This window comes from Hyla sarda, chromosome 5 (genome assembly GCF_029499605.1).
Source record: "Hyla sarda isolate aHylSar1 chromosome 5, aHylSar1.hap1, whole genome shotgun sequence".
Classification (NCBI taxonomy): Eukaryota; Metazoa; Chordata; class Amphibia; order Anura; family Hylidae; genus Hyla; species Hyla sarda.
The window spans coordinates 287,158,545-287,446,902 of NC_079193.1; the positions used below are offsets into that span (position 1 = coordinate 287,158,545).

At 42.6% G+C, this 288,358-nt stretch overlaps 1 protein-coding gene across 3 annotated transcripts; it reads right to left on the minus strand.

Annotated features, from left to right (window-relative positions):
• Positions 1 to 38,935: 38,935 nt before the first annotated feature.
• Positions 38,936 to 192,550, minus strand: RB1CC1 (RB1 inducible coiled-coil 1). 3 transcript variants are annotated; one of them, XM_056521914.1, is made up of 23 exons: positions 192,402 to 192,550; positions 175,734 to 175,863; positions 153,607 to 153,733; positions 151,933 to 152,103; positions 151,571 to 151,773; positions 147,959 to 148,358; positions 135,778 to 135,948; positions 114,996 to 115,180; positions 109,718 to 109,904; positions 108,005 to 108,086; positions 104,686 to 104,747; positions 103,045 to 103,148; positions 96,825 to 96,951; positions 94,729 to 96,635; positions 84,240 to 84,390; positions 83,078 to 83,186; positions 73,321 to 73,507; positions 71,888 to 71,936; positions 68,956 to 69,003; positions 58,015 to 58,073; positions 49,967 to 50,094; positions 41,804 to 41,874; positions 38,936 to 40,059 (listed from the first exon to the last, which is right to left on the minus strand). In XM_056521914.1, the coding sequence occupies exons 2-23, from the start codon at positions 175,802 to 175,804 to the stop codon at positions 39,982 to 39,984; spliced, it is 4,677 nt and encodes a 1,558-aa protein (XP_056377889.1). In that variant the 5' UTR covers positions 175,805 to 175,863; positions 192,402 to 192,550; the 3' UTR covers positions 38,936 to 39,981. The 3 variants fall into 3 exon arrangements, with proteins under 3 accessions (XP_056377889.1, XP_056377887.1, XP_056377888.1); XM_056521912.1 differs by having other exon boundaries at positions 49,958 to 50,094; XM_056521913.1 differs by lacking the exon at positions 192,402 to 192,550 and adding an exon at positions 190,952 to 191,043 and having other exon boundaries at positions 49,958 to 50,094.
• Positions 192,551 to 288,358: the final 95,808 nt, after the last annotated feature.

The window sequence follows — 288,358 nt, forward strand, 5'->3', positions numbered from 1 at the left end:
GTAATGTAACTGTGCGGGAAAACCTTGGTAATAGCGACCACAATATAGTTACTTTTGATTTAAAATGTAGAAAACAAAGATACGCTAAAGCGTTTGATACTGTCCCTCATAGATGTCTGACAGGTAAGTTAAGGTCTTTGGGCTTGGAAACTTTAGTTTGTAACTGGATTGAACACTGGCTCATGGATCATACCCAGAGAGTGGTGGTCAATGATTCGTACTCTGATTGGTCCCCGGTTATTAGTGGTGTACCCCAAGGTTCAGTACTGGAACCGCTGTTGTTTATTTTATTTATCAATGATATAGAGGATGGCATTAACAGCTCTGTTTCTATCTTTGCCGATGACACCAAGCTTTGTAGCATGGTACAGTCTATAGAGGATGTGTATAGGTTACAAGATGACTTGGATAGACTAAGTGTCTGGGCATCCACTTGGCAAATGAGGTTCAATGTGGATAAATGTAAAGTTATGCATCTGGGTACTAATAACATACATGTGTTGTATGTTTTAGGGGGGATTAAACTGGCAAAGTCACTGGTAGAGAAGGATCTGGGTGTACTTGTAGATCACAGACTACAGAATAGCATGCAATGTCAGGCTGCTGCTTCCAAGGCCGGCAGGATATTGTCATGCATAAAAAGAGGCATGGACTCGAGGGACAGGGACATAATACTCCCCCTTTATAAAGCATTGGTACGGCCTCACCTGGAATATGCTGTTCAGTTTTGGGCACCAGTCCATAAAAGGGCCACTGTGGAGCTGAAAAGGGTGCAGAGACGCGCGACTAAACTAATATGGGGCATGGAACATCTTAGTTATGAGGAGCGATTAAAGGAGTTACAATTGTTTAGTCTTGATAAGAGACGTTTAAGGGGGGGATATGATAAATGTATATTAATGGCCCATACAAAAAATATGGAGAAAAACTGTTCCAGGTTAAACCCCGCCCCCCCCCCCCCCAAAGGACGAGGGGGCACTCCCTCTGTCTGAAGAAGAAAAGGTTTAGTCTCAAGGGGCGCCACGCCTTCTTTACCATAAGAACTGTGAATTTATGGAACAGTCTACCTCAGGAACTAGTCACAGCAGGAACGATTAATAAATTTAAAACAGGGTTAGATACATTCTTGGAACAAAATAACATTAATGTTTATGCAGAAATATAAAATCCCATCCCTTCCCCCAATATCCCACCACACCCCTACCGTTCAATTCCCTGGTTGAACTTGATGGGCGTATGTCTTTTTTCGACCGTACTAACTATGTAACTATGTACAGTACAGACCAAAAGTTTGGAAACACCTTCTCATTCAGAGTTTTCTTTATTTTCATGACTATGAAAATTGTAGATTCACACTGAAGGCATCAAAACTATGAATTAACACATGTGGAATTATATACATAACAAAAAAGTGTGAAACAACTGAAAATATGTCATATTCTAGGTTCTTCAAAGTAGCCACCTTTTGCTTTGATTACCGCTTTGCACACTCTTGGCATTCTCTTGTTGAGCTTCAAGAGGTAGTCACCTGAAATGGTTTTCACTTCACAGGTGTGCTGGTGTGGAGGAGGAGGTGTGATGGTGTGGGGGGCTTTGCTGGTGACACTGTTGGGGATTTATTCAAAATTGAAGGCATCCTGAACCAGCATGGCTACCACAGCATCTTGCAGCGGCATCCTATTCCATCCGGTTTGTGTTTAGTTGGACCACCATTTATTTTTCAACAGGACAATGGCCCCAAACACACCTCCAGGCTGTGTAAGGGTTATTTGACCAAGAAGGAAAGTGATGGGGTGCTGTGCCAGATGACCTGGCCTCCACAGACACCGGACCTGAACCCAATCGAGATGGTTTGGGGTGAGCTGGACCGCAGAGTGAAGGCAAAAGGGCCAACAAGTGCTAAGCATTTCTGGGAACTCCTTCAAGACTGTTGGAAGACCATTTCAGGTGACTACCTCTTGAAGCTCATCAAGAGAAAGAGTGTGCAAAGCAGTAATCAAAGCAAAAGGTGGCTACTTTGAAGAACCTAGAATATGACATATTTTCAGTTGTTTCACACTTTTTTGTTATGTATATAATTCCACATGTGTTAATTCATAGTTTTGATGCCTTCAGTGTGAATCTACAATTTTCATAGCCATGAAAATAAAGAAAACTCTGAAAGAGAAGGTGTTTCCAAACTTTTGGTCTGTACTGTATGTCATGCAGATACTGTCCACTGTTCGCGGCATCCCGCCATGCCCGGTAAGATGGTGGCTATCCTTAACAAACACTGCTCTGCTAGGAGACCCCAGTGCCCTTTACCTGTCCCCCGTTCCCTGGAGACCCTTACCCATCCTGAGCTGCCGATGCTGTGCCCGCCGACATGCTTTAGTTTCACTTTCACTTGTTTTTGTTTTGTAAAGGAGCTGTTTTGTTGTACAGTTGTAGGGAGAAGCTGTTGTACAGAAGTTAAAAAAAATAATAAAAAATAATAATTTATATATATATATATATATATATACACATGTGTATAAATACATGTGAATATATATATATATATATATGTATATATATATATATATATGTGTGTGTGTGTGTGTGTGTATATATATATATATATATATATATATATATATATATATATATAAACATATATATATATATGTGTGTGTGTATATATATATATTTATATATATATATATATATATATATATATATATATATTGTGATGGACAGTCTTTGGGATTAGCTCTGGGATCGTCCTGGTCACTTGCCACGGGACACATTCCTCACAATAACACGGCAGACCACAGTTCCTCATACAAGTCTGGCTCCTCGCCAGCTTTATATCCACAGGTTGCAGGTAAAACAAAACATAAACAGGAACAAAAACAAAGCCCTAGACCGTCGGGTCACTGACTATATATGTAAGCATGCCCTGTCTATCAACTGGTGAGCTTCCTTCATCCAGTTAAAACCTGTGCCACCTGCAACCTGTTTTACTACCAGTTCACACCCGAACTTGGACCACTCACAGCGCCTTCTGCGTGTTACCTAAACAGGGCCCGTGTGTCTCCCCCTCTAACAGCCAGCATACTGTTTTCAAGGGAGAGCACAGATTAGACTGACTCTCCATCTTATATACACCTCCCTTCCCTGCTGCCTCATTACTTAAGAAGCAGGTGAGATATTCTTCAGGGTGAGCAAAGGAAATACACCCTTTCCTTGCCACCTTATCACATATCCCCCCCCCCCCCCCCCTTGCTCAGACCACTGGGAAGGAGCACATGTATTTGAAAGGCAGAAACCATCTGCCTTTCCTTTCTCTTGGACAACTTTTATCTCACAGTCTATGAAGTCCTTGACTTTTTTCTTCCGGACTTTTATCAGCCACCAATTGCAAGTCTCTCGGTCACACCTCTCCAGTACCAGGTTATTCACCCTGGTGTGGGCAGGGTTCTTGAAATTAAGGACAGAGAGGACCGATGCTTCTAACCTTTGTCTTCTTCTGGCTTGCCGGACCTCTGCCTCTGCTTCAGAGAATCTTTTGGCCTCAGTGGCTTCACCAACCACTGTCTTGTTCTCTGTAGCTTCAGAGGACCTCCAACACGGGTCCATCTCAGTTTCAACTTTAGAGGACTTCCCACCTGGTTTCACCACAGTTTTGACTTCAGTGGATTTCTCACATGGTTTCACCTCATCCCTTCCAGCTTTCTCTTCAGGGGCAACAGCTTCCTCAGGTTTGGCTTCAGAGTCTTTGGCTCCTTCAGATTCTTGTGTAGAATCAGCTTCTACTACTGTTTGGCTCTTCTCTGCAGCTTCTTCAGGCTTACTCTTCTCTTCACCTGTAGCTTCAGTTGTGCCATTCTTTACTCATAGCTTTTGAGGTTGACTCTGGTTTAGCTTCTGCTTCAGAGGATTTCTCTGCCTCAGCATTACCTTCAGAATTTTTGGTCTGCTCAGGTTCAGAGGATTTCCCGCCTGACTTCTCCTTAGTCTCCACTTCAGAGGATTTCACACCAGGTTTCAGCTCAGTCCTAGCTTCAGAGGACTTCTTACAGGGCTTCACCTCAATCTTAGCATTAGAGGACTTTTTACCGAGCTTCAGAGAAAGCATCCCTGTATCCCAAAACTTCTGCCCCAGAAGCCTTTCTTGAGCCAATTCCACCATAGCTTGGTATTTGCTCTCTTTTAGAACTTCCTGGTCCTCTTTCTTTTTCTCACATTTTCGCTGCTTACACTGGAACTTAGCGGACTTCATTCTCTCACTGTCAAGTAACTCTGTCAAGTCCCTGACAGTATCTTCCGAAGACAGCAATTGTTTTCTCAACTGTTCATTGTCCGCCAGCACAGCCACCTGCTCGTAGAGTTGCGCTCCCAGCAAAACCAAGGCAGCTACGTTTGACCTTCTGCGCATTTCATTCTGCGCTTCCAGGCTCTCTTTTAAGATCTTCATGTCATCTTCCAGCTTTATATATTTCAGCTGCTCACTCTTGACCTTTGCAGAGATCATCTTCTCACTATCCAGCAACTGTTTCTTGGTCTTCTCTAACTCATTGATAAATTTTCCACTCTCACCAATCTGTTCAGATAGATCTGAGATCTCCTGTTGCAAATTCTTGTTTTCATGTTGCAGAGTCTCAACTTGTTCCAGGGCCTCCTCATACTGATCACGGAGAAAGTCATTGTCAGATTGCTGGCAAGATCATCAACTTCCATCTTCATTTCATTCTTCTCTTTTTAAATTTTTTCCATGGCTACCAGCCTAGCCTTGTGATCACTCTGCAGAGCCTGATATGCACCATGTAGAAGACTCACTTCTTCCTGGAATGACATCCGCTTGGCCAGACTCTCCACTTGCTGGTCACAAGACCCTGGGCGCGGGACAGTTCATCCTGCAGAGCCACAAACTCACTTCTGAGTGCTCATTTTCAAAGTCAGCAAGCGATTTGTTCCTCTCTTCTGTCAAGCGATGTACCTCTTTTTCTTTCTCCGTCAACTTCACAGAAACTATCTGCAGGGATTCTTCCAGATTCTGGATCTGCTCCAGTTTTTTTCCAAGGCCAGCTCGCCTTTTCCGAGACCTTTTACTGACAGCGGTCACCTCACTCTCGCTGTTAGACCTTGAGACATCCTCTGGTCCTCTGTCAGACACTCGACCCAGCTCTTCTCCATCTCTAGATGAAGTCTCCCCCTTTTTTGGGGTTGCGGCCACTTGTGCCTCGTTATTATCATCAATAACAGGTGCCACCAACACCTGGCACTCTTCCTCTCCCACCACGTTGGCAACTCTGTAGACTCTCCCTAAACACTCCCATCGGACCGGCAATCCCTTGGTGGTAAGTTCGTTGCCCCTAGCAACAACTTCAATGGCTCTCGGCACCAGGGAATCCGGGTGATCCCCAAACAGTTCCTCTGAACTGTCTCTCGGCTCCTTGGCAGACTTATATTTTGTCTTGTGACAGTCTCTCCATGGCCTGGCAAAAACGACTAGGGCTCCTGGGTCTGCAACAATATCTGGTCCAGTGGTTCGACCTTCCTGGTTACAATCCCTCTCTGGTCCAAACGCCACATCTCCTTTATTTCGGACTCTGTCTGTGACCGTAAGCGCAGCCGCCAGCTCCACTGGTACTCTCTTCTTGAGTTTTGGTTTTTCCACAGCCATCTCTGTAGCTTCTATTCCAATCACCTCTTTAACTTGACTCGCGGACTGTTCTTCAGCTCGACTAGTGGTCTGGCACACTCCCATTTGAGATATACCTAGGGTCTGCTGACACTCCCCGTTCTCAGCCTCTGCGGAGTTACTGTCCCCTGCTATGTGGTGCAAATCAAGTGTTGTGAGCCTATCAGGTGTTCCTGCTCTAGTCACCTGACTATCTTCCCACAACTGCTGAAAAAAACGGAAAATCCTTCCCCAGCACTACTTCATACTCTAAGGTAGGCTCTATTGCAACCTTCTGACTTATGGTACCATAGGGAGTAGAAATACATACATTAACTGTTTTTTAACCCCAAATACCGGCTTGTATAGACATTACAGAAAGGTCTGGCTTTCTGCAGCTGGTCTTTACCAGACTTATTACACATTTTGGATCTAACAAAACCATCATCTTTTTACCTTCTATTTCCAGCTCACACAGGTTTTCTTTTGTCTTGCGAGAGGTGGCAACAGTACTCTTTACATCAGAACACATTAACATAAGTGTTTCAAGAAAAACATTATCAGCCTGCATGGGTTCACAATATACAGCACCATTCACACAGTTCAGTAGAGACACCCCAGTCCTCACTACTTCCGGAACCTTTGGGTGCGAACTCTCAGGTGCACTCTCGGCATTCCACAGCTGCCAGAAATACGGAAAGTCTCGGCCTAGCACAATTTCAACTGTAAGTTCCGCACATACCTCCATCATATGGCTTACTGCCCCAAAACATGTATCAAGGGAATTTGAACAGTCTTACCGGGCTCCGGGTGAGACTTCACAAAGAGAATTATTTCTGGCATAATCCGAGATACAGTCTGGCAACAATCCAAGTCCACCCACAGTGGGATTCCGCCCACCAACAACTCACGCGACCTCAGCTTCATCCTGGCGACCACCGGTTGTGGCATACGTCGGTTGCCCCCAGCAACGGCCTGCCGATGTCCTTTTTCAAGAAAAAAAATCTTGATCCGTTGTCCCTAGCAACACTCCTCCACAGACACTATCCTGTGCTTGAACTCCTCTGCTGGGCTCATCTGACTTGCAATCTTGCAGGGGGTTGCTCCTAGCAACGGCTCCTCTCCAACTCGCCCGTTGGTTGTCCTTGGCAACGGTGTACCCGCATCCTCCACCAAAATGTGACGAACAGTCTTGGGGATTAGCTCTGGGCTTGTCCTGGTCACTTGCCACGGGACACGTTTCTCACAATAACACAGCAGACCACAGTTCCTCATACACGTCGGCTCCTTGCCAGTTTTGTTTCCACAGGTTGCAGGTAAAACAAAACATAAACAGGAACAAAAACAAAGCCCTAGACCGTCTGGTCACTGACTATACATGTAAGCATGCCCTGTCTATCAACTGGTGAGCTTCCCTCATCCAGTTAAAAACCTGTGCCACCTGCAACCTGTTTTACTACCAGTTCACACCCGAACTTGGACCACTCGCAGCGCCTTCTGCGTGTAACCTAAACAGGGCTTGTGTGTCTCCCCCTCTAACAGCCAGCATACTGTTTCCAAGGGAGAGCACATATTAGAGTGAGTCTCCATCTTATATACACCTCCCTTCCCAGCTGCCTCATTACTTAACCCCTTAAGGACCAAGGACGTACCGGTACGTCCTTGGTCCTGCTCTCCTGATATAACGCGGGGTTACCTAGTAACCCCAAGTCATATCACGGTGGGCCCGGCGTCATAGTGAAGCCAGGACCCGCCTCTAATAGCGTGCAGCGCCGATCGCGGCACCGCGCGCTATTAACCCTTTAGCCGCGCTCAGAGCTGAAAGTGAAAGTTGCCGGCTAACTCAGTCGGGCTATTCGGGATAGCCGCGGCTAATCGCGGCATCCCGAACGGCTTACAGGACAGCGGGAGGGCCCCTACCTGCCTCCTCGCTGTCCAGGCATGAGCAGTCATGCGGCAGAATCGTCGATCACTGGTTTCCTATGAGAAACCAGTGATCAATGATGAAGATCGGTGTGTGCAGTGTTATAGGTACCTATGGGACCTATAACACTGCAAAAAAAAAGTGAAAAAAAAAGTGAATAAAGATCATTTACCGTATTTATCGGCGTATAACACGCACTTTTTAGGCTAAAATTTTTAGCCTAAAGTCTATGTGCTTGTTATACGCCGATACACCCCCAGGAAAGGCAGGGGGAGATAGGCCGTTGCTGCCTGCTTCTCTCCCCCTGCCTTTCCTGGCGTCTAGAGCCCTTCTGCCGGCCCTTCTCTCCCCCTAGCTATCTGCGCCGCTGCCCGTTCTGTCCCCCTGACTATCGGTGCCGGCGCCCCACTGCCGGCGCCGATAGCCAGGGGGAGAGAAGCGGTGCCGACAGCCAGGGGGAGAGAAGGGGCAGCGGCACCCATTGCCGGCGCCGCAGCCCCGTTGCCTTCCCCCATCCCCGGTGGCATAATTACCTGGGTCGGGTCCGCGCTGCTGCAGGCCTCCGGCGTGCGTCCCCTGCATCGTTGCTATGCACAGCGCGGTGCACTGACGTCATGCGCCGCGCCGTGCAGCGCAGAGCAACGATGCAGGGGACGCACGCCGGAGGCCTGCAGCAGCGCGGACCCGACCCAGGTAATTATGCCACCGGGGATGGGGGGAGGCAACGGGGCAGCGGCGCCGGCAATGGGTGCCGCTGCCCCTTCTCTCCCCCTGGCTGTCGGCGCCGCTTCTCTCCCCCTGGCTATCGGCGCCGGCAGTGGGGCGCCGGCACCGATAGTCAGGGGGACAGAATGGGCAGCAGAGCCGATAGCTAGGGGGAGAGAAGGGCCGGCAGCAGGGCTCTAGACCACAGGACAGGCAGGGGGAGAGAAGCGGGCAGCAACGGCCTCTCTCCCCCTGCCTTTCCTGGGGGTATATCGGGGTATACACGCGCACACACGCACCCTCATTTTACCATGGATATTTGGGTAAAAAACTTTTTTAACCCAAATATCCTTGGTAAAATGAGGGTGCGTGTTATAGGCCGGTGCGTGGTATACCCCGATAAATACGGTAACTCCTTCCCTATTAAGAGTTTGAATCACCCCCCTTTTCCAATAAAAAAAAAACACAGTGTAAATAAAAATAAACATATATGGTATCACCGGGTGCGGAAATGTCCGAGTTATAAAAACATATCATTAATTAAACCGCTCGGTCAAAGGCGTGCGCGCAAAAAAATTCCAAAGTCCAAAATAGTGAATTTTTGGTCACTTTTTATATCATTTAAAAATGAATAAAAAGCGATCAATAAGTCCTATCAATGCAAAAATGGTACCGTTAAAAACTTCAGATCACGGCGCAAAAAATGAGTCCTCATACCGCCCCATACACGGAAAAATAAAAAAGTTATAGGGGTCGGAATATGACAATTTGAAACGTATTAATTTTCCTGCATGTAGTTATGATTTTTTCCAGAAGTCCGACAAAATCAAATCTATATAAGTAGGGTATAATTTTAATTGTATGGACCTACAGAATAAAGATAAGGTGTCATTTTTACCGAAACATATACTACGTAGAAACGGAAGCCCCCAAAAGTTACAAAATGGCGGGTTTTTTTTACATTTTGTCGCACAATGATTTTTTTTTCCGTTTCACCGTAGATTTTTGGGCAAAATGACTGACGTCAATACAAAGTAGAATTGGTGGCGCAAAAAATAAGCCATCATATGGATTTTTAGTTGCAAAATTGAAAGAGTTATGATTTTTTAAAGGCAAGGAGCAAAAAACGAAAATGCAAAAACGGAAAAACCCCCGATCCTTAAGGGGTTAAGAAGCAGGTGAGATATTCTTCAGAGTGAGCAAAGGAAATACACCTTTTCCTTGCCACCTTATCACAATATATATATATATATATATATATATACACACACACACACACGTATATATTCAAAATGTAATTGTACCCCCAAAAAATTAGATTTTAAACTTTTGTAGAAAATTGGAAAAAATGCTCATAATAATATAGGCTTTCTAATGTCGTAAAAAAGTAAAAGAATGTTTAACAAATTATGCCAGCATAAAGGACACATGTTGTGGATGTGAATGAATAACTAAATTTATTTGGCATGGCTATTTCTCTTACCAGTAGTTTCAAACATAGAGAAAACACATTTTTCCAATTTTTCACAATATTTTACAGTTTTTCACAAAAATCGCTTCATGTATAAACAAAAATTTACTGCTAATATAAAGTACAAGTCTCGAAAAAATCAAACAATCTCTAAATCACTTTGACAGGTAAAAGCAGTTCAAAGTTATTACCACTTAAAGAGACACATGTCAGATTTGAAAAACTAGGCCAAAACTAGCTGGGTCATGAAGGGGTTAACCAAACAAATTTTCGTACAAAAATAAAATAAATAAAATCTATATAAATGAGGTATTGCTTTAATCATATTGACCTACAAATTAAAGATAACATGTTATTTTTACTGAAAAGTGCGCTACATAGAAACGCTGCGCGTGTACTGTGTTCCCCTCCCCCCCTGCAAATTGTGGTAGAATGATTGATGTCATTACAAAGTACTATTAGTGGTGCAAAAAACAAGCCCTCATATTGGTAGGTAAAAGCTGAAAGCATTATGGCTATTAATAGGCAAGTAGGAGAAAACAAAATTGGAAAAATGCTAAATATTGATGTCCTTTAGGGGTTAAAGGGAATCTGTCAACTGCAATTCTTATTCCAAACTGCTGACACTGTTGGATAGCTGATAGGAAAAGGAGACACATTTATTCGAGTTATTTATATTTTTATTATTTGATTATATATATTTTTTTATATTATTAAGTAATTTATTATTTTTTTTTATTTTGTTTAGTGTTTTTAGTTTTTTAACCAATTTGTTACTTAAAGGGGTATTCAATCTTTATACATCTTATCCATCATGCCCCCTCCCATAGATATGAATGAAGGAGGCGTGGTGTGACATCACTAGGGGGCGTGCCCGTGTTGTTACATGCCTGTCTCGGAGGCAGTGCCCAGCACAGAATGCCGGGGGCTGCAACAAGATCGCAGGGGTCCACAGCGGTGGAACCCCTGAGATCATACATCTTATCCCCTGTCCTTTGTATAGGGAATAAGATGGATAAAGCCAGAAGTCCCCTTTAATCACTAGTATGATATAAAATGAAAATTTTTGCCATTTTATTCAGCAGTAAAAACACTGTTTCACAGGGATTTCATGGCTCAAAAACAAGCAAAAATACATAGTTCTCGGTATAAAAAGCAAACTAAACATGTTTATTATATGCACACAAATTGCTATTGTATTTTACAGATTGCAATACACTAGTGGTAGGCAACTCTATAGACACAGGGATCCACTGATGCAATTTGAGAGGTTTTTCAGATCTGCTTGGTGTTTTGACTGGACCATGAGAATTGATGCATAATTTATGGAGATGAGCAAGTGTTTGGTTTGCTCCTGATCTGCTGGTTTAATGTTACATCGGCTGTGCAGCACAACTTAACTCTTTTTTCATAGTAAACCAGCAAATCCGTTTACTGTGACTTCTTACTGGTCTGAGTGCAGGCGCAGCATTGAAGGAGTTAACTATTGCTGCTGTGCAGTGCCGATTAACTTTTTAGGGGGCCATCTACTTACCAACCTCCTTCTTGGGGTCAGGGCCTCTTCTTCTGTAGTGAAAATATGGGAAATCACACAAGTTTTTCATAAATAAACAATTTACCGGTTGAAATTTAAACCTGTGTGGTTCCCATATTTTCACTTTCAAACAGATACCAACCAGGCAGCAACAGCCTGAAGTTACTAGGGTGGGAGAGGACCATTGTTATTTGCCCTTCCCAGCATAAATAACTCCAGTCTGTTACCACCTAGGCCCAGGAGCACTATTTTTTACATTCCGAGCCCGTTGGTACTGGCTTTTCTGGTACACCTGTTGAGGTGAGTATCGGGGTTATAATTGAGGGTTAGCGCTAGCTGTTTTTGTGGTTAAAGCTCTGACATTGTAGTGGATTCCATGTATGAGATGGCTCCCACTACTAAGCCTGTAAAATAAATAAAAAATAAAAAAACACATTTTAATAACAATAATAATAATTTCTTTTCTAGATTTTATTTTATCCAAACTTGCAAACAATTTGCGTACTAATTTGTAATTTTGAATGTCATAACATGTTTTTTTCACTTACGTTGAAAAGACACATTGCAACCAAACCTCCATATGTTTACACTGCATTGGAGGCATAGAACAAATGGCATCAATTCCATATCAATAAAAGAAACATTATGATCCCATTGTATCCACATGTTAACAAAGTTCATATATTTAACATTAAATATGTTCTCTAACTTGATAAAAATCCAGTAAAGGGACATAATGGTGATATTTTAGAACAGTTGTTTTGAGTTTATTAAGTTTGTTTTTATGTTGCTCAAGTTCTACAAACAATTACAGGAGACAAAGCCTCTTAAAGGGGTACTCCAGGCCTAAGACATCTTATCCCCTATCCAAAGGATAGGGTATAAGATGCCTGATCGCGGGGGTTCCACCGCTGGGGACCCCCGCAATCTTTCATGCAGCACCCCGCTATCATCAGCCTCCGGAGCGAACATCACTCCAGGTCTGATGAATCACGATCATGGGGCCGGAGTATCGTGATATCACAGCTCCGCCCCCATGTGACGTCACACTCCGCCCCCTCAATATAAGCCTACGGGAGGGGGCATGTTGGCTGCCACAATCGAGGACTACACAGACATTGCCATCCCAAAAGATGACAATGTCTACCGAGAGGAGATCTGCCAGAACATTGAACAAGTTCAATGTTCTCTCAGAAGTTTTTGAGGAGATTTTCTGGGCAGGAAGTCCACCTCGAAAACTTAGCAGTGTGCACTGTGCAGCAGAATACTATTGCCAGCAATGGGACTTTTCTGCACCTGAATTTACAAGCGGAATTTCAAAATGGAATTCCGCTCAGAAATTCTATAGTGTGAAGCCGGCCTTACACTCAACATGAGGGACATTTCCTAACCCAATTATGTTTATTGTACTTGTTTTTCATCATCAGTTATATATTTTAACCTTCTTGTCTTTATATACAGAGCCTTGGAATTAACGGCACTATAAAATAAAAAATATGTGTTTAAAAATAAAATAAAGAAATAAACACGATTGTTTTCAATAAAATTGTATTTTGAATAGAGATGCTAAAACATAAAACAGTGCAAATGTATCCTGGTAATTGTTACAGCATTTAAAACATGGAAGAAAATTGAAACATTGCCACATTCCAATTAAAATAAAAAAAAGGCTACAAGATTTGTAACAAAAAAATACACATCGAAATGTAAAAACAAGACTTCACACACATCTACAAAAAAGTTATGAAACACACACAATGCAGTGAGGCTAAAACAGAAAAATATATTACATTCTCAAAGCCAAAATGAGATTTTAAATATCATTTCCAATTAAGTTTTTGTCTATAAAGTCCAATTTCCTTGAAGGGTTATATTTTATAATGAAACAAAGGTACTTTTATTTGACCCTAATGGTCAGGTAAGGTCTGAGTAGTTTAAAAAAAAGGCATAAAATGAAGTCAAAACTTTACAGAACGAACACTCAGAGGTGTTACTAGAGGTTTTTCTTTACTTAAGGAAAAGATTCAGTCTGCTGCCCTATCCTGTATTTAAGTGGCTTACTGACATACACTGAGCACATGCCCCATCTGCCCTTCACCCCTTACGCCAGATACACACCCATCAACACCTACCAGGGCAGACACTTGGTTTGTGATTTATTTTTGAACCACTAACAAAAAGGCCCAAAAAGGCCCACAAAAGCCTTTCATCAATTCCCTAATCCATATAATCTAACATTCTATTTAATCTAATTCAGATAAAAGACAAAAATAATAAATATTCAATTGTGTATCAAGTGATGTGTCTGTTAAAATGTTTAGGGAATACCAGTATCAATAGATTAGGTAGCATCACTGCCTTGTAGCCTTATTAAAGATGCTGAAGCACACTGTATACAACAGACAATCACTTGGTTTAATATGCAAATACACATAGCCCTTCTGACATGTTTCACTTTGTGGAGCTTCTTCAGAGGTCTGGGGATAAGGTAATTGCCCTTTAGACTTGGCAACAAAGTAATTGCTGAAAACTATAGTAAGGGTTAGTTCACAAATGGCATTTTTTTTTCTTAGAAAATTCCAGTAAAATACATTATGTTTTTTAATCCTTCAGTTAGATCTTAGGTCTAAGTCAACTTTGTGGCATTTTTTTGCAATTGGGGTGGCTCTTCTGGCTCTGTGGCAGTTTTCACATACAGTAGTTTGTGGCATTTTTACCACACAGACCTCCATAGTTTTTTTTCCCACTTAAAGGGATACTCCAGTGGTAAAAAAAAATAAAAAATATATAATAATTCAAATAAACTGGTGCCAGAAAGTTAAAAATATTTGTAAATTACTTCTATTAAAAATCTTAAACCTTTTAGTACTTATCAGCTGCTATATACTACAGAGGAAGTTGAGTTGTTCTTTTCAGTCTGACCACAGTGCTCTCTGCTGACACCTATGTCCCCATAGCAAAGCCCTTTGGCTGTGCATGCCGGAAGTTGTTCCTTTAGCAACAGCAGGAGATGAACAACTCACCTCTTGCTGTATCCTGCCGCCGCCACTGAAGACGCTGATGCCAGGGACCCCCGCCTGCCCTGATGGACAGGTAAGGGACCCCTGATCACTGACCAGCAGGCTCGATGATTTATCGGTCATCCAGACCAAATAATCATGCGATCATGTGGTGGCACCTGTGCCATCTCACTCCTGCTGGATAAAGGTTGAGGAGGGCTGTGTCCAGGACGGGTTAAAATGGATGAACAGATCAACCGCAGCGCTGCCGCGGGGATCCCATCATCCAGCACACTGATGCCAGGGACCCCTGCTTGTCCCGATGGACAGGTAATGGACCCCCGATCACCACCCAGAAGGCTCAGTGATTGATCGGTCGTCTGTACCGATCAATCACGCGACCTGTGCCACCTAACTCCTGCTGAATAAGGGTTGATGAGGGCTGTGTCCAGGATGGGTTAAAATGAATGATTGGATTGCCTGCAGCGCTGCCGCAGGGAACCGATCATCCTGCATGGCGGCCGGAGGTCCCCACACCTGCCTCCGGCCATCTCCAGGGTTCTTCTACTCTGGTCTGAGATCGAGCAGACCAGAGCAGAAGATGACCGATAACACTGATCAGTGCTATGCCCTATGCATAGCAATGAACAGTATTAGCAATCAACTAATTGCTATATTGTCCCCTATGGGGTCATAAAAAGGGTATGAAAAAAAAGTTAAAAAATTTAAAAAAGTTTAAAAATGTGAAAAATCCCTTCCCCAACAAAAATGTAAATTGCCCCTTTTTCCTATTTTACCCCAAAAAGTGTAAAAAAAAAAAAAAAAATAAGTAATAAACATATTTTGTATTGCCACATGCATACATGTCTGAACTATCAAAATATAATGTTAATTACACCGTATGGTGAACGGCGTAAATGTAAAAAAAAAAAGTCCAAAATTGCTGCTTTTTTTTAATCACATTTTATTCCAAATTTTTTAAATAAAAAGTAATTAAAAAGTAAAATATGAGAACTAAAGATTACGGCGCAAAAAATGAGCCCCCATACCACCCCGTATACGGAAAAATTTAAAAGTAATAGTTGGTCAAAATAGGGCAATTTTAAACATACTAAATTTTTTAAATGGTTTGAGATTTTCTTTTAAAGCGGTAGAATAATAGAAAAGCATATAACATGGGAATCATTTTAATCGTATTGACCCACAGAATAAATAAAACATGCAATTTTTACCGTAAAGTGTACAGCGTGAAAACAAAACCTTCCAAAATTTCATAAATTATAGTTTTCTTTCAATTTCCCCACATTAATAATGTTTATTTTTTTGTTGCACTGTACATTGTATGGTAAAATGAGTGATGCCATTACAAAGTAAAATTGATGATGCAAAAAACAAGCCCTCATATGGGTCTGTGAATGGAATTATAAAAGAGTCATGATTTCTAGAAGGTAAGGAGGAAAAAACGAAGATGCAAAAATAAAATTGTCCTTAACCCCTTAAGGACCAAGCATTTTTCTGTTTTTTGCACTTTCATTTTTTCCTCCTCACCTTTTAAAATTCATAACCCTTTTAATTTTGCACCAAAAAAATCTATATGATGGCTTATTTTTTTGTGCCACCAATTCTACTTTGTAATGACATCAGTCATTTTGCTCAAAAATCTACGGCAAAACGGGAAAAAAATCATTGTGCGACAAAATTGAAGAAAGAACACCATTTTTGGGGGCTTCTGTTTCTATGCAGTACATTTTTCGGTAGACTCTCTGCTGACAGAGGTGTCAGCAGAGAGCACTGTGGACAGACAGAAAAGAAATCCAAAAAGAAAATAATTTCCTCTGCAGTATACAGCTACTAATAAGTACTGGAAGGATTAAGATTTTTTTATAGAAGTATTTTACAAAGCTGGCACCTGTTCATGAAACTTTCTGGCACCAGTTCATTAAAAAAAAAAAAAAAAATGTTTTCCACTGGAGTACTCCTTTGAGGTCACAATGGGCCTGGTCCTTACAGAAGCATTACAGTATCTTCTTTTTTCTTTTGCTTTTACATTGTAGCATAGGCTGCTATTAGAGAATAATGTAGAGGTTCTGCTTTGGATAATGTGGCAAGCATAAGATTGGCTCCACAATAGAAACCTGCGCAGGGCTGTTTTCTTAATTCTGCTCCCACTTGCTCTCGATGAATTTCTGACCCTTATCGGTTGCTCTCGCAAGGTGTGTGTCCCAATCCCACCCACTCCTGCAACATGTGTGTCCAATCCTGTCCCATGTGTCATTTAGCCCCCACCCCCCATGCAGTTTCATTACCCTAGTGCCATTCCATCACCCCCTTGAATCATTTTATCAGTCCCTGTGGCATTTGAGGTTTGTGGGACTTTGCTGAATTTTACGGGACCTGCTGTATGTTCTGTGACCATCTGGTCCTGCCGCTCAAGATTAAAAACTGTCTGCTCCCGAACATTTTATATGTGGTCCTGGGAAACCCACAGGATCCAAATCCCAGTGCAGTCCTCTACTCCACACCAGTTTGTAATTTCAAAGGAATAGGGATCCAGGTAGATATATACATTACTAACTACCCGAGGTCTCTGATATTAAGCTACTATACCCTTGGAGAAAAGTGAAAATAGTTAACCAAAGTAATATTAGACCTCTAGGGTAGTTAGACTAAAATGATAATATGTATTAAGAGTCTAAAATACAAGTACATATAGATGTAAAATAGACTCCTGACTTCACTGTTTTCTTATCTCCCCATTCTCTATTTTGCAACTATATGTACTTGTATTTTTCACTATTAACCCCTTAAGGACACAGCCCTTTTTCACCTTAAGGACTGAGCGAATTAATAATGCGCAAACGCTTTTACCGAATATTCTGATTCTGAGATTGTTTTTTCGTGACATATTCTACTTTATTTTGGTGGTAAATTTTCGGCGTTAATTGCATCCTTTTTTGGTGAAAAATCCCAAAATTTCATGAAAATTTTGCAAATTTTGCATTTTTCTAACTTTGAAGCTCTCTAATTGTAAGGAAAATGGATATTCCAAATACGTTTAATTTTTCTTCACAAATACACAAATGGCAACCCCCTGTCCTGTGCTGCCATTGGTCAGAACTCCGTTCTGAGTAATGGCAGGGGATAGGAGGAGATCGTAGCTTTGCAACCTCACTCCTATCCTTTATGCTGATCGGGGCTGTTGCTGACAGCTCCGATCAGCCCTATTTTCTGGGTGATCGGGTCACCAGAGAACCGATCAGCCTGGAATTGGAGAAAATCGCATGTCTGAATTGACATGTGATTTTCTCCGATAGCCGACATGGGGGGGTCTCAGGACCCCCCTGAGCGATGTGCCAGGGTGCCTGCTGAATGATTTCAGCAGGCATCCGGCTCCGGTCCCCAACCGGCTAGCGGTGGGGACCGGATTTCCCACGGACGTATGGATACGCCCTGGGTCCTTAAGGACTCGGAATGCAGGGTGTATCCATACGCCCTGTGTCCTGAAGAGGTTAATAATTGTTATAATTTTATTCTAACTACCTTTAAGGTCTAATGGTTTGGTTAATTAATGCCTAATGCTACCTACAGTTCCCATGAGTCCTCTGGCTGAGGGTGTGGAGTTTGACCCTTGCACTTAGTCATCTAATTAAGCTGCTGCTATTATCACAATTGAGGTGTTTCATGAAGATTTGAAGTTTTTAGGTTGCTTTTGCACAAAGAATACTACATTTTTACAAGTTTTTCATGCATTTTGACTATTTCTGCTGCAATTTTCCATAAATCACTATGCAAATGACAAATTTTTACTGTTATATGCACAATCGAGGTAAAACAGCACTACTTTGGGAAAATAAAGGCAAAAAACTGAAACTATAGAGCAATAACGCAATTTGTATACATAGCCTCAGGAGAGGTGTATAGCTACTATAGTATGTAGTGTGGCATTGAGGCAGGTTTGAGGGAAATGAAAGGGTGTTTTTCCCAGTCCTTTATCCTAGCTGAGCTAGCAGAGATGATCATCAGTTTCCTAATTAATGAGGCCAGCAGAAATGTCAAGATCTAAGGAAACAGAATAGTCTGGGCTCTCCCCAGAAGACAGCAAGGTGGCTCTAGGGGGGAGGCAGGGGTCCTGGTGAGGAACACACAGCTTGAGCTGTGTGTGACCCCAAGTGTGATGTAGATGAGACACACAGCAAGAGGTTGCAAACGTTGTGTGTGAACAGTGAGTAAAAGGTTGCAGGAAACTTGTGTTTTAACTGGCAGGGAAAAGCCCTCCAGTTAATAGTCAGGGCATGCTGGGTTGTTTAATTAGTGACTGGATGGACTAGGATTTTGTTTGTTCCTGTGCTATGTTTTTTATTTATTCTGAAACCTGTCTAATAAAGCTGGCGAGGAGCCAGACTGCATAAAGAACTGTTGTTTGCCTGCTGAATGAAGTAGAAATGTGTCCTGTGGATGTGTCAAGGACGATCCCAGAGATATCCCAAGGGTGAAATCCTTACCATAGCTTAGTCCCATAGAGAACAAAAAGTTGGTGTAAATGTTTGTTCCAACTTTTTTGTATTTTTTTTGTGGTTTTTAGTCACATTTTGTAACAGAAATCCTTAAATGACATAAGATCAACTGAGAAAACATAAAGTGCACTAAAGCACATTATATACATAAAAAAACACAAAACTGCACAACAAAGCACCAAAAAATGCTGCAGATTTTTGTGAATTTTTTTTTCAAGCCCAAAAAAAGCCACAAAAAAGTAAGTAGAGGGGGGCCTTACAACTGGTAGAAAATAGATAGTTCACCAAACATAAGAGCACCAGCCACAAGGAATTCCAGGAATGGTTCATTGTGTTTGGTTATTCTGTCTGTATCATCCGTCTATTTTATAAACACTTTGCATTTTGCTGAGAACTTTCAAGGAAACAGACATCAACAAAGAATTTGTTGCCATGAAAAATTAATACAGCCTATCATCATTTCTACAAAGGGAATTTTATTGTCAATCACAAACATTGTTGAAGTCTTTCCAAATATCATATTACTGTTCTATCGTTGATGGTGAAACAAATGTCCTTTCTAATTATAATGACTTTGTAAGAAAAAAGTTTTAAAGACTAAACTAGTAACTCATTGTTTTTGAATATTTACTACATGAAAAGTAACGTGGGAACAATGTATGCGATGCAACTCGACTCCAAAAGGAAAAAAGCTTTCTCCTTACTGCCACCTATTGTTAGCATTCCTTCAAATCAAGGTTTGACCCTTACAGAGCCTTAAAACATAATTGAGGATTATAAGCCAATCTGGAACATCTTTCAGAATAGAAGGTTACCCATCTAAGAGAGATCCTGGCTTGGTATATAATCCACAGTATTATCCCAATGACCATTATATGGGTCAATCATTAATTCACAGAAACATAGAAGCTGTGGGCAGATAAGAACCATTTTGCCCATCTAGTCTGCCCAATATTCTGAATACTATAGCCCCTGGCCCTATCTTATATGAAGGATAGCCTTATGCTTATCCCATGTATGTTTAAACTCCTTCACTGTATTTGCAGCGACCACTTCTACAGGAAGGCTATTCCCTGCATCCACTACTCTCTCAGTAAAGTAATACTTCCTGATATTACTGCATGAACCTTTGCTCCTCTAATATAAAACTATGTCCTCTTGTGGTAGTTTTTCTTCTTTTAAATCTCCTCTCCTCCTCTATGTGTTAATTCCATTTATGCATGTAAAAGTTTCTCATATTTCCCCCCCCCCCCGCCCATCTCGTCTTTGTTCCAAAGGGATGTTACCCCTAATAGATGGCATAGAGTAGCAAGTTTTTCTTCTTTTAGAGGAGAGCTACTTTGCATACTTTTTTCCCCCCCCATTGCTTGGCTTATAGGACTCCATATGCACGTTTGTTGACCTCAAGGAATCTTTTGATACCCCAAATGACTGTGAACAGTCACTTTGTTTGCATCATGTTGACAGCTGGGTGCATGTACATCAGTGCATGTACATCACTTACCAGGGGGTGAAGATAGCACCTAGATGCACTAGAGAATGATGGCAAGCTGGCAGAGACAGTAAGATGCTCTGGGCAGTGTTTTGTTAGAAAATTTGGGGTCTTGGTCTTCATGACATGTCTCAACTAATGATACACTGTTGCAGTCTAAAAATCCAAGGTGTTAACTTGGCTTTCATAATACCTTTCATTTTAGCAAAATAAAGCCTGAAAATGGGATGTAAGGTGGAGTTTTCTCCAATCAAACATTATGGAAATGTATCCCATCAAACAACTATGTAAACTGCATTTTTCTCCCGTGACTCCGTACAGCGCACGTCACAGTTCTGTTTGACAGAATTTCCATTCTAAATATACAAAGGTTGTAAAATGAGACATGACAGATTGGATATATATATTTAAGTTCTTAGTAATTGTAGTATGTTTTCATTCTTAAGGGATGAGCATAATCCTGGCAATTTCACACTTACTGACAGCCCCTTTTGTAGACATACTAAGCACTTGTCTCTTTGCTTCTGCAAATATCACTTAGATGTAGCCACTTTATAATGTTATGTTTTCACATTTCTGACACTTCTCAAAAGCAAATATTTCTTCCACAGCCAAGAAATATTCAGAAAGATCGTGAACATGCACGTGTATAAAGGACATCGTGGACTCAGGGTTACCTTATGGTTTCATTAGGCAGGCTTATAGGTATAGGATGCCATCTGTAAATAGTAGCCAAAATGCCCCAGAGTTATGTTACAAATGAAGATGATTGAATGAGTCCGGAACTAACCAGATCTGTTCATAATTAAAAAAAAAAAAAGTAGCTTTTTATTCAAAATTGAATTTTGGCATATTAATACTGTGGCAGGGACTTCTGTCAAAGACAGGAGTCCTTGCTACTGTGTTTACTGACAAGAGAGACATAGAGGTGGCCCAGTAAATGTCTGCTGCTAGGAGGTAGGTGGCAATGCAATATGCATCATGACATAAACTGCTTTCAAAATTATTTTTTCGATTATTTGTGTTGACATATTCTGAGAGCCATAAATCTTTTATTTTTCCTTTTACATAACTGCATGAAGGCTTGTTTTATGCAGAAGCTTCTTTTGGGGTACATGCAACTTTTTGACTCAAGTCACACATCACTGAGCCATGAGTCACTCATGCGCACCACTGCTCCATCCAATTTGTATGGGAGCGCTGGAGATATCTGAGCTCAGTACTCCGCTATCTCTGGCACTCCATAGATAATGAATGAAGCAACCTTGAACATGTGTGAGCGGCCGATCCCTTCTCATGGGATACTTGGGTCCCCAATCTTGAGACCTCAGAGGCTTCCTGTGGTTTGACCCCCACAATCCTGTGGATAGAGGATTAATGTTTTTAAATTGGAACACCCCTTTAATGACTCCCAATCAGTGTGTCCCATACTCTTACACAACGGGAAAAAAAATTGACATTTTATCATTCATATGTCAAAATGTTCTTCTTTAAGACACTTTCCTTTCTAAGTACCTGCTTGTAGACTAAATATTGAACACTAACCACCAGCTGAGGATTTTATGACAGGGCTATTAATAGAAAGACTTTCCTAGCTTGTATGCTCTACTTTAAATTTACTCAGTAGCATTATATTATGTTGCATACCATTCACAGGACATGAAGTGCTATAGTAAATCCTTTAAGATTGCCTCTTTAGAAAAAACAATGTAATAATTATTGAGAACAAGAATATCTAAGTTGATAGAATTTAATATGAGGAAATTATGATATTAAATAAAATAAAAAAATTATAAAAATGTAAACTGTAGAGTAGCTGCACACATGGTATGGAGCGGGTTCCTGACTTCATCCCTCTTTATGCCCAGTGGCCCCTTCTGTTTTCAGTAGCCAGAGTCCGGTAATAGATGGCCGGCAGCAATCGCCACGGCCAAATATTAACCATTTAAATTAGCCTCTAAATGGGCTTCATAATGTTCATTACCGGTGCAGTGGTCTGGAACAGCCCCCAGCAGAGTGATTGCAGGGATGGGGGGTCACCCGTTGCCACAGCAGCGCAAGGCCTTACCTGGCCTTCTGTCGCTGCTTTACCAATAGAATGCTGATGTGATGGATCAATGCAGGAAATATGTTTTTTTTTTTTTATACCACCAATTGTACTTTGTAATTACAGCATTCATTTTATGAAAGATAAAGAAGTATCCAGTGCGGTAGCTCCAATGCAGGAGTATTTATTTCAGTGCAGCAACACACATGAACCAGGACAGCAGTGACGCGTTTCGATCGTCTAAGCGATCTTAATCATACTGTATACGTCACTGCTGTCCTGGTTCATGTGCGCTGCTGCACTGAAATAAATACTCCTGCATTCAATCTGCCACGCTGGATATTTCTTTATCTTTCATCTTATCTTCAGCAATGTCCTAGCTGATCCGTGACGTGGAAGTCGTATTAAGGGGGTGAACTGGATTAACTTGTTTTGTTGGAGCATTCATTTTACCACCAAATCTACAGTAAAACAAAAAAATAAATAAATAAATAAATAAAAATTATACATTTTAAAAATCCAAAACAAATGCAATTTTGTAACTTTTGGGGCTTTCATTCCTACTTTTCTTTTTTGTAAAAAATGATGCATTATTTTTATTCTGTTGACCCATACAATTAAAACAATACCCAAGAGATATAGGTTTTCATTTATTTAACTACTTTTGAAAAATTATAACTTTTTGTACAAAATTAGTATGTTTAAAATTGTCCTCTTCTGACCCCTATAACTCTTTTATTTTTCTGCTAACAGGGATTCATTAAGGACTCAAGTTTTGCGACATTATCTGTAGTATTTATCTCTACCATTTTTATTTTAAAGGAAAACTGTCAGCCTGTTCACCCACACTAAAGCCAATACACTGGGTTATATTGGTGGTGAACAAGAGTCCAACGTGGGGTCACTAACTTAACCCCTTCCCGTAAATGGATGTATATTTACATCCACTGCGGGCTCCAGTGGTATGACGCGCGCTCAGCAGGTGAGCACGCATCATACCCAGTGGGTCCCGGTTGCTATCAGCAACCAGGACCCGCGGCTAATATCAGACAACGCCGGTGTCTGGTATTAACCCTTTAGATGCTGCAATCAAAGTTGATCACGGCGTCTAAAACAGGAGATTGCCCATTGCCGGCGCCGATAGCCAGGGGGAGAGAAGCGGCGCCGGCAATGGGGCAGGGGCGCCGACAGCCAGGGGGAGAGAAGGGGCAGCAGCACCCATTGCCGGCGCCGCTGCCCCGTTGCCTCCCCCATCCCCGGTTGTATAATTACCTGTTGCCGGGGTCGGGTCCGCGCTGCTTCAGGCCTCCGGTGTGCGTCCCATGCGTCGTTGCTATGCACTGCACTGCTATGCACCGCCCTTAGCTCATCTATACAGGATTCCTCCAGCTGTTTAACCACTACAACTCCCAGCTTGCCCTGACATCTATTGGCTGTCAGGGCTTGTTGGGAGTTGTAGTGGTGAAACAACTGGAGGCAGCCTGTGTTGAAAACGAAAACTTTATGGCTATGGCGCTACCCCGAACCCCGCTCTCATACCTTAGTGGAGGACAGCAGCAGCGACCTATATGCCGGGACGTACATGCTCTCAGCGCTCGCTCCTGCCTGTCTGATTGACAGGCAGGGAGCAAGCACAGGCTGAATGAATTAGGACCGATTGCCTGGCCGGCATCGGTCCGAATTCAAATGTGACGTCACGCCAGTCTGCAGCAGGCCACTAGGAGGGAGACCCCTAGTGGCCGGTTTTCAAAATTAAAATAAACTATTTTAATGAACAAAAAAAAATAATGAAAGTATATTAGAGATATGTTGTAGTACATAAGTACTAAAACATATCAAAGAAAAAAGTTTGGTGACAGTGCCCATTTAAGTAAGTGACCCCCCGTTGGACTCCTGTTCACCCACACTATAACCCAGTATATTGGGTTTAGTGTGGGTGAACAGGCTGTCAATTTTCCTTTAATGGGACATTTTATGAATTTTTTTTATGGTAAATAAAGTAACCACAAGTACACAGTTTTGGACTTATCTTTTTTTTTCCATTTATGCCATTGACCATGCAGTTTAATTAGCATTACGTCTTAATAGTTCGGACATTTACGCATGCGGTGAAACCACATATGTTTATTTCTGTTTACATAATTTTATTTAAAAAATGGGAAAAGGGAGGGTGATTCAAACTTTTATTAGGGAAGGTGCTTATTCACATTTAATAACATGTTCTTTAAACATCTTTTTCCCAATTTTTTTGTCCCCATAGGAGACTATTACTTGCAATCTTAACCCCTTGGGGACAGACCCCATTTTGACCCTAAGAACAGGAGCATTTTTTTGCAAATGTGACATTCAGAAAGTGTGTTAACCCTTTAGGTGTTTCACAAGAATAGCAGCATAGTGGAGGACAAAACTCAAAATCTCCCAAAAAAATTGGAAAAAATCCCCCCAAAATGTGTAACCCAATTTCTCTTGAGTATGGCAATACCTCATATGTGCATGTAAAGTGCTCTGGGAGCGCACAACATGGCTCAGGAGGGAAGGAGGAACTTTGTGGCGTTTAGGAAGTCCCCAGGTTGCCAGAACAGCAAAATAAAAAAAAAAACACATGGCACACTATTTGGGAAACTACACACCTCAAGGAATGTAACAAGGGGTACAGTGAGCCTTAATACCTCACAGATGATTGAGGACTTTTCGTTGGACGTGAAAATTAAAAGTTTTATTTTTAACACTAAAATATTGATGTTACCCCAAATATTTCATTTTCACATGGGGTACTAGGTGAAAACGCCCCTCAAAATTTCAAACTACATTTCTCCCAAGTAAGGAAATACCCCATATGTGGTCATAAAGTACTAGAGGGCTTAGAACAAAAGGCGTGCCATTGGGATTTTGGAGAGAGAATTTGGTTGGAATTGAAGTTGTTGGGGCCATGTGCGTTTACAAAGCTCTCATTGTGCCAGAACAGCAGAAACCCCCCACATGCAGAAACCCCCCTTTTGGAAACTAGACCACTCAAGGAACATGACAAGGGTTAGAGTGATTACTTACACTTCACAGGTTTTTTAACAGTGTGCTGTAAAAATGAAAAAGGAGATTTTTAACACTAAAATGCTGGTATTACCCCAAATTTTTCCTTTTCACATGGGGTAATAGGAGAAAAAGGCCCCAAAATTTGAAGCCCAAATTCTTCCAAGTAATGAAATACCCCATATGTGGTTGTAAAGTGTCCTGCTGGAGCACTACAGGTCTTAGAAGAGAAGGTGCTTTTGGAGAGAGAATTTGGTTGGAATGGAAGTTGGGGGCATGTGCAATTACAAAGCCCCCCGTGGTGCTCGAACAGTGGACCCCCCCCCACATGTGACCCCTATTTCAGAAACTACACCCCTCAAGGAATGTATTAAGGGATGCAGTGAGAATGTACACCCCACTGGCATTTGACAGCTCTTTGGAACCGTGGGCTGTGCAAATAAAAAATTTCATTTTTTATTTTTACGGACCACTGTTCAAAAAAATCTGTCAGACACCTGTGGGAGGTAAATGCTCACTGTACCCCTTATTACATTACGTGAGGTGTGTAGTTTCCAAAATGGGGTAACATGTTGGGGGGGGAGGGGTCCACTGTTCTGACAGCATGGGGGCTTTGTAAATGCACATGGCCTTCAATTCCAGCCAAATTTTCTCCCTTTCCAAAACAAAAGAATTTGCTCCTTCTCTTCCAAGCCCTGTAGTGTGCCAGCAGAGCACTTTACATCCAGATATGGGGTATTTTCTTACTAAAATGAAATGGTGTTACAGATTTTTAGTGAAATTAATTTTTTCACCTCTTGTGAAAATTAAAAGTATGGGGGGCAACACCAGCATGTTAGTGTAAAAAATTAGGTTTTTTTACACTCACATGCTAGTGTAGCCCCAACTTTTCCTTTTCATAAGTGGTAAAATGAGAACAAGCCCCCCAAAATTTGTAATGCAATTTCTCTCGAGTACGGAAATACCCCATATGTGGCACTAAACTGTCATCTTGAAATAAGACAGGGCTCAGCAGTGAGAGAACACCATGCGCATTTGAGGCCTACATTAGGGATATGCATGGTGGCGAACCCGGATGCAAGTATGGCGCTTGCCTCCTCCACCAAAAATACCCTATGGCAGTATTTCCCAAATAGGGTGCCTGCAGCTGTTGCAAAACTTCCAGCAAAACAACAAGCAATTGCTTCCTCATTTACCTATAACCAACAGGTTATATTTCATCTTATGTGATACTTCCCAGTTATAGTGGACATCTTTCCATTTTTCTCCATTAGGAGACATGCTGCCACACAGCTGACAAACCTGTAGAGGGCAGTGAAAAAATAAATATATGTGTATATACTATATACACTGGAAATCAAAAGTACCGGATAATGCGGAGAATCTCCACGAGTAATCGTTTCAACACTGCAGCTGTAATTGCTCGCCAGTTCAGCATTGAACAGGGTAAGGATCTGTCTCTTCATACAGTGTATCAACATTTAAGAGAATTTGGACTGAAAGCCCACTCTCCAGTGACCACTCTCATTAGCAGAAAGAATCACAAGGCTAGACTCGCCTCTGCCGAGGAGCATGTTGTGTGAACACAGGAGAAGTGGCCTAGAGTTCATTTTAGTGATGAAAGCAAGTTTAATTTATTTGGGTCTGATGGGAAACATTATGTTCAGGGAAAGACTGAACCCAAAGTGTGTAAAGAAGTCAGTGAAAGGTGGAGGAGGAAGTGTCATGGTTTGGGGAATGTTTTCTGCAGCAGGAGTTGGACCTCTCATACAGCTACATGGTAGAGTGAATTCAAGTGCGTGTCAGAACCTTCTTCAACAACACATGGTTCCTTCCTTGCGTTCATCACTCAATCAGCAGCAATTTTCATGCAGGTAAATGCCCCCTGTCACACAGCAAAACAAGTAAAGCAGGTCCTTAAAACTGAAAACCATGAAATGGCCGCCCAGAGTCTTGATCTAGACCCAATAGAAAACCTCATGAAAATCCTTGGTGACAAAGTTATGGCCAGGAAACCCACAACAGTCACAGAACTGTAGAAGAGACTGGAAGAAGAGTGGAGCAAAATCCCACCAGAGCAGTGGGAGAGACTAGTGATGTCCTGTGGGGGGCGCAGATGTGCTGAAGTCATTCAAAGCAAAGGCCTGTACACTTCCTACTGATTGGTGACTGTTGGAACCTTCAGAAAATTTAGTTAGAATCTTCCTGTGCTACACTCATTGCTGTTCTCTAATTATATCAGTTTTTTATTTTTTAAATAAAGGTTTTATGTTGATATATTTTGGTTATTTTGCAAAACACTGTTCTAATGGCATGGAGTACCCCTTACAAAAAAATCCTTCAAATGAGGATCAATGTAGATTATATTATTTCTGAAAAAAATCAAGTGTACATAAATTGTTCTCTAATTTTGATATCCGGTGTATATCACTAGTGACCATCTATTTAAGCTGCAATGGCCAATTTTTATATGTGCAGCCTTCTTAAAGGGGTACTCTGGCCCTAAGACATCTTATCCCCTATCCATAGAATAGGGGATAAGACGCCTGACCGCAGGGTTCCCGCCACTGGGGACCCCCACAATCTTTCATGCAGCACCCCTCTATCATCAGCTTCCGGAGCGAACATCGTCTGATGAATCCCCATAACGGGGCCGGAGTACCAGGACGTCACGGCTCCGCCCTGTGTGACGTCACGCTCCACTCCGTGTGATTTCACACTCTGCCTCCCAGCGGTGGGACCCCCGTGATCAGGCATCTTATCCCCTATTCTTTGGATAGGGGATAAGATGTCTTAGGGCCGGAGGACCCCTTTAAATGCTTGTTCATGGTATCTGCACCTCACATGTAGCCCTATTTTTTACCATTTTTGTAGAATGTTTTCTCTAGTGACATTATTCTCTATAACCAATGTCATTCAGTAGTAACTTTCTATACTTGGACTTGTGTGTTTGGAAATGGAAGAATAGGGTGGACGAATTTCAAGGTCTCTAAACTCTTGCACGCAGCAAAGCTCATTTGTCACTAAGCAAAGTTACTAAGTGAAGGTATGAAATTTGTACCACAAACTGAACAGAAGTATGCAGAGTATAATATGAGCCAAATAAAACCTTATCATTTTTTACTTTAAGTGAATAAGAGTGAAAAGGAGCTATATAAGTTAAATATTCACATTATTGCTGTGGATTACTGAAATATACAGTGTGTACACCAGCCATGAGGTGAGATAAGGAAGAAACCAATAGGTCTGGAAATTGTGCCAAATATATTATGTCATGTGCAAGGTTCTAATAAATTTGCATCAGATACACTCAGAATGTAACTATTCATAAATGTTCCCCAATGAAAAGAAGTATCTGTATGGAAGGACCTGTCTGCAGGAATAAATAATGGCTGTTGATATAGCATTGAATGTAAAACCAAATTGTTCCTAGATCCACAATAACAATACTTTGGCTAGCATTGCTATCTTGCAAACCTTTGTTAGGACCTTTCTTTTTTAGCTTTTTAATTACTTTAGAAAGTTATTTTGGCTGATCTCTGGCCTGATAACTGGGTCTATTCTTTTCTTGTATTTTAAAGGGGTTATCTAGAAATATAAAAACAGCTACCGTAATTTCTTCTAAAAACAGCACAATGTTTGTCCCCAGGTTGTGTGGTATTACAACATGGCTCCATTTACTACAATAAATGCAATACCACACACAACCTGAGGACTGAAAGAAATCAGCTGTTTTTCAAATCCTGGATAATCCCTTTAACCTTAAAGGAGTTATCCGACTCCTGGTTGATTTAAGCCCTGTACATGACACAAGCCCTTCTAAGGGCTGATCTGATCGCCTGTGGCACGGCCGCGGAGATCAGATCACGCAAGATGGCGGACGGAGGTCCCCTCACCTTCCTCAGTCCATCCTCCCGGCGTCTTCTTCTCTGGTCTGCTTTCCTGCAGACCAGAGAAGTAGATCACCAATAATACTGATCAGTGCTATGCCTATCATAATGACCATTGCCTTGTCCTCTCTAACGTTTCTGAGTACTCTTGGAATAAGTCTTCTCAGGGGGATTGCATACAGGAGACATCTGGACCAGGACTGTGCTAACGCGTCTCTCCCTGATGGAAAATCTTCTGGTATTAGGGAAAAAATCTCGGCACCTGTCTGTTTTCCTTGCTGGCAGAGGTCTGTAATCGGGTTTCTGAGTTATCTGCCTGAAAATCTCTGTTCAGGGACCATTCCCTCTTCCTGAGTCGTGACTACTTAAGAAATCGGCCATTATATTCTCCGTTCCACTCAAATGAAGGGCTGACAAGGACAGGAGATGAGGCTCTGCTAGACCAAAAATGTAATGCCTGAAAAGCTGATGACATTAGCTTCTGTGACCTTGTCCTACCTTGATGGTTTATGTAAGCTACTGTGGCTGCATCGTTGAAGTAGACCTTGGCATTGTTTCCCCTTATTTTTGGCAAGGCTTGGGAAAGGGAGTAAAAGATCGCCATTAGCGCCCTCACATTCCGAGAAACCTATGCTTCTTCCTTGCTTCAACTCCCCTGTAGAAGAAGACATTCTGCATGAGCTCCGGACCCCCAGGGGCTGGCATCTGTCTTGATAATAGATATGGGCAAACCCAAGGAATGTCTCTGGATTAGTTGGCTTCCTCTGTCCACCAAAGAAAGGATCTTAAGGTCACCAGGGATAATACCATCTCTTTGTCCAGGGAGTTGTCTGACCAGTCCCATGCTTGTAGTATCTGAGTCTGAAGGATCATTGTATGATATTGAGCCCACTAGACTTCTTGGATGGAAGAGGTCAAAACACCTAAAACTGACATTGCCTTTCTTATAGTGATACTCTACATGGTAAACACTTCCCTGATCATTGTCAATATTCTTTGAACTTTTGATTGAGGAAGAAAGGTAGTCTGGTTCTCTTATTCTAGCTGAACTAGAAAAATACATTGTCTCTTGGGGACCCTAGGTTCACTTCCAGCCAGACCTGCAAATATGTTCTCTACTCTTGCTTTCTGCGGACAGAGAACCTCTTCTGACTGAGCTACTGGGAGGAAATCGTCCAGGTATGGGATTATAATAAGGTTCTCTTCCTTCACATGGGCCATAAACTCCGCTATGATTGGTGCTTGTGACAAATCGAACGGTAGAGCCTGGTACTGAAGGTGGACCAATTATCCCCTATGTAGACCGCTACATGAGACTCTGATGTGGAGGATAAATTGGTCCATGATAAGAAACATTGCGTAAATCTAGGGTCACAATAAAGCAGTTTTTTTTTAAGAGAAACAGAACGGTTGACTGGATTGTCTCCATTCTGAATTTCTCGTACTCCAAGCTCTGGTTTAGTTGTTTCAGATTTATAATACAGTAGTAACCATCTGGTTTCCTTACGAGGAAGAGAGAGGAATAAAAACCCATGCCTCTCTCTTCCACTGGCACAGGAATTAGAACCTTCCTTCTCAGCAGGGAAATAATTTCTAATTCTAAAGCTTTCTGTTTTTGTAGGTCCGAACGTAAATCTGTCCCAACAAACCTTTCTGATGGACTTTGACGCAAGATAATTTTTAAACCATGCTTTATTTTGTCTCTTAAAAGGAAATCTGTCATCAGTATCACCCACACTAACCTGTCATACAGGCTTGAAATGAGAGTGATACTGATAAAAATGATACTTACGGCATCCCGAACCGTCACTCTGTTCTGTCGCAATTAATCAATGTCGGTATATGTCTATTAGTTGCTTGGGGCATGGGCGTTGCTAGAAAGCCTGCTCTGGGCACTGTGATGTCATCCTCGCCGCCCACTCTGCCTGTACTGCGCATGCGCCGCTTCCTGGGAACACCCAGAAATGGCATTCGGGTGAGATCGGCTCCCAGCAAAGATGACATCACAGTGCCAAGAGCAGGGTTTGTAGCTCTGGCCATGCCCCAGGCAACCAATTTGTATACACCGTACAAGAGTGACGGTTTGAGATGCCGTAAGTATCATTTTTATCAGTATCACCTGCACTACAAGCCTGTATGACAGGTTAATGCAGGTGATACTGATGACAATTTCATTTAACCAAATACTTAATGTGATTTTTTTCCCATATGTGATAATACCCAGTGAGCCTTACTCCCATCGGGGACCTGGCATCATTGTTGGGGCTTTTTTGCTGGGTCAGGGGTTTTCGGGAAAAAAAAACCTCTACCCTTTCTGGATCACCAGCAATCTCTCCCTCTGGTGGTATTTTTCCCACAAAATATTACAATAATTACAAATTATAAAATTGGTCACGCAAAAAACAAAAAGTTAATGGGGGAGATTTATCAAAACCTGTCCAGAGGAAAAGTTGCTGAGTTGCTCATAGCAACCAATCAGATCGCTTTGTTCATTTTTGAAAAGGCCTCTGAAAAATTAAAGAAGCGTTCTGATTGGTTGCTATGGGCAACTCAGCAACTTTCTCTCTGGACAGGTTTTGATAAATCTCCCCCCATAAATTTAAAGTAACTCTTCCCTAAGAATGTGTTTGTGTTTTTTTTTTGCTCTTTTGACACCGTAGGGGCTTCCTAAAGGTGACATGCCCCCCAAAAACCATTTCAGAAAAATGTTCTCTCCAAAATCCCCTTGTCGCTCCTTCGCTTCTGAGCACTCTACTGCGCCCGCCGAACACTTTAAATAGACATATGAGGTATGTCCTTACTCGAGAGAAATTGGGCTTCAAATACAAGTAAACATTTTCTCCTTTTACCACTTGCAAAAATTCAAAAATTGAGTGTACAAGAACATGCAAGTGTAAAAAATGAAGATTTTTGAATTTTCTCCTTCACTTTGCTGCTATTCTTGTGAAACACCTAAAGGGTTAAAACACTGACTGAATGTCATTTTGAATACTTTGGGGGGTGTAGTTTTTATAATGGGGTCATTTATGGGGTATTTCTAATATGAAGACCCTTCAAATCCACTTCAAACCTGAACTGGTCCCTGAAAAATATTGAGTTTGAAAATGTGAAAAATTGGAAAATTGCTGCTGAACTTTGAAGCCCTCTGGTGTCTTCCAAAAGTAAAAACTCATCAATTTTATGATGCAAACATAAAGTAGACATATTGTATATGTGAATCAAAAAAAAATATTTGTAATATACATTTTCCTTAAAAGCAGAAAGCTTCAACGTTAGAAAAATGCAAAATTTTCAAATTTTTCATAAAATTTGGGGATTTTTTACCAAGAAAGGATGCAAGTTACCACAAAAATGTACTATATGTCATGAAAAAATTTTCTCGGAATCAGAATGATAACTAAAAGCATTCCAGAGTTATTAATGTTTAAAGTGACAGTGGTCAGATGTGCAAAAAACTCTCTGGTCCTTAAGGCCAAAATGGGCTTGGTCCTTAACCCCGGGGTTTTTTCCGTTTTTGCATTTTCGTTTTTTGCTCCTTGCCTTTAAAAAATCATAACTCTTTCAATTTTGCACCTAAAGATCCATATGATTGCTTATTTTTTGCGCCACCAATTCTACTTTGTAATGACGTCAGTCATTTTGGCCAAAAATCTACGGTAAAATGGAGAAAAAATCGCTGTGCGACAAAATTTTAAAAAACCCGCCGTTTTGTAACTTTTGGGGGCTTCCGTTTCTACGTAGTACATTTTTCGGTAAAAATGACACCTTATCTTTATTCTGTAGGTCCATACGATTAAAATGATACCCTACTTATATAGGTTTGATTTTGTCGTACTTCTGGAAAAAATCATAACTACATACTGGAAAATTAATACGTTTAAAATTGTCATCTTCTGACCCCCATAACTTTTTTATTTTTCCGTGTATGGGGCGGTATGAGGGCTCATTTTTTGCGCTGTGATCTGAAGTTTTTAACGGTACCATTTTTGCATTGATAGTACTTATTGATCGCTTTTTATTTATTTTTAAATTATATAAAAAGTGACCAAAAATGCACTATTTTGGACTTTGGAATTTTTTTGCGCGTACGCCATTGACCGAGCGGTTTCATTATCGACATATTTTTATAAATCGGACATTTTTGCATAGATGTTTATTTTTATTTACACTTTGTTTGTTTTTTTTATGGGAAAAGGGGGGTGATTCAAACTTTTAATAGGGGAGGTGTTAAATGATATTCATTCATTTTTTTTGCAGTGTTATAGCTCCCATAGGGACCTATAACACTGCACACACTGATCTTTATCATTGATCACTGGTTTCTCATAGGAAACCAGTGATCGATGATTCTGCCGCTTGACTGCTCATGCCTGGATCTCAGGCACTGAGCAGTCATTCGGCGATCGGACAGCGAGGAGGCAGGTAGGGGCCCTCCCGCTGTCCTGTAAGCTGTTCGGGATGCTGCCCACTGAGTTAACCGGCAGAGTTTACTTTCACTTTTAGCCGCGCGGCTAAAGGGTTAATAGCGCGCAGCGCCGCGCGCTATTAGCGGCGGGTCCCGTCATCACTATGATGCCGGGCCCGCCGTGATATGATGCAGGGTTACCGTGTAACCCCGCGTTATATCACGGGAGCAGGACCAAGGATGTACCTGTACGTCCTTGGTCCTTAAGGGGTTAAACAAAAAAAAAAGTTTTCCACTGGAGTACTCCTTTAAACTTCACATGCTCCCTGACGAAGCACAATGCGAAATGTACATTGGGGTTTGGAGCTGGTAGGTTGGCAGCACACATGGCAGGCTGCCTTACTGAGTTTCAGTAGTTTTCTGTGTAGTTCATGCTGTTCTCTTGTGATTCTCCTTATTTTACACACTATGGCATATTTATCCATTTTCATTTTAATACTATAAAGTAGATTTATCATTCTTTTCACACGCATGGCTTTTATATGACAATTTTTTTTTGAACTTACATTTGCTTAAGTATGACTTATCAAATAGTCACACGACCTTGATAAATCACACGTAAGCAAAAACCGGGAAACCCACTTACAAAAGCATTTTTTAAAGCAGAAAAAATAGCTGCAGTTCTTTATCTACCCTTTATTACCAGTAGCATTGCTATAGAGTGCATGCCCACACAGCTAAATGGCTGATAGTGGGTTGAGGGTGTCCGTGCAGAGCTCCCGTGTTCAAGCGGCGGGGATTATGAATTATGACACTGTATACAGTATTCACCGCCGCGAGCACAGTGGAGCTGCATGTGCCGCCGGCTTTTACAGTTAATAAATGCTGATCACAGCGTCTCTGGATAATGACCTGCTGCGATCTGCACCTAAGCCCATGGACTATAATGCCCATCATGGACAGAGTCTGTCTATGATGGGAGTAGTAGTCCTAAAACGTGTGTTGGTCCCTCGCTGCGCTATCTGTGAAGTATACTACCAGCAGCGTATCTGGTGGCCGGGAAGCGGGCAGCATTGCGCTGTCTTCCCGGCCAGAAGCATGATACACTGCTGAAAGTATATTTTACAGATAGCCCTGCAAGGGGGCAATATATAGGTAGCGCAGCGGGAAGCGTTAAAGTGGGTGTTAATGTTCTTTTCTTCAGATGTATACACTTTCTGTAAGCCAGGTTGGACCTGGAATACATATGCCAGTTTTAAACGGAGATGAGACTTTTTTTCTTCACAAATAGCGACATTTGATAAATACATGACTACTGCAAAGTACAAAAAAAAATTACTACGTGAGAAGATTTCAGAAATGTTTGTTGGGATAAGCAAAAGTCGCAGTATGTATAGGAAACGTGCAACTTTTTAATGCAAAAAATATATACTTCAGAGCTTGATAAATTTCCTATGTGTTTACTAGTGCTTCCTCTATGGAATATGCCCGCTGATTTTTCTCCTGCATCTCTTTTTATGTGCTTGTGCTTGCCCTACCATCCCCACTTTTCTGTATTTGTCACATCAGTGCCTTTGTTTTAAACATTTCATATTTTAAATGTTTGTCTTGTATTTTGATACATGTTTAATAAACTAATCATTTTACACTATTGGTTCTATTTTTGTTGGTATATATCTTTGAAGTGAACCTATTGTGGTTTAAACATTATTTATTTATTGGAGGTATACTAAAATTAAACTGTTTGGACACATCCATAAACGCTACATGTGGAGAGGAGTCAACAAGGCCTATGATGAAAGGTACACCATTACTACTGTGAAACATGGTGGTGGATCACTGATGTTTTGGGGATGTGTGAGCTACAAAGGCACAGGAAATTTGGTCAGAATTGATGGCAATATGAATGCAGTAATGTGTCATCAAATACTGGCAGACAATTTGCACTCATCATCCAGGAAGCTGGGCATGGGACGTACTTGGACATTCCAACATGACAATGATCCAAAACACAAAACCAAGTCGACCTGTCATTGGCTACAGCAAAATAAAGTGAAGGTTCTGGAGTGGCCATCTCAGCCTCCAGACCTCAATATCAATGAGCCACTCTGGGGAGACCTCAAATGTGCAGTTCATGCAAGTCAGACCAAAAATTTAGGGGAACTGGAGGCTTTTTGCCAGGAAGAATGGGCAGCTTTGCCATCTGAGAAGATAAAGAGCCTCATCCACAGCTACCAAAGACATTAAGCTGTCAATGATGTTAAAGGGGGCAATACACGGTATTAAGAACTGGGGTATGTAAACTTTTGATAAGGGTCATTTGGGTAGTTTGTGTTGGGATTATGATTTAACCTGTCCAGGGCCAAGGGCGTACAGGTATGCCCTCAGACCCTGGTACTTATGGACCAAGGGTGTGCATGTACACCCTGGTCCCATTAACAAGACTTAAACCGTTCTCACCAGTGGAGAACGGGTTAAACCTGGTGGGTCCTGGTTGCTACGGGCAGCAATGACCCACGGCTAATGCTGGGCAACGCCGATCGGGCCGATGCCCGGCATTAACCCTTTAGACGCAGCAATCGAAGTTGATTGTGGTGTCTAAAATGAAACTGAAACTATCTCGGCAGTTCAGCAGAACTAATCGGGACTATCGCAACAAAATCACGGTGTACAGATCAGCTTACCAGACGACGAAAGGGTCACCTGGCTCTTCATCTTCAGTCCGGCGATCTGCTGCTCCAAGCCTAGAGCAGCAGAGTGCCAAGAACACACATGCTATGGCATAGCATTGATCAGTATAGGCAATCAGAAGATTAAATGTTGTAGCCCACTGGTGGGGAGTAAAAAAAAAAAAAAAAAAAAGTTAATAAAAGTGAATTAACCCCTTCTTTATTAAAAGTTTAAATTACCTCCTTTTCCAATTTTTTTTTTTATAAAATAATGTTATAAAAATAATCATATGAGGTATCACTGCGTGCATTAGTGTCTGAACTAATAAAATATTAGGTTAGCTAAACCGCAAGGTCGATGGCGTACACATCAAAAAATGCACAATTTTGGACTTTGTTTTTTTTTTGCACTTCATATACCATAAAAAACTTATAAAAAGAGGTCAAAGAGTCCCATTAACCTCTTCAGGACACAGGGCGTATGGATACGCCCTGCATTCCGAGTCCTTAAGGACCGAGGGCGTATCCATACGCCCGTGGGAAATCCGGTCCCCACCGCTAGCCGCTATCATTCAGCAGGCACCCTGGCACATCGCCCAAGGGGGTCCTGAGACCCCCCATGTCGGCGATCGGAGAAAATCGCATGTCAATTCAGACATGCAATTTTCTCCAATTCTGGGCTGATCGGGTCTCTGGTGGCCCGATTACCCGGAAAATAGGGCTGATCGGAGCTGTAAGCAAAAGCCCTGATCAGCCTAAAGGATAGGAGTGAGGTCGCAAAGCTGAGATCTCCTCCTATTCCCTGCCATTACTCAGAACTGAGTTCTGACCAATGGCAGCGCAGGACAGGGGGTTGCCATGGCAACCCCCCGTTCTGCCCGCCCCTGGATGTCGAGGGGCTCTGGGAAGAAGATGGAGGCCGTACCTGCAGGAGAAGATGTCTGGGGACCTGGGATCTTCGCTGGAGCCTGCTGGATCTTTGCTCAGGTAGGAAATCGACAGTGGGGGTGGGGGGGATTGAAAGTGAAAGCACTTTGGCAACCACTAGGGGGGCCAAACTGCAACTCCCAGCATGCCCAGACAGCCAAAGGCTGTCTGGGCATGCTTGGAGTTGTAGTTTTGCAACATCTGGAGGGTCACAGTTTGGAGACCACTGTTACAGTGGTGCCCAAACAGTAGCCCTCCAGAGGTTGCCAAACTACAACTCTCAGCATGCCTCGACTGCCCAGGCATGCTGGGAGTTGTAGTTCTGTAACATCTGTCCCTTCAGATTTAGCAATTTTCATGACATTTTTGAAAATTGCTGCTCTACTTTTTTCAAAAAGCAAAAGCATGTCCATTTTATGATGCCAACATAAAGTGGACATATTGTATTTGTGAAGAAAAATAAAATTTATTTGGAATATCAATTTTCCTTATAATTAGAGAGCTTCAAAGTTAGAAAAATTTCAAAATTTTCATGAAATTTTGGGATTTTTCACCAAAAAAGGATGCAATTAATGCCAAAAATTTACCACCAAAATAAAGTAGAATATGTCACGAAAAAACAATCTCAGAAACAGAATATTCGGTAAAAGCGTTTTCGCGTTATTAATTCGTAAAGTGACGGTGGTCAGAATTACGAAAAAGGGCTCAGTCCTTAAGGTGAAAAAGTGCTGCGTCCTTAAGGGGTTAAAACAAAAATAGTACCGATAAAAACAACAGAACACGACGCAAAAAATGAGCCATCATATAGCCCCGTATGAGGAAAAATAAAAAAGTTATAGTGGTCAGAAAATGACAATTTTAAACATACTAATTTTGGTGCATGTAGTTAAAATAAACTAAAACCTACATAAATTGGGTATCTTTGTAACTGTATGGACCTACAGAATAAAGATAAGGTGTCATTTTTACCGAAAATTGCTGTGTAGAAATTTTTACAATTTTACCCCACAAATATATTTTTTGGTTTTGTAATTAAATGATTGATGTCTTTTCAAAGTACAATTGGTGGCGCAAAACACAATCCCTTATATGGGTCTGTAGGTGCAAAATTCAAAGTGGTACAATTTTTAGAAGGAGAGGATGAAAAAACTAAAGTGTAAAAACAAAAATTGGCCTGGTCCTTAAGGTGAAAATGGGCTTGGTCCTTGACAATAAATGGCTTAAGCCAAACACTAACCATGAGTGAAAGAAAAGTTTTATCATTCATATTCTCTGAACAATGGTTAAGAAATGATAAATTCTGCAAGGGTATGTAAACTTATGAGCACAACTAAATATGTTGGGATTTTTTTTCCAGATGGCCGTGGTAGTTAATGAGTAAATTTATTTCTTATAACCTTATTGCCAAATATATAAAGCTATACTAGATTACTGCACTGGTTAATATAGAAAATTATAAAGGCTATGCTCGCTTCTCTATACTTGTGGCAATGAAAGTCTGCAAACCCTCAAGGTGACTACTGTAAAGTAAAACCTGTTGGTTAAACATCGTCTCTCCTACCTCTAACCCCATTAAAATATGAAATAAATATAATAACCTGTCACAAATAAGAAATCCATTTAGTAACCAGTGGCAGTATGTATTCCCCAGTAAAATAGAAATGTTCAGTTAGTAAACCAAAGTACACAATTTTTCCCTTGTTTTATTGGAAAACATTACTAGAGCATAACATTTCACATAACTTAGATGCATGAATAAAATTATGCACAATAATAGTGTTTTATTATATGTACAGTATACATATTTTTTTAAAAGACAGATTTTCAAACATTTACAGTTTTAAATCTTTATTGTTTTAAAACTCTACATGTCTTTGCAATACAATAATTTGTTACTTGAGTATGGTTAATGTACAATGAAGTTCAACCATAAAATACAATTTTATCAATATGATCTATTTAACATAACAAAGGATTTCTGTATGGCTGGGGTTGCTTTAGCATGGTTTATGCCATGTAGTGCTGTATACATTCTTCCCTTCAAAATGTCCTAAAGAAATCAACCAAAAGTGCATTGGAAAGCTGCATCAACCAGCCAATAAAATTCATATGTTTTCCTTTATGATATTACCAAGCCATATTTCAGGTAAATGAACAAATTCCAATATATCATACGTTTTTGCATTTTTATTTTATATTTTTTTAATTTTTTTTTTTTTTTACTTAGGCAAACTCATAGTAAATAAAATGGTGATTATCTGCATGCCAAATACACTCCCCTTTGCTGTAAAATTTACACAGGTTATAAAGGACGTGTTGAAGAGTGCCAGTACTTAAGATAAATGTGTTTCACAAGGAGACAAATGCTGGTAATAATGGTAACTAACATTTTACATCTAAGTACAAGCTAATTTATATTTATCAGGCAGAAAATGTGGCTTAAATTAAAAAGAAAAAAACTTTATATCACTTGCTCTTTGAAAAAACAAACATGTCTTGGTCCACATTATTAAGTAGTTTGGATGACAGAAAACCAGGGGCAGATATGCATAACCTCTCATGTAAGATTTACATTTCTAAACATAAAAACCCAAAAAAGAAATTATCATACAACACCATTAAGGACCTGAACTCCAATCTTTATAGATAAAGGACGAGCAGCTGTTTAGGCTACGGATATATGTGGATAAAAAAGCAGGGTATAAGTGTGTGACAGTAGTGTAGGAGGGTAGTTTAGACTTTCTTGTTCCATGGCACTGCTTTCACGCGATAAAACTTTGTACCCAGGGGAACCTTAAATCGGTTTTGAGCCTGAAATAAGGACATACAAAAACATGTTACTTTGTAACCACAGCAGAAATTTGAAAAGGACATAGGTTAGAACAAATAGTGTAAAAAATTATAACTTTTTGCACGGAAGTTAGTACGTTTAAATTTGTCCTCTTATGAACCCTATAACTTTTTTATTCTTCCGTATACGGGGATGTGTGAGAGCTCATTTTTTTCCACCATGATCTGCAGTTTTTTTGACCATTTGGTTTAATTAAGGGTATATTTTTATAGTTCGGACATTTACACATGCGGCGATGCCATGTACAGTATGTTTATTTTTATGTACATATTTTTTTAACCCCTTAAGAACCAAGACCATTTTGGCCTTATATGGGCACTGTCAGATACAAAAACTTATTATATGTTGTACATCTTGGCAAAACATTAACATTTCTAATATATTTCATTAAAAAATGCATTTCCTTTTTATAGAAATCATGGCTTATAAAAGCATGGCTTTTTCCAAGCTGAAGCACAGGCATGGACAAAGTCCAGTAAGTGAGGGTGGGCTAGCACTCCCCTGTGCTCTCTCCTGTCTGATAGTACTTCTCTGTACTCTCTCCTGTCTGATAGCACTCCTCTGTGCTCTCTACTGTCTGATAGTACTCCTCTGTACTCTCTCCTGTCTGATAGCACTCCTCTGTGCTCTCTCCTGTCTGATAGGACTCCTCTGTGCTCTCTCCTGTCTGATAGGACTCCTCTGTGCTCTTTCCTGTCTGATAGTACTCCTCTTTGCTCTCCTCTCTCCTGTCTGATAGTACTCCTCTGTGCTCTCTCCTGTCTGATAGTACTCCTCTGTGCTCTCTCCTGTCTGATAGTACTCTTCTGTGCTCTATCCTGTCTGATAGTACTGCTCTGTTCTCTCTCCTGTCTGATAGTACTGCTCTGTTCTCTCTCCTGTCTGATGATAGCACTTCTCTGTGCTCTCTCCTGTCTGATAGCAATCCTCTGTGCTCCGTCCTATGTGATAGTACTCCTCTGTGCTATCTCCTGTCTGATGATAGTACTTCTCTGTGCTCTCTCCTGTCTGATGACAGTACTTCTCTGTGCTCTCCTGTCTGATAGCACTCCTCTGTGCTCTCTCCTGTATGATAGTACTCCTCTGTGCTCTCTCCTGTCTGATAGTACTCCTCTGTGCCCTCTCCTGTCTGATAGTACTCCTCTGTGCTCTCTCCAGTCAAATAGCACTCCTCTGTTCTTCTGTTCTCTCTCCTGTCTGATAGTACTCCTCTGTGCTCTCTCCCATGATATATATATATATATATATATATATATATATATATATCTCATGGGACAAATCAAAACTGCCTGAATAACATGTCAAGATTTTTTTTTTCTTTTAATAATAATAAAATTTTAAAGGCGTACTCCGGTTAAAAACTTTCTAATATGGACAGAGGTGTCAGCAGAGAGCACTGTGGTCAGAACGAAAAGAGCTCCGGAATTTTATAGAAGTAAATTACAATCTGTTTAACGTTCTGGGACCAGTTGATTTAGAAAAAAAAAAAATTGTTTTTCACCGGAGTACCCCTTTAAATGACTGTATGAAAGATGCGATCAACCGGTGAACACGTGTTTTCTTGTTCATAAGCTGATGACTTCTACTTTTACATGGGCCAGTTATCCAAAACAAGCTTTCCTATGAATGTCTGGGTCCACACATTCACAGATTAATATGTGATAGAGATCTAAAATGAATTGCAGCTTATGGATTTAAATTTACCTTTTTAGCTTGGCAGTACTCCTTTTCCATTACCTTACCAAGTACCCAGGGTCTTCTAGAGGAACCAGATGCTACAAGGAAACATACATAAAACACAATAAGTAATACATTTTCAAATGAAAGTGCAATTAAGTATTGATTTGAAAACAAAGTCACAAGTAGTATACAACAAAATCTGAAAGTTTAGCTTCCCTGGAGGAGGAATAGGAACTTTAGGTGACCCTACCACCCAGACTTTGGGGTAACTATCACAAACACATGTGTTTTTGCAACATAACAGACTTAAAGGGGTACCCTGCCCCTAGACATCTTAACCCCTATCCAAAGGATTGGGGATAAGATGTCTGAATGCGGGGGCCCTGCCGCTGGGAACCCCCGCAATCTCTCCTGCAGCACCCCTGTCATCTGGTGCATGGAGCGAGCTTTGCTCCATGCCTGATGACTGGCGATACAGGGGCCTGAGTATTGTGACATTAGGGCTCGGCCCCTCATGACATTACGCCCCGCCCCTTAATGCAAGTCTTTGGGAGGGGGTGTGGTGGCCATCACGTCCCCTCCCATAAACTTGAATTAAGGGGGTGGGGTGTGATGTCACGAGGGGCAGAGCTGTGATGTCACAATCCTCTGGCCCCTGCATTGCCAGTAATCAGGCACGGAGCAAAGCTCGCTCCATGCACCAGATGACAGGTGCTGCAGGAGAGATCACAGGGGTATAATATGCATTGCTGGGACAAGACTGCTCCTTATATAATGTTATTGGCTAAGATTATATAAAACTACTTATAATGGATAATGATAACAGATGATTTTTGTTGCTTGGCAGTCTTGCATGACCAACTACTAATAACATATTTTGTTCTGGTTATTGAAAATTCAACAAAAATATATGAAAAAAATAATATGAAAGCCTGTAAACAATATTTTATGTATCGAGAAAGCAAAGGACACAAAAGCGCAAACTTCATCACAATACACATTAAAGAGCTTGTAGCTAGTACCTCAAGAGCTGAGCCAAAACGGACTTTAAAGCCCAACAGAATTTTTTTTGTCAGTGTTCCATATTCCACATACACATAGTGCTATGAGTTACACTGAAGAATCCAGTGACTTTAAATGTGAAGTTGTCATATGATGTAGGTTTGTAACATTTCTGATCTCCTAGATGTGCTCCAGTAAACTATAAGTGTTATTATTGTGGAATGAAGGCATCTTGCAGTCCAGTAGTGTCTGACCACACAAAATTATATAATGGGAATGCAAATAATATTTAGGTTTTACTGTTTACTGTCCCCACCGCTTGTCAAAACACTTATACAACTGGGATCAGAGTTTTCTCAGATCTTGCCTGTCAGATAAAAATGGCTGCTGCATCACTATGCTGATCCTCTGTTCCAGTTTAGTCCACATTTATCAAAGGGTTTATACCAGTTTTTTTTTCATTAAAAGCAATGTTAAAGGGGTATTCCAGTAAAAACAATTTATTCATATCAACATCTGTCTGTTTGAACTGCCCAGAGTAGGAGCAAATTTCCTGCTCTGGAAAGTTCCTCAGACAGACAGAGGTGTCAGCAGAGAGCACTGTTGTCAGACAGAAAAGAACAACTCAACTCCAACAGCTGGTTCTGGAAGGATTAAGATGATTTAATAGAAGTAATTTACAAATTTGTTTAACTTTTTCTGGAGCCAATTTTTTTTGCTGGAATACCCCTTTAAAAAAAAAAAAAAAAGCCTTTTTTTAATTTATTTTTTTAGAAATTGGAAACTTTTAACTACTTTTTAAATTGTGAAAGGTAACAAGAAAAGTGTCTCCAAGGAAACATATTTTGCTACATTTATTACCTAAATTTAAGGTAAATGGGGCAAATTTATGAGGCAGTACTATACTTGTTTTTAGCAGGTATAGATGTAATTGTTTACATCAATGAGAGATCCAATGGAGTGTAGTTATAAACAGGCATACAATAATAAATGTGGCCCAAATCACTTCCTCTACCTTGCCCACTTTGTTGTAAAATCTGCCAGACATGTAAATGTGGGCCTTTGATTGTCACCCAGCTTTCCCATTTATAAGTATATATGATAAGAAAAATTATTTTAAAAAATTACACACAAGGGTAACAAAGACTTAATATTTATGGGAAAAGTACTTTAATATAGACATGGCATTCTTTACAGTTATGACTTTAGCCTCAGATGACTCCAACATTTCCCTTTGACTTAAGGCACAGTAGGAGTTCTTGAACAATTATTATGTATCATGTTATAATCTTTCTAATCAGTCTGTATTAGAACTGCTACCCTTTAAGGTTAGTCTACCCATTGCCAGACATAGTCCTGCTACTTTATGTTATTTATTTTACCTTAGCTTAAACATAAACTCTGCAGGTTAATGTCCAGCCATAAATACGTGAGTTTATACTCTAAATATTAACTTCAATCTCCTGTCTGGACAGTTAAAATGTTTGAGAACTGGCAAGCAACTATCAGCAGCTAATACCATGTCACTGCAATATCAACAAGCCATATGTCTCCTATGCAAGAGCCTCATTGGTACTGCACTGTGCAGCGTGACAAGGATTGGTATACTGCATGATTAACACAGCCGCAGGCAATGTACATAAGGCATCTACTCCACATATTCATATAATATTGGCCTCATACCCTACCCTTTATCATAATGTCATTTTTAAGGCCAACATTTTGTGGCATTTATTAATAAATCTTGATAGAAACCAGTCGGGTGCTTCATGCTGCCTTAACCACCTGCAGGCTCCCTTATTACAATGAGCTATGATTTACTCTGAAATGCTGCTGCGCTTTTACAGAAGCCATTGTTTAAAGATAAGCTTGGAATGGGACTACTCCCTGCCCTGCTGGGCTTAATTCTGGGATTAAACTATACATAACCGAGTCGTATCAAGGAAGCCCAACATGATTTCGGACAACCCCTTCATGTATAACAGTAAGCTGCTAAGCCTACTCAAGTGGTTACGGCATCCAGTCAAGGTCTCATCTTTTAAGACTATGGCTATATAGGGGATTTTGGAGCTCAATATTCCCTAAAAAGTGTGGTGAACATCTAAAATATATGTTTAGAAAATAACTGGGTAGAGCTTTGAACCTAATGAGGGAGTACCACTTTTCAACCCCTTAAAAAACAAAAAGCAGTGGTCAAAGAAATACATTGGTCTTTAAATGGGCACTGTCAGCTACAAAAACTTTTGATATGTTGTAAAGCATGCAAAACCAGTAGGTTTTGCAATTGCTTTCATTAGAAAAATTTTCAGTATTTCATACTGAAAAAGCCAATCAAAGAACTGTCCCCCTGCCTGCTTGGACACATACTATTCTAAAAACAGGAGAGAAGGTGCTTCATAGGGTAATACCACCGGAGATAGGGGGGGAGGGGAGAGTAAAAGCTGATTTAAAACTGCTCACCCTGGGTGGTTGTGTAGCAACATACACAACAATGGGGATAGCTTGGATATAATGGTCCGTCTGCAGCCCTCCTGGTGTGGAGTCCACAAAGTGTACATGCGAGAGAAGGCTTCAGTAAGGAGTAGAGGAGTACGTTGGCACTGAACGGACCCAGGACACAGCAGGTAGGAAAATAAAATACAGTTTATTTGATGCAACGCGTTTCCCTGCGCAAGCGCAGATTCATCAGGCATGCCTGATGAATCTGCGCTTGCGCAGGGAAACGTGTTGCATCAAATAAACTGGATTTTATTTTCCTACCTGCTGTGTCCTGGGTCCGTTCAGCGCCGACGTACTCCTGTACTCCTTACTGAAGCCTTCTCTCGCATGGACACATACTAGTCGTACTGTGTCCATGCGTCATGGTTGATTGACAGCTGTTGATTGACAGCTTGATTGACAGCTGTGAGCGCAGTGCTCACAGCTGGAGGAAAAATCCTCCCACTGTCAGCTTGTGTCCCGCTACTGTCAGTGAGGACAAGCTGGGAGTTGTAGTTTTGCTAATGCTAGGGAGATGTGAGCAGACAGCATATGAGGGAGGGGGCGGAGACCTGCAGTGAGGCCACGCCACCTCCCTTTGAGAGGAATTCAGACTAGTGAGCTAAATTAAAAGTGTAATAAAAAAATAAGTAAAGGTGCTAGATGGTGTACATGGTCAGGATTAGGTACTGAGTGATATATTTAAAAAAAAAAATTTTTGTTGGATCTGATGGCTACACTTTAAATGGTAGCAGGAGAACAGTTGCAGTGAATTTCAATGCCTTGTTGGTGGTCTTTACTAGAGATGGGCGAATCGAAGCTGACAAAGTTGAATTCATTCCGAATTTCACAAGAAATTTGATTCTGAACTAATCCAAATTTCCTTGCGCTTCGTGGTAACAAACCGCTTAATTCACTACATTTTTTGCGGGCCGGGGGGCTAAAATGGCGGCTACACGTGTGAGGGCATGGGGCAAGGAAGTCTGGGAAAGTGGGTAGGCGGGATCACACTGAATAAGCAGCCAGCCAGCCTAGTGATGTCACAGCCCGATATATTTGGCAGCCATTGCCGAAGATGAGCATTTCCCCTTTTGCTGAGAGAGCAGCGACTGTGTGTGCGCATTAATCACCGTTACTGACAATACCATTCACTTCAAGCCTGCTAATCCATTCACCTCAAGCCTGCATTTGTTCTGGCTAGACAGAGAGCAGACACTGTGTGGTCACTAATCAGCATTACTGACAATACAGATCAGCACAGGGGAAATCCATTGACCTCAAGCCCGCATCACTGCAGGCAGGCAGAGTTTAGAAGTCGTTTCATAGTCTGCCAATTGAGATCATCACAGGAAGCACTCCTCATTCAAAGACTGCAAGCAAGAATTGTGACGCCATATGGCCTCCTGACCCTGGTAACACATCCAGACTCTGTCATTGTGCCGCTCTGTGGCAGTGATTCTTATAGCGACACCTGTAATCTGCATGTCGTACTGAATAACAGTATTATTTCATTACCCCAGTGCACTCCCTATGCGTGTTACGGCAAGGCAAAGTGTTCTACACCCCTATTGAGGCTCTTTATAGCCCAGAAATAGCCATTTCAATAGCGATTCGCCGCAAATATATTTGGATCTAATTGAATTTTTTGAAAAATTCGATGAATCGGCTGAATCGAATTTTTTAAAAATTTGCCCATCTCTAGTCTTTACTATTAAAAGTTGCTTCAACCAAAAAAGAAAGTTATATTATAGATGTACTAGGAAATTATTCCTAATATATTAGTAACTTGGCCTAAAAAGATGACTTCTGACTTTAAACAATGGAATCTAATATACTGAAGCGACCAGCATGCTTCCATGCTTATAAAAAAAAAAAGTGAAATTTGACAGAACATTTTGGTTATGAAGAACATTCTTGAAATTAAATGACTATCTAAAAATAGCTATCTGCCATATGTTTGCCTGTAGTGTTTAAAAGTTAAAGATAAGGCTTGACATGATATAATATTAGCTGTTGCTGTGCCATTACACAAATAACCTTTTACTCTTAGGAATATTCTATAGATAATGGATAGATATAGCATCCGAATCCTCTGCTAGCACATCATTCTGAGATGGCCGACTCATATCCAAAAATGTTTTCAATGTCAGGGACCTCTGCACATTAACCACAGATAACACTATCTTTTTTTTTTTTTTTTTATGTCAACAAGATTTTAGTCTTGTGAGATAAAACCATTTCAACAAAAAATATTCTAAATAGTTCCAGTTTGTGAATAAAACCAGATGAGGAAAATAACTGGATTGTTTTCCAACGTGATGAGCTGTTAGCATGAAAACAAGTCTTTCCTCTATTCACTGCTTTTTATTACCAATTACAGGATAGAAGCATTTCTCACAGAATACTGTATAAGTGTCCCTCTCCTTATCTGTTCTCTGGCGGGAATACAATAATTTGGAGAGAACACAGATATGTAGTTTATATTATATGAGTAGCAGTAGTTATAGGAGTGAATATCCAATCAAAATACAGTGTACAGTATACCTTCACTTTTAGCTTAAATGTTGCAAGTAAGAGCAGCTTTTTGTGTATCATAGCTGGCATGTGGGGTTTTGCAATAACTGTACTATGTCTATATTGGAGTTAAACCTTACTAAAAGACACAACACAATGTTCACGATTGTAGATCTACAACAGCTGGAGAGCCACTGGTTGGAGAACCATGTAGCCTTACAATTTCCATTCATACTGAAGAACCAACTAGCCATAATTCCATTATGAAGTACAATATTTGGGCACAACAAATTTGTGTTTATCAAGCTGCATGTTTATAGCCTGGTGTCATTTCTTTTGATGAAGCATCTGATGATGTGAACACTAATGTAGCCATGATCTTAGCTTATTAATTACATAAGGAGCTCTCCATTCAATATTTTATATATACCCTGAGACTCCGTGTATTCATATTATATTTGCACATAATATATTATCCTTATAGTTAGTATGAGCTAAAAGTTGATAGGAGTAATAAGAATATTGTATTAAGTTAGGGGTACATTGGGGAGTTGGTGGCCAGTTGCCTAGTCAAATATATGACAAGAAAAGCCTGTCTTGCAAAGCCCAATTTTTGCCGCTTGATGCTATCTTGTGCATGTCCCTCCATCACTTTTAAACTTCTGGTGGAAGAGATGCAGCCTGCAACATTTTGAGTGGCAGCCATTAAAGGGGTTCTCTAGTGAAATTTATTATTTTCTATTGACCGCAGCCACCTTTTCCACCTCTCTCTGGTAGCTCCGGTATAAAGGAGCCTTGTCCGTGGCTGGTGACTCCCCCTGAGCTGCAGATCATAGCATCTACAGCTGATGGAACTGACTGCGCCGCTCGCCAATCACTGGTCAAGAAGGGACACAGCTATGGTCAGTGATTGGCTGAGCAGCGCAGTGACGCCACGTCTACAGCTCCAAACGTCCTTAGAAATAAGACTGTCAATGGAAACTGGCCGGAGACAGGTCGTCCTGATACCAGAGCTAAGAGGGAGCGAAGAAAGGTAAGTTAAAGTTTATTTTAATAGGCAGGCGGTGGCAATTGCAAAATAATAAATTTAACTGGACCCCTTTAAAAGGTCCAAAATTGGTTGATGTGCTAATTGGATGTAAGATGCCATCCTGAAAACCATTATCTGGTATACCATGTCCAAATCTATTCCTGAATAAGCAGTTGCTCACTATTACAATTCCCAAAATCTATTGCTTCTTCTCAGATCTTCATAACAACCCTTTTACCCTGCCCACTCCCCTCCAACAGCACTGTCAATTGCCCACCCAGAGTTGATGTAGAGCATTGCATTGCAACACAAAAAACATTGCACCTGCTGTATCTATTTCCTGGCTGCTCCTGTGCTTATGGCATTGTTCAGCACAAGGTGGCACGGTATACACAAACCTCATATTTCAAGTAAAAACATGCTGAAGCCAGTACAATTTCTAGGGGTGATAGTTTTATTTAAACACAATTTTCTAATGAGAGAATACCCCTTTTAGTACCAGTGAGTCTACAACACTCCCATGTCTATCTGGAAATAGCAGCAGTTTATGCTGCAGAGCTGTGTGTGTGTGGGAGAGCCCCAATCATTGTACATATATGCTGTACTGTAGATAAGGAAGTTTGTGAAAATAAATTAAAAGTATCTGGCACACATTAAAGGGAACCTATCATCAGATTTTACCATACATAATGCGTGGGAATACATTTTATATGGTAAAACCTTCTTCCTCCCCATTCCCAAGAGACATTCCTGCCGGCAGGGATGGTGAGGATAAACAGTTTAACGAGACCCCTATTGGCCCTGTAAGTAATCTCTTGGGCAGGGAGCTATACTCACCTCAGATTTCAAGAATAGAATCAAATAGTGTAGATATAACTGTATTCTATGTTTATCTTGAAGGAGTATATTTCTTTGTAGAATATCATATAAATTGTAATTTAAACTAAAAATATCTTAACACTTTAAAGTCAAAATTGATAATGTAACCCAAAAAAAATAAAAATAAATATATATATATATATATATATATATATATATACACACACACATCATCTCCAAGATTTAAGTTAACATTTCTGCAAATACTGTCCATCATGAAACATACACATATAATGAGCTTTAATAGCACTGAAATACATATAGGTGACACTTACCACACTCACCTGGCTTAAGATCTAATGCCGAAAGTGATTCTGAATGCAAGAAATACAGTGTTGGGCTGACTGTGAATAATACATAATTGTCGTGACGTTCATCCAAGATAATAAGGACCAAATCCCCAACCTGGAAGCTGTTAAGATATGAACGCAAGGAAGAATATGTTTTAAGTTTGAACATGACAGCGCTTTTTGTGACCGGATATTGAAGTCGTGGGTCATTTTTTTTTTATAACTTCTTTGCAATTTTTTTTAAGAAGAAATCTCATTTATCAGTTGTCAAATTAATGAAAATGCTAACATCAATGTATATGACGAAAAAGCCTTTAACAAAGCGAAGTATCACCAGCTTCCAAATTTTTTTTTACTAAATATCGAAAACTTTATAATGTAATCTTAAAAAGGGAATATGAATTTTTATCAGTGTTAAAAAAAAAAAAAAAAATAATAAAATAAATGTTGCAAAGGAACCAGTAAATGTAGATATTCATAGGCTTATGACATCAATTTATAACCACTCAGTTGTCATGCATATTAAACAGCAGACAGTGGGAACCAAGGATAAGTGAAATTTTAGGGGCTGTGAAATCAAGATAATTCCAAGCAACAAAATAAGAGTTTTTGGCAGTAGTTAGATTTTATGTGACTGTCCGAATGAATTGACTGCTGCTGACTCACTCCGATCAGATGGTTTCACCAGAAGAAGCATGACCCCCTCCAAATTTAAGTTATATATCCTATGTATGTAGACATATGGAAATGGGGTTTTCGAAAAAGGGCACATTAAAAGTTAGAGTGCATCTCTAATAATTCTGCTTCAGGACACTTCTGGGTGGGTAAAAATACACTTTTGTCACCAGAAAAAGATTATAGAAATCTATGTATCAACTCGATATTGACTCGATTCAAAGTCTCATATGGCAACATTTAGTCAGGGCTGGGTCCAGAGGTAGGTGCACACAGGTATGTTTTCTCCATATATGTTACTGAGCTTAAAACCGGTTCTGAATTTAATCCCATTGCTGCATTTGGGGCTGGCAGGGCCCAGCAGAGCCTCATTTTGCATAGTTGCTAATGGTGATGACCATTTTTATGATTGATTTTTCGTTTTGGTGTTGGTATACACAGGCACTGTTATATTGGTGGATTTTAATAGAGACCAATTTAAAGTTAAGTATTAAGCACACCTTTTGTTAGAACACTCCTTAGTTGTTCATAACTATAATTTGATCTTTAATGCTGAGGTGGAAATTCCTTTATCTGGTTGAGACGCATAACCTATTACAAATATTGCGTTGTATATATTTTGAGCTTAAAATCGAGAAGAAGAAAGCTCCTTTATTCTTTATCATTGGACAGAGTATACATGAGAGTCTATGCCTAATCATTATCTGGGGAAAACAGCTGCTTAGAAATATTCATAAAAAGGAATAAAAAACCAAAAAGACAAATTAAGAAGATTTTGTAGTATATAAATTATTACAGAAATAAAATACTGTTAAGGAGGGGTTTACAGATTATAGAGTAAAATGTTGATGTAAAAATGTATTTATCATTTTTATGAACATGATAAGATTCCACAGGGATTATCAGCCCATAAAATGTTGGCCCTGAATCTCCATATGGTGACACCAAAATATGTAATTTGTCAATAAACACTTTCATTGGTTAATGCAAAGAGGAAGCAACTAAATCAACATTTCTTGGGGAGTTGCAGAAAATGATATAAAAATAGAAACAGTAAATTGATCTGTAGTATGGTGCAGTCCTATATTTATCAGGTAGAAATAGTCTCTATAAAGTGTACACAGCATTTTTTGGATATTGTATCTCTTAGGGTGCATTCACAACCAGTCTCAGAGATACAGCTGGGAAATTTCAAACTCAAAATTTCAACTGATTCGACGCCTGCCCGGCTGGCATACGGTAGCGCCCGGATTTGAAATTTTCCAGCTAGATCCGGCAGCCGGAAATGTAGTGTGATTGCACCCAAACAAGGATACAAATAGGTTGTCCAAGAAAAAAAAAAGTCATTTTTTTTTCCCCAGAAACAGCACCCACATTGTCCATCGGCTGTCCACTTGACTTTTGTAATTTAAGACAACTCCATTTAAGAGACCATCCCTACTGCTGAATCAAAGCTGAATGTTTTAATTAATGGGATTTTGCTGATCTGTGTACACTGCTGAACTTCCGCAGTGGAATTTTGCTGGCGGAATGGAAGAATAAACGTCTTCATTTATTAAGCGAAATTGAGCAACATGACTCATAGAAGTCAATGGGACTGTTCTGTACTACTGTGAAAAGGGCTAAGATTAACAGAAAAACTAGGTAAAGGAAAAGTGGCTATGAGCAGACAAACCAGGACACACAGGCAAAGTAGGAGGCTGATTCTAGGGGAGGTCAGTAGTGCATCAGGAGTGTCAAATACACTGCAGATGTGTGTGACCTTATACCCCATAAGAAAACTCAGTTCTTTTTTATAGAAATCATGACTTATCAAAAACACCACTATTGGTCTTTATACCATTGAGGACATAATCCCGTCTGGCTTCAGCATCATCTTTGTCCAAGCTAAAGCACAGGCAGAAACAAAGTCCAGTAAGCGAATGCGGGACTAGCATTTCTTTGTGCTTACTTCTGTCCTATCAGACTGCAGCATGAAAAAATTGAAAGGGGTTACAGAGCAGTCTGTAGTGACTGGATGAAGAGACCCAGCACAGCAGACTCAGGGAGGAAGATGAATCATGCGGAGTGAGGCCATGCTCCCTCCAATCACAGGGTGAAAAACCAAGTGAGCAACTGAAAAAAAATGTATTCGTGAGAGAAATACGGGTGCTAGACATATACAAATTATATGTACATGGTCAGGATAGGTACTGAGTAACATATAACTTAGGACTTGTGTATCCATAAACGTTTCTACATCCCTTCAATATTATGGCATTTAGATAAAAAAAAATATATTTATATTGATATATCAGCCCAAATATAACCCTAAAAGGAAGGCAACACAAAACAATAATATATGAAGTGCCTAAAGAAACTTCCAAGTTTATTCAGGGACCCAAGTCCTAAAAACTTTTTCCCAGACTGCAACAAGGCTGGAAAGGGAAATACAAAAAAGGAATTTAAAAGACAAAATTTGAATTTCACTGATTATTTACAGATTTACTGAACAGCTTTTGAAGAATGTATTTTGATTTTAGAAATTAAACAAAATCTATAGTAATTGTGGAACTAATGATACAGATTCACCAGAATTCTGGAGTAATCAGCACCAAAAAACACACTTACATGACTTGCGCCACATCGTGGTGCAGTTTAAACTAACTGTCTAAACTGGTCTAAACATAGGCAGCTTCGCATCTTGTTTTTTTTTTTATCTTTTCCTCATTTACAAAATACAAAAACGCTATATTTTTAAGGTAAATATAATGGATTTTTGTTAGTTTATATTATAACAAACAACAAATGCACTTTGCACTAAGACTGTAGTGTGAAGGTTAGTAAAGGAAAAACATCAAGGGTCAAAACACAGTTTAAGGTTTTGCTTCCTCAAACATGCAAACAACATAAATTTTAAGACAAGGTCCCTAAATATCCCCTTCTGTGCAGATATTTTAGGATTTGCATGAGGGGTTTAATTGCAAATGCAATGTATTTCTCCTAATAAAAATGTCAGCGCTTGCATGCAGTTTAATGACTTATTTATAGGATATAAACTTAAGCTATAACTGTATATACTTGTTATTAATATTATGCTGTCAACCTATTTTATGTGTAACTTACCAGATATCTCAACAAAGAGCAGTGGGTTCAGCAAAAAACACTACTTAAAAATGAACCTTAAAGAAAGGAGCCCTAATATTGCTTGCACATTATGACTGTATATGTTATAAACATTTGTATTCTTACAAAGACATTTTGTAACAGGCATTAATTAAATGTTTAGAACCATTTTGCTTTTGCATGATCCTACATATATAGCAAATATATAGAAGTTGACTGTAATAAGACAATCCCTTTAATTTTATCATGCATTTAAGAAAATAGTGAAATCTTACTCATAGTTATTACTTCCATTCTAGATTACACTTAGCACCCTAGTGAACAATCATAATTGATGCTGGATCATCCGATATAGTTTTTTTAGGGCAGATACCGATAATCTGTGGAGGTTAGGGCCGATAGCCGATAATTTATACCGATATTCCGGTATAAGTTATCGGTTATTTATCCCCCCGCGACACCACTGCAGATCATTGACTTAAAGCGGGCGCTTTAAATTAATGAACTGCAGTGGCTTTTGGGGTGCCATAGAGCGCCGCTGCCACCCGCTTCTCTCCCCCTGACTGTCCGGGGGTCCTGAGTCCTATCACCGCAACCGACCCCCCCACCGCTCCCCCTACCTGCCCCACCGCGCCGCGTCGCACCCCCCACCGCACTGCCCTGGCCCCATTGCCTCCCCCATCCCCGGTTTTATAATGACCTGTTCCACTCTACATCTGGCTCGGGTGGCATCCTCCTGAGCTGTCACTGTGCGCACTGACGGTGCGTATGGGGCCGGGGCGGTGTGCGACGCGGTGTGGTGGGGCGGTGCGGGCATTATCAGCAAGGTAATTGCCGGTACCGATAATGCCCAAAATCGTGATTGTCGGCCGATAATATCGGCCAAACCGATAATCGGTCGATCCCTAATATATATATATATATATATATATATATATATGTCTATAGTCATGGCTGTAAATGTTGGCACCCCTAAAATACTTCTAGCATATGAAGTATTTCTCACAGAAAAGGATTGCAGTAACACATGTTTTGCTATACATGTTTTTTTTCCCTTTATGTGTATTGGAACTAAACCAAAAAAGGAGGAAAAAAAGCAAATTGGACATAATGTCACACCAAACTCCAAAACTGGGCTGGACAAAATTATTGGCACCCTTTCAAAATTGTGGAAAAATAAGATCGTTTCAAGCATGTGATGCACCTTTGTCCACAGTGCGCAACATTTATGAAGACGTTTGCAACCCATGACACTGTAGCTAATCTCCCTGGGCATGGACGGAAGGGAAAAATTGATGAAAGGTGTCAACGTAGGATAGTCCTTATGGTGGATAAGCAGCCCCAAACAAGTTTCAAAGATATTAAAGCTGCCCTGCAGGTTCAGGGAGCATCAGTGTCAGAGCAATCTATCCATCGACATTTAAATGAAATGAAACGCTATGGCAAGAGACCCAGGAGGACCCCACTGCTGACACAGAGACTTAAAAAAGCAAGACTACATTTTGCCAAAATGAACTTGAGTAAGCCAATATCCTTCTGGGAAAACATCTTTTGGACAGATGAGACCAAGATAGAGCTTTTTGGTAAAGCACATAATTCTACTGTCTACCGAAAAAGGAATGAGGCCCAAAGAAAAGAACACAGTATCTACAGTGAGAATATGGTGGAGGTTCAATGATGTTTTAGGATTGTCTTGCTGCCTCTGGCACTGGGTGCCTTGAATGTGTGCAAGGCATCATGAAATCTGAGGATTACCAATGGATTTTGGGTCGCACTGTACAGCCCAGTGTCAGAAAGCTGGGTTTGGGTCCGAGATCTTGTGTCTTCCAGCAGGACAATGACCCAAACATATGTCAAAAAGCACCCCAAAGTGGATGGCAAAAAAGTGCTGGAGAGTTCTGAAGTGGCCAGCAATGAATTCAGATCTAAATATCATTGAACACCTGTGAATAAATCTAAAAATTGCTGTTGGGAAAAGGCGCCCTTCCAATAAGAGACATCTGGAGCAGTTTGCAAAGGTAAAGTGGTCCAACATTCCGACTGTGAGGTATAAGAAGCTTATTGATGGTTATAGGAAATTACTGATTTCAGTAACTTTTTTCAAAGGGTGTGCAACCAAATATTAAGTTAAGGGTGCTAATCATTTTGTCCAGACCATTTTCGAAGTTTGGTGTGATATTATGTCCAATTTGCTTTTTTTTCCTCCCTTTTTTGGTTTAGTTCCAATATACACAAATGGAATAAATGTGTGTATAGCAAAACATGTATTACTGCAATCCTTTTCTGTGAGAAATACTTCATTTTCTAGAAAGATTTCAGGGGTGCCAACATTTACGGCCATGACTTTATATATATATATATATATATATATATATATATATATATATATATAAGAGGTCAAGCATTTTCCTCAGGGAGAAGAACACTGCTTCCGGTGTAAAACGGAGATTCAAAAAGGCCATTAGCACTCCGTGGGCTTTCTGGGTAAGGAATATGCAAAGTAACTCATGACACCCCCTTCTCAGATAGCGTGCCCTAAGATCAGCTCTGGCTCCAGTTATAAAGTCTCAGAATCTGAAAGGGATTTTTGCCAAGCCAGAATTCTCCCCAGAAGGGGAGAGGGCCCATCTGCAGACAGCTGTTTTGGGATGCATTCCCCACGTCAGTACAGAGCAGGGTGTTCTGGCTTGGCTGAGGATGAGAGACCTGTGACTAGCTAAAGGGGTCAAGTATTTTCCTCTGGGAGAGGAACACCACATATATATATATATATATATATGCGCATACTCATTGATTTTATGACAGGACTGCATTTGTGGAGAGCAAACGGTGATGAAAGATTAGGATTTCTGCTTTAGTTACTACAGAAGGGGACCACTTTTTCCATATTCCTAATGCAGTATAAGTAAAAAGATGTTTATGATTGATTTCAGTCAAAGACACCCTGGCCTAATCACGGGTCTAATGACCTGAACTGACAGCATCATAAGGAAATACGGCTGTGAACAGCTCTTTTGCAACTTAGCCTTTTATGTGGATCACTAGTTTACATTTTGACATGCATTTCAGTAAAGTAGTAATGACGGCCTTCATTTAAAATTTTTACAGTCATGTAAATTAACTTTTAACACGTCGCATTGATGCGTCAAAGGTTAAGTTGGTTGGGATCTTAGTGCTAGGATTCCCTTTGAGCGTTGAATATAGCTGGGTAAAGAGCGCGGCCGTGTGGATCACTCCCCAGCTCAACACTCTATACAACCGCTTGTAGGTGAAGACCTCAATTCTAAGTCTATGGAGCTCAGGGATATATTATTCTCCCATTATGTTTAAGAGTAATTGTCATTAGGAAAACATTTTGACATGTCCTACCAACATGTAAGAAGCTTTGATCAGCAAAGGTCTGAGTGTATAGCCCTCCGCTGATCCGGAGAACGAACTAGGAGAAGGCCAAGCTGTTGTGCATTCCCCTCCCTGAATGCCACATCCCCCTAGCCTCCACCCCCCCCCCCCTGCCTGTTTCATGTGATTGAGACACACTAATAGACTTAAATGGCGAGTTTGCCTTGAACACGACATGAAGATGGGAGAAGAATGCGCTGAGCGCAAATTTCTCCCGGCTTGTTCTTCTAATCGGTAGAGGTCTGACCGCTCAGAACCTTGCTTGACAGGGAGTACACAAGAGAAGTAGCCAAGCAGGTAGAGTGCTGCTGTTGCAGGGCCGGACAAGTATGGCATATGCAAAATGATAGTACTACCCACTGAATCTTTGTAACTAGCATAATTTCCTGATAAATTCTCAATAAAATTCTAAGAAAAACCTCGATGTCAAGCCATTGCGCCACAGATTCTGTACTTTTTTTTTTCTAGCCCCCTTTCCCCTATTCATAAGATACTTGCGCTATTTACTTCGGTGACCACTTATACTGTTAACTGGGTGTTCTCAACAGGAAGAGTGCTCAGGTTCACACCGCAGTTCAGAGCAGAGGTGACTGCCCAATAAATAGACTACAACGATGTCCATAAGGGACAGAAACAAAAAAAAATATATTAATAAAAAGTCCAAATTAGTGGAGTGACGGCTCAACATAGATGATGATGACTGATGTTTGTGAAACAGGCCACGGGTCCTCTATAATGATATTTTACTCTCCAAGTTAACAGAAATAGGGGAAAAAACTATGGAAGATAGGATTAATATTTTAGAGCATATAAAAGGCATACCGTTCTTTTTTTCTTATAGACAGAAAAAAAAAAAAACTTACTCTCGAATTGCAATTTTCTCAGAATGCCTTGAAGAAACAGATGACAAGCTCTGGGACATCTAAAACATGACAAAAAAGTCAAATATTAGATTCAAATGTGTGCAATAAAATGTTTAGCTTAACCTTTAATGTAACAATTCTGTTTTTTTTCTACACAGGTCGCAAGAAGTGCAAATATTAGTATGGAAATGCAAGTCAGCCTATATTTGAACTCACTGTCTGGTAGGAGGATTACGTGAGACAATGCAGTATACACATGAAATATAATGCTGCAGAATATTTACAGCATCAGAGACTCGATGTTCAGTTCATGTAAATTACACACAAATCCTTTAAATTCTTGTTGCTATTACTTCTATATGATTGATATAGGTCAAGGGGTTCTTTTCCTAAAGAAATTTCACAGGGTTTAGAAACTTTCATCATTTTCTCAGACCTCTCTGCAATTTGCTGTTTCACTAGCAAATACTGGTAACAAACCAAAGATGTATCAGGTTCTGGTCACATTTGTGTTGAAGGCTTTGCCACCATCTCAGTTACACTTGACAGCTGTAACAGCTCCGCATGGAGCATTACTTTTCCTGTCAAACTGGTGGACCTCACAAAGGAAACCCTACTGTATGTCATTGAGGTCCACTAGTTTCACAGTTATCTGTCTTATCACAGATCCGGCAGGGTGCTCTGGCTTTCATAATAAATTGAAACTAAAACTAAGATGAAGTCTTAAAGGGGTACTCAGTCCCTAGACCTCTTATCATCTATCCTTAGGATTGGGGATAAGATGTCTAGGGGCGGAGTATCCCTTTAAAGGGGTTGGCTCACTAACAGCATTATCACCTAGCCACAGGATAGGTGTTAAAAGGGAACTCCAGGGGAAACAAGTGGAAAACAAATGTTTTCAAATCAACTTGTGCCAGAAAGTCAAACAGATTTGTAAATTACTTCTATTTCAAAATCTTAATCCTTCCAGTACTTATCAGCTGCTGTATACTACATAGAAAAGTGTGTAGTTCTTTCCAGTTTGACAACAGTGCTCTATGCTGACACCTCTGTCTGTGTCATAAACTGTCCAAATTAGAAGCATACCCCCATAGAAAACCTCTCCTGCTCTGGACAGTTCCTGACACGGACAGAGGTGTCAGCAGAGAGCACTGTGGTCAGACTGAAAAGAACTTATCAAATTTCTCTGCAGTATATCTGTAGCATACAGCAGCTGATAAGTACTGAAAGGGTTAAGATAAATAGAAGTAATTTACAAATCTCAACTTGGAAGTGTAGGGAGAGCACACATGGGGGAACTATATCACCTGATGGAGTCTGCAGCGAGGTCTGCAGTGACCTTCAATAACAGTCTCCTGCGGGGTGCAAGTACAAGAGATAAAGTATCAAATAGAACAACAATACAAACCGCAAGGTAACGACTGTCGCATCTCGGTGTCCGGTATCGGGTAGCCAGGTCACGGCATTCGGCACTGGTGTATGGTGGTGCTCAGAGGCAACGCCAGCAGTTTCGCACAAAAGTGCGTGCTTCTTCTGCGAGGCCGGAAGAAGCATGCACTTTTGTGCGAAACTGCCGGCGTCGCCTCTGAGCGCCACCATACACCAGCGCTGAATGCCGTGACCCGGCTACCCGATACCGGACACCGAGATGCGACAGTCATTACCTTGCAGTGAGTGCACCTACATTTTCTATTGTTGTTTCCTTTACAAATCTGTTCACACTTCTGGCACCAGTTTATTTGAAAAACATTATTTTTTTCACCTTTTACCGGAATTCTCCTTTAAAGAAAGGTTAAGGTGTTTATGGTGCCCACCCTGTAAAAAAAAAAAAAAAAAAAAACACCCTGACCTCACACACACAGCCTACCTCCCACAGTGACGTGCCCTGTGTGAGTTAGAGCAGTATTGTGCACAATGACGTCTGAGTACAGCTGGATTGCCAGTTTCTTGATTGGTTGGGATCCCAGTGGTTGACCATATGAGATCATACATTTACTGTTTGTGGATAGGTCATGAATGGAATTAGTGGGCCAACTCCTTTTAACTGTACTTGTGTCTATCACTAAAAGGCTTCCTATTTCTAGACTAATCACAAAATTGTTGTTTTAGCTTACTCAAAAAATATGAATGCTCTATAGCTATTGAGAAACACCCATAGACTTTCAACCACGGTTAAATGATGACAATGCTCCCTAGTAAAACTCTGTTAATGCTGGTAGCAGGTCTTCTGGTTTTACAGGATCCACGGAATGATTTGGGAATCACACAGTGAACTAAGTAAAATGTAACATTTATGTAAAAATAAATAGAATAAAAGCAACACTACCTGAATCCAATCCATGTGTCACAATATAAAGAAAATAACAGGAGATATACCACTATATAAATAGTACATACAGAACCTTACCTACAAAATATGCCACTGGACATGAAGGGAGTTGCTCTACTGGTTCATGACGGCCTCTGTGGAAACTTAGGTAATTTATATACCGGTACCTATTATTTTTTTTTAATAGACATAGCCCACTGTGCTCTTGGGGACTTTCCGTACGGCAGAAACTCCAGATCTGTGACTCCACACAATAGTGTCTCTGATCTCTACAGGCAGTTCTTTCAATCTCACGATTCAGTTTTTGCTATGAATTGTCAGCTGTGAGACCTTATATAGACAGGGCTGTGTCGTTCCAAATCATGTCCAGTCACCTAAGTTTCCCAAGGGTGACTCCAGTCAAGGTGATCAAGAGACATAGGAGACCCCAGAGCTAAATTTCACCTGTCATAGCAAAAAGTCTGAATACAGTGTTTCCTCAACTTACAATATTTTCAACATATAATGGTCTTCTAGACCAATGTAACTTGAAACCATACTTCAACATGCAATGCTATGGACAGTCCAGATCTGCCAAAGGTGTCAATAGCTGGAAGAACCGACCAATCAGAATGGGCACCTGTATTACTCACGTGCATAGTAACAATGTTCATACGGTTGAAAAAAGACCAGAGTCCATCAAGTTCAACATATATCCCTAATGGGTCCCTACTGAGTTGATCCAGAGGAAGGAAAAAAAAACTCATACTAGAGGAAAAATTCCTAATATGGCAGTCAGAATAAATCCCTGGCTCAACATTCTGTCCCTATAAATCTAGTATCCATAACCTGTAATGTTATTACTCTCCAAAAATGTGTCAAGGCCTTTTCTGAACTCTTTTTACTGAGTTCACCATGACCACCTCCTCTGGGAGAGAGTTCCAGTCTCACTGCTCTTACAGTAAAGAACCCCCATCAGTGGTGGTGTAGAAACCTTCTTTCCTCTAAACGTAGAGGATGCCCCCTTGTTATAGATACAGTCCTGGGTATAAATAAGTAATGGGAGAGATCTCTGAGCTGTCCCCTGATATATTTATACATAGTTATTAGGTCCCTACGGTAAAGGGAGGTACTACAGGTTCTGTACTACTCTTTACCTGTGCCAGGGTTAGCTGATCCTTTGGAAACCGGGTAGGCGCAACTCCATTTTAATTTTTTAGGACATTGCATGTACTGTACAGGACCCTGAAGAAGGTCCTGTCCTCTAGATAGACAGTGATTTTCAGCTCCCAGTAGCTCTTTCTTGCTTTAATTTGTAAGAACTTGCTTTATCTGTATTAGTTATCTACTTATTTGTCTTAAATCCTCACTTTTTTTTTTCCTATTTTCCAATGACATTTTGGGACTTCAGAACAAATTACCAGTTTTTGAGATCTGGTTTCAACATACAATGGTCATGCTGGAACCAATTCATACTGCAACTTGAGGGTCCACTGTACACATGCTCATGCAGAATTTTAGTGTTTCCTTTTAAATAAATTTGCAAGAGATTCTAAAATTCTGTTTACACTTTGTCCTTATGGGACACGGAGTGCAAAATTATGTGGCCAACATGACAAAAAAAGTGAGAGGGTCTTAAACTTCCCAAATGCATTAGTTGCTTATCTTTAGTTGCTTTTCTTTAATACATTATGTGCAAATGGGATCCAGAGGCTTTATAAGAAGAAAGAACAGAAATAGAAGGAGTAAATGAGTATACCCTTACAAGAGGTCAGGACCAGTTACATATTTTGACATTAAGTCACTTATGTAGTTTTCCCTTAGGCAAAAATCAATAACATTTGCAGATGATTTAAGTCATATGACTGGGTTTATGTAAAAAAAAAAAAAAAACTACTTCTAGTAGGCATACAACATTCATACAAAGTCAGCAATTGCAATATTATATAAACATAGAATTATATAATTGTTTTGTAATCTAAATTTTGAATATAATACTGTTTGTTATTCTCTGTCAATCCTGTGTCTATCAAGTTGGCAAACACTAGGTAGTGAGATATGCTATAAGCTGTCGAATGACTATCCTGCTGAATAAATAACTCATCGTACTTTGACCAGCTCACCATATACGACGGTGTCTTACTTACATAGGAAGAACTGTAGAATTAGTTTAGAAACACTGATAAGTTTACAGACCAGGAATACCGAGGGACATTTACGAAGACTAGTGTGAGTTTTGAATGCTTAAGAGATCAAATGTCACGGAGAAAGTGGCGGACGTGCGCCAAATTTACCAAAAGGGGCACAGACTTTGAAGAATCCCCATAGAACTGTTCTACTTCATTCTGGTTAAATGTAGCAGAGAAGTGGTGACAGTTTGACAATTGAATCAAACGTCACACGGACCTTAAAGGGGTATTCCAGGCAAAAACTTTTTTCTATATATCAACTGGCTCCAGAAAGATAAACAGATTTGTAAATTACTTCTATTAAAAAGTCTTAATCCTTTCAGTACTTATGAGCTTCTGAAGTTAAGGTTGTTCTTTTCTGTCTAAGTCCTCTCTGATGACACCTGTCTCGGGAAACGCCCAGTTTAGAAGAGGTTTGCTATTGGGATTTGCTTCTAAACTGGGCGTTCCCCGAGACAGGTGTCATCAGAGAGGACCTAGACAGAAAAGAACAACCTTAACTTCAGAAGCTCATAAGTACTGAAAGGATTAAGACTTTTTAATAGAAGTAATTTACAAATCTGTTTAACTTTCTGGAGCCAGTTGATATGTAAAAAAAAGTTTTTGCCTGGAATACCCCTTTAAGGTCCGTGTGACGTTTGATTCAATTGTCGAATAGAGCCGTTTCGATAGTTCTATAGGGCAGGGTTAATCTGTCCCGTACGTCTTTTGGGGGACATTTCACAAAAAGTTGCACATGATAAATCAGTGATCACAGCACAAAGTGCTCTTAAAGGGATACTCCGCTGCTCAGCGTTTGGAACAAACTGTTCTGAATGCTGGAGCCGGAAGCTTGTGACATCATAGCCCCGCCTCCTCAAGACATCGCGCCCCCACACCCTCAATGCAAGACTATGGGAGGGGGCGTGGTTATGATTTCACGAGCTCCCAGTGCCGGCTCCAGTGTTCACAACAGTTTGGAATACCTCTTTAATAAGAACACTTCAATGAAATGAAACGTACACATTCTAAATGAAATGTCACAGAAAATGTCGCACGAGGCCAGCCTGCGACTTTTCATAAAACAAATTAAGGCAAAAAAGCAGTCTAAATGATTTGATAAATTCCCCTCACTGTCATAACCAACTGGTGTAATACAGAGGCAATTGGTTCACCAGTGAATTATATAATTCAATTATATAATTTACACAGAATACTTCACACCCCTTTAGGGTAAAAGAAGGAGCTAGCAACTGAATATCAACTAAGTTTAATATTTTTAGGGTGAAAATGTTTCACATTCCATTATTTAGACAGCGTAAGTAAATGTAAGATGAATTTGAGTTGCTTTAGGCTTTAGCACAAATATGAAGAGATTTAAGATTGAAAACAGATTATGAGATAAAGTATGCCAAATAGGAGGAAGAAACACAGTGTGATATGAGAAAAGTCAGAGATACTGTACTCTTTCCAGCATATCAGGGAACCAGAAATAAAACAGAAACATAATGAATAACATCAACTACTACAATCTGATTCTGTTAACTTATGTTAGGACATGTATGTAAAAAACGCTCTAAAAAAACACCTTAAAATCAGCATGACTGAATTCATTAGACCAAATACAGCATGCAAAGCAATTAAATGGGAGAGATATGAAAATTAGCAACATTCACCCGTAAATTGTCAATTAAAACGTCTAAACTTTAATGGTTCGTTCTTAAAATATGCTCTAGTACAGTGGGGGAAGCCTCTCCACCAGTTAGTCAGCCCAATGCTGACCACCGACTCCCCCCCCCCCCTCATTGAAACAGAGCATATTTTTAGAATGAACCATTAATGATTAGATGTTTTAATTCACAATTTATGGGTGAATGTCGATAATTTTCATATCTCTACTTGAATCCCATTGATTTTAAGTGGGCACTGTCAGGTTCAAAAACTTTTTATATGTTGTACATCTTGGCAAAACATTAACCTTTCTAATATACTAATATAAAATAATGAGGGACATTTACCAATGTTTGCTTATGTATTCTTTTTTTTAAGTAATTTTTTCCTTACTTTTTTTTTGCTTATGTGCGACGTATTTATCAACTGGTTTCAGCCTGTTGATAATTTTCTTTCACGTAAGCAATTTTTCCTTTTTTACTTTGGTAGTAGCTTTTTCTGCTCCATGTTTGAGCTGGAGTAAATTTAGTCAATTTTTAACGCTGTTGCAACTTTTTTTTGCGCAGTTGCGACTGTCGCAGTTAATAAATACCTGACTACCCGTAGTCCATTTTAAAATTATTACTACATAGTAAATTTTAGGAAAACTTGCTTTTCTCGCTTTCCAGTCAAAATGTCGCACGAAAAATCGTGTAGTTGCAGTTACGACAATTTTGCGACAATTATAGTAAAGAAAACCTGACTAAACCCGTTGATAAATGTCCATAAATGTTGTTATCCTTTTTATGGAAACCATGGCTTATAAAAAAAACACCATTAGGGATCCCCATATCATCCAGAACATCATCCTCTCTAGCTGCAGGATCATCTTTATCCCAGCTGGAGCACAGGCAGGAATAAAGACAAGAAAGTGAGGGGCTAGAGTATCACTCCTCTGCGCTCACTCCTGTCCTGTCTATCAGACTCTGAACACAGAGAGGAGAGGGTAACAGAGCAGCCTGCAGTAACTGGATGATGAGACCCAGCACTGCACAGCAGATTTAGAGAGGAAGTGAATGCATGGTGAGTGAGGATGGACTCGCCCCTTCCTGAGCAGTGGATTTTAGAATTAGTGAGCAGCAGAACAGAGGGATTTGTAAGACAAATACAGAAGCTAGACAGATAAAAAAAAAAAGACATGTAATAAAATGAATGACGAAGTAAGTAACATATATAAGCATTGTTTTTCTGTGATATGGCATGCTTTATTGTACAGTATGCTTCTAATCTGAACCACTTTTTAGAAGTGACAAGGCACTTCTTTTTCAGCATTGTTTTTTTTTTTTAACATTCCACACCGACATCAATGGGAGATAAAAATTGTGCATTTGTTTTGCCTTTATGAAAATATGGATTAAAAAGGGCTTATGTTGCAGCCACATTTCAGCTGTTCCGCAGTTGCAGCATGGCCAGAGAGCCCAACAGTGTGCAGATGTACTACAAATATGTGCAGGATTTCTGCAAACCTTTGCATGCAGTAATTTCTATGTAAAGATTACAGGTGGGATCTGATTAGAGATTGGGTCTTGCTGCAAGAAGACATAAAATTAGTTCCTCTACTGCCTTGAACCATGCTATGAGAGGCAACCTATGGGACTGCTAGACATTCCTTCACCATGCACTCAAAGACATCTTGCCCAGTTGACTCACTTTAAGAGGGGGTACATCATTAGACTGAGAGAAGCAGGATCATCATTCCGTGGAATTGTCTGCCGTCTAGGCTGTTCTGATCAAGCTGTTAAGGTGTTGGGAGCAGTAGTTACATAAGGGTACACAAACAAGGTGAACAGGATCAGGATGGCCCAGACAGACCAACAGTACGGAGGGGTGTTTAATCGGTTCCCAGTGCTTAGCAGAGGTGATTTGGTGTCACGACACCCATTATATGTCCTGCCATTAACAGCCAGCCACCAACTGCAGTGGAGCTGTGAATGAGAAACCTGGACTCCTACAGGCTGGAACCTTATCTTTAGCAATTAATCCAGGTTCTGTTTGGTATCAGGCAATAGTTGGGTGCGAGAATGGAAGCCTCATGGTAAGCACTTAAAGCCTGCCTTTTCTGTGAAGCAACACATTGACCCAATTGCTGGTATGATAATCTGAGTTACGTACAGGACATCATGCTGTCACATGTGTTGCCTCTCATGACTTCCAACTGGGATTTTTAATTGGGATAATGCTCAGCCACACACAGTAAGAGTTTCCCAGAAATGTCTGCCAGATTGCAACACTTCCTTGGCCTGCCCGGTTGCGAGAATGATCCTTTATGGTGAGCCCGCTACAGAAACCTATGAGTGTGCAGGATCTTCAGGATGTCATATAAAACTTCAATGTCTTCATATATAACCGTATAGAAACTTAGAAATGCAGAATGTGTCGGCAGATAAGAACCATTTGGTCCATCTAGTCTGCCCAATATTCTGAATACTATGAATAGTCCTTATATTGTATAATGGATAGCCTTATACCTATCCCATGCAAGCTTTAAGGGCTACTCCGGTGGGAAAAAAATGTTTTTAATCAGTTGGTGCCAGAAAGTTAAACTGATTTGTAAATTAGTACATTGTAAAGGAAAAGATGGCACTCACCCGCTTCAAAGGACTTCTAAAGGTGAGTTTAATGCGAGCTTGTCATCCAAAGTGCATGTGCATAGCAGGAAACAGCATACAGGCAGGTAAAGGCAGGCAAGGACGCCGGGAGACCCGGCGTGCAGGTTACAGTTGTCTCGCACCTCCGTGCTTCATGAGACCATCATGTATGCTGTTTCCTGCTATGCACATGCACTTTGGGTGACAAGCTCGCATTAAACTCACCTTTATAAGTCCTTTGAAGCGGGTGAGTGCCATCTTTTCCTTTACAATGTACTATTGGAAGATTTTTGCCATTTTCTGTGAGATTGAGCACCACCCCTAGGACCCTATTCACACTACACCCATTTGCGGTTTTTGTTCACTCCGTGCACAGCAGTGCCGGATAGTGTTTCTTTCTGGTCTTACTGTGATTTGTAAATGAATTCTATTTAAAAATCTCAATCCTTCCAGTACTTACCAGCTGCTGTATGCACCAGATTAAGTTGTGTAGTTCTGTTCTGTCTGACCACAGTGCTCTCTGTTGACACCTCTGTCCATGTTAGGAACTGTCCAGAGCAGGAGAGGTTTGCTATGAGGATTTACTCCTGCTCTGGAAAGTTCCTGACATGGACAGTGGTGTCAGCGGAGAGCACTCTGTCCAGACAGAAAATAAATTCAAAAAGAAAAGAACCTTCGGTGGAGCTGAAAGGTTTAAGATTTTTAAATAGAAGTAATTTACAAATCTGTTTAACTTTCTGGCACCAGTTGAAAAAAAGAAAATAATGTTTTCCAATGGAGTACCCCTTCACCACCACTCCTACACTGTATTTGCAGTGACCACTTCTGCAGGAAGGCTATTCCATGCATCCACTACTCTCTCAGTAAAGTAATACTTCCTGATATTACTTTTAAACCTTTGCCCCTGTAATATAAAACTATGTCCTCTTGTGGTAGTTTTTCTTCTTTTAAAAATACTTCCCTTCTTTACCGTGTTGATTCCCTTTATGTATACAAAAGTCTCTATCATATCCCCTCTGTCTTGTCTTTCTTCTATACATGTTAAGGTCCTTTAACCTTTCTGATAAGTTTTATCCAGCAATCCATGTACTAGTTTAGTATCTTCTCTGAACTCTCTCTAGAGTATCTATATCCTTTTGGAGATACGGCCTCCAGTACTGTGCACAATACTCCAAGTGAGGTCTCACCAGTGATCTGTACAGCGGCATGAACACTTCTCTCTTTCTACTGCTTATACCTCTCCCTATACATCCAAGCATTCTGCTAGCGTTTCCTGCTGCTTTATGACACTGTCTGACAACCTTTAAGTCTTCATATAGTATCTTGTTACCAGGCTAGAGGTGGCACAACAGGGTACTAGCTACTCCTTTTACTTGTACAGTTTTCCCCAATAAACTTATCCAGTCATTACAACTTTAATTCCAACAACTCTCTCTTGGTATGATCATTTAATTTTAATCAAGGAGTGTAGATAACAGCTGTTTACCGGCATAAACTGTGCAGAAAACAGGCATTGCAAAGCTATAAAAATAAGTGGTAAAACTGCATGCATTTGTTGTCCTGGGCAGTAATACAACCATAAATCAGCTGAACTACAGCTGCTACAGGTAAGCTTCAGTTCCCTCTGGCATACCCATTTCTGAAATCCATCACCTCTGGAGGAGCAGCAGGACCTTAAAGTGGTACTCCGCTCCTAGACATCTTATCCCCTATACAAAGAATAGGGGATAAGATGTCTGATCGTGGAACCGCGATTCTTGGCCCTGCACCCAAGTAATTCACAGATGCACGCCCCCTCCCATACACATTAATGGAAGGGGTGTGACAACTACGGCTGCCCAAAGCCTAGCACAGTTGGCGTTCTGAACATTTATGCCAAGGTGCCGGGTTGGATAAGAGATGTCAAGGGGCGGAGTAGCCCTTTAAGAGATTTTCTGTATTGTCAACATAAGGAAGATTAGAGAGAGGAGCAGGGCCCTAATGCATTTCCCACTTTCCTATTATCCAGTCCTTTTTTCCCCAGAGATGTGAACAAAGCCTTGTTGTAGGAGACATGTTTTACTATTTTTACAGAGATGCAAATTTTATTTGCTATCATTATTTAAGAGTACTTGCATGAAACCGCGAAAGAGAAGAGTATTGTCTGGAATAATATGTTATTTCTCACCAGTCTCAGATTTAATCGCTTATTCTCCTCTTCCTTTTGCTGCAATGTCTGAGGAAAAGAAAAAAAAAACTGTAAAAATTGGAACTGAAATACAAATTTAAAAATAAAATTGCCAGAACCTTAATTTAACAAAAGACCATCAGTGGATTGCGCATATTTTTTTTTTTTTTGTATCTGTTTAGAGGGGATTTTCCCATATGACAACGTTATTCACTATCTACAGCAGTCGAACCACCAGTGACCTCGAGAGTGGTGACCCCAGGTGTATCGTACATGCATGTTGCACACTCAATTCATTCTTTAAGAGAGCTGCTGAAAACAGCTTACATTTTTTTTAATCAACTGGTGCCAAAAAGTTAAACAGATTTGAAAATGACTTCTATTAAAAATCTTAATCCTACAGTACTTAGCTGCTGTATGCTCCACAGAAAGTTGTATTTCTTTTTGGAATTCTTTCTAGTCTGACCACAGTGCTCTCTGCTGACACCTCTGTCCATGTCAAGAACTGTCCAGAGTACAAGAAAATCCCCATAGCAAACCTCTTCTGCTCTGGACAGTTCCAGACACGGGAGAGAGCACAGTAGTCAGACTGAAATGAACTCCAGTAAGAAATACAACTTATTCTGGAACATACAGCAGCTGATAAGTACTGGAAGGATTAAGATTTTTAAATAGAAGTAATTTACAAAATCTGTTTAACTTTCTGGCACCAGTTGATTTAACCTCTTCAGGACACAGGGCATATGGATACGCCCTGCATTCCGAGTCCTTAAGGACCGAGGGCGTATACATACACCCATGGGAAATCCGGTCCCCACCGCTAGCCGGTTGGGGACCGGAGCCGGATGCCTGCTGAAATCGTTCAGCAGGCATTGCGGCATATCGCCCAGGGGGGTCATTATGGCCCCCAATGTCGGCGATGGCCGCAGATCGCTGGACAATTCAGTCCAGCGATCTGCGGCGATTCCAGGTCAATCGGGTCTCCAGTGACCCGGTGACCCAGAATTACAGGCTGTTCGGGGCCGTCTCTGACAGCCCCGAACAGCCATAGCCAGCAGGGGTGAGGTGGCACTGGTGCCACCTCACGATCGCCCTGATTCGTCGGCCGGCTTACCGGCCGACCAATCAGGGCACCTGCTGCGGGTGTCGCTGCCGCAACCCGCTCCGCCCCTCTTCCGGAGGACGTGAGCGGGTGCGGGAAGTTGACCCTGGCAGCTGGGGACCCCGATCCGAGCGGCAGCGACGACGACGAGGGACTGACCTGTGTACAGTGGCGTGGAGCAGCATTTGGAGGAGATTGACAGCCTCTTGTTGTTGCTTAGCAACAGCTCCCAGCATGCAACGTTTTTTCCTCCTCACCTTCTAAAAATCATAACTCTTATATGAGGGCTTGTTTTTTGCACGACCAGTTGTCCTTTGTAATGACATAACTCATTTTAACATTAAAATGTATGGCGAAATAAAAAAAAAATACTATTTGAGTGGGGAAATGAAAAAGAAAACCGCAATTTATCAAATTTTGAAAGGTTTCGTTTTCACGCTGTACAATTTACGATAAAATTATATGTTTTCTTTATTCTGTAGGTCAATACGATTAAAATGATACCCATGATTACATGCTTTTTAATTATTGTACCGCTTTAAAAAAATCTCAAACTTTGTAATCAAATTAGTAACTAGTTTAAAATCCCTCTATTTTGACGACCTACAGCTTTAAAAATTTTTCGTTTATGAGGGCTAATTTTTTTGCGCCGTGATCTGTACTTTTTTTTTGATACCTCATTTGCATAAATGAAACTTTGAATAATAAAAAAAAATATTATGTGACAAAAAAAGCAGCAATTGGGATTTTTTTTTTTTTGTTTACGCCGTTCACTGTACAGGATCAATAACATTATATTTTGATAGTTTGTACATTTATGCACGCAGTGATACCAAATATGTTTATTAATTAATTTTTTTACACTTTCTTGGGGTAAAATGGGAAAAAGTGACAATTTACATTTTTATTGGAGGAGGGGATTTTTCACATTTTATTTCCTTTTTTTTTTTTACTTTAATAGTCCCCATAGGGGACTATTTATAGCAATCACTTGATTGCTAATACTGTTCAGTGCTATGCATAGGGCATAGCACTGATCAGTGTCATCGGTTATCTTCTGCTCTGGTCTGCTTGATCTCAGACCAGAGCAAAAGACCCGTGAAGACTGACAGAGGCAGGTGAGGGGTCTTCTGTTCGCCATTATGGATAACAGATTCCCGCGGCAGCGCTGCGGGTCATCCGATCATCTATTTTAGAGACCGCACTACTGCAGATGGGGGTTAATGGCACACATCAGCGCAATGGCTGATGTGCGCCAATACAAGCGGGTCTCTGGCTGCTGATAGCAGCCGGGACCTGCCAAGCATGACACGAGCACCGCTCTGGTGCTCGCGGTCATGTACAGGACGTAAATGTACATCTTGGTGCGTTAAGTACCAGGGCACCAGGACATACATTTACGTCCTATGTAGTTAAGGGGTCAAGTGTGTCAACCATTTTTTTGTCACACATTACTGGCATAAGAGTAAGCCAAAAGAAAGCAAATTTAGTTTTCACTGTCTAAAGAGGTGCTCAATTTTCAAAGGACATATATGAAAGACTCCCCTTAGTCCCTGCACTAAGCATGACAAAGTGTAAGAATTTTGTCCAGCTGCTAAATACAGTGCAAGTCCTGTTACATGGGCATAATTTTTCTATGAGCTATTGGACTGTAAAAAAATAAATGTGCTCACTCGCTTTACTGCTGCTGGTATGGTACAGTAACAGAACCCTAGACAGTATGCTGGACAGTGGTTCAATTGACACAAAACTATACATGTTATACAATAAAAAGGCTATGCTCAGTTACTGCACAAGCAATGAGACTTCAACAAGAAGACTGATACTTACTCTCTCCAGCAGCATAATCTTTTGTTTTTCCTCTGACAATGGAACATCACTAAAAAAAAAAAAGCAGACGTAAATTTAAAGCTGAAAACGACAAAAACATACATAGTAGGCAATATAGTGATGTCACAAGGATAGGTGGTGACTGCCACAGACATTTGGCGCTGTCATGGACTTTGAGTCATCACATACGACTATCAGTAATGAGCAGTGGGGGAACTAGCATTTTCATACAATCCTGTGTAATGAACATAGTCCATTACAACATTAGGTGACTGTGGCAAACGGTTTTCATGAATCCTTGTGGTATAACTATTGAGTCTTGGGAAATAAAAAAAATAGTATTTCAGACCATTATAAAGTTTATTACAAATAAGAACACTGACTATTTCTTTAATTATTGTAATGGCGGAAAGATAAATGTAATAATACCGTAATAATCTTTTGTCCTACCACATTTTGACATCCATAACTTATTACTTTCTACTGTTAACATATCTTTGTGACAATTTGTTTTGTCGCTGGACAAGTTGTATTTTTTCTAGTAGATATACAATAACATTTATGTATTATCATTTTTTCTTGGTGTGCGTGTATGTGTGGGTCCATTTCATCAATGATAAATGCCATTATGATATTATTAATAGTATGGTCTCAGAACTACAAAATTTGTATACTATAACAAGTTTTATTTTTAAAAAATCAATTTTTTTTATTTTTTTATTTTTAAAAGAAAGAAAAAAAAAATGGAATGAAAATCTTTGTGAGCAAGTGGTTTATTTCTTATGTCCCTAAAACGTCAAAGGCATAATTTTTAATAGTCTGCACTCCATATAGATCTAAAAAAAAAAAAAACACTAGACAACAGCATACATACTACAAATCACTGATATATGGACCACAAATCCAATTTAGCTCATTACTAACTCAAGACCAACCAAGAAAAAAGCTAAAATTTAAAAACTTTTATTGAATACAGTTAAAACCTATAGTTACTATAAAATGGAAACAGAGGCACGGGTCTACAATACAGGAAGACTCTAACCAGGTCTGATCCCCTATTTAACACCCTCACTAAACCCTAATGGGTTTAGTGAGGGTGTTAAATAGGGGATCGACCCTGGTTAGAGTCTTTCTGTATTGTAGACCCGTGACTCTGTATCCATTTTATAGTAACTATAGGTTTTAACTGTATTCAATAAAAGTTGTTAAATTTTAGCTTTTTTCTTGGTTGGTCTTGAACAATATACATACTACCAGCCTATTTACACAGCAGTTAGATGTGAACAGAAAGGAAATAAAAAATTTCATACAATAGTAAAAGCAAGACATCTATCTTCTTTGTAGGGCCTTCAATGTGTCGCTCTGTAGGTAACCAAAGAGCAAAAAGTTTAAACTGTTAAAACATTTTAGCCGAAAACCAAGTCTACACTTACTGAACAGCTGCCATGCTAATTTCTTCGTCTTCACAAGGAAGTTCAGGCACAATAGCTCCGATAGGCTCAGGGGCAGGAGCCGTGTGAGACGAAGACACAAAACTCCGTAACTTGCAAACTTCCTCATCAAGTCTCTTCTTCTCCACCAGTAAACGCGCACGGTCCTCAGACAGTGTTTCAATTAAATCTGCAGAAAAAAACAGTAAATATGGGTGAAAAAATTGCTTCACACACCTTTAGTATAAAAGAAAGTATCTGCCGAATGTGAGGTTTATATAATTTTCCAGCAATTCATGAAGGTCAATCAAGGATGTGGATCTCCATGGCCACGTGCCATATTATGTATCATATTATGTATTCCTTGGATTAGTATGAATGAATAGTAAGTAATGTATTGATCCAGAGGCTGTTTATTATCTACTCATTTACTGTTAACACACTAGAGGTTCTTAAGCCATATATTCTTGTTAAAGGTTAGTTCCTATTCTGCCATTAAAGGGTACCTGTTATTTAAAAAAAAAAAATAATAATAATATTCTTGACATCTCACAGAGACATGTCAAAAGTTTTGATCGACTGAGATCTTAGTGCTTAGATGTCCACTGATATGGAGAGAGAGAGGGGAGAAGCGTGCTTCACTACCCGCCTAGAAGCTATCTCTATCCAGCTTCTTTGGATTGTCCTGTTAGAAGTCTATTGGGCTGTCCAATGAAGCTGGTCGAAGATTACTGTGAGCCAGGGAGTGAAGTGCTCTTCTCTTGGCTCATTCTCCTGATCTGTGAGGAACTCATCACTGACATGTCAAAAGTTTTTTTTAAATGACAGGTACACGTTAAAAAGTTTATTTCTTTATATTAAAGGGGTACTCCGCTGCCCCAGCGTTTAGAACATTTTGAATGATTGGAGCAGGCGGCGGGTTTCGTGACATCACGGCCACACCACCTCAATACAAGTCTATGGGAGGGGGCATGACATCCGCCACGCCCCCTCTCATAGACTTGCATTGAGTGGGTATGGTGTGACATAGGTCACGACCCCAGCCACCCGCACCCAGCGATCTAAAAGAACGCTGTGTGCTGCACAGAGATCCCAGGGGTCCCAGCAGCTGGACCCCCATGATCAGATGATCAGACATCTTATCCCCTATCCTTTAGATAGGGGATAAGATGTCTAGGGGTGGAGTACCCCTTTAAGGCTATGTTTGTTTTTTGAGCTCTTGGGGAGCTCACTTGTTCAGCAATTCTACTCTACATATCGGCCATAACATAAAAACTAGGAGACAGGTGACATGAATAAAACCGATTCTCTCATAAGGTTGGAATTTGTCAAATAATGTGATCTATTACTCGGCAAGGAAACAGTTGGTTCTTGATAATGATGTGTTGGAAGCAGGAAATGGGCAAGTGTAAGGATACAACTTACAAAACTGAATATTTTTGGGGGTTCCAAAATCCAGTGTTTAGTACCTACCCAAAGTAGTCTAAGAAAGGACGGCCAGAAAGTAAGCAACAGGTTTACAGCCACCCCGGGCTCACATGCACGTGAGAAGCATAAAAATAGCACGTCTGGTCCAATCCCACAGAGCTACTGTACCACATCTGGCTGAAAATATTAATGCTGGCTATGATTGAAAGGGGCTGTTTAGTCTCATTCTGTTCAGAGGGTTTATACCAGTGTTTCCCAAACGCGGTCCTCAAGTACCCCCAACAGGTCATGTTTTCTGGATTTCCTTAGTCTTTCACAGGTGATATAACTGTGGTGATGCCTGATGCACTGACCATAATTATATAACCTGTGAAAGACTAAGAACATCCAGAAAACACGACCTGTTGATACCCCATATGTGGCCCTAACCTTTTTCCTTGAAATACGACAGGGCTCTGAAGTGAGAGCGCCATGCGCATTTGAGGACTAAATTAGGGATTGCATAGGGGTGCACATAGGGGTATTCTATGCCAGTGATTCCCAAACAGGGTGCCTCCAGCTGTTGCTAAACTCCCAGCATGCCTGGACAGTCAGAGGCTGTCCAGAAATGCTGGGAGTTGTTGTTTTGTAACAGCTGGAGGCTCCGTTTTGGAAACACTGCCATACAATACATTTTTAATTTTTATTGGGGGGGACATGTGACCCTACACCCCTCACAGAATTTAATAAGGGGTGCAGTGAGTATTTACACCCCACTGGCGTTTGACAGATCTTTGGAACAGTGGGCTGCGCAAATTAAAAATACAATTTTTCATTTTCACGGACCACTGTTCCAAAAATCTGTCAGACATCTGTGAGGCGTAAATGCTCACTGTACCCCTTATTACATTCTGTGAGGGGTGTAGTTTCCAAAATGGGGTCACATGTGGGTATTAATTTTTTTGCGTTTATGTCAGAACCGCTGTAAAATCGGCCACCCCTGTGCAAATAACCAATTTAGGCCTCAAATGTACATGGTGCGCTCTTCATCCTGAGCCTTGTTGTGCGCCCGCAGAGCATTTCACGCCCACATATGGGTATTTCCGTACTCGGGCAAAATTGCGTTACAAATTTTGGGGGTCTTTTTTTCCTTTTAACGCTTGTGAAAATAAAGTATGGGGCAACACCAGCATGTAAGTGTAAAAACTACAACTCCCAGCATGTACTGACAGACCGTGCATGCTGGGAGTTGTAGTTTTGCAACAGCTGGAGGCACACTGGTTGGAAAACCTTCAGTTAGGTTCTGTTACCTAACTCAGTATTTTCCAACCAGTGTGCCTCCAGCTGTTGCAAAACTACAACTCCCAGCATGTACTGATCACCAAAGGGCATGCTGGGAGATATAGTTATGCAACAGCTGGAGGTAGGCAACTACAACTCCTAGCATGCCGGGACAGCTGTTTGGGCATTCTGGGATTTGCAGTTTTGCAACATCTGGAGGGCTACATTTTTAGAGACCACTGCAAAGTGATATCCAAACTGTGGTCCTCCAGCTGTTGCAAAACTACAAATCCCAGTATGCCCGGACAGCAAACAGCTGTTAGGGCATGCTAGGAGTTGTAGTTTTGCAAGATCTGGAGGGCTACAGTTTAGGGACCACTATATAGTGGTCTCAAACTATAGCCCTCCAGCTGTTGCAAAACAACATATTCCAGCATGCCCAAACAGCTGTCTGGGCATGCTGGGAGTTGTAGTTTTGCAACATCTGGAGGGCTACAGTTAGAGACCATGTAGTGGTCTCAGACTGTACAGTCCAGATGTCGCTAGGCAACTCACCGGCTTCCGTAGGATCCAGCTGCATGACGTCTCCGCCCGCCGGTCTCTGTCGCCGCCCGCAGCCTCCGGATCGGTAAGTGGATCTTCGGCGCCGGTCCCTGTCGGGTTTCCCCGTCCTGCCCCGCCTATTGTGGGTGGGCAGGACGGGGAAAACGAAAGTAACCCCCCCGCCCCCGATCTGCTATTGGTGGTCTCGTCTAGACCACCAATAGCAGGGATAGGAGGGGTGGCACCCCTGCCACCTCACTCCTATCTCTTCAGGGGGGTTGTGGGTGTCATGGACACCTGCGATCCCCCTTCTATTCCGGGTCACCGGGTCACCATAGACCCGTAATGACCCGTAATCGCGCAAATCGCAAGTGTGAATTCACTTGCGATTTGCCACGATCGCCGACATGGGGCGACCCCCTTGGACCTTTGCACGGGATGCCTGCTGAATGATTTCAGCAGGCATCCCGGTCCGATCCCCGCCCGGTACGCGTACGTCATGGGTCCTTAAGTACCAGGGTGTCATGACGTACGCGTACGTCAAGGATCCTTAAGGGGTTAAGGGTGCGTTCACATGGAGTAAATCAAGAGGAATTCACGCCCAAAAATTTACGGGCGGAAAAAAGAATTTTATTTTCGCGTGAAATTTGCACGCAATTTGCACAGAATTCATGCGGAAATGGGGGAGAAAGAAGTGAAGGGGTTTTTAGCCATTTCCGCGCGAAAACAATGTCGGGTGGGATTTTTTTTTTACCATTGACTTCTATTGATTTCTGCTAGCGGATTCCACTTAAAGAATGAACATGCTCATTTTTCAAGTGGAACGGAATTCAGCATCGGAATTCCGCTAGCAGAATTTCTGCAGTGTGAACAGGACAGCGGACAAAACATTAAAGTCAATGGGCAGAGGAGATGTGAATTAATTTGGAGCGGAGAATTCAAGAGGAATTACTTGAGTAAATTCCTCTTGAATTACTCCGTGTGAACGCACCCTAAGAGTCAGAGCTGTTTTACCAGCATAAGGCCAGTTATAAATGGGTTTTCAAGACAAAAACTACTGGTGGCTTGTCCACAGAATATCAGCTGTCTTCAGCTGACTAGCAATGATGCGGTCCAGATATAAACAATATAAGGAGAGTGGAACCCTCAGCTTCAAAAATAGTTTGTAAAGGTGGAACTGGGTAGCTGCAGAGGAACTATTATTCACTTCAAAGGGAGCTGCTCTGCAGTTACCAATAACCACTCTAGGATTCCAGCTCCCATAAAGTATTTTATTTCCAGCCGTCTGACATCGGCACACCACTGATGAACTATTCATGGCCTTTACTGTGAATAGATCATCAATAGTTTTTGGACAGAAAAACCCTATCATGTTATGGCTGATCAGTGTATATGCTCCATTGCCTTGACTGTACTGTACTTTATGTTTCTTTCTTTTATAATATAAAGATGAGATGACCAAATCCATGGTGAACATTATAAAATCTCACTTGTCTGTCTCCCTTTTTTCCAGTTATCTGTACTGATATTATCTAATGACCCGCTCAAGAATGAAACATTTTTAACCTTATTCCACATGCAATGTGAATGTTTTCTGTGCAGTTACATAATCTATTTTAGAATTGTGATGCAGGTTCCAGAAAGTTTACAATTATATTCACATTATGTCACACTCCATAATACAATTATCGCTACCTTCCTAAGGTCAACCGATAACTATGTTGTACTTGCATTATTGTGGAGATTTCACAGCTGTAATATGGATAATTTAAAGCGTACCTGTCAGATCACCAAAAATAAATAAAAAAATTATATGTTGCTCAGTATCTCATCCTGATCATATACATGTAATCTTTATGTGTCTATGACCTATATTTCTCTTAGAATTCACTTTATTTACTTTTCATTTAAAGCATGGGGGCGGATCATCATTGTGAATACCACCCCCCCTTACTGCTCTGGGAGCGGTAACCCTTTCCTTTCTGGTTTTATGCTATAAACACACTGTGTGCTCACAGCTTTTGCAAAACTACAGCTCCCAGCATGCCCACACATCCTATGAGTTGTAGTTTTGCAACAGCTGGAAACATATGATTGGTAAAACTGATTTTCAGCAGTGTTGCTTCAGGCTGTGTTCCTCCATTTGTTGAAAAACCACAACTCCCAGCATGCCCACACATCATTCGGCTGTGCGGGCATGCTGGGATTTGTAGTTTTTCAACAGCTGGAAGCATGTGATTGTAGTACCCCTGTAACAAACACACACTCACTTCATATATTCACAGATATATACACATACATAGATATATACACATACACACATATATATATATATATATATATAGATGCAAATCAAAAAATGTTGCAGTATCTTGTAATACCTTTTTTTTTTTTTATTGGACTAACAGAATTTTGTAGAGACAAGCTTTCAGGATTCCTCACTTTTTCAAGTCTTTTTCAAATTGGACTTGAAAAAGGGAGGAATCCCGAAAGCTTGTCTCTACAAAATTCTGTTAGTCCAATAAAAAAGGTATTACAAGATACTGCAACATTTTTTGATTCGCATCTGCATCATTGGACTAATACGGCTACTTAAATTTACAATATATATATATATATCTATATATATATATATATATATATATATACAGGGACAGTTACTTTTTAAACAAAGAAATCCTCCATTCAGTCTTCTGTCTCCTGCTCAGTCATGGCAGCAGTGTGCTGCCCCCCCCCCCCCCCCCTTCTCTTCACACAACAGACAGTGAGGGAGCCGAGAGTAGTATGCTTCTAAGGCTAGGTTCAGACTACGGAATCTCGGGGCAGAAAATTTCTTTTACTACGGAATCTCCGGGCAGAAGATTCTGAGTTCCGCCTGCGCTGACTGAATAAGTCGGTGCTAGGACCGCACGGACACTGCAGTCTCCCATAGACTGCAATGTGTTCCGCGAAGAATTCCGCCTGAAGAAACTGCACCGCCTTTCTTCAGGCGGAAATTTCTAAGCGGATTTACTAAGCGGATTTTCCGCTTCACAAATTCCGAAGTGTGTATTTGTGAAAGGAAAACCATTCACTACACTAGACATTTTAGCAAGCGGAATTTCTGACTGAAATTTTACGACTGAATTTCTGTCGGAAATTCCGTAGTCTGAACCTAGCCTAACTCCCCACCGCACTTCTCTCCACAGGAGCACACAAACAGCAGCTTTAGATCTGCAGACCTGTCAATCATGAAGTGGGTCCATGACGTAGATGATGACAAGTGGACACAGTAGGACTAGAACGTATGCCAGGAGGCGGGTGTGGGGGGTGGGGAATCAGTTCCTTGACCGCCTTTTTCAGTAGGAAATACTGAAAATGTTTGAATGAAAGCAATTGCAAAACCTATTGGTTTTGCATGCTTTACAACATATCAAAAGTTTTTATATCTGACAGTGCCCATTTAAGAGAGAAAAAAAATCTTTTACATTTTGTGATAAAGGGAAATGGCAAAAGTCTCTCTCCTTGTAGAGGGTACTGTTGTTTTTTTCTCTCTGTCATGCATTGACACTTTGCTTACACTACTAATAGCAGTCATTTATTGACACTTTCAGAAAATGTTGAGGGAAAAACAGGTGTAACTGAAAAGATAAACAGAATAAAAAAAATATAAGGGAGAAATAACTCGAGAGCTTTAAAAGTGCACCTGTCAAGTGATTCTATTGCTCTAACTAAAAGCAGAGTATGATATAGAGAGAGAAGCTGGGTTTTGTGGTATTTTTAGATGATTTGCAGCAGGATTTCTGAGTAAAAGCAGCCTTCTCTGTACACGTTAACACTGGGAAGAACTGTCAATCATCCAGTGTGGGCGGAGTCAGCACTGGGGTCACTGGGTGTGTTCCCCAGGAGTCCTGTCAGGTTTTCTCTGCTTTTACTCAGAAATCCCATCCACATGCTACTGTCAGATAGGGTAGCATAAATCACCTGACAGGTTCACTTTAAAATATATATTTTTTTATCGAAAAGCAAATTTAAAAATAAATTCTAAACAAAATTTCCAACAACGGTTATTAAAAAATAAAACCCTGTTTGGCCATCTTTATGGAGGAGAGAGACAGCTAATTACACTAGAGATGTAGAAAGGTACAGTAACACAAGAGTTAAATGGGCACTCTCATGAAAACTAATTTTGCTATTGCACTTCTAATGGTAAATAAAAAATCTTTCTAATGTACATTGTGTAAAAAATCTATTATTCTATGTTTTATTTGTGTTTAAAAAAAAAGCTGTCACTAGGTGTCTCCTTACTTGTCCAGTGCACATTTTCCCCCATCTTTTGCAGACTTTGGACTCCAAAATCAGGAAATGCTGAGGAGGGGGGGGGGGGGGGGGGGGTGCACTCTTATCCAATCATAGCTCATCTCACACACTGAACTGCTCTGGGCTGTGTATAGCAGATTGAGGGAGGCAGTTTTCCCCTGTATGGCTTTAGATTATGTCACACCTGCTGCGGAACACCCCCTTCCCAGTCTTTGAATCTGATTGAGCAGAAAATACAGAGCAATATCAAGGTAGAAAACTAAAAAATAATAAGAATAAAGGCAGGGGTGGTTTATCATGATGGAGGCAATGAACTGGGAGGATTATAAAATTTAAAGGAGATCTGCGGTACACATTTTTTATAATCCCATGTGCCTGGGCAGCAAAAAGTAACAAAACAAACTTTAACTCACCTTCTGACATTCCCCCGTTGCGCTGTTATCGGTGTTTCGTTCCTCCGGTGATCGGCTTCTTCCTGCTTCCTGGGGATGATGACTCATAGTGTGCTCAGTGTATCGCCAGCAGCAGCGATATCCCCAGGCTCCTTACACTCATGACAGTACACTCAGCCTATCACCGGCCGAGGGGGGACATCTCTGCAGCCGGCGATATGCTGAGCGCAGTATGAGTCACCATCCCCAGGAAGCAGAAAGAAGCCGGCTGCACCAGAGGAACGAGACACAGGTAACAGCGCAACGGGGGAAAGTCGGAAGGTGAGTTAAAGTTTGTCTTGTTACTTTTTGCAGCCTGGGCACAGGGGATTATAAAAAATGTGTACTACTGATCTCCTTTAACAAGATCTCCTTTAACAAGAGGTACTTTTTAACAAGAGCTTTGTAATGGAGATTTATCCTTTTGTATGATATTCAGGGGAAAAAAAACTGGCAGTAATTGAAATGGCTGGTAAAGTGTTAATCAAAATCTTTAACGTGGTGGAAATGTGGCACGTGCCTATGCAGATAAATAGACTGGCTGTGCTGAAGATGACTGAAGAAAGGAAAATTTGCACGCATATCATAGATCATCTACAAGCTGACTGTAAATAGTGTATGAGAAATAAATAACATCAATAAGTTAACGGGTTATTGGTAATATTTTAGACAGAAATGATAGGATATACTAAAGCCAAATTGTATATATGGGAAACAATGGTTTGTATATATTGAAACCATAGTTACTCATGTGAATGCTCATGTATAATCATGACGTCTGATGTCACAGCCTTTGACTGTATCTTAGATCAGCACCTATGGCTCTCCAGAATGAACAATATAACTATAGTTAATACTACTTGAGAAAGGTAGTGTAAGGCTACTGGACCATTGTCTGCATTTTCTGCACTATGGAATAAACTACCACTTTTTTGGTTTATACATTTGGTGTGCTGCAGTTATCCTTTGGCTATAGCTAATAATGGATACAATAAAGGCCATAGTTTAAAGCGGTACTCCGCTGCTCAGCATTTAGAACAAACTGTTCTGAATGATTGAGCCAGCAGCATATGACATCATAGCCCCACCTCCACAACGTCACGCCCCGCCCCCTCATTCTAAGTCTATGGGATTGAATTGCATTGAGGGGGAGGGGTGTGACATCATGAGGGGGCAGGGCTATGACATTGCGAGCTCCCAGCGCCGGCATCAGCGTTCGGAACAGTTTGTTCCAAACGCTGAGCAGTGGAGTACCCCTTTAAGTGGTGACGTTAAAGAATGGCCTTATAAGAAACATGGTTACACAGGCCATGTCATTTCAATAGCCATCAAAAAAAGAAAATAAAGGAAAAAGTGGACAGAAGGTGGGTTACTTTCTTGTAGAAAGACAAGTTGAGTGTGCATGGGGAGAAATAGAACACTTGTAATATGTAGGATAGGAGACAGCAGGTAGGATTTTATGTTTCACCTAATCCTGCAGCAGAAATTCCAATGTTTTTAGACTAAAAGTTACAAATCCAATGAGTAGACTATGTAGACAACAGGAGTTAATAGAAAATAGCAGATTGCATTCTACCAGTAAGGTGGCCATATACTTTACTGTAGATAACTTGTGGCTTAACTCCATAAAATCTGGTTGACAGCTATTCATGACCAGTTGGCTCAGCTGGGCATGCATGTGTTTTCAATGGGGAGAAATGAACAAGACACCGGTTTTCTCAACTGTATTACATGGTTTTAGTTTATCACTACAGCTGTAGTTTAGGATGGTGTTTTTCTCCAGTAAATGAACTACTTACCTTTATCTCTTTCCTGTTGTTGTGTAACACTCTTCAGCTTCTCCTTCAGTTCATCAATTATATTTTCTTTTTTAAGCCTCTCTCTTGTTAAAACGGTGTTAAAATTTGTCTATGAGAAACAAATAGAAATACAGTTTGAAAAAAAATAAAGATTTTTTTTTATAGACTATTCCTTGCAAATACAGAACTTTTTTTGATTTCATTGTGAACACTCGCTCTATACCTGGCGGGTGTAAGCTGTAGGTTACAACTGACACCAGCCTGCAACTACCTGGATCAGACTTCAAAGGGTTGTCCAGGGAGCTGAAAAACTCTTAGGCCATGTTCACACCTCGGAATTTGTCTGAGACAGCGCATTCCCGTGCGGTCCTAGAAGTCTCCAGAACGTCCACACAAAGATTTTATGTGCAGACATTTTGAGGAGTAAACATAGCATGACCTGTTCTGGTCCCCGATGCTTACTTCTGCCCTCTGCACATTTATGAAGAGACAAGAGGGGGCGGGGGCCAAGAGCAAGATCATGAAGTTACAGTTCATCTAATGCGGGCATGATTTCTCCTGCACGCAAAGGTTAATCCCAGAAGTTTAACCCTTTACATGCCACCATCAAAAGCGATAATGGTTGTCACCTTTTGCAATCCAATAGTAGAAAATAAAAGAATTTATTAACTTTTTCAACATTTATTTGCATCTGAATTGTGTATGGTGGCTTTATTATGGACTCCTTCAAATCCAGGGACCATAATTTTTCTGTTGCAGCTGTATGAGGGTTTTTTTTTTGGAGGAAAAGTTGTACTTTCTCATATCACCATTTTGGGGAACAATTACGTAACTTCAATAAATTTTTATAGTGGGGGGATAGCAATCTGGCCACAAAAGTTGTCCATTACCAAACTGGATGTTACCTGTGGGGGGCGTCTCTACACTATATTATTCAATTTTTAGAAGAGGGGAGTTTGTCAAGGAAAAAGGCACTTTAAACCATGACGTACAGTTATGCTGTCGCTAAACATTAACTTTTGAAAGACATCCAGTAATAAAGCTAAAATAAGTATGGCAAGCACGTTATTAAAAGGAATAAAAACATCAAACATCATTAATAATGGCATATGTGTTTCCAGCCACAGTGTGTTTTATAGGAATACAACCAGTTGTTACAAACCTGTTGTTCTGCTATAAGGGAGATCCTGAGGTTCTGCATTTCTTCAGTTTTTTTCCTTTCCTGCTGGTCAAGTTGCTCGGTGATCAGCTGTTTCTCCTGCTGAAGCTTTTCTTTAAGCTCAAGAATCAGACTATGTGCAAACCCAGAAGAACTTAAAATGGAGAAAAAAAGCATTACTAACAAACACAATAAAAACTGCATTATCATTTGTCATTTTTTGAGACGTTTAATACTAACAAGAAAATTAGGGTTAGTTTACATGTTGTGGATTTGCTGAGGTAATGGTGGTGCCCATGGTTGTGTGTCCCTGGCCAGTGATAACATGTCCACTCATGTGACAACTAGAGCTTGTAATTCGTTGCAGTGGTCACATGTCATGCAGCACATCAGCGCCGAAGGCCGGGTGTACACAGACCAAAATTATGTTCTGGATCCACAAGTAAATCTGCAGCAACAATGGGTTTGATTCTGAACTTCATCTTTCCTACTCATGCAATTTTGAAAAATTCGTAACAGAGACTGACATGCTGCAGATTTAAAGGGGTGTTCTGGGACTTATTTGTTGGTGGGGGCTGCAAAATATATATCAAATACATACCCCAGTCCACTGATGCTCCTGGCCTGTCCCCTACTGCTCCCCACTTTTAGTTTCCTCTAAGACAATGCGTCAGAGCAGGACCTGTCTGCTCAGTCACTGGCAGAGAACGGACACTGCTGCAGCCAGTGATTGGCTGAACAGAAATGTCCTGCTCCGAAGCATCATCTTGGACACAGGTACAAGCAGGAAGCAATGAGGTACCAAATGTCACTAGGATAGGAAAGTGTTGTTTACTTTTAGCAGACCATCCTAGCAATTAATAAAACATTTTTAAATCCCAGGATTACCCTTCTAAAAAATCTGCACTCTGTTTAAATTTTGTACAGAAATTTTCTCAAGAATGTAGATAACATTTATTTAAATGTTCTCCATGCGTACACTTAGCCTTAACTCTTTACTCTTTTAGTCAGTTGGAAAGCAGTCACAGGTTAGAGGCAGCAGTAAATCGTAATATGGATTCTGCAGAAACACACTTTCATCACTAAAGTATAGTAGATTTGTGTTCTGATATACAGTGCATAGTGAAAGTATTCGGCCCCCTTGAACTTTTCGACCTTTTGACACATTTCAGGCTTCAAAACATAAAGATATAAAACTGTAATTTTTGGTGAAGAATCAACAACAAGTGGGACACAATCATGAAGTGGAACAAAATGTATTTCAAACTTTGTTAACAAATAAAAATCTGAAAAATTGGGCGTGCAAAATTATTCAGTCCCTTTACTTTCAGTGCAGCAAACTCTCTCCAGAAGTTCAGTGAGAATTTCTGAATGATCCAATGTTGACCTAAATGACTAATGATGATAAATAAAATCCACCTGTGTGTAGTCAAGTCTCCGTATAAATGCACCTGCACTGTGATAGTCTCAGAGGTCCGTTTAAAGCGCAGAGAGCATCATGAAGAACAAGGAACACACCAGGCAGGTCCGAGATACTGTTGTGGAGAAGTTTAAAGCCGGATTTGGATACAAAAAGATTTCCCAAGCTTTAAACATCCCAAGGAGCACTGTGCAAGCGATAATATTGAAAAGGAAGGAGTATCAGACCACTGCAAATCTACGAAGACCTGGCTGTCCCTCTAAACTTTCAGTTCATACAAGGTGAAGACTGATCAGAGATGCAGCCAAGAGGCCCATGATCACTCTGGATGAACTGCAGAGATCTACAGCTGAGGTGGGAGACTCTGTCCATGGGACAACAATCAGTCGTATACTGCACAAATCTGGCCTTTATGGAAGAGTGGCAAGAAGAAAGCCATTTCTTAAAGATATCCATAAAAAGTGTTGTTTAAAGTTTGCCACAAGCCACCTGGGAGACACACCAAACATGTGGAAGAAGGTGCTCTGGTCAGATGAAACCAAAATCGAACTTTTTGGCAACAATGCAAAACGTAATGTTTGGCGTAAAAGCAACACAGCTCATCACCCTGAACACACCATCCTCACTGTCAAACATGGTTGTGGCAGCATCATGGTTTGGGCCTGCTTTTCTTCAGCAGGGACAGGGAAGATGGTTAAAATTGATGGGAAGATGGATGGAGCCAAATACAGGACCATTCTGGAAGAAAACCTGATGGAGTCTGCAAAAGACCTGAGACTGGGACGGAGATTTGTCTTCCAACAAGAAAATGATCCAAAACATAAAGCAAAATCTACAATGGAATGGTACACAAATAAACATATCCAGATGTTAGAATGGCCAAGTCAAAGTCCAGACCTGAATCCAATCGAGAATCTGTGGAAAGAACTGAAAACTGCTGTTCACAAACGCTCTCCATCCAACCTCACTGAGCTCGAGCTGTTTTGCAAGAAGGGATGGGCAAAACTTTCAATCTCTCGATGTGCAAAACTGAGAGAGACATACCCCAAGCGACTTACAGCTGTAATCGCAGCAAAAGGTGGCGCTACAAAAGTATTAACTTAAGGGGGCTGAATAATTTTGCACACCCAATTTTTCAGTTTTTTATTTGTTAAAAACGTTTGAAATATCCAATAAATTTCGTTCCACTTTATGATGGTGTCGCCCTTGTTGTTGATTCTTCACAAAAAATTTTAGTTTTATATCTTTATGTTTGAAGCCTGAAATGTGGCAAAAGGTCGAAAAGTTCAAGGGGGCCGAATACTTTCACTATGCACTGTACATATATACTTCCAGGGTCCCTTGTGTACATCACTTTGGTCGGGTTGGTGGGATCTATCTATTGTTGCATCATCCCAGAATTCAGAATTGCTCCAGCCATGTCATATTAGCTCCGCCCTCCTTTGCTTCAGTCGTTGCTGAGTAACATACGGTATTAAGCAATGTGAGGAGAGCAGAATTGCATTATGCATGCTGTGCCTTATGTGCATAGATAGAAAAGGGCCTGGAGATCAATATCTGCCATCATGTGCTTTTAAAGGGGTACTCCGCTGCTCAGCATTTGGAACAAACTGTTCCAAATGCTGGAGCCAGCAGCTCGTGCCGTCATAGCCCCACCCCCTTCATGAAGTCACGCCCCGTCCCCCAAAATGCAAGTCTATGGGAGAGGCGTAACAGCTGTCACGCCCCCTCCCATAGACTTGCATTGAGGGAGTGGGGCGTGACATCATGAGTGGGCGGGGCTATGACATCACGAGATGCTGGCTCCAACGTTCGGAAGTTTTTTCCAAAAGCTGAGCAGCGGAGTACCCCTTTAAAGAGCTTTTACATGCACTGCACATGAATAAATCTGTTTTATGCCCATATCATGTAAAAGACTCTAAACTAATTTAATTTACCTCCCTAAATAAATGGATTTTGTTCTGGATAAGTGACCTATAGATCCCATTTACCTATGAAGCAATGTACATGTGTGCTTTAATAGGTTCCAATAATGCATGCACATTAATGTATAATGCTGGATCAATAAAATAATTCTGCTTTGTACACCTCTATAGGATTGCCACCTTTCAGCTGTTTTCATTTTTAGCAAAAATGCAGTGTAAACTGAGAAGGTAAATGATTACCTATTCTTGGTGACAATAACATCATGTGAGAAAGATTAAATAGTATTCTGGCTAGAAGTAATGATCACATACCCACTGGATAGGTAATAGCTGTTAGACGGATGGCGAAAAGACCACTGGGTTCACCACTAACCCCCCCCCCCCCCCAACATTTAAAAAAAAAAATAAAATAAATTAAATTAAATTGAAAAAAAAAAACCTGGGTAGGAGGAGTTTGAATGCAGCGTAGGTCAAGCACATACCCTGCTGCTCCACTGAAAGTCTATGCACTGTCTTTGAATGGAGTAGTTTCATCACTTTACCTCCTAGCAGTGATTGTGGACCTCAGCCAATATAGCAGTTATCAGCGTATAGGACAGTGGTCTCCAACCTGCGGACCTCCAGATGTTGCAAAACTACAACTCCCAGCATGCCCGGACTTTGGCTGTCCGGGCATGCTAAGAGTTGTAGTTTTGTAACATCTGGAGGTCCGCAGGTTGAAGACCATTGGTATAGGAGATAATTCCTTCTTACTGGAGCACCCTTCAAGTGTATCCTGCCATCTACTTATTATTTTGAGAAATGAACAGAATGGTCATAGTGGGAAGATTTCTTAGACCAGCTGTGGAACCTTTCTTTTAACCCCTTAACGACCACGGACGTAAACGTACGTCCTGGTTTGGCGGGACTTCCCGCACCAGGATGTACATTTACGTCCTGTGTATGACCGCGAGCATCGGAAAGGTGCTCGTGTCATACACGGCAGGTTCCGGCTGCTCGCAGCCGGGGACCCGCCCGTAGTGGCCAATATCCGCGGCTGCGCGGATGTCCACCATTAACCCCTCAGATGCCGTGATCAATACAGATTACGGAATCTGCAGCATTGCGGTACTTTGATTGCATGATCGGATCGCCCGCAGCGCTGCCACGGCGATCCGTTCATCCAGCATGGCGGCCGGAGGTCCCCTCACCTGGCTCCGCCCATCTCCCGGGGTCTTCTGCTCTGGTCTGCGATCGAGCAGACCAGAGCAGAAGATCACCGATAATACTGAGCAGTGCTGTGTCCTATACATAGCACTGCACAGTATTAGCAATCAAAGGATTGCTATAGATAGTCCCCTATGGGGAGATAAAAAGTGTAAAAAAAAAAGTTGAAAAATGTAAAAATAAAAAAGTAAAAAAATTTGCAAAATCCCCTCCCCCAATAAAAATGAAAATTGTCAGTTTTTCCCATTTTACCCCCAAAAAGCATAATTTGCCCTCATACCGCCCTATATACGGAAAAATGAAAAAGTTATATATAGGTGGTCAAAATAGGGCGATTTTAGATTACTGATTTTGTACAAAAAGTTTTTGATCTTTTTAAGCGGTACAAAAATAATAGTATCTAGCCATGGGTATAATTTTAATCGTATTGACCCTCAGAATAAAGACCACATGTCATTTTTACCGTAAAGTGTATTGTGTGAAAACAAAACCCTCCAAAATGTGCAAAATGTTGGTTCTCATTTAAATTTCCTCCCTAAAAATTTTTTTGGGGTAGGCGTACATTTTATGGTTAAATGAGGGGTTTCATTACAAAGTACAATTGGTCACGCAAAAAATAAGCCCTTATATGGGTCTGTAGATGGAAATATAAAAGAGTTATGGATTTTAGAAGGTTAGGAGGAAAAAACTAAAACGCAAAAATAAAATTGGCCTGGTCCTTAAGGTGAAAATGGGCTTGGTCATTAAAGGGGTTAAAGTCATCAACTAACTATTCCTAAAGGTTAAAAAGTAGACACTAAAATAAAACATACCGTATTTATCGGCGTATAACACACACTTTTTAGGCAAACATTTTTAGCCTAAAGTCTATGTGCGTGTTATACGCCGATACGCCCCCAGGAAAGGCAGGGGGAGAGAGGCCGTCGCTGCCCGCTTCTCTCCCCCTGCCTTTCCTGGGGTCTAGAGCCCTGCTGCCGGCCCTTCTCTCCCCCTGGTTATCGGCGCCGCTGCCCGTTCTGTCTAGAGGTGCACCGAAATGGAAATTTCAGAACCGAAACAAAACCGAAATAAAAAAAAAATGTCCGGCCTAAACCGATACCGAAAATGACTTCTCCCCGTCTTCTGGTAAAATGCAGCGCTCCGCTCATTAGATTCCCCCACATTAGATTGCCAGCTCTCCCACATTAGGTCGGGAGTTCCCCCACATTAATAGGCAGCTCCCCCACAATAGTAGGCAGCTCCCCCACAATAGTAGGCAGCTCCCCCACAATAGTAGGCAGCTCCCCCACAATAGTAGGCAGCTCCCCCACAATAGTAGGCAGCTCCCCCCAACAATAGTAGGCAGCTCCCCCCAACAATAGTAGGCAGTTCCCACACAATATTAGGCAGCTCCCCCCACATTAGGTCAGCAGTTCCCCCACAATAGTAGGCAGCTCCCCCACAATAGTAGGCAGGTTCCTCACATTAGGTCAGCATTTCCCACACAATATTAGGCAGCTCCCCCCAACAATATTAGGCAGCTCCCCCCACATTTGTAGGCAGCTCCCCCCCCCCCACAATATCAGGCAGCTCCCCCCCACAATATCAGGCAGCTCCCCCCAACAATATTAGGCAGCTCCCCCCAACAATATTAGGCAGCTCCCCCCACATTTGTAGGCAGCTCCCCCCCCAGAATATCAGGCAGCCCCCCCCAACAATATTAGGCAGCTCCCCCCAACAATATTAGGCAGCTCCCCCCAACAATATTAGGCAGCCCCCCCCCCAAAATATCAGGCAGCTTTCCCCCCCCCCCCCCCCCAATATCAGGCAGCTTCCCCCCCCCCCACAATATTAGGCAGCTTCCCCCCCCCACAATATCAGGTAGCTTCCCCCCCCCCCACAATATCAGGCAGCTTCCCCCCCCCACAATATCAGGCAGCTCCCCCCCCCCACAATATCAGGCAGCTCCTCCCCCCCCACAATATTAGGCAGCCCCCCACAATATTAGGCAGCTCCCCCCCCCCCACAATATTAGGCAGCTCCCCCCCCCCACACACACACATTTGTAGGCAGCTCCCCCCCCCCACATTAGGTCAGCAGTTCCTCCACCCCACAGACATACAGCTTCCAGCCATATACAGTGTATGGCTGGAGGCTGTATGTCTGTACTGCTGCCCCCACAGTGTTCCGGTCACCGCTCCTCCGGCCCGGGGTCACATCTACTGCTATGGCCTATGGACCATAGCAGTAGGTGCCGGGACCGGAGGAGCGATGACCGGAACACTGAAGAAGATGATGCGGTCACTTACCAGGCCCCGGCCGGCGTGCGTTCTCCTGCGACGATCCTGCGGTTCTCCTGCGTCTCTATGGTTGTACGCACGGGACGTCAGTGACGTCCCGTGCGTACGATCATAGAGGCGGAGAAGCAAAGGACCGAAGGAGGATCGCAGGAGGACGCCGGGGAATGGTGAGTGACCGCCGGACATCCTTATGTCCCGAAAAGATTTTTCGGGACACAGGGATGTCCGGGATAGGATTAGGAATACTTATTTTTATGTGCCCGGGCCGGCTCCCGTGTGTGGCTGCAGGCGGGGGCCGACCAGAGCATATAAAAACTAATACTGTACTGTATACTAAAAACCAGGGGGCCTCCAGCTGTTGTGAAACTACAACTCCCAGCATGCCTGGACAGCCTTTGCCGGTCCGGGCATGCTGGGAGTTGTAGTTTCACAACAGCTGGAGGCCCCGTGGTTTTTAGTATACAGTATTAGGTTTTATATGCGCTGGCCGGCCCACGCCTGCAGCCACACACTGGAGCCGGCCCGGGCACATAAAAAGAAGTATTCCTAATCCTATCCCCGAGAGCGCAACCCCCCCCCCCCCAGATGTTGCGGCCGGCCCCCCCTGCACCCCCCACGAGTGCCTCTGCCACTGGCAGTGTTTGTAACTTGTGCTGTGGGCGGGCAGGGGAGGTGGGTCATTACCGGCAGATTTTTAGTTGTTTCGGCATTTTGCCGAAATAGCTATTTTCGGCCGATATGTATCGGCCGCCGATATATCAGTGCATCCCTAGTTCTGTCCCCCTGACTATCGGTGCCGGCGCCCCATTGCCGATGTCGATAGCCAGGGGGAGAGAAGCGGCACCGACAGCCAGGGGGAGAGAAGGGGCAACGGCACCCATTGCCGGCGCCGCTGCCCCGTTGCCTACACCCATCCCCGGTGGCATAATTACCTGATGCCGGGGTCGGGTCTGCGCTGCTGCAGGCCTCCGGCGTGCGTCCCATGCGTCGTTGCTATGCGCTGCACGGCGCAGCGCATGACGTGCATAGCAACGACGAAGGGGACGCACGCCGGAGGCCTGCAGCAGCGCGGACCCGACCCAGGTAATTATGCCACCGGTGATGGGGGGAGGCAACGGGGCAGTGGCGCCGGCAATGGGTGCCGCTGCCCCTTCTCTCCCCCTGGCTGTCGGCGCCGCTTCTCTCCCCCTGGCTATCGGCGCTGGCAATGGGGCGCCGGCACCGATAGTCAGGGGGACAGAACGGGCAGCGGCGCCGATAACCAGGGGGAGAGAAGGGCCGGCAGCAGGGCTCTAGACCCCAGGAAAGGCAGGGGGAGAGAAGCGGGCAGTGACGGCCTCTCTCCCCCTGCCTTTCCTGGGGGTGTATTGGGGTATACACGCGCACACACGCACCCTCATTTTACCATGGATATTTGGGTAAAAAACTTTTTTTACTCAAATATCCTTGGTAAAATGAGGGTGCGTGTTATAGGCCGGTTCGTGGTATACCCCGATAAATACGGTATCTTGTGTTAACATACTAGGAAAGTATGCTTATATTGATATTTTGTTTAGCATTTTCTCATAATTTTTCAGATCTATGATAACTTGTCACTTAATGAAAACTTACTTTACACTTTCAGAGAAGAACCTGGTCATGTGATAATCACATATGTAAAAACTTTTATATGGATTTGTGACCATGTGGTTCCTTCACATGACCAAAACTGAAGACAATTACATTTTGTAAATTTATACACATTGTGGGGTCATCCGGTCCCCTATGGTCAAGCACTGTCCAGAGTAGGAGCAAATAACCATAGCAAACCTCTCCTGCTCTGGACAATTCCCGACATGGACAGAGGTGTCAGCAGAGAGCACTGTGGTCAGACAGAAAAGTAATTCAAAAAGAAAATAATTTTCTTTGGAGCATACAACAACTGATAAGTATTGGAAGGATTAACATTTTTACCTTTCTGGCACAGTAGATTAAAAAAAATGTTTTCCACCAGAATACCCCTTTACGGCATTTTTTGGAAAACTGATGCTGTTTTCTGAACCAAAGCCAGAAACTGACCAAGCAATAAGAAGTCCTTTTTTGTTATGTAAAAAGAAAAAAAAAAAAACATATTTATAAAAAAAAGCTGTGACACCAGCCTTAAAGGGGTACTCCACCCCTAGACTCCACCCCTGTCTGATCGTGGGGGTCCCGCCGCTGTGGACCCCCAGGATCTTGGCTGCAGAACCCCGCTGTAAGTACTGCACAGAGCAAGCCCGCTCTGTGCGTAATGACGGGCAATACAGGGGCCGGAGCATCGTGATGTCACGCTCCCTCCCATAGACTTGCATTAAGGGGGTGTGCTGTGACGTCACAAGGGGCGGGGTCGTGACGGCAGGATGCTCCGGCCCCCTGTATTGCCAGTCATTGCACACAGAGCGAGTTTGCTCTGTTCAGTAATGACAGCGGGGTGCTGCAGCCAAGATTCCGGGGGTCCCCAGTGGCGGGACCCCCGCGATCAGACAACTTATCTCCTATCTTTTGGGTAGGGGATAAGATGTCTAGGGGCGGAGTACCCCTTTAAAGGGGTTGATCACCTTTTAGCAACTTTATGGCAAACTGTACAAACGATTAAAATGAGAGGCTTACTGATATACTGAGGTGTCACTGGAGCCTTGATCTGTATACTTATGCAGCTATGTTCCCCAACCCCGATCTCCTATGCCCTGTGTCGGTAAGACAGCTCTCCCCATACATAAGATGGTTGCCTACATAGGAGAATGTGACATGAATGTCACTTGCTTCCTCCATATCAGTACACTGGCCACAAGCAAGTAGTGCAAAGTGACTATATCATCACATGCTTCTACACAGGAAGCCATCTTATGGACAGGGGCAGCTGTCCAGCTGGAATACGGCCACAGGGGATCCGGGGAGGGTGGAACGACATAATTATACATAACAGGGCCACCGTGAAACCTCAGTATATGAGTAATTCTGTAATAAAGGTGCTAAAAAAAATCCAAACCCTTTAATTTACTAGAGTAGAAGCCAACTCCCTGTGTTTTTTCCTAAGAGGTTAATGACAGTGAAATTCTCTTCTATTTCTGTAACAGAATGTTGATGATGCAATTTACTAATATTAGCTAATATGAAGTGGTGAATTATTACAGGATGCAAAGAAATGATAAAATAAAGAAATAGATTAAGCTTAAATCAGAGAGCATAAAAACAGAGGTCATAGTAGCAAAATAAAAAATAACTTAGTGGGTGGTGCACTGAATGGGTTCTTCAACATCTTTCTCCACATTTCATTTCTTTAGAACTTCAGAAAGAAATATCTGAATGCAAAAACTAGCCAAATAATGCCTGAATGGTAAAGTCTCACGTAATTTATAACATTTTGCTCTGGTGCCATCTGTAAAAAAATTTTGAGGCAGTATTCCACAGCTTTGTTCCTCAAAACAGACCATTTATCAGATATCAGGTCCAGACATATAAGCCATTTGTGGCCAAAAATAAATTAAATAAATAAATAAATAAATGTTAACCGTGCAAATCACAATTTATGGATTTAAAGAACTTGCAACTTACTGGTAAACGTTTTAGATTATCACTCAGAATATAAATACAAAATTGATGTTTTTCACAGGGTGGGAATAAAAATTAAGATCTCTTCCTACCTCTTATTTAACTCCTGCTCAAGGAGTTGAATTTTTTCTAAAAGTTCTTTTTCAACAGTATGTCTGTGTACATCTAAGTCTTTAAGAGAAAGGTGTGCACATTCCTCCTTCTCAGAAGGACCCTTTTGTGCAAGTGATTCTCTCTCTAGCTTCTGAGTGGTCAAAATTTGATCTCGCTCTTCCTCAAGTTTCCAAACAGAAGCTTCATAAATGTCCTTCTGCTCCTTTATAGACCTCTCGTGTTCTTCACTTTGCTTTTCGAGTGCTTTTAAACTACTATCCAATTGGCTACGTAGGACACTTATCTCTTCTAGAAGCTTACACTCTGTTTCTAGAGCTTTTCGATGGACAAATGTCACATGGCTAATGTCTCTTTGCAACGAACATTTTTCAGCTTCGTGCCTTTCTAAAAGCTCTGAAATACACTGATTTTTTTCAGTTGTCAATAATGTTTTAAGTTGGGCAAGTCCGAGCTCGTGTTCTTCTTTCTGCTTTTGTATTAGGCTTTTTAGGTTTTCAATCTCCTTCTTTAGGGCTTCTGTCTTTTCATCAAGTTGACATTTTAAGTCATCCTGTTGTTGCGTTTTACTTTCCTCCAAGAGTAGCTTCATTTCCTCTATTTCTCCCTCTTTAAGCGCCAATTCAACCTCCAATTTACATTGAATGTCAGAGAGTTCAGAAAGTCTACTATTTAATACCTGCAACTGGGATTCCTTCTCATGAGCAGTAGCTGTGGAAGATTCCTGCAACTGGTCAATCTTGAGCTTATTTTCATTCTTTATCTTTTCTAGACTACTCTTATGTTCTAATATTATATCTTCAAGTTCTTGTGCATGCCTGAGCTTTAAATTTTCTTCTAACTCTCTTAAATGTTTTTGCTCTAAAATTTGAAATTCCTCCTTAAGTAGCCGAAGTTTTTCTTCGTTTTCGGCATGAAGCTTCTGAATATCTTCTAGTGCTGCTTCCCGAGACTGTTTAAGCCTCTGAATTTCACACGTCTGCTCCCTCATGGCACTTTCAAGGCGGATAACTTTTTCATCCTTTTCACTCTGTAAACAAAGAAAGGTTTCATTTTCCCTTCTGATTGCAGCAAATTCATTATCTTTACTCCGCATATCATCATTTAGGCCTGTAATGTCAAGTTTTAACTTGGCAATGGTTTTCTCATTCACTTGCTCCGTTTGGTGGAGTCGTTTCTCGTAGGATTCTTCTAAAAGCTGCAATTCCTCTAAATGCTTTACTTTTAAGGCAGTTTCAAGAGAAACCTTGGTGTGTTCAATCATATTTAGAATATCAGCCGAAACTGTTTTAATAGCATTTGCAAATTCAGCCTGCTCACTTTGCACATGTTTTCTCAAATGGCAAAGCTCTTCTTTGACATGCCTCAAATTAGCTTGTGAATGCTGGGCAACCATTTTACACTTCTCGAGACAAGTTTTCAAGGAGGCATTTTCAATGCTGTCATCTTTTGCTTTTGTCTTTGTGTCCTGCATACGTCTACTGTCGATTGCATTTATAACAGAGGAATATAGAGACTCTACCATCATTTCTGGACTCTGTGTATCACTAATATTGGGAGAGACAGGATTCTCCTCTATAACAAACTCATTGACTGCAGACATAAAATCTGATTCTGGACTATCTGCTAGTGAGTCTAAATCCAAAGAACCCTGTTTAATAGCCTGTTCAATATTTGGATGCGGAATTGTTTCAAAGTCAAAGGTATGAGCATCAATGCTATCTGGAGATAGTTCTTCTAAAGGTCCTGGAATGGCAACAGAAGGACAAATGGGACCCTGAAGACTAAGCGATGAAGGAGACTTGGATGAGGTAGTAGTTGTAATTTCGGTTGCATTTTCAATCCTTGGTGTTGTTACAGATTGGGGGGAAAGCTGTCCATTAGACGCCTAAAAATGAAAAGCAGGGATTAGAGAGTAGTCAGTATCTCATTAAACTATATATATATATATATATATATATATATATATATATATATATATATAATTGCAATATAAAATTGCGATTATTCAGTCAAGTTTCACTTAGGAAAAAATGTTTCCTAATGCCAGTAAGCACAATTTCTAGAAATGCTATACCTTTTGTTCATTTAACAGATCTGTAATGGTCTGTGACATTTCATCCAAACTTTGTGCAGCTTTTACCAAGTTATGTAGAGCACGTACATGCTGGTGTAGAGGTTCAAAATCACAAAGTAAGGGGACCCTAAAAGAAAAAACACAAATGTAAAATGTTAAATACAATAGTGGTTCAAGTTTTTTTTTTTTTTTTCATTTATTTTTTAACATAATGTATAGAATAAAACACACACAGTTAGAGACAGAACAGTCTTTTTATTGCAGAACAGAAGTGAACAGAGGAAGTGTCTGGAAATATAAGAAGTTGTTCAGGTGACTTAAAAATAAAGGATACTCACCTGCCCAATCTCTCGCTGTTGCTGTTCTTAAAGTGCCTGGGTTCTTACAGTTCAACTCTAATTGGTTACTTCTTTTTGGCTCAGCAGGCATTTTCTTTATGTTAGGGCATCACAAGCAAGGGGTGAAAAGCTGAGATCTAAGCACCATTGGAGCAGCTGTGGTTATCAGGCAGGTGAGTATCCAATACAATCCTGACCAGATTGTAGACATAACATTTCTTTCCCTGGAAAAACCCTTTCACCCTTGCTGTCTGGGACTTATCGCACCAGGGCATATCTGTACACCATGGAGAGTTTAACATCTAGGAGTAGCTAGACACTCACTGCTAATGACGGGCAAAGAATATATGGCCACTGCCAGTCATAAACCCTTTAAACAACATGATTAATGGCATTCACAGCATCTAAATGAAGAAAAGACAGGTGCAGTTTTTTCTGGTGGTCATCAGAACCCCGTAGCATGATTGCAGGAGTTCAATGAGATAAAATGGCAGGTGTAGGTCATTTATCCTCCTCCTGCCACTGGATCATCACTCCTATGATACAGCAGAGCCAGGCTGTATCAGTAAAGTGGCAATCTACAGTGAATGAAATCCAGTCCCTATGGGAACTTAAAAATTGTAAAATAATAATCTTTTTTTTTTTTTTTTTATTGATTAACCCGGCAAATGAATAGAACATGTCAGTTTTATATAAAGTGCACTGCATAAAACAAAAACTCCCCAAAATATGGACAATCATAGTTTTCTTTTCAACCCCCTTTTCATTTTAATGGTAAAATTTATAAAACACAATACCAGGTACATTTGATCGTGCAAATAACACAAGCCCTCATATCAGTCTGTAGATGGGAAAAGTTAAGGGTTATACATGTTAAAAGGGCAAGAGGAAAAAAGAAAACAGAGCAAAATGGGCTTTGTCCTTAAGGGGTTAAATTAAGGCAGCTTGCCCATTATGACTTTTTCCAATAATATACAAGGGAAAAAGTATGAGTACATTTTAATTTATAAATAAATATTTGCTATAAATAAACAAGAAACTGGTGATGAGGCCAAAATATATATGTTAGGACATAAGCATCCATAATTTGTGTTAGGAACTACAGAACCGTATGTATGGTCCCAGAACTCCCATAAGGGGTTGTTTGCTCTGTGTTTCAATCTAAATTACCCTATAGTCAACTCAGCTGCACCCTTATAAGAAAAGTCACCCATTATCTTAACATTATTATAGCATCTAAAAGATGTCCTAATGTAAAAATAAGTTTGTCTCTATGACGGATCCACTTTAAATACCACCTTTCTGCTTTATAAATAACAGACAACTGCAATGACCCCCAAGGGCTCTAACTTGATGAAGCTATTAAACTTGAAATAGGGATGTACAATCACGTAAATCCTAAATCTTTAGAGTGAAATGAGATTCATCTTATTTTGCCCAATATTTCAAATATCAGGCATCATATGTGCTGCTTTTGAATGCAACCATCATTTAATAAGATTTATTTTCCTCCAGGTCACCACCTGCTTGCTCTTATGACTCACCATTGTAGCATTATGAAATGTCAAAAGGGATGAGAAGATAAAAAATGTACTACAGAGTATTTCAAAAAGCAGCATGAAGTATACATTCAAAAAGTACTTTTTTTTAAAGAAAAACTGTCACCAATTCACCCACACTAAACCCAATACACTGGGTTATAGTGTGGGTGAACAGGAGTCCACACATGGGTCACTTACTTTTTTTATGTTTTCTTGTTGCCGAGTTGTTGTCCGCTAAATTTCTGCTGTTTGCCCTTCGCTTGCGCTCTGAAGGCGGGCCCACTCCGGCAGCCTTGCTTTGGGTCCCGGAGGAAGGGGCCTTAGCTCGTCCCCCTCGTTCGCATATTCATTTTCCCCCTGAGCGTGGCGCTCTGTCTGCAGAGCGCATGCGCTGAATTTTTTACCCTTCTCCCACGTTCTGATTACGTGAAAGCTGTACGCCGGGAGAGCGCTCTGTGCAGTTTAACTGCGCATGCGTCGGTCCCTCGCTACCTCTTTCTGAATTCTCGCTACTCCTGACTTCTGGGTGAAGCGAGGGACCAGCGAATGCACGGTTTCACTGCATAGAGTGCTCTCCCGACACGCAGCACTCAGGGGGAAAATGAATATGCGAACGAGGGGGCGGGCTAAGGCCCTTTCCTCTGGGACCCAAAGCAAGGCTGCTGGCGGGGAACCCGCCTTCAGAGCGCAAGTGAAGGGCAAACAGCAGAACTTTAGCGGATGACAACTCGGCGACAAAAAAACATAAAAAAGTAGGTGACCCATGTATGGACTTCTGTTCACCCACACTATAACCCAGTGTATTGGGTTTAGTGTGGGTGAACTAAGTGACAGTTTTCCTTTAAATACCTAATTCCTGTTAAAGGGGTAATACTGACAGCATGTTATTAATGCATCTGCTCAGAGTGGGTAATTTAAAAAAAAACACCACCACACACTTACCTACCTCACTTCCATGGCACTGACGGTATTATAGAGCTCTGGTCCCTGCTTGGAAGCATTCCTGGATTCGGGCAGCTATGTTTGTGCAGCCAATCGGCATCTGCAGCGATGTTCCGCCCCAGACACTAATTGGATAAGCTGGCCTGTAATATCACATATCTGAACCTGAAAATGCTGCACAGCGAGGGCCAGAGCTATGAAATACCAGTGGTGGCACAGGAGCAAGGTAGGTAAGTATGTTTCTTTTTTCTTTCACTTTCCACTTTATGAGCAAATGCATAAAAACATGCTGCCATGATAACCTTTTTAAGTTTTAGAGAGCACATTCAAATAGCAGTTAAGTTGTTAGTGTTAGATAGAAGGGAGGAAAAGATCAGGAAAAAGTGGAGGACTTGAAGAAGGAAGTAGATGGACACTAAATTCAGTAGATAGCTATTGACTGAGATACTTACAAGACTATTCGGAAAATAGAGGACTGAAAAAGAAGAAAAGCTACATGATCTACTATCACAGCACATTTAGCCAACCTACCCTATGGCCTGATACTTTCACCCTACCCATTTCCTTTTTTCCATTTACCCCCTTATTTTCTTTTACCTACACTGCTTTTTAATGTTTAATTAATGTCTTTTGTCCAATAATTGATACATTATTGCAAACACCTTATATGGCATTTTACTTATATGTGAATAGATAATGATTTATTTTGATTGTTAAAATTTTACATGCTTCAAATAGTATACTTGTAATGAATATCTGTTCTTCAAAATGTTGTTATTGTACTGTTTATAGTTTCCAGGCTTCTTTCCCATCAGTGCTACAGAGCTCCTTTAGCCATACTGATAACCTGGCTGGAAGGAGGTTGTGACACTGGGCACCAACTAATCCCGTCAGGTCCCATTCACTTTAAATGGGGTCCATCGGGATTCCGTTAGATGTTAGACATTACTTCGCAGGATTTTAGTGGAGGAAAAAAAAAGTTAATCAGTTCTCTGTAGAGAGAGAGTCTTATGCTCACATTCCAATGAGATCAGTGGTAATTGTTACCATGATCAGCCATGTGCATTAATACAGTATATGAATGGTCATGGTTGTGGTCGCAACTGCTTTTATCTTAACAAGAACATGAAGTTTTTTGGCCATGTGACAGTCTAGGCCCTCAATAGCCTATCTGGGAATGAAATTAAAGGGGTTATGCAGGAAAAAAACTTTTTTTTTATATATATATCAACTGGCTCCAGAAAGTTAAACAGATTTGTAAATTACTGCTATTAAAAAATATTAATCCTTTCAATACTTAAGAGCTGCTGAAGTTGAGATGTTATTTTCTTTCTAAGTGCTCTCTGATGACACCTGTGTCGGGAACGGTCCAGAGTAGAAGCAAATCCCCATAGTAAACCTCTTCTACTCTGTGCAGTTCCAGAGACAAGGAGAGATGTCAGCAGAGAGCACTGTTGCCAGAGAGAAAAGAACAACTCAACTTCAGCAGCTGATAATAATTGGAAGGATTAAGATAATTTACAAATCTGTTTAACTTTCTGGAGCCAGTTGATATATAAAAAAAAAAAAGTATTTTTTTTGCTGGAATACACCTTTAACTGCAACAAAGCCTAGCAAAAAAACAATCCCATAAAAAGTGTCTGAATCCATAAAGCAGCGACTCCACATGGATGATGACAGTGCAAGTCTACACTTTCTATTTAAAAGAAAATGATTTTCCTGACTTAATGTCTAGAAACTTTACTAGTCCCCCCAAAATTACTCTACCGCTAGTTTCACATTAGCATTTCTGTGTTCCATTCATGTCATCTGGTAAAGAGATGAACTAACATGAATTGATCCCATTGATTTCAATAGGTCATTTCTATCATCAGTTCATCTCAGCTTGAATCAACTCAGTTTGTAGTCATTTTTTTTGCCTGATCAAAAACTGTGGCATGCACTATTTGACAACAAACGGAATCTTCAAAATTCAAGGGTCCATTCACACACACCATATCTGAGGCACATTTGCTTCTGCAGATTTGATGCTTTATAAATAAATGCACAGCAGCAAATCTGCAGTGGATATAGTACGTGTGAATGTACCCCAATAAGGGTAGGGTCACATTTAACGGATCTGCAGCGTATTTTATGCTGCAATTCCGCTGGTGACCCGACGGGCCTGCGAGTCGCCATAGTGTGCTTCCAGCTGTTGCAGCTCTGACCAGTCACACAGGGGCCTGCGAGTCGCCGAGCGCGACTCATAGGCCCCTGTGTGGTTTCTAAGAATGGTGGATTGCCGCTGCGAACAGACAAGGAGCTGGGGCAATGTGGGGCGAGGTGGGGTGGCAACAGCTGGAGGCACACTATGGGTCGGGTTACCAGCAGATCCACAGCGTAAAATACGCTACGGATCCGTTATGTGTGACCCTACCCTAACACTGAAAATCATACAAAAAGTGGAGAGTGTACCGCATACTAAAAAAAGAGGAAAGGAAGGAGGAAGGAGACATCTGATAAGCTGAACACGACACCAGCATCACACCAAGAAAAGGCCACTTATTCAGCAAGCATACATAGAGGAAAATGTAAAAGAGGTGCAAAGTCCAAGATCACCACCATTGTCCTGTTGTGCACGGACTGGTGCAGACTCCACCAACGTAATATCAGCAAGCAAAAGAAAATGTCCAGCGCCAACTCCTTGCCAAAAGTTGCACTTTATTGATTAAAACCTCGGAACACAGTCAGTATGGACAAACGGTGATGCATTACGGGCATCACCAACAGACCTTAGTCATTCAAGTTGTACATGTACAAATGAATCTTTTATATGGAGAGCAAAGTGATTGTTCTGCCCCAAGGGCGGTGTAAGCCTTGCTTTCCTTCTCTGAGCCTAGTCAGGCAGGTGGGTCATGTATCCAATTAGGCAAGACACACATACACTGGCAAGGCTAAGAGATTCCATTTTTTCTGCATCATAAACACCCAAAAACAAATCAAAACACAGTAAGGATGCGACAGACCAACGAACAGTGGATGCCCCACACATGTAGCAATCCGGAGCACATTACACAAAGTATTTATCCACCATTCTCGGAAAAGGCATACTAATAAAAAAATTTAAATAAATACAAAAACAAAAAATAACAAAGACACACACAGTTTTAGCTGAACTACTTTTGGTGATTTGTAAAGGATAGGAACGCTTTACACACCAATCTTTACAGTACGAAAAAAATCATTATTTTCACACAGATACATTTAATTAAAGACTTGAATGCAATATTCTGTTTCTTTTAAGTATGAATAAAGAATTTTCCTTCATTTGAATCCAACTTCATCTGCAGACATCATCTTTAAGCCAGAACATTTAAATGTAAAAAGTTGTGGGGGCTAAAATAATATTTAAGACAATACCTGAGGAAAAGTTGGACTTCTGGAGGACAAAGCGACTGTAAAAACTGCAGGTCGTTCAAAGAGATATCTGGAAGCTCACTATCAAACCTTCGCGGCTTTCGTGTCTAAATCGAAAAAGTTAAAAACAGTTCTATATAATAGAGCAAACACTGCATTAAACATTGTAAAATAGTTTTTTTTTATGATGCACATATGGCCTCAATTTTTTTTCACACAGTAGAATAATCCAAACGTAAAGAAAGAGGAATAAAGTATAAACTTTTCTTCTTCGGAAAACCTACTCTGAAAATACTAATTGTCCTGTAACTTATGATATTTGTTTCACTGGAAGATGCACCTGACCAAAGGATGCACCCAGGTTTAGACAAGAGAAAATAGAAAAAAAATATTTCATACTATGTAAAGCTCTCTTTGTGGTCCAAGTAGAGGGGTTTATGTCACTAACTGGACTAGGATAAAGCCTTCTCTCTTGGTGTTCTATGACTGAAGAAGGAAATCATATGTAATCACAGAATTATTATACTCAAGTGTCTAATGGACTGGGATAGTGGGAGTGTAAACAAGAGTCTGCTCCTTAAAGGGGTACTGCGCTGCTAGACATGTTATTCCCTTATTCAAAGGATCGTGGGGGTCCCATTGCTCTGGGCCCCTCGCCATCTCCTGCAGCACCCGACGTTCTAAATAAACGCCGGGTTCCTGCAGCAGTGGTCGTGATGTCACGGCCACGCCCCCACCATTAATGTCTATGGGAGGGGGCGTGTCAGCCGACACGCCCCCCTCCCATAGACATGAATAGAGGGGGCATGGCGTGACATCACGTTCACGGCCTCCAGCTTCAAGCGTTCTGAACAAAATTTTCAGAATGTTTGAGCACTTGAGTACCCCTTTAAGAGGTGTAAGGGCCTCTGTAGCTAATGTAGCACTAGTAAAACAGGTTGAAGGTTCCATCAGAAGCCCCTTCTGCAGATTATCAAAAATGTGGGATCCAGATAATGCACCATAGAGTACTAGTTTGTCTGTTGTATTAATAATAATAATAATAATCATAATAATAATAATAATTATTATTATTAATATTATAATAATAAAAGCCTTTATTTCCAAACAATGGTTCATTTTCATGACAGATGAATGTGTCAGATTCCGACTAAATGCAGATATTTATTTAATATTTAATCTGCTGTATTTTTGAGGTGACTATCTTCACAGGAAATAATTAACAACAAGTCACTGAGAAAGCCATCTGAATTCCCTATGTACATGTACTGAACAACAATGCCAGGAGTTAAAATAACAAATCTCCATTTGATCACTACTATGGCTAGGCCTGTGCTTCCACTTATAGTACGCAGACCTGGTAATTCGGCCTATAGAACTATTTAGTTAAAAACACCTGACAAACCCCAAAATAAATCTAACATGACAGACAGATCAACCTTTCAACAGGTATCTGCCAGTGGTTGGCATCTATCATGCAAACTCATGTCATGAAGGCGCCGATGGTCTGGGAAAAAAAAAAAAAAAGGTTAAAATATTTTTCCACAAACTAAGTCAAAAGTGTAAGTCAAATGCCTCAAAAAGTTAAAAGAATGACAAATGCGAAACAAAAGAAGAATTAAGGAGTCATAAAGTTATACATACACAGAAAGATGAAGGCCAAGAGTCAAGTCCTCTGAAGAGACGATTTCTTAAGTAGGATTTCCCTGTTTAAATAAGAAAAAAGAAAGAATAAAAATGGAATTACAGGCCACATTACTGCCAACAAGTTATTTTTAAAATATAACAAATGTATATACCGGCGTATAAGACGACTTGGCGTATAAGACGACCCCCAACTTTTACAGTTAAAATATAGAGTTTGGGATATACTCGCCATATAAGACTACCCCTCCTACCGCGATGTACGGTACCTTGTAGTTCCCCCCACATTAGGTAGGCATCATGTTCCCCCACATTAGGTAGGCAGTACAGTTCTCCCCACATTAGGTTGGCAGTATAGTTCCCCCCACATTAGGTAGGCAGTATAGTTCCCCCCACATTAAGTTGCCAGTTCCCCCACATTAGGTTGCCAGTTCCCCCACATTAGGTCGGCAGTTCCCCCACATTAGTAGGCAGCTCCCCCACAATAGGTCGGGAGTTACCCCACATTAGGTCAGCAGTTACCCCACATTAGGTCAGCAGTTCCCCCACAATAGTAGGCAGCTCCCCCACATTTGTAGGCAGCTCCCCCCACATTAGGTCAGCAGTTCCCCCACAATAGTAGGCAGCTCCCCCCACATTTGTAAGCAATTCCCCCAAATTAGGTCAGCATTTCCCCCACAATAGTAGGCAGTTCCCCCACAATAGTAGGCAGCTCCCCCCACATTTGTAGGCAGCTCCCCCCCACATTTGTAGGCAGCTCCCCCACATTTGTAGGCAGCTCCCCCCACATTAGGTCAGCAGTTCCCCCACAATAGTAGGCCGCTCCCCCCACATTAGATTGGCAGCTCCTCCTGCGGTCCTCCTGGTCCTGCGCTTCTCTGCCTCTATGGTTGTAGGAACGTGACGTCACTGACGTCCCGTGCGTACAACCATAGAGACGGAGGACCGGACCGCAGGAGGACGCCGGGGAATGGTAAGTGACCGGCGGACATCCTTATGTCCCGAAAAGATTTTTCGGGACACATGGATGTCCGGCATAGGAATACCTGTGATTATCTGCCCGGGCTGGCTCCCGTGTGTGGCTGCAGGCGGGGACCGGCCAGAGCAGCTAAAAACTAATACTGTATACTAAAAACCAGCTGTTATAAAACTGCAACTCCCAGCATGCCCGGACAGCCTTTGCCGTGCTGGGAGTTGTAGTTTCACAACAGCTGGAGGCCCCCTGGTTTTTAGTATACAGTATTAGTTTTTACTTGCTCTGGCCGGCCCCCGCCTGCAGCCACACACGGGAGCCGGCCCGGGCAGATAATCAGAAGTTTTCCTATCCCGGACCTCAATACCCGGCATATAAAACGACCCCTGACTTTTCAGAAGAAAATTTGGGGTTAAAAAGTCGTATTATACGCCGGGATATACGGTAATAAAGTTAGTACCCGTCATCAAACCATATCTTCTAAACTAACTGAGAATATATTTCCTAACTACTCCTAACACCACTCCTGCCCTTATATTTCCAAGCTTTAAAAAGCTGTGTATCATATCTTTCCCCTTGCTCACATTGTCTGAGAAAGTGGGCGTTCCCCAGCAGACGCGACATCACTGAAGCCTGCGAAAGCTGTGAATCACCATGCCCAGCACGCACTTCCTGAGTTTGGTCTCCTGCCAGGCCTGGGGGAGACCAAACTAACTGTTTGACTAGTGGCAAGGAACAGAACAGAGCCACCAAAAGGTTGAGAATTTTAACAGCAAATTAAATAGCAAAGTGTCTTATAATTACATAAGGGACAATATATTAAAAGTTTAGTTTGGTGACAGGTACTCTTTAAAGACTAGAGGGCTTACTCTCCTAAGTGACCAAGTTAAAGAGATTTTCCAGGCTAACATAACTGATGGTCTATCCTTAGGATAAGCCATCAGTTGCTGACACCTGACACATCTTTTTAGCCTGCGTTACACAGTGAATACACTGGAAGCAGTTGACTATTCACTGTGTAGTGGCAAAGAATGGCTACAGCAGCAAAGTTCTCGTCCACTGAGAATAGGCCATCAATCCTATTAGCCTTGAAAAACCCCTTTCATTCATCACATTTTATTAGCCCATCTTCAACTGTTCTAAATAGATTTTCTTGTTCAGGGAAGAAAGCAGACATTGACCCTCCTTTACTATTGCAAATCCGACATGTTTTGTCAGGTTGCGCGCCAGATTCTGTTGCATTGCGCCAGAGACTGTCACATTGTGCCATAAATTCTGTCTGCGCCAGATTTTGCGCCAAAATTGAAAAAACCCTGACTAACTCTCCATTTTGCTAAGAAAACCCCAAAAAGGGGCGTGGCTGCCAGGAAAAGGGGGCATGGTCTCCCTGAAAAGGGGCGTGTTCCCGACATTTTCACAAAAACCCAACATATTTCCACATTAAATGTGGTAGATTTGAGCTGAGGAAAACCAGATAGATCAGAGCATGTGTAAAAAAAAAAGCAAAGTGTAGGGAAAGTGGAAAATGTAGGAAAACCTTAGTAAATACCGTGGAAAATAAATTGTAGGGAATTAAAACCCACAAGGAAACCTACAATCCACTCTTAGTAAATGAGAGCCAATATGTTTTTCACCAAAAAGCTTAATTGTATACTAAATTGTTCCGACAACCTAGAACCACACAGGTTCTTGATGTTCTGTACTATAAAAATTATCTAGAATTTTAAATGTATGTGTGGATGAGGAAAAGACATGGAACCAGGGCTGTGTAGTCTTTCAGTGATGAAATCCACAATGTGGATTCATTTACAGTAACAGGACCAGGCACAGTTAAATAATTACTTTCATTGTCAACTTTTTGAGCTGCCTGCTTTCTATTAGGATAAAGATGAAACTCTCTAGGGAGTCCTCACAATACCATGGAGGGTGGGGAGAGATCTGAATATAACGCACAATGGAAATTATTTTGCTATTTTATCATGACAATTGTTATGGTCTAAATCAGAGCTGTGGAATTAGTAAGACAAATGTCCCACTGCTCTATCTTTCTACTTTCTGACTACTGCTAAATATATGGCTTATGTATAACAGATGCATCAGGCGTTTCTTAACCTTTAAAAAGAACTGTATTCTACAATATAAAAAATAAATGTATATACGTGTATATATATATGAAAATTATGACTTCACCTCCATAGCTTTGGTTTAAGATGTATCAGATGTAAGCTTGGAATAATAAATCCTAGGATGAGTAGGATACATATACACACACACACACACACACATATACATATATATATATATATATATATATATATATATATATATATATATTACAATACTTACTAAAGATTTTCCCAAAAGTTTCCCTTTTTGCCTTCTCGTTTTCATAGAGACATTTTCCATCTTTTACCAAGGCATTAGCCCACTGTAATAGAAGAAATACTAACATTATAAGTTAAGAACACAAACAAAAAATATTTTTTTTTAAACATGGAACATAGATTGTATTAACTATTATAAATATTTTAATTTCACATCAGCATGAAGGAGCCTGTATCTTCAAGCCAGTATGTGCTTAACAAGTGTTACCTGGATAAGAGCCTTGCATAAAAGGGACCTTGACACTCGTAAATCGTTAGTTAACCCCTTCCCGACCTATGACGTAGCCCAACATCATAGGTCAGGTAAGAGAATATGATGTGGGCCAGTAGATGAGATTTTGCATCATAACTGGCAGATCCCCGCTGCTATCAGCAGCTGACATCTTCTGGTAATGACAGACATCGGAATGCTGATTAAATGCTGGCTATCCCTGGTGTCTAGTGTAATCGCAGGCTGCAGATGGGTTGCAGAGAAAGAATAGGGACTCACCCGTTCTTCCTGGTCCTCGGTAGATTGTTGATTGGCAGCCCTAAGCAATCGTGCGCCGAAAGCATAGATCAATGTAATGCAATAGCATTAAACAGATCTACGTAAACCATGTTCCTGATGCTGCACAATAAAGATGTAGATGCAAAAAAAAATTCCAAATGCCTAAATTGCTGATTTTGGTCACACATCATGTCCCAGAATTTTTTTTATAAAAAGTGATCAAAAAGTCAGATATCCGCAAAAACTACAGCATAGAATAAAGTAGAATAGAATAGTATGTCAGGGTTACCGTATTGTGTTGCAAGACGATATACATCAACATTTATTTATCAAATATGTATCACAAACAGAGCCTTAAGGGTCTATTCACACGTACAGTATTCTGCGCAGATTTGATGTGCAGGATTTGAAGCTGTGTTCAGTCATTTAGTTTACATTGAAATCTGCAGCAGAAAATTGTGTGCATCAAATCTGCGGAGAATACTGTACGTGTGAATAGACCACAAAGGAGTATTTTGAATATTTAGTGGATCACTGGGAGTCAAATCGCTAGAACTCCTACTAATCCTGAGAACTAACTTCCTCTGAATGAATAGAGCAGCAATACTCAAAAGGCCAGTACTGCATGCATTCTATGGGGCTTTAGAACATTCATTTTACGTTCTTGGGATTTGTGTTTAAATCATGTTTAAAGATTGATGAAGAATGCAAGATTGTCTCAAGCAATAGTAAACTGTGTTAAATTGGACACTTCACCAAAACAACACCTTTTCGAAGTGAAGCTAGTGTAGTGATCAGCTGGACCCCAGCCTCTGCATGAGAAACACAACATTGCATGGCTGCCATTCAAATGGGTGGTGGTTCATGTAATGATTGGAGGTGCCATGTTAGCTACAGCGGCTCTCTGTTCTGTCACAAAAGGGGAGCTCTCCCATAGAGACGCAAAGGAGTGGGCGTGCTGACCCAAGAGGAAAGCCGTAACGCTGTACAAGAGAATGCAGGGGGGGGGGGGGAGGGGGTCCCAGCAATCCAACACTAATCCACTATCGTGAGACTACATGGGACTACTTCTTTAATAATAGGACAAATGAACAGGGGCAGTCCTACGACAATCCTTTTACAATCCAGCACTATTTTTCCTGCATTGTGTATCTATTTTACATTTATTGTATAAAACTGACTTACCTCTCTGTAGTGTTTTGTGAACATTTTTCTTCTTACAACTTCAACCACTGCTAAGCAATACATCTGAGGAACTGTACTAAGTGCCTCCACTATCTTGATCCTTTCAAGTAATTCTGTTAAAAGTCTAAATAAAGCCTGAAGTTTTTCCCCATCTTGATCAGCATGCAGCATTACAAAGCAGCACCACCTAAAAAACAACATAACACAAGAATACAAATTTACTTCAATCTGATGCACTGAAACCAAGGCATGGACTGTAATTATCAAAAGCGACAGAGATCGACACAGTGGGCTATACAATGTGCACATGTGACATAAGCTATAGTATTATTTGAAATCTATTACATGTATATTCCATCACTCTGGTGCTTACTGGTCTGGCAGAATGCTGGCTTGTACAAATACGTACTGGTAACACATTGGTAATTAGACAATAGTCTGGAATCTTAAGGAATATTAATGGGATACTCCGCTACCCCGGCATTTGGAATGTTTTGTTCCGATCGCTGGGTGCAGGCGGCAATGGGTCGTGATGTCACGGCCACGCCCCTTGTGACGTCATGCCATGCCCTCTCAATGTAAGTCTATGGGAGGGGGCGTGCATTGAGAGGGCAGGGTGTGACGTCACGAGGGAGGCGTTGCCGTAACGTCACGATACTCCTCCCCTCCATCACCCGTCATCAGCCACAGAGCAATCCATGCTCTGTGCAGCTGAGAAACAGGGGTGCTGCAGGAGAGATCGCGGGGGTTCAAGGGACCCCCCCGATCAGACAGCTTATCCCCTATCCTTTGGAAAGGGGATAAGATGTCTAGGGTCGGAATACCCCTTTAAGGCAAAGAGGAAATAATGAGCAACAGAAAGGTAGGTAGCAAAGCGAAATAGATACTATGGATGTAACTGATAGAGCAGCGGGACAACTGTGCCATTTGTGTGTGGGATATAAAAAATATAAACCTTTACTTACCTTCAGCATTCCCATGGCGCATCCAGTGTTCTGCTCCAGTCTGCTTTGGTCTCTGCTGCAGTGTGACTGTCGGGTGCGGGAAGCACCCAAACCCAATGTGCCAAAATGCCACTGATATGGCAGGTCGAGGCATGACACTAATTTACTGAGCAGCAGTATGACACATTGGGTCCAGTTGCTTCCTGCGCCCGAAAGTCGCGCTGCAGATCAGGGGACTGGAGCACGTCTCTGGAGGCATTGTGGGAGTGCTGGAGGAGTTTATTTTTCTTTATATCCTACACCATGGGCATAGTTTTGAAACCCCCCCTCCTGCAGAATAAATTCTATAAGGTAACAATGGCTGGGCGAGAGGTCTAAATTGTTCAGAAAGAAAGCATGTAGCATGTTTTTCAAGCAGATGAAAATCACAGTACTAAGATGAAGAATCACAACATTATCAGGGAGAGTCATCAAAACTTGTGCAGAGGAAAAGTCGACCAGTTGCCCACAGCATCAGAGCGCTTCTTTCATTTTTAAAAAGGCCTCTGAAAAATAAAAGAAGCAATCTGATTGGTTGCTATGGGCAACTGGTCAACTTTTCCTCTACACAAGTCTTCCCCCTATATCACTACATACACAGTTCAAATGGCTCATTTGCAGCATGTGATGTACAACTTTTTCCTCTCTAGTGGGGGTATTGTGCTTTTACTGTGATTATTTAGGACAGCATTAGTCAACTGGTGTTTCACAGAAACCTTGGGCTCTGTGGGACCTTAATCAGTGATCAGTGGTCTGGGATTAGAAAAGAATAGGCCTCAGAATAAGCCATCAATATCCGATTGGTGGAGGTTACTGGACACCCATACCTATCATCTGTGTTCCAGGGACAAAGTGCCCATATACACAGTATACAGAGCTGGAAGAAGACAGCTCTACGTGTTGTTACTGCAGCTCAGCTCCTATTTATTTCAAACGGAAAGAGTTGGCGTAACCCATCACAGCCACTACACTCCTAACGGGTTATACCAGAAGAAAAAAAAAACATTGTGAACACCACTTTCACAGCTGCAAAATTGTATGCTACAGAGGAAGTTGTGTAGTTCTGACCATAGTGCTCTCTTCTGCCACCTCTGTCTCTGTCAGGAACTGTCCACAGCAGGAGAGGTTTGCTATAGGCATTTGCTCCTGCTCTGGACAGTTCCTGACACAGACAGAGATGGCAGTAGAGAGCACTTTGGTCAGACAGGAAACAACTTCCTGTGGAGCATACAGCAGCTGATAAGTACTGGAAGGGTTAGGATTTTGAAATAGAAGTAATTTACAAATCTAGTAGGAGATGAGGGAGTTCAGCTCCCCTGATTCAACATGTGCACAGCCAGCCTCTGAATGCAAGGCAGAAGTCAAGGAAAGGTGGAGCCAGCACTGAGTAAAAAGTACTTCTTTATTGCAATCCAGGTTAAAAATCCATGGAAGGCAAGGACAAAATGAGCACAAGGACAAAAAGTGCAAAGATGCATAGTTTGAACACCTCAGGAAGCCAACACGTTTTAGGCCATGTGACCCTTAGTCAAGGCATACATGTTGCCTCTCCAACACACTCTTTTATACTGAGAAGGTCTAGGGAGCTCAACTTCCACAAGGGGAGGGAGAACAGGGACCAACCCATTAGGACAACCAACTTTATTGTCCAAAGTGCATAGAACAAATATATAAAAAAGGAAAAAAGGAAAAAGCTGAATTTACACAATATTAACAATGCAAAAATTCCAAAGAGGTGCAAAAAATTAATAATGAAGAATTAAATCCGTCCTATTATTCAAACCAAAGGAATGAATACTATTGAATAAATAAATCCACATATCTTCCCTGTTGTGCAGGTATTTTATACTGTCACCTCCTCTTTTGCTGGGAGTTATTTTTTTCAATTCGATACATCACCATTATGGACTGAAAAGAAATGTTTTGATACATTAGACATACCACTAGTGAGGGGACCAGTAGAATGATGAATGTGCTCCTGTATGCATTTTTTCAAAGCACGTTTGGTGCTACCGATGTAAGTAAGTGAGCAAGCAGTACATACAATTTTGTAAGTTACCAGTTTGGAATTGCAATTAATAAAACAAATGTGCCCTCAATAGTGGTACATTTAACAGCATATTTGCAAATGACACATTGTGCCTCGGAACATTTAAAGAACCCTTTTGTTGTCAACCAAGTGTCATTTGTGTCATTTTGTTCAATGGTGTTTTTTTATTTGCAGAAAACTGGAGTATCACTGGGTGCAAAATCTTCACCTGCTCTTGCAAACTAATATGTATTTTGGTGGGAGAATTTTTCATATTTTTTCTGATCAAAACCTGTATTAGACACAATGTTGCATGGTTTGGTAGATACGTCGATGGCGTGGTCATCATGTGGAAAGGCAGTGAATCGTTAGCCAACACATTCATGCAATATTTACATAACGATTCTTGTAATTTACGCTTCACACATAACTGGTCTAAATCATGCACACAGTTTTTAGACATGTTTTTGGTTGTCAAGGGAAAAACCATTGAGATACGTCCATTCCGGAAATCCATTGCCGGTAATACCATTCTCAGAGCTGATTCATGTCATTCCAGACATACCATTGAAGGCATTCCTGTAGGTGAATCAATCCTTGTTAAACGGAACAGCTCTGCTACATCGATTTATCGGGAGTAAGCAAATTCGGTATGCACACGACTCAAACAACGTGGCTATCCGAATTGGATCCTAAATAAAGCCCGAAAAAGGGTAGATTCGTTGAACAGATCTGAACTTTTGAAAGATAGAGAACACAGTCAGGTTAGTGATCCCCATCACATTTGTAACAACTTACAGTCCCCAATTCAATAAAATCAGAGACATTATATCGAAAGATCTTTCTATCTTACATTCAGATCCTGGTTTAAGTACAGTGATACAAAAAGGAATAAGATTTTCAACCCGTAGAGCTACTACACTAGCCAATTCATTAACTCCAAGCACTGTTGCAGATCGTGACACAAATGAAACTTGGTTGACAACAAGAGGGTTCTTTAAATGTTCCGAGGCACGATGTGTGATTTGCAAATATGCTGTTAAATGTACAACTATTGAGGGCACAGTTGATAACAAAAAACATAAAATTTGTAGTTTTATTAATTGTAATTCCAAACTAGTAATTTACAAAATGGTATGTACTGCTTGCTCACTTACTTACATTGGTAGCACCAAACGTGCTTTGAAAAAACGCATACAGGAGCAAATTCGTCATTCTACTGGTCCCCTCACTAGTGGTATGTCTAATGTATCGAAACATTTCTTTTCAGTCCATAATGGTGATGTTTAAAATTTGAAATTTTGTGCTATTGAAGAAATAACTCCCAGCAAAGAGGAGGTGACAGTATAAAATACCTGCACAACAGGGAAGCTATGTGGATTTATTTATTCAGTAGCATTTATCCCTTTGGTTTGAATAATAGGACGTATTTAATTCTTCATTATACATTTTTTGCATACCTCTTTTTTTGGAATTTTTCCATTGTTTATATTGTATAAATTCAGTTTTTTCCTTTTTTGCAATGAACCTTTTTTTTTTATATGTTTGTTTTATGCACTTTGGACAATAAAGTTGGTTGTCCTAATGGGTTGGTCCCTGTTCACCTTCCCCTTGTGGGAAGTGAGCTCCTAGACAGTCTCAGTATAAAAGAGTGTGTATGCGATGACAAAGGGACAAATGGCCTGAAACGCGTTGGTTTCCTGAGGTGTTCCAACTATGCATCTTTGCACTTTTGTCCATGTGCTCATTTTGTCCTTGCCTTCCATGGATTTTTAACCTGGATTACAATAAAAAAGTATTTTTTACTCAGTGATGGCTCCACCTTTCCTTGACTTTTAATTTACAAATCTGTTTCATGTTCTGGCACCAGTTTATTTGAAAAAGAAAATAAATAAATAAATCCGCCAAAGTACCCATTTAGTTTCTTCAGACTTATTCTATTCCTAAACTAGGGTCGATTTCTATCTGATCTATGGTGCTCTATTTTATTTTTTCCCAAAACGCATGAGAATGCTATAAACATATGACAGTCAATAAAAATGTAAGCATAACAAAATTAAATAAAACCAATCTAAAAGACTAAATGAAAATAAGTCAATATGGCAGTGTTTCCTAACCAGAGTGCATCCAGCTGTTGCAAAACTACAACTTCCAGCATGCCCTGACAGCCAAAGTTTTGCAAACGCTAAATGCACACTGGTTGGGAAACACTGCTATTTTGGGAAAAACTGAAATCTAGAAATATCATCAACAGACAGAGTCTTACTTTAATCGAACTTGTAAGTTATTGGCAAGCTCCTGTTTGGCAGTGGTACATTTCTGTTTGATATCCAACAGCTTTCTGTGGTTTGTTAACATGATCATCAGTTGATTTGCATGGCTCAAACACAAATCAGGTAATACAGAGGGGTCCTTCAAGTTTTCAGCCCGCTTCTGATTGGCTAAAAATCCCTACAAGGAACAAAAAGTTATTTTGATAAAAAATGAATACAAATACCACTTTTAACCACATAATGAAATGATAATACATACAATATACCAACATGCTGTCACTTGATTCATAGTTAAACTGGTTAACAAGCCAATGGCATGAATGCCTTTGTTTCTTTAGTTGCTTTATTTAATAAAAAAAAATAATAATAATTTGCCCGCCCTCATGTGTCAGAAAGAAGTGGCCTAGGGTCCGCATCACCTCTCGCCGTTTAAAGGAGAACTTCTGCTAAAATTAACTTACAGGATAGGGGATAAGTAGCTGATTGCAAGGAGTCCGACTACTGGGACCCTCCACGATCACCAGGATGAGACCTAGCGCTCAGTGAGGAGCGCATGCTGCAGGTGGCATGTGCTCCATTCATTTCTATGGGAGCACCAAAAAGACCATAGAACAGCACTCTGGCATTATCAGCGCTCTTATAGAAATGAATGAAGCATGTGCCATCTACCGGTAGACAACAAGCGCTCCTCACAGAGAGCCGGGGTCCCAGAGGTCGGACCCTGCGATCAGCTACTTATCAGTCGATAGGGGATAAATAAACTATTATCCAGGATCGCCGGAGTTCTCCTTTAAGCTCCCCATGTGATTGATACACAGGGCTCACAGCAGCCCTCTGATGTCTGCCCACACATGTGCCGTGAATGTGTATTATAGAGGGTACTCCACTCCCCAGCGTTCTGAACATTTAGTTTCGAAAGCTGGTGCAGCCTTCGGGGGTCGCCACGCCTCCTCGTGACATCATGCTCCGCCCCTCATGATGTCACGCCCGCCCCCTCAATGCAAGTCTATTGGGGGGGGGGGTAGTCACACCCCCTCCCATAAACTTACATTGGAGAGGGAGGGGGTGACGCGTGACGTCACAAGGGGGCATGGCGACTCCTGAAGCCTGCACCAGGTTCGAAACTAAATGTTCCGAATGCTGGGGAGTGGAATACCTCTTTAATGCTCCCCATACATGTGCTGTAATACACACAGAAAACGCATGAACTGGCATTTTTTTTATTTATGAAAGAAAGCAACAAAAGAAACAAACAAAAGGTATGCTTGGAATTAGCTTAACTACCATACATGTGGACTGTTTTACAACTATAGATCAGGTAACAATCTTTAATGCTGAAAAAAATCAATGGGAAAGTGTAATAATATACTTTTGTTAAAAATCCCCTATTAATCTCTACCTATAACACTTACCAGTCTACTACACACTGTCATTCTGCCCTTCTAACTATTTACATTATTCTACTGCTTCAAAAAAAGAAAAGGAACTATGTAGACAGTACATATTGCATCATTACTATACGATGTGGAGCACTTTTAAAACTGCTTTTCTGCACTATGAAGTACAGACAGGAGGACATCTGGATATGGTAAAAAAAAAAAAAAAAAAAAAACTATTTACTGTATAGAACATGTGGTTACTATTGGTTACCCTCAAAAAAGTGTTAAATGAAAAATGTTATATATGAATAAAACAAATACAACAGTATTTCAGAAATTGCTTAAATGGGCGCTGTCAGATTCAAAAACTTTTTATATATTGTTAATGATGAAAATTAAAAACCTTTTGTAATATGGTTATTAAAAATGTTTCAAATATTTAATAAAGAAAACGGCTCTCAAAAAAATCCCACCACTAGGGGTCCCTATACCTACTGGGACACTAACCAGTCCTGCAGCAGCACCAGGCTTGTCCATAAGTCATGAACAAGAGATGACTCATGGACGAGGCTGCATGAGCGGACACACCAATCACCTCCCACCACCACAAGGAAGAGACACGCCCCCATCCTCTCTGAAGATTTCTAACAGTGTGCTAGTGAAAATAGGTATTTTTATAATAAATATAGGCAATAGAGGCATAAAAATTAGATGCACATGGTCAAGATCAGGTACTGAGTAACATAATAATTCTTTTTTTGTGGGATGATAGGTATGCATTAACTATCACGCACCACCTGCACTGAAGGCATAGAGGATCGAACACTAAACATTATGTAGTTGGGTATTCATGATATTGTGAATGTACTGCTGAACTTTTCCCATTAACATTTACTTTCATTAAAATGATGCATCTCCTGCCTGAAGGGAACATGGCAGTCCCAATAATACAGGTAAGCAGATAAAAGCCAATGTCTGGCAAGTAAAATGAATATTTGTATGTAATGTAGAGTATAGAAATGAGATACATAATTCACATAGAAAAGCATGGTATGATTTGCATTATTGTGGTGGAATCTAATAAGCATTGGAGTCAGCACAGTGCTATCTGTAACCCAAGCCTAGCAGTGGGAATTCACATTGGAATCAGCTAGTGGAACACTACATGGAAGAACTTCATGACGTACAATGCTCTCTTGACTGAAAACTGTTACAATGTTAAAGTGATTGAAAACATAACACAACAACACAAAATGCACATGTCTTGAATAAACTTAAGTGGAAATCAACAATAAGTGCCCCATACTTTAAACCCTGAAGCTAGACACTAATAAGATAAAAGCTTTCTAACCTACAAAAATATTTAATGTTTGTTCTACTATATTAGACCAATTTAGTATAGGTAAATGATATACCCTGCCTGTGGGGTTGCTCAACCAAATAAATAACATATGGGTGCTTCCCTAGTGTTTAAAAAGTTCCAAAAATAAATAAATAAAAAAGAGAAAAAAAAAAAACACTCCAAGATGGCGCACACCAAATAATGAAAAATACAATACTTTATTAATTACACATGATACATAATACATGGGAAACCCTCTGAAATCTATTAAAACATCCACATGAAAGGCAAATAACTCTACATGGCCATGGATTCCACCCCCTTGGTGCTAAAACCCCAATACTGTGTGTGCAACTGTGCCCAATAAACTGTCTGTATAGTATGCTGTCCTATGTAAATCCAACTCCTGCCTAGTAGAACCCAGTCCCAGTTAAAGGGGTACTCCGCTGCTCAGCGTTTGGAGCACACTGTTCCGAATGCTGGAGCTCGTGAAGTCATAGCCCTGCCCCTCGTGATGTCACGCCCCGCCCCCTCAATCCAACTCTATGGGGGGTGGGGAGTGACAGGCTATGACGTCACAAGCTCGTGTCGGCTCCAGCATTTGGAACAGTTTGTTCCAAACACTGAACAGCGGAGTACCCCTTTAACTAACTACTAATGATATGCAACTTCACAATTGCAGAGGGTTACAAAATAGTAGACATCAGACCAGTAGAGCGAGTTCACAATGGTACCTGGACAGCACATGTTAAATAGTGACTTTCTTTGTACTAGTCAACAGCCAAAGTGACTCACAGAAGTTGAAACATGTATTTTTAAAAGTAGGAACAGACAATTATTAGTTACATAAAATCAGATTGAATTTAACACTTATTTTTTATTGGGTTAAGCAATTTTAAAATGGTTGTGGTCACCTCCCAGCAGATACCCTTAAGGGTCTACTCACGCGTACAGTATTGTGCACAGATTTGATGCGCAGGATTTCAAGCTGTGTTTAGTTTACATTGAAATCTGCAGCAGAAAATCTTGCGCATCAAAACTGCACAGAATACTGTATGTGTGAATAGACCATAATGCAGATCTTGAACTACTTCTGAAGATGGCACCACTCAAGAGAAAACAGCTTTAACATTCAAAAACAGATTCAAAAACTTGTTCTATGTTGGTTGTACATTTTGGCAAAATATTAACATATTTAATATACCTCATAAGAAAAGTTTTATAAAATCATGGCTTATAAATAAACACCACAAGGGGTCCCCATACCATCCAGAACATGATCCTGTCTGGCTGTAGAATCATCTTTGGCTAAGCAGAAGCACAGGCAAGGACAAAGTTCTGTTATGTAAGGGTGGGACTAACCCTGCTTTGTGCTCACCTCTGTTCTATTAGGCTGTAGCATGAAAATAAGGAGGGGTTTACAGAGCAGCCTGCAGTGATTGGATAAATAGACCCAGCACAACACAGCAGACTCAAGGAGGAAGATGAGTCATGCAGAGTGAAGATACGCCCCCTCTAAAGCACAGGATGACATCCAAGTGAGTAACAAATAGATGGTATTTGTAAAAGAAATATAGGTGCAAGACACAAAAAAATATATATGTACGTGATCAGGATTAGGAACGGAGTAACATATGGCTTGTTTTTGTGGTATATAACAGGTAGGCTTTAAGGAGTTAGGCAATGAGAGACCGGTAAGTGACACTTAAAGGGGAATTCCGGTGGAAACAAGTAGAAAACAAATGTTTTCAAATCAACTGGTGCCCGAAAGTTAAACAGATTTGTAAATTACTTCTATTAAACAATCTTAATCCTTCCAGTACTTATTAGCTGCGCTAGAAAACAAAGAACTTTGTGAATTTATTTTCTGTCTGACAAAAGTACTCTCTGCTGACACCCCTGTCCGTATCAGGAACTGTCCAGATTAGCATCATATCCCCATAGAAAACCTCTCCTGCTCTGGACAGTTTGTGACATTGACAGAGGTGTCAGCAGAGAGCACTGTGGTCAGACTGAAAATAACTTCCCGAATTTCTCTGTAGTATACAGCAGCTGATAAGTACTAGAAGGGTTAAGATTTTTAAATAAAAATGATTTACAAATCTGTTCAACTTTCTTGCACCAGTTGATTTGAAAACATTTTTTTCCACCAGAGTACCCCTTTAAAGCCTGTGGGACTGTAAACACTTGCTGATGAGCTACAGAGAAGAAATAGGAAACTCTGGGCCTAAATAAGCATGCCCTAGAGAAAGGGAATTTGTCCTGATAATGAAAAGCATGGCAAAAATTAAGTATATATTTTTTTCTTATTTCTAAAAGATTTGTGCATTAACAACTGTTCAAAAAATTATATTCTGATAAACCTTTTACTCAAGCTATTACAACGTGAATAAGTAACACTAAGAAGACAAATAAGACAAAACTTTCTCAACTTATTTTCACATTAGGCTAAGTACACATTGTCATGTAAAAACTTCCTTAGCACATGAAGTGGGTGTATCTATCGCGACAATTTTCCATTCAACTTCCACTCGGGATGCAAATGGGATATAAATCACACCCAGCAGAGCCCATACACTCCAGATATATGCTACTACCACTTATACAGCCCGACTATAGGCAATAAGACCCAACACACATACACTCAATCACAACCAGTCAATCGCAATAGACCGGTCAATCACTGATCCCTGTCTGTCAAATATCAATAGTTCAGGTTGGTGGATATGGTATGGTTTTCTAATATTTGCAGATGGATTTTTGGAATTATCTAAGCATCATAGCCAACAAACCCTACTTCAGAAGGACACTTCCCCCCCCCCCCCCCCAATTAATTATCAGCCCAACGCTGCGCTATTCTGCCCCTCCCCCAACAAAAATGAATTATCAGCCCAGCGCTGCCCCCATCGGGGTAAATACTCACATTTCACCCGCTGCCCTCCTCGTGCTGTTTGTTGCCGCCGCCGGCGCAGACACAAGGTAAACAAAATAAACTCAGGCATGTTCCGGCGTGGGCCTTACGCTAGGGATGGGAACGTTGGACAGCCGTCAGCCTATCACCGGCCGCAGCGATGTTCCGCCTCGGCCGCTGATAGGCTGAACCCACTGTCATGTAAGAAGCTCTGGGCGGCTTCTTACATGACAGTAGGCTCAGCCTATCAGGGGCCGAGGAGGAACATCGCTGCGGCCGGTGATAGGCTGACGGCTGTCCGATGTTCGATTCACTAGGAAGCAGATGAGGCCGGTACCAGACCAACGGGAGGGGAGTTAAAGTTTATTTTATTTTTTGCAGCCAGGGCATAGGGATACCACACAATATAGAGCAGTGATCTTCAACCTGCCGACCTCCAGATGTTGCAAAACTACAACTCCCAGCATGCCCGGACAGCCGTTTGCTGTCCGGGCATGCTGAGAGTTGTAGTTTTGCAACATCTGGAGGTCGGCAGGTTGAAGCCCACTGGTATAGAGTGTCAGCGCCGGCGGCCGCAACAAACATGAGGATGAGGAGGGCAGCGCATGCGGGTGACATATCAGTATTTACCCCGATGGGGACAGCGCTGGGCTGATAATTAATTGGGGGGCAGAACAGCGCACGCGGGTGAATTGTGATTTGTTGCCCGATGTGGGGACAGCGCAGCGCTGAGCTCATACATTCATTCCCAAGGGGGAGGGGCCCAACCGGTATTGCGGTATGAATTAAAATTCATATCGCGCAGCACAAAAATGTCGGTATTCTGTATAAACCGATATACTGCCCAGCCCTAACCTAATAGACTTAAAGGGGTACTCTCCTGCTCAGCTTTTGGAAAAAAATGTTCCGAATGCTGGAGCCGGTGCCTCGTGACATCATAGCCCCCCCCCCCTCATGATGTCATGCCCCACCCCCTCAATGCAAGTCATAGACTTGCATTGAGGGGGTGGGGTGTGATGTCACGAGGGGGTGGGGCTATGATGTCACAAGTTGCCGGTACCGGCTCCAGTGTTCGGAACAGTTTGTACCAAATGCTGAGCAGCAGAGTATCCCTTTTAACACCACAAGGAACTACCGCATGCCAGTAGAACTTTCTTCCCTTTAACTGTGTTAGAGTAGTTCCATTCCATACAAAGGCATCAAGAAAAATTGTGTGTGGTTCTTTTTTTTTTTACCTAAATTATTCAAGACATACTTTTAGCTTAGATATTCTCCACACGGACCTACAGTATATGTCTGGTAAACAGACATATAAGTCTGACGTAGGGCAAAAACGTGATGTGAATAGAGCCACGTACAAAATATAATCCTGAAAGTTAGTGACAGCCTGAACTGTTTACATATTCCTCTTATTCACTGTAAAAATGATTGCGTTACTTCATCCCATAATGGAAAATAATTAAAATACTTTCCACCTGTGATATATCAACCTCAGTGAAGCCAAAATATCATATAGCGGTATTTTACAGTGGAGTCATGCCAAAACAGCTACTGCTTACTTTCATTTCTTGTCCTGCACTTAAATGTTATTTGCTACTATAAAATAATGACAATCTTTTACTAAGGTTAATACGATGACGTGACCTGCACACACAGTGCACATCACTCACCTACAAGGGAAAAATAAATTCTATGTGTATAACATTAGAAAAGAGCTTTGTTTTTAATTCCTTCGCACTATATTAGTCTAAAGGGGGCCATACACCTTCAACAACTGAAAATCGGTGACTTCTGATTTATTATTATGAATGACACCACTGGAGCCCCTTTGCTAAAGCTAGATAGGTCTCATATGCAGAAAGTAGTGTTACAAAATATGATATTAGATGTCACCAAGAGGGTCAACACTATGGCAACAAGAAAAGTCGGCTCCTCCCAGCAGGATATACCCGCCCACAGGCACCTGAGGTAATCAGTTTTAGCTTAGTGTCTAAGGAGGTGGACATGGTCTGGAGTTCTCTCCAGACCAGGTCTTATGTTTTATTATTTTCCTAGTTAGGGAATGTGTTAGATTTTTATTCCATTTTCTTTCCTGTTTTCAGGTGGGGACTCAGGAACTGCGGTATGTATGTCAATCTTCAATCACAAGCAAAATGGACAGCTTCTCTGTAATTTGACATCCCATAGTTCCTAAAGGTAAAAGGGTAGTCAGCAGTGCTGGGGAGTCGGAGTCGAGGAGTCGGACAAAATTTTGGGTACCTGGAGTCGGCAAACAATGCACCGACTTAAATTTAGAGTGGAATAAAAAAAAAAAAAAAAGCAAGTTTAAATGTCCCAATTAACAAAAAGTTATAATTAATGACTTCTCTACTGTAAGAATAAAGACCTATGCATGCAGTGCCTTACGTAACCGCAAAACGAACACGTTAAGTGACCGAGAAGAAGCATGCTTTTCATGTGCTTCACTATATGGCACGCAACGCACAATTAGGAGCGGCAATACTTATACTTTCCATAGTGTTGTGTTCTGCTTTTACAGGGAACCCATCGGTAACCTGGCCTCTCACTGATAAGGGATTAAAGGGGTTATCCAGGAAAAAACTTTTTTTATATATCAACTGGCTCCAGAAAGTTAAACAGATTTGTAAATTACTTATATTAAAAAATCTTAATCCTTTCAGTACTTATGAGGTTCTGAAGTTAAGGTTGTTCTTTTCTGTCTAAGTGCTCTCTGATGACATGTGTCTCGGGAAATGCCCAGTTTAGAAGAGGTTTGCTATGGGGATTTGCTTCTAAACTGGGCGGTTCCCGAGACATGTGTCATCAGGGAGCACTTAGACAGAAAAGAACAACCTTAACTTAAGAAGCTCATAACTTCTGAAAGGATTAAGATTTTTTAATAGAAGTAATTTACAAATTTGTAAGTGTAGAAATGAAGACGGCACTCACCCAGGTACGTTATGCTAACAGTTTCTTTATTTCATCCACAAAAGCATGCGGGGAGGTGCATTGTCAGGCAGGTGTAAACGGCAGGAACGCTGGAGCTCACAGACCACATACGCCCCCAGCATAGCCACCGGTAAATACCTGCGTGACGTGTGGGGGGCGGGGATATACAAAAATAGGTGTATACAAAAATGTGATTAAAAACAATTAAAAACACAAGAACACACTGCGAGAAAAGAAAAAAAAATACAGTATGAACTAATATCATATAAATATTCCTAAATCCAACTTATCATTCATGCCCAATCTTCCTTGGGCGCATTATCCAGCGTGCTTCTACTTGTAAGAGATCCCTGCGCCTATAGATCACATCTCGGTAGTGCACTCTCTCGGTCCCGAAGAAGTGCAGCTCCGAGGGGTTACCGTTGTGGATTTCACACGTGGTCAATAACTCTCGGGGAACCCTTTTTACTTTTTAAGGAATAAAGATGTTCCCGAACCGCACCTGCAGACCAGACCATACACGATGAAATTAGTTCTGCAACAACAAAAATCTTGCAGTAGTACTTCTACTCCACCAAGATAAAAAATGTTACCAGTATTCAATTGCGGACACCATTTTGCAGTTGCCACATCTGTGGTTTCCTTGCAAAATTCTTCTTTTTTTCGTCTGAGGTGGAAGAGAATTTACTGTGGGTTAGAGAGTCTCCTAAGTTTTTAGCTCTGCGAAAGGCTATCATGGGTATGTTCCTGGTGATCTCAGCCAAGACCAGATCACTCTGCAACAAACTCCAATGTTTATTAATGGCAGCTTTTATAACATCACTCAAAGGATTATATTTAAAGGAAAAGGTGAATCTATCTGATTGTTTCTTCTCCTTCTTATCCTTATGTCTAAGGCGGGATCTCCTATTTTAAACCAAAGCCCGATTGAATGCTTTCTCCAAAATTTCAGAGGGATAACCCCTATCTTCCAGCCTGTCAGAAAGTTCCTTTGCCTGTCTTATAAACTATACATCAGTATTGTTAATCCTTCTGAGTCTGAGCATTTGCCCATAAGGAATAGCTGTTTTTATGTGTTCTGGGTGGTAACTACTGTAATGCAGCAGGGAATTTCCTGCTGTAGGTTTTCTGTAACCAGTAGTTACCAACCCTTCATCACACACTGACACCAATACATCTAAAAACTCTAACTGGGACAAGCTTGTGTTAAATGTAAAACTCAGATTCATATTGCTGTGAGATATGTGTGCCATAAAATTAGCGACGTCTGCCTCTGACCCAGTCCATATGATGAAAATGTCATCGACAAACCGGGAATAACTTTTGATAAATCTAACCAAGGGATTATTAGAAGAAAAAATGACGAACAAATTGGCAAAACTGCAGTGCCCCGGAGGTCTGCCTATACCATACGTCAGGGGTGTCAAACTCAAATTCATCGGGGGCCACATCAGCAGTTTGGTCACCCTCAAAGGGCCGGTTGTATCTGTAGGACCCCCCCACACACGTCCCGTATATGCCGGCGTATAAGACGACCCCCAACTTTTACAGTTAAAATGTAGAGTTTGGGATATACTCACCATATAAGGCTACCCCTCCTACCGCAATGCACAGTACCTTGTAGTTCCCCCCACATTAGGTAGGCAGCATGTTCCCCCACATTAGTAGGCAGCATGTTCCCCCACATTAGGTTGGCAGTGTAGTTCCCCCCACATTAGGTAGGCAGTATAGTTCCCCCCACATTAGGTAGGCAGTATAGTTCCCCCCACATTAGGTAGGCAGTATAGTTCCCCCCACATTAGGTAGGCAGCATGTTCCCCCACATTAGTAGGCAGCATGTTCCCCCACATTAGGTTGGCAGTATAGTTCCCCCCCACATTAGGTAGGCAGTATAGTTCCCCCCACATTAGGGAGGCAGTATAGTTCCCCCCACATTAGGTAGGAAGCATGTTCCCCCACATTAGTTGGCAGTATAGTTCCCCCCCCCACATTAGGTAGGCAGTATAGTTCCCCCCACATTAGGGAGGCAGTATAGTTCCCCACACATTAGGTAGGCAGCATGTTCCCCCACATTAGTAGGCAGCATGTTCCCCCACATTAGGTTGGCAGTATAGTTCCCCCCACATTAGGTAGGCAGCATGTTCCCCCACATTAGTTGCCAGCATGTTCCCCCACATTAGTTGGCAGTATAGTTCCCTCCACATTAGGTTGGCATCACACCCCCCCCCCCCCTCCCTCCCCACAGACATACAGCCTCCAGCCATATACAGTGTATGGCTGGAGGCTGTATGTCTGTGTGCTGCCCCACTGTGATCCCGTCACCGCTCCTCCGGCCCGGGGTCACATCTATTGCTATGGCCTATGGACCATAGCAGAAGATGCCAGGACCGGTCGAGCGGTGACCAGAACGCTGAAGAAGGTAACGCGCCGCCGGTCACTTAACAGGGCCTGCGCATGTCCTCCTGCGATGATCCTGCCATCCTCCTGTTCCTCCCGCGTCTCTATGGTTGTATGCACGGGACGTCACTGACGTCCGGTGCGTACAACAATAGAGGCGGAGGACCAGGAGGACCGAAGGAGGATCGCCGCGCATGCGCTGAAGAGGCGGCTTTCTTAAAAATTTTTTTTTTTAAAAGCGGGATTAAAGGTGAAGGCTGGCGGTGGGCCACATGACGAGGTCTGGCAGGCCTGGTGTTTGATACACCTGCCATACGTCGTCTAACAAAAATGTGTTGTTGGTTAGGGTCAGAGACAGAGCTTCGCAGATAAAGTCCACACACATCTCCCTTTTATCCGTTTGTTCCAACAAATTATGAATACAGCGTACACCCAGGTTCTGAGGGATATTAGTGTAGAGTGACTCGATGCCTATGGAAGCTAATAAGCTCCCCTCCTGCCACTCTACTTCTGAAAGGACTGCCAAAAATGAATTGGTATCTTTTACTAACGATGGAACATTCTTAAGTCGGGATTCTTAAAAGAAAATCCAAAAAGTTAGAGATGCACTCAGTAATTTAGCCCAATAGGGCGTCCGGGGGGGGGGGAATCCAAACTTTTGTGTATTTTTGGGTAAAAAATACCAGGATGGGGACCTAGGATGTAGAGGGACTAGTTTTAGTGCCATTTCGGTGGAGAGGATGCCCTTTTCCAATGCACTCCTGAGTACAGTTTTTAATTTTTGGGAAACTCTTTCGGTGGGATTGGATTTTAACTTTTCATAATTCGCCGAATTGTGCAGTTGCCTCATAGCCTCGCCCACATAGTAATCTTTAGTGAGCAGGACTATGTTGCCGCCCTTATCGGCTTTTTTGAAGACTACATTATTTAATGATCTAAGCCACTTCAAAGCTTTTCTCTCCTCATTATTCAAGTTGCTGTTGCCTGTGGGGTATTTTAGAGCCCTAACGTCTTCCATAATTTTATAAGAAAAAAGGTCTAGGTTACTCCCTGGTGCAATAGGGGGGCAAAATGTAGATTTAATTCCTCCAGTAAATGTTTCATAATCCTCGGAAATAGTATTGGTGGAAAAATTTCCTCCCAAGAGTTCAGTGAGGTCGGCTAGACATTGAATCTCCGCCTCGCCTGCCGCACTGAATGGGGTGAAACCCAATATATTAATGGTGGAGGGGATCTCTGCTTCTTTTTTATCTTTGATTTCCACACCTGTTTTATTTGCAAAAAACTTACGTAGGTTTAATTTAATTACTGATTTAAATAAATCAATTTCAAATTGCACAATATCAAATGGTTCAGGAAAACAAAAATTTAACCCCCGTGATAACACAGAAACAGCAGCGTCACTTAAGGTAATGTTAGTGAGGTTCACAATGGCTGAATTGACAGCAGTCTCAGTTTGACCCGAATTCTCTTTTGTAGTTAATCTTGCCAGGACACTTGCTTCTTCCTCTTGAAATTTCTCCAAGCAATGGAGTCAATTTCTTTTTCTCCCACGGCCCCTTCTAGTCCGTCTCCTAAAGGGCCCTCCTTATGCGGTTTCTTAGGTTTTTCTTTAGCTTTACCGGGATTCCCCTTTTCCGTTTTACCACTAGTTTTTTTCGCTGCATCGTCTGAACTGCTTGACTTTGTAGTCAAAAAAATCTGTTTTTTTGGCAGTCTTTTTAGGTGTGTTTCTTTGATTTTGTCGGGACCTGGGATAATAATTCTTTCCATTATTCCACGGTTTATTCTTGTTGATTTTTACATAACCAGAGAAGATGTTCCCATTATCAAAATCTGTTTTATCTCAGACAAATTTGTCCTGTTTTTGTTCTTTTATGCTTTTTTTTCTAATTTCTTATTGAAGGCTAGAAATTGGGCCTTCGGTCTGGAGTGTAGCTCCCTTTTAGCTGCGGGAGTAGCTCAGGTGTAAATCAGACCAAGATTTCAGAAACGCACCACCTTTCCTTTAAATATAATCCTTTGAGTGATGTTATAAAAGCTGCCATTAATAAACATTGGAGTTTGATAAGTTGGATTTAGGAATATTTATATGATATTAGTTCATACTGTATGTTTTTTCTTTTCTCGCAGTGTGTTCTTGGGTTTTTTATTGTTTTTAATCACATTTTTGTATACACCTATTTTTGTATACCCCACCCCCCACACGTCAATCAGGTATTTACCGGTGGCTATGCTGGGGGCGTATGTGGTCTGAAGAGGCGCGGAAGCACGACACAGCTGTAGCCATCACGCTGTGAGCTCCAGCATTCCTGCCATTTACACCTGCCTGACACTGCACCTCCCCGCATGCTTTTGTGGATGAAATAAAGAAACTGTCAGCATAACGTACCTGGGAGAGTGGCGTCTTCATTTCTACACTTACGGTTTTCTTGGATGAATTATGCTATTTGGATTGAGCACCCCCGTCTTGGTCGTTTAGTCTGTTCCCCCACCTGCGCTTGTGTTCAGCGAGTTTCCACTCCAGCAGTGCCGGACTCTGTCTCTACCCTATATAATTCACAAATTTGTTTAACTTTCTGGAGCCAGTTGATATATAAAAAAAAAAAGTTTTTTCCTGGATAACCCCTTTAAGTAAATATGCTTCCTGCAGGACTAGAGATACTTGTATAAGTGAAGGGAATGGAGGGTCAATAGTTCAAGACTGAAGCTGTAAACCATTGGAAAAACTGCTCTCATTCAGCTAAGGCTATACAAACTTGTAAACTGCGATTGTTAGCTTAAACTTCAAACATGACTATGGGATTCTACTGGGGAAATCATGTTTTATAATAAATGCCCCTTCCTGGATCATCCCACTGCCCTATTTTCAGGAGCAAATCAGCACATAAAAGATAACATATTAATACAGAGGAGTTGGAGTAGGGGAGTCAGAAGTACAAAAAACTGCGGAGTCGGAACATTTTTCTACCGACTCCACAGCCCTGGTAGTCAGAGTTTCATTTATTTATTAAAATGAGCTCAGCCTGCGGGCCATTGGTAGAAACTTGCCTTTCTCACTCCCGACATCACTGCTGATCTTCTGGAGCTGGTCCCATTGCCCAGAACTTGCTGTGTTTGGGGTCGGTACATGAAGTGCCCATTGCAGCTGCTGGTTGGCCCACTTTAGCTGCTGACTGGTGAGCAGACAGTGCACGTTCCCATGCCAAACACTGCAGGTGCTGTGCAACGGAAGTGGCCCTAGGAGAAAGGGGGGTGGGGTAAGGAAGGTAAGAATATCTTGTTTTTTTCCATCCAGGCTGAGCATATTTATAAAGAAAGAAAACAATAATAAAAACTACTCTGAATACCCCTTTGATGTAAAGAGTAAACAAGCAAGTCCTTGAAAAGCTCTCCAGCCATTTATTTTACTTTTGCATAACATAGATGCTTTTTATTTGGTGTGTGTATTTATTGGTACATTATCAGGGCTAGTCAGTAAAGACCCCATCACATGGCACAACTGTTGGCTGACTGGCCACACAAACAATCCAGCAACGTTTTCACTCCCAATAATTGGGACATGCCTCCTTTTCCCAAAAGACAACAACATGAACACAGTTGATTGGCGCTCAGGTCTGGGAAGAATCCAACCACGCAGAAGGTACTTAACTGTTTCAAGTGATGTGCTCTACCTTTAGGACAGATTTTATTTATGGCAGATAGTTCAGTATTGCTGCTACACTACAGATACTAAAATGTGGACACATTATGCTCTTCTGAATGTGGCAAGAAGCTATCTTAAGAATCTAAAAACAAAACTGCAAATGGTTCTAGGAAAAACCAGTATGAGTTTTATTTTCCTCTAGCAAGCTTGGAAAGCCAGCAGAAGGACAACTTTTACAACCTAAATATAGAATCAATTACAACATTTTTACAAAGTCATAAAAAAGGCTTCAAAATATGATCTGGGAAAACCAACCTGTTGTATCATTACCTACTAAGAAAAGCAAGGAAGTCACATGATCACATTTAGATTCCATGCTCCATTACTATATTAAGTAGTATATTCATTCCTATAAAATAGTTAAGACAAATTCCCAGCATGGTTTACGTAGGCAACGACTTAACTAGATGATGAATCATGTCTAAACTTTCTACTATGTTTGCCTGTAATTGCTCAAAAGCCGCACACTATTAATCTCCTACTTCATTATCACTATTTATGTATTTCTCTGAAATTGTAGGCTGGCTGCTTCTTGTTCATTTTTTGCACATAGTTACTGATCGTGACAGTGTACTGTGGCCTATTACCATTACAAGGTAATGTATTCAAGTTTCTTAGTACTTCGGGTACATGCTTTTGAATACAAGCCAAAAACTTGGCTGAGGTCCATGAGCTGCAACATACACTGACTCCTCAAAGTTTGTCAACAGCGTTACTCTTAGGGCTTCTTCACACTAGAAAATTCTGCATGCACTAGCCTCCCATGGATCTCCATGGGACTCTACTGCTTAATTCACACGTCGGCAGCTTGGTAGCAGAATTTTCCACAAGGAATTGGATTCTGGCAGATGACTGAACATGTTCAATCTTCTGTCAGAACCCACCAGAGAAGTTTATTTTTCAATTGCATGGAGCTTATGTCTATGGCATACTGCCGCAAACATAAGTCCCAGTCCTGAGCTTTGTGAGCATCATGGATCCACTGTGGAAATTCAGCGAGGAAACTCCTTGATAAATTTCCGTAGTGTGAACGTACCCTTATAATACTATTAAAGCAGTCAATTTCCTTGAAGGGTAAATAAAATGTATCCCTTATTCACAGGATGGTGGTAATAAGTTTTAATTTAACTGAAGTACCCATTTAATTAGAAGGGCCCACCTACAATAACACTGCTGGGGCTCCTAGTATTTAGCACTATTATGTGGGTTAACCGATTGACAATCCAGAAAAGGGTTTTCTATATAGGGGTTGCCCTAGTATTCAGCAGATCACTGCATATTTACGTACCTGGGTGGGGATTCAAATGGTGGGAAATAATTTTAAAGCCATATTTACAATAAAGAAGAACGAAGGGTTGAGTGGTAAGTGGCATTTGAGTAAAATGGCAATGATTCAGTATGGTAAACGGTTTGGCAGCGATCTCATGCTTGTCCATTATTTAGCTACATGTGCCATTCACTTATTCAGCTGTGATTCACAGCTATCATATGAGAAAGTTTACTGGAAATTCAAGAGATGAAGATTAATGTCATCCACCACACAAAGCTATGTCCCAGCAGATACACAAGGCAATGTTTAGACACTTTTTAGTGGCTTTATTCCAAGGTTGTTTCCCTTTCTTATTTATTGGAAATCTTGGTCGACCTTTTCCATTAAATATCTTATATAATCACATTAACAACAAAACAATGAGCCACTGAAAGGCAGCATAGAAGGATAGGTGTAGAAAATACTGGAATCTTGTAAGCTTTACAATTAACAGCATATTGTCCAAAGAATAGGGGATAAGTGTCTGATCACAGGGGTTCCATTGCTGTGACCCCCGTGATCTCCAGAAGTTGGTCCTGGCTTTCAAAGAGATGACACACTCTCCATTCATTCTATGGGAGCACCAAAAATACCCAGGTACAGCACATGCAGAGAGATTGTGGGGGGATAGGGGATACGTTGTTTTTCAGTGGACAAGCCCATTAATATATAGAGAGAAAGACACAGTATACGAGGGACAAAAGGAGGGACCAGAGCAGAGAAAAAGACGTCAGACTACAGAGAGGGACAGTGATACAGAAGAGGAATGTATACACAATGGAAAAGATTCCGGTAACCTCACACCAAGCATGTGATAATCCTTGATGATGTTTGCACGGTGGCCCAGCCTAACTTTCTTGGCTAAAGGGTGACAACTAGTGGTGCAAGTAATAATGCATTTTTTTAGATCTTCCACTATTCATCTGCTAAATTCTTCTTAGGAAATGTGTGAAAATCTGAAACCAAGACCATGTTGCTTAAAGGGGTACTCTGGTGGAATTTTTTTTTCTTTTAATTCAACTGGTGCCAGAAAGTTAAACAGATTTGTAAATTACTACAATTTAAAAATCTTAATCCTTCCAATACTTAGCTGCTGTATGCTCCACAGAAAGTTATTTTCCTTTTGAATTTCCTTTCTGACTGACCACAGTGCTCTCTGCTGACACCTCTGTCTGTCTCAGGAACTTTCAAGAGCAGGAGCAAATCCCAATAGCAAACATATCCTGCTCTTGACAGTTCCTGTGACAGAGGTGTCAGCAGAGAGCACTGTTGTCAGACAGAAAATAAATTCAAAAAGAAAAGAAGCTTCCTCTGGAGCATACAGCAGCTGATAAGTACTGGAAGGATTAAGATTTTTAAATAGAAGTAATTTACAAATCTAACGGGCAGAGATCGAGAGTCCGGCACTGCTGTAACCACGGCAAATAGGTACCCACAGGTGTACAATTATGAAGCAATCTGCCTCGTTTGGTGCTCAGTCCAGAGACAGCAGTGACAAATCCAAATATACGTAGTGAAGAAATATGGACGGCACTCACCAAGGTTGAAGCTTCGATATTTTCTTTATTGTACAAACAGAGTGGCGGTGTCAAGCAGGTGAAGGAACAGGAACATTGAGGACCTCAGCCTGACCTTGGCCGTCCATATTTCTTCACTATGTAATTTACAAATCTGTTTAACTTTGTGGCACCAGTTGATAAAAAAAAAAAAATAATAATAATAATGTTTTGTTTACCGGAATATCCCTTTAACCACTTCTACACCAGGTCAGTTTCCCCCTTCATGACTAGACACATTTTCAGATTTTCTAGTACATGCCAAATTAAAACATTTAATTATTCAAAAGATTTTTGTGCCATTGTCTCGATAATACACAGAGCTTTATTTTTGTCATTTTTATATTAGTGGTATTATGGAAAATGTAAACAGGAATAAGGCCATGTTCACACCAACATTAGGAACATCCGTTCTGTTCAACCAGTTATTGTCATCAAACAGATCTAATTCTGAACTCTCCATTATTTGAAATTGATTCTTGGAAAAGTCTTTTAAAATATCAGTTTAAAAGGGTACTCCGCCTCTAGACAACTTATCCTCTATCCAAGGTAGAAAGGGGGCACGCCAATAGTGTAACAAGCGGCTTTGTTCACCCATCGTGTTTACAAAATGCAACGGTTTAGTCCAGTGTTTCCCAACCAGGGTGCCACCAGCTGTTGCACAACTACAACTCCCAGCATGCCCTACACAGCCGAAGGCTGTCTGGGCATGCTGGGAGATGTAGTTTTCCAACAGCTGGTTGGAAAACACTGGTTTAGACTCTCAATGGAGACCTTTCTCAAGCTTGAAAAAAGTTTAATAGTTATAAGCAACAACAAAGACGTGGTCTCAAAAAAAGTTTAATAGAGAGACTTAAAGGAAATTATATATATTATTTTTTTTAAATCAACTGGTGTCAGAAAGTTAAACAGATTTGTAAATTACTTCTATTAAAAAATCTTTACCCTCCCAGTACATTTTAGCAGCTGTATGCTACAGAGGAAAGTCTTATCTTTTTTAATTTCTTTTTTGTCTTGACCACAGTGCTCTCTGCTGACACCTGCTGCCCATCAGGAACTGTCCAGAGCAAGAGAAAATCCCCATAGCAAACCAAGCTGCTCTAGACAGTTCCTGATATGGGCAGCAGGTGTCAGCAGAGAGCACTGTGGACAAGACAAAACAGAAATTAAAAAAGAAAAGACTTTCCTCTGTAGCATATAGGGCTGCAACTAACAATTATTTTAATAATCGATTAGTTGTCGATTATTTTATCGATTAATCGGAAAAAATTTCACAATGCCAAAAAAAAGGGGTTCAGCTGATTCTACTTGAAAAACTATGTACAATGGCCATATTAAAAGTTTCTAGCATGTGATGTGACCAAACAGCAGCAATTTTGGATTGTTTTTTTTTTTTTACGTTTACGCCGGTTGCTGTCATTATTAATGATCCTGTACAGAAACCAGCGTAAATTTGATAATGCCACATGGGTAACTGTCTGAACTATTAAAAGAAAATGTTAATGATTCACTAATATTTTAATATTTCAGACAGTTACCCATGCGGTAGTATCAAATATGTAAAATATATATATTTTTTTTACTTTTTTTGTATAGCAATAGGAAACGGGGAACTAATTTTTATTGGGAAGCAGTAAATTTGCATTTTTTCTTTAAATACAGCACTCCTATACACATGTGTATGTGCAGACTGCAGACCATTGCTTTTACAGACCCCTTTAGACAGCAGCCCACCCCCCCTTTAGACAGCAGCACCCCCCCTTTAGACAGCAGCCCCCCCCCCCCTTTAGAAAGCAGGGCCCTCCTTTAGACCGCAGGCCCCACTTTAGAGAGCAGCCCCCACCCTTGTAGACAGCAGGGCCCCTCTTTAGAGAGCAGGGCCCCCGTATAGACCGCAGCCCCCACCCTTATAGACAGCAGGGCCCCCCTTTAGAGAGCAGGGCCCCCCCTTTAGACCGCAGGGCCCCCCTTTAGACCGCAGCCCCCACCCTTATAGACAGCAGGGCCCCCCTTTAGAGAGCAGGGCCCCCCTTTAGACCGCAGGGCCTTCCTTTAGAGAGCAGGGCCCCCCTTTAGACCGCAGCCCCCACCCTTGTAAACAGCTCATCTGCAGCTATCCTCTGTTGGGGCTGCCGCTCCGCTAAACAGTTCTAGCGTCCGCATCATGTAGTCCTATGGAGGAGCATGTGACACGCACGTCACTCTGCTTCCTCCGTAACGTTACGCCGGGCGCAGGGGAGGAGTGGAGTGGAGTGACGTGTATGTCACATGGTCCTCCATAGGACTACATGATGCAGACGCTAGAACTGTGCAGTGGAGTGGCAGCCCCAACAAAGGACGGCTGTAGGTGAGCTGTCTACCAGGGTGGGGGCTGCGGTCTAAAGGCCCTGCTGCCGCCGCCGCCCCACTTGTCCCCGCTGCTGCCTTGCTCCTAGCGCCCCGCCGGGACATGTCTATTTTCTGCTGCTCATCTCTGTACCCGAGGGAGATGAGCAGCATGTCCCAGCGCTGCGCTGATTGCACTAGGAGCAGGGCAGCGGCGGGGACATGTCGGGCGGCGGTGAATAAACGAAGGAATGTAGCCTATATGCGGGTACATGTCGGCTTCATTCATTCACTGCCGCCACTGACGGCAGACAACAAATCGGGCGATTATTCGATAACGGGATACATCGACAACGAATCCCGTTATCGATTTTAATCGATTATATCGATTAATCGTTGCAGCCCTAGTAGCATACAGCTGCTAAAAAGTACTGGAAGGGTAAAGATTTTTTAATAGAAGTAATTTACAAATCTGGTTAACTTTCTGGCACCAGTTGATTTAAAAAAAAAAAAAATGTTTTTCCACCGGAGTTCCCCTTTAAACAATGCATTCCATACACTATTCAAGTCCACCTCTCTACCTTGGACATATATCTTTACCTTGGTGTCAACTTTCCCTATACCCCTGTCTGTGATAAGGAGATTTCAGGATTATTTTCCACTACAGCATGCCCGGACAGTCTTTGGCTTTGTAGTTTTGTAACAGTTGGAGGCAACCTGGTTGGGAAACATTGCAGTATAGGATAAAAATAAGCAAATACTGCAGTAAATGTTTTTTATAGTCTTCATGACCCCAAAACACTCAAACTAAATCAGGTACTGACACATTTCCTCAAAGTACATCCTATACAAAAAAAAACAAAAATACTAAGAAAAGAGCTGAGTCTATGCACACTCTTACCTGAGCAAGTTCTTTTTGTTCATTAACCAACCTACTGCAGCTAGCAATCATTTGATCCAGTGCATAAAGTCTATCTTCCAGCCCCTTGATGGCTTTCATATTCTGATTATCCAATTTGGCAACATTTTGTCGGCACTCTGCCAAGAACGGCTGAATCATTCGCGGGTCCAGCTACAATTTTCAAAGCACACAAAAGAATGCATTAGCAAAAATAAAAGGTGCAGAGATGTCATAAATGAAAAGCGTGCCATACTAAATAATGCTGAGAAAATATGCTATCGTTATTTAACTCTTGGAAAGATCACATCCTGGTAATATCCAAGCGGACCTGATAATGTGGCAAGTCCAGAGCTTTAACATGCGATTGTGATGATTTGACAATCAGGTATATTGAGGGGGGGGAGGGGTTCAGGATGCCAGATAAGGCTGGGTTCACACCATGTTTTTGCAATACAGTTCCCGTATAAGTTTTCAATCTGAAAACCATATGCATTGACTCTTCGTTGAAAACCGTATGCCCAAAGATGCATCAGGTTGTGTCCGTTTTGCAGCCTGTGCAGTTTTGTCAGGTTTTTTTTCCCCGTACCCAAAACCATAGCCTACCATAGTTTTTGGTCGGGGTGAAAAACCATATTGAAACGTATACTTTTTTTAAATTTTTTTTTTAACATGGGAGTCAAATGGGAACCGTATGTGCGTATGGTTCCATCCGGTTTTCACTGGTTTTTGGCTTTGCACAGTTTTCTTCTTGGAATTTCAATCAAACAAGTGAAACTTTATTCATAATGGAGTGAAAAGTTAAAAACTTATCTTTTTTTCTTAAAAAACGGATGCAACCGGACATCATCTTTCAAACCGTATACGGATAAAAATTTGTACACACGTTTTGATACAGTTAGTCAGGTTTTGAGGAATCAGTTTTTTTTATCAAAAACCGGATACGGGAACTATATTGCAAAAACGTGGTGTGAACTCAGCCTAACCTGGGTGGTTTTTATACCTGTATTCCAATATAGTTAAAAATTCCCTGGTCTGTTGCTAGAAATTCCGGTAGCTGTCCATCTACAACAATTTTAAGGAACCGTGATGGCCTTGGTAATCCTAGAATTAAAAGGGGTACTCCGCTGCCCCAGCCTTCGGAACATTTTGTTCCGAACACTTGGAGCGGGCAGTCGGGGGTCATACATTGAGGGGGTGTGGTGTGACATCACGACCCCAGCCGCCCACACCCAGAATTTTAAATGAATGCCGGGTGCTGCACAGAGATCGCGGGGTCTCAGCGGTGGGACCCCTGTGACCAAACATCTTATCTCCTATCCTTTAGATAGGGGATAAGATGTCTAGGGGTGGGGACCCCCTTGAAGCATTTTGTAGTCAGGCCGAAAAACACTGAAAAATACAAATCTTGAGCTACCAGATAAGTCAATTTCCTAACACAAACACAGCATGTAAAAAAAAACTTGTACTTTTCATAAACAGAGGGCATATTGCTAGGATATGTCACCACTTAGATAGGTGGGGATCCCAGAGGCCATACCCCCACCGATCATAGAGCATGAAGGGAGATGGCACTTCTCTAGCACTGGATCCTGCTCTGTGTTTTTCCCCTGCACATCAGCCTCCAGCCATTAACCTGCTCAGAGAACTGCAAGGTCGACCCATTTAAGTGAAACACCACTGTGCGGGGGAAAGGAGAGTCAATGCTAAACCAGTGCTGTGTTCCCTTCATTCTCTAGATCAATGGGGATCCCAGAAGCCTGACAACCTCTAATCGTAAAGTGGTAGCATATCCTAGTGAATAACCCTTTAAGCTATTACTAAAAATAATATCCTAGTATTTCCTGAACACCATAGCTTCACTTTGTAAATCTGTGATCCGTGCAATATTCAAACATATTAGGCTTCGTTCACATTACATTTTTCCAGTGTGGTCAGGTTATATGTCAGCAACCTGTCAAAAAGGGATGCCAATATAAGCTACAGTGTACTCCCAAGGGTCCCACTGAGTTTGGTAAAGGAACATAGTAAATGGTTAATAAAAAGGACATCCTGGAGCTGAAAAAGGTACAGAGGCGCTCAACTAAACTTATAAAGGACATGGAGCATCAGGGTCCCATCCAGAATTGATGGATGGGGGACACGTTTTGATCAAAAAGTGCGCTGAAAGCCTCCATTTTTTGACCAAGAGTGCTGCTGCAACCTTCATGCAACATTTGCCACAACAGCGTGCACCCGTGTATTAGGTAGCTGTGCTGGCTATTTTTCTTTTTGTTTTTGACATTGAGCATCTTAGTTATGAGGAAAGATTAAGGGTCTATACACACGTACAGTATTCTGTGCAGATTTGATGCGCAGGATTTCAAGCTGTGATCAGTTTACATTGAAATCTGCAGCAGAATACTGGGCGTCAAATCTGCACAGAATACTGTACATGTGAATAGACCCTAAAGGAATTACATTTGTTTAGTCTTGACAAGAGATGTTTAAGGGGGGATGTGATCAACTTATTTACGTATATAAATGACCCGTACAAAATATATGGGGAGAAACTGTTAGAGGTAAAACCCTCTCAAAAGACAAGGTGGCACTCCCTTCACTTGGAGATAAAAATTTTTAGTGTCCAGAGCAATAAGCCTTCTTTACCATAAGAACTGTGAATGTATGGAACAGTCTACCTCTGGAACTGGTCACAGCAAAAACAGTTAAATGGCCACTGCCACCAACTTTAGTTTTTGATATGTTGTAGTACTTATGTACTACAACATATCTCTAATATACTTTTATTTTATTTATTTTTTTCATTAAAAAGGTTTAATTTACATTTAAAAACCGGCTACTGAAAAAGGACTGATTTTGGAGTGGCAATCAGTCCTTTTTCAGTTAGGCTGCACTGTCAATCAGACAGGCGGGAGCGAGCGCATTGGCTCCCTGGCCACTGGCTGGGAGCCCACTCCTCCCGCACATCGCCGCCGCCTCATTCCCGTCGCTGTCCCTGCACGCCCGCTTCCGGACAGGGTATGCGGGGGGTGGAGGAGAGAACGGGCTAATGCCGTAGCGGGGGGGGGGGGGGGGGATGGGCTAGAAAAAAAAAAAAAGGATGGTGGGAGCTACCCCTTAAGGGCTTAGATACATTCTTAGAAACAAAAAAAGAAATAAGGTGTATAAAGAGTTCCATCCCCTCCTTGGATGAACTTGATGGTCATATATGTCTGTTTTGAACCCTACTAACTATGTGACAGACTACGTTTGGTCCATTTCAGTTCATATGCTTTCATATGGCAGAACTCAAAAGTGTAGTCTGCTGTGGTTTCAAGCCCCAGAAAATGAATGTATATGTTTGAAAAATGGACCAAACTTCGTTACTAAGAGGTAGATTTATCAAACCTGTGCAGAGGAAAAGTTGACCAGTTGCCCAAAGCAACCAATCAGATCGCTTCTTTCATTTTTGAAAAGGACTATGAAAAATGAAAGAAGCGATTTGATTGGTTGGTATGGGCAATTCAGCAACTTTTCCTCTGCACAGGTAAATCTCCTCTTAAATGACTAAGTTTAGTCTATTAAAGAACAAGGGCCTGCTGTCAGTATGCTGCAGTATAGGTCAGGACCCTTTTTTTGGCAGACTGCTAACGTATACTGTGAATGCATTGGGAAAATGCAAAGTGAACCAAGCATTACACAGCTGCTCCAGAAATGCTCCAGTTCAACCAGCTTTCTCTATGTCAGTGGTCTCAAACTGTGGCCCTCCAGATGTTGCAAAACTTCAACTCCCAGCATGCCCGGACAGCCGTTGGCTGTCCGGGCATGCTGGGAATTGAAGTTTTGCAACATCTGGAGGGCCACAGTTTGGGGCAGATTTATCAAAACCTGTCCAGAGGAAAAGTTGCTCAGTTGCCCATAGCAACCAATCAGATTGCTTCTTTCATTTTGCAGAGGCCTTGTTAAAAATGAAAGAAGGAAGCTGATTGGTTGCTATGGGCCACATTTCCTCTGGGCAGGTTTTGATAAATCTCCCCCTTTGAGACCACTGCTCTATGTGCTTCCAAAACTATACAGATTACCAACAAAGAACAATACAAAAAGTCACCAAGGAGTTGTATAGTCCTAAAAGTACTTACACTGAGTTTTTATTTATTTATTTATTTATTTTTTAAGTCGTGGCAGTGATAAGCAGACTTGGAGGGTATATTACACCTTATAATCCAGACCACAGCAGCTGCAGAACCTCATTTTGACAAGGAATGAGGAAGCTTGTCAGTTGCTGAATGACTGGCTTGGGCACCCACATTCTCTGTATCAAGAGGTTCCGCAGAACCTGGAGAAATGTATTCGATATTATCCAGCATGGCTGATACAGAGCCTCTATAAAGAGCACCTCTTCATGTTTTCAGTTGCCATATTATATTGCATTCTTTCAATGCAATAGAGAATAGAGTCCGGCACCGCTGCTGATACTTGGCGTCTCCCAACTAGATAGTACTGGCTTCACCGTACAGGATATAAACGGGGGGTGTAGTCCTCCAAAAAAGCATATTCAAAGACAAAATTGAGTAGATGTGGAAAAGGATGCACTCACCCATATCAGCTTGCTTGAAGAACTTTATTCACAAACAGCGCAACATAGTACAGTGGGTCTATACAGAGGAGTGGCTTCACAGCAACAGACTGTTTCCAGCGCCCAAGTGCACTTCCTCAGGCTGCCAATCGTCAGCCCGAGGAAGTGCGCTTGCGCACAGGAAACAGTCTGTCGCTGTGAGTCCGCTCCTCTGTATCTACCTGCTGTACTATGTTGATTGAACTATGGTGAGTGCATCCTTTTCCACATCTACTCGATTTTATCTTATATTACATTCTATTCTCATGGAAATATTCGATAAACATGTGGGGACATTTTTTCCAAACCTATGTAGAGGAAGGGTGGTGCAGCTGTCCATAGCAGCCAATGAGATTGCTTCTTTTATTTTTAAAAAGGCCTTTGAAGCATAAAAGAAGCAATCTGATTAGTTGCTATGGGCAACAGCAGCACTCTTCCTCTACACATATTTTAATAAATCTCCCCCATAGGCTCTATTTGAATTGACCAATTCTTGACATGAAGGTCCAACATTAGGGAAACGGCATATACAAGGTGAATGATAATGAGTGGTGAGGAAAAGGGAGGCTGCTGAGGAACCCAACCCAATGGTAAATCACATAGTATTCCACAAAAGCTCTGTATTTTTTTGAGAACGTGCCAATGACACAGATTTTATTCTTCTACCTGAACAATCAGCATTTTATAACAGGTGTTGTTTACATGCATTTCAATGGGAACTATCCCTTGATGTGTACTATACACAATATAACTAGAGGGCAAAAGAATGATCCCATGCAATGTGCTGACACTGCTTTTATCTGATTTTGGCTGCTACAAACCCTCATCGCACGCTATGTGAGAACATTAAATGATATTATATATCGATGCATAACAAATTACAGCAGTCATGAATAAAACCCTGTTCCCTAAGTGTTTAATATCATAGTTCCCTTTAATATGGGGAAAAAGAGATCAAAAGATATATATTAATACAGGAAATAAAACTGCCCCCTTAGTTTGGGAGCTTCTCATTTCTTTTTAATGGTCCATTTGGAGGAAAGTGTTCTGAAATGTTCATAATCCAGCTTTGAACTCTCTCAACCATGACCAAACCATTTCAGTATATTCCGGGTCCTCTATTTGTTCTGGTCGTTCTGGTTGATTTTGCCATTAGATGTACATATTAGAACAACACAATCAAATCTCTTATAAAGAAACTGCGTATTAAACAGGGTGATAAACACTATTGCAAGAGAATTGGTTTCTCCTAGTGAAGGAGAATAATCCGTTTCATGACTTGCCGCCTCCTCCTGTGACCTTACATGATGTATCCAACACAAACAGAACGAATTCTCCTAGACTGGCTCCGATTATGCAATAGCCGCCTTATTTATTTATGATTTTTGCTACTTTCATGTGGTGCCAGTAGTTAAGCTCATTACACAGCCGACTCCAGATGGAACTAACTTGCAAAAAAAGATTTGCATTTTGAATGCAATTCCAGAAATTATATTTTTGCAGCTAAGATTATTTAGCGCTTTCTATACGTCACATATGATTTTATGCCGAGTTGTAGAGAAAACTGTGTGCCATGGATGAGATAACATGCTTGACTGTACATTACGTCCTGTGTCAGGAGGTTTGTCCCTGCAGCCCCCTTTCCACCACCCCTACTCACTCTGTAGCCACTTAAAATGTTAACATGTATATAACTAAGTGTTTTTGGTGGTTTTCATTCATATGTTTCTTTGTATTGTCGGCCACACTGTGATCTGCAATACAGATGTCATACAGATGTCAAATGAGGATCAGCTTTTTCCAGACATTTATAAGGGGGAAATGGCTATAAAACAACATCCACTTGAGCAGGCTCTGCTACTGCTGGAAAAATACAGAATTCATCTATCAATAACATTGGATCTAGCCAGAGGACAACTTCTAAGATGACGTCTTTAGATCCTCTTTTACGGGGCCATTTTTTGCCAAACAGGCCAATAATGTTCTCTTTAATAGGCCCAGGATTTAGCAAACACACATTCATCGGCTGATCATTCCTCTTGACGGGTCACAACATCTTTACTAGTTGGCCACACATCGCCCTGTGTGATAGGAAATATGCGGCTGACGAACGATAACGCCAAAGGACACACAAAAAATCCAGTGAGGATTTGTGTGCCCCTTTATTATAAGGATTTTGGGGATCCAAGAGATCAGATGCCCACTGAACATAAAGTATAGAGCGATAAGCCATTATTTTATAAGACTGAAATATCTGTTTACAATATCTGTCAAAATGATCTAAACAATCTTGCCTGTGAAGAACCCATTGGAGAAGTATGCGATCTCAAACCACCTTTGATTTACAGAATACAAGGGATCACAACAGAGAGATCCAACCCTACATACAATGCTCAGAGATTTTGCACCTGCTCTATGGGTGTTTATAAGGAGAAACACTATTTCTAACTATTATATTTTTTGGCCAGTTTTCCCCTCTGTAGGCTCCATCTTTAGTTTTCAGTTGTCCTTCAACAAAAGAAGGGATCCTATTCACCTATATCTGTTTAGCCCATCCTCAGAAGCAGCAGCAGCATGGGTGACTATATAGAGCAGTAGTTAGCAATCTAAGCTGCAGTTTCCCTGTGCATCTGTCTGTCTGTCTCTCTCCAGCCACTACTCCTCTTTCCATTCTGTTTGCTTAGACTTCTATGGGCAGCTGTCATCTGATACTTCTGTGAGCTGATTCATCGAGGTAGACTTAAAGGGGTACTCTGGCTCTAAGACATCTTATCCCCTATCCAAAGGATAGGGGATAAGATGTCTGATCGTGGGGGGGGCCCGCCGCTGGGGACCCCCGCAATCTGTCATGAAGCACCCACCTGTGTGAGCTCCACGCAGCGCTGGAGGCTCCGAGTCTGAAGCCTCCTGACCACGGGGCCGGAGTATCGTGACGTCACGCCCCGCCCCCTCAATGCAGGTCTATGGGAGGGGATAAGATGTCTTAGGGCCTGAGTACCCCTTTAAAGAGCTTTTTGGAGCGGATGATGAGCTTAAGAGGGATGGGGAGCTAGAAAGTAACCAGATAGGTATGGCATGAAGCATTGTTCTCTGATAATGAAAAATCGCAAAGTTTCTTATAGCATTTAGGCATAATGCAATTAATCTTAACACCACTTTGCTAAAATGCTGCTTCAGTATTAGAAATTTCAGAGAGGTGTACAAGGGTTGTGAACACTCTATAAAGCCCGTTTTTCTAGAAATTTGTGCTGATATTAGATCACAATTTTTTTTACCAACATAAATTTTCTTTACATGTCCGTATCTATGACGTATCAGAAGAAGATCATAGTAAGTGTAGCCCCTCCCCCTTCTGTAGAGTCATTATATAGCTATTAGGATAAAAGGAGATTATGTAGAACTAATATCTGCATGAAGAACAGACATACATTTTCTGGGACTGAATGAATGACCAAGCACAGCAGGTTTAGGACATCTTATGACACAGGCATAACACTGGGTTTATCAACTTGACTCCTGCCAAAAAGACATGGGATGCAATGTCATTTGATATCTAAATTTTCCCCACTAGTTATATTTTTAGAACATCTTAAAGGGGTATTCCAGGAACAAAAACTTTTTATATATATATATATATATATATATATATATGAACTGGCTCCAGAAAGTTAAACAGATTTGTAAGTTACTTCTATTAAAAAATATTAATCCTTTCAGTACTTATGAGCTTCTGAAGTTAAGGTTGTTCTTTTCTGTCTAAGTGCTCTCTGATGACACCTGTCTCGGGAAACACCCAGTTTAGAAGCAAATCCTCATTGCAAACCTCTTCTAAACTGGGCGTTTCCCGAGACAGGTGTCATCAGAGAGGATTTAGACAGAAAAGAACAACCTTAACTTAAGATTTTTTTTATAGAAGTAATTTACAAATCTGTTTAACTTTCTGGAGCCAGTTGATATATATAAAAAAAGTTTTTTTCCTGAAATACCCCTTTAAGCTTTTTATTTATTCACAATAAACTGTCATCACAGTCTAAAAGTTTATAAACTTTTAACGTCATCCATGGCAAACGTTTACACTGTTGCACTGCTGAGCCATTTACTCCCTGGCTGGATCTGACTTATTCACTCCATAGGCTATAATGAAGTGAAAATGTTAGATCTTGCAGGTGATTGGGAAGTAAAGCACGCTTGCTATAGTTGGCTATAACTCACAGTCACATTGCGATCCAAACTTTTGCCATGGGCGACGTCAAAAGTTTATATCAATGACACTGACATTTTAGCTTGATCATTTATTTCCAACACACAGCATCAGTTAAATCGCTAATCTGTGATGCTGCTCAAAGAAAAGAAGGGACATGTTCCCTGAATTTCCAGATATACCCATGGCGCCATACAATTAGCAGAATCATAATTTCTAACAGACAATATAACTAAAAGGTGAACTTCGAAATCATGGCATCATCTTTTGATCGGGCTGTATCTGCTAAATAGAAGTGCTGATGTATTTATGGCTGAGGATAAATGTAATATTGTTTGAAAAAAAACATCAGCTTTGAAACATCCAATTTAAAAAAAATAAATAAATAACTTAATACACAAGGATATTTGGCATTCAGCTAGTCTGGTTTGCATTCTGGGACCATTAGAGAGCAAAACAACTGATGTTATGTAAGGTCAGATTTTACTTTCAAATGTATGTACACATTTTGTAACTGTTTAGCCAACCACTATTCCTTCGGATTCTCCAAAATACGTGCACACTCAGCTTGGACAAACGTCATCAGTAGGGGGAAAAAGAAACTGCTGTCAGACACCTCAGGCAGCTTTCTACTTCTAGGAAAAGGGGTCAGACACAATCTTAAAAAGCCCACCCTTCTCGGTCAGGATGTCCCTATACACATTAAATGGTTGCCCGATCCTGCACGTTCAGCAGACTTTTCTCTATGAGTATGCAGCCCTAAACTTAAGATCTGTTGGCCATGTAAACACTAAAGGTAACCATGCACACAAAATAGCCAAATACTTGAATAGCCGACAGCTATCTCACTCAATTCCCCAATACAGTATTTTTCTTGAATGGGGATGGAGGGAGAAGAGTGCAGCAGCGAATCATCTCCTTGAAAACAAAAGGATCGGACAGTTGAAATTGAACTGCCAATTTTTGGGGAGGCTTTCATGCACATGGGTGGACAGTTCTATTGAGATCAGCAGGCTCAGCCGACACATGTCTAATGTGTATCTTAAAGAGTACCTGTCATCAACAAAAACTTTTAATATGTTGTTCATAATCATTAATGAAGAGATATTGTAATATATCTTAATTAAAAAATATTAATATTTATACCAGTTTTTTCATTTTATACTTTTGGCCACTAGGGGTAACTCTTCTATGCCTGGTCTGCAAGCAGCATCCTATGCTTTTCATAGTAAGTGTACAGCTTTTAGGACTAATGCTGAAGGGTTCTGGTCCTTCCACCGGAAGTTCAGTGCTCTCAGCTCAGGACTCGCTCCCAGCCTGTGAGCTACAAGCCTGCAGATGCCTCTCATATAACAGCCTTTCACCTCCCCCTCCCCCTGCTCTGTGTTCTCCCTGCCCCTCACCACACGTTATCTTATACATTGTATCATCTCACTGCACTCCCTGCTCTAAGCCCCCCCCCCCCTGACATTCATCTTAATCACTGCCTCTGTAATTGCTCCCTCAGCCCCTGGTTCTCAGCATTGACTTTTTAGTGCAGAGAGACACAGGAGAGAGAGAGAGAGACAGGCTGCTGTCCCTACCCTGTTCTTAGTCTGTATGCAGTTTTTCCCAACCAGGGTGCCTCCAGCTGTTGCAAAACTACAACTCCCAGCATGTCTGGACAGCTGTTGGCTGTCTGGGCATGCTGGGAGTTGTAGTTTTGCAACAGCTGGAGGTGCCCTGGTTGGGAAACACTGCTGCAGAGGGAAAGCAGCATACAGGAAGACTGGCAGAAGCAGAGTCCCAGCCAGGCTTCATGTGCCATCATGCCTGCCGGGACCCGCCTCCTTCCACCCCTCAGAAAGACAGTGTTCGTGAGCTAATGAAGAGGGATAAAAAAAGGTATTTCCACAGCGTTTTAAACCTCAATAAACACAGGGATAGGCATAGTTAGAGAAAGGGACAGATGGGAAGGGGGATCAGGGAAAGTTTAGATGATGACAGGTACTCTTTAAAGGTAGCCATAGATTTAAAGGGTACCTCTCATCAAATAAACTTTTGATATATTTTAAATTAATGAATGTTGAATAACTTTCCAATAGCATGTTAATGAAAAATATGCTTCTTTCTATTGTATTTTTCCCGATCAGTCCTGTCAGCAGGCATTTCTGACTCATGCTGGAGTCCTAAACACTCAGAGCTGCCAGTCTGCTTTGTTCACAGCCAAACAGGCTGTGAACAAAGCAGGCTGGCAGCTCTGAGTGTTCTCGTTTGTGAACAAAGCAAACTGGCAGCTCGTAGTGTTTAGGACTCCAGCATAAGTCTGAAATGCTTGCTGCCAGGACTGGTAGGGAGACCCCTAGTGGTCATTTCTTCAAAGTGGAAAATTAAATAGAAAGAAGCATATTTTTTTAATAACATGCAATTGTAAAGTTATTCTGCATACATTAATCTATAATATATCAAAAGTTTTTTTGATGAGAGGTAACCTTTAACAAACTTTTTGGCCACATATCAATATGTCTTATGTACTTTAAAATGTGCGCTTTCTGCACGGGTAAATGTTTATGTAAGCTTTTGTGTGATAGGAGCAAGATGAGAAGGGCCAGGCTAAGATGGCACCACTTAATTGAAGAAAAACAAAAACTGACAGAAAATTTTTAACTAGTCCCATGTATCCTTCCCATTTCCTTATCTTGCCTCTGAAGACAGCTGGTCAACCCCAGACAATCATACCACATTCACACTCTAGGATTCTGTCAGGTTTCAGGCAAAGATTCAAACAGAACTGGGCTATTTTATAGAATACCACACCCATCATGTTTTCCTTTATGGGAAAAGTAGTCCAATATTTGTAACAACTCAAACCTGCTCAAAGATTTGTTATACATGGTCAACAGAGTAAAGTGGGGGAGAGTGAGAGTATAGACAAATTGATGGTATAGAATGTATGTAGAGGTTAAAGCAATCAAACTGAGAAGTCACAAGTGTGGAAGGTCACTATTATGTGTAAGAAACAGCTAACATGAATGTGGATCGTGTTCCCACTAGTCCAATAGCAGTATACACCAGAATAGGGGGGTACTGCACCTTTGTTAGCGTGCACAAGTAACCTAGCACCAGCATATTCTGCAAACTGTTCAAAGATTTAGCAATTGTTGCACGACTTCTCCCCGATAGGGAAAAGTTATGCTTACTGTAACTATCAGGCCCCAAAGTTTCTGTGAATACTAAATCTAAATTGTTTTCAGTAACAGCTATTTCTTTTCCATTATGCTTTTCCATTATAGTTTATATGGCTCGGTTTGATTACTATAAATCCATATATACAGCACATCATAATTAATCATAATTTCAATTTTTTCCACTTTCATAAAATTATTACAAATATTATATCATCCACTTACTCTGCTCATAGAGTCAAAACATTTCCTGACCAATGACTCAACATCATTGGGCCGATCTTGTACATTTATCCAGTCTAGCAGTGAAACATTGAATAGTTGGCTTTCCTCAGCCATATGCTCCTCTGAAGGATTCATAGACTCTGGATTCTCTTCCTCTGTACGATTGTCATGTATTTCCTGGGATACATGTTCTCCAGATGTAGAAAGAGAAGCTAATAAAGCCGTATGTTTTCGTTTTGTTTCATCATATTGCACTATGTCCGTTGTCTTGTCAGCCTCCAGTTCATCAACTTCTCCATCCGTAGAAGACATCAACCTATCTAAGCACATCCTATAGCTATGTCGAGTTAGACACTCTAGCAGCGGGATCTTGGCCATGACAGAAACAGCGGTTCCTAAACTAGAAAAAGGAATTCAAACACAACATTAAATGTTTTAGAATTGTGCGTATTACATCTTATTGATTTTTTTATTTATTTTTTGCCTACAAAAAAAAAAAAAGACCATTATAAGGTGACTCACAGCCTGTTTATGGCGATAAATTTACCTCTGTGTTTGTCACACCAGATTTCCTGCAAGTTACTAATAGAAAGATCTGGTTAAAAAAACATGCAAAGACAACAGGGGTATAGCTCCAGCTGATGTCTTCTATTTTTAGCTGGAAAACAACTAAGGGGTTGAGACTTAATGAGGTGGGGCTTATAAGGGTACTCCGATGGAAAAGATTTATTTATTTATTATTCAAATCAACTGATGCCAGAAAGTTATACAGATTTATAAATTACTTATATTAAAAAATCTTAATCCTTCCAGTACAGAGTTGTTCTTTTCTGTCTGACCACAGTGCTCTCTGCTGACACCTCTGTCCATGTCAGGAACTGTCCAGAGCAGGAGAGGCTTGCTATTGGGATTTGTTCCTGCTTTGGACAGTTTCTGATATGGACAGAGGTGTCAGCAGAGATCACAGTGGTCAGACAGAAAAGAACAACTCAACTTCCTCTGTAGTATACAGCAGTTGATAAGTACCGGAAGGATTAAGATTGTTTAATAGAAGTAATTTACAAACCTGTATAACTTTCTGGAGCCAGTTGATATGAAAAAGATAGCTTTCCACCGGTGTACCCCTTTAACTATCCTTTCATCCTCCTGCTAACAGGGCATAAGGGGTGGGAGCTTCTGCTGCACCCAGTTGTCCCAAAGCCGGATACCAGATAGTGAGAAGGAGAAGGCGAACATGGCTAATCTCCAGAGACACACAGATTTCCTTATATAATTCTTAGTTTCAATTGTAAAAAGCCATTAAATAGGAAATGCTGAGATTATTTTATTTCTATAATTTGTTACCATTTGAATTCACATGCTAAAACTAGATATCCCTTTTTGGTAGGTAAAATACGTATTGGGTTTTTTGGATTTCTTTGAAGACACAATGGCAATTTGTTCAAACTTGACAGGCACTGTTTTTTAGGTAAACAAAAACAAGCAAAACCTGGACAACCATTTTAAAAACAAACAGCAATTGTGATTCAGATGTATTATTGAAGGAGCTGTCTCATAAAGTGCCAGGCAGAAGAAATTTTATATAATCTGAATCCAAAGCAGTGAAAACAATAAAGAGACTACGCTCACCTCCACTGCCGCTATCAAATCTCTCAGTCCCCACTGTGGTCCTCTGATTCCTCCTTCTGATGTTTTGCAGCTGCCAGAAACCAACCCTGGGTCCGGAAGGCATCTTTAGGGTCAGTTCATACATCCTTATTCTTGCTGCAGATTTGCTGCCCATTGATTTAAAGTCAGCAGCAAAAAATAAAGGGCATGTGAACTGACCTTCAATGGGCACTGGCAGATTCAAAAACTTTTTATATGTTGTACATCTTGGCAAGACATTAATCTTTCTTATATACTTCATATGAAAAATGTATTTCCTTTTTATCAAAATCATGGCTTATAATATCATTGCTTTGTCCAAGCTGAAGCACAGGCATAAACAAAGTCCAGTAATTGAGGGTGGGCTAGCACTCTGATAGGACAGGAGAGAGCACAGAAGAGTCCTATCAGACAGGAGAGAGCACAGAGGAGTACTATCAGAGAGGAGAGAGTACAGAGGAGTGCTATCAGACAGGAGAGAGCACAGAGGAGTGCTATCAGACAGGAGAGAGCACAGAGGAGTCCTATCAGACAGGAGAGAACACATAGGAGTGCTATCAGACAGGAGAGAGCACAGAGGAGTGCCATCAGACAGGAGAGAGCACAGATGATCCTATCAGACAGGAGAGAGTACAGAGGAGTACTATAAGACAAGAGAGAACACAGAGGAGTACTATCAGTCAGGAAAGAGCACAGAGGAGTACCATCAGGCAGGAGAGAGCACAGAGGAGTGATATCAGACAGGAGAGAGCACAGAGGAGTGATATCAGATAGGAGAGAGCACAGAGGAGTCCTATCAGACAGGAGAGAGTACAGAGGAGTGCTATCAGACAGGAGAGAGTACAGAGGAGTGCTATCAGACAGGAGAGAGTACAGAGGAGTACTAACAGACAGGAGAGAGCACAGAGGAGTCATATCAGACAGGAGAGCACAGAGGAGTACTAACAGACAGGAGAGAGCATAGAGGAGTACTAACAGACAGGAGAGAGCACAGAGGAGTACTAACAGAAAGGAGAGAGCACAGAGGTGTCCTATCAGACAGGAGAGAGCACAGAGGAGTCCTATCAGGCAGGAGAGACCACAGAGGAGTACTTTCAGACAGGAGAGAGCACAGAATAGTCCTATCAGACAGGAGAGAACACAGGAGTACTAACAGACAGGAGAGAGCACAGAGGAGTACTAACAGAAAGGAGAGAGCACAGAGGAGTACTAGCAGATAGGAGAGAGCACAGAGGAGTACTAGCCCACCCTCACTTACAATGCCACTTACAGGTGCCACAATGAAAAAACAACGGTGCAGGGCATCTTAGCCATTATTAAAGTTGAACAGCACATTTCAACTATCACATAGTTGATGCTATAGGCAAGATGACTGTGAAGGTGGCCCTATCAAGAGCCAATACATTTTTATATTACCCATGGAATGTATTACTCAATTGCTGGTACTTTACTTTAACATCTGTATACTGCTTGATCTTCCCACTTTTTAAGTTTGTCCCATGATGACCTAGAGTTTCATGGAAGAAGCACGTTAGGACCTTGCTATTATTTAAACTGTGCAGTACACCACTGTAAAATCTTACTTCTAAAATGAGGAATGAATCATGGTCAGGTTTTTTAAATTTTTTGCTACCAGTAATAGTATACATTGTTAGGTACTGACCCTACACCCCATATACAATGTTTTTTTGAGTATAGAAAGGTAATTGCCGATACCGATAATGTAAAAAATCGTGAATATCGGCGAAATCAATAATCGGTCGATCCCTATAAGACACTGCTCTTTTGCTGAATGTTATATATTTCTATTTTGATTTAATTGTAGATGAGCTATGGTTTAGTGGACCCGGGGATCTGAGTGGTTTTCTTTAGCACAATCTAAAAACACAGTCTAAAGGTGCATATAGAATACAGCAGTAATGAAAGCTCCAAAAATTTGACTATGCACTTATTCTGTGAACTTACTTTGTTAACTTCATCTTGATATCATCTACAGACTGTATATATTTTAAATAGGCATTATCAAACTTGAAAAGCAGCTTTTGGTATGAATGCGTACAATCTTCTAGGTTGGCCATAATAGCAGCCCAACCCTGATGCTGTAGATGCTCATCATGAACCAGTCCTTCACAAAAGGAGCAAAGCTTCTTGGCTACCTCATACATTTCCTGTTTAGAGATCAGGAAAAAAAAAAGAAAAAGCATTTTAAAAATTAATACATTTGCCCCAATGGCATACAGAGAGAATAGTAGAAATGGTAAAGGGGATATGAGGACAGGGATGTTAAGCAAGTCTTTCCTCTTCATTCACGGGCGGATGTTTCTTACCACAGCAAGCTGTGTCCTGGAGGCGACAGTGTGAAATACAGCAGGCATCATAAGGGACTCTTCAACTTTTAATTCCATTTCATTCTCCGCAGAAAATGTAGTCCTAGGAATAACTGGAGGCCGTTCACATAATATCATCTCTTTATTGAAGAGGAATATTGGATTGGTGTCCTTTGATAGCAGAAAAAGTCTAGGTATTACTGAACACACTTATATAAACAAAAATACATAAGATAGTGCCATATACTATAGAGGAAAATCATTGCAAACAGGAGACAGTCCCGCTGTCAGTTTAGGATGCATTCAAACCATGTTTCTGCAATTCAGTTCACATATCAGGATTTTGATGAAAAAGGGATTTCACCAAATCGGACTAAACCATATCAAAACATGTGTACAAAAATTTACCCGTATATGGTTTGAAAAATGATGTCTGGTTTTTAAGAAATAAATCTATACATTTTTTACTTTTCATTCCATTATGAATAAAGTTTCACTTGTTTGATTGAAATTCCAAGGAAAAACCTTCGGCGTGCACAGCGCATGCTCAAAGAAAAAAACTGTATGATGCAAACCGGATGGAAAGGTGCGCAGATACGGTTCTCTACGGTTCCCATTGACTCCCATGTTAAAAGAACCATATACGGTTTCAGAAAAGTTTTTCACCCGGACCAAAAACCATGGTAGGCTATGGTTTTGGGTACAGAAAAAAAAGTTGACAAAACCATACAAGACACAGAAAGTACACAACCAGATGCATCGTTTGCCATACAGTTTTCAATGGACAGTCAATGCATATGGTTTTCAATACGGTTCCACACGGTTTTCAAATTGAAAACGTATACGGGAACTGTATTGAAAAAACGTGGTGTGAATACACCCTAACTCTAATTCACTGCAGATGTTACAGTACCCTAGGAGGAACCTTCTATGCAGACAATGCAGGATGTAAAGTGTGTTCCCCCTAAAATGGACACTCATAGGCAATTAAAAAATAAAAAGTTCTTCATCTTACATCTAAGGAAAATTTCACATTGCTGTTGAGCTTCGTTATATAGAGCTTCATCAGCCAGTTGGTTGGAATGATGGGAGTCTAGCGGGGGAAAAAATGCATGCACCACTTTTCTCCTCCGGTAAACTACCAGATCCCATTCATGTCCAACCTGTTTTGGGATTTATTAAAGGGGTACTCCGGCTCTAAGACATCTTATCCCCTATACAAAGGATAGGGGATAAGATGTGTGATCGCGGGGGGTCCCGCCGCGGGTGACCCCAGCAATCTCTCAAGCAGCACCCATCTGTCTCAGCTGCATGCAGCGCTGGAGGCTTCGTGTCTGAAGCCTCACGACCACGGGGCCGGAGTATAGTGACGTCAGGGGATAAGATGTCTTAGGGCCGGAGTACCCCTGAACAGACACAGAATGGGACAAAGCACAACAGCAATGAACCTAGCCTAAGTAATGAGAAACCCCTGCCCTCTCAGATATTTCACAAGCACTGGTCAATGTGGGGAAAATGTGACAGCCGCTGAGATTAATTACTACCGTCTATATAACTAAACAAGGGGGGTTTATCCCACCAAAAATCTCTTAGGCTAGGATTGCTGTAAAAGATAAATAAATATATAGAATACAGTTATAGAATATAAAAAAGTAACAAAACATTAATACTTACAGTACCAGCGCTGTAACTGCACACCCTCCTGTCAGGTGCCATGCATTCTCCTCCATTTACGACAAGTATCTGGTGCTGAACAGCAATCTTGTACTTCGCCTGAATAGCATGTTTAAGGTCAGTCACCCTATGTAAATACAAAGAACATACATTTATACAACCATTTTTTTTCCATTTACACTATTATGTGCAAGGATTCCCACTCGGTTACATGGAATGTTAGCATCAGTGTCGTAGAATGCACTCTAGCACTCAATTTTGGAGTGGCACTTTGGTTGTCACCATTTGAGGCTGTCACTATTACAGCAACAATGCTATGGGGACACTGGCCTATTTTTATAAATGCTCTGTAATGAGAAAACCATTAAAGGGGTACTCGTTGCTCAGTGTTTGGAACAAACTGTTACGAACGCTGGAGCCAACGCCGGGATCTCGTGACATCATAGCCCTGCCCCCTCACGACATCACTCCCCGCCCCCTCAATGCAAGTCTATGGGAGGGGACGTCGGCTCCAGCGTTCATAACAGTTCGTTCCAAATGCCGAGCAGCAGAGTACCCCTTTAAGGATGAATATTTAAGACTGAGGTGGGCATATTTCTGTAGTATGACAGGTTGGTCCATCATCTTATCTGGAGGCAGATCAAGGGTGGACAGAATAATGATGTATAAAAAGGTGCAACCTTCTCACAAACCTTTACCATCCCCAACAAATGAAGAATATGGTACTCCACATCATTAAATAGACCTAGTCTAGCACATTTTCCCTAAATGATCATGGATGATGAACAAAAATCTTGGACTCTCGGTAAGAGGAAATCATTTTTCAACATCAGTATATAAATGCTTCACAGCCAATATAAAACTAACACCAAATATGAAACAAGTTTGCTTTACGTATGCTAGAAGTTTGTTGGCATCCAGCTAAGAATGAAGTAGTCCTGGTCGGTGCAGCCAGCCACCCAGTGCTGAAAATTGAATAGAGGTAAATTTTATTTCCACTATAATCTCTTCCAAAAGATGAGCCAAATAGAGAACAGAAATGCTGGCAAGATACAAGCGGATGATTTAAACCAGGGCTGTCCATTTTCCCTGCATCGGGGTGGGCCACATTTCTCTCTAGATGCACGACAGCCAAAGTCTATTAAAATATGATCTGATATAAAACAAGTAATAAAGTACTTAAACAGACACCAAACAACCAGCAGATTAACTCTTTAATGTATGGAAGCATTTTCTATCTGATGCCCTAAATTTGGACGCGCAAACTTTAAAAGCTCCTCGTTAGTTAAAGAGGTTGTACAGGAAAAACACATGTGCTTTCTTCCTAAAAGAGTGCTACATCTGTTTAAAGGCTGTGGGTGGTATTGCAGCTCACACAAATAATTAACTTCAATGTAGATGAGCCGCAATTTTAAAGGGGTACTCCGGTGGAAAACTTTTTTTTTTTTTCTTTAATCGACTGGTGCCATAAAGTTAAACAGATTTGTAAATTACTTCTATTAAAAAAATCTTAATCCTTCCATTACTTATTAGCTGATGAAAATTACAGAGGAGACTCTTTTCTTTTTGGAACACAGAGCTATCAGCTGACATCTCTGTCCATTTTAGGACCTTTCCAGAGCAGCATATGCTTGCTATGGGGATTTTCTCCTACTCTGGACAGAGATGTCAGCAGAGAGCACTGTGCTCGTGATTCAGCAGAGAGCTCGGTGTTCCAAAAAGAAAATAATTTCTTCTGTAGTATTCAGAAGCTAATCAGTACTGGAAGGATTAAAAGTTTTCCGCCACCGGAGTACCCCTTTAACAGGTATGGTATGTTTTTTGGAAGAAAGCAGACAGTATTTTCTAATCCCGTAAAAGGCCTTTAAAACTATTTTCCCTTTAACTTTTAGCTCCCTTAGGGGACTTAACCCCTTCATGAGCAAATTTAAAGGACAAGTATCATTAAAAAAAAAAAAAAAGCATCCCCTATCTGAAGGATAGGGGATAAGTTTTACATCATGGGGGGGTCAGAGCATTTGGGCCCCCCGCAATCTCCTGTTTAGAGCCCCGTCTCTCCCGCCCACGCTCCCTCTACATAGTTCTATGGGAGAGCCGAAGATTGCCGAACGGCTCTCCCATAGAGCTATATGGAGGGGGTGCGGTGGCCCCCCACTTCAGGCGGGGGTCATGGTGTGCTTTTGGCTGTAAGCAAAACATTTTAAAAGAGCCTACCAAAGCAAATTTCAGTTTTCACTTTGCAGTGGTCAGGGATTTATCAAGTGCGAAAGTTGCACAAAAAGTCACAACCGCCTCAGAGATCACGGCTTTAGCAGGAAATATGAAATCACAGCTGCCCGGGCCCCCGCTCATCTTCCCCCCTCCCCACCGCTCATCTCTCCCCGGCAGCCCCTCATCTCACCCTGCCGCCATCGCTGCACTTCTTGCCCCAGCACTGCTGCCGCTGTACATCTCGCACCTGCATTACCTGTTGCAAGACTACAACTCCCAGCATGCCCTTACAGTGAGCACATGCTTGGAGTTGAAGTTGTGGTGGGTGGTGATGCAGGCCGGTGGCCGAGGCAGCGGAGGGCTCCCAGAAATATGAAACTAAACTGTTATTTCATATTTCCCGGAGAGTGCCGTGATTGGCCGGCCTGTCTCTGCCAATCATGGTATCGCCCAGGAAATATGAAATTATAGTGTAGTTTCATATTTCTGGGAGCCCTCCGCTGCCCCGCTGCTCCGCTGGTCACCATCAACCACCCGCCACAACTACAACTCCCAGCATGTCCTCACTGTAAGGGCATGCTGGGAGTTGCAGTCTTGCAAGAGGTGCAAAACAGCGGCAGCGGGGTTGGGGCAAGAAGAGCTGGGGAGATGAGCAGCGGCAGGGTGTGATGTGCGGCGGCATGGGGGAGATGAGCGATGGCGGTGACTGGCAGGGTGAGATGTGTGGCGGCGCGTTAAGATAACGGGGGAGGGGAAGATGAGATGAGGGGCCGGGGCATCAGAGGGCTCCTAGAAATATGAAACTACACTGTAGTTTCATATTTCCCGGGCAGTGCCGTGATTGGCCGGGACCAATCGGCCAATTACGGCACCGCCCGGGAAATATGAAATTACAGTGTAGTTTCATATTTCTGGGAGCCGCCCGGCTCCGCTGCCCCGGCCATCGGCCTGCATTAACCACCCGCCCAAGAGTTGCAACTACAACTCCCTGCATTAGGACCACTGTAAGGGCAGGCTGGGAGTTGTAGTCTTGCAACAGCTAGGGGGCTGGTGGTAGATGAGGCTGGCATTTTAACACCAAGGTGCCTCCAGCTTTTTCTAAACTACAACTCCCATCATGGACGTTGTAGTTTAGAAACTCCCATCATGGTTGTTGTAGTTTAGCAACAGCGGGAGTCTCACTGTTCCTAAACTACAACTCCTATCATGGGTGTTGTAGTTTGGGAACAGTGATATTTCAGATGTTGCTAAACTGGAGGTTCACTGTTGCTAAATTAAAACACCCATCATTCCCAGATAGCCAAGGCTGTCTGGAAATAATAGGGGTTGTAGTTTAGCAACAGCTGGAGGCTCTCTGTTTGGAAACTGCTTTATGGGCATTCTCCCCAGGGGAGAGCCCTATAAATGTACTAACATATTTTAGTGTTTTTTTTTTTTCTTATCATTTCAAATCCGTTTATGCAGAGGACTATTTCTGATTCCGAGGACTACAACGATGACCCACATTTTTTTTTTTTTATTAATAAAAATGGTTAACAAGGGCTTCTGGGAAAGTGTTTTTTGGAATAAACGTTTTTTAAAACATGTTGTGTTTTTTTATTTATTTACAGCCTTTACAGGCTTAGTAGTGGAAGCCATCTTATAGACGGAATCCATTACTAAGCCAGGTCTTAGCATTAGCCCCAAAAACAGCTAGGGCTAAACCCCAAATATTACCCCTATTATCATTCTGGTTCTCTCTATTATCATTCTCAGCCAGATACCAACCAAGCAGCAACAGCCTGACGTTACCAGGGTTGGTTAGGACCATTGTTACTGACCCTCCCCAGCCTAAATAACGCCAGCCTGTTACCACCTAGGTCCTGGAGCGCCATTTTTGACACTCTGGGCCTGTTGGTACCGGCTCTTCCCAGCACCTCTGTGGTGTTACTGGGGTAATAATTGGGGGATAGCACTAGCTGATTTTGAGGCTAACAATGAGCCCTGGCTTAGTAATGAATTCTGTCTATAAGATAGCTTCCACTACTAAGAAGGTAAAAAAAAAAATGTATTCCAAAACACAACTCAAGCCCTCTTTAAGCATCCTATTAGTTAAAAAAAAAAAATACTGGTCATCGTAGTCCACTGAAGACAAACAAGTCCTCTTCATACACAGATCTGAAATGAGAAAAAAAACACACACAAAAAAAATAGTTTAGTACATTTAGGGAAAAAAAAATAAAACTAGTAAAAACTTTTAAAAAACACAGAGGAGAGGAGGTGGTTGTTTACCAGTGGTGTTCTGAAGTTATTTATTGGTTTTTGCTTATGTATGCTATAACAATTGCATTCTAAAGTAATTTATTGCTTTTTGCTTATGTAAGCCAAATTTATCAACCCCCTGTGATAGTATGATAAATATGTCATATATAAGCAAAACCAAAGCAAGAAAAACTGCCTACAGAACTCGCTTACCAAAACAAATAATGATATATGTCGCCGTATATATTGAGTTATAGCGTGGACGAACAGCTTTCAAAAAAGAGGGCTCATTTATTGGTGAGTATTCCAAGAGTTGTAGCCTTTTATATTTCCATTGCTTTTGCTCAGCTTTGGAGTCAGGGAAGTGGCTCACTGACCTCCCCTGCCTCCCGGCCCATTCCTTCCCTGCAGGTTTTCACGTTTTAGTGACACAAGAGTGAAAATGTTTGAATATTACAGGGGCACGGAATATTGATGAGGCAGAAGAGATTGGTGGACACCCACACTATATATATTGGGTATAGGGCAGGTGAACAAGCTGTCAGTTTCGCTTTACATTTTTTTCTGTTCTCCTAAGAGCCTTTTTATGAAGAGCACTTTACGGTAAAAATTACATATCTTAACGTCCCATGCTGTCAATGGGATTTTGCTGAACACTACGATCATTATATCTTATTAAAAAATATAAACTATTTAAAGAAAATAAGTATTTATCGGCATATAACACGCACTTTTTAGGCTAAAATTTTTAGCCTAAAGTCTATGTGCATGTTATACGCAGATAAGCCGCTGCAGTTCAATGATTTAAAGCGAGCGCTTTAAATCAATGAACTGCAGCGGCTTTGCAGGTGCAGAGACAGCCAGCGCTGCCGGCTTCTCTGCCCCTGCTTGCCCTGGGGTCTAGAGCCCTGCTACCGGCCCTTCTCTCCCCCTGGCTATCGGCGCTGCTGCCCGTTCTCTCCCCCTGACTATCGTGCCCGCGCCCCATTGCCGGCGCCGATAGCCAGGGGGAGAGAAGCGGCGCCAGCAATGGGGCAGCAGCGCCGACAGCCAGGGGGAGAGAAGGGGCAGCGGCACCCATTGCCGGCGGCGCTGCCCCGTTGCCTCCCCCCATCCCCGGTTGCATAATTACCTGTTGCCGGGGTCGGGTCCGCGCTGCTTCAGGCCTCCGGTGTGCGTCCCCTGCGTCGTTGCTATGCGCTGCACGGCGCAGCGCATGACGTCAGTGCAAAAAAAACAACGTATATTAAAGAAAATCTTCAAAACTACAACTCCCAGCAGCCCCCTGGACTCTGTTTGCCCCTCCTAGCCCGACCAGCTCATATATAAAGGGCTGTCTGGGACACCTCCTCCTCTTTCTTTCTGCTCATGGCAGACTGTCAGTTAAGTGATTTGTGTACCTTTGTTCTTTAAGTTACACGTATTGTGTATATTCACACATATATATATATATATATATATATATATATATATATATATTCATTCTCTAACATTCATTCTTATCTATCCTATTCTCAAATACCTTCCTATTTCTTTATTATTTTTTATTGCCGTTTTTGGTTGTCTGTTCCCAGTGCTGTTTCGGAGCCGCGGTGTCTTTCAGCTGACTACCGCGGTATCCGGATTCGCACTGGGCTATTGCAGGGGCCGGTGGATAGATTATCTAGTCTTCTTCCCGGGTTTCCCGCCGTGCGGCCTCTGCGAGCGGGGAAAACAGTGGCCGGATCTTCCTCCCTCTCCTGCAGGGAGGTGTGTCTCGCCTTCCGTTCAGCCACTCACGGCTTGAGTGGCTGAGCGGTGGTCCTATCCCCATGCTCTCGTCCGTAATCTCGTGAGATTACGGCCTTGAGCGCTGGTGTTGAGCAGCTCCTCCTCTCCAGTTCGCCATTCCCAGACGAGCAGTGAGAGGGAAAGCATAGGAGCGCTGCGGACAGTGAATTATTATATATATATTACCTTGCGACTTGTTCTCAAGTACCCTGACAAGTATAATACTCGTTATATTAACCCTTGTTAGGCGTTACTCTGGGTTTTAACCCTGTTCATAGGAGGTTAGATTGACTATACCCCTTATCCTGGTAGATACCAGTGATACTATATAAGCACAGTAATTAACAGGTTTACTTGCCTTTATTGATCGCTGTATCAGGATTTTGTGACTATATACTGGGCTCACATATACATACTATACTGGTTAATTTTATATTACCATACAACCCATTTACATTATGGCTGGTGAGAGTTCCCAAGCAGGGTTGGTACAACAATTACTCCCTGAGGATGCACAGATACAGGACCTGATTCACAGGTCAGTTCAGGAAGCTCTGGCTACTGCCGCTGCCCCTTCTACATCTCATTATACTGATCCAACAGGTTCTGCCAAGAAAGGCAAGGCACACGCCAAGAGCAAACATGTGGCGTCCTCCAACTCCCCGGCATGGGAAGATCAATCAGTGCACCAGACAGTGCCCACCATGGCCTGTCGCCCCGCAATAAATGATGACCCTATACGACCCCCGGGCCTCGGGGAGTATACCAAGAGGCACAAGCCCACCAGGCGGGCTAAGCCTGACTCCTTCGACACATCGGAGGAGTCGGCTGAAGAGGAGTCTGATGTGCCGGAAGGCACAGATTCTGGGTCTGAGGAAGAGGCGGGTTTACTGGCGGATCCCTCCAACGGCGATCCGGGTATACCAGAAGAAGACATTCTGGATACATTGGGGCAACCCTTTTTTCACCCGGAGGCCATTACACACTCCCGCTCAGGGGATTGGGCACCCTTGCCCCAAGTGGCTGATTATATCCAATATTGGACCCGATGAACCCTTGACCGGGTTAACCGTAAGAAGCTTAGGGCAGAATGCCCAAGACCATTTGTAGCCAAAAAAGTGGCTAATACTCCTGAGGTAGACCCAGTCCTCATGAAGTATTTAACTAGGTTGGGTAAATACTCCAAAGGGATTGAACGCTCCTTCAAAGTCATCCAGGATAGGATTTTGGACCTATTAGGTAAACTTACCAAAATCCTCAATCTGTCGGAGCAGGCTGCCTCCTCTAATGAGCCTGTGGATCTCACACAGCTCAGAGGATGGGCACAACGTGCAATATGCATGTTGGGGACAGCGAACACCACCTGTTCCATCGAACACAGGAGATCCATCCTGATGAAGCTGGAACCCCAGCTTTCGCACTTAGCTGAAAACGAACCCGACCCATCTGCAGAAGGCCTTCTCTTTGGGGAGGACCTCCTCAGAAACATTAAGTTTGTAGGCTTGTTTACAGGCCTTGATAAAGCCCAAAATTCACTTAAAATACGGTGGCAAGGTTTTCAACAAGGCCGGCAGAGGAAAGGGTCGATCTGCCGGCCGAGGCAATTATTATAGGCCCTATGCTAGACCTCCCGCTCAGCCCTATGTACCACCTCATCAGCAATACCCCATGCCGGTGGCACAGCCCGCTCCCTTCTTTCCACCCCGAGGTCGGCCCTGGAGAGGACGAGGCGGTAGAGGTTACCCGCGCTCTAGGCCATCCACTGGTGAGTACAGTTTCTCCACACCTATGTGGGCTGAGACATTTGACCCACGTCTGGTCCATGACTACGGCAGACGCGTGGATATTGCACACCGTAGCGGGCTATCAAATAGAACTTCAGTCTCTACCAGACATGAGGTTTGCACCCCATCCGATTCAGTTCTCGGAACTCAACAAATCTCTTATAGACATGGAGCTCCAGGAGCTGTTAGATAAGCAAGCGGTACAAGAGGTAGATCCTTTGTCCCCCGGGTTTATAAGCAACCTCTTATTAGTCAAGAAGAAGGATGGTGGGTATTGTCCCATAATAAACCTAAGAAATTTGAACCAACATGTGACTTACCGTCACTTCAAAATGGAGGGTATCAATCTTCTACGCGACCTTCTATGTCTGGGAGACTGGCTGGTGAAGGTAGATCTGAAGGATGTCTACCTCACCGTTCCTATGGACCAGTCATCCCAACCGTTACTAAGGTTCTGGAGGGGGGACCGTCTATGGCAATTCACTTGCCTACCGTTCGGTCTGTCCTCAGCCCCTTGGTGTTTCACAAAGTTGATGAAACCCGTGGTGGCAGCTCTCCCGAGCAGAGGGGTGCATCTGATAATTTATCTAGACGACCTACTCATCATGGCCCGCTCCAGAGAACTAGCCAGACTTCACTGTCAATGGACAGTATCTCTGTTAGAGGCATTAGGCTTCCTCATAAACCACAAGAAGTCCATTCTGTCTCCAGCACAGGAGATGGAGTTCTTGGGGTTTTTGGTGGACACCAGAAGAGCTGTCCTATGCTTACCCAAGACCAAACTGGCCCTGATTCGCAAAGAAATCAGGGCTGTTTTACGCAACAGTCAAGTATCCTTGAGGGTGATCGCTCGCACAGTCGGCTTATTGTCGGCTTCCATTCAAGCGATCTTTCCAGCCCTGCTTCACTATCGGGCCCTTCAGCGGCTCAAGACTTTTTATTTATGACAGGGCTTACGATATGCGGACGAAGTAACGCTTTGTCCGGAGTCGGTGGAGGAATTACACTGGTGGCTCCGTCACGTGGTGGAGTGGAATGGAAAGACAATTTTCATCTCTTGTCCGGACGTGATCATAGAATCAGACGCCAGCCGTCAGGGCTGGGGAGCCCGTTGCGGACAAAACTCGACAGACGGGATATGGTCAGAAGAAGAATCTTCCCTCCATATCAACGCTTCGCTGTCTTCGCTGTCAGGAGCTTTCTCTCACAGACCTCCAGATGTTGCGTACTTCTACGCATGGACAACGTAGCGGCGGTGCAGTATATCAACCGCCTTGGGGATTCGAAGTCCAAAGTATTGGCGGACATTGCGTACGACTTCTGGCATTTCTGTCTATCCCGAGACCTTGTTCCTATTGCGGAATATATTCCAGGAGTGTCCAACGCTGTGGCAGACTGGAATTCACGTTATGTGATCGACTCCAGCGATTGGACGCTGGACCGGTCAGTTTTCCTGACGCTCCGAGACCTTTGGGGTCCATTACACATGGATCTCTTTGCGTCTCGTCTCAACAGACAATTACAACACTTCTACAGTTGGAGACCGAAACCGGAAGTGTCAGCAGTGGACGCTTTCTGCCAGCGGTGGCCGGAAGGGACGCACTATGCATTTCCCCCCTTCCCGATGATCACCAGGGTTCTCCTCCAGATATTGACACAGAGGGCAACGGTAGTGTTGATCACTCCTTGGTGGCCAACTCAGCCGTGGTTTCCCCTACTGTTGGGGATGTCGGCGGATTTTCCCAGGTTGTTACCCCCTCTACCCCACATACTCACCAATCCGAACAAGGGTCTTCATCCCCTAGTCATGGAGGGCAACCTGCCTCTTCTGGCTTGGTTGGTTTCGGGGTACCGGAATCAGGTAATGACCTTTCAAAATCGGCTAGAGATCTCCTCGCCCTGGCCTGGGCCCCAGGGACTAGATCGGCATATCGATCTGCCTGGGGACTCTGGGTTAGTTGGTGTGATCAACGGGAGATCAATCCCATTCAGGCACCTGTGCAGGTAGTAGTTAATTACCTTGCTGATGCATTCGATTCAGGCAAATCTTATAGCTCTATAAATGTTTATAGATCCGCTATTTCTGCATACCACTATCCTGTGGACTCTTTGCCAGTAAGCAAGCACCCTTTAGTGTGCAGACTATTGCGCGGAATAAAATTTAAGCGTCCGCCTCGTCCTATGTATCAAGCTACGTGGGATGTTTCCAGCGTGCTGGATATGTTTTCTTCATGGGAAGACAATAATGATCTTTCCTTGAAGGTCCTTTCTATTAAACTGACCGTTCTTTTAGGTCTGGTCTCTATAAAGAGCGTATCAGATGTTCGAGCTTTGGATGTTTCTCGGCAACAATTTTCCCCTGGGCGTATTCAATTTTCGGTCGTACGCAGGACTAAGACGGGACTCCAGTCCGTATTTTCCGGCTCATCCCCGGCTTTGTGTTGTTCGTTGCCTCCAAGAATATGAGACGCGAACAGCATCACTCCGTTCTCCTACTCATTCTTAATTACTCATTTCTTATGTCAAACCTCATCTCCCGGTCTCTTCGGCTACTTTAGCTCGTTGGGTCCGTTTAGCCATGGAGATGGCAGGGATTGATGTATCCTTGTTTGGTGCCCACTCTGCTAGAGGGGCTATGGCTACTAAGGTTGTTGTGTCAGGTGGTTCCCTGTCGGATCTACTGCTGACTGGTCGTCCCAGACGACCTTCCGTCAGTTTTATTTTAGACCGGAGGAACATGTTTCTATGTCTGTTTTGTAGATTGTGCATTATCTTGTTAAGCTTTGAACTTGCAAGATATGAGCCTCCTGTCTGATATATAAATCGAGATTTTCCTAGCTAATGTGATGGAAAATATAAGTTATATGAAGACAGGAGGCGCGTATCTTCCCTCCCGACCCAACCCTATCATGGTGTCCTTTTATCTTTTCAGGTTATTGAAGAGGATTACTTCCATCTTTTGGAGGGAGGCTGATATGTTCCTGACCTGTTGTTCATCGGGTTTTGTTCCTGTTCGTTCAGGTGGCGGCGGTCCTGTTGACCATGTTGTCAAGAAGCATCAAGGGGTTGAGGTTCCGGAACTTCATGATGGAGTCCGCTCTGCTGAAAGCCGCATAAAGAAAGAGGAGGAGGTGTCCCAGACAGCCCTTTATATATGAGCCGGTCGGGCTAGGAGGGGCAAACAGAGTCCAGGGGGCTGCTGGGAGTTGTAGTTTTGAAGATTTTCTTTAATATACGTTTTTTTTTTTTTTTTTTTCACTGTTAAAAATTTCTGCTATGGGCATTAAAGAAGAAAGATTTAATGCAAGACACTCGCCTCCTGTCTTCATATAACTTATATTTTCCATCACATTAGCTAGGAAAATCTCGATTTTTCCATATACAGGGCTGTATGAGGGCTCATTTTTTGCACAGTGATCTGTAATTTATATCGGTATTATTTTTTGTTTTAATGGAATTTTTTGCTCACATTTTATTATTTTTTTTCGGATATATCAAGTGAGTAAAAATCAGCAAATCTGGCATTTGGTATTTCTTTTACCTTTAAAAGCTAGGTTCTCATTGCTGCTGGAACTATTTTAGGTATTCACCAGGTATGAAGCAGGCTCAGCTCCTGAGCTCACTTCATATTCCCTAATGACATGCACACCATGTTACAGGGTGTATTGTCAAAGGGTTAAACAAGCAAATTTCTTCAACATTCCAATACTACTGTAATTCAAAATATCACATTTTAAGGTGGAGTACTAGGAGTACCAAGATGACAGGCCAATGGCGCAGTCACTAGTCCCTCTTCTAGGTTATAAACCATGTGGCACCAATTGTGTCACTGGAAAAAAAAAATCTGGAGTCAGAGGAGCTCTCTCTAATCCGGCTTCTGCTAGTGGGTTTTAGCTTTAATACCAATGATGTCACCTGCTGTCCGTTTACAAGCTGGCATTACTATTCATTTAGGCATCTAGGTTGGTAAATGGGCAAGATTGACTGTTGCAGCGAGGTTCTAGCTGAAATGTCAAGGCATCTTGATGGTAAATGGCCAGGATCACCACCATTTACCAGAAAGGGTTTAAACTACTGATACAAATACATGGCATGGTATGGTATATATATTATTTAATAATTTTATGTCCGCTGAACACTGTAGGGTCTAGACCAGTGTTTCCCAACCAGGGTGCCTCCAGGTGTTGCAAAACTACAACTCCCAGCATGCCTGGACAGCCAAAGGCTGTCCAAGCATGCTGGGAGTTGTAGTTTTGCAACATCTGGAGGCACCCTGGTTGGGAAACACTGGTCTAGACATTCCACAAAAGATAATTAGTGGGCACCAAGACATTCTCCTGTGTGTGTGTGTGTGTGTGTTTATGTATATATATATATATATATATATATATATATATATATATATATATATATATTCCAACTTTAGATCTTAGCTTATAATAATGAAGACAGTCATATTATCAGAGACTAATAAAAGCAATATAACAAGTACATAATGACATATAAAGCCAAAATCTAAATGTTCAATTTGTCTGAGGAGGTCAGGGTCGCCAGTATTAAACTTCATTCTAATTAAAACACACAAGCGGTGGTGGAGACTATTAAATAACATGTATTTTTAATTTCCTCTGAAAATGTTCTTTTCGGTCCAGCTACATGATGTTGTTGTTGTATTCTATCTGTAATGAGCTCACCACATTGCTTCAGCAATACACTGCGAGAGAAAACACTGTCTGGAACGTGGGCTATAGAATTACCAGGATGCGCACGAATGATGATGATAATGCTCCAGTCACCAAATATGTCAGAGATGATGTGGACATGCAGCACGTTACTTTTTAATTTTTTTTTCTTAATAATACAATTTTTTTGCAAAAAGTCTACAGCAAATAAGCAACATCTGCGTGAAAAATTTCTGATGCAAGTGATAGAAGTTGCTTACTTCTGCTGGATACAGGTCACAATACCATATGTGTAGCGAGGAAACAGTTGCTTGAAGAGAGGTGGTGCTCTGACGTGACACAACAATCATATAAACATAGCAGGAAGAGTAAAGGAACGCCAGCCACTCACCAAATCTTCTTATTCTTCTTTATGTATGTATGTATAAACATACTCCCATAAATACAATCTTGTATTGGGGATGGACACACGGGGGGGGTACAGAAAGACGACAGCAGCCGTTGTTTTGCACTCATTCAGTGCTTCATCTGGCCTCAACCTAACTGGATATCACCGGGGTTATATACAGGTGTGTTGTTCCCATGTCCAATCACCATTCAAAAAAACACCATGTGATCTAAAAGGTAACAAGTAGGAGGTGTCTTTCATAAATCAATTGGAGCCGGATTAAAATCTTAAAAACATAAAAAAGACATGTCTACTTTATCATTGAGCCCTAGTGGTCCTCTAGCTTGGGTGTTAATAATCCAATATGTTTCTTTTGGTAAAAGATGTAGGTCGACCCTAGTGCCGGGTATAGCATTTCTTTTTTCTATTCCTGCAAACCGCAACACTTCAGGGTTACCACCATGGGCTTCTTTTACATGAGAATTAAAATTGATAATCAGATATTGGCTAGTGAAGGATATAGGAGGGAAGTCGCCAAGAATACCCTCTTATATTTTAAAAGTTCCCATCCGCTAGCCGTTAAGAAAGGAATACCTTACGGCCAATTTATTAGATTAAAAAGAAATAAAAGTAAGGAAAAAAAATACCAAGAACAAGCTGATGAACGAGAGAAGAAGACTAATTGATAAAGTAGACATGTCTTTTTTTATGTTTTTAAGATTTTAATCTGGCTCCAATTGATTTAAGAAATACACCTCCTACTTATTACCTTTTAGATCATATGATGTTTTTTTGAATGGCGATTGGACATGGGAACAACACACCTGTATATAACCCCGGTGATATTCAGTTAGGATGAGGCCAGATGAAGCACTGAATGAGTGGGAAACAACGGCTGCTGTTGCCTTTCTGTACCCCTCCCCCCCCCCCCCCCCCCTTGTGTGTCCATCCCCAATACAAGATTGTATTTATGGGAGTATGTTTATGAAATAAAGAAGAAGAATAAGATTTGGTGAGTGGCTGGCGTGCTTTTACTCTTCCTGTTATGTTTTTATCCTTGTATTTATGTCTCCAAGCTATAGTTATGCAACACTGGCTTTAACACCAAGACCTGTAAACCTATGTATGTCTTATCTACTATCACTATATCTGAGTAAATTGCTCCTGGTTATGCAACTTGATTCAGGTAAGTGAAAGTACACTTCTGGCTGCGTAACAATGATATGGATGCCTAAACTTACAGTTCTTGCTCGGGTCTATAGATCTCAGCTTATAAATAATTATAAACTTATATACCGTACACTAGCTTAAAATAAAACACAATAAAACCGTATGCAGTTTCCTGAATAGAGCAACAGTATTTAACTATCACTTCATTCACTTTTAGTGACATCTGAACACAGTTGTGCAGTGTACTCAGCTACTTCAGATGACCCACAGAGTGAATGGACGATGGACAAGCCTGCATGTTGTGGTCAATTTACTTGAGGACAAGTGGGCAGGTGGTCACTTTGATTCTGGGGATAAACTCTTACATAAAAAAATTATTTAGGGGGTATTCACATGTACAGTGTCCTACGTATATTTGATGCACCGGATTTGATGCGCAGGATTTGAAGCTGCAGATTTAATGTTGTGTTCAGCCATTTAGTTTACATTAAAGGACATGTCCAGTGCTCACTTTTCTTGTTGTATCCAGTCCGGGCTGCAAAAAAAAAAAAAAGAGAACAAACATTCTCTTACCTGCCTACGCTCCCCCGGTGCTCCGGTACAGGTGCTCGGTCCCCGGGCTGTATACTTCTTACTTCCTGTTAGCCCGGCATGTCACACGGAGCTTCAGCCTATTATTGGCCGAGGCGGGACATCGCTGCGGCCAGTGCTAGTCTGAAGCTCCGTGTGACGTGCCGGGCTAACAGGAAGTAAGAAGAATACAGCCTGGGGACCAAACACCTGTACCAGAGCACTGGGGGAGCGTAGGCAGGTATGAGAAAGCTTATTTCTTTTTTTTTTTTTTTTGCAGCCCGGACCGGATACAATAAGATAAGTGAGCACCAGACATGTTCTTTAAAATCTGCAGCTTCAAATCTCTACATCATATCCTGTGCATCAAATATGTGCAGGATACTGTACTTGTGAATAGACAGAATGATGATTCCTGCTATTATTCAAGCCAATACGTATAGGTGCACTAGAAGTGGCTTCATCTAATTCGCACTAATTATTAGAAGGACACTATGGGGGCGCAAAAACAAATATGTACCAATATGTAGACACATAAGCATTTTTTAGCCTCCTCTAACAAATAATATAATAGTGGTCCTACTGCGTACGTTTCGCCTGTGCTTTGTCAGGCCCCCTGACGAAGCACAGGCAAAACGTACGTTGGGGTAGGAGCTGGCGGTAGGATACATGCATGGCAGGTTTAATCTAGTGGCTTTTCCTTTCTCTTTTCCACTACGTTGTTTGTTTTGCTACTTATTATCCTGATATTGGTTCTCTGGGTGTATTCCAATTATGGACTAAAACCTTTGAATGCCTTATTGCTGTTCATATCCAGTACCATATCTCTGTTATGATTTATCTGTAGCTCTGAATCCTGTATTCCATGTACTAGTATCCATACTGTTAGCTCCCCATCTTCTATGATTGAGACCTTAGTGCCTTTTATTATTTCTCCATTTTAAATGTATGTTTATGTTTTTGCATATATGTCAATAAAATGTATTTATTTTTACACAGTCTGGTTCTATTTGATGGTATTGTGTATTCAAGCACGATAACGACTCCAAACACAACTCCAAGAAGACCACTGTCCTGCTAAAGAAGCTGAGGGTAAAGGGGATAGACTGGCCAAGCATGTCTTCAGATCTAAAGCCTATTGAGCATCTGTGCTTGACATGGGGGATATCTGGTCAGTTGAAAATGGTCTTTGGCTTAAAGGAGTACTCCAGCAAAAAAACATCTTATCCCCTATCCTTCAAGATAAGATAAGATATCTGATTGCGGGGGTTCCACCGCAACCAGGTAATCCATGCATGGAGCAAACTGCGCTCTGTGCCGGATGACTGGAGACTAAAGCCACCACGCCCCCTCCATTCATGTCTATGGGAGGAGGCGTGACGGCTGGGTACTAGTGGAATGGAGGGGGCGTGACGTTACGATCACGGAAGCTCCAAGCTTACGTGTTCCGGAGCCCACCGCTGCCCGGAGACCGTGGGGGTCCCATGGATAGGTGATAAGATGTTTTTTACTGGAGTACCCCTTTAAGCCAGAGATCACCAACCTTTTATACCTCGTGAGCCATATTCAACTATAAAAGACGGTCAGTATGTACTGTCAAATATTAACACTGTTAAAGTGTACATGTCGTCAACAAAAAATGTTTATATAATATAGATAATACCATTACCATCCTTTACATTTTTCTATATGTAAGGCTGGTTCTTGTGCAATGATATGTAGTTTTCATTGGTACCATTTTGATCATTTTTTATTATTTTTTTTCTGGTATATGAAGTGACTAAAAATAATTATGGAGTTTGGTATTTAACATTTATGCAATTCACCGCCATAAAAACTGTAAATTAATAGCTTGGACAATTCCGCATGCAGTAATATCACTGGTGTTTTACCATTTTACATGTTTTTATTTATAAAATAGGAAGGCGATAAAAAATTAGCTTGAATAAACATGATATATACAGTCATGGCCATAAATGTAGGCACCCCTATAATGTTTCAATTGCAGTGACAAATGTTTTGCTATACACATGTTTATTCCCTTTGTGTGTATTGCAACTAAACAAAAAAAGGGAGGGAAAAAAAAAGCATAAGTGGACAAAAATGGGCTGGACAATATTATTGGCACCCTTTCAAAATTGTGGATAAATAAGATTGTTTCAAGCATGTGATGCTCCTTTAAACTCACCTGGGGCAAGTAACAGGTGTGGACAATATAAAAATCACACCTGAAAGCAGATAAAAAGGAGAGACGTTCACTTAGTTTTTGCATTGTGTGTCTGTGTGTGCCACACTAACCATGGACAACAGAAAGAAGAGAAGAGAACTGTCTGAGGACTTGGGAACCACAATTGTGGAAAAATATCAACAATCTCCAGAGATCTAGATTTTTTTCTCCACAGTGCACAACATTATCAAGAAGTTTGCAACCCATGGCACTGTAGCTAATCTCCCTGGGCGTGGACATAAAAAAAAAATTGTTGAAAGGTGTCAACGCAGGATAGTCCGGATGGTGGAGAAGCAGCCCCAAACAAGTTCCAAAGATATTCAAGCTGTCCTGCAGGCTCAGGAAGCATCAGGGTCAGTGCTAACTATCCGTCAACATTTAAATGAAATGAAACGCTATGGCAGGAGACCCAGGAGGACCCCACTGCTGACACAAAGACATAAAAAAGCAAGAATACATTTTGCCAAAATGAACTTGATCCTTCTGGAAAAATGTCTTGTTGAGAGATGAGACCAAGATAGAGATTTTTGGTAAAGCACATCATTCTACTGTTTCCCGAAAACGGAATGAGGCCTACAAAGAAAAGAACACAGTACCTACAGTGAAATATGGTGGAGGTTGAATGATGTTTTGGGGTTGTTTTGCTGCCTCTGGCACTAGGTGCCTTGAATGTATGCAAGGCTTCATGAAATCTGAGGATTACAAACGGATGTTGGGTCGCACTGTACAGCCCAGTGTCAGAAAGCTGGGTTTGCGTCCAAAATCCTGGGTCTTCCAGCAGGACAGCGTCCTTAAACATAAGTAAAAAAGAACCCAGAAATGGATGGCAACAATGCGCTGCAGATTTCTGAAGTGGCCAGCAATGAGTCCAGATCTAAATCCCATGAACACCTGTGGAGAGATCGTAAAATTGCTCTTGGGAACAGGCGCCCTTCCAATAAGAGAGACCTGGAGCAGTTTGCAAAGGAGGAGTGGTCCAACATTCCGGCTTAGAGGTGTAAGAAGGGTTATAGGAAGCAACTGATTTCAGTAATTTTTTCCAAAGGGTGTGCAACCAAATATTAACTTAAGGGGGCCAATAATTTTGTCCAGACCATTTTTGGAGTTTGGTGTGACATTATGTCGCAATCGCGGATGTCCGCCATTACCGGCGGGTCCCTGGCTGCAGATAGCAGCTGGGACCTGCCGCGCATGACGCGGAACACTGCTCCAGTGCTCGTGATCATGGTGGCACGTAAATGTACGTCATGGTGCGTTAAGTACCACGGCACCATGACGTACATTTACGTCCATTGTCGTTAAGGGGATAAAGACCAAGCCCATTTTAACCTTAAGGACCAGTCCAATTTTATTTTAGAGTTTTCGTTTTTTCCTCCTCGCCTTCTAAAATCCATAATTCTTTTATATTTCCATCTACAGACCCATATAAGGGCTTGGTTTTTGCGTGACCAATTGTACTTTGTAATGAAACTAGGGATCGACTGATTATGGGTTTGGCCGATATTATCGGCCGATAATCACGACTTTGGGCATTATCGGTATCGGTATTACCTTGCCGATAATCCGATAATGCCCCGCCCTTGCACTGCTCCCACCGACCCCCGTCGCACCCCCCACCGCACCGTCCTGGTGCCATTGCCTCCCCCAGCTCCGGTTTTATAATTACCACTACTACTTCCTGCGTTACGCTGTGCGCAATGACGAGTGACGCAACGTCACCATCAGTGCACACAATGACAGCTCTGGGGGACGACACCGGAGCCAGATGTAGAGTGGACCCCGGGCCCTGGGAACAGGTAATTATAAAACCGGGATGGGGGAGGCAATGGGGCCAGGGCGGTGCGGTGGAGGGGTGCGACGCGGTGTTGCGGAGGGATAAATAGCCGATAACTTATACCGGAATATCGGTATAAGTTATCGGCTATCGGCCCTAACCTCCACAGATTATCAGTATTGGCCCTTAAAAAACGATATCAGTCGATCCCTAAATGAAACCATAATGTACCATAATTTACCATAAAATGTACGGCAAACCCAAAAAACTATTTTTATGGAGGGAATTTAAATGAAAACCACAATTTTGCACATTTTGGAGGGTTTCATTTTCACACTGTACAACTTACGGTAATTACATGTGCTCCTTGTTCTGTATGTCAATACAATTAAAATGATACCCATGGCTAGATACTTTTATATTTTTGTACCGTTTAAAAAAATCTAAAACTTTTTGTACAAAATCAGTAATCTAAAATCGAATTATTTTGACCACCTATAACTTTTTCATTTTTCCGTATATCGGGAGGTATTAGTGCTAATTTTTGCGCTGTCATCTGTACTTTTTATCAATACAACATTTGCATATATAAAACTTTTAGTTCATGTTGTATAAAAAAATTTTGGAATCCAATGGGACAAAAATGCAGCATTTTTGGACTTTTTTTTATCTTTTACATTTACGCCGTTCACCGTACGGGATCATTAACATTATATTTTGATAGCTCAGACATTTATGCACGCGGCGATACCAAATATGTTTATAAAAAAAAAAAATTACGCTTTTTGGGGGTAAAATGGGAAAAACTGCCAATTTTCTTTTTATTGGGGAAGGGGATTTTACACTTTTTATGTCCAGAAAAGGGGACTATCTATAGCAATCATTTGATTGCTAATACTGTTCAGTGCTATGCATAGGACATTTCACTGATCAGTATTATCGGCTATCTTCTGCTCTGGTCTGCTTGACCTCAGAGCAGAGCAGAGCAGAAGGCAGCGCTGCGGGAGATCCGATCATCCATTTTAACTTGCGCATTGCCGCAGATGCCGTGATCTGTACTGATCACAGCATCTGAGGGGTTAATGGCGGACATCCGCACGATCGCGGATGTCGCCCATCACTGGCAGGTCCCAGGCTGCTGATAGCAGCTGCCATCATACACAGGATGTAAATGTATGTCCTGGTGCGCGAAGTACCGCCAAACCAGGACGTACATTTACGTCCATGGTCATTATGGGGTTAAACCAACTGGTGCCAGAAAGTTAAACAGTTTTGTTAATTCCTTCTATTTAAAAATTTTAATCCTTCCAGTAAATTTTTTCCTTCTTCTTTTCTGCCTGACCACTGTGCTCTCTGCTGACATATCTGTCCATTTTAGGAACTGTCCAGAGCAGGATAGATTTGCTATGGGGATTTGCTCCTACTCTGGACAGTTCCTGACATGGACAGAGGCGTCAACAGAGAACACTGTGGTCAGACAGAAAAGAAATTAAAAAAGAAAAGAACTTCCTGTAGAGCATACAGCAGCTGATAAGTACTGGAAGGATTAAGATTTTTAAATAGATGTAATTTACAAATCTGTTTAACATTTTGGCACCAGTTGATTTCAACATTTTTTCCCCCCTACGGAATACCCCTTTAACCTTTTATACACTGCGTATAAATATATATCATGTGACAGATGTACTTTAAAGGGGTATTCCGCCCCTAGACATCTTATCCCCTATCCAAAGGATAGGGGATAAGATGTCAGATCACCGCGGTCCTGCTGCTGGGGACCCCCGGGATCACCGCTGCGGCACTGCGCTATCATTACTGCACAGAGCGAGTTCGCTCTGCGCGTAATGACGGGCAATACAGGGGCAGGAGCATCGTTATGTCACGGCTCCGCCCCTCGTGATGTCACGGCCCGCCCCCTCAATACAAGTCTTTGGGAGGAGGCATGGCGGTTGTAACGCCCCCTGCCATAGACTTGCATTAAGGGGGGGGTGGCCGTGATGTCACGTGGGGCAGAGCCATGACGTCACGCTGCTCTGTCCACTGTATCGTCCATCATTACACACAGAGCGAACTCGCTCTGTGCAGTAATGATAGCGCAGTGCCGCAGCGGCGATCCCGGGGGTCCCCAGCAGCGGGATCGCGGCGATCTGACATCTTATCCCCTATCCTTTGGATAGGGTAAAATATGTCTAGGGGCGGAGTACCCCTTTAAGGGAATTATCAGCTTATGTGTGAACATGCCATGCACCTCAACACATGACCAGCACAGACTTCATTTGGAAGCAAATAATAAAGAACCCCACACAGAGAGAGATAACACCAACTTAGCAATCTCGAAGGATTGTTGTAAAAAAATTGCTTATACAACGAATAAGTGTTAAACACAGAAACACAAATATCTTTTCAGTTGTCCAGAGTATGAAAACCATTGAAACAACTAGAACAGAAAAGCAATGAAAGGCTCTGTTCACACTGTTGTGGCCTTTATATTAAAAATAACTAGGTTCCGCGCTAGTTTGATGGGACACAAACCTACAAAGTACAATACTGAAGCAGACAATTTAGATGAAAATACAAAGCCTTTATTGATACATGGCATAGATACAATGCATTAAAAACAGAGATGAGGGCAACTGAAACCCCTGGAAGAAGGACTTAGCTCCGAAACGGACGTAGGGGTGGACGTCTCCCTGTCACTCTGGGTTATTATGTGGGTATCCTGTGTTGTGCTCGAAGTTTAAAATGCCACTGTACTTGTATTTTTGCACATGCACTTTTATTATGTGGTGGCACTTAGTTTGCAGTACCTTACCTGTTACTCTATGTATGCCCCCTTATGCCCTTTATACCATATTTTTTAGTGTTGTAATACATATTATTGATTAGGAGTCATATAGCCTCTGGGGACATCCATGATTTCAGTTGCCCTCATCTGTTTTTAATGCATTTATATGTATCTATGCCATGTTTCAAAAAAAGGCTTTGTATTTTCATCTAAATTGTTGTCTGCTGCAGTATTGCACTTTGTAAGTTTGTGTATGTATAGCTGCGGTTAGTGGATTTACATCTAATAGTCCTATATTTAATTAGGCTTACATTGGGTCTCTTGATTTTACCCTGCCCTTAGATACTATTATTGGTGTATTCCCGTGTTTTTGGTTCTGTGTGGTTTGGCGGGAGCATAGAATGCACTTATATTCTTTCCGTCTAATCTGGTGAGTTTTCAAATGCTTAGTGCAGGCAGTGTGAGCAGAGCCTAAGGCATTATTTTATTTAAAAATGAAATACATTTTTTTTTAAATGTTCTTACGTTTGTACTGCAAGCTCGGTGTCAAATGTAAGGGTGATTCCTGTGTTCACCAGAAACACATACAGCTTCATGATGACTGCTCTATGATCCTCTGCTCCCTTCTTTACACCTTGTTGTGCTCATTTAGAAACTGTGGAGAAAATAAAACAGTAAACATTAAAAGCTGCCAATCCTGGGAGTTGTAGTTTTACAATGGCTGAAAAGGCACATGTTGCAGATTACTGGTGTAATGGAAGGTTCTCCCCGAGTTTGTGTGAGTCTATTCTGGGTCCACTGGAGATTCAGAAACATACTGATAGAAGTATCTGGCAATCCATGCATGGTCCTAGTGTGCTTGACACCAACCAGGGACCGACATGAGAAATTACCATACGGGATAATTAACAATATATTTTGGTAGTTCAAACATTTACGCACGCGGCGATACCAAATATGTTTATTAATAATTGTTTAACACTTTTTTGAGGGTAAAATGGGGAAACGGATGATTTACATTTTTATTGGGGAGGGGGATTTTTCACATTTTATTTTTCCATTTTACACTTTAATAGTCCCCATAGGGGACTATTTACAGCAATCATTTGATTACTAATACTGTTCAGTGCTATCCATAGGGCATAGCACTGATCATAGGGCATAGCACTGATCAGTATTATCAGTGATCTTCTGCTCTGGTCTGCTCGATCTCAGATCAAAGCAGAAGACCCCAGGAGACGGCCGGAGGCAGGTGAGGGGACCTCTGGCCGCCATGTTGGATGCTCGGATCCCCATGGCAGCGCTGAGGGTGATCCGATCACCCAATTAAAGTACAGCACTGCCACAGATGCTGCGATCTGTATTGATCACGGCATCTGAGGGGTTAATGGCGGACAACCGCGCGATCGCGGATGTCCGCTATTACCGGCGGCTGATAGCAGCTGGAACCTGCCGCGCCTAATGAGAGCACCGTTCTGGTGCTCATGGTCATGGTGGAGGGTAAATGTACCTTATGGTGCATTAAATACCACCGCACCATGAGGTACATTTATGTCAATTGTCATTAAGGGGTTAAAGAGTGAGGCTATGTTCACATGGTGGAATGTCCGCACAGAAAATTTTTGTGTGAACATTCTACCAACAGTGGAGCGCCAGCAGAGCATGCCTGCACTAAGACCACTTGGAAATGCACCGTCTTATAGATGTTAATACATTTCCGTGCGGAGTCAACAGAAAGAATAGACATAATTCTTTCTGCGGATGCCAGAATCTGAATTTCCGCACCAGATGTTTCTGCCATGTGAACAGTGCAGCAGAATCCCAATGAAATCAACGCTGCGGAATGTCTGTGCGGAATGACGCTGCGGAATTCTGCACGGACATCCAGCTGTGTAAACTTATCCTAAGACCACTCAGTGGATTCATGAACTGATTGATACTTTAATACTTTTTAAAATGTTCTAGACCTTTTCAATTTTTTTTTGTTCAACTAGGTGTTTTATATTGTGCGTGCCAGAATAACAGGAAGACATGCCATCAGACTGCCTCGGAAATTCATCAGCATCCTGCAGAGTGGGTCAGTCAATGGAGTTGACAGAAAAAGCCCCTTCCCTATATTTAAAAGGGCACAAAACTTTTGATATGCTGTAAAGCAAGAGTCTTCAAACTACGGCCCGCAGGCCACATGTAGCCGAACGAGGACATTTATCCGGCCCACCGCTGCCTAAGGACATCCCTTTGTCCCGAAAGATGTTTTCAGGACACAGGGATACGCTCTTGGCAGCCCTGCGTTTACTTTAAAAATGCAAGGACCGCAGGGAGGTATCGCACGCAGGGACGTCACTAACGTCCCGTGCGTGCATCCATAGCAATGGAGCGTGGAGGATTGGAGCAGCGAGCAGGATGTGCGCTGGCCAGCTTGGTAAGTGTTACCAGCGAGACGTCAGTTTCGGTGCTCCAACCACTGCTCTCCGGTCCCGGGACCTACTGCTATGGCCGGACCGGAGGAGTGGTGGTCGGAGCACTGAAGTAGGGCAGTACACAGGCATACAGCCTCCAGCGATACACTGTATGGCTGGAGGCTGTATGTCTGTGGGAGAACTATACTGCACCTAATGTGGGGAATTATACTGCACCTAATGTGGGGAAACTATACTGCACCTAATGTGGGGGGAACTATACTGTCAGCCTAATGTGGGGGGAACTATACTGCCAACTAAATGTGGGGGAACTACAACCTAATGTGGGGGAACTATACTGCCAACCTAATGTGGGGGGAACTATACTGCCAACCTAATGTGGGGGAACTATACTGCCAACCCTAATGTGGGGGAGCTACATCCTAATGTGGGGGGGGGGATCTATACTGTCAACCTAATGTGTGGGAACTATACTGCCAACCCTAATGTGTGGGAGCTACAAACTAATGTGGAGGTGATCTATACTGTCAACCTAATGTGGGGCTAACAATGCTGCCTACCTAATGTGGGTGGAAATGTGATGCGTACTTAAAGGGGTAGTCAACTAATAAGATATATAAGTGTGCATAGGAATTTGTTCATAGTTTGTTTGTTTTTTTTATCTATAGTCCGGCCCTCCAACGGTCTGAGGGACCGTGAACTGGCCCCCTGTTTAAAAAGTTTGAGGACCCCTGCTGTAAAGCATGCAAAACCAGCCTCCCTGCCTCCTTGGATACATAGCAGCCTGGCTGTGTCCACTTGTCATCACCTACGTCATGGACCAACTTCATGATTGACAGGTCTGCAGATATAAACCTGCTGTGATCGGCTCCTTCACTGTCTGTGCTTACTTCACAGTCTCCTGTGTGAGCAGAAGGGGGGAGGGGCAGGAGTACACTGCTGCCTGGGAGCAGATGATGAAAGAAGCTGGTGACTGAAGATGGGGACTGAATGGAGGATTTTTTGTTCAAAAATTAAGTGTTCTGCATGTGTATATATATATATATATATATATATATATATATATATATGTTTGTAAATCTGTGTTGTCTGTAATGTGCATGTGTAAATGAAGTCAATGAATATGTGTGTGTGTCTAATACAGGAGTACTACAATCATATGCCTCCAGCTGTTGCAAAACTACAACTCCCAGCATGCCTTCACAGCCAAATGATGTGTGGGCACGCTGGGAGTTGTAGTTTTGCAATAGTAGGAGGAACACAGCATGCAGCAACACTGCTGTAAATCTGAGTTTTACCAATCATATGCCTCCAGCTGTTGTAAAACTACAACTCAAAGGATGTGTGGGCATGCTGGGAGCTGTAGTTTTGCAAAAGCTTTAGGCACACAGTGTGTGTATTGCATAAAACCAGAAAGGAAAGGGTTACAGATGCTCACTACAGAGACCAGTGACTGAGGAGAGTGAGGGAGGGGGAATGGTTATCACCTGAGGAGAAGAAAGGGACCCGCCCCCCTGCTTCTGGTTGACAACATTAAGGTAATTCAGAAATAAAGCTAATTCTGAGAGAAATATAGGTCATGGACACAAAGTTTTTTTTTGGGTGATCTGACAGGTAGGTACGCTTTAACTGTTTAGATGTCCCAGTGACTATTGACAGTGGCATTGAAGGTGTTAGACAATCCGAATACTGCACTGATGTTCTGATTCCAGACCCCACCTTGTCGTACCGGAAGTTCCACCTCCGCATTAGTTGGTGATATGCTTGAAGGAAGGTGGCGCTCTGGCACAGTTTATCAGCTAAGCCATCCCACTTCTGGAACCACCTACTCTGTTATGGCTTATTTGGAGAGACCCTTTAACTACCTAACATTAGACCCTTAACCCCTTAAGGACTCAGCCCATTTGGACCTTAAGGACGCAGACAATTTTATTTTTACATTTTCGTCTTTTCCTCCTCGCCTTCAAAAAATCATAACTCTCTTATATTTTCATCCACAGACTAGTATGAGGGCTTATTTTTTGCGCGACCAGTTGCCATCACTCACTTTACCATTAAATGTATGGCGAAACCCCAAAAAATACTATTTGTGTGGGGAAATTAAAAAGAAAACCGCAATTTTGCTAATTTTGGAAGGTTTTGTTTTCACACTGTACAATTTACAGTAAAAATGACATGTGTTCATTATTCTTTGGGTCAATACGATTAAAATGATACCCATGATAACATAATTTTCTATTACTGTTGTGCTTAATTTTTTTTTTACGTTTATGCCGTTCACCGTACGGTATCATTACATTTTATTTTAATAGTTCAGATATTTACGCACGCGGCGATACCAAATATGTATATAAAATATTTTTTAACACTTTTTGGGGGTGAAATAGGGAAAATGGGACAATTTACGTTTTTATTGGGGGAGGGGGTTTTTCAAATTTTTTTTACTAAATTTTTCTACTTTAATTCTTACACTTTAGATGTCCCCATAGGGGACTATTTATAGCAATCATTTGATTGCTAATGCTGTTCAGTGCTATGTATAGGACATAGCACTGATCAGGGTTATCGGTCATCTTCTGTTCTGGTCTGCGGGAAGGCAGATCAGAGCAGAAGATGCCGGGAAGGCAGTGGAGGCAGGTGAGGGGACCTCCGGCTGCCGTGCTGGATGATCGGATCGCCGCGGCAGCGTTGCAGGCGATCCAATCATCCATTTTAATGACCGCGATGCTGCAAATGCCGTGATCTGTATTGATCACGGCATCTGAGGGGTTAATGGCGGACATCCGTGGGATCGCGGATCTCCGCCATTACGGACGGGTCCCTGGCTGTGATCAGCAGCCGGGACCTGCCGCGCATGATCCGGGTATCGCTCCGACGATCGCGGTTATGCTTAGGACGTAAATGTACGTCCTGGTGCGTTACGTACCAGCTCACCAGGACGTACATTTACGTACTACGTCTTTAAGGGGTTAATATACAGTAAATGGCACCTGAGACATTAAATCTCTCTTGGATAGGAAATCTTGGGATTTATTCCTTGCTTAGTTTAACCCAGTGACAACAAACTCTCTCTGATGTCTACGAAAATAACATTGGGCCGGATGGATCCAAAACTGCCTTTATTCACTGTAATTGTAAGTTTGAAAAAAAAATTGGGACAAGCACAACCCGTCCTTTGCCAACTGTATTATATGATGGAAAGGACAGCTCAAATAGGCGTTATTGAATTGGGTTGCAGATCACACATTACCACCAAATAAGTATCGCAACTTTTCTATAATGGTGCTGTTAAAAAAAAAAAATAAACACAAAAAGCGATCAGGCACAGAGGCTCTGCTGGTCTACGTGGGCACAATGCCAGTTTGCCAGTGGGGCACTTGATCACTGTGGGCACAGACTAACTGCAGTAGTCATGTACCGATTTAGCAAGTTATTGCTGACAGCCTGCAAACAAAGGCTGGCAAGGGAAGTCTTACTTGGACCAGCAGAGGAGTAAACATTTGAGGCTTTCCTTTTTTTCAATGGCTGGACAGCCCCTTTAACCCCTTAAGGACCATTTTTCTAATTTTGAAGCTCTCTGCTTGTAAGGAAAATAGACATTCCAAATAAATGTTATATAGATTCACATATACAATATGTCTACTTTATGTTTGCATCATAAAATTGACGTGTTTTTACTTTTGGAAGACATCAGAGGGCTTCAAAGTTCAGCAGCAATTTTCTAATTTTACACAAAATTTTCAAAATCAGAATTTTTCAGGGACCAGTTCAATTTTAAACAACAACAAAGACATAGGCCCTCATTTACTATTCTAAACCCGACTTCTTTTGTCGGGTTTTTTTGGCGCATCTTTGTCTGCGCAGACATCGTGCGCCAGTCTGCGACACGATGCAACATTTTTTCCCGACGGACCCGATGTGGATTCTCCCAAACCCGAAAAAGGGGCGTAACCCGACATTTCTGAGTTTTCCCACGTATTTATAAAGGTTTCCAACCCGAATTTGTTGAATTGTTGTGGATTTTTTCCCAACAACTCAGAGGAGTTGGAAACCAAAACCTACAAAACCCAGTGCGACAAAAAGGATGCGACATAATAATAAATACCAGGGGAAAAAATCAGTGGGGTAAGAAAGCAACATAGACTTAAATGGCTGGAGGTGCTCAACCCCAAATGCAGTTGTGCATATATTGAGGGTTAGCCAATGCCGGTGTTTACATCTACCACAGTAGTGCACCTAAATTCTTGTATTATTCTAATTGTTACACATCCAAACCGTCTATCTGGTGTAGGATTCTATTGTGGCACTTGTAGTCCACTGCAGGCATCCTCCATTGTATGCATTTTTATGCTGGGGATCACAATTAGCAACAGACCACAAGGGCAGGATCTGCTCCCCCAGTATATATATATATATATATATATATATATATATATATATATATATGCACAACTGCATTTGGGGTTGAGCACCTCCAGCCATTTGAGACCACGTCTTTGTTGTTGTTTAAATTTTATACTTGGAGGTGTGCAAACTCCATATGTAATGCGCCTTGAACATCTTCCAGGCAGCATTACGGAGAACCTGTGAGCACCTGGGAGGAAGCTGTGAGTCAGCCTAATGCTGCTGTAATTGCCCACTGGCCCCTGGTTTTGCTTACCACGCACATATAGGTTTAGCGTTCAGTCCCGTGCCACTTGAGAAACCTTGGCGTTGGTGTGCGGGCTCTGCTATGTCCTTCATCTAAGGATATACTGGCGAATGTCTCAATTTTAACATCAGTGTTGAGGGATAGCCAATGTCATTGTATACATCTACCACAGTAGTGCATCTAAATTCTTGTACTAGTTCAGTTTTGAAGTGGATTTAAAGGGCCTTAATATTAGAAATAATACATTATAGAAACTGCACCCCTCAAAAGTATTCAAAATGGCACTAAGAAAGTTTATTAACCCTTTAGGTATTTCACAGGAATAACAGCAAAGTGAAGGAGAAAATTCAAAATCTTCATTTTTTTACACTCGCATGTTCTTGTAGACCCAGTTTTTGATTTTTTGCAAGGAGTAATGGGAGAAAAAGCCCCCCAAACCCAATTTCTCTTGAGTAAGGAAATACCTCATATGTGTATGTGAATTGTTCGGCGAGCGCAGTAGAGGGCTCAGAAGGGAAGGAGCGACAATGGGATTTTGAAGAGTGAATTTTACTGAAACGGTTTTTGGGGGGCATGTCTCATTTAGGAAGTCCCTATTGTGCCAGAACAGCAAAAAAATTATAATAATAATAAAAATTAAAAATAAAAGGCATACTAATTTGGAAACCACACCCCTCAAGGCACGCCACAAGGAGTCCAGTGAGCCTTAACACCCCACAGCTGTTTGACGACTTTTCTTTAAAGGGGTTCTCCGGTGCTTAGACATCTTATCCCCTATCCAAAGGATAGGGGATAAGATGCCTGATCGCGGGAGTCCCGCCTCACGTTACGCCTCCGCCCCCGCGTGATGTCACGCCCCGCCCCTGAATGCAAGCCTACGGGAGGGGGTGTGACAGCTATCACGCCCCCTCCCGTAGGCTTGTATTGAGGGGCGGAGCGTGACTTCACACGGGGGCACAGGCGTGACGTCACACGCAGTCGGCCCTGTGGTTGCCGATAATCAGACCCGGATCGAACACGGGGAATGATTACAAACGGAGTGCCTGTGCACGATCACGGGGGTCCCCAGCGGCGGGACTCCCGCGATCAGGCATCTTATCCCCTATCCTTTGGATAGGGACAAGATGTCTAAGCACCTTTAAAGCCCCTTTAAAGTCTGATGTGTAAATTAAAATTAATTTTTTTCACTAAAGTGCAGTTTTTTCCCCCAAAATCTTACATTTTTACAAAGGGTAACCCCATACCACGTTAGGATGTAAAATGCTCTGCGGGCGAACTACAATGCTCAGAAGAGAAGGAGTCACATTTGGCTTTTCGAAAGCAAATTTTGCTGAAATTGTTTTTGGGGAGCATGTCCCATTTAGGAAACCCCTATGGTGCCAGAACAGCAAAAAAATAAAAATTTAATTAAATAAAAAAAACACATGGCACACTATTTGGGAAACTACACCCCTCAAGGAACATAACAAGGGGTACAGTGACCCCACAGGTGTTTGACGATTTTTTGTTAAATTTGGATGTGTAAACAAATGTTGTTGTTTTTTCACTAAAATGCTGGTTTTTCCCCAAATTTTACATTTTTACAAATGGTAATAGGAGAAAACCCCAGTATGGAAATACCCCATGTGTGGACTTCAAGTGCTCTGCTGGCGCACTACAATGCTCAGAAGAGGAGGAGCGCCATTGAGCTTTTGGAAAGATAATTTGTTTGGAATGGAAGTAGGGGGCCTTGTGCGTTTACAAAGCCCCCCGTGGTGCCAGAACAATGGACACAGAATTTAGTAAGGGGTGCAGTGAGCATTTACACCCCACATTTTTCATTTGCATGGACCACTGTTCCAAAAAATCTGTCAGACACCTGTGGGGCGTAAATGCTCCCTGTCCCCCTTATTACATTCCGTGAGGGGTGTAGTCTCCAAAATGGGGTCACATGTTGGGGGTCCATTGTTCTGGCACTATGGGGACTTTGTAAACTCACGTGTTCTTCAATTCCGGACAAATTTTCTCTCCTAAAGCCCAATGGTGCTCCTTCTCTTCTGAGCATTGTAGTTCACCCGCAGAGCACTTTACATTCACATATGGGGTATGTTCTTATTCAGAAGAAAGGGGTTACAAATTTTGGAGGGCTTTTTCCTACTTTCGCTTGTGAAATGAAAATTTTCACATCCAACTTTAACGAAAATTCGGCAAACACATGTGGGGTGTTAAGGCTCACTATACCCCTTGTTACGTTCCGTGAGGGTGTAGTTTCCAAAATGGGGTCACACGTGGGTATTTATTTTTTTTACGTTTATTTCAGAACCACTGTAAATTCAGCCACCCCTGTTACATTCTGTGAGGGGTGTGGTTTCCAAAATGGGGTCACAGTTGGGTATTTATATTTCTGCGTTTATGTCAGAACCGCTGTAAAATCAGCCACCCCGTTGCAAATCACCAATTTAGACCTCGAATGTACATAGTGTGCTCGCAGAGCATTTTATGCCCACATATGAGGTATTTCCGTACTCAGGAGAAATTGTGTTACAAATTTTGGGGGTCTTTTTTTCCTTTACCTCTTGTGAAAATAAAAAGTATGGGGCAACACCAGCATGTTAGTGCATTTTTATTTTTTTACTCTAACAGGCTGGTGTAGACCCCAACTTTTGCTTTTCAGAAGGGGTAAAAGGAGAAAAAGCCCCCAAAAGGGGGTGTATATGTAGTGTATTATTATGTGTTAGTCTAGTGTTTTTAGGGTACATTCGCATTGGCGGGGGTTTATGGTGAGTTTCCCGCTAGGAGTTTGCGCTGAGGAGGGAAATTTGCTGCAGCTCAAACTTGAAGCAGGAAACCCACTGTAAACCTGCCCGTGTGAATGTACCCTGTAGAGATATCACAATTTATCATCACTGGCTTTGTAATAAAAACATTTCTCAAAACCCAACGTAGTGGTATGTATAGATTTCTTGGGCCAGTCACTTACCCTTTTACGGTTTGTCATTCTGGAGTGAAGTCAGATGGGGATGCATAATCATGATACACTGTGGTGGCCTTATAGGGGTTGAAGGTGTGAATACCTTACATTTGCGCAGTATGTGCTCTCATCGCTTCCTTCTGTACTGCAAAGATGTAAGTTATTCATGTCTCCCATGCCAGATAAGCCCACCTATACCTCCAGCACACCATAATGATGAACACCTATTTGATGGATTCAGGAATCTGTCAGATCGGAATAAAACAGCACATAACTTCAGAACAGGGGAAAGGAAGGGCAGGAGGGGGGGTGGGGAATGGACAAACCGTAAAAAGGTATGTGATTAGCCACACCCCCCCCCCCCCAAGGAATCTGTACATACCACTACATTGTGTTTTTAGAAATGATCACAGGTCCTCTTCAACTGGAATGCAGGAAGTTTGACAATACCAAGTCCTTGCCCAATCTCTTATATTAAAATCAAAGGCTCCAAATCAGTAGGTTTAATTTTTCAGAGGCCTTTTTATAAATTAAAGGGGTACTCCACTACCCAAGCATTCGGAGCATTTTGTTCTGAACACTGGGTCCGGGGGTCGTGACGTCACGGCCACGCCACTTGTGACGTCACGCCATGCCTGCTAAATGCAAGTCTATGAGAGGGGGTGTCCCATAGACTTGCATTGAGGGGGGTGTGGCTGTTACATCATTTTGGTCAGGATTTTCAGACAACATAAAAACATAGAATGTGTCGGCAGATAAGAACCATTTGGCACATCTAGTCTGCCCAATATTTCTGAATACTATAAATAGTCCTTGTCCCTAACTTATATCCCCTGCATGCTTAAACTCCTTCAATGTATTTGCAGCAACCACTTCTGCAGGAAGGCTATTCCATGCATCCACTACTCTCTCAGTAATGAAATACTTTCTCATAACCACAAAAGGGTTGAAAATACAAAAAGTATGCAAAAGTATTTCAATAACATTTTTTCTCTGTGTCAGTACCAAACCTGGTTTTAGTAAAAATATTGAAACTGTATGTGAACACTGCCTAAGTCTGTACAGCAAACAGCTGGGGAGTGAACACAAGGATACCGTACGACTACAGAGCACAAGGGGTTTGGACAAGAGTGTCAAAATGTAAAAAAAATCCACTTTAATTCCCCAGTATATTTTAACTTCATGCAATAGAGTAATTTGCACACTCCCAGTCTGAGTTCTGAGCCCCTCACAATCTATATATATAGCTGGAAGAAGCATGTGGCTGTGCGCTTCAATCCCTAGCTGGCCACTCAATCCAACTCATTGCAGGAGACAGGCTCCACAGACCCACAATGGAGTCCTCCTGCAATGAATCGGATGAAATGGCCAACCACAGAGTGAGGTGCACAGCCACATACTTCTCCCAGCTGTATATAGAGCTCCTTGGGGGTCTCAGAAATGATAACCGGAGTGATTAAATCTTTTAACATGTCTGTGCAAAACATCACTTTTTTTTTGGAGTGACAGTAAAGCCACCCACTTCTCCAGCAAATAACTCACGATGGAAGCAACTTACCTGATCGACATGTTAAAAGTTGTTTTTAATGACAGTAACACTCTAATAGAGTTTTTTGGGACTTTTTTATTGATGGTCTATCTTCGGGATAGGCCATCAATATCTAGCCATTGGGGCTCCGATACACAGCACCCCATCGATACACTGTTTGCCAGAGAAATGGTGCCTGCAAACACTGTGAACTAAGTCAGTAGACAGCTCTGTACATTGTATAGTGGGATTACTGCAGTTCTCATCAAATTCTATGGGAGCTAAGCTGCAGTAACCCAGCACAGCCATTACACAATGAGTGGAGCTGTGTTTCTGGCATTATTCACTGTGTATGCAGTCACCTTAAAAAGGGTATTCTGGTGGAAAACAAAAAGGTTTTCAAATAAACTGGTGACAGAAAGTTAAACAGATTTGTAAATTACATTATTTAAAAACCTTAATACTTCCAGTACTTATCAGCTGCTGAATACTACAGAGAAAGTTGTAAAGTTCTTTCCAGTCTTACCACAGTGCTCTCTGCTCACACCTCTGTCAGTGTCAGAGCAGGAGAGGTTTTCTATGGGGACTTGCTCCTACTCTGGACAGTTCCTGACACAACTTTCTCTAGTATACAGCAGCTGATAAGTACTGAAATGATTAAGATGTTTAAATAGAAGTACAGTGGTCCCTCAAGTTACAATATTAATTGGTTCCAGGAGAACCATTGTATGTTGAAACCATTGTATGTTGAGACCATAACTCTATGGAAACCTGGTAATTGGTTCTGAAGCCACCAAAATGTCATCCAAAAATAGGAAAAAGTGAGGATTAAAGAAAACTTAGTAGATAACTAATACAGATAAAGCAAGTCCTTACATATAAAAGTAAGGAAGATCTGCTGGGATCTGTAAAAGGATAGGAGCTTCTTCAGGGTCCTCTACAGAACACGCAATGTCCAAAAAAAGTTAAATGGAGCCACCCCCACCTGGTGACCAAAGGAACAGCTAACTGTGGCACAGGTAAAGAGTAATACAGAACATGTAGTACCTCCCTGTACTGAAGGGGGCACTACCAGACAGCCAGTCAGTGCATATACTTCAGTAATACAGGTATTTTACGAGTAAAATGCCCAATGTAATTGGTCAGATCTTACAGCCATTGACATGTTTCACAGATCTGGACAGTCCGTAGCATTGTATGTTGAGTCTGGTTTCAAGTTACAATGGTCCAGAAAAGACCATTGTATGTTGAAATTATTGTATGTTAAACTATTTTAAGTTGAGGGATCACTGTAAATTACAAACCTGTTAAAGGGGTTGTGCGCTGCCCTTCCTTTCGGAGCTCTGAACGCAGCATCCGAAAGTTCATTACTCCGAACGCTGTGTGCGGGCTTCCGTGTTCGCGACCGCCGGGCGTGACGTCACGCCTGGCCCCCTCGTGACGTCACGCCCGCCCCCTCAACGAAAGTCTATGGAAAGGGGGCGCGACCGCTGTCACGCCCCCTTCCCATAGAATTTGGGTAGAGGGGGTGGGCGTGACGTCACGCCCGGCGGCCGCGAACATGGAAGCCCGCACACAGCGTTCGGAGTAATGAACTTCCAGGCGCTGTGTGCGGAGCTCCGAAAGGCAGGGCAGCGCACAACCCCTTTAAACTTTCTGGCACCAGTTGATTTGAAAACGTTTTCCACTGGAGTACCCCTTTAAATTTGGAATACAGCTGATTGACAGGGGTACCTGGCATTGGACTGCCACTTATCAGACATCAATAGTCTATCCTGAAGATAGGACATCAATGAAAAAGTCACAGAAAGCTCCTTTAAAACAGATTAGTAAGGTCTCCTATACAACCCTACTTGAGACGCAGAGCTCAGAAATATACTTTTCAGTATTTTTGTGTAAAAAGCCATATAACCACTGCCAGGACTCAGCGTCTCCTCCTATATAAAACATAGGAGACCTGACACTTCCACTATAAAATCTAGTAGATGTTCAGACTTCCTCATGAATCACTTTTAAGTGTATGTTTTCTTGGCAGTGCCACACAAAGTGCTCACACTGCACTGGAGACAAGTGCAGTCAACAACTACCTATGTGTCATTACATGTCACTATGCTGCACGCCTTACACACTCATTCCATGACAATGCCAATTATGTCTTCCTTAACCTGTTCAGGACCCAAGACGTATGCATACGTCTTGGGACCCTGGTACTTAAGGACCCAGGACGTATGCATACGTCCTGAGTCATTCCGGTCTCCGCCGCTCGCCGGGCAGAGATCGGAACCGGATGCCTGCTGAAATCGTTCAGCAGGCATCCAGGGCAAACGCCAAGCGGGGCCATGTAGGCCCCCCCACGTCGGCAAATCGCTGCTGAAATCACAACAGCCAGGATCATGCTGAAGTACAGGAGCGAGGTGGCAAGCCTGCCACCTCCTCTTATCCCCTGCGATTCCTAACCGACCTATCGCAGGGGGGGTTACTTCCTCCCGCCCTGCCCGACCCCTGGAAGTCCGGGGAGAATGGGGAGAAGATCGGAGGATGGGGGAGTGCTGGGGCTCGGCCCCGGTACTTACCTCGTCCCTGAAGACCCGGATCCCGGCGGCAGAGACGGCGGCGGTGGCGACAGGTGTATTGATCTTCGGCGGCGGCGTGGGACCTTTGCAGCAGTCCAGACCGCCGTAAAGCGATCTGGACTGCTCCATCTGGTCCCCTTAAATTACAACTCCCAGCATGCCCAGACAGCCCTTGACGTCTGGACATGCTGGGAGTTGCAGTTTTGCAACATCTGGAGGTCCACAGTTTGGAGATCACTGTGCCCTTCCAGATGTTGCAAAACTACACATTCTCAGCATGCCCTTACTGTCCACGCATGCTGTGAGTTGTAGTTCTGTAACATCTGGCCCTTCAGATGTTGCAGAACTACAACTTCCAGCATGCCTGGACAGTTTTGGCATACTGGGAGTTGTAGTTTTGCAACATCTGGAAGGGCACAGATTGGGAACCACTGTATTAGTGGTCTGCAAACTGTAGTCCTCCAGATGTTGCAAAACTACAACTCCAAGAATGCTGCGAGTTGTAGTTCGGCAACATATGGCTCTAAAGATGTTGCCGAACTACTACTTCCAGCATGCCTGAGAATGTTATGGAGTAGTGGTTTTGCAACAACTGGAGGCACACTGGTTGGGAAACATTGTCTGTTTCCTAACTCAGTGTTTCCCAACCCGTATGCCTCCAGCTGTTGCAAAACTATAACTACCAGCATGCACTGATAGACTGTGCATGCTGGGAGTTGCAGTTTTGCAACAGCTGGAGGTCCCCCCCCCCCCCCTCCCCCCTGTGAATGTACAGGGTACATTCACATGGGCAAGGGGGCTTACAGTGAGTATCAGGCTGCAAGTTTGTGATGCAGCAAATGTTGTGCGGCAGCTCAAACTCGCAGCGGGAAACTCGCTGTAATCCCCCGCCCGTGTGACTGTACCCTAAAAGCACTACACTACACTAACACAAAATAAAAAGTAAAAAACACTACATATACACATACCCCTACACAGCCCCCCTCCCCTCCCCAATAAAAATGAAAAACGTCTGGTACGCCACTGTTTCCAAAATGGAGCCTCCAGCTGTTGCAAAACAACAACTCCCAGTATTGCCGGACAGCCGTTGACTGTCCAAGCATGCTGGGAGTTTCGCAACAGCTGGAGGCACCCTGTTTGGGAATCACTGGCGTAGAATACCCCTATGTCCAACCCAATGCAAATTCCTAATTCGAATATGGCGAACATGGCGCTCTCACTTTGGAGGCAACAGTTTAGGGCCACATATGGGGTATCGCCGTACTCGGGAGAAATTGCCTAACAAATTTTGGGGGGCTTTTTCTCCTTTCACCCCTTATGAAAAGGTGAAGTTGGGGTCTACACCAGCATGTTCGTGTAAAAAAAATTTTTTTTTACACTAACATGCTGGTGTTGCCCTATACTTTTCATTTTGACAAGAGGTAAAAGGGAAAAAGGCCCCATTTCCGAAACTACACCCCTCACGGAATGTAATGAGGGGTGCAGTGAGAATTTACACCCCACTGGTGTCTGACAGATCTTTGGAACAGAGGGCTGTGACACCTAGTCCCCGCAACTGTTCCACTCTCCCTTATCCCAGTGATAAAGTGTCTGTATGGACTTGTGATTTCCACTCGCTTACCTGAATAAATCACTGCTCTACAGTTGTCATATTTGGTGAATTGCCGTGTCTTTTACTTCTATCTAATGTTCAAAAAGAAAATAACTTCTTCTGGAGCATACAGCAGATAAGTACTGGAAGGATTAATATTTTTAAATATAAGTAATTTACAAATCTGTTTAACTTTCTGGCACCAGTTGATTTAGAAATAAATGTTTTCCAGTGGAATACCCCTTTAAGAGGAATCTGTCAAATGGGTGTTTGCACAGTTATAAAGTCATGTTTTTCTTATTAGCTCAAGTGTCATAAAGGCTGTGCTGAGCTGCAGCATGCATGGTTCCTTCCTCCTCCACCCTCCCTGCCCTGTATGACTGATGAATAGTTTGGCCTCCAGCACTAAGGGTCTATTCACACGGGCGGAATTTCCGCCTCAAATGGAAGTCCAATAGACTTCTATGGGATTCCACACTTTAGAATTTCCGCATGGGGAATTTTTGCATGAATTCTGCACCAATTCCACAAAATACCGCACACATGCCAGAAACCACCCAAGGAAGCGGAATTGGTGCGGAAATTCCGCCCATGTGAATAGACTCTTAGCCTTATATGTAAATTATACAGGGCAGGGAGGGAGGGAGAACTTTTAAGAAAAGCTTAATTTTATAACTTTGCAAACAGCCATTTCTATACAGTGGTATCTTGGACAAGGCTCGGGGTATTTAGGGTAGGAATGAGAATTGTCATTCTTTTTTATCTTTATACAGGGGTATACCGGGTAGAACTAAGAATTGTCATTGCTTTTCATCTTTATACAGGGGTATCGCAGGCATGCCTAGCTTTATATAATTTGACAATTGTTTTGTACAATTTCACTAAATAGTTCTATAAATACCGGCCATACTGACTAGGTCACATGACCACATCAACCAATGTTTAGTACTGCTTGTATAGAGACCAGTCACATGACTATCATGTGACCCAGGAGCATGACATCAGTACATATGACGCAGCATTGTCCCACATAGCATACAAGAATTGGGTTAAGGAACCAAAACTTGGAAAAAGGGACCAAGCTGTCAGGGGGATCTGTGGAGGTTATTGGACATCCTTGTGACACAGTGAGAGCAGTAAATATCACTGTGGCAAGGGGTGCCAAGCCAACCAGGACCACATGGGCAGCCACAACAACCCCACATGGGTGGCAACATATGGCAGGACAGTCCTGCCATACACTGTGCATATAGATAGTGTGCTGGGGGTAATGACAGGATACAGGGCACAGCTCTGCCATGTTTACAGCTGAGGGTGGATTAATGGGAAGCATCTGACAGGGGCCTGAGTGTCAGGCCGGGGGAGGAGCTGTCAGCTGGTTCCTCTGCCTCATCTCCATGTACACCACAACAAAGGGGCTCCCCCACCCGGCGGGGCTCCGCGGCGCCTCCACACCCCCTCCGCCCTCACCCCGTCATACCCGGGCACAGTGTGGCCGCCACTCAGGAAGATCCCCTTGTTATTGTTGTTGTTGTTGACGACTCAGCATCGCTCAGGCTGCTCGTTTCCGGCGGCGGCTCTAGCATCGCGAGACTGACGTCAAATCACGCGTTGCTTCAGAAGAGCGAGACACACAGGGGAACTGGGGATAGGGTGGGGGCGGGGCGAGCTCGCAAGTCAGTCAGGTCATGACGTCATGGGCAAAGGGAGAGGCGCGGGCAGTGCGCTGTGTGTGCTGAGATGTTGTCGTCGTAGCTGAATGATAGATGAAGGGGCCTGTGTAGTGCTGACTATATAAGGCACTGTTTCCCAACCAGGGTGCCTCCAGCTGTTGCAAAATTATAACTCTCAGCGTGCTGGGAGTTATAGGTATGCAACAGCTGGAGGAACCTCGGTTAGGAAACACCGGTCCATTGCTACTTAAAATATCATGTTAGGTGTACGGTGTCCATTTTAGGACATTGTCAGACGTAACTCAATCATCCGTCGAGTGAAACGCCGTCCCGCCTCCTCCCTCGAACTAATCGCCGTCAGTTGTCAGCCGCTTCTCTGTCAGGTGAAACGGCGTCCCCCCTCGGGCCAATCGCCGTCAGACGTCAGCCGCAATTCCGTCCTCCGTCATGTGAAACAGTGTCCTACCTCCTGCCTCGCACCAATCGCCGTCCTCCTTCAGCCACAACTCCCTCATCCGAAACTCCCTAGTACAAAACGCTGTCACGCCACAGACGATTCTCCCTAAGTCGCAACTTCCTGCCGCATAGCAGAGCCAACGCTGCACAGTATTGTATAGCAGAGTCGAAACTGAAACTCGCACGTGTGTACTATGGACACTACATGTGCTACAGAGTCTGTATAGCAGAGCCGACATTGAATAGCGTGTACAGCAGAACCCATATATAGCAGAGAGCGGACTTGGCTCTGCTACATGGCAGGAAAGTTTTTCGTCTGAGGGATGACGGAGTTTCGGATGAGAGAATTTAGGATGACAAAGGAGGGAGTTGCGGCTGACAGAGATTGGCCCGAGGGAGGAGGCGCGACGCCATTTCACCTGATGTAGGACGGAGTTATGTCTGACAACTGACGGTGTCCTAAAATGGACACCGTATATGTGAGATTATAATAACCCTTGGAGTCAGGAGTCCCATGGTATTATATCTACTGTAATTCAAAGGAGTGTGGAGGGCCCATGCACGCCACGGACATATATTTACGTCTGTGGCCAGGGTTAAAGGGAATCTGTTATCAGTATCATCCACACTATTCTGTTGGTACAGGCTTGTAGTGGGGGTGACACTGATGACAATGATACTTACCATCCGTAGATCCGTGCCTCCATTCGTCCACAATTCTGGTTATTCTTTATATGGTAAGCCTGCTTGGTGTACATATGGCTATTGTACACGTGGAGGAGAGGGGTGTAGATGTATACTGGAGCACCATTCTTCAGCATAGGAGGCTCTGAGGATGCCAACCTGATTCACCACTCACCTGGGGTTTGGGAGCATCCTGGTGTACAAAGCAGGCTCATTACCATAAATTAAATTAACAGAATTGTCAGATTCGAAGAGTATTGCATATTGATCCATTCTGTATTGTAAGTGAAATTGAATGGCACATAGCAGGCCTAAGGTGTGGAATAGTTTTTACACAAGTAATGAGAAGACGCTTGCACAACATGGAGCTATGAGTCTATATCCCATATAGCTATATCACATATAGCTGCAGGTGTTCTATTGACTTATTATGGTACAGGGCGAGGTGGCAAAGGAGGTCTATCCTGTTTAGTCCCCTTTTTGTATTGAACACAATAATAGCTGGAAATTGGTCTGGCGCCCATTAGAGCAACTCCTGAAAGAGACCTTCATGAAGAAACATCACACCGATCCTACTCCCGGGTATGGTGTGGGGTGGCATAATGAACAGTTGCTCTGTTTATTCCACGTATACTTACATCACGGTATTTCATTGATTTGGTTGTGGAACCAGTCATGTACCATTTCTTCATAGTGGCCCAGGAGCCTTTATTCAACCCAGCATTGAGCCACATGTTGCCTGTGCTACTGTGAGCATCCTGTATAGTATAAAAATGCTGCCATGGCCTGCAGCATCTCCAGACTTGTTCTTCATCGAGCACTTGTGGGTCACCATTGGTTGACAATTGCAAAGAGAGCTGCCAGCTGCAGATTTTGATGATTTGTGTGCCCAAGTGCATTCATCGTGGCAGAGCATTCATCAGACAACCATTATTAACTTACCGTAATTGATAGCATGCCAAAGTAAGTGTGCTTATTTTTGCACGTGGCACTCATACTCAATATTGAATACATTGAGATAAATATTGTGTTTTCATTTTTTTTTATTTTTCTTTTATCATTAACGTCTATTAACTCTGTGATTTATATAATTTTAGGACTTTCCTTTTTGAAAATTGTGTTTAGGTTAAATAATACTCCCCGTAACTACATATTACCACCACATAGTGATTAAATATTTACAACATAAAGCTCAGTATACCAAATCCAATATTACAAAGAAAAATACAAGGGACAAACAATATTGCTACGTCTGGACCACATATTACCACCGCAGAATAATTCAATAATGCAACCATAATGTTACTGAATAGAAACCACCATACACAGACTAACATTACCCCCATACAGTTTTCACAGTAAGGGATAATTATAATCCAGTTACATCCATTGTCTTACAGGCGTTTTCTTCTCTGATCTGAGCCATCCATTTTCTTTTTCTTCTCCATGCTCCTCAGAGTGTTGTGATCATTTCTTATAGCAATAACTAGTCTCCACAGAAACTGTCAGACAAATATTTTTGGGTCCTTGCTTTTCCAAAGCCATCCTTACCTTTTCCCTACTCATAATGTCCCATATGGTAATAATGCCCACCTTGGTAGGAGGTGCTCCCAGTAGGGTAGATAGTTTTCAGAGGTGCCCTCTTATCAATAAATAAATAACTTTCTCAGTCTGGTACAGGCAGAGCCGTAGCTGGCTGTAAAGGGGGGCGATGACGTGAATGGCAGAGCGGGCTGTGAGTTCCCTGCTCCACCATTCACTGTCCCATAGGCTGCAGTCTCTTAGCGCTGCAGCCTATGAGCCTCTGTGATGAGACCCCTGGCAGGCCGGCACAATGATGTGATGTCATTGCGCCGGCCAAGGAATCACGGCGCTGTGGCTCATAGGCTGCAGTGCTGGAAGAGAGAGCTCCGGCCATCATTGGAACCTGGACAAGGTATGTATTATTGTTGTTATTTTTGTATATATAGGGGGCACAGAGGGGCATAGATATAAATAAGGGGGCACAGAGGGGCATAGTCATACATAAGGGTGCACAGAGGGGCCTATTCATACATAAGGGGGCAAAGAGGGGCCTATTTATGCATAAGGGGTACAGAAGGGCATATTCATACATAAGGGTGCACTGTGTCGCATTATATATATGAGGGAGACACAGAGGGCACATTTTTATATGAGAAGAACAGGAGGGCAACATATATGTGCCCTCTGTGTCCCCCTCATATATATGATGCCCCCTCATTTTTTAAATATGCCTCCGTGCCCCCTCATATTTAAATAAGCCCTTTTGTGTCCCCTTATGTATAAATAAATAATAATGCTCACTGTGTCCTCTCATTTATAAATATGCCCCCTTATTATACTATTTTACAAGGGCTCACTTTTTGTGTCATGAACTGTAGTTTTTAGCTTTACCATTTTTGTCTTTATGGGATTTTTTGGAGCATGTTTTATAAAAAAAAAAAAAAAATGTTATGCTATATAAAGTGACAAAAAAATCATCAATTCTGGACTTTGGCATTTTTTTTTAATGTTTACACCATTGACCGTGTGGTTTATTTAATTAATACTATATTTTAATAGTTTCTATGTAGTATGGGCATCCTCATCCTGGTCTGACGAAGTGCGGAAGCACGATACGGCTGGGACCAGTCAGCCGGATCCACCGGCATTCCTGTCTCCCTGCACCTGTATGTTTTAACTGCACGTCTAAGAATAAAGAAGTTGTCGCTAACTGTTTGTGGTGAGTGACGCTCATTTTCTCTGCCCTCTCACACGTTTGCTATATTTTAATAGTTTGGATATTTACGCATGCGGCGACACCATGTATGTTTATTTTTGTTTACAATGTTTTATTTAAAAAAAGGGGGAGGGGTGATCAAAACTTTTATTAGGGAAGGGGCTTATTTACATTTAGGGGCTGATCGGATAAACCGGAGGCAGGTAGGGACCCTCCGCTTGTCGTCTGAACTGATCAAGACACCGCAATTTTGCTACGGTGGACCTGGTCTGCTCAGAGGACATTTTAGATGAATGTCTTTTCAACAGGTATACAAAAAAATAAACCTGTACTCAGCTCCAGCGGTCCTGCTCTGCCCTGCTTCCTGAGCTGCAGTGTGACGCTTGGGCCCGGAGTGACATCGGGCCCCAAGGTGTCATGCTGCTGCTTAGCTGGCCAAGGCAGGACATCACTACGGTCAGTGGTTGGCTCAGCAGCAGTATGACACACTGGGCCACGATGTCACTATGGGGCCAAAGCATGCTGCAGCTCAAGAAAAGGATTGCAACTGGGGACCGGAGCAGGGCACAGCAGGAGCGCTTGAGGCTAGTACAGGTTTTCTATGTAGTATGGGCATCCTCATCCTGTAATATACTCCCAGGGCTGTACTCACTATTCAGTTGTTGGATTCACTATATACGTACATTACATTACTTATCCTGTAAATCTTTTACTAGAAAAATATATATCATAGCAAACACAATACCAGTACAACTTTGCCATAACTGAAAACAACTCCATGAAGTAACATAAACCCAAACTTTACATTTAAAATAAAAGAACATAAATAATGCCTAACTAGCCAGCCCAGTTTTCCTAAAAATACTAGAAACACACCTTACATAACCAAATATCTAACTCACATGCATTTAAAACTAAAGAAAAAAAGAGTTCAAACAACACCCATTTATAAAAGTATAACGTATATCTTTATTAAACACATATTTCCTTAAAAACATATGAAATATGCAGCAATGGAGAGTTAGCAACTAATGAGTATCCAGTACAACAAAAGGGGCAATAAGGTTGCTCAAAGAATTATAAAGTGCCTACTAGCTCATCATCCAAATGTAAGAAGAATTATATTGAAAAGCCTATACGACATCACTCTAAAATGTATATACTCATCACTCTAAAAAGTAATATTACTAACAATGTTGTGCATAGAATATGTCCTACGTCAGAACCATCTACCCATGTAGGTAACAATAGTTAATCCACCCCATGGTAAAATCATATATATTAACCATAAAATGCCAGTGCATTACATATACAGAAAGGGTACTGAGTAGATGCAATTACTTACAGCATTGTATCGCCATGGTGACCATCATGACGATACACCGCTGTAAGTAATGGAGTTCATTAACGTACTATATATATCCGGAAAGTGACTGATATGGTCAGTACCTCTTGAGAAAGGGAAACCAAAATGATCGTAGGGGTCGGGGCTTTGGTCGCTCACCCACATGGGTAAGGTTATGTCTTCACTCTGATGCTATTGCGTATCATCCGTGTATTTGCTATGGAATGTGTCTGCATCTACTCAGTACCCTTTCTGTATATGTAATGCACTGGCATTTAATGGTTAATATATATCATTTTACCATGGGATGGATTAACTATTGTTACCTACATGGGTAGATGGTTCTGACGTAGGACATATTCTATGCACAGCATTGTTGGTAATATTATTTTTTGTTTATTGTGAGGAATCATGTATACATTATAAAGTGATGTTGTATAGGCTTTTCAATATAATTCTTCTTACATTTGGATGATGAGCTAGTAGGCACTTTATAATTCTTTGAGCAACCTTATTGCCCCTTTTGTTGTACTGGATACTCATTAGTTGCTAACTCTCCATTGCTGCATATTACATATGTTTTTAATGAAATATGTGTTTAATAAAGATATACTCTCTGATGGGTGTCAATATGACACAAGGGAAACACTTGTGCATCAGGCTAGAACTGTGGTATCTAACTCTCACATGAATACTCAACTTGCATTACCGAAAAAAGAGACATAAAAATAGCACTGTTTAGCTGTAACACAAAAACACCCAAACTTGGGAAAATCACACATTACAAACAGAAAACACAACAAGCACTCCCACTACACACCATTTAAAAAAATATATAAATAACATTAATAATACTATACCACACACGCGCACACACACACATTTATACATATCTTAGCTACATTTTACCTTCGAGACCTAGACCAAAGAAAACTAAATCCACAACGGGATACAAAAATACCAAAGAAAAATGACTACAAATATATCAACTGGTTCGACTGCCATATCTATCTTTACTATAAACACTATATAATACAAACCAAAATATAAAATAAACAAAAATATAACATATATATTATACATACTATATACATATAAACTATATACACTATATACACCAATAAATATACAGAAAACACACCTACAAATACAATAAAACAAATTACTCTAAACTGTCCCTTCACCTACACCACCTGCCCTACATGGGTCAGAGTCCATACATGGGTCAGAGTCTCCTTACAGAGAACATTTCTCGCAAGATTTGATGACTATGTATGTGGTGGTGGTCGGTGCACGATAGGGATACTTGAGAAAGGGGGCGTGACCTCTGAAACGTTGGAAGGGTCTGGCGCTCATTCAGCGGTTCTCCTTCGTGAGAGGAAGGAAGGTCCTCTGAACTCCATAGGCCCGAGAAAGGGAGAAGATTGAACGGAGCTCTGATGGACTGTCGCAGATATCAGTGAGCACTTGGGGTGATTATTGTGTGTATTTCTTAAAAATTCCTGCCTGAAGGCTGCTACTAAAGGAAGTTGTTTCAAAACACAAAAACTGCTTTGTGATTTTTTTCTCTTGAACACATGTCTGAATAATGACAAAGGCCACCTTACTACGTTCCGTCAGAAACAGTTCAGACAGGAGCTCCAAGTGCATGGAGCATTGTGTAACAAAGCCTCTGCACGACTTGGAATCACCGTCATACTTGGAATGCAAAGGCAGCCACAGCTGGGAGCCAGAAGACACTGCAGGAGCTGGAGGTGGGAGTGGGCCAGATTGTGGTACCTGGTGCTGTTGCAAGGCCAAAAGCTGTTGCATCATGGCTGAAAGTTGAGAAAATTGCTGCCCCTGTCAGGCCAACTGCTGCGACTGACGTACCACAACGTAGGGAAGATCCGTGACTTCAGGCAGGCATACCTCAGCGGGATCCATGGCCGGATCTTACTGTAATACTCATGTTTCTGAAGACAGGAACCCCGGTGGATGTGGATCCGCTGGACCTGTGTGGCAGATGTCTCGGACTGTACCAGGGAGCGGAGTCTAAGGTGCCGTTGGTTTTCACCAGAGCCCACCGCAAAGTGGGATGGACTTGCTGCTGCAGGCGGTACCCAGGTCGCTACCCCTGGCATGGCTTGACCACACAGATGGCTGAGGAGATGCGAGGCACAGGAGGGATAAGGCAACTTGTAGTCTGGATAGCAGAAGGTCAGGGCAGGTGGCACAGTAGCGTAGTCAAAGTGAAGCAGGACTTCAGTAGGCAGGCGGCAGAGGAGCAACGTCAAGTCAGAAGAGCAAGAGATCTGATACACGGCAAGGCAATACAGAGGAATGCTTTCTCAAAGGCACAAGGCAACAAAGATCTGGCAAGGAACTGAGGATGGTGGAGGAATTTATAAATGAGCCACAGGTGAATTACACTAATGAGCATAATGACCCTTTAAATCTTAAGGCTGAGGCACGCGTACGCACCCTAGATGACAGGGACACGCGTGCCGGAGCGCAGAGGCAGGAGAAACACCCAGAGAGTAGTTGACTGGGGCTCGCATGCGGGCGCGTCCCCTCCCAGCCAGAGACTCTCACACTTATCCTGGTTGATCTTGGACCCGGATGCCTCCGAGTAGCGGTCCACCTCTGACATCACCCATCGGCCTTCCTCTTGTGAGGAGACAAACACGGTGACATCAACAGCATACACTACTGCCCTCAGAGCTGAGTCCGGCACTGCCAGGTCCATTCTTACCCCCGCCAACGGTCCACATTCAATCCTCCTAAGGAAAGGATCAATTGCAAACACATATAGCAACGGGCTCAAAGGACAACTCTGACGGACGCAAGACCCAACCTCAAAAGAGCGGCCAATCCAACCATTCACAAGCGGGAAACTCTCTGCCCCTACATACAAGGTCTTAATCCAATTAACAACCCCCCCCCCCCCCCCGGCAGGCCATATCTCAGAAGAACAGACCAGAGGTACTCATGGTTAACCCGATCAATTGCTTTTGCCTGATCCAAGGACAGCAGATACACCTTCCAGTGGCCAGCCCTACCCCGCTCCACAGCCTCCCGGACACTGAGCACAGCACCAAAGGTTCTGCGGCTCAGAACATAGCAATGCTGAGCCCCCGAAAGGAGGCGGGGTGCAAACTCCACCAGCCGATTAAAGAGCACTTTTGCCAGAATTTTTCTGTCCACATTGAGACGCGCTGTGGGACACCAATTCTAAATGTGGGACAGGTCTTTACTCTTTGACAGGATTATCAGTGCTGACCTCCTCATTGACTTCGGCAGAGTGCCCGAGGATAGACACTCATTAAATACCTCGGTTAAGAGGGGAACTAAAGTGTCCTTAAAGGTCTTATAGAACTCAGATGTTAAGCCATCTGGACCGGGTGACTTCTTGAGGGCATGCCCATCAATCGCCATCCTGACTTCCTCTTCCAGGATCATCTCTGTCAAAACGTCAAGAGAGGGGTCTACTCCTGGTTCACTCTTTCAGCCAAGAAAGCTGATACCTTATCTCGAGCTAGATCCTTTCTTCCCAAGAGGTGCGAGTAAAAGGATCTGACAACCCCCAGGATCCCTGATCTGGACCTTTTCAGGGATCCCGTACTATCAATCAGTCCTGAGACTACTTTACTATTCACTGACATCTTGCAGTTTCTGTAAGGGTCGGGCGAGCAATACTTCTCGTAATCCCTCTCAAAAACCAAAGATGCATGTCTGTCGTACTGGCACTTCATCAGCAAGGACTTCACTCTGGTGATATCATCACGACTACCTCCAGTGGAGACAAGATGCTCAAGTTTCTTCCTCAGGCTCTGGTACAAGGGGCACCTTTTTAGGCTTCTGAGGCCCGAAAGCTGGCGGAAGAATCTTGCAACCCTTTTTTGAACATATCCCACCACTCTGACTTACTGCTACAAAAGCCCAGCAATGGTACCTGGCTCTGAAGAAAATCCTCAAAAGACTGTCTTATATCCGCTTCTTCCAAGAGAGACGAAGTGAGCTTCCAATAGCCTCTGCCCATCCAGGGGGTTTCTGTAACATTCAGAGAAAACAAAATTAAACGGTGATCGGAAAACTCCACCTAAACAACAGACACTGCTGAAGAGATGGCTTCCTCCTTTAAATAAAACCTGTCTATTCTGGACCTACAACTACCCCAATGATAGGTAAATCCTGCGTAGCCTGGGGTGTGCCGAATGTGGACATCCACCAGGCGAGCCTCACTCGCTGTGCTATTAAGGGCAACGTTATCTTAAGTCAGCTGAAACCTCCCCTGTCTTGGCAGCATTATAGTCCCCTCCAAAAACCACCTGCCGACACTTCCGGTCCCACTTAGACTGTGGGCCGTAGATGTTAATAAAGCAAAGTTTTTGTTTCTTCATGAGAACATCTAAGATCAGGCACCTCCCCATTTCTAACTCCATAACCCATCGGCATTCTACCGCTGAGGTTAAAAGGACCGCCACTCCGCTATATGGCTCTGCCGCAAGAGACCAGTAGGAGGGTCCATTCCTCCACTCTCTTTTAGCCTTATATATAGATGTCATGTCTGTATGCCTGGTCTCCTGTAAAAATAAAATATCAGCATTAATATGGGCAAAAAAAATCATAGGCCGCAAATCGAGCCGCATCTGTCTTAATGCTGGCAACGTTAATGGATGAGAAGAGTCAACGGAGAGTGTGCCGCCATCAAGGGTGATTGAGTTAGACAGTTTTCTTTTTCCCACCATCCTTCCCATTCACCTTACTACCCTCCTCATCAGATGGTGGTTTACCCCTTTTTAGTGAGATGGATGTGTCCAATTTCCCTTTATTTACCATTTCCTTGTTCCCTGACTGTGGACCAGTCCCCCACAAAGACATATGTTCCCCAGGGAGAGAGGACTCAGCGTCTCCTGTGGGCCCCACCGCAACATCCAAAACCTCACCCCCAGCCTCCTCTTCTGAAGAGGAAATGTTGCGGAGGGCTTGGAACCTGTTGGAGAGTTCAATCAGAGGGAGTTCAGTTGTACCTTCCTTTTGGCATCTGGCGGGTGGGAGATGATCTTAAATCTCCCTTTTTCTTATTCCTCAGAGTACCCCGCTTTGTTTCTGCCCATCTCCCACTGTCCTCATCCGTGCTCTCACCATGGGAGGACAGCGAGGAGACGGCATCCTCCTTTTTGTGGATCCTCCAAATCTCCTCATCCAGTTCACTATCTCCCAGGGCCTCAGCAGTAAGACTGGCCACAGGGACAGGATCAGCAAACACCTCAGTTGGCTGACGGTCCTGTGACTCCTGAATCTCCCTATCCCTTTGATGCTTCTTGAGACGCCTCAAGTGTGTGGTGACTTACCGTATATACTCGAGTATAAGCCGACCCAAGTATAAGCCGAGACCCCTAATTTCAACCCAAAATCCCAGGAAAAGTTATTGACTCGAGTATAAGCCTAGGGTGGGAAATACCTCATCCCCCCCTGTCATCATCCAGACCCGTCATTAACATCCTCATCATCATCCCCTTGTCATCATCCCACACATCCCCCCTTCATCATCCCCTTGTCATCATCCCACACATCCCCCCTTCATCATCCCCTTATCATCCCACACATCCCCCCTTCATCATCCCCTTGTCATCATCCCACACATCCCCCCTTCATCATCCCCTTGTCATCATCCCACACATCCCCCCTTCATCATCCCCTTATCATCCCGCACATCCCCCCTTCATCATCCCCTTATCATCCCACACATCCCCCCTTCATCATCCCCACCCCCCTTCATCATCCCCACACCCCCCCCCCCCTTCATCATCCTCTTCTCATCATTCGCCCTCAGTGGTCTTCAACCTGCGGACCTCCAGAGGTTTCAAAACTACAACTCCCAGCAAGCCCGGGCAGCCATCGGCTGTCCGGGCTTGCTGGGAGTTGTAGTTTTGAAACCTCCGGAGGTCGGCAGGTTGAAGACCACTGCGGCCTTCAACATCATCCAGCCCCCTCTCCCCCCCCTTTAGTTCTGAGTACTCACCTCCGCTCGGCGCTGGTCCGGTCCTGCAGGGCTGTCCGGAGAGGAGGTGGTCCGGTGAGGAGGTGGTCCGGGCTGCTATCTTCACCGGGGGCGCCTCTTCTCCGCGCTTCCGGCCCGGAATAGAGGCATTGCCTTGACAATGACGCAGAAGTACGTTGGCAATGAACGCACCTCTGCGTCGTTGTCACGGCAACGTGACTATTCTGAGGCCGGGCCCGAAGCGCTTAGAAGAGGCCTCCCCGGTGAAGATAGCAGCCCGGAACCACTATGCCACCGGACCACCTCCTCTCCGGACAGCCCTGCAGGACCGGACCAGCGCCGAGCGGAGGTGAGTACTCAGAACTAAAGGGGGTGAGAGGGGGCTGGATGATGTTGAAGGCCGCAGTGGTCTTCAACCTGCGGACCTCCGGAGGTTTCAAAACTACAACTCCCAGCAAGCCCGGACAGCCGATGGCTGCCCGGGCTTGCTGGGAGATGTAGTTTTGAAACCTCTGGAAGTCCGCAGGTTGAAGACCACTGCGGGTGGGGGAGTTCACTCGAGTATAAGCCGAGGGGGGTGTTTTCAGCACGAAAAATCGTGCTGAAAAACTCGGCTTATACTCGAGTATATACGGTAAGTCTCCACACAAGATGCAGCGAGATGGCCTATTTCCCTGCCACATCTGTGACAGAGCTTTGGCTGACCTTGGTAGAAGATCTGGATACGATCTCTTCCGAGGAAAGTTGCAGATGGTATATGGGTAACAGTGTTTCCTGAATGGCTAAGCTTGACCATAAATATCCAGGCTCCTGACCAGATGCCATTTTCATACCTGTTCTTTTTTGGGACCTCCACTACCTCTCCATACCGACCTAGCCACGTCATGATGTCAATACAAGAGAGTGATTCATTACGGGTTAAAATGGTCACTTTCTTGACATTATTTTGTCGAGACCTGCCTGAATGGCAAAGTCTCGCAAGCCGGGCTCGTTCTTTACCAGCTCATAATTCGACCAGAAGCTGATATCGAACTCAGGGGTACCATAAGGATGTATCAAGGCGTAGATGTCAGCTGCCTTAAAGCCCAACTTCCGCAAAAGCTCAACAACTTTAGATCTGGGAGGACATGTATCACTGCCTCTCCACTTCAGCCGGACCACATTCCTTCGGAGAGCACCTGGCCCAGCTGTCGGGAGGGACCACACAGTATGCCCCCCTCTTTCCTCTCGGAAGGCCGAAAGACCATGTCTCTCTATCCAAAAGGATAGATCAACCTCCCTACCCTCTACATTGATTGATCTCTCCCCTCTCCTTAAGGCCCCAAAGAGACGCTGCTGCAGGTGGTTCCAGGATCCCGGGCCCTTGGCATTCCCCAATCCTCCTCCACACCTCCATGGGCATTTTGCTTTGCTCCAGGAGGAGTATCACAGTCCATATTATCAAGGCTTGTCTTCACAGTACCTGTAGTACCTTTTGTAGCTTTGCTGCTTGTTGGAGCAGCCTTGCGGCTACTCTTTGTCTCCATGGGCTCAGGAGGTGCTGGAGATACATTGCTGTATCTCCTGGCAGAGCGCCTTAACCCGGAGACCTCTGGTGCAGTTCTTGACGCTGGTCCCTCTGCAACTGGTCGCTGGCTCCCCCTGACCCCCGCAGACCTGTTTCGGGGGGCAGGTGTTGGGGCTCTCCGGTCCTCACTCATACCAGGAAATGAACTCTCCTTCTGGGGAAAGGAAAGTCACTCCTGGGAGACAGATGGATCCAAGCCGAGCACACCAAACGCTCACAGCAAACCCAAAAAGGAAGATACTCCCTCTAGTGGCCAGAGTCCAGAGCTGTACTCACTATTCTGCTGGTGGGGTCACTGTGCACATACATTACATTACTTATCCTGTACTGATCCTGAGTTATGTCCAGTATTATACTCCAGAACTGTACTCCCTATTCTACTGGTGAGATCACTGTGTACATACATCGCATTACTTATCCTGTATTGATCCTGAGTTATATACTGTGTTATACCCCAGAGCTGTACTCACTTTTCGGCTGGTGAGGTCACTGTGTACATACATTCATAGGTGTGCGCACGGGGTGTGCCGGGTGTGACCAGGCACACCCTAATCAAGCCCAGGGGGCATCCGACACCACCACTGAGCAGCCCGCAGAGGAAACCCCCGGGAAACCCCAAGGATGTCCCGGTTACCTTTCTACAGCGGCCCCCGTGTTAACTTTAAAAACACAGGGGCCACCGGGAAGTAGTGCACGCAGGGACGTCATTGATGTCCCGTGCGTGCGCCCATAGCAATGGAGGAGCGGAGATTTAAGGAAGAGGATGCGCGCGCCGGCCGGAATGGTAAGTGACCAACACGAGCTGGCAGCACGTCGTCTTCAGTGTTCCGACCACCTGTCCTCCAGTCCCGGGACCTACTGCTATGGTCTATAGGCCATAGCAGTAGATCGTGACCCCCGGACCGGAGGGCCGGTGGTCGGAACACTGAAGTGGGACAGTACACAGACATACAACCTCCAGCAATACACTGTATATGGCTGAAGGCTATATGTCTGTGGGGAAACTGTACTGCACCTAATGTGGGGAGCTATACTGCACCTAATGTGGGGGAACTATACTGCACCTAATGTGGGGGAACTATACTGCACCTAATGTGGGGGGACTATACTGCACCTAATGTGGGGGAACTATACTGCACCTAATGTGGGGGAACTGTACTGCACCTAATGTGGAAAGATATACTGCACCTAATGTGGAGAAAACTATACTGCACCTAATGTGGGGGAAATATACTGCACCTAATGTGGGGGAACTATACTGCACCTAATGTGGGGGAACTGTACTGCACCTAATGTGGAAAGATATACTGCACCTAATGTGGAGAAAACTATACTGCACCTAATGTGGGGAGCTATACTGCACCTAATGTGGGGGACTATACTGCACCTAATGTGGGGGACTGTACTTCACCTAATGTGGGGGAACTTTACTTCACCTAATGTGGAGGGACTGTACTGCACCTAATGTGGGGAAACTATACTGCACCTAATGTGGGGAACTATACTGCACCTAATGTGGGGAACTATACTGCACCTAATGTGGGGAACTATACTGCACCTAATGTGGGGGAACTATACTGCACCTAATGTAGGGGAACTGTACTGCACATAATGTGGGGAACTATACTACAACTTATGTGGGGGAACTGTACTGCACTTAATGTAGGGGAACTGTACTGGTGCAGTACAGTTCCCCCACATTAGGTGCAGTACAGTTCCCCCACATTAGGTGCAGTACAGTTCCCCCACATTAGGTGCAGTACAGTTCCCCTTCATTAGGTGCAGTACAGTTCCCCTTCATTAGGTGCAGTACAGTTCCCCTTCATTAGGTACAGTACAGTTCCCCCACATTAGGTGCAGTACAGTTCCCCCACATTAGGTGGCACCTAATGTGGGGGAACTGAACTGCACCTAATGTGGGGGAACTGTACTGCCAACCTAATGTGGGGGAACTGTACTGCCAACCTAATGTGGGGGAACTGTACTGCCAACCTAATGTGCGGGGACTTATACTGCCAACCTAATGTGGTGGGACCTATACTGCACCTAATGTGGGGGAACTATACTGCACCTAATGTGGCGGGACTTATACTGCACCTAATGTGGGGGAACTATACTGCACCTAATGTGGGGGGACTTATACTGCACCTAATGTGGGGGAACTATACTGCACCTAATGTGGGGGAACTATACTACCGTATATACTCGAGTATAAGCCGAGTTTTTCAGCACGATTTTTCGTGCTGAAAACACCCCCCTCGGCTTATACTCGAGTGAACTCCCCCATCCGCAGTGGTTTTCAACCTGCGGACCTCCGGAGGTTTCAAAACTACAACTCCCAGCAAGCCCGGACAGCCGATGGCTGCCCGGGCTTGCTGGGAGTTGTAGTTTTGAAACCTCCGGAGGTCCGCAGGTTGAAGACCACTGCGGCCTTCGACATCATCCAGCCCCCTCTCACCCCCCTTTAGTTCTGAGTACTCACCTCCACTCGGCGCTGGTCCGGTGCTGCAGGGCTGTCCGGTGAGGAGGTGGTCCGGTGGGATAGTGGTTCCGGGCTGCTATCTTCACCGGGGAGGCCTCTTCTAAGCGCTTCGGGCCCGGCCTCAGAATAGTCACATTGCCTTGACAACGACGCAGAGATGCGTTCATTGCCAACGTACTTCTGTGTCGTTGTCAAGGCAACGCCTCTATTCCGGGCCGGAAGCGCGGAGAAGAGGCGCCGGTGAAGATAGCAGCCCGGACCACCTCCTCACCGGACAGCCCTGCAGGACCGGACCAGCGCCGAGCGGAGGTGAGTACTCAGAACTAAAGGGGGGTGAGAGGGGGCTGGATGATGTTGAAGGCCGCAGTGGTCTTCAACCTGCGGACCTCCGGAGGTTTCAAAACTACAACTCCCAGCAAGCCCGGACAGCCGATGGCTGCCCGGGCTTGCTGGGAGTTGTAGTTTTGAAACCTCTGGAGGTCCGCAGGTTGAAGACCACTGAGGGCGAATGATGAGAAGAGGATGATGAAGGAGGGGGGGGGGTGTGGGATGATGACAAGGGGATGATGAAGGGGGGATGTGTGGGATGATAAGGGGATGATGAAGGGGGGATGTGCGGGATGATAAGGGGATGATGAAGGGGGGATGTGTGGGATGATAAGGGGATGATGAAGGGGGGATGTGTGGGATGATAAGGGGATGATGAAGGGGGGATGTGTGGGATGATGACAAGGGGATGATGATGAGGATGTTATTGACGGGTCTGGATGATGACAGGGGGGGATGATGTATTTCCCACCCTAGGCTTATACTCGAGTCAATAACTTTTCCTGGGATTTTGGGTTGAAATTAGGGGTCTCGGCTTATACTCGGGTCGGCTTATACTCGAGTATATACGGTAACTGTGTGTATGTGTGCGTATATATATATATATATATATATATATATATATGCACGCACGTGGCGTGAGTTTGTGCTTTAGGGTGCACACCCTAATGCAATAGGCTGCGCACGCCTATGCATACATTACATTACTTAACCTGTACTGCTTCTGAGTTATATATCAGACAGGAGGCTCATATCTTGCATTAATCTTTCTTCTTTAATGCCCATAGCAGAATTTTTTATACAATTTTAAAACGTATATTAAAGAAAAAATCTTCAAAACTACAACTCCCAGCAGCCCTTTGGACTCTCTTCACCCCTCCTAGCTCGACTGGCTCCTATATAAAGGGCTGTCTGGGACATATCCTCCTCTTTCTTTCTGCTCATGGCAGACATCAGTTAAGTGATTCATGTTGTTTTAATATCCTTTGGATTCCTTTTATTGTATATTTCGTTTTATCATTCTCTACTCTATATTTACTGTAGCTTCAGATTTATCTGTATATTTCTATTTTTCTGTAACTGTATATGTATATATTTTCTCTGTCTAGATTTGTTATATTTTCTTTTATTTAGTCCTGTGACGAGTCCTTTATAGACCGCAGACCCCTGGTTCCGGTCGGAAGGGTAAGGGGCTTCGTTCTCTATTCCCACAGATTTTCCCATCCCTGTTTTACTCACAGACGCCATCTTAGGTCCCCTGTGGCTTTCTTCTCCTTCCCCTTCTTCTCGCTGCTAAACCGCGCGCGGGAACCTTTAGGGGCGGAGTCGCATAGTCCCAGAGGCGGCCTGCCGCTCCTTGCTGCCAATCATAGCGCGGCTTACCGCGCGTCTGGCCAATTGCGGCGCTCGCGGCAGTAATCGCATGTGATTACGGCCCCGAGCGCTGTATACTAACAACCCCTCCTTCCCCTCTCGCCATTCCGTGGCGAGCGGTGGAGGGTTTAGCATCGGAGCAGTCACTGTCTGGTATTAGATAGAGCCTCAGGTATCGTTATATATATTAACCCATTGTACCTTACCTGTCAGCTTGTTAGCTTGTCTGGTAGGAGACTGGGCTCTCTGATAAATTTATATAGATCATTCTCTCTGACATAAGAGGTCACAGCCTGAATAGTGTTACTTATTATTCTAATCTATAATGGCCGGAGAATCTTCCCAGTCAGGCTTGGGGCAGGATATGCTCTCAGAAGCTCCCCTATCTGCAGCACAAATACAAGAGCTTATTAATAAATCAGTTAAGGCAGCTCTGGCGACAGTTGCTGCACCATCGGTATCTCATATGCCAGTTACTGCTGACTCTGCCAAGAAAGGCAAAGCGCTTTATAAGCGCAAACATACTGTCGCATACGACTCCCCGGCAGGGGAAGAAACATATATGCAACACACAGAGCCCACCATGGCCTGTCACCCCGCAATGACAAACGTCCCCATTCGACCCCCGGGCCTCGGGGAGTATACTAAGAGGCATAAGTCCGTCAGGCGGTCCAAGCCTAACTCCTTCGATACGTCGGAGGAGGACTCGGCGGAGGAAGAATCTGGTGAACCAGAAGGCACAGATTCTGGGTCTGAAAATGAGGCGGGTTTACAGGCGGATTTCCCATCCACCGATCCGGGTGTCCCAGGAGAGACTATCCTGGATACTTTGGGACAACCCTTTTTCCATCCAGAGGCCATCATACACCCCCGCTCAGGGGATTGGGCCCCCTTGCCCCAGGTGGCTGCATATATAGAATACTGGACCCGGCGAACCCTTGATCGGGTCAACCGTAATAAACTGAGGGCAGAATGCCCACGGCCTTTCCTCTCCAAGAAAGTGGCCATAACTCCGGAAATAGATCCTGTCCTTATGAAGTACTTAACAAAATCCGGAAAATACTCAAAAAAGGGCATTGAAAGGTCGTTCAAGGCCATCCAAGACAGGATTTTGGACCTATTGGGCCCACTAACAAAAATCCTTAATCTTTCGGAGCAAGCAGCTTCCTCTGGTGACCCTGTGGATATCACGCAACTCAGAGGATGGGCGCAACGTGCAATGTGCATGTTGGGAACGGCGAACACCACCTGTTCCATTGAACGCAGGAGATCCATCCTCATGAAGCTGGAACAGCTTTCACATTTGGCGGAAAATGAACCCGGCCCATCGGCAGAAGGCCTTCTTTTTGGGGAGGACCTTCTCAAGAATATTAATACATTTGTAGGCCTATTTACAGGACTGGACAAAGCGCAAAATTTGCTTAAAAAATCCAGTGGCAAGGTTTTTAACAAGGCCGGCAGAGGAAGAGGTCGTTCTGCCGGCCGAGGCAACTATTATAGACCCTATGCTAGACCTCCCGCTCAGCCCTATGTGCCACCTCCACAACAATATACCATGCCGATGGCACAACCTGCACCTTTCTTTCCACCCCGAGGTCGACCCTGGAGAGGACGGGGCGGTAGAGGCTACCCTCGTTCCAGACCATCATCTGGTGAGTACAGATTCTCCACATCTTCCACACACCTATGTGGGGGGCAGGCTGAAACATTTTATCCACGTCTGGTCCATGATTACGGCAGACGCGTGGATACTGAACACAGTGGCAGGTTACCAAATAGAACTCCAGTCCCTGCCAGACATGAGGTTTACACCCCAACCTATTCATTTCTCGGACATAAACAAATCCCTTATAGACGAGGAGCTTCAGGAGCTCCTAGACAAACAAGCGGTACCTTCTATGCATAGGAGACTGGCTAGTGAAAATAGATCTGAAAGATGCTTACCTCACAGTCCCTATGCATCTGACCTCACAAGCATTACTAAGGTTTTGGTGGGGCGATCGCCTGTGGCAGTTCACTTGCCTTCCATTTGGCCTGTCGTCCGCCCCTTGGTGTTTCACAAAGTTGATGAAACCCGTTGTGGCAGCTCTCCGGAGCAGAGGGGTACGTCTGATAATTTATCTGGACGACCTGCTCATCATGGCCGGCTCCAGAGAACTGGCCAGATTACACTGTCATTGGACGTAATCTCTGTTAGAAGAACTAGGTTTTCTCATAAACCTCAAAAAATCGGTTCTGTCCCCAACACGAGAGATGGAGTTTTTGGGATTTTTGGTGGACACCAGAAGAGCTGTCCTTTGTTTACCCAAAACAAAACTGGCCCTCATTCGCAAAGAAATCAGAGCAATCCTATGCAAGGGTCAAGTATCCTTGAGGGTGATCGCTCGCATGGTCGGCTTGTTGGCGGCTTCCATTCAGGCGATCTTTCCGGCCCGCTGCATTATCGAGCACTACAGCGCCTCAAGACCCTTCATCTTCGACAAGGCTTATGTTATGCAGACGAAGTGACTCTTTGTCCGGAGTCGGTCGAGGAGCTACGTTGGTGGCTCTGTCACGCTGTGGAGTGGAATGGCAAGACCATTTTCAACTCTTGTCCAGACGTGATCATAGAATCCGACGCGAGTCGGCAAGGCTGGGGAGCCCGCTGTGGTCAGGACACAACAGGCGGGATTTGGTCAGAAGAGGAATCTCTTCTCCACATCAATGCTCTAGAACTTTTGGCAGCATTCTTTGCGGTCAAGAGCTTTCTATCACAGAGGTCCAATTGTTGCGTACTTTTACGCATGGACAACATAGCAGCGGTTCAATACATCAACCGCCTTGGGGGCTCGAGGTCCAGGGTGTTAGCGGACATAGCGTCCGACTTCTGGCATTTTTGTCTGTCTCGCGACCTTATTCCTATTGCGGAATATATTCCAGGAGTCTCCAATTCCGTGGCAGACTGGAATTCCCGTTACTTGATCGACTCCAGCGACTGGACGCTGGACCGGTCAGTCTTCCTGTCACTTCAGGATCTTTGGGGTCCATTCTATATGGATATTTTTGCCTCGCGACTCAATCGACAATTACCTCGGATTTACAGTTGGAGGACGGATCCAGAGGCGTCAGCTGTGGACGCTTCTACCAACGGTGGCCGGAAGGGACGCATTATGCATTTCCCCCCTTTCCGATGATCACCAAGGTTCTTCTCCAGATCCTGTCTCAGAAAGCAACAGTAGCGTTGATCACCCCATGGTGGCCGACTCAGCCGTGGTTCCCCCTTCTGTTGGGGATGACGATAGATTTCCCCAGGTTGTTACCCCCTCTGCCTCATCTACTCTCGAATCCGAACAAGGGTCTTCACCCTCTAGTTCTGGACGGCAGCCTACCTCTCCTTGCTTGGTTGGTTTCGGGGTGCCGACATCAGGTAATGATCTTTCTGAATCAGCTAGAAATCTCCTCGCCCTGGCCTGGGCCCCAGGGACTAGATCGGCGTATCGATCTGCATCGATCGGTTGCAATTTTCATGGGCCTGCCACAAGCACAAAAGGAGCTAGCTACAGCTATGGGCACAGGCTGTGCACAACGACATCTTCTTGTGCCCAACTGCACCATTCACAGCCTTCAAGAGGGAAAGGAAAACTGACAGATTGCCAGTGACGTGTTGATATTTATATATGCTGCTGCAAGACAACAAGACAATGGCAGCAGACAAAGGAAGCAATCTGCCTTGTGTGGAGAGATGCTTATCTCCCCTTACTGCAGACGCAGCCCTGACCAATGGGCAGTGTAAGAGGACCCTTAAAGTATTATGGGTAATATGGATGAATAAAAGTGTTCTCAAATCAATTGGTGCCAGAAAGTTATACAGACTGGTAAATTACTTCTATTTAAAAATCTTAAAGGGGTACTCCCGTGTAAAACTTTTTTTTTATATCAACTGGTGCCAGAAAGTTAAACAGATTTGTAAGTCACTTCTATTAAAAAATCTTAATCCTTCCAGTACTTTTTAGGTGCTGTATACTAAAGAGAAATCCAAAAAAAGAAATGCATTTCCTCTGATGTCATGACCACAGTGCTCTCTGCTGACCTCTGCTGTCCATTTTAGGCACTGTCCAGAGCAGGAGAAAATCCCCATAGCTAACATATGCTGCTCTGGACAGTTCCTAAAATGGACAGCAGAGGTCAGCAGAGAGCACTGTGGTCATGACATCAGAGGAAATGCATTTCTTTTTTGAATTTCTCTTTAGTATACAGCCCCTAAAAAGTACTGGAAGGATTAAGATTTTTTAATAGAAGTGACTTACAAATCTGTTTAACTTTCTGGCACCAGTTGATTAAAAAAAAATATAAAAAAAAAAAGGTTTTCCACGGGAGTACCCCTTTAACCCCTTCATGACCCAGCCCATTTTCACCTTCAGGACCTGGGCATTTTTTGAAAATCTGACCACTGTCAATTTAAACATTAATAACTCTGGAATGCTTTTACTTATCATTCTGATTCCGAGATAGTCTTTTCGTGACATATTCTACTTTATGTTATTGGTAAAATTTCACTGATATCTGCATCCTTTCTTGGTAAAAAAATCTAAAAATTTCATGAAAATTTTGAAAATTTAGCATTTTTCAAACTTTGAAAGTCTCTGCTTGAAAGGAAAATGGATATTCCAAATAAATTACATATTTATTCACATATACAATATGTCTACTTTGTGTTTGCATAAAAAATTTTACAAGTTTTTACTTTTGGAAGACACCAGAGGGCTTCAAAGATCCGCAGCAATTTTCCAATTTTTCTCAAGATTTTCAAAATCGTAATTTTTCAGGGCCCAGTTCAGGTTGGAAGTGGATTTTAAGGGTCTTCATATTAGAAATACCACATAAATGACGCCATTATAAAAACTGCACCCCCCAAAGTATTCAAAATGACATTCAGTAAGTGTTTTAACCCTTTAGGTGTTTCACAGGAATAGCAGCAAAGTGAAGGAGAAAATTCACAATCTTCATTTTTTATACTCTCATTTTCTTGTAGACCCAATTTTTGAATTTTTACAAGGGGTAAAAGGAGAGAAATCACCCTAAAATTTGTAACCCAATTTCTCTCGAGTAAAGAAATACCTCATATGCGTATGTAAAGTGTTCGGCGGGCGCAGTAGAGGGCTCAGAAGGGAAGGAGCGACAATGGGATTTTGGAGAGTGAGTTTTTCTGAAAGGGTTTTTGGGGGGCATGTCCCATTTAGGAAGCCCCTATGGTGCCAGAACAGTGGACCCCCCCCACATGTGACCCCATTTTGGAAACTATACCCCTCATGGAATTTAATAAGGGATGCAGTGAGCATTTACACCCCACTGGCGTTTGACAGATATTTGAAACAGTGGACTGTGCAAATCAAAAATTTTATTTTTCATTTTCACAGACCACTGTTCCAAAAATCTGTCATACACCAGTGGGGGTGTAAATGCTCACTGCACCCCTTATTACATTCCGTGAGGGGTATAGTTTCCAAAATGGGGTCAAAAATGGATATTTATTGTTTTGCGTTTGTCAGAACTGCTGTAAAAATCAGCCACCCCTGTGCAAATCGCCTCAAATGTACATGGTGCACTCTCCCTTCTGGGCCTTGTTGTGCGCCCCCAGAGCACTTTGCGCCTACATATGGGGTATCTCCGTACTCGGGAGAAATTGCATTACAAATTTAGAGGGTCTTTTTTCCCTTTTATCTCTTGTGAAAATGAAAAGTATAGGGCAACACCAGCATGTCAGTGTAAAAAAATTATTTTTTTACACTAACATGCTGGTGTAGACCCCAACTTCACCTTTTCATAAGGGGTTAAAGAAGAAAAAGCCCCCCAAAATTTGTAAGGCAATTTCTCCCGAGTACGGCGATACCCCATATGTGTCCCAAAACTGTTGCCCTGAAATACGACAGGGCTCCAAAGTGAGAGAGCGCCATGCGCATTTGAGGCCTGAATTAGGGATTTGCATAGGGGTGGACATAGGGGTATTCTATGCCAATGATTCCCAAACAGGGTGCCTCCAGCTGTTGCAAAACTCCCAGCATGCCTGGACAGTCAATGGCTGTCCGGCAATACTGGGAGTTATTATTTTGCAACAGCTGGAGGCTCCGTTTTGGAAACACAGCACTCACTGTAAACCTCCGCCCATGTGAGTGTACCCTGTACATTCACATTGGGGGGAGGGGGCAAACATCCAGCTGTTGCAAACTCCGAGCATGCCCTTTGGCTGTCCGTGCATGCTGGGAGTTGTAGTTTTGCAACAGCTGGAGGAACACTGGTTTGGAAACATTAAGTTAAGTAATAAACTTTCAAGTGTTTTGCAACCAAACTTAGTGTTTCAAAACCAGTGTGCCTCCAGCTGTTGCAAAACTACAACTCCCAGCATGCATGGTCTGTCAGTGCATGCTGGGAGTTATAGTTTTGCAACAATTGCAACAGCTGGAGGCACTGAGGTAGGAAATGGACAATGTTTCCCAACTAGTGTGCCTTCAGTTGTTGCAAAACTACAACTCCCAGCATGCCCAGACTGCCCAGGCATGCTGGAAGTTGCAGTTCGGCAATATCTGAAGGATCAGATGTTGCCGAACTACAACTTCCAGCATGCTTGGGCAGTCTGGGCATGCTGGGAGTTGTAGTTTTGCAACATCTGGAGGTCCACAGTTTGGAGACCACTGTATAATGGTCTCCAATCTGTGCTCTTCCAGATGTTAGAGAACTACAACTCCCAGCATGCCTGGACAGACTGAGCATGCTGAGATTTGTAGTTTTGCAACATCTGGAAGAGCACAGATTGGAGACCATTATACAGTGGTCTCCAAACTGAGGACCTCCAGATGTTGCAAAACTACAACTCCCAGCATGCCCAGAAAGCCAAAGGCTGTCTGGGCATGCTGGGAGTTGCAGTTTTGAAACTCCCAGAGGCAGCAGTGAGATCGCTTTACGGCCACCATCTTTCCGGGCGCTGCGGGATGCCGCGAGTAGCAGCAAAAGTGTTCATGACGTACCTGTATGTCATGGGTCGGGAACACCTTGCCACCCATGACGTACAGGTATGTCATAGGTCGGGAAGGGGTTAAAGCATACCTGTCATAGTGCCAAAAAAGTGATGCTACTCAATACTTTATCCTGATCATGTAAGGTTTATGCGTCTTCGACCAATTTATCCTTAACAAATAGAATTTATATCTTGCTCAATTGCATTGTTATCTTGCCTTGTGGAGGGTGCATGTCCGTCTTTCTCCCTCACTATGGATGTCTCATCTGCTCTGAGTCTGGGAACAGCCTGGCAGTCTGCAAATCACTGCACAGTAGTTTTTATGCATACATTTTCTATCTGTTCCTAGTAAAGCTGGATGCTAATCAACATAGCTGTCACTATGTGTGTCATTCAGCTTTCACAGACTCCTGAATGTCTGATCAGATTCTTTGTCATTCAGGAGTCAGAGAAAGCTTTGGCTGTTCAAGTTTTCTGGAAGTTGTAGTTTTGCAACAGCTCAACAGCTGGAGCTGCAGATTTGTAAAGCACTGTGTTGGAGCAGTGTTGCCTTTAGCTTTTGCAAAACTACAACTCCCAGCATGCCCACACATCCTTTGTTTGTACTCTTGCAAGAGCTGGAGGCTCTAAAACAGAGTCTTACAAAGATTGTACCCCCAGCTGTTGCAAAACTACAACTACCATCATGAGAGTTGAAATTTAGGAACAGCTGAAGGCTGCAGTGGTGATCTAAGGACTCAGACCATTTTGACTTTAACCCGATAACGACCATAGACGTCTATGCACGTCCAATAGCCGTTACCGGGGTATGACGCGGGCCCCCGACTCGAGCCCGCATCATACCGGCTGCCCCCAGCTGTTTCTAGTAGCTGGGGGCCGGCGTTAATAGCCGACATGCGGTGATCACCTCGGCTGGCTATTAACCCTTTAGATCGCCGCTGTCAAAGTTGACGCCGGTGTCTAAAGGTGCCTTTATCCTATCCCTGGTGGTCCAGTGGAGTGGATCGACAACCCCCCCCCCCCTTAGTGCGATCGCAGGAGGCGATCCACTGCTGAGGTAGCCTAAGAACTTACCTCTCCTGCTTCGGTGCCTCCTGCGCTCTGAAGGATACAGCCTGGCAGGACCAGGCTTTATCAATTGAGCGCAGAGCACACTGATCAATATGGTTCTATGGAACCATAGCGATCTGTATGAAGAATCTGCATAGCGATCTGTATGATTCCTCCTAAAAGTCCCCTAAGGGGACTAAAAGTGTAAAAAAAAAAGTTTAAAAAAAGTTTAAAAACACACACATTAACCCCTTCCTTATTAAAAGTTTAAATCACCCCCCTTTTTCCAAATTCCATGTAAAAAATATATAAACATAATAAAAATAAACATATGTGGCATTGCCGCGTGAGTAAATGTCCGAACTATAAAAATATATTGTAAATTAAACCGAACGGTCAAAGGCGTACACACAAAAAAATTCCAAAGTCCAAAATAGAGTATTTTTGGTTACTTTTTAGTCCATAAAAAAAAAGGAATAAAAAGCGTTCAAAAAGTCCGATCAAAACAAAAATGGTACCGTTTAAAACTTCAGATCACAGAGCAAAAAATTAGCCCTCATACAGCCCCATATGCAGAAAAGTAAAAAAGTTATAGGGGTCAGAAGAGGACAATTTTAAATGTATTTATTTCTGTGCATGTAATTATGATTTTTTCCAAAAGTACGACAAAATCAAACCTATATAAGTAGGGTATCATTTTAATTGTATGGACCTACAGAATAAAAAGATAAGGAGTCATTTTTACCGAAAAATGTACTGCGTAGAAATGGAAGCCCCCAAAATTTAAAAAATTTTATTTTTTCTTCAATTTTGTCACACAATGATTTTTTTTTCTGTTTAACCGTAGATTTTTGGGTAAAATGATTGATGTTATTTCAAAGTAGAATTGGTGGTGCAAAAAATAAGCCATCATATGGATTTTTAGGTGCAAAATTGAAAGGGTTATGATTTTTAAAAGGAAAGGAGGGAAAAATGAAAGTGCAAAAACAGAAAAACGCTGGGTGATTAAGGGGTTAAGGACTCAGCGAATTTTATTTTTACATTTTTGTTTTTTCCCCCTCACCTTCTAAAAATCATAACTTTTATATTTTCATCCACAGATGAGTATGAGAGCTTGTTTTTTGCACGACCAGTTGTCCTTTGTAATGACATCACTCACTTTAACATTAAAATGTATGGCAAAATAAAAAAAAATTTAAAAGATAAACACAATTTTGCAAATTTTGGAAGGTTTAGTTTTTACACTGTACAATTTATGGTACAATAGACAGGTCAATACGATTAAAATGATACCCATGATTACATATTTTTCTTTTACTGTACCGCTTTAAAAAATCGCAAACTTTTTAACCAAATTACCGTATATACTCAAGTATAAGCCGACCCGAATATAAGCCGAGGCCCCTAATTTTACCCCAAAATCCCAGGAAAAGTTATTGACTCGAGTATAAGCCTAGGGTGGGAAATACATCATCCCCCCCTGTCATCATCCAGACCCCCGTCATTAACACCCTCATCATCATCGCCACCTGTCATCATCACCCTCGTCATTATCCCCCCTTCATCATCCCCTTGTCATCATCCCACACCCTCCCTTCATCATCCCCTTGTCATCATCCCACACCCCCCCTTCATCATCCCCTTGTCATCATCCCACACCCCCCTTCATCATCCCCTTGTCATCATCCCCTCCCTCTTCATCATCCCCTTGTCATCATCCCCACCCCCCTTCATCATCCCCTTGTCATCATCCCACACCCCCCCTTCATCATCCCCTTGTCATAATCCCACACCCCCCCTTCATCATCCCCTTGTCATAATCCCACCCCTCCCTTCATCATCCCCTTGTCATCATCCCACACCCCCCCTTCATCATCCCCACATGTCATCAGCCCCCCCCCCTTCATCATCACCACTTGTCAATGTCTGATACAGTGGTCTTCAACCTGCAGACCTCCAGAGGTTTCAAAATTACAACTCCCAGTAAGCCTGGGCAGCCATTGGCTGTCCGGGCTTGCGGGGAGTTGTAGTTTTGAAACCTCTGGAGGTCCGCAGGTTGAAGACCACTGCGGCCTTCGACATCATCCAGCCCCCTCTCACCCCCTTTAGTTCTGTACTCCCCTCCACTCGGCGGGACGTTAGGGTGCGCTAGTCTGGTGCTGCAGGACTGTCCGGTGGGGAGGTCGTCCAGTGGGATAGTGGTTCCGGGCTGCCATCTTCACCGGGGGGGGGGGCTCTTCTCCGCGCTTTGGGCCCGGAATAGAGGCGTTGCCTTGACGACGACGCAGAGGGACGTTGGTAATGAACGTACCTCTGCGTCGTCGTCAAGGAAATGTGACTATTCCAGGGCCGGGCCCGAAGCGCGGAGAAGAGGCCCCCCTGGTAAAGATGGCAGCCCGGAACCATTATCCCACCGGACGACCTCCCCACCGGACAGTCCTGCAGCACCAGACTAGCGCATCCTAACGTCCCGCCGAGCGGAGGTGAGTACAGAACTAAAAGGGGTGAGAGGGGGCTGGATGATGTCAAAGTCCGCAGTGGTCTTCAACCTGCGGACCTCCAGAGATTTCAAAACTACAACTCCCAGCAAGCCCGGACAGCCGATGGCTGCCCGGGCTTGCTGGGAGTTGTAGTTTTGAAACATCTGGAGGTCCGCAGATTGAAGACCACAGAGGGCGGAGAGTTCACTCGAGTATAAGTCGTGGGGGGTGTTTTCAGCACGAAAAATCGTGCTGAAAAACTCGGCTTATACTCGAGTATATACGGTAGTACTTTTAAAATCCCCCTATTTTGCTGACCTATAACTTTTTCATTTTTCCGTATAAACGGCGGTATGAGGGCTAATTTTTTTGTGCCGTGATCTGTACTTTTTATTGTTACTAAATTTGCATATGTAAAAGTTTTAATACATTTTTAAATTAATTTTCATTAAATAAAATGTTACAAAAAGCAGTAATTTGGGACTTTTTTTTTACGTTCACGACATTCATCGCACTGGATCATCAACATTATATTTTAATATTTCGATAGCAAATATGTTTATATATATATTTTTTTTTACACTTTTTGGGGGTAAAATGGGAAAAAGGGACAATTTACATTTTATTTGGGGAGGGGATTTTTAAATTTTTTCAAAACGTATTTCTTTTATTTTTACACTTTAATTGTCTCCATAGGGGACTATCTATAGCAATCACTTGATTGCTAATACCGATGTGCGCCGTTACTGGTTGGTTGCCGATAGCAGCCGGGATTTGCCGCTCATGACCCGAGCATCGGTCCGATGCTCGCGGTCATGTACAGGACGTAATTGTACGTCCTGGTGCGTTAAGTACCAACACACCAGAACATACATTTACGTCATGCGTCATTAAGGGGTTAATATGCTTCAAAATACAGAGTAATCTGTCTACATAAAGATAGATGTACCCCTAGTGGTGGCTATTTAAATTTTATAGTAAAATTGATATTTTTTTAAATAAATGTATATATAAAAAAGTAATCTTAGCTGCGGTACAGTGGTCCCTCAAGTTACAATATTAATCGGTTCCAGGATGACCATTGTATATTAAACCATTAAATGCTGAGACGATAACTTTATGGAAACCTGGTAATTGGTTCTGAAGCCCCCAAAATGTCATTCAAAAATAGGAAGAAAGATAAGTAGATAACTAATTCAGATAAAAAAGTAAGAAAGATCTGCTGGAAGCTGTAAATCACTGTCTATGTAGAGGACAGGACCTTCTTCAGGGTCCTGTACAGTACACACAGTTTCCCAAAAAAAAGTAAAATGGAGCTGCCCCACCTCCAGCAGCTATCACCGACACAGGTAAAGAGTAGTACAGAACTTGTATTACCTCTCTGTACTGTAGGGGGCGCTATCAGACAGCCAGTCAGTGCATGTACTTTAGGAAAACAGGGATTTTACTATTAAATGTCCATTCTGATTGGTTGGTTCTTCCAGCCATTGACAAGTTTCACAGATCTGGACTGTCTGTAGCATTGTATGTTGAGTCTGGTTTCAAGTTACATTGGTCCAGAAAAGACCAATGTATGTTAAAAATATTGTATGTTGAGGCCATTATAAGTTGAGGGATCACTGTACTACAAAATATAAAAAGTTTTTCATAATGACAGTGCCTCTTTAAGCATTCTAGTACTTTGAGCTGCTGTATGCTCTAGAGGAAGTTGTGGTGGAGTTGGCGTGATGCAAGGTGAAGGGGCAGATGGTGTAGTTGCCCAGGGGTAGATGGTATTAACCCCTCAATGTTCATGACGCCAGGGAGGGGTTTTTACCGAGAACTCCCAAACGGTAGCACTGCTAGTCCTAGTAAGGCAGGGCAAATAAGAGTCCAAGGTCAGGTCAGGGTTAACGGTAGCTTTACTGAGGTAGACAGATGGTACAGTCTTTACAGCTAGGCCAGGATCCCAGAGAGGGGACCAGTAACACAAGAGACCTTGCAGCTTGCTGGGACTTGCAGTGACTTTGGCAGACTTTAACACAGCCATTCTGACTATAATAGACTTGACTCGACTGAATGACAGCAAACAGAGATGACTTGACTTACTGACTTGTGGCTGTAACTTAGGCTTGAGACCTCCACGTGTGCTGGACACTGGCTCTGAGACTTCTGGACTGGACTTGACCTCAGGATCTAAGAGCAATGAATGATCAAAGAGCAAAATTGCAGCTCCTACCTTCCTTATAAAGGGGGGCTGTGCAAGGAGCCAATAGGCTAGCTGTGGGTCATCTGGTCACCTGGTGCTCTCTTAGTAACAAAACTTTAACATGTGACAACCATTATCATGTGACTAATAACCATGTGACCATATCAAAGGTCCTTTACATTCAATGTACAAATAATTACATTATGGGGTACACTGCAGGTGATCCCTGAGGACATGTAGGGACTCAAGCTGATAGGACTGTAGGAGATATCCTGTACTGGGACATCTCAAAGATGTGTACTTTTTTCCAGTCTGTCCACAGTGCTCTCTGCTGCCACCTCTGTCTGTGTCAGGAACTGTCCAGAGCAGGAGTAAATCCCCATTACAAACCTCTCCTGCTTCAGACAACTCCTGACATGGACAGAGGTGTCACCAGAGAGCACTGTGGTCAGATTTAAAAGAACTACACAACCTACTTTGGAGCATATAACAGCTGATAAGTACTGGAAGGGTTAAGAATTTATAATAGAAGTAATTTACAAATCTGTAAAACTTTCTTGCCCTAGTTAATTTGAAAACCTTTTTCTTCTTTGAAGTACTCCTTTAAAGGGGTTATCCAGTGTGTGTGTGTGTGTGTGTGTGTGTGTGTGTGTTTTGGGGTGTTCTGAATTATGACCATTCTTTCTGGTGTAAAAAAATAAACCTCTACTCTCCTCCTGTGCTTCCTCAGTGCCCCAGGTGTCCTGCTCCTGTCCCCAGTGCAATCCTCCTCCTGCTTCCTGATGTCCTGTCTTGGCTAGGGATTGTGAAGAGTATAGGAGAAAAAGGGGGAGGACAGCGCCTCGCGTAATTCTGTGGGCTGAGTGGTTTAAATAGCCCTTTAGTAGAAAAGTGCTCACCTTTTTGAAAGTATAAAAAAGCGCATCGAACCCAAACGTAATGGGGAATGGTAGGTCTGTATCCTGGGCTGCAGCCTGCAGGGAGAACCGGGCTTATGGGCGAAGTCGGTGGAGATGCAGAGGTTGAAGAAAAGAAAAATTCTGCGGTTGCGCTGCCTCGATGGATACGTATGGAGTCAGAGACAGGAGGATGAATTTCATGTATTTTATTCATACATAGAAAATCAGATGACAGCAAGACGCGTTTTGAGGGCAAACTCCTTCTTTCTCAATTGCATCTGAGTGACTTGTTACATATTGGTCCTGGGCAACAGGAAGAAGAATTGGGCCAAATATATCACATTGTCACTGTGGCCAATGATTTGTTGAACTGGAGTGTGACATATTGGGCCCGGGAGGCAGGAAGAGGATCGCAGTTGGGACCGAAGCAGGATACTGGAGGCACTGCGGAAGCACTGTGAGTAGAGGTTTATGTTTTTTTATACCAGAGAGAGTAGGCATAGTTGACCCCCTCCCGCCAGATGGCATCTTTAATAAGCTGCATTGAATGAACACTGCACTTCCAAAGTTTCTGCTCTTCTCAACTACCTTACGTCATAATAAAGTTAAGAGAATTGAAATTCCACTGACTTTATATTTAGCATCATGACCATAGAAATGATCAAGCATTGCTCATTTATCACATTTAATCTTATTTTGTCTAGCCATATTCTGTTGATATACAGAAGACATGACTTTTCCAGTTTCACTTATCTCATAAGAATGTGACCATCGGATAAATTATTTTAGGGATCAATACATAGTTTTATTTTGTGCTTATTATTATTATTTGTTGACATCTAATACATGAACATTAAATCTTGTCACAATGATTTTTTCTCAGGATTATGTGAGACTTTAAGAAATCCTTCAGTGAGTCAGAGTATTAAGGGATAAAATCATAGAAATAGTAATATAATGGCTGGTAAGTTGCTAGCTGTATATTGTAACACTCATTAGTATGTGTATACAGATGCAGGGAAAATAATTAGGAATAAAAATCAGCTCTCACATAGTGTTTGTATATGATTATTACTTTTACTTTAGAAAGGCACTGTTTTCCCCATTTGCTGTGACTGTATACGTACCGTATATACTTGAGTATAAGCCGACCCAAATATAAGCCGAGGCCCCTAATCTCACCCCAAAAACCCAGGAAAAGTTATTGACTCGACTATAAGCCTAGGGTGGGAAATACATCATCCCGACCCCCGTCATTAACACCCTCATCATCATCACCCTGTCATCATCCTCCCTTCATCATCATCACCTGTCATCATCCCCCCTTCATCATTACCCTGTCATCATCCCCCCCTTCATCATTACCCTGTCATCATCCCCCCTTCATCATCCCCCCTTCATCATTACCCTGTCATGATCCCCCCTTCATCATTACCCTGTCATCACCTCCCCGTCATCGTCCCCCTTCATCATTACCCTGTCATCATCCCCCCCTTCATCATTACCCTGTCATCATCCCCCTTCATCATTACCCTGTCATCATCCCCCCTTCATCATTACCCTGTCATCATCCCCCCCTTCATCATTACCCTGTCATCATCCCCCCTTCATCATTACCCTGTCATCATCCCGCCCTTCATCACCCCCCCTTCATCATTACCCTGTCATCATCCCACACCCCCCCCTTCATCATCACCGCTTATCAATGTCTGATTTAACAGTGGTCTTCAACCTGCAGACCTCCAGATGTTTCAAAACTACAACTCCCAGCATTCCCGGACAGCCATCGGCTTGTCGGGGCATGCTTGGAGTTGTAGTTTTGAAAATCTGGAGGTCCGCAGGTTGAAGACCACTGCCCGGGCCTTCGTCATCATCCAGCCCCCCATCCCCCCTTTAGTTTTGTACTCACCTCCGCTCGGCGGGACGTTCGGGTGAGCTGGTCCGGGCCATCTGTGCTGCAGGACCGTCTGGTGGGGAGGGATAGTCGTTCTGGGCTGTCCATCTTCACCGGCCCAGTCCATCTTCACGGGCCTCTTCTCCGCGCTTCCCTGTGCGTCGTCGTCAAGGCAACGTCATTATTCCGGGGCCGGGCCCGAAGTGCAGAGAAGAGGCCCCCCCGGTGAAGATGGACAGCCCGGAACGACTATCCCTCCCCACCGGATGGTCCTGCAGCACAGATGGCCCGGACCAGCTCACCTCACCGAGCGGAGGTGAATACAAAACTAAAGGGGGGATGTGGGGCTGGATGATGACGAAGGCCCGGGCAGTGGTATTCAACCTGCGGCCCTCCTGATGTTTCAAAACTACAACTCCCAGCATGCCCGGACAGCCGATGGCTGTCCGGGCATGCTGGGAGTTGTAGTTCTGAAACATCTGGAGGTCCGCAGGTTGAAGACCACTGAGGGTGCAGAGTTCACTCGAGTATAAGCCGAGGGGGGTGTTTTCAGCACGAAAAATTGCGCTGAAAAACTCAGCTTATACTCTAATATGTATAGTGATCCTCTTGAACTTCATAACTTAAAAGGAATGTGCCGTAAAAAATGGCCTATTGTTTAAATCAGGTTTTTATGTCAAAGGGGTACTCCGAAGGGGTAAAATGTTTTCAAAACAACTGGAGGCAGAAAATTATACAGATTTTTTTTAATTACTTCTATTTAAAAATCTTAACCCTTCCAGTAATTATCATCTGCTGTATTCTCCAGAGAAAGTTGTGTTGCCCTTTCCAGTCTGGACTTGTCCATTGCGTCTTAAAAAGGAAATGTCCAAAAGGAAACCTCACCCTAAAGCTGTAACAAAACCAAAGTCGGGGAACAGGGAGCCAGTGTCAGAGCGATTCATATAATTGCTGGGTATTTTAACATATACATTTATAACATTGGATGATGTTCTATGTGTGCTAGGGTATTTATGAATAATTTATACTTTTTTCTATTGTGATGTTTGGCTCCTTGTAGTGATTTATGTGGCAGTTACCTATGACAATTCACTGTACTATAACTGTTTACTTGCTTATACTGGGATCTATTGATTTAAGACCCACCAGATAGTATTGTTTTAAATACATATTGTTTAATAAACTATTCATATTTTATAGCAGTAATTTGTGACTTCATGGTCTTGGGTTAAATGACTATTAGGAGTGTTCCACAGGAATTTTGTGATAATTGGATGCTGGGCTTTTAGTAGATTACAATCAGGGGGTGTATGGTTGATAATACTTTGTACTCATGTTCCTTTTTAGTATAAAAGAATGGAAAATGACTTCTATTTTATAAACTCAAGCCTTCGTATACTTATCAGCCGCTTTATGCCATAGGGGAAGTTGTGTAGTTATTTCCAATCAGACACAGTGCTCTCTGCTGCCACCTCTGACTGTGACTTTCCAAATCCTTATAACAAACCTCTCCTGCTCTGGACAGATCCTGACACAGATAGTGGTGGTGGCAGAGAGCATGTGTCTAACAGGAAAGACTACACAAATTCCTCCAGAGCATACAGCAGCAAATAAGTACTGGAAGGCTTGAGTTTATTAAATAGATGTCATTTACAAATCTGTATAATTTTCTGGCACTTGTTGATTTTATTTTTTTCCAGAGTACTCCTTTAAAGGGGAATTTCAGCAATAAAGACTTAGGGTGGGTTCACACTACGTTTTCTCCCATACGGGAGCGCATACGGCAGGGGGGAGCTAAAACCTCGCGCTCCCGTATGTCACCGTATGCGCTCCCGTATGTCATTCATTTCAATGAGCCGGCCGGAGTGAAACGTTCGGTCCGGTCGGCTCATTTTTGCGCCGTATGCGCTTTTACAACCGGACCTAAAACCGTGGTTGAAAATGAGCCGACCAGACCTAACGTTTCACTCCGGAAAGCTCAGAAATGTCGGGTTACGCCCCTTTTTCGGGTTTGGGAGAATCCACATCGGGTCCGTCGGGAAAAAATGTTGCATAGTGTCGCAGACTGGCGCACGATGTCTGCGACATGGCGCAGACAAAGATGCGCCAAAAAAACCTGACAAAAGAGGTCGGGTTTAGAATAGTAAATGAGGGCCAAAATGTTATGGAAGCAGCCTAGTGTGCAGAAATTTTACTTCCAGATTCATGGCACTGGATTATTTTAGACGTTCACTATTGTTACATGGTAATGTATGGCCAGTGTTTTGAATTTTGGCGAAGCATACTGTAGTTTTCCCTCCACCATCAAATGCCACAAATATAATCTTGTGTATTATCTAATCTAAACAAAGATTAAAGAGGTACTCCGGTGCTTAGACATCTTATCCCCTATCCAAAGGATAGGGGATAAGATGCCTGATCGCGGGGGTCCCGCCGCTGGGGATCCCCGTGATCTTGCACGCCACCCCCCATTAAAATCAGTCCCCGGAGCGTGTTCGCTCCAGGTCTGATTACTGTTGATCACGGGGCCGGAGCGTTGTGACGTCATGGCTCCGCCCCATGTGACACCCCACCCCCCTCAATGCAAGCCTATGGGAGGGGGCGTGACAGCTTTATTAAAGTTTATTTAAAGTTTTATTATTCTGTGTAATAATTATTCTGTGTAAGCCTTATCCCCAATCTACAGGATATGGCATAAGTGTCTGATCACAGTGGGTCTTAGAGTCCCCCATCCCCCAGCTGCATTATGTCAGGGTCGGCACATGCAGTCAGCCACTCAAGTGCTGTACTACGTTATCTGTACATGTGCTGTACCAGGTTATCTTTAATGGCTTCATAGAAAATAAATGGTGCACGTACTGACCCACCACTCCATTCAGCTGGGAGAGTTGGGGTGCTGTTCTTGGGGATAAGGGGACACATTTTTATACCTAGAATACCCCTTCAGGGTACGTTTACACGGGCCAGTTACCTGCAGATTTTCCGATGTGTATCTGCTGCGGAAAATCCACAGCGGATTTTGCTACTATTGACTTCAATGGGTCTGAAGGAAAATCTGCAAATCTGCCTCTATTGCGGATTTTCTGCAGACCCATTGAAGTCAAAGGTAGAAAAATCTGCTGTGGATTTTCTGCAGCAGATACGCAGTGGAAAATCTGCAGGTAATCAGCCCGTGTGAACGTACCCTCAAAGCCAGTCTTAGTCGTTATTAAACAAATAAGTACTTTAGGTTAGTCTTAATAGTTATTTAAGGGGTACATTTATACTTAATGCCATTCTTATATGCACATTGCAAATAGACTTTAAGCTAAATATCTATTAAAAATCAAATCATTATTAATACAGCACCAGGCATTTTTTTTTTAAATAGACCATGCAGATATGTTTCATGATCTGTATTACAGTGTAATGTTTTCTCATAACATCAAGTACAACCTATAACACTAATAAGTCCCTACTGAGTTGATCCAGAGGAAGGCAAAAAACACTCATACTAGAGGTAAAAATTATTTTCCGACTCCAACATGCAGCAAACCTATATAAGTGCTTCATCTAAATGAACAAATATTTAAAAAAAACAAAGGCCCTCATTTACTAAGAAAATTGGGTTGTAAGTCTGTGTTGCTTTCTTACCCGACTGCTTTTTTCCCCTGATATTTATTATTATGTCGCATCCTGTTTGTCGCACGTGGGTTTTGTAGGTTTTGGTTTCCAACTCCTCTGAGCTGTCGGGAAAAAATCCACAACAATTCAACAAATTCGGGTTGGAAACCTTAATAAATACGTGGGAAAGCTCAGAAATGTCGGGTTACGCCCCTATTTCGGGTTTGGGAGAATCCACATCGGGTCCGTCGGGAAAAAATGTTGCATAGTGTCGCAGACTGGCGCACGATGTCTGCGACATGGGGCAGACAAAGATGCGCCAAAAAAACCCGACAAAAGAGGTCGGGTTTAGAATAGTAAATGAGGGCCAAAATGTTATGGAAGCAGCCTAGTGTGCAGAAATTTTATTTCCAGATTCATGGCACTGGATTATTTTAGACGTTCACTATTGTTACATGGTAATGTATGGCCAGTGTTTTGAATTTTGGCGAAGCATACTGTAGTTTTCCCTCCACCATCCAATGCCACAAATATAATCTTGTGTATTATCTAATCTAAACAAAGATTAAAGAGGTACTCCGGTGCTTAGACATCTTATCCCCTATCCAAAGGATAGGGGATAAGATGCCTGATCGCGGGGGTCCCGCCGCTGGGGATCCCCGTGATCTTGCACGCCACCCCCCATTAAAATCAGTCCCCGGAGCGTGTTCGCTCCAGGTCTGATTACTGTTGATCACGGGGCCGGAGCGTTGTGACGTCATGGCTCCGCCCCATGTGACACCCCACCCCCCTCAATGCAAGCCTATGGGAGGGGGCGTGACAGCTTTATTAAAGTTTATTTAAAGTTTTATTATTCTGTGTAAAAGGTTACATTCCATTTTCCAAAATGGTTATGGCAAGCAGATGAATGTTTGATGCTACCATAATAAAAATAATAATTTCTTGGCTGTGTCCAATGTGGCATTCATATTATTCTAAAATTTTTTAGAATGGTTGACTCGTCTATCAAAAACTGATTGATTTCAAAAGTTTGAGAAACTCCGCTTTAAACTCACAATGTTTTATTATTTGCTTTGTGCAGTTTGGAAGAGAAAGTGACAGCCTGTTCACCTGCACTAAACCTAATATACTGGGTTATAGTGCGGGTGAATAGCATTAAAAAGAGTTGTCACTTACTTTAACTGCTAAAGTAGTTTCCGAATTATTTCCATTTATTTTTCCATTCCTATTGCGCTGCTGTGCGCAATGGAGGCCGGGAGCAGACTCGGCGAGCTCCTCTGCCTCAATATTCACTGCCCCACCTGCCCCATATTTTTATGAATATGTTAATGTACATCTGCCTCGCTACACCCACACCTGCCCTCTGTGTGGACATGGCGCAGATGCAAGTTAGCAATTTCTTTGGGCAGCTTAAAGGGGTACTCCAGTGAAAAACTTTTTTTTTTTTTAAATCAACTGGTGCCAGAAAGTTAAACAGATTTGTAAATTGTATTAAAAGTAAATGGGGCTCAAAGGTCAAAGATATCTGGTTTAGAATAATTAGAATTTATTAATATAGAATATAAAATGAATTAAATAGGGAATGCACAGGGCCCTTGTACTCCCCTAATTAATTTAATACACAGTAAAATATATATATTAATCCCAATATAAAAATAGCAACTAAAAATTAAAATTCAATACAAACTAAAAATAACTGTAAAAATTATTCTGCGATTTGAGCCTGTGTGATCAATATAGCGATTGGCTAATCCTGTAGAGCAGCACAGTACAAATGTTCATTCCTGTTCACAGATACAATGTAGCAGCTGCAGATAACAATAAGTCAATTAGTATTGTATCTGTCCAGCCAGTGGCAACTAAGTTCCACCGATATAATAATACAATATAGCGCTTTGTGGATAGTCGCTTGAGATCGATCTTTTAAGTGTCTCTGTATATACCGCAAATTATCACATCACCCAGTTGGCAATAAAATCCAAAAAGTGCTCACCGCTCCCGGGATACCATGGATCTCCCTTCGGTGTAGTCCTGTGGACCGGCTGTATGGTGTATTTCGCCCGGTGACTGGCCTCAGTCAGGGATCGTGCTGCTGGAGTCTCGGCCGACTCCTAAGGACGCAGCACTTGGTGGTGGGCACCGTTTGGGGGGACTGCAGCGCTGTCAAGCGGAGTCCCTTGATCGAACCAACTGGGAAAAAAGGCGGTCAGCAAACATCGAATCCTTGTTGTAAATAGCCCGGTTAGCTTTAAACTTGTAATTAAAGTAGCGGCTGGATGCGGTATACAGAGTGAGTGACCCGGCGGCGTTCCTCGTGCACAGGTCGCGCGCTCGGGAGATAGCACACTGTAACAAATGTCTTGGATCTGTCGGATGATCGCTAGTGCTGTTAGGCAGATGTTCTATATTAGCAGGCTCAATATCGCATATTTAGAATCGCTGGACGCGTTTCAATACCATCCTCGGTTTTTTCTTCAGCAGCGGAACGTGTAAACTATAACATAATGGTGGTTTATATACCTTAATACACGCCCCTTCATAATGACCTAAACTATGACCTCACATCCTGGGCAAAAAATTAAATGAATGGCATTCTAGAGAAATGAATGGCATTTTGGAGAAACAAAGAGATGAATAAACTCTATTTATACTTGTCTATGAACATATCTACACTTAAATAAAAATTTAAATAATTTTTTGCAAAAGTATATAACATTACAAACTGTATACAGTTGTAATAATAACTAGAGACATATGGGGATAGATCTAAATCTTGATCACATTCTAGAAAATAATACAAATAAATAAAAATATAAGAATAAGAAAAAAAAAATAAGAAAAATAAGAAAAAAATGAAAATAAAAAGAAAAATAAAATAAAAATAAAAATAGAAATAGAAATAGAAATAATAAAAATAAAAATGAAAATAAAAGTAATAAAGACGAATAACAATAAAGTAAAATGAATAAAAATAAATAAATACAGAGACTACCTGGGCTTCTCATAATAATAGTGGACATATATGACAATATAATGGGACTCAGAGATGTGTACCAGATCTGTAAATTACTTCTATTAAAAAAAAATCTTAATCCTTTCTGTACTTATTAGCTGCTGAATACTACAGTGGAAATTATTTTCCATTTGAAACACAGAGCTCTCTGCTGACATCTTGAGCACAGTGCTCTCTGCTGACATCTCTGTCCATTTTAAGAACTGTCCAGAGGAAAAAGGAAATCCCCATAGCAAACATATGCTGTTCTGGGCAGTTCCTAAAATGGACAGGGATGTCAGCAGAGAGCACTGTGCTCATGATGTCAGCAGACAGCTCTGTGTTTCAAAAAGGTCAAAGTTTCAAAAATTTCCGCTGTAGTATTCAGCAGCTAATAAGTACAGGAAGGATTAAGATTTTTTAATAGAAGTAATTTACAAATCTGTTTAACTTTCTGGCACCAGTTGATTTTTCACCGGAGTACCCCTTTAACCCCTCAACGACGCAGGACGTATATTTACGTCCTGCGCCGGCTCCCGCGATATGAAGCGGGATCGCGCCGTGATCCTGCATCATATCGCGTCGGTCCCGGCGCTAATCAACGGCCGGGACCCGCGGCTAATACCACACATCGCCGATCGCGGCGATGTGCGGTATTAACCCTTTAGCTTTTAGCTCCCCCCTGCCGTATGCGCTCCCGTATGGGACAAAACGTAGTGTGGACCCAGCCTAAGTAGGGTATCATTTTAACCGTATGGACCTACAGAATAATGATAAGGTGTATTTTTTACCGGAATATGCACTGCGTAGAAACGGAAGCCCCCAAAAGTTACAAAATGGCGGTTTTTTTTTCAATTTTGTCACACAATGATTTTTTTTTTCCGTTTCGCCGTGCATTTTTGGGTAAAATGACTAATGTCACTGCAAATTAGAATTGGTGACGCAAAAAATAAGCCATAATATGGATTTTTAGGTGGAAAATTGAAAGGATTATGATTTTTAAAAGGTAAGGAGGAAAAAATGAAAGTGCAAAAACGGAAAAACCCTGAGTCCTTAAGGGGTTAATTTAAGCAAGCTGTGACCAGAGGACCTCTGGAGACCAAGTGGAGGAAGGTGCAGGACCTGACCCAGCTTTAAGGTCACCTGCAGACAGAAGTTGGAGGAGTTGTTGCGACCACCTAGAACCCTGGAGCAATCTGCACATGGCGAGACACGCACTTCTCCCTTCTGCTGAGTAGCAAGAAGCGGGTCTGCCAGGGCTGTGACCCAGAGATGCAAGACAAGAGATCTGCCTAGAAGAAGTTGAAGCTGCTGGAGGAGGATCCCCAAGTACCTGATACTGAAAAGCAAACAGCAGAACAGAGCTCAACCTCGGCAGTGATCTAAACATATTCCTGAGAGGGGTGGGATGGGCAGTGAATATTGGTGAGGCAGGGAAGCTCGGGGAGCTGGCTCTCGGCCTCCATTACGCACAGCAGTGCAATAGAAATCAAACAATAAATGGCTATAACTTAGTACAGTTTCAGCAATTAAAGCAGGTGACAAAAGGATTTTTTTCATTTTTGCACTTTCGTTTTTTCCTTCTCATCTAAAAATCATAATGCTACAAAACCATATGAGGGCATTCTTTTTTGCACCACAAACTTTACTTTGTAATTTCATCAATCCTTTTACACAAAATCTACAGCAAAACGAAAAGAAAAACAAGAAAAAAACTAAAAAATATACATTCCCTTACGTCCTAACCAGTAGCACAGATGGGGTATTCCACCCCCCGCGAACTGGTAGGACAGATGGAAGTTTTATTGAACCTAATTAAACAATCAGTAAGACACACCCACAACCCCCTGTATAAGTAAGAGGGTCATCCTCTGCCTCATTGTGTTTTTTTCTGTCCTCCCGGACAGTGGGACAGATGGTGACCCCCTTACTCCTGTTGGAGGGGGGGGGGTTTCTTACTTGCAGTTCTGGGCTTAGTTTGCGCCCATCTGCTTCTATTCCTCGGAGCCGCGACTCCAATCGCGGCCCCGGCCGGAAGTGCGTCAGCGGCGTCTGACGTCACTTCCTGTTTCTCTCTTTCGCTCCCGGCTCGTTTTTTTGCTCCGCTTTTGCCAATAATGCGGCGAAACCGAGCGAGGAGCCTCTTCTATAACCCTCTAACTAATAGGGTTCCTTTTCCTCCTGTTTTTTGTAAGACAGGATTTCTTTTTTCTGCAACTCCGCCTTGTGGGCGGAGTCTTGTTTTGGCGCCAGCCAGGAGGATATTTAAACTCCCCCTAGGCTGCCATTCAGCCTCCTAGAGCGCAGAGCTGTTGGTACTTCCACAGTCCTGTCTTTTTGAGTCTAGTAGTGCATCCTTGCGGATACTACTGTTTCCCTATCTCTCTATCTTACCTGGTCTCTTGCTGAGAACTTTGGGTATTTTTATTATATTTTAGCTAGCCGCAATTTTTTCTTGCCGCTACATTATCTAATCACTCCTCTCATATTTACCTAGATATGTCGACCGAGGGCTCAGGGGATCGTGAAGGCTTGGCAAAAAGATCCGCCAAGCGCAAGCACCTCTCTTGCCATGACTGCAATACTCCCCTGGAGGATAATTATGAATTTTCCAGGTGCCCTCCTTGTAGGGCTAAGTCTCTACCTTCCCATCAGACTGAACCTACAGTTCAGGATATGTATGTGTGGGTCTCCTCTAACATGTCGGCTATGCAAGCCTCTATTGAGGAGCTGAAACACGTTGTCTCTCAGAAACGCGCCAGACCTTCTTCACCTCCCAGAATGGAGATGTCTGTGGATCAGGAGAGAGAAGATTCCAAGTCCTCCTCTTCGGATGAGGAGGTCACTGCATCTTATTTTTTTCCGCTGGAAAAGACCCAGCGTCTTTTGAGATCCATCCGGTCGGGGGACCAGGATGTTGATCCCGGGGAAGCCTCTACCTCCGCCTCTAAGGGACCTAGGGTCTTTAAAGCGGATGATACCCTTCTGTCCGTGCTTAGAACGGAATGGAAAAAAAACAGAAAAGGGTCCGGTCTTAACTAAAAGATTTAAGACCATGTTTCCTATACAGGAATCTCAGCTTTCTTCCTGGGGCCCTGTCCCTAAGGTTGACATGGCAGTTGCCAAACTGTCCAAGAGGACAGTGGTCCCTGCTGAGGATGGGTCTTCCTTGCAGGATACAATGGATCGGAAGGCTGACTGTGCCATGAGGCGCTCCTACTCCACTGCTTCTGCGTCTGCATCAGTGGCGATAGCTTGCTCTGAGGTAGCAAACTTTTTGAAGACCCGTCTTTCTAAAATCCAGTCGGATTTGGACCAGGGGGTTCCTAGAGATGAAATTCTTTCATCCTTCAAGACGTCCAATCTGGCCGTTGATTTTTTGTGCGATGCTTCCACCCAGCATCTTAAATTGGCCTCCAAGTCTATGGCCCTGGCTTCCGCTGGACGACGTCCTCTATGGTTAAAACCTTGGAAGGTTGACAACTCTTCCAAGAACACCTTATGTGCTATGCCTTACGAACCCGGCATTCTTTTCGGAGCTGAGCTGGACCGCATTATGGAGGGACTTTCTGACAAGAAAGGCAAGTCCCTTCCTTATTCCTCCTTTCGTGGTCGAGGCCGGCGTTCTGGGGGCGGATCAGCCCCCCAGCCTAAGCCTCTGACTGCGGGCTTCTACGAAGCTCTGGGTTCCTTGCCGAGGTGACCTTTCCAGTTTCCCATCCTGCCCCCCAGATTCCAGTTGGTGGTCGTCTTCACCGCTTTTCAAGCGCCTGGTCCCTCCACATTCAGGATCCTTGGGTCCTGAGATTAATCTCGGATGGTTATTCGATAGACCTCGAATCAATTCCCCCATCCAATTATGTGGAGACAAGAGTTTTTTCACCAATCAAACAGGGGGCGCTAGAAACCTACATTCTGGAATACATCCAGAAGAATGCCTTAGAGGAAGTTCCTCTTTCAGAGCGGGGGTCAGGAATTTATTCTCCAGTCTTCCTAGTTCCCAAGGTAACAGGAGACTGGCGGATGATTATAGATCTGAGATATCTCAATCAGTATGTGAAGCACAAACGCTTTCGTATGGAAACTATTCAATCTGTGGTCAACCTCATCTCGCCAGGGGATTACCTGGCTACTCTGGATCTAAAGGATGCTTACCTTCATATTCCTATTCATCCGGTATCCAGAAAGTATCTAGGTAGGGGGAGTTCTAAAACACCTCCAGTTTGTAGCCCTCCCGTTTGGAATTTCTTCGGCCCCACACACATTTACCAAAGTGGTGGTAGCGGTAGTCGCTGCTCTAAGGCTCCAGGGGCTCAGCATCGTTCCCTACCTAGACGATTGGCTCCTCAGAGCTCCTTCTTCTGCGATCCTGTCCCAAAATCTGCAACTAGCAGTATCCTTCCTTCACCAGTTAGGGTGGATAGTCAATTGGGCCAAATCCAATTTCCTCCCAACTACCTCAGTGAGGTTTCTCGGCTTCATAGTCGACTCAATCTCCATGACACTCTACCTCTCTCCCGAGAGGAAATCTCGGGTGCAGGAATCGGCCCTTTTTCTCTCTGTACCCCGGAGAGTTTCCATTCGCACTCTCATGCGGATGTTGGGACTTATGTCCGCTACCGTGGATGCGGTTCCTTGGGCTCTTTGGCATCTACGCCCTCTTCAATCAGAGGTGCTCGCCACTTGGAATCTCAGGCCCTCGGGCCTAAACAAGTGCCACTCCCTGTCTTATCGAGTCAGGTCCTCTCTCAGATGGTGGTCTCACCTCGAGGACGGCAAGTCAATGATCCAACCCCCTTGGATCATACTTACTACCGACGCGTCCCTTGTAGGTTGGGGAGCGCATCTCTTGGATCTGTTAGTGCGGGGATCTTGGTCTCCTCAGGAGAGAGGGTTAACCTCCAATCTCCTCGAGATTCGAGCCATCAGATTAGCACTCCTCCACTTTGCTTCTCTTCTTCAAGGGAAAGCAGTAAAGATCCAATCCGACAGCATGACGGCTGTATTGTACATCAACAAGCAGGGAGGCACTCGATCACAAAGCCTCCTCAGAGAGGTGGGTCTGATCTTGGATTGGGCAGAGAGGAACCTAACCCACCTGTCGGCAGTTCACATTCGGGGATCTCTCAATGTGATCGCCGACCGCCTGAGCAGAGGACTTTCAACTGGAGAATGGTCTCTCCATCCAGAGATGTTCAAACAAATAATACTCAGGTGGGGTATGCCAGAAATAGATCTTATGGCAACAAGGTTCAACACCAAAGTGGTGAGATTTTGTTCCCTGTACAGGGAAGACAACCCAGTAGCAATCGATGCTCTCTCAATCCCATGGAGGTTCAGGCTGGCCTACATCTTCCCTCCAATTTCCTTGATCCCAAGGGTATTGATGAAAATCAGGCAGGACCAAGCCTCTGTCATAGCCATAATTCCATTTTGGCCCAAGAGAGCTTGGTTTACCCAACTCTTGCAAATGAGTCGGGGACAATTCTGGAGGCTTCCCCCAGAGCAAGCACTAGTGTCGGGGGACACTCACAGCTGCTCAAATCTTCAAATGTTCAACCTGACAGCCTGGAGGTTGACCAGTCCCTTCCACATCTAGAAGGGCTTTCTAGTGCGGTCTTGAATACCCTCTCGCATTCCAGAGCGGAGTCCACTAACAGAGCCTATAAAAGAATTTGGACAACTTTTCAGTCTTGGTGCTCCAAGAAACAACTACCTGGACAGAATCCAGCTGTTGCCACAATCCTCAACTTTCTCCAGGAGGGATTAGACAAGAATCTATCTCCTTCCACACTCAGAGTTCAGGTATCAGCCATCTCTGCCTTTCTCAATAAACCATTGTCTCAAGACCCACTAGTCAAAATATTCTTGAGGGGATCCTCAAGGTTAAAACCTACAATTATACAACCTGTCCCAGCATGGGACTTATCGATGGTGCTCAAGGGGTTAGCATCTCCCCCCTTTGAGCCCTTGGAGGAGGTGGACATGAAGTTTGTTACCATTAAAATAACTTTTTTACTGGCAATCACTTCAGCCAAAAGGATTGGGGAACTTCAAGCGCTCTCGGCACTTGAACCATATACTAAATTTTTGCCGGATCGAGTGTTACTCAGATTCATGCCATCCTTTATACCTAAGGTTCCATCATTCAAAAATATAAATCAAGTTATATCCCTGCCAGTATTTTCTCCTCCTCCATCCTCCAATGAAGATAGTTCTCTTCATTGCCTAGATATCTCGAGATGTCTCCAGATCTATATAAGAAGATCTTTGGAGTTTCGGAAGGATGAAAATCTGCTAATTCTCTTTTCAGGACCCAAAAGACGTCTTAAAGCTTCAAAGCCCTCCATCAGTAGATGGGTAAAAGATGCCATTCGTATTGCCATGGTATCCCAAGGTAAGGAGCCTCCTGAGTTTGTAAAAGCTCATTCCACCAGGTCTGTATCTACCTCCTTTGCGGAAAGGAGTCTTGTTCCCTTGGAACATATATGCAAAGCTGCTTCCTGGAGTTCACTCTCCACATTTATCACCCACTACAGACTTGACAGTAGATTGGCCGATTTTTCCTCATTTGGACGGACAGTATTATCTGCCGTCAGGCATGAGAGCCCTCCCTCATAGGGTTTCTGCTTGCCATTTCCCCATCTGTGCTACTGGTTAGGACGTAAGGGAATCGTTAATTTCTAACGATAATTTGTTTTCCCTTAGTCCTAACAGTAGCACAACTTTCCCTCCCTAGTTAAGTTATTTTCTTCTATTATTTACCTTTAGTTCTTCTTGTTACTACACAATGAGGCAGAGGATGACCCTCTTACTTATACGGGGGGTTGTGGGTGTGTCTTACTGATTGTTTAATTAGGTTCAATAAAACTTCCATCTGTCCTACCAGTTCGCGGGGGGTGGAATACCCCATCTGTGCTACTGTTAGGACTAAGGGAAAACAAATTTTCGTTAGAAATTAACGATTTTTTTTGTTATATAGAAATATATTGTGAGAAGGTGAAATGTATCGACGGTGTACAGAGATTCAAAAAGGCCATTAGCACTCCGCGGGCTTCTGGGTAAGGGAATATGCAAAGCAGCTCATCACATCACTTTCTCAGGTAGCATATCCTAGAATCAGCTTTAGCTCCAGTTACGGAGTCTCAAAAACTGATTGAGTTTTATGCCAAGCCAGAATTTTGCCCAGAAGGAAAGACGGCTGCAGACAGCTATTTCAGGGTGTTTGCCCCTCATCAGTACAGAGCAGTACAGATCTGGCTTGGCTGGTGAGAGGCCTGTGACTAGGTAAAAGAATTAAGTATTTCCCTCAGGGACATATATATATATATATATATATATATATATATATATATATATATATATATATAATAAAAATAAAAAGTACATTTTGTAACTTTTGGGGGCTTCTGTTTTTATACAGTGCAGTTTTCAGTAAAAATTATCTTTATTCTGTAGGTCCATATGATTATAACAATGCCCAATTTGAATACGTTTTATTTTGTTTTACTTCTTTTGAAAAATTATAATTTTTTGTATGAAAATGTGTATGTTTAAGATTGTCTTATTCTGACCCTTATAACTCTTTTACTTTTCTGTATACAGGGATGTGTGAGGGCTCATTTTTTGTGCCGTGATATGTTGCATTTATCGGTACCATTTTTGTTTTTATGAAATTTTTTTATTGCTTTTTTACATTTTTTATGGTAAGCTAAATGACCAAAAATATGCAATTCTGGACTTTTTTTTTTTTTTTTTTTTTACATATATGCCACTGTCCATGTGGTTTAATACATTTTTATAGTTTGGACTATTATGCACACGGATATACCACATATATTTATTTTTGTTTACATACTGTATTTTTTAGTCACCATAGGGGACTAGTACATGCAATCTTCAGATTGCATACACTGTGCAATACTGCTCCAGAAATCAGCATTGATCAGGGTTATCGGCGCTCTATTGCTCCAGCCTACCATGGCTGACTGGAGCATTGAAGCACCGATCGGATGGTGAGGAGGCAGGTAAGGGCCCTGTCATCATCCTCTCAGCTCATTTTTACCGTGGTGGTCCTGATCCGTCTGCTGAGCAGACGGGAGTTTTTTCATTTTATTTTATTTTTTCATTTTAGGTGCTATGATCAACTTTGATCACAGCATCTAAAGAGTAAATGCCATATATATATATTCTGTGAAATCACACTGTCCACTCAGGAAGCAGCACTGATTGACAATCAATGTCACATGCTGTTGTGCAAATGGAACAGACAACAGGTGGAAATTATAGGCAATTAGCAAGACACCCCCAATAAAGGAGTGGTTCTGCAGGTGGTAACCACAGACCACTTCTCAGTTCCCATGCTTTCTGGCTGATGTTTTAGTCACTTTTGAAAGCTGGCCGTGCTTTCACTCTAGTGATAGCATGAGACGGAGTCTACAGCCCACACAAGTGGCTTAGGTAGTGCAGCTCATCCAGGATGGCACATCAATGTGAGCTGTGGCAAGAAGGTTTGCTGTGTCTGTCAGCGTAGTGTCCAGAGCATGGAGCCACTACCAGAAGACAGGCTAGTACATTAGGAGACTTGTAGGAGGCCGTAAGAGGGCAACAACCCATCAGCAGGACCGCTACCTCCACCTTTCTCCAAAAGGCCACAAATGTGCATGTGTCCACTCAAACGGTCAAAAACAGACTCCATGAGGGTGATATGAGGGCCCGACGTCCACAGGTAAGGGTTGTGCTTACAGCCCAACACCATGCAGTATGTTTGGCATTTGCCAGAGAACAAGATTGGCAAATTCACCACTGGCACCCTGTGCTCTTCACAAATGAAAGCAGGTTCACACTGAGCACATGTGACAGACATGACAGAGTCTGGAAACGCCGTGGAGAATGTTCTGCTGCCTGCAACATCCTCCAGCATGACCGGTTTGGCGGTGGGTCAGTAATGGCGTGGGGTGGAATTTCATTGGGGGGCCTCACAGCCCTCTATGTGCTTGCCAGAGGTAGCCCGACTGCCATTAGGTACCGAGATGAGATCCTCAGACCCCTTGTGAGACCATATGCTGGTGCTGTTGGCACTGGGCTCCTCCTTAGTCCAGGTCTGGGATTACATCCCTCAGGAGACCATCCGCCACCTCATCAGGAGCATGCCCAGGCATTGTAGGGAGGTCATACGGGCACGTGGAGGCCACACACACTACTGAGCCTCATTTTGACTTGTTTTAAGGACATTACATCAAAGTTGGATCAGCTTGTAGTGTGGTTTTCCACTTTGATTTTGATCGTGACTCCATATCCAGACCTCCATGGGTTGAGACATTTTTGTGTGATTTTTTTTGTCAGCACATCTATGTAAAGATGAAAGTATTTCAGAGGATTAGTTCATTGATTCAGATCTAGGATGTGTTATCTTAGTGTTCCCGTTATTTTTTGAGCAGTGTATGTATATATATATATATATATATATATATATATATATATATATATATAGCAAATGGAGACACAGCAGCACTTCCAAGTGGTGATTAATTAGTGGCTTTATTAATCACAGAGTGAATATGCGACATTTCGGCCACCTCTCGTGGCCTTCATCAAGCAGACTGCCGAATCGTCGCATATTCGGTGTCCGAAACGTCGCATATTCACTCTGTGATTAATAAAGCCACTAATTAATCACCACTTGGAAGTGCTGCTGTGTCTCCATTTGCTGTATACCTTTTGGAATCCGTGGCCAGGATTCAACCACCGCTTTGCACTCCATCACCAATACTTGAGTGCTGCTCCACCTGCTGGAATGAATATATATATATATATATATATATATATATATATATATATATATATAATTTGTATATATTTATGTATGTTTCAGCATCACTTCCAAGCGGCTGGAAATATTTATGTGAAACTTGGTATACTTGTCACACCCACATCACAGGTCCTTCAACCACAATCTCTTCATCACAGCTCAGCCCCACCTTACCCCACAAGCTTCATTTCCAGGTGAATGTGTCGGTCTGGCTCACAAGCCACACCCTCTACCACATGCCCGACCCCTTCTATTTTTGACTTACATATGAATATGTGGATGGGATATATGGACTACATATGAGGTTGGGATATGAGGACAAGAGCGTCATAGTTGCTTTTGCTCTCCACAAGATAGGTAGGAAGACTGGGCAATGTTGGGTACTCTGCTAGTAGACATTATACACCTCCCCTGAGGCTGTGTTCACACATTACGTTTCTTGCTGCTTTTTTTCAGTTTTTGCTGTAATTTTCCACAAATCATGGCAAAAATTTAGATTGTACAGAAATTGTGAAAAATTTGGTAAAAATTTGTAATTTTTACCACAACTTCGAAAAATCACTGCAAAAACAGTTAAGACTTTGTTCACAGATTGCGGTTAATTAATGGTACTGCAGCTAATTAGCTCTGAACTACCAAAATTGTAGTGAAAATGGTACTTCCACAGTGATTTGCATAATTTACATCCTATGCACCATTTTTACTGTAAATTCAGTCAAAAAACACATGCAGTAATTAGTTATGGTACCACTAATTAACCACAATGTATATACACAACTTAGAGTGCAATAAAAAAACATAGAAGAAAATGCAGTAAAAATTCAATCTGTGAACACAGCCTAGAGACATCAATACACATATAAAACTCAATGGCCGGCATTTATAATTGTAGGTGTAAGTGAAGCATTTTTCTTTGTTTTGTTTTCTTTGTTTTGTGTGATACATTTTGTGCATGTAAACATTTTCTGAAATTTCTCTCTTCACATACACCAAAAAGCTAAGTTAAGTCTGGGCTGGTGTAGTTTTAGAGACTTTTCGTGGCTTTGCGCCTTTTTTGCGCCTTTTCACAAAAAGGCGCAGTTCATAAAACCCTTCCATATCATGTGTATTGCCAAAATCAGTGGATTGCAACTCAAAATCAGCAGTAATGTGTAAACCAAAAGAAGCAAAAAAGGCGCAAATAAACCCTGCTTGCGCCTTTTTTAGACACAAAAACAGTTTAACCCCTTAAGGACCAAGCATTTTTCTGTTTTTACACTTTCGTTTTTTCCTCCTCACCTTTTAAAAATCATAACCCTTTCAATTTTGCACCTAAAAATCCATATGAGGGCTTATTTTTTGCGCCACCAATTCTACTTTGGAATGACATCAGTCATTTTACACAAACATTTATGGCGAAACGGAAAAAAAAATCATTGTGCGACAAAATAGAAAAAAAAACGCCATTTTGTAACTTTTGGGGGCTTCCGTTTCTACGCAGTGCATATTTCGGTAAAAATTACACTTTATCTTTATTCTGTAGGTCCATACGGTTAAAATGATACCCTACTTATATAGGTTTGATTTTGTCGCACTTCTGGAAAAAATCATAACTACATGCAGGAAAATTTATACGTTTAAAAATGTCATCTTCTGACCCCTATAACTTTTTTATTATTCCACGTACGGGGCGGTATGAAGGCTCATTTTTTGCACCGTGATCTGAAGTTTTTATCAGTATGATTTTTATTTTGATTGGACTTCTTGATCGCTTTTTATTCTTTTTTGATGGTATGAAAAGTGACCAAAAATACGCTATTTTGGACTTTGGAATTTTTTTGCGTGTACGCCATTGACCGTGCGGTTTAATTAATGATATATTTTTATAGTTCTGACATTTTTGCACGCGGCGATACCACATATGTTTATTTTTATTATGGTTACATATTTTTAATATGGAATTTGGGAAAAGGGGGGTGATTTAAACTTTTAATAAAGAAGGGGTTAATGTGTGTGTTTTTAAACTTTTTTTAAACTTTTTTTTTTTACACTTTTAGTCCCCTTAGGGGACTTTTAGGAGGAATCATTTAATTCCTCATACAGATGAATGGGATTACATACAATCCCATTCATCTGTGTGCTCTGCGCTCGATTGATAAAGCCTGGTCCTGCCAGGCTTTATCATTCAGAGAGCCGGAGCCGACACAGGAGGAGAGGTAAGCCCTTAGGCTACCTCAGCAGTGGATCGCTCCCCCGCGATCGCGCTGCGGGGGAGCGATCCACCCCACTGGACCACCAGGGACTGTATACAGGCACCTTTAGACTCCGCTGTCAACTTTGACAGCGGCGATCTAAAGGGTTAATAGCCGGCCGCGGCGATCGTCGCATGTCGGCTATTAACGCCGGCCCCCAGCTACAGGAATCAGCTGGGGGCTGGCCGGTATGACGCGGGCTCGAGTCGGGAGCCCGCGTCATACCCCGGTAACGGCCATTGGACGAGTGTAGACGTCTATGGTCGTTATCGGGTTAAAGACATTGATAAATGTCAGCCAAGGTATGTATGTGTGTATGTATTAACATGAAACTTGGCACTCATGTTACTTATATGTCAACAAAAAACATAGAATAGGTGATTTAACCCTTACTCACCCCTATTTGCCAGGGGTAAATATATGTTACTGCATAACTTCCAAATACCTGGTCACATGTTACTTATGTCCACTTAAAATATAGGATAATTAATTTAACCCTTAACAACCCCTTTTGTGAGGGTCAGGGTTTTTGTTTAAAGTCCCATGCAGATCAATGGGAAATGTATGTTCCCACATAACTTCCGTACGGCTGGAGATATTTCAGTAATACCTGGTACACATATTACTTGCCCAGTCCCACAAAGCCATGTCCCCATTCTATTTTCAGCTTACAATATCTTATCACAAATCAGTCCCACCTGAGGTCGGGATATGAGGTCGGGAAATGAGGTCAAGATAGGAGGACGGGATATTTTGTCTATTTTGCTTGGGTCCCCCAAATTCCTTCAAACGGCCCTGTTGGGATAGGAGGTCGAGATATGAGGATGGAATATTAGGACAGGATATGAGGTCGAGATAGGAGGTCGGGATATGAGGACAGGATATGAGTACGGGATAAAAGGACAGGATATGAGGTTGAAATAGGAGGTTGGGATAGGAGGTCGAGATTTGAGGATGGGATATGAGGTCAGGATATGAGGACAGGATATGAGGTCGAGATAGGAGGGTGGGATAGGAGGTCGAGATAGGAGGTCAGGATATGAGATCGAGATATGAGGACGGGATAGGAAGTCAGGATATGAGGTCAAGATATGATGATGGGATATGAGGACGGTGTTACATACTGTGCTCCGGCGGTTAGCACCGGCCGTGAGTGCAGTAGCCCCATGTCCCGGTCACTGGCAGGGCCGGGATTCGCATTGCGGGACGCATGCGAATCCCGGCCCATAACTTACCCACGTCCACTCCTGCTGCTTCGTCTCAGCCTCGGCGCACGCATTCCCATCCTTTAGGGTGCATGCGCACCGGAGCTTTGAAATTTAAAAGGCCAGTGCACCCATAATTAGTAAGTGCACCTGAACACTACCTTATAAATCCCTGCATCTCGCACACATCCCTGCTGGATCTTCAGTGCTCATTTCCTAAGAGAAAGCATTCCCATTGCCTGTTTTGCCTACCTGTGTTACCAGACTTCCTTGCTATGTTTTTTGACTATGAACCTTTGCTGCCTGCCTTGACCTTCTGCTACGTTGACTACGCCTCTGTCTCATCCTCCTGTACCTCGCCTTGTCCAGTACCTGTGTGGTAGAGCCGTATCGGGGGTAGCGACCTGGGTGCCGTCTGCCACAGCAAATCCATCCTGCCTTGCGGTGGGCTCTAGTGAAGACCAGCGGCACCTTAGACTCAGCTCCTCTATGTGGTCCGAGTCATCAGCCACACAGGTAGAGGATCCACTACCTGCTCCGTGACATCCGCATCCAGGTACATGACAGCAAGATCCGGCCATGGATCGAACTGGGGTTCCTCTGCCTGACAACTCGGATCTTGCATCTATCGTGACGCTCCAGTCTCAGCAGTTGGCCCAGCAGGTACAGTAGCTTAACCAGCTATCCGCCATGATGCAGCAGTTGTTATCCGCTCAGCAGCAACCGCCCCTGCCACAGCCTCCTCCTCCTCCTGCTCCAGTACAGCCTTCCGCTGCTGCAGTCTCCACCGGGTCCAGACTCCGCTTGTCTCTTCCTGAAAAATATGAGGGGGATCCCAAGTCCTGTTGAGGCTTAGTGACACAGTGCTCCATGCACATTGAGCACATGGCGGACCAGTTCTCCACGGAACGTGCAAAGATGGCCATCGTCATCAGTCTCCTGTCTGGAAAGGCCTTGGCCTGGGCAACTCCGCTATGGGATCGCAGTGATGTCATCACTTTAAATCTCCAGGCATTCCTGATGCAATTTTGCACTGTCTTCGAGGAACCTGCCCGTGCTTCCTCTGCTGAGTCTGCTCTGCTAAGTCTCTCCCAGGGCAACTCCACTGTAGGCGAGTATGCCATCCGGTTCCGAACCTTGGCGTCGGAGTTGTCCTGGAATAACGAAGCCCTCTGCGCTACTTTTAAGAGAGGTTTATTGAGTCAAATTAAAGATGTCCTCGCTTCCCGGGAATTGCCAGCCTCCCTGAATGAACTGATACAATTGGCATACCGGATCGATCTCCGGTTTTCCGAGCGACACGAGGAACTGAGACAAGAAAGGGAATCTGCACGACCTTGGTGCTTCCCTCGTCTGGCGCTTTTCTTCCACCAACCTCCGCAACCTGCTTAGTTGCCTCCCGCTTTGGAGGCTATGCAAGTGGATCGGTCTCGCCTGACCCTGCAGGAAAGGACACGCAGATGAACCGAAAACCTTTGTCTATACTGCGCCAGTGCAGACCACTTCCTTAAAGATTGTCCTCTACGCCCTCAGCCGCAGGGATTCGCTCGCACCTAGGCTACACAGGAGAGGCCTCCCTAGGTGTTAATCCTTTCTCTCCACACTTAAATTTCTTAAATTTGACGGTCCAGCTTCTTCTTCCCTCCAAAGAGACCCTCTCAGTTCTGGCCTTCTTGGACTCTGGCTCTGCGTGAAACTTTATTGATGCTTCCTTAGTGCATAAGTATCATCTGCCAGTCTTCCGATCCAGAAGCCCCTGTACATCTCTACAGTCAACAGAGAAAAACTGGACTGTACCTTGCTTTACCTCACTGAACCCCTGTGGATGCAGGTTGGATTCCTGCATAAAGAGAATTTGTCTTTCTACGTTCTTCCTCACTGTTCTTCACCTCTCTTGCTTGGCCTTCGCTGGGGTCCCTACTGCAACCATCACTGTATATCCATACGTGTGACCAAGTTGGAATCCTCGTCTAGTCCTCAACCTGGATTACCTCCTTTCCTCCAAGAATTTGTTGATGTCTTTTGCGAAAAGCAAGCTGAAGTTTTGCCTCCACATCGTCCATACGATTGTCCTATTGACTTGCTGCCTGGTACCATACCTCCCAGAGGCCGAATCTACCCTTTATCTGTTCCAGAAACCCAGGCCATGTCTACCTATATTCAGGAGAACCTACAAAAAGGGTTTATTAGGAAATCCTCTACTCCTGCCGGAGCTGGTTTCTTCGTGGAAAAGAAAGATGGGTCCTTGATTCCTTGCATCAATTACTAGGGACTGAATAAAATTACAGTTAAAAACCCTTATCCTCTCCCCTCAATCTCACAGTTGTTTGAACACCTGCGAGGTGCCAATATCTTCTCCAAATTGGATCTTAGAGGTGCCTACAACTTGATTCGTATTAGGGAAGGGGACGAGTGGAAGATCGTGTTTAATACTCGAGACGGATACTTTGAGTATCTTGTTATGCCTTTCGGACTACGCAATTCTCCAGCAATCTTCCAGGAGTTTGTCAATGACATTTTTCGAGATCTGCTCTACTCCTGTGTCGTTGTCTATTTAGATGACATCCTCATCTATTCTCCTGACTTCCTGACAATATATCCTAGAAACGGAAGGCTGGTCTTGACAAAAGAACACTTTTCAAGTTTTGCGTAGAGTTGGTTGTCACAAAGACGCTGTAATACTTGACGGAGATGAAGACGATGAGTGTCAAGTATTACAGCGCCTTTTTGACAACCAACTGTACGCAAAACTTGAAAAGTGTTCTTTTGTCAAGACCAGCCTCCCGTTTCTAGGATATATTGTTACCAGTAAGGGCTTCAAATGGATCCTAACAAGTTATCCACTGTACTGGAGTGGCCTCAGCCTACAGGACTGAAAGCAATACAATGCTCCCTTGGCTTTGCCAATTATTATCACCAGTTTATTCCCCATTATTCCACCTTGGTCATCCCCATCGTATCCCTGACAAAAAAAAAACTGCCAATCCTAAGATCTGGACTCTAGAGGCCTTCAAAGGCCTTCAAAGTCTGCATTTGCTTCCACTCCGGTGTTGTCAACACCTTATCCGGACAAGCCAATCATTTTGGAGGTGGATGCGTCTTCGGTCGGTGCAGGAGCAGTTCTGACTCAAAGATCTTACAAGGGTAAGATTGTGACCTGCGGATTCTTCTTGAAGACCTTTTCTCCAGCAGAAAATAATTATACTATAGGAGACCATGGACCGTCATGAACTCCTGGCTATTAAGTTGGCCTTGGAGGAATGGCGTCATCTCTTAGAGGGCTCTGTGCATCCCATAACCATCTATACGGATCACAAGAAAATGCTTTATCTCCAGTCAGCCCATCACCTCAATCCAACTCAGGTCCCTGTTCTTCTCCAGCTTTAACTTCCTCATTCATTTTTGTCCCGCAGAAAAGAATCTTCGGGCTGATGCCTTATCTAGATCTACTGAGGGACCTGATCTGCAACACATTGGGGGATATTTATCAAAGTTGTCTATGTCCCGCATCAATATAGACCAAACTACAGAGGGTTAGTCTGGTCTATTGTGCACCTAATTTATCAAATGGCGCACAGCTCTTGATAAATTCTGTGCACAGACTGCATGATCTATGCTTTAGTCTATATTTAAACCTGCTCCAACATGGTCTGACATTTCGGCGTACTTTCAGCCTATGCGACTTGTCGCTGAAAAGTCGCTTTTGATAAATTCAGCACCAATGCATTTTTCAATGCATTTCAGTCTAAAATAGACTTGCATGCATCATGTTCTAAAAATCCTCTAGAGCAAAAGTCGCAGAAAAGTCGCACATATTTAGACTGCGACTTTCTGTGCGACAAATTTAGACAAGAAAAACCAGTCTAAATCCTTTGATAAATCTCCCCCAATGTCTCTCCGGATCGTCTTATTTCTGCAACACCAGCAGGTCTTCAGAATTTGCCCCCAGGGAAGACTATTGATTCACCTCGTTTGAGACTACGAATCATGAAATGGGGTCATTCTTCTCTGTTGGCAGGTCATGCCGGGATCCGAAAATCCATGCAATTAATTTCCCGGCAGTATTGGTGGCCCACTCTGAAACGGTATGTCATAGACTTTGTCCGCTCCTGCTCTGTTTGTGCCTGGGACAAAACTCCTCGCACCAAGCCTGCCGGCCTACTACATCCATTGCCTGTTCCTGAACAGCCCTGGTCCAACATTGCAATGGACTTTATTACGGATCTCCCTTCTTCCTGCGGCAATACGGTCATCTGGGTTGTGGTGGACCGATTTTCTAAGATGGCACATTTTGTACCTTTCCTGGGTTACCATCTGCACCTCAACTTGCCAAACGATTCCTTACTCATATTTTCCGCCTCCATGGATTGCCGACACATATAGTTTCTGACCGGGGAGTCCAGTTTGTGTCAAAATTCTGGAGGGCGCTCTGCTCACGGCTCAAAGTTCAGTTGGATTTCTCCTCTGCCTATCACCCCCAGTCTAATGGACAAGTTGAAAGGGTGAATCAGATTTTGGGATATTATCTTTGCCACTTTCTCTCCGCTCGCCAAGACGACTGGTCTGACCTTCTACCCTGGGCCGAATTTTCATACAACCATAGGGATACCGAATCCACTGGAACTTCACCCTTTTATGTAGTCTATGGACTTCAGCCTCGTCCGCCTCTGCCCTTGTCGACTCCCTCCGGTGTCCCTATGGCAGATGAACTAGTACGGAACTTTATTTACCACCATCTGGAATAAGACTCAGCTCTCCCTTCTTCGTGCCACAACGCGAACGAAATGTCAAGCGGACAAGTAAAGGCATCCTCCTCCTGAATTTTCCCCTGGAGACAAAGTGTGGTTGTCTTCAAAATTCATCTGCTGCAGAGTACCCTCCTACAAACTGGGCCCACACTTTTTGGGCCTTTCAAGGTCAAGAGACGTTTAAACTCGGTGGCTTATTCGCTACATCTGCCTTCCTCTCTCCGGATCCCAAATTCTTTCCACGTCTCCCTCCTGAAACCAGTTATCTATAATCGCTTTACTAAGGACATTTCTCCCACTCCCATCTCTGGTACCTCAGATGTTTACTCCGTCAAACAGATTCTGGACTCCAAACTTATCAGAGGTAAACATTTCTTCCTGGTAGATTGGGAGGGATTCGGTCCTGAGGAGAGGTCCTGGGAGTCACAAGATAACATCCTGGATCAGGATCTTCTCAAAATATTTTTGAGTCATAAAAGTAGGTGGAGACAAAAAGGGGAGGGGGGGGGTACTGCTACATACTGCACTCTGGCGGTTAGTACCTGCCGTGAGCGCAGTAGCCCCATGTCACCGGCGGGGCCGGGATTCGCATTGCGGTACGTGCCCGCATGCGAATTCCGGGGCCCCTCATTTACCCAAGTCCACTCCTGCTGCTGCTTCTTCTCAGCCTTGGTGCGCGCGTCCCCATCCCTTAGGGTGCGCGCTCGCTGGAGCTTTGAAATTTAAAGGGCCAGTGCGCCCATAATTAGTAGGTGCACCTGAACACTACATTATAAATCCCTGCACCTCCCACACATCCCTGCCGGATCTTCAGTGCTTATTGCCTAAGAGAAAGCATTCCCATTGCCTGTTTTGCCTACCCGTGTTACCAGACTTCCTTGCTACGTTTTTTGACTACGAACCTTTGTCGCCTGCCTTGACCTTCTGCTACGTTGACTACGCCTCTGCCTCATCCTCCGGTACCTCGCCTTGCCCAGTACCTGTGTGGTCGAGCCGTATCTGGGGTAGCGACCTGGGTGCCGCCTGCCGCAGCAAATCCATCCTGCCTTGCGGCGGGCTCTGGTGAAGACCAGCGGCACCTTAGACTCAGCTCCTCTATGTGGTCCGAGTCATCAGCCACACAGGTATAGGATCCACTACCTGCTCCGTGACATCCGCATCCAGGTACATGACAGACGGGCTATGAGGATGGGATATGAGGTTTAGATATGAGGACGGGATATGACAACAAAATATGAGGATTGGATATGAAGTCAAAAGCTTCCTCCATTGTTGATTTTCCTCCCCAACAAGGATTAGGAAGGAAAAACCGGGCAACGCCGGGTACTCAGCTAGTTCATAATAAAACACCTTAATTTTGATTATAGATCGAATCTCTTTCTCCTCCTGGCAATATTTCTTTCAAAAATGCACTATGAGTAAGAAAAAGCATTAGAAATGCATAGTGTGAACCAACACCAACCCACTAATGAGTTAACTTGGGTGATCTCTGGCACTAGCAGCGTGATGCTTAGATAAGTCACAGCCACAGCCAGAGTATTTATGAGAAATGTACATTTCTGTAATTACAGAACTCACATCATCTTGCATTTGTAAACCAAAATGGAGCCTATCTCATGCCTGCCACTGCTCTGTCCCTGCCTATTGCCCATCTATCCCTAACCCCCTCCCTGCCTTAATTTTTTTTTTTACTATATTAAAAAAATATTTACTATATTAAAAATGCCTTTTTGTCTGCCTGGTAGTGTGCTCACTACCAGGCAAACTTCTCCAGTAGGCACTACGTCACTGATGCCTGCTGGGGCCGACACTTCCGCCCTTAGTTCATCTATACAAGGTGCCTCCAGTTGTTTCCCACTACAACTCCCAGCATGATGGTAGTTGTAGTAATGAAACAGTTGGAGGCACCCTGTGTTGAAAGCAATAACTTTGTTAGGGACGCGCGCTACCCCGAACCCCGCTCTCCCCCCCGTTGAAAACAATAGTGGTAGGGCCGCAGCGCTGCCCCAAACCCCCTCCCCCAAGAGACATACCACAGCGCTACCACGAACTCCCGCACCCCCCCCAAGAGACATACCGCAGCGCTACTCCGAACCCCCCCCCCAAAAGAGACACAATGCAGTGCTACCCCGAACCCCCCCCCCAAGAGACATACCCGAGTGTGTAGAGCAGCAGCAGCGGCGTGTAGATGCCGGGAGGTGGGGCCAGCATGTGAAGCCAGGGAGCCGATGCGCTCTCAGCACAGGGAGCGAGCGCAGGCTGAATGAATTAGGACTGATGCCAGGCATCGGTCCATATTCAGGCGTGACGTCACGCCAGCTAGTGGCCGGTTTTCAAACGTTAAATACAACATAATAATGAAAAAAAATATAATACTACAACATATCAAAAAAAAGTTGATGACAGTGCCCATTTAAGCAAAAAGTGGTAAGAAAGACATATACAAGAAGCTGTAAATTATTCTCTAATAATAGCCTATGTTTCAATATATAAGCAAAAATAAAATAAAATCCCAGAACACTTCTTTAAATTATCAGTTTCTAAAAAAGTTATTGTATTTGGCCATTTAATAAACAGAATTTAAAAAATATTTTCCTTGTGTGCCAAATTTTGTCTTGAATAATAATTTGCAAATGTTTCCTTTTGTGCCTGTTTTAAGATTTCACAAGCTTTTATGTGTGCAAATGATGATTTATTAAGATATTAGTTGTTGGATCTTATCTGTGCCATTAGATTTTTATTTAAATTTAGAAATCTACTAAATTTATTGAACATTAACTGATGAAAATCAGACATTGCTTTTGAATTGTGGATCAACAGAGTTATTTAGAAAAACAAAACAAGGAAACTGTCCTGGACAAAAATGATGATTCCCTGATTTCTATAACTCTTAATGACTTCTGCTCTTGTCTCCAGGTATCTTGGCCGACTCCTCATAAGATACTGCTCCAGCTTTCAGGTTTAAAGGAAAACGGTGGCATAACATTTTCCATTTCCCCTGTGCCCTGGCTGCAAAAACTAAAAAACAATCTTTAACTCACCTTCCTACGTCCCCCCATTGCGCCAATATCGGTCCTCTGTGCTGGTCTTCTTCCTGGTTATATCACCAGCCGCAGAAATGTCCTGCCTCGGCTGGTGATAGGCTGAGTGCACTGTCATGTAAAGATCTCGGGCAGCAGCAAGAAGGTGGGGCCCAGGCTCCTTACCTGACAGTGCACTAAACCTATCAAAGGCCGAGGCAGGACATTGTTGCGGCCAGCGATACGCTGAGTGCAGTAGGAGTCACCGAGCCCAGGAACCAGGAAGAAGACCAGCACTGGAGGACCGGGACACACATATCGGCGCAACGGGGGAACATAGGAAGGTGAGTTTTTTCTTTTGATTTTGCAGCCCGGGCACAGGGGAAATGGAAAATGTTATGCCACAGTTCTTCTTTAAAGGGTGCCTTTTACCGACTGCATGTTTCAGCTCCTTCCATTGATGTTCAGATCACAACTTATAGAAGCCACTTCAGAATAGACCGACGTTTTGCTCTTGAATGCTGTTAGCTTTGTGTTTTTAGGTTATTATTGTCCCATAGATTGCATTGAGGGGGCGGGGTGTGACATCATGAGGGGGAGGGGCCGTGATATTACAATGCTCCCTCCCCTGTATCGCCCATCATCAGCCACAGAGCAATCTTCGCTCTGTGCAGCAGATGATGCGGGGTGCTGCAGGAGAGATCGCAGGGGTCCCCATCTGCGGGACCCCTGCGATCAGACATCTTATCCCCTATCCTTTGGATAGGGGATGAGATGCCTAGTGGCGGAGTACCCCTTTAACCCCTTTTGGCCATGAAGACACAGGATATTTTCATTTTTGTGTTTTTTGTTTTCCATCCTCTCCTTCTAAGTCTATGTTCCTATGCTGAAATTTCTTTGCAAAATTCCGCCAGAAATTCTGCTGAAATTTTACTGCCCATTGAATGTAATGGAAATTCCTCTGTCTCATTTACACAGCAGAAGTTTCGTGTCAGCAATTTCACTGTGGAAATTCCACAAAATTTAACCCCTTAACGACGCAGGATGCATATCTACATCCTGCACTGACTCCTGCGATATAACACAGGGTCACGCGGTGCCGTCAACGGCCGGGACCCGTGGCTAATACCGGACATCACCGATCGCGGTGATGCCCGGTATTAACCCTTCAGACTTCTCGATCAAAGTTGATCACTGTGTCTGAAGTGAAAGTGAAACCTTGCTGGCAGCTCAGTCGGGTTGATCGGGACCACCGCGGTGAAACCACGGCATCCTGATCAGCTGTATGGACATGAGGAGGATCCAGGCAGGAGCAGTTGAGCGGCATTAACACTGATCAATGCCATGCTATTGCAGTGATCAGTGTAGAAATAAGTGTGTGCAATGTTATAGTCCTCTATGGGGGCTATAACATTGCAAAAAAAGGGAAAATAAAGTGTTAATAAAAGTGATTTAACTCCTTTCCTAATAAGTCTGAATCACCCGCCTTTTCCCATTAAAAAACAACTATGTAAACAGAAATAAATAAAAAAAAATCCAGAGTACAAAATAGCATATTTTTGGTCACTTTTTATACCATAAGTTTTTTTTTTATAAAAAGTGATTGGAAAGTCCGATCAAAACACCGGTTTTGGTACCAATAAAAACTTCAGATCATGGCATAAAAATGAGCCCTCATACTGCCTCATATGCGGAAAAATAAAAAAGTTATAGGCGTCAGAAGGAAATTTTTCAACATATAAATTTTTGTGCATGTGGTTATGATTTTTTCCAGAAGTACGACAAAATCAAACCTATATAAGTAGGGTATCATTTTAATCATATGGACCTACAGAATAAAGAGAAGGTGCCATTTTTACTAAATAATGTACTGCGTAGAAACGGAAGCCCCCAAAATTTACATAATGGTGTTTTTGTTTTTCAATTTTGTTGCACAATGATTTTTTTTTTGGTTTCTCCGTAGATTTTTGGGTAAAATGACTGATGTCATTACAAAGTAGAATTGGTGGTGCAAAAAATACGCCATCCTATAGATTTTTAGGTGGAAAATTGAAAGGGTTATGATTTTTGAAAGGTAAGGAAAATGCAAAAACTGAAAAATGCGGAGTATCAGGAATAGAAAAACAGAGATAGTTTTGTTAAAATAAAAAAGTCTGTCCCCAGGTTGTGTGTGATATTACAACTTGGCTCCATTCACTTCAATGGAACTGAGCTGGAGAACTGCACCCCACCTTTTTAAAGAAAAAGCTTTGTTTTTCTATTTCTGCATAACCCCTTAACCCCTTAAGGACAATGGACATACTCCTACGCCCCCGTTTCTGAGTCCTTAACCCCTTCAGGACGGAGCCCATTTTGGCCTTAAGGACCGGAGCGTTTTTTGCACATCTGACCACTGTCACTTTAAACATTAATAACTCTGGAATGCTTTTAGTTATCATTCTGATTCCGAGACTGTTTTTTCGTGACATATTCTACTTTAACATAGTGGTAAATTTTTGTCGATACTTGCATCCTTTCTTGGTGAAAAATCCGTAAATTTGATGAAAAATTAGAAAATTTTGCATTTTTCTAACTTTGAAGCTCTCTGCTTGTAAGGAAAATGGATATTACGAATACATTTTTTTTTGGTTCACATATACAATATGTCTACTTTATGTTTGCATCATAAAATTGACGTGTTTTTACTTTTGGAAGACCCCAGAGGGCTTCAACGGTCAGCAGCAATTTTCCGATTTTTCACAAAATTTTCAAACTCAGTATTTTTCAGGGACCAGTTCAGTTTTGAAGTGGATTTGAAGGGTCTTCATATTAGAAATACCCCATAAATGACCCCATTATAAAAACTACACCCCCCAAAGTATTCAAAATGACATTCAGTCAGCGTTTTAACCCTTTAGGTGTTTCACACGAATAGCAGCAAAGTGAAGGAGAAAATTCACAATCTTCATTTTTTACACTCACATGTTCTTGTAGACCCAATTTTTGAATTTTTACAAGGAGTAAAAGGACAAAATTTTTACTTGTATTTGTAGCCCAATTTCTCTCGAGTAAGGACATACCTCATATGTCTATGTAAAGTGTTCGGCGGGCGCAGTAGAGGGCTCAGAAGGGAAGGAGCGACAAGGGGATTTTGGAGAATACGTTTTTCTGAAATGGTTTTTGGGGGGCATGTTACCTTTAGGAAGCCCTTATGGTGCCAGAACAGCAAAAAAAAACCACATGGCATACCATTTTGGAAACTAGACCCCTCGGGGAATGTAACATGGGATAAAGTGAACCTTAATACCCCACAGGTGTTTCACGACTTTTGCAAATGTAAAAAAAAAAATAATAATTTTACCTAAAATGCTTGTTTTCCCAAAAATTTTTTATTTTTAAAAAGGGTAATAGCAGAAAATACCCCTAAAAATTTGAAGCCCAATTTCTCCCGATTCAGAAAACACCCCATATGGGGGTGAGAAGTGCTCTGCTGGCGCACTACAGGTCTCGGAAGAGTAGGAGTCACATTTGGCTTTTTGAACGCAAATTTTTCTCTGGGGGCATGCCGCATTTAGGAAGCCCCTATGGTGCCAGGACAGCAAAAAAAACCCACATGGCATACCATTTTGGAAACTAGACCCCTCGGGGAACGTAACAAGGGGTTAAGTGAACCTTTATACCCCACAGGTGTTTCACGACTTTTGCATATGTAAAAAAAAAAAAATGTTTTACCTAAAATGCTTGTTTTCCCAAAAATTTTACATTTTTAAAAAGGGTAAAAGCAGAAAATACCCCCCAAAATTTGTAACACAATTTCTCCCGAGTACGGCGATACCCCATATGTGACCCTAAACTGTTGCCTTGAAATACGACAGGGCTCCAAAGTGAGAGCGCCATGCGCATTTGAGGCCTAAATTAGGGATTGCATAGGGGTGGACATAGGGGTATTCTACGCCAGTGATTCCCAAACAGCGTGCCTCCAGCTGTTGCAAAACTCCCAGCATGCCTGGACAGTCAACGGCTGTCCGACAATACTGGGAGTTGTTTTGCAACAGCTGGAGGCTCCGTTATGGAAACAGTGGCGTACCAGACGTTTTTCATTTTTATTGGGGAGGGGAGGGGGGCTGTGTAGGGGTATGTGTATATGTAGTGTTTTTTTACTTTTTATTTAATTTTTTGTGTTAGTGTAGTGTAGTGTTTTTATGGTACAGTCGCACGGGCGGGGGTTCACAGTAGTTTCTCACTGGCAATTTGAGCTGCAGCAGAAAGTTTGCGGCAGCTCAAATTTGCAGCCAGATACTTACTGTAATCCTCCGCCCATGTGAGTGTACCCTGTACGTTCACATTGGGAGGGACATCCAGCTGTTGCATAACTACAACTCCCAGCATGCCCGTTGGCTGTCGGTGACTGCTGAGAGTTGCAGTTTTGCAACAACTGTAGGTACACTGGTTATGTATCACTGAGTTTGTGACCTAACTCAGTGTTTCACAACCAGTGTGCCTCCAGCTGTTGCAAAACTACAACTCCCAGCATGTACGGTGCATGGTGTACGGTGACTGCTGAGAGTTGTAGTTTGCAACAGCTGGAGGCACACCGGTCGTGAAACACTGAGTTAGGTAAAAAAAAACTGAGTTTCACAACCAGTGTGCCTTCAGCTGTTGCAAAACTACAACTCTCAGCAGTCACCGACAGCCAACGGGCATGCTGGGAGTTGTAGTTATGCAACCAGCAGATGCACCACTACAACTCCCAGCATGCACTTTAGCTGTTTGTGCAAGCTGGGAGTTGTAGTTATACAACAGCTGAAGGTACACTTTTCCATAGAAAGAATGTGCCTCCAGCTGTTGCAAAACCATAAGTCCCAGCATGCCCATAAGGGAATGCTTGGAGTTGTGGTGGTCTGCCTCCTGCTGTTGCATAACTACAGCTCCCAGCATGCCCTTTTTGCATGCTGGGAGCTGTTGCTAAGCAACAGCAGGAGGCTGTCACTCACCTCCAACGATCCTCGCCGCACAGGTCAGTCCCTCGTCGTCTCCGCCGCCGCAGCTGCTCCTGGGGCCCCGATCCCAACAGGGGCGCCGGGGATCGGGGTCCCCAGCACCCGGGGTGCACGTCCCGCACCCGCTCACGTCCTCCAGAAGAGGGGCGGAGCGGGTGCGGGAGTGACACCCGCAGCAGGCGCCCTGATTGGTCGGACGGTAATCCGGCCGACGAATCAGGGCGATCGTGAGGTGGCACCAGTGCCACCTCACCCCTGCAGGCTCCGAACAGCCCCGAACAGCCAGTAATTCCGGGTCATCGGGTCACTGGAGACCCGATTGACCCGGAATCGCCGCAGATCGCTGGACTGAATTGTCCAGCGATCTGCGGTGATCGCCGACATGGGGGGGCATAATGACCCCCCTGGGCGATATGCCGGGATGCCTGCTGAAAGATTTCAGCAGGCATCCGGCTCCGGTCCCCAACCGGCTAGCGGTGGGGGCCGGAATTCCCACGGGCGTATGGATACGCCCTCGGTCCTTAAGGACTCGGGATGCAGGGCGTATCCATACGCCCTATGTCCTGAAGAGGTTAAGGACCGAGGACGTAGGAGTATGTCCTGTCCATTCTCGGCCCCCCGCCGCTAGCCGGAGGGGAGCCGGTGCCCGATGCCTGCTGAAATCGTTCAGCAGGTATCGCGGCATATCGCCCAGGGGGTCATGATGACCCCCCATGTCGGCGATCGCAGCGCATCACTCGTCAATTCAGACGAGCGATGTGCTGTGATTCCGTTCCCCGCCGCTCGCCGGGTGGGGATCGGAGCCGGATGTCTGCTGATTTCAATCAGCAGACATCTCGGCAGTGTGCAGGAGGAGGTCCGGAGGATCTCCTATACCTGCGATCGCTGCAGGACGCCGGTAACTACTTACCGGCGTTCTGCAGCGGTTCCGGGTCATCAGGGTAACGTGTGACCCTGTGACACGGATATATATGGTGACTGGTGGTGTAGTATACACCACCAATCACCATCCGTGCTGTACTGGGGGCTGGCATTGTGGCCACCCCCCTCAGTACAGTTGTGATTGGGTGGCCAAAGTGGCCACACCAATCACAGTGTAATGGGAGGGGATGGTGGGGGCTAGGAGCATGTTGCTCCATTCTGCCCGCCATTCCACAGAGATCTGGCGAGCAGGCCCCATGCTGCCCACCATCCCCTCAGTAAAAAAAAAAGTGCCCCTTGCCCCCTTTTTGTGGCCCCTTGGCACATAAATCCCCAGGGATAGCTTTAGATTAGGTAGGGATAGGTTAGGGTTTAAAAAAAAAAAGATTTTTTTTTTCCAGCGTACCTCAGTGGGTGTCCGTGGGTCCGTAGCACCTTTAGCTGCGTGACCCCGACCCTGCTGGGTCGCTGCAGTCTGCCGCCAGCGTTTTTTTTTTGGCGCAGATCTTTTTTTTCTTTTTTTCACCTAAGCATTTGTGCGGACTCTCTTAGTTATAAAAGGGCGGTCCGCCACCGTTTGTTAAAGCCCACCCGCCGCTGATCAGTCCCGTAGTACTGATCAGCATTTTTTTTGTGGTGGCGGCGCTTGTTTTCGCGTTTTCTACCAATTTTTTGCACCCATAGGCGGTCCGTGCCACCAGTAGCAGGCGTGTACTGTGTGACCGGACCTTACCTGTGTGTGTGCAGCGTGCCTCACCGCTGTCAATGATTTATCACTGATCAGCGTTTTTTTTTTTGTGGTAAAGGCACTTTTTTCGGTTAACGCGTTTTTTTTTTTGCACCCATAGGCGGTCCTTGCCACCAGTAGCAGTCGTGTACTGTGTGGAAGGACCGTACCTGTGTGTGCAGCCTGTCCCACCGCTGTCAGTGATTTATCACTGATCAGCGTTTTTTTGGGGGTTCAGGTGGGTGCATTTTTTTCGGGGTAAAGAGTTTTTTTTATTTTATTTTTCTTTTTTTTTTTGTGTGGGGGTCTGTGTACAAGCCACCAGCCACTGTTCTGGGCTGAGTAGCCAGACCCCCCACTGACTTCTGCGCCCCCTGCCGCCACAAGCGCTAACCAGTGCGCACACCACTGATTAGATAAACGCTTTTTTTTGGCGCAGGGCTTTTTTGCGCTAGAAGTCCCCTTTTTAAAAAAAAAAAGTCCCGTTTTTATTTAATATTTTTTTCTGTTAGAGCGGGTTAGTTTAGTTAGGTTAGGGAGGGTTAGGGAGGTAGTCTTGCACCACACCACACACATCAATAAAGTTTCCCCCCCCACACACACACACACACCCGTATCCCCATTAGAGTAGGGAAATGGCCCGCAGAGTGTTTTCGGCGGAGGAGGCATATGACATAATAGCCTCCGACACCGAGAGCGGCTCAGAGGACGATGAAGACCCCACCTTCCTTATTTCATTGTCCTCCTCATCATCTAGCTCTGATGATGAGCCACCAAGGTGGCGGAGACGCCGCCGTGTGGCGCCGCACACCTCCTCTGTCCTTGACCCTGTGCCCCATGCTAGTATGAGTCCCCCTGGCGCTCATACTAGTGAAGCCCCCCAGCCAAGATCACTGGTATATCGTACCTGAGAACTTGTCTGGACTCAGCCAGCAGACCACGAGCCCGTGATTCCTGAGTTTGTTGGCGACTCAGGAATCAAAATTAACATCGCCGGGTTCACTGAAAAGGACTTTTTCTGTCATTTTTTCAGTGACGACTTTGTTAATTTGATGGTTACACAGACGAATCTGTATGCCCAACAGTTCGCCTCCGCTAACCCGGGCTCACTTTTAGCTAGACCCGGCGGCTGGACTCCAGTCGATGCAGCCGAAATGAGGACCTTTTGGGGCCTCGTGCTGCATATGGGTATAGTTAAAAAACCCAGTGTCAGGCAATATTGGAGTGGGGATGTCTTTTACCAGACACCCCTCTACAGTATGGCCATGGCACGCTCCTGGTTCGAGGCCATTCGGAGATGTTTGCATTATGCTGATAATGCGGCATGTCCCCCCCCCGAACTGATCCTGCGTATGACCGCCAATATAAAATCAGGCCGGTCATCAATCACTTCGGGGCCAGATTTTGGGAGGCCTATGTCTCGGGGCGGGAGGTCGTTATTGATGAGTTTCTCATCAGCTTCAAGGGGAGACTCAGCTTCCAGCAATACATCCCCACCAAGCGGGCGCGGTATGGCGTGAAGATGTATAAACTTTGCGAGAGTACCTCCGGGTACACTTGCAAGCTTATAGTGTATGAGGGACAAGACTCCCATTTTGAACCCCCAGAATGTCCCCCCACTCTGGGTGTTAGCGGGAAAACCGTTTGGGGCCTTTTGCACCCATTGCTAGATAAAGATTACCACCTTTACGTGGATCACTTTTATACTAGTATCCCTCTCTTCACATCCCTCACTGCCAGATCCACGGTCGCTTGTGGGACAGTCCGGAAGAATCAAAGAGACCTTCCGCCCCATCCCCTACATGCTCCTATCCCCCGGGGTGAGTCCTGTGCCTTTTCCCATGAGAACCTGTTGTTGGTCCGGTATAAGGACAAGAGGGATGTCCTTATGCTCACCACAATTCATGGGAATGGCAGCACCCATGTCCCTGTGCGAGGTACAGCGGGACCGGTCCTCAAGCCCGATTGTATTCTGGACTACAATCGGTATATGGGGGGAGTTGATCTTTCTGATCAAGTCCTCAAGCCATATAATGCCATGCGGAAAACACGTGTATGGTATAAAAAGGTTGCCATGTACAACTCTTTTATACTGTACAAGTATGCTGGCAACACAGGGACATACCTGGAGTTCCAAGAGGTAGTTCTAAAGGCCCTCATCTATGGTGACCGCCAAAGAGCGGGTCAGAGCACCTCTGGAACTTTAGGTCCCCGGATTGTCCCCGGCCAACACTTTCCAGGTGTCATCCCCAACACTGGAAGGACGGGACGAACCCAGAAGAAATGCAGAGTGTGTCACAAGAAGGGGAGACGGAAGGACACCATGTACCAATGTGACACTTGCCCCGATCATCCGGGCGTCTGCATAGACTGCTTCAGGGAGTATCACACTTCCATGGAGTACTACATTTTCCATCCTTTGCCCTAATTTTCATTCCCCAGAATTCGGCTCCAAAGTACCAGTCCAGGGTACATTGACTTCCAAATTTTAAACCAAAACACCCCCCCCCCAAAAAAAAAAAACCTTTTCCCAATACCCCAATATCTTTTTATTTCTTCTTCCCCCTAAAAAATGGGTCATGGGACACAGAGTTAACAGCATTGGAGGTTTGCAGTTGCCACAAATGCGCAATGCTCTCTCTCCCCACCTGAGCGGATTGCGCATTTGAGGTAACAGAATAGGGACGGCCCCACACATCCCCTTCCCAGACAGATGATTCAGAGTAAAGGGTTTGGGGCGGGCATCATTTTTACTTTTGGCTGTACTCTGGGTCATCATTCTGGGAAAATAATTGGCATATCAGTACTAAAATTGCAATTTTCTTCCCCCCATAGTACACTTCATCCATTCCTGGAAAATAAATGAAGGGAACACCCGTCTGTTCCAAATCTCCACTTCACCCTATACACCTTCCCTAGGGGGTGTAGTTTGTAATAGGTTCACATGTGGGTGTTACTTTCTTGTATTTTCCTCTGAATGTATGTAACTGTTAGGTCCGTAACAAACATCCGCCTCAAATGCGAAGAGTTCTCGCTGAGCTCTGTCGTATTTCCAGGCAACAATTCGGAGTCACATGTTAGTTGTTCCCAGAAAAATGAAGCAGAGCATAGGTTGAAAATTGCAATTTTCAAAAAGCTACCCTTAATCCATTCCTGGAAAATAAATTTAGGAAACACCTCTGCGTTCGAAATCTCCTCTTTACCCCTATACCCATTCCTCAGTTTGGGTACTTTCTGTAATGGTGTCACATGTGGGTGTTTCATTTTTGTATTTTCCTCGGAATGCATGTAACCGTCAGCTACTGATATGCCATAGGCCACAAATACAAAGTGACCAAAGTGAGCCTTGTTGTGCGCCCACCAAGCATGTTACCCCATATGTGGATGTATTTTTATAGTCAGGGGAAAAAGCCCTCCAATTCCTCATATTACCCCATGTGAAAATGTAAAAAATTGGGTAACCCCAGCATTTTAGTGTAAAAAAATCTAATTTTTCAATTTATGGCCCACTTTTAAAAACACCTGTGAGGTGTTATTTCCCACTGTACCCCTTGTTACGTTCATTGAGGGGTGTAGTTTCTAATGTGTTTTTTTTTTTTTTGCTGTTGGGGGCTTTATAAATGCACATGACCCCCGACTTCAATTTCAACAAAATGTTCACTCCTTCCATTCTGAGCATTGCAGTGTGTCCACATAGCAATTTACATCCACATATGTTTTTTTTTTTTTTTTCTGAAGTTGTTCTACAAATTTTGGGGGCCTTTTGCCCTATTACCCAATGTGAAAATGAAACATTTGGGGTAACACTATCAATATAGTGCAAAAAAATCTAATTTTTCACTTTTACGTCCCACTGTTCAAAAAACCTGTGAGGTGTAAGTACTCACTGTAACACTGTTACATTCCCCGAGGGGTCTAGTTTCCAAAGTGGTATGCCATGTGGGTTTTTCTTTGCTGTCCTGGCACCATAGGGGCTTCCTAAATGCCCAGAGCTAATTTTGCTTCAAAAAAGCCAAATGTGACTCCTTCTCTTCTGAGACCTGTAGTGTGCCAGCAGAGCACTTTTCACTGCCATATGGGGTGTTTTCTGAATCGGGAGAAATTGTTGTTCAAATTTTGGGGGGTAATTTCTGCTTTAACCCTTTGTAAAAATGAAAAATTTTTGGGAAACCAAGCATTTTAGGTACATTTTTTTATTTTTTTTTACATATGCCAAAGTCGTGAAACCCCTGTGGGGTATTAAGGTTCACTTTACCCCTTGTTACATTCCCCAAGGGGTCTAGTTTCCAAAATGGTATGCCATGTAGGATTTTTTTGCTGTCCTGGCACCATAGGGGCTTCCTAAATGCGGCATGCCCCCAGAGCAAATTTTGCTTCAAAAAATCTAAATGTGACTCCTTCTCTTCTGAGACCTGTAGTGCGCCAGCAGAGCACTTTTCACCCCCATATGGGGTGTTTTCTGAATCGGGAGAAATTGGGCTTCAAATTTTGGGGGGTATTTTCTGCTATTACCTTTTAAAAAATGTAACATTTTTGGGAAAACAAGCATTTTAGGTACATTTTTTTTTTACATTTGCAAAAGTCGTCAAACCTCTGTGGGGTATTAAGGCTCACTTAATTCCTTGTTACGTTCCTCAAGGGGTCTAGTTTCCAAAATGGTATGCCATGTGTTTTTTTTTTTTTTTTTTTTGCTGTTTTGGCACCCTAGGAGCTTCCTAAAGGTGAAATGCCCCCCAAAAACCATTTCAGAAAAATGTTCTCTCCAAAATCCCCTTGTCGCTCCTTCGCTTCTGAGCCCTCTACTGCACTTGCCGAACACTTTACATAGACATATGAGGTATGTGCTTACTCGAGAGAAATTGGGCTACAAACACAAGTAAAAATTTTCTCCTTTTACCCATTGCAAAAATTCAAAAATTGGGTCTACAAGAACATGCGAGTGTAAAAAAATTAAGATTTTGAATTTTCTCCTTCACTTTGCTGCTATTCCTGTGAAACACCTAAAGGGTTAACATACTTACTGAATGTCATTTTGAATACTTTGGGGGGGGGGGGGGGTGTAGGTTTTATAATGGGGTAATTTATGGGGTATTTCCAATATGAAGACCCTCCAAATCCACTTCAAAACTGAACTGGTCACTGAAAGATTGTGAATTTGAAAAATTTTTGAAAATTTGGAAAATTGATGCTGAACTTTGAAGCTCTCTGGTGTCTTCCAAAAGTAAAAACACGTCAATTTTATGATGCAAACATAAAGTAGACATATTGTATATGTGAATCAAAAAAAAAATATTTAGAATATCCATTTTCCTTACAAGCAGAGAGCTTCAAAGTTAGAAAAATGCTACATTTTCTATTTTTTTCATCAAATTTTGGGATTTTTCACCAAGAAAGGATGCAAGTTACCATAAAATTTTACCACTATGTTAAAGTAGAATATGTCACAAAATCACAATCTCGGAATCAGAATGATAAGTAAAAGCATTCCAGAGTTATTAATATTTAAAGTGACAGTGGTCAGATGTTCAAAAAATGCTCTGGTCCTTAAGGTGTAAAATGGCCTGGTCCTTAAGGGGTTAAAAGACTTGTCTTATATTTTTTCAGAAATCTGCATCAGAATCCCATCAAAATCAAGGGTGATTTAAATTTCAGCGCCAGTCTGTGTTTTGAGAACACAGAATTCTGCAGAAATTCTGGCAAAATGCCGGCAGAATTTTGTCAGAATTTCACAGTTCTGTTAAACAACAGATAATGTTAATAAAAAATTTGTGCAGAATTGGGAATAACCTGCCATCTAAACATAGCCTAACAGTGATAACTCTTTTAGTATTCCATCCATAGACTCTTAGGGCATGTTTTTGTGCACGGCCAATTGTACTTTGTAATGACACCTTTCATTTTTACCATAAAATGTATGACGTGACCAAAAAAATATTTATGGTGGAAAATTAAAAAGAAAATAGCAATTTTTTTTTTTACTTTTGGGGGTTTTGTTTTTAAGGTAAAGTTTGTTTAATATTGCCATAATCTGACCCCCCTATAACTTTCTTATTTTTCCGTATGTGTGACTTTTTGATCACATTTTATTCCTTTTTTTTCTGGGATGTGGTGTGACCGAAAATTTGTAATTTGGAATTTGTTATGGTATTTTACTGTAAGGGATCATTGACATTATATTTAATAGTGCAGACTTTTATACATGTGCCGGTGATGCCCAATATGTTCATTTATTGACATTTTTTTCTGTAAAATGAGAAAATAGGGGGGTTTAATTTTTATTGGGAAAGGTAGCTTATTTAGTAGCTTATACAGGTAACTTATAGCAGCCAGGACCCATGATCTATGGAGCGTGCACAGCTCTTGCGTTCACTTCGAAGCCTGGCTGGGACTCAGGACGTAAATGTAGGTCCTGGTACACTATATACAAGGCGGCCAGGGCGTACAGGTACATCCTGTGTCCCTAACAGGTTAAATAAGGGACTGACTGATTACAAGTTTGAAGACACCTGTGATACTAATTTGAGGACACACCTTAGTTCAACATGTCCCTATTGTCAAATTATGTCTTATCTTTTCCATGGGCACCATCATTTTTGTCCATTATTTCATTTTTCAACATGATTCTGTTTAACAATAATTCCACCACAATGTCTGGCTTGATTTTTTTCAGGGAGCATTGTGGGTTTTTCTGTCTTTATCGGAAGAATACCTGCAATTCTGTCCACATTTGTACATTTTTTACACCCGATGTAGCTGTCCAATTTTTTCACATGCATTATAGTGCTATTTTTTTCCATAATATGTGCTGATTTCTTAGTGAAATATTTATGTTATCATTGCCCAGCATGGTTCCTTTATGTTCAACAATACAGCAATGTTCAATGGCATATTTATTTACTTACATTTGCCTCACCTTTTTGAGTCTTTGCTTTTTTAGGGTAGGGTCACACGAGCCATATTTGGCTGTGTATTTGCTGATGCATATTTCTCTACCCATCGAAGTCAGTGGGAAGGAAAATACACAGCAGCAAATATGTAACAAAATACGACACGTGTGACCCTACCCTTACTCAGACTTTAAAAATAGTGTTAAAGGGGTATTCCAGGATTTGTTTTTTATTTGACTATGCTGCAGGTGCTATAAAGTTACTGTAGTTTATAATATAGTGCCTGTACCTGTGTTTGAAGGTTATCTCCCAATTCTTCTGTAATTTTGTCCCAATGTTCATTTTTAGCAGCATACAAAATGACTGTTGTCAGGTTTCCTTAGGTTGCAGTTCGGCCCGTGACATTACATCCTTAGTCAGGTGTTCAGCGGAAGCCTGTCTTTGCTTTAGTGGGTAGAGTGACCGCTGAGACAGCGGGAGGTTAGAAAACACTGATCTATCGCATTGAAGTGAGTACAGGTGTGATTTAATGGATTGGGTGGCTGATGTGTGGGAAGAAGAAAATTGACCTCACACATACAAACAATGAATAATGGGACATGTAAATCAAGGGAGGGAACTCCAACAGGTAATAGCCAGTTCACAAAAGGATAGCCACGACATTATAGTTGATTCAGAACACACCTGTCTAGCTCCAAGACAAGCACAGACCCTTCCTAATCAAGTCCATTACTGTCTGACAGATAAGTACCACGGCCTCTTGAAGCTGGCGATTTACACATAAATGTTCAGAACGCTGGGGTGTTCGTGGGGGATTCCAGCAACCGGACCCCCACTATCAGACATCTTATCCCCAATTGTTTGGATAGGGTATAAGATGTCTAGGGGTGCAGTACCCCTTAAAGTTGATCTGTTGTGTTTCCGTTATGTGTCCGTCATTTCACTGAATTATAAGAATATCAAAAAATACAGTATGCTGAATTTTTTGTCAAGGAACCATTAAGAATATATTGGAAGGGCTCAAGACTCGAGTCTGCTCCATAATGGGTAGCTTCTTTATGAAATTGAGGGCTGCCACTAATAGCTATTAGTCGTGTTACCAAATTTAAATGCCATTGTAAAAACTGACAGCAGCATTTACACATTGTTTGGTGTATATCATTGTTGATGAAGTGGCTGGATCAGCTCCCTGCAATGTGATCGCTGTCAAGCCCCACGGATGTGGACCCACTATCCCACAAGTGACTGCTGGCCAAACTTGCAGAGTGGAGCAGGCAGATGCAACAGAAGGTATCAGATGCAGCAGAGCTGAATTAGGTGACTTTAGCAGGCAAGTGCTGTAACAACATCAGAGCAGGAAAGCTCAGGTGCAGCAGAATGGAAGACGGCAGACAGGAACAATGGAAGACAGAAGACAGGGACCTTCGCTGTAGTAAACTACAATGTTGCTCAGGCACCACAGGAAGGGAGGAGTGCTCTTTTATAGAAGCATAGAAGCGTGAAAAAAGATAAATAATAAATGTATTTGGTATCATTGCGTGCTTAAATGTCCGAACTATAAAAATATAATGTTAATGATCCCCTACAGCGAACGGCGTAAATGTAAAAAAAGGCAAAAATTTATACTTTTTTGTCACATCAAACTGCCATTTGTTTTTTTATAAAAAGCGATCAAAAGGTCACATATACACATCTGGTACCAAAACAAACTACAGATCATGGCGCAAAAAATTAGCCCTCACACATCCCATAATCCGGAAAAATAAGAATGTAAGTATGTAACCATGGGTATCATTTTAATCGTATTGACCCAGAGAATAAAGAAAACATGTATTTTTTACCGTAAAGTGTACAGCGCGAAAACAAAACCCCCCAAAATTTGCTAAATAATAATTTTTGTTTACATTTTCTTACACAAAAAATAATTTTTTGGGTTTACCATACATTTTAGGGTAAAATGAGTGATGTCATTACAAAGTACAACTGGTCGCGCAAAAACAAGCCCTCATATGGGTCTGTGAATGGAAATATAAAGGAGTTATGAATTTTAGAAGGCGAGGAGGAAAAACCAAAAACGCAAAAATAAAATTGGCTGCGTCGTTAAGGTGAAAATGGGCTGAGTCCTTAAGGGGTTAATAACCACCCTCTGTTCCTATCACTGAGCCAGTCACTTACCCACACACATTTTCCCCAAGCCCAAGCCTTCTCATTTTATGAACCAAACTTTTATGCAACACCATATCAAATGCTTGGGAAAATCCAGCAATTCACACAGGTCCAGTCTTGGGCTAAACACAGGGGTCAAGTCCTGTGACAAAAAGTGTGGAAACTCACCCAAGATTTCCACTCTAGGGCTGGTCCTGCTAAGGGGAACAGTGTTCCTGCTGTGGAAAAAGTACAGGAGCTTAGTTTCCACACGTCCCTGCAGGACTTGAGCCCTGGCTATACATATACCAAATATCACTTTTTCAACATAAATTTGACTATTGATAGTCTATGAACAGGTAAGGCATACACCAGAGAATATCTGAGTGGTGGTGTTCAGATGCATTATAGTTTTGGGGGTGAATTTTTCATTTTTGGTGTAGGTAAACAATTTTTGTCCACATTTATTTTGTGTGGTAGTAATGTGTAAGTGGTTGCAGGGCATTTGATTAATTTTGCACAGGTACACATTTTCTGAAATTTCAGTTCAGTACATCATTTTCTATGGTTTACAATTTTGTGACATTTTATCACGTTGCTTAAAAACTTTTCTACACACACCAAAAAGCTAAGCCATGTCTAGGCTGATGTATATTTATGATTTGTAAAATTTGTGACAATTTTAACCTCATTACAAACACGTTGTTTTTTTTATTTTGAAAAAAGTCTAAATGCATTGTGCAAACTTTTTTTGGCCATTTACCACCAGTAAAACTGTGTAAAACTAAAGATAATATTAAAAAAAAAAGCTGTTTTATTTTGTTTTATATGATATATTGTAGAATGTTGTTCTTTACATTTATGAACATAGACATTATTATTGCATTGTTTAGCCTCGCATGTGTTTTTATTACTAAAGAATAATTACTTCACTATTGCTTTCAATATATTTTCTGTATTGTGTACAGCTGATTAATTTAAATCTTTTTAATTTTATTATGTGAGTGGGTGTTTATTAAAATTGTGGGGTGTAACTGATCGCTGTTATAAAGAACTTTTTTTTCCTCAAGAAGTTGCAAATATCCTTAAACAACCTTTAGAAGGTTCATATTTTTTTATTTTTATGAATGACATTTATTTTGTCTGCTTCTTGTACACAGACAGACGCTTTATTTTTATAGCTGTTACCATATGATGCATGCCACTTGTCACTTGTTATATTAACCTTATAAGAAGGCCACAGGATGTTTAACCCCTTAATAGACGTAAATATACATCCTAGTGCACTGGTACTTAATGTACCAGTACACATATTTGCATCCTACCCCTTAAGGACCAAGCCCATTTTAACCTTAAAGGGGTACTACCGTGCTGACAGCTTATCCCCTGTCTAAAGGATAGGGGATAAGTTGCCTGATCACGCGGGGGACCCCCGCGATCTCGCACGCAGCACCCCGCTCTCATCAGGCCCTGGAGCCAACATCGCTCCGGGTCTGATGACTGCCGATCACATGGCCGGAGTATCGTGACGTCACGGCTCTGCCCCCATGTGATATCATGCTCCGCCCCCTCAATGTTAGTCTATGGGGCAGGGGGCGAGACACTGGCCCCGTCATTAGACCCGGAGCGGATGTTCGCTCCGGAGCCTGATGAGAGCGGGGTGCTGCGTGCGAGATTGCAGGGGGTCCCCAGCGGCGGGACCCCACGCGATCAGGCAACTTATCTCCTATCCTTTATATAGATAAGTTGTCAGCACGGTAGTACCCCTTTAAAGGGGTACTCCGCTCCTAAACATCTTATCCCCTATCCAAAGGATAGGGAATAAGATGTCATATCACCGCGGTCGCTCTGTGCGTAATGACGGACGATACAGGGGATGGAACAGCGTGACATCACGGCCTGCCCCCTCAATACAAGTCTATGGCAGGGGTGTGATGACCGCCACGCCCCCTCCCATAGACTCGTATTGGGGGGGCGGGCCGTGATGTCATGAGGGGCGGAGTCGTGACGTAACCTATATAAAGGCTTGTTTTTTGTGTGACCAATTGTACTTTGTAATATAACCTCTCATTTTACCATAAAATGTATGGCGAACCCAAAAAAATATTTTTTTAGGGATGAAATTTCAATGAAAACCACAATTTTGCAAATTTTTAGGGTTTCGTTTTCGAACTGTAAACTTTACGGTAAAAATGACATGTGTTCTTTATTCTGTGGGTCAATACGATTAAAATGATACCCATTGCTAGATACTTTCATTTTTTTTAAAAAAATCGCAAACTTTTTGTACAAAATCAGTAATCTAAAATCGCTCTATTTTGACCACCTATAACTTTTTCATTTTTCCGTATATAGGGCAGTATGAGGGCTAATTTTTTGCGCCGTCATCTGTTTTCATCAATACCACATTTGCATATATAAAACTTTTAGATTATTTTTTATAAATTTTTCCGGAATAAAATTTGACTAAAAAGCAGCATTTTGGGATTTTACGCCATTCACCGTACCGGATCATTAACATTATATTTTGATAGTTCGGACATTTACACATGCGGCAATACCAAATATGTTTATAAAACAAAATTACGCTTTTTTGGGGTAAAATGGGAATTTATTGGGGGAGGGGATTTTTCACTTTTTTTACTTTTTATTTTTACATTTTTAAACTTTTCTTTTACACTTTTTATCATTAGATTGCTAATACTGTTCAGTGCTATGCATAGAGCATGATCAGTATTATCGGCTATCTGTACTGATCACGGCATCTTAGGAGTTAATGGCGGACATTCGCGCGATTGCGGATGTCGGGCATTACCGGCGGGTCCCAAAATGCTGCTAGCAGCCGGAACATGCCGTGTATGACACGAGCACCTCTTTGATGCTCGCGGTCAAACACAGGACATAAATGTACGTCCTGGTGCGCTAAGTGCCACCGCACCAGGATGTACATTTATGTCCGTTGTTGTAAAGGGGTTAACAGGAGCTATGGTCGCTTCATGCACGGCAGGTCCCAACAGCTGTCAACAGCCAGAAGCCCGCCGGTAATGGTGGTAATGGGCCGCCATTAACCCATCAGATGGCGTGATCAATATTGATCACGGCATCTGCAGCATGAACGGAGATCGGATGGACTCATCGGGCCACCTGCGACACAATAGCGGGAGTTCTATAAGTCAAATTGGCAGCCGAAGGTCCCTTTACCTACCTCCCCACGGCTCCCACGATCTCCTCCTCTGGTCTGTCTTCTAGCCGACCAGAGAAGTAGATGACTGAAACCTAAATAATAGGACATAAAAAGTCAAATACATTTTTTTTTAAGTTAATAGGCCCATCCTCAATAAAAAGTTAATTCCCCCCTTTTCCCATCTTACAAAAAAATTGTAAAAAAGAAAAAACATATTTGATATGACTGCGTGTGTAAATGTCTGAAATATAAAAAAAATAATGTTAATAATCCTGCACGGTGAATAATGTAAACATGAAACAGGTACATATATGCAAAAGGGAAACCAATAATAAATAAATATATTACCCCTCAAACAGCCCCGTATTCAGAAGAATTAGAAAGTGATTGGGGTCAGAATAGAGCAATTTAAAACATATTAATTGGTATGTTAAAAAAGTTTGAGGTTTTTTAAAAGCTGTATAATAATAGTAAAGCATGTAATAAAGAAAACATGTCAGTTATAGGCTAGGTTTCCACACAAGTTTTTTCTGGCATATTTTTTAGAAGCCCATAGTGTATTCAAAATTAATGGAAACTATAAAGAAAACATTTATACTTCTCCTATATGCTGGATCCACTTTTGACTTCGGCTCAAAAACGTCAGTGGCAGTTTTCCCAAAACTCCAGAAAAAGCCTGTTTTGAAGCTTAGCCTTACTGTCATACATTTTAGTAAAATGAAAGGTGTTATATCAAAGTACAATGGGTCACATAAAAACATGCCTTTGTATTGATCTGTGGATGGCAAAATAAAATATATAGCTCTTAAAAGGCGAGGAGAAAAAACATGAAAATGCAAAACTAGAAGCTGTTCTCAATATGCTGTATTTGTTATGCCTTTGGTGGTTTGTCTATTTAGTATATCTCCAGGGCAATACAAAAAGCTGATAGATGGACACAGTGCTGGGACTTGTAGTACAAAGGAAGGATTTGGAAATCCAAACACCGGGTTCAGCTCCAGGACCAGACCCAAGGTTCAAAGATAACAGAGTCCAATCGAACAAATTGCAATGTATTTATTCACCCACACAAAGAAGCTAGGTATTGATTCATCACTAGAATCTTTGAAATATGCTTAAAGGAGAACTGCAGCCATAGAACACTTATCCCCTATCTGCAGCATAGGGAATAAGTGTCTGATCACAGGTGGGTCCAAACGCTGAGACCCCGGCGATCTCCTGTACGGGGCCCCAGCTCTGCCACGGCTCTCCCCATGCAGGAGGCATGTCGGGTGCAATATGACGCCGCAGCCGACATGCCCCCTCCAGGTATCTCTATGGGAGAGACGGAGATGCAGCATTTGTGCTGTTGACCTCTAAATAACGTCGACGACACGAGCATTAGCCACGCATAGCCGCGGCAGTTCCGGTCCCCCGTACGGGAGATCGCGCGGGGGTCCCAGTGGTTGGACCAAACAGACTTTTATCCCCCCTATCCTGCAGATAGGGGATGTGTTCTATGGCTGCAGTACTCCTTTAAGAAAGATTCTATTAGTAAATCAAAATGTTTGAACCAGTGGAGTGCTGCTTCTTCTTGACTCACAACCCATTTAACTTCACTTGTAAAACTTTTATCTAATAACAACATGTCAAATTTAACCATGTTCACCATAGCATAACTTCTGTAATTGCACTAATAATTGTTAAACGCTATATAGAGATTGAGGACTTTGCGGTTCACTTATAAAGGAAAGGTTATGGAAAGCAACACCAATATGGGATGTTGAAAATCTAATGCCTCAGTATTGGTGTTACAATGTAGTTTATAATTCCATAAGATACAGGAAATTGTAAAATAGCACTTACCAATATTATTTGCAGATTACAAAGTGAGTACACTTATAAAAGAAGGATGTAAAGGGGTAGCTTGGCAATTTATATCATTTAACGCACTTTATGCAATAAATTGTACATTGGATGCACTTCAAAAAAACTCAGAATACAAGCATTGGAACATATTCAGGATAGAATTACCAATTGGAAGATGTCAGGTGCATCACGGCATTTTGTCAACTTCCATGAGGGGAATGTGGGTGGCTTTAGAATTGATGCAGTAAAAAAAAGGCTCTTTGACACCCAGAGGGGGTGATTTGAGAGGCCAGCTTATTGGATTATTTTAACTTAATACTTGCCATCCACATGGTCTCAATTTAAGAACTGAATTAATGTGTCACTTTTGATTTATTCAGATTCTCTATGTACATTACATTTAATCTGTTAATTTACTATCTTGTTTCTTTTACAGGAATTTTTATGATTTACAAATGGTTGCTATGTTTTATTGCTTGTTTTAATTTAGACACTGTTCACCCAAGTATCTACTGTGGCATGCACTGTGCTGCATTGCATTAGGTGGGCTGATGCTCTGGCTATGTATGCTTTAATGTTATCTTTCACAGGAGCAAACTTCCCTACTAAAGATAAGCAAACTTTTGAAAAGTTTGATTCGCCGGGCTTGCTGAACTTTCGCAAAATGTTCAGTTCTAGTCAATCTAGTTTGTCGTGAACTGGCTACAAAATAACCCCTAACTACATGTATAACCCTGCCTTAGAGCTCCAAAGCCTTGTATAACACTGCTAGGATTGTATTTAGGTAGTTTTAAAGTGGTTTCAAGGCTCAGTTATGGTGACATGCACTAACCCATGATAACTAACAGTTTTTTAATGCAAAGATTTTTTAGGCTTATTAACAATGTCGGTAGATTCTTGCCAGTGTTAAAATTCATAATAGAGGTATCAGAAGACACAGTGGCTTTTCCAATTGTTCCAAAAATTATCCCTTTTTGGCAGAAGCAACAGAGTTTGAGTCTGACAAGTAAAGAAGACGCCATTAATTTTTCCAAGCGCTCTAAAACGTAGTCCTTTTTTGAAGCAGCAACAAAATGGTGTCTCAAAATAGTGAAAAAGAAATAGCTTTTGTATGAAAAGCAGAAAAAGCAGTAACAAATTATCTTGTGGATCATGGGTTGTGTATGTGTAGGCCTGGCTGGACGTAGCAGCAGCAATGATGTTGACTGGTGGATAGTGTAGTAACCAGCATTCAGCAGAAGGTGACAGCCGTGTAGTAGCCAGCATACATCAGTTAACCAGTGTATAGCAGAAGCCAACGGACTAGTGGGTCTCGTAGTATCCAGTGTACAGCAGTAGGTGTAGGTCATAAGGTGGCAAACATGTTGATTATGGTAGTATCCAGCCTACAGCAGAATGTGGTGAACTAGTAGTCAGTGTACAGAAGAAGGTGGCAAACTTTTCGTAGCCAGCATACATCAGGTGGCGGACTTGTAGTTTCTAGCATACAGCAGGAGGTTCTTCCTTTAGAGAAGTTTCAATGCCACTGTGAAGATTAATGACCAGTAAAAAATACAGAATTTGCTTTTTATATTTTCAGTATAAAAACAATTACAAAATTATCCCCTTTTAGGCATTGCAACAGGTTGGTACACCAAATAAATCACTTTTTTTATATTTTTAATAGTAAAATGGCCTTGGCCATAGCTACTACTCCAAGTATCTACTGTGGCATGCACTGTGCTGCAGACCAACTGGACGGAGTGGCCCACCCTCTCCTCTATATGATGTGCAAAGCAGGGACTAGTTGTAGCAGTAGCCAGCGGACAGCAGGCACTGATGGAATCGTGATACTTGTACAAAAGCCTCGTGATACTTCTCCATGTAGAGGCATAGCTCATAAGGTTGGACCCTGTGTGTTACTTACTTTCTCTTAAAAGAGACGGCACCGTGCCTGGTTTCCTGCATCTGGTAAGATATTAAAGAATTTCCACACAGCAGTATACCATAAAGTACACCATCAACGACTGTGCCCCTCTTTTAGAAGGCTTTTTTTTTTTTTTTCTCAAGCGTGCAGATGCAGCAGTGTTGCCGTCACTGGCTCCTAAGCTGATCATACCAACAGGCCTGCTGACACCCTGATACTCCTCCTCATTGTCCTCACCACTCCTTTCAGTATGAACTTCTGATATCTGATTGTTGGCTCCTTGCTTTACCTCATCATATCCACCATGATGCCTTACGATATTCCCACCACACCTACCACCAGGGCCGGATCATCATTGGCGCTCCTGGAGCGCCTGCTCAGAGCCCTGTGCCCGCAGGGGGCCCCCTTCACAATCGGGACATCCCCGTGTCCCGAAAAATCTTTTCAGGACACAAGGATGTCCTGGATACCTCTCTGCGGCCCTGCGTTAACTTTAAAAATGCAGGGGTCCCCGGGAGGAAGGGACGTCACTGACTGCGTGTGCCCATAGGAGAAGAGCAGAGCGGAACATCGAGGAGGGCGCGCACATGGTAAGTCACCAGCACGTCATCTTCAGTGTTCTGATCACCGCTTCTCCAGTCCCGGGACCTACTGCTATGGCCCATAGGCCATAGCAGTAGATCGTGACCCCGGACTGGAGGAACAGTGGTTGGAACACTGAATTGGGGCAGTACACAGGCATACAGCCTCCAGCCATACACTGTATATGGCTGAAGGCTGTATGTCTGTGGGGGACTATACTGCACCTAATGTGGGGGAATTGTACTGCACCTAATGTGGGGGAACTGTACTGCACCTAATGTGCGGGGAACTGTACTGCACCTAATGTGCGGGGAACTGTACTGCACCTAATGTGCGGGGAATTGTACTGCACCTAATGTGGGGGAACTGTACTGCACCTAATGTGCGGGGAACTGTACTGCACCTAATGTGTGGGGAACTGTACTGCACCTAATCTGCGGGGAACTGTACTGCACCTAATCTGCAGGGAACTGTACTGCACCTTATCTGCGGGGAACTTTACTGCAAACCTAATGTGCGGGGACTTTTACTGCACCTAATGTGGGGAACTATACTGCACCTAATGTGCAGGGACTTATACTGCCAACCTAATGTGGGGGAACTATACTGCCAACCTAATGTGGGGGAACTATACTGCCAACCTAATATGCAGGGACTTATACTGCACCTAATGTGGGGAACTATACTACCAACCCCATGTGCATGGACTTATACTGCACCTAATGTGGGGAACTATACTGCACCTAATGTGGGGAACTATACTGCCAACCTAATGTGCGGGGACTTATACTGCACCTAATGTGGGGGAACTATAATGCACCTAATGTGGGGAACTATACTGCACCCAATGTGGGGGAACTACCACCTAATGAGGGGGAACTATACTACCTTATGTGGGGGAACTGGGGGTGGGGTTGATGAAGAAAAGTGTAGTGGAGAAGGACCAAGAGGGCATGGGGGGCTGAAGTGAGGTTGTTTGGGGGGGGGGGGGGGTGAGGTAAGGTAAGTGTGGGCTTGGTAAAGGGGGCAGAGGAGTGTGAAAGGGACTGAGGGGGGGGGGGAGTAGGAGGTGCATAAAAGTGGAATAGTGGAGAAGGACCAGGGACTTAAGGACCAGCGGAGCACTAAGGCTAAGTTTCCTGAGAAGGCAAAAGCACAAGAAAAAAATGACAAAAAATTACCATAACACAGGAAAAAGCAGTAGCAGTTTTTCTGTGTTTTGCAGGTAAAAAAAAAAAGGGGGGAAACCTAGCCTTAGGGGTCTCTGGGAGCAGGAGTCTGGGAAGGACTTAGGGGTCTGGGGGGGCAGAGGGGTCTGGGGGAATTAGGGCTTGTCCACACTACGAACTTCTGCCAGCAGAATTTTGCTTGTTTTCAATGGGATGCTACTGCCCTGTGCACACTACAGAAGACAGTGTGTGGTAGTATTATTTTTAGAGGGCATGATGTTTGGCAGTATAATATACAGAGTACACAGGGTTTTGCAGTATTATTTTTAGGAAGCACAGTCTCTTGAAGGGTTATAATGATTGTTGTCTTTAAACAGAGGATGATGAGCGGCTGGCAAAGTGAGGAGCCAATGATGTCCCGGCGTCGAACTTTAAAGAGGAAGATGGATCTGGAAGAAGACATGGCGTCTGGACCAGATGAAGAAGAAAAGAAAAGGAAAGACAACAGAGAAGACATCTCCTGTGAGTCATTTTATGTTTATGTATTCTCCTGACTGTCCCATTAGATCTCTCATCACTTCGAAGTTTTGCAGTAATAATGGATGAAACTTTACCCCAATTTGAGGCTCCAGCTCTTACAAAACTACAACTCCTATAATGCCTGAATGTTTCCAGACATAATGGGTGTTTTAGCTTTGCAACAGCTGGAAACAGTGACTTGAACTGAAGTGATTTTAAACCATGCAGCACGTTTTATTTTAACGGGGGCCTGACTCCTGTGACACCCACCAAAAAAAAAAAGGCGACATAGTTTACTATGTCCAGGCCTATTTTTGGTCTCAGTCTGTTCCTTACTTGACAGGCCTGCAACAAGTCTCAGTGGTAGGGAAGGGGGACTGTCGGGGAGGGGGGGGGGGGGCATCATAATGAAGTGCTCCATCTTCCAGGCAGCCTTAATCTTGCCCTGCCTACCACCACCAGTCCCAATAGAGCTATGCTCAGCCACTGCTTCCCCCTCCACCACCTCAGCAACACACTCCAAAGGCTGATTGTGAAACAACTCCTCCTCATGGCAAATGCTATCCTTCTGCTTAGCAGTAGAGAAGCAATAACAGATGATGAAAAAGACCTTCTAGAATAGACATTTCCACCACGACATGTAACTGTAGATAATGAGGAATCCACTGGCAGCTGGCTCAGCGTAAAATTTTCAGACTCTGTACTGGTGTTGGTATTTCTACCAACATTTATTCTGGCAGTGGACATGGCAGGGGTTTTCTGTCGTCCACCCTGTCCAACAATTCTTTTACCAGACATATTTTTTGTTTATTGTAAAACATTTTTAGGTTATTTTTTAGTGCTTTAAACTGCATTGTTATCTTAAAACCAGATAGAAATACTTTGTGTCCGAATAAACTCAGAAAATATATGCTAACACTAATTAGATGGCCTATGTGTGTTCAATGTACATGCTTTAAACTGCATTATTGTGCAACCAAGTAGGTTAAAATGCTTTAGATGGTTAATGCGTGTTCAATGTACACACTTTAAACTGGGTTATCTTACAACCAGATAAAATACTTTTTGTGTGAATAAACCCATAATATATACTCTAACGTGCTTTAAATGGCTAATACCTGTTGAATGAACATTCTTTGAACTACGTTGTTACCTTACAACCAGGTAGGTATACTATTTGTGCGAATAAACCAATTATATATATGTACAGGCACTTTATATGGCTAATACCTGTGCAATGTACACACTTTAAACTGTGTGTGCGATTAAACCCCAAAACTAAACATAAATTCTCTAGATGGTAAGGCACATTAAATGTACACATTTTTTTAATCTTACAACCAGGTAGCAATATTTGTGTACAAATAAACCCAGAAAATATATGCTAATGGACTTTAGATGGCTAATGCATGTTCAATGTTCACACTTTAAACTGCATTGTTATCTTTAACCTCTTAAGGACCCAGGACGTACAGGTACGCCATGACGCCCTGGTACTTAAGGACCCATGACGTACCTGTAGGCCTGTGGGAAATTCGGGGACCCAACTGGGATGACTGCTGATATCGATCAGCAGGCACCCGACGCAAATGCCCAGGGGGGTCATCAGCCCACCCCACCCCCCCACCCCCCCCATGACTGCGATTTGCGGCGATTCCGGGACATACGGGTCTCCGGTGACCCAGAAAATAAGGGGAATCGGGGTTTCCAAGACACCCACGATCCCCCTGAAGGGATAGGAGTGAGGTGGCAGGGTGCCACCCCTCCTATCCCTGCTATGGATCGTTAAGAAGCGACGACCAATAGCAGATCGGGGGCGGGGGGTAAACTTTCAGTTCCCCCGTTATGCCCACCCACAGTAGGCTGGGCAGAACGAGGAGAGCGAAAGGGACCGGCGCCGAAGTCCACTTACCCATCGGCGGCAGCAGAGGACAGCGATGCGGCTCCCTGGATCCTGCGGAAGCCGGTGAGTTGTTGCCTAGCAACATCTGGAGTGCTACAGTTTGGAGACCACTATACAGTGGTCTCTAAACTGTAGCCCTCCAGATGTTGCAAAACTACAACTCCCAGCATGCCCAGACAGCTGTTTGCTGCTTGGGGATGCTGGGATTTGTAGTTTTGCAACAGCTGGAGGGCTACAGTTTGAAGATCACTGTGCAGTGATCTCTAAACTTTGGCCCTCTAGATCTTGCAAAACTACAGCTCCTAGCATGCCCACACAGCTGTTTGTTGTCTGGGCATGCTGGGATTTGTAGTTTTGCAACATCTGTAGGGCCACAGTTTGGAGATCACTGTGCAGTGGTCTCTAAACTGTAGCTCTCCAGATGTTGCAAAACTCCAAATCTCAGCATGCCCAAACAGCAAACAGCTGTCTTGGCATGCTGGGAGTTGTAGTTGCGTACCTCCAGCTGTTGCATAACTACATTTCCCAGCATGCCCTTCGATGATCAGTACATGCTGGGAGTTATAGTTTTACAATAGCTGCAGGCACACTAGTTGGAAAATATTGAGTTAGGTAACAGAACCTAACTGAAGGTTTTCCAACCAGTGTGCCTCCAGCTGCTGCAAAACTACAACTTCTAGCATGCACAATCTGTCAGTACATGCTGGGAGTTGTAGTTTTGAAACAGCTGGAGGTTTGCCCCATGTGAATGTACAGGGTACATTCACACGGGCGGGTTTACAGTAAGTTTCCTGCTTGAAGTTTGAGCTGCGGCAAATTTTTTGCCGCAGCGCAAACTCCTAGCGGAAAACTCACCGTAAACCCCCGCCAGTGCGAATGTACCCTAAAAACACCACACTACACTAACACATAATAAAGGGTAAAACACTACATATACACCCTCATACACTGTCACCCCCCCCCCCCCAATAAAAATGAAAAACGTATCGTACGGCAGTGTTTCCAAAACGGAGCCTACAGTTGTTGCAAAACAACTCCCACATTTCCGAACAGCCAACTGACTGTCCAGGCATGCTGGGAGTTTAGCAACAGCTGGAGGCACCCTGTTTGGGAATCATTGGCGTAGAATACCCCTATGTCCACCCCTATGCAATCCCTAATTTAGTCGTATTTCAAGGAAACAGTTTAGGGCCACATATGGGGTATTTCCGTACTCGGGAGAAATTGCACTACACATTTTTGAGGGCTTTTTCTCCTTTTAATAAGGGGTAAAAGGAAAAGTTGGGGGCTACACCAGCCTGTTAGTGTAAAAAAATTAAAAAACTTTACACTAACATGCTGGTGTTGCCCCATACTTTTTATTTTCACAAGCGGTAAAAGGAAAAAAAAGACCCCCAAAATTTGTAACGCCATTTCTCCTGAGTAATGAAATACCCCATATGTGGGAGCAAAATGCTCTGTGGGCGCACAACGAGGCTCAGGAGTGAGAACACCCTATGTACATTTGAGGCCTAAATTGGTGATTTGCACAGGGGTGGCTGATTTTACAGCGGTTCTGACATAAACGCAATAAAATAAATACCTACATTTGACCCCATTTTGGAAACTACATCCCTCCCGGAATGTAACAAGGGGTATAGTGAGCCTTAACATCCCACAGGTGTTTGAAGAATTTTGGTGGGAAAATGAAAGAAAAACATTTTTTTCACTAAAATGCTGGTGTTACCCTAAATTTTTTTTTTCACATGGGAAAATAGGAAAAAAGCCCCCCCAAATCTGTAACCTCATTTCCTATGAATAAGAACATACCTCATATGTGGATGTAAAGTGCTCTGCTGGCGCACTACAATGGTCAGAAGAGAAGGAGCGCAGTTGGGCTTTTGAAGAGAAAATTTTTCCAGAATTGAAGGCCACGTGTGTTTACAAAGCCCCCATAGTTCCAGAACAATGGACCCCCCCACATGTGAACTCATTTTGGAAACTACACCCCTCATGTAATGTAATAAGGGGTACAGTGAGCATTTACGCCCCACAGGTGTCTGACAGATTTTTGGAACAGTGGTGCGTGGATCACTGTTCCAAAGATCTGTTAAACGCCAGTGGGGTGTAAATACTCACTGCATCCCTTATTACATTCTGTGAGGGGTGTCGTTTCCAAAATGGGGTCACATGTGGGGGGGTCCACTGTCCTGGCACCATGGGGGGCTTTGTAAACGTACATGGCCCCTGACTTCCATTCCAAACAAATTCTCTCTCCAAAAGCTCAATGGCGCTCCCCCTCTCCTGAGCATTGAAGTGCGCCTGCAGAGCACTTGATGTCCACACACAAGGTATTTCCATACTCAGAAGAAATGAGGTAACAAATTTTGTGGTCATTTTATCCTATTACCCCTTGTAAAAATGTAAAATTTGGGGGAAAACTAGCATTTTAGTGAAAAAAAAATCATTTACACATCCAACTTTAACGAAAAGTCGTCAAACACCTGTGGGGTGTTAAGGCTCACTGGCCCCCTTTTCACATGCCTTGAGGGGTTTCCAAAATGGTATGCCATGTTGGGGGTTTTCTACTGTTCTGGCACCATAGGGGCTTCTTAAATGTGATATGCCCCCCAAAAACCATTGCAGAAAAACTCACTCTCCAAAATCCCACTGTCGCTCCTTCCATTCTGAGCCCTCTAGTGCACCCACAGAGCACTAGACGTACACATATGAGGTATTTCCTTGCTCGAGAGAAATTGGGTTACACATTTTAGGAAGATTTCTCTCCTTTCTGTAAAAATTCAAAAACTGGGTCTACAAGAACATGCGAGTGTAAAAAATGAAGATTTAGAATTTTTCCTGTGAAACACCTAAAGGGTTAACAAACCTTTTGAATGTCATTTTGAATACTTTGAGGGGTGCAGTTTTTATAATAGGGTCATTTATGGGGTATTTCTAATATGAAGGCCCTTCAAATCCACTTCAAAACTGAACTGGTCCCTGAAAAATGTTGATTTTGATAATTTTGTGAAAAATTGCAAAATTGCTGCTATACTTTGAAGCTCTCGGATGTCTTCCTAAAGTAAAAACATGTAAACTTTATGATGCCAACATAAAGTAGACATATTTTATATGTGAATCAATATATAATTAATTTGGAATTTCCATTTTCCTTATAAGCAGAGAGCTTCAAAGTAAAAAAAAAAATGCTACATTTTCAATCTTTTCACCAAATTTTGGAATTTTTCACCAAGAAATGATGCAAGTATTGACAAAATTTTACCACTAACCTAAAGTAGAATATGTCACGAAAACACATTCTCGGAATCAGAATGAAAAGTAAAAGCATCCCAGAGTTATTAATGCTTAAATTAACAGTGGTCAGATGTGCAAAAAATTGCCAAGTCCTACAGTGAAAATTGGCTGGGACCTTAAGGGGTTAAACCAATACAAGCTGGCAACAAAGACCAAATACTGATGCATCTGTACAGAATTTTAATCTTTCTTCTTAGACTTACAGTAAATGGGCATGGGCCAAACAGGTAGTAACAAAAAGTGCTACACATGCTACATTTAAAATATGGCTATGTGACGAGCTCCACAGATTAACAGAGGATTTACTGTTTTATGCAGTTTTATGAAGATTTTTAACAAAACAAGTTAATCATTGCAGGTGTTCATTTAAAGAAATATGTGAACCATAACATATTTTATTAGAGAGGACAATAACAAACAATCTGTTATATACGTTGCATCCATAGAATTAAGCTACAGATTCATTTTTTTGTATGAAACCAAAAGTATCAAAGGCAAACTAACTTCTTAAAGGCACAGTTACTTTAAGGGGGTAGTCCACTATTTTACCTTTTATTCCTTATCCAAAGATAGAGGATAAATGTCTAATCGCCCCAGTCATGCATCACTATGGGAGTCCCAGAGATAAACGAGCACTGTGCTGTACTTATGTATCTCTGGCTCTCCCATAGAGATGCATGGAGGGGGCTTGTTGACCCCCAGTCCATGCATGAGGAGAGCCAGAGTCCCGCACTGGAGATCGAAGTGTTGCAGTGGTCAGATCCCCTGTAATCAGAAACCTATCCTCTATCCTTTAGATAGAGAATAAGAAGTAAATACTGGACTACCCCTTTTATACTACTAAAAAAAGATTTATTTAAAACATACAATGTGTATACATGTAGGTATCAGTGATACAACATACCAAAAGGAACCAACAAAGCAACATAACAGCATGGTAGCACGTTAAATGGCCAAGAAGGCTCTGTAAAATGAGAGGTTTATTTAACATTAAGACAAAAACTTCATAAAGCAAAAGGCCCCATCATAACAACTGCTGTAGCCTTCTAGGGGAAACAGTTTTAAAAAGAGTCAGACAGAAAGAAGTATTTGCTTGCAGTTCCCTTCTGGCTTCTCCACACCCAGCTTAGTAAGGCTAAGTTTCCACTTTTTTTTTTTTTTTCTGGCAGTTTTTGGAAAACTGCCACTGCAGTTTTTGGAAAACTGCCACTGCAGTTTTTGAGCCAAAGCCAGAAATGTATTCAAAAGGAATAGGAAATATAAAGAAGAACTTACACTTCTCCTCCCTTATGGATCCACTTCTGGCTTCGGCTCAAAAACTGCAGTGGCAGATATCCAAAAACTGCCAGAAAAAAAAAAAGTGGAAACTTAGCCTAAGGCTGAGTTTCCACTTGGGTTTTTTTCTGTCAGTTTTTGGAATACTGCCACTGCAGTTTTGAGCCAAAGTCAGAAGTGGATCCATAAGGGAGGAGAAGTATAAGTCCTTCCTTTATATTTCACATTCCTTTTGAATACACTTCTGGCTTTAGCTCAAAAACTGCAGTGGCAGATATCCAAAAACTGCCAGAAAAAAACCAAGTGGAAACTTAGCCTTAGACTGACAAGTCTCTTCCTATTTGTATATTCATAAACTACACAAATGAAGTGTAAAATAACATCTAAATTGTTTCTTAGTTTCATTAGAATAAGAACTACAAGTAAATACACATAAATTAGCAGTGTGACAGTTGTGCCATCTAGTGGGGGAAAAAAAAAAATTATTGAATGGAAAAAAATTGCCTTTTATAGGTATTTGTTGTCCGAATGTACATTTTTGTTTCAGTATCATAGCTTGAAATCAGAAAAGAAGCAATACTAATTTGTTACGGGTACGGAGCTAGTTTAACCTCTTAATGACGCAGGGTGTACCTGTACGCCCTGCGCCTGGTCCCGGTATATAATGCGGGGTCACACCGTGACCCCACGTCATATCGGGCCGGTCTTGGCGGCTAATGACAGCCGGGACCCTGGGCTAATAGCGTGCAGCACTGATCGTTGTGCCGCACGTTATTGACCCTTTAGACGTGGCGTTTAAAGTTGATCACCTTGTCTAATATGAAAGAGAAAGCTTTCCGGCAGCTCAGTCAGGCTGATCGGGACCATCACGGTGAAATCGCGATGTCCTGATCAGCTCGAACTTGGGTGGAGGTCCCCTTACCTGCCTCAGTCTTGTCCGATCGGTGATTGATTGCTCCAAGCCTGAAATCAGGGCTTGAGCAATAGACCTCCGATAACACTGATCTTTGCCGTGTCAATGCACGGCAATGATCTGTGTATGAGATCGGTATGTGCAGTATAATAGCCACTAGGGGGGCTATAACGCTGCAAAAAAAAAGTGTGAAAAAAAGTTTATAAAGATTTTTTAACCCCTTCCCTAATAAAAATAAGAATCACCCTTTTCCCATAAAAAAAACTGTGTAAATAAAAACAAACATATGTGGTATTACTGCGTGCGAAAATGTCCAAACTATAAAAATATATAATTAATTAAACCGCATGGTCAATGCCATACGCGCCAAAAAAATCCAAAGTCCAAAATAGCGCATTTTTTGTCACTTTTTATATCATGAATAAATGAATAAAAAGCGATCAAAAAGTCTGATCAATATAAAAATGATACCAATAAAAACTTCAGATCACGGTGCAAAAAATTAGCCCTCATACTGGCCTGTACACGGAAAAATAAAAAAGTTATAGGTGTCAGAAGATGACAATTTTAAACGTATAAATTTTCCTGCATGATTTTTTTTTTTTGAAGTGATACAAAATCAAACCTATATAAGTAGGGTATTATTTTAACCGTATGGACCTACAGAATAAAGATACGATGTAATTTTTACCGAAAAATGCACTGTGTAGAAACGGAAGCCCCCAAAAGTTACAAAATGGCATTTTTTCTTCAATCTTGTCGCACAATGAATTTCTTTTCCGCTTCACTGTGGATATTTGTAAAATGACTAATGTCACTGCAAAGTAGAATTGGTGGTGCAAAAAATAAGCCATAATATGGAATTTTAGGTGCAAAATTTAAAGCGTTATGATTTTTAGAAGGTAATGAGGAAAAAATGAAAATGGAAAAACCCTGCGTCCTTAAGGGGTTAAAAACCTACTCCCACCATGATTGTTTAACAAATTTAAGGTGTTGTTCATCAAAAGAAACAACTTGTGTATGTGTTAAAAAGTATAATAAAGAAACTTACTAATATAATGTTATTATTCATACTATACAGAATTTTCATATCAGCTAAGCTGTTTGGCTTGTAGCTGTGACTTCTCATCACACTCTGAATGCAGGGCACCTCTCCCTGCTCTCCCCTTCTGTCTGCTCAGGACAAGACCATTGAGTGAAGCTCGTATTACTGCTCATTGGATTTTTAAGGCATCAGGAAGCCTATAGTAGTTTTCATCAAAAGAGGCTTCACTGCTTTCTTATCTGAGAAAGGCTTCCTGCTGCCTTAAAGGGGTACTCCGGTCCTGAGACATCTTATCCCCTATCCAAAGGATAGGGGATAAGATGTCTCACTGCGGGGGTCCCGCCGCTGGGGACCCCCGCAATCTTGTATTCGCCACCCACCTGTTTGAGCTGCACACCAGCTCACAAACAGACGGGTGGCGATCACGGGGCCAGAGTATAGTGATGTCACGACGGGCGTGTGATCCTTACTGTAAGCTAGCTCCGTCAGTCCCTGAACGCCGATCACATGGCTCCCTAGCATAGCAATGCGTCCTGGGCAACCAGCCCGTCTTGACACGCATACTCGCATACTCAGTACACTGCGCTCCACACAGTGAGCGAGTGTTTACACTGTTCGCACACCGCAGCGGTTCTACAGCAGTTGCAAACTGCCACTACCCCCATGAAGCCTTTGTTGTTTTTATATAAATACCTAAAAAATATGTATTTTTATGTATGTCTACAACATGTACTAAATTTACAGTTTTTTGTATTGTACTGTGATTTAAATTTTTCCTGTATACCACTCCCCTTTGTTTTTGGTGCCCTTTTCTGGGCTATTTAAACCTGACACTACTGTTACTCACTCACCCTGATCTGAGGAAGGGGGGGATCCTCCCAAAATGTGTAATCATTACCTTTAAAGGGGTACTCTGGTGAAAACCTTTTTTCTTTTAAATCAACTGGTGGCAGAAAGTTAAACATATTTGTAAATTACTTCTATTAAAAAATCTTAATCCTTCCTGTACTTATTAGCTGCTGAATACTACAGAGGAAATTATTTTCTTTTTGGAATGCTCTCTGATGACATCACGAGCACAGTTCTCTCTGCTGACGTTATTATAATAATAATAACGCTTTATTTATTGTTGTCCTTACACACACACACAAATAAGATATATATTTCTATGGTTAACTGTACATTTTATAGTAAAATTATGTGTCAATAAAAATGCAATTGGGAAACACGCTGCAAGCTTGAAATGTAATACACCCGTGCAAATGTATTTCTATTGTTAACCGTGTATTTTATAGTAAAATGAAAAGTGTCATTAAAAAGTGCAATTCGTCCCCAAAAAGAGACCCTCATATAGCCCTGTGGATGGAGAAAATAAAGAGTTATGTCACTTAAAGATGCAGCACTTTTTCATTTTTGCGTCTTCGTCTTTTCCTCCTCCCCTTTAAATGGCCATAACCTTTTCTTGGGTTTTGTTTCTACGTAGTGCTATTTATGGTTAAAATGACATCTTATCTTTATTCTTTAGATCAGTGTGTCCTCCAGTCCCCCCAACAGGTCATGTTTTCTGGATTTCCCTAGTGTCTGATACAACTGTGGTGATGCCTGATTCACTGACCATAATTATATCACCTGTGAAAGACTAAGGAAATCCTGAAAACATGACCTGGTGGGGGGACTTGAGGACCGTACTGCTCTAGATCAATACATTTACCCAAAAATGAGTATGCTTAACCCCTTAAGGACCAGTTTTTTTTTTCATTTTTGCACTTTCATTTTTTTTACTCCTTACCTTTGGCACCTACAAATCCATATGATGGCTTAGTTTTTGCGCCAACAATTTTACTTTGTAATGACATCGGTCATTTTACAAAAAAATCTACGGCGAAACAGAAAAAAAATCATTTTTAGACAAAATGAAAAAAAAATGCCATTTTGTAACTTTTGGGGGCTTCTGTTTCTATGCAGTACATTTTTCGGTAAAAATGACACATGATCTTTATTCTGTAGGTCCATACGATTAAAATGAAATACCCTACTTTTATAGGTTTAATTATGTCATACTTCTGAAAAAAATCATAACTACATGCAGGAAAATGTATATGTTTAAAATTGTCATTTTCTGATCCCTATAACTTTTTTATTTTTCCGCATATGGGGCAGTATGAGGGCTCAATTTTTGCGCCATGATCTGAATTTTTTAGTGGTACCATGTTTGTATTGATCGGACTTGCTGATCGCTTTTTATTCATTTTTTCATGATATAAAAAGTGACCAAAAAGACACAATTTTGGACTTTGGAATTTTTTTGCGCATATGCCATTGACTGTGTGGTTTAATTAATGATATATTTTTATAATTTGGACATTTCCGCACGCGGCAATACCACATATGTTT

Excerpts from the sequence above, each read along its gene's own strand:
- RB1CC1 (XM_056521912.1), bottom strand. The coding sequence starts at position 175,804 with ATGAAGCTGTATGTGTTTCTGGTGAACACAGGAATCACCCTTACATTT. Across the intron at positions 83,187-84,239 it reads CCCTTATAGCAGAACAACAG|ACAAATTTTAACACCGTTTT; the intron begins GTTTGTAACAAC and ends TGTTTCTCATAG. Across the intron at positions 69,004-71,887 it reads AGATTATGCTGCTGGAGAGA|ACATTGCAGCAAAAGGAAGA; the intron begins GTAAGTATCAGT and ends TCTTTTCCTCAG.